The 248,783-nt window shown below is 38.4% G+C and overlaps 3 protein-coding genes, 2 long non-coding RNA genes and 1 other non-coding gene across 15 annotated transcripts; 2 read left to right on the top strand and 4 right to left on the bottom strand.

Annotated features, from left to right (window-relative positions):
• Positions 1 to 756: 756 nt before the first annotated feature.
• Positions 757 to 7,623, bottom strand: LOC133277462 (uncharacterized). Of its 2 annotated transcripts, none has more exons than XR_009746218.1 (3): positions 7,488 to 7,623; positions 1,867 to 1,955; positions 757 to 1,392 (listed from the first exon to the last, which is right to left on the bottom strand). It is a non-coding gene; the product is annotated as an uncharacterized LOC133277462 (long non-coding RNA). The 2 variants fall into 2 exon arrangements; XR_009746217.1 differs by having other exon boundaries at positions 1,867 to 1,952.
• Positions 7,624 to 23,602: 15,979 nt separating this feature from the next.
• On the bottom strand, positions 23,603 to 107,370 carry PHKB (phosphorylase kinase regulatory subunit beta). Of its 5 annotated transcripts, XM_061469321.1 has the most exons (32): positions 107,221 to 107,319; positions 104,976 to 105,070; positions 99,633 to 99,722; positions 97,753 to 97,891; positions 95,211 to 95,310; positions 92,660 to 92,767; positions 90,605 to 90,685; positions 85,902 to 86,017; positions 78,385 to 78,448; positions 73,313 to 73,408; positions 71,123 to 71,320; positions 69,692 to 69,749; positions 67,037 to 67,114; positions 63,730 to 63,888; positions 60,941 to 61,035; positions 54,963 to 55,018; positions 54,691 to 54,784; positions 47,200 to 47,283; positions 46,631 to 46,735; positions 45,702 to 45,784; positions 45,524 to 45,614; positions 43,381 to 43,442; positions 43,128 to 43,290; positions 42,431 to 42,512; positions 39,787 to 39,844; positions 37,003 to 37,093; positions 35,442 to 35,644; positions 31,462 to 31,596; positions 28,524 to 28,653; positions 28,013 to 28,120; positions 26,618 to 26,758; positions 23,603 to 24,585 (listed from the first exon to the last, which is right to left on the bottom strand). In XM_061469321.1, exons 2-32 carry the CDS (start codon positions 105,028 to 105,030, stop codon positions 24,448 to 24,450), a joined length of 3,261 nt encoding a protein of 1,086 aa, XP_061325305.1. In that variant the 5' UTR covers positions 105,031 to 105,070; positions 107,221 to 107,319; the 3' UTR covers positions 23,603 to 24,447. The 5 variants fall into 5 exon arrangements, with proteins under 5 accessions (XP_061325305.1, XP_061325304.1, XP_061325303.1 ...); XM_061469320.1 differs by lacking the exons at positions 37,003 to 37,093; positions 104,976 to 105,070 and adding an exon at positions 37,931 to 38,021 and having other exon boundaries at positions 107,221 to 107,370; XM_061469319.1 differs by lacking the exon at positions 104,976 to 105,070 and having other exon boundaries at positions 107,221 to 107,370.
• A 205-nt stretch (positions 107,371 to 107,575) lies between these two features.
• On the top strand, positions 107,576 to 190,394 carry ITFG1 (integrin alpha FG-GAP repeat containing 1). Of its 2 annotated transcripts, XM_061469318.1 has the most exons (18): positions 107,576 to 107,747; positions 111,355 to 111,427; positions 112,800 to 112,945; positions 114,230 to 114,287; positions 114,875 to 114,949; positions 117,829 to 117,923; positions 126,440 to 126,501; positions 129,295 to 129,379; positions 142,338 to 142,432; positions 148,940 to 149,112; positions 163,055 to 163,205; positions 163,652 to 163,760; positions 167,687 to 167,730; positions 169,194 to 169,272; positions 181,449 to 181,573; positions 184,673 to 184,755; positions 186,492 to 186,609; positions 189,983 to 190,394. In XM_061469318.1, exons 2-18 carry the CDS (start codon positions 111,423 to 111,425, stop codon positions 190,040 to 190,042), a joined length of 1,563 nt encoding a protein of 520 aa, XP_061325302.1. In that variant the 5' UTR covers positions 107,576 to 107,747; positions 111,355 to 111,422; the 3' UTR covers positions 190,043 to 190,394. The 2 variants fall into 2 exon arrangements, with proteins under 2 accessions (XP_061325302.1, XP_061325301.1); XM_061469317.1 differs by lacking the exons at positions 167,687 to 167,730; positions 169,194 to 169,272 and having other exon boundaries at positions 107,701 to 107,747.
• Positions 190,395 to 190,744: 350 nt separating this feature from the next.
• Positions 190,745 to 191,154, bottom strand: LOC133277475 (uncharacterized). The gene is made up of 2 exons (XR_009746219.1): positions 190,988 to 191,154; positions 190,745 to 190,948 (listed from the first exon to the last, which is right to left on the bottom strand). It is a non-coding gene; the product is annotated as an uncharacterized LOC133277475 (long non-coding RNA).
• A 6,834-nt stretch (positions 191,155 to 197,988) lies between these two features.
• NETO2 (neuropilin and tolloid like 2) lies at positions 197,989 to 229,065 on the top strand. 4 transcript variants are annotated; one of them, XM_061469333.1, is made up of 9 exons: positions 197,991 to 198,337; positions 210,627 to 210,683; positions 212,196 to 212,336; positions 214,203 to 214,451; positions 216,048 to 216,092; positions 216,179 to 216,306; positions 219,720 to 219,948; positions 223,652 to 223,765; positions 226,898 to 229,065. In XM_061469333.1, the coding sequence occupies exons 1-9, from the start codon at positions 198,301 to 198,303 to the stop codon at positions 227,476 to 227,478; spliced, it is 1,581 nt and encodes a 526-aa protein (XP_061325317.1). In that variant the 5' UTR covers positions 197,991 to 198,300; the 3' UTR covers positions 227,479 to 229,065. The 4 variants fall into 4 exon arrangements, with proteins under 4 accessions (XP_061325319.1, XP_061325321.1, XP_061325317.1 ...); XM_061469336.1 differs by lacking the exon at positions 197,991 to 198,337 and adding an exon at positions 208,696 to 209,377; XM_061469335.1 differs by lacking the exon at positions 216,048 to 216,092 and having other exon boundaries at positions 197,989 to 198,337.
• Positions 229,066 to 243,391: 14,326 nt separating this feature from the next.
• On the bottom strand, positions 243,392 to 243,465 carry TRNAK-CUU (transfer RNA lysine (anticodon CUU)). Its single transcript has one exon. It is a non-coding gene; the product is annotated as a tRNA-Lys (tRNA).
• Between the last annotated feature and the right edge of the window lie 5,318 nt (positions 243,466 to 248,783).

The following is a 248,783-nucleotide window of genomic DNA, read 5'->3' as shown; positions in this document are numbered from 1 at the left end:
TTAAGAAAAATGCATACACACATCACAAACACCCCTTCTATTGCAGACCACGATGGATTCTTCCTCTGTTTTCTCCTTCCATGGCAAACAAAGGTTGATCACGATGAAATGGTGGCAGTTGACATCCACTTGGGAGAAGGAAAAAATACCCCAAAACCAAATTCTTTACCATCCAGTTCAATCTAAAATAAAATAGGAACTAACAGAATAGATACTGAGAAGCACTGATGATGATGAAAATCACTGTGAATTATGGCAAGTGCACATCAGGGATCTAATTGCAGTCAACTGCAACTATCAAATCACAGCTTCCTGGGTTAACAGCCTCCTTCTTTCCTTCATGAGCTAGAGGAGAAGCTTGAGGCCCCTGCATGGTTTGGGCCTGGAGCAAGCATTCCTGCTTCCTCTCAGCTTCCTGACATCTTGCAGCCTATTAATAGCATCCTGCAGCTCAGCCACCTGCTGCAGGAGGACCTCCACCAGGGAGCATCAAGTGCAGCCCTTCCCATTGTGCAGGAATAAAGAGGAACTTAAAAATAATACCAGTCTCTCCAATTAGTAGCTGAGTGAGTTCAAACACTTATAATGACTTTATAGACAAAGAGTATAAAGAAGGTTTTCTTTATTTATATGGAACATCAACTGCTACTTAGCTATTTAAATTTAAAGAGAAGTTTTAGTGTAGTTAAATTCCCTGATATAATCACTTAGAAATATACTGACAGTAAACACCTATTAAAAAAAAATAATAAAAGCAACTGCCTTTCATTGATTCTTGTACCAGCAGTGGTGTGGTCAGCAGGACCAGGAAAGTGCCTGTACTTGGCACTACTGATGCTGCACCACAAGTCCTGTGTTCAGTTCGGAGCCCCTGACAATGAGAGAGATATGGAGGTGCTGTAACATGGCTAAAGAAAGGCAGTGAAGCTGATGAAGTATCTAGAGCACAAGTCTTATGAAGAGCTGCTAAGGGAACTGGACTTGTTTAGCCTGGCGAAAAGGGAGCTCAGGGGAGACCTTACCAGTCTCTACAACTACCTGGAAGGAGGTTGTAGTGAGGTGGGTGTCAGTTTCTTGTCCCAGGTAACAGGTGATTAGACAAGAGGAAATGGCCTCAAGTTGCACCAGGGAAGACTTAGACTGGATATTACGAAACAAGTTATTCACCAAAAGGGTTATCAAGCATTGGAACAGGCTGCCTGGCAAAGGGATTGAGTCACAATCCTTGGAGGTATTAAAAGGTGTGTAGATGTGGCACTTAAAAGACAAGGCTTAGTGGTGGACTTGGCAGGGTTAGGTTTTCAGATGGACTTGATCTTACATGTCTTCTCCAACCTATATGCTTCCATGATTCTGTGATTCTCTGTCTTCTTCTTCATACCATCATGCAGTCTATAACAATTGTACAGGCAATGACAGAATATTGAAGCATCAGACAGCAATAACAGAAAACACAAAGTAGTTGCTTTGCCTAAGAGGAAGTAATCCATTTTGAAGGTCATTTGTCTTTATATATTTATAATATGCACATTCTATTACATACAAGGGTTTCAAAGATTACCTAATATGGAGAGAGCATATTACTTTTCTGTGCAGTGTGTTAAATGATAAATTGCTCCAGTGTTGACACAATACATAAATACACAGTATCCATCAATAAATAAATCTGAAAAGAGCTGTATGTAAAAGCTGTGACAAAAGAGTTTTAGGAATAGTCATTTTACTTCTCCAATGATTAATATTGTGCTGTTACTACAGGAACATAAACATGTTGGTCTCTGTAGATACACAACACAATGCAGATTGTAATTCTACTTGTAGAATACCGAGTGATAAATCTTTATTGAAATGAACAGGAATACTTACATGAAAGACTCACATGAAGGTTAACAAAGGTCATTGTTCTGAACTCTGTGATCAAATGTATCTTTGGGAAGGGATGACCAAAGTCACTGCTATCAGCAATATCAAGGTTCTTTACATTCTCTTCAGCTATCAACTCAGTTAATTATCAGTAGTTCAATATTACTATGAGTCGCCTGTTAGAGAATACTGTTATCAACCTATCAGGCACAGAAAGAGAAATCTTTAACTCATTCTGAAGAGTCTAAGTTGATATTAACTCTAGTGACACTCAAAGCAATGACTTTCTCTTTCCCCGTCTGGTTTGCCTAAGTGCTTGAACCAGATCCGTCACTGTAACCAAAAAGTAAACAGAGAAGGGGACAGAAATAAGTGAACCTAGTTTTGGCACCTTCTGGTTATGAGTTATGTTGTTTGCCCCTAGTAGCCAAGGCCTTTAGGCATGTTAATCATATCTGCTCAAATTCATTGCTTAGTATAATGAGGTGACAAGTACTGTGACCAAGACAAGGGCAGAAGATGGTTAGTATCTAAACTTTATCAAAGTCTTTGATACTGCCTCCTTATCACCAAATTGGTGACATTCAAGCTAGGTAAATGGACAATAAGGTATGCTGAAAATTGTCTGGACTGCCAGGCTCCAAGTGCCGGGTACAGCCTGTTCAGTTGGCAGCCAGTAACAAATGGCTTCCCTCAGGGATCTGTTTAATGTCTTCATCACCAACCTGGACGACTACAGAGGGCATTCTGAGTAAGCATGTGGATGACCACAAATTAGGGGGAGTGGCCAATTCATTGGAGCTCAGGGCTGCTATTTAGTGGCACACAGGGAGGCTGGAAAAACAAGATGACAAGAACCTTAAGGTTCAACAAAAGCAAAGGCATCTAGAATTTCGTAAATCCATTCAAAAATATAGCCAATGACTGACAGGGAAGTAGCATTGCAGAAAAAAAGTTGGGTATCCCGATAGATGTAAAGTTGAATATGAGTAAGAAGGACACACCCTTGCAGCAGAGAAAGCTAGATACATTCCTGGCTGTTAACAAAAGTGTCGCTAGAAGTTTGAAGGAAGGTTTTCCTCCCCCCTCTCTTTGGCACTTCTGAGAGCTGCTTTGGGCTTTGAAGTACAAGACATACTGGAATAAGTTCAGTTTAGAGCCATCATGATGGTCAGGGAGACAACTACCTTGTAGGACAATGTAAAACCAACAGACGTTAACTCTTCCTGGAGATGCACAGCAAGCAATAGGACAAGACGTACAAAGCAACAGACTTCTTTTTTTTAAATCATTTTTTAAAAAAATGGTCAAATACTGCAACAGGCACACAGAAGGACGGAATCTCTGTTCTTGAAGGTGTTCAAAACTGAGCTGAACAAATTTTCTAAGCAACCTGATTTGATTAGATCTGCTTTGAGCAAGGGGACCTGTGGATTAGATTTGTAACATATTTTATCTTGTAATTGATTCTGCACACACTGGAACCCTTCACAGAATCTCAGCCCGTAACTATCACATTTGGTTGCTTTCCTTAAATAGCTTGTGATTTCAGACTATAAGTTTTATCTGCTTAGGGAGAGCAGGCAATTGGAACAGAGGCATTAAACTCTATCAAGGACTCCCAGAACTCTAGCTTCAAACCAGGGTAGTTCCAAAATGAAATCCAAATCATACAGACTTAAATGAATACTAGAAAAATGATATTTCATTTGATAGGGTGACAACTTCATTACCAGATCTGTTGATAGCCTCCTAAATGGTTTGGTTTTCTTTTCCAGTTTCAAAGCCTACCAAATTAATGTGAAATGATACCAAGTCCAGTAATTCTCTGCATAAGAAAGATACCAAGTCTGAATCTAAGGAATGACCTGATCTGAGTTATGAATTTATAAAACACAGTGAAGGAATTTTATAGTGAAAGAGTGTGATTATAGTAGAAAGTAAAGGATTGCTGCCAGAGAAACAGAGATAAGCAGGGATGGTGTTGCTATAGCAACAGGATGACATCAGGGTTTTCCTATTCAGTGCACTGGGTGATAATGAAGTATCAAACCAGCAGCTTCTCTATCTGCTTGCTCCCCAGAGGTGGGCAGGGCCCCATTTTTGTTTGATTGTTTCACACTTCAGAGGTGTCTAATTAGGAGGTTTACAGGTTTCTTGACATCTGTGATAAGATTCTTTAATGCCTCGTTCTTCTGTGGGAGTCTAAGGAGAGACACATTCACTTGAAAACAAAAGAAGAGCCCTTTCTCTGTCCCTCAGGAGCAAAGCATTCTAAAGAGAATAAGATTCAAGGAAAAAATGGGAACATGGTTCATCACACAGCACTATGCCTCTCAGGCATCATCAGGCCACAGCTGACCAGCCAGCTGCAAAATGAAATTTAGTAGAGGATAAAATAAATGAGGTTATTGCTTCTGCCAAATTAATGCTTATTTTTAAGCTTCTACATTTTCCAGGGAAATGGTGTCTCCCTGGACCACCTTGCAACATAGTGTAGACTGCTTTAAAGACATTTACATTTCTTTAACCTTGAAGCACATCTATGTTAGATTAATGAGATCCTCTTGGTAGAGGAGAGGGTAACTAGAAAAGGATAGGTGATAATACAGAGGAGGAACAAGAAAAAACTTAATAAAACCCTACTGATAAGGTGTATAGAAAAACATCCATTATTTGCATTGCAAATAATAAACACAACCCCAGCTAGGGGCTTATATTAGTTTTGTCTGTATCAAGGACTGAAGAAGATGTAGTTTCATAGCTATTGCAAAGAAATCCACAGGGTGACTTGACATTTGCTCTACAAAAGGCAATACTGAACCTTTAATAAAAACCCAAACTTTCGATCCACCTAACCCTAAGAGATCACTCCTATTTAGTAAGTATACAATAATAATCAAGGTCTGGATTTAACACATTGATAAGTTGAGAATTTTGTTAAATGAAATGTTTGAGTGGCTGCATCTCTGACTACTCTGCAGTAGTGGTCTACCTGAGCTAGCTTTAAACTGGGTTGCTTAGACAGCAGAAGCAATTTAGCCACAGATCAGACAAGTCAGTGCAAGCTGTAAAATTTCTCAAGCAGCTGAATAAATAGCTCACAGTGAGTTTCTGGGTGCAAAATTTAGAGCGAAGACAGACAGATGGACAAACAGGTAAGATTTACACTTTAAGCACCCACAAGGCAGCTAGCCTGGGCAGACCTGCTTTACATTGTCGTCACAGGAATATCTCCATCACAAATACACAAGTAAGAGAGAGTCCAGGCATGAAAAATTTATATTTTGACAGGATGCGAAAAACAGAAAATCTCATACAAGCGAAGCAAAGTTCTTGGTAAAATGAGGCACAAGATAAAGGTTTCCTAATGCTAACACTATCCCCTGTTATTTAGGATTCCCTGTTATTATTTTTGTGATAATACCTGTTATTATGTGAACTTCGGAAATTTTTGGTATGTTTGATTTATTTGAAGGCATATAAATTAAACTGAATTTGCATGAATTGTTTGCCGCAGAATGGACTCAGACATCAATATGATCAGGCCAAAAGCTGTTTATTACAAAGTATCAATTCCTTATATATTGTTGCTTACACTTGCTCACAATGATTTGGCACATTATGATTTGATATATGTCCTTAAAACCCCTAGTAACTAACATATAATTGGTCAGGCACATTTATGAGAACTTGACCCTGAAAGCTTGCCAACAGTCCACAGTTCTCATAACTCTGTGTATTCCAGCTTATCTTGCTTGCTTAAGTTTCCTCGGGCCTCTCACAGCCTTGCTGTATCTTTTGGAATTATTCAGAGTTCATGTACCAAATATCCATTCTCCTGTGAGAGCACTGTCTCCACCATGTTGGTATTTGAAACAGCCAAGAGGGGAGAAGGAATGGTGCAGAAGGAAAAGTATCCAACAAGTTTTGACTTCTGACCTTTGATCTCACAGACGTCCCTGGTGAGGAAGTGATTACCTGTAGCCAGAATTGAATTTCATTCTCAATCCAAAGGTAACAGTCCCAGTGGATGTGACCTGAATATCTAATGAGAAGTCCATCTGTTAAGACATTGCATTGTGGCAGAAATGCTATCTTGGGACAAGACCCTCCTTGGATCTGAGTACCCTCTGACAAGAGTGTTTTGCGATTTCAAGTGTGTAATAAAGGCAGAATTATTATCTTCCACATAAAAGCACAAACAAGGACAAAAGGGCTTTGCAATGTAGAAAGTCTAAAGCAATACAACCAAGGCAGTGTCAATTTCAGACAAACTCATCCCAAATTCACTCCTCAACATGCTTGTGTCTTTAAGAACAGACATTAACAGTGGGTTTAAGGAGCAAGAAAAGAAGGAGCGGTACCCCTATTTGTGAGGTTTCAGTATTTCAAATACAATTTGGAAAGACTCTTTGTCTAGCTTAGCAGAGATATACTCAATACTAGGGTTGGCCATAAACCAATTATAAGTGCACACTGCTTATCAAGTGCTGGTCTGTAAACATCAAAGCAGCATGGTGTGCTAATACAGACATATATAGCCGCAGTAGATACATTTCTTGAGCTGCATTTAAGATCTGGTAATGGTGGGTTTGGATTGCTCTATACTTCAGTTCCTAAGCACAAGAGCACAGGGACAGATCTTCAATATTATATGTCTGTCTTTATACGATATTGGAAGAATTTTATCATGTCACAGGTATTTAGCAATAAAGTAAGATATTCCTCCTTCCCCCACACCCCTTTTAACACATCTTTGCTGGTACCATGCAGTCCACACTGCCAAAACCTGGGTCCTGCCAGCAGACACTAGCAAGCAACAATGCAATTTCTTAAGTTTAAAGGCCACGCTAAATCCTTAGCCTTTACACTAATGAATTCTGCAAAGTGTGGCCTTCTAGGCAGCAGCAATTTCAGATACACAAAAAAAAAATAATTATGAAACTAAACCATACAAATCAGTATTGCAAAGCTTAATCACGTTAATTTTTGGAAAATCAAGTTAGCTTTTTAATGCCATTTTATAACAGGAAACTTCTCCCGGTATATCTGAGAAGTGTCCGTAACAGAAGCTTGGATGTAGATGGGGGCTGGGTTAAGATTTTCTAGGTCACTGAAGTCTTTTAAAGCAAAAGTATCAGAAATGCAGCCGCCTCCAGGATGGCAATCCTTTCTCACACTTTACCTTGTTTGCAAATTAACATGTGATGAACCACAGATCTAAACATGCCTTCTTTGCAGAAAACACAAACTGCAAAATGTTTTGTCTTGGGATACAAAGACTTACATAGAATAGCTTTGTCCCCCTACCTCCCCACACAGTGAAAATCATCTCACTGCAATTCTGTCACCACCTTTACACAAAGCTGCCCCCTTAGTAAAATAAAATCACTGATTTTATTATCTAAAAGATTCATAATAAATATAACTACTTCCATGGGAAACTACGCTGAAGATGATTTTTGTGTAATCCCTTATGTGTTGCAGACCAAGGAATTTATTTACTAGCTTGTGAAAAGATGAGAATGAGCAGGGAGAAAGGATGCCTCAGGGCTGAGTGGCAGGGGAGAAAGGATGCAATTAGTGGAGTTTTAGAGGGATTTTACATCAACATAACTCACCTAGAACAGCATTTTTCTCAGGATGGTGTTCTCACACAATTCTGAATATCCACTATTATGCAAAGCAGATATTACTACCAAAAAACATACTGAAATTTATGGTCTACTCTAAATGCCCATGAAATCATGTGGAGTCTTTCAGAGATATCAAAAGACTTTTGGTCAGGGCCATACAGAGTTTCTTTATTTTGCGAAACGGGTGACGCAGCAATTTAGAGAAGAGGAAGCCTGGTATTCCCCACCTGCAAACCTGCTCTATCTAATTAACACAACTCTAATTAGGATCATTATCAAGAGTAACTGAAGCAATAAAACATGACTCCAGTACAATTCCCTTTGGAAAGGGAAAGGCAGGCAAGTCACAACACAGTTAAATTTATTTCAGTTACCTCTAACATTTGACATCAGTTGCATAAGTGCATATTTGTCTTGTGCCATGACATCTTGAATTTTTCATTGAAACAAAACACGACGGAGGTCATCTGAAAACAAAAGTTTCAAAGACAATTTTCCATTGAACAATATCATAATTTTTGACAGTAACGAGCACAGAAATGGAAACACTAATTTTCTACAAGAAAAAATATTTTTGGAAGTTAGTAAATGAGATATGTTTCATGCAGGGTAGTAGTCATGTTAAAACATCACCCTTTTTAACTGATGAAAAGCAGTAAAATCAAAGAAGACGTTTCATTAACAGAGGAAGTACAGCTATAACGTTTCTTTTGTAATTTCTTAAAATAGTTCATATATATATCCATACAAAACCACATTCAAATACAACCTATAGAGAAACATAAATACTTACTCAATAGACTCACACAGAAAAGCCCAATAACATTCTGTGATACTCAATCATGTTTCTTTCTGCATAGGTATGAGAAGTATTTTTACTGGTTATCTCTGAAAAAATCATTATACAGTATTTCTCTTGCACTGAATACACACATATTCCAATATTTCCTTTCTAATAGAAGGATTATTTTTTTTCCCTGATGAGAAACTCATTTAATCTTTGTTAGTCTGTCATAGCCCAGCTGGTAACTCAGAACCACTCAGCCGCTCACTCACTCTCTGTAAGCGGCGAGGAGAAGCAGACAGGCCAACCCAATATGGGTGATAAGCAACTTCTACTTTATTTGTGACGCAGTTCACACATATATAGGAGTGGTATTCAGCCACTCCTTCTTGGCACAACAGTATTGGTTAGCCCCCCACAGCTTCCTCCACATTCTCCTCCCATGTCCAGTCTCCGGCTACCTGTGGGGGCCACCCCCTGCCTTGCTTGCACAGTCCTCCAGAACTCTATGGTCCTGCTCTTAGAGTCATTCTGCAACAATTCCCCCCTTTTTCTTTGTGCAAGCAAGGCATTATGGGTTATTCTGTTCACCTGTTTTATCACACAACTATAAGCAAGTCTAATAGCTACGATGATTAACCTAATAATGATACATAAGTGCAATACTTTTAAACAGTGCTTGACTCAACCTGTAATGCCCCGTGAAGACAACCATCTAGTTATTCTTAGGATATTGCTCATTTACTATTGCTGGGTAAGCTTAGCCAGGGTTCTCAGCTGTGCGTGCATCGAATTAGCATAATCAGAGAGACTCATACAACACATTCCATTAAACTCTTCACATCCATGTCCCTGTTCCAACAACAAAAGGTTCTGCAGTGTTGCATGTCTTACAGAGTCAACATTAAAACAAATCAGGAATTGCCTTCGATGTAGAATTGTCTGCTTATCAACTCAGCAACCCAGTCTGCTTAGTTGAGCCAAGGCCCCGGCTGAAGCACTTACAGTGATTTGGCATATTATGATTGGATACATGTTTTGAAGACCCTTAGTGACTAACATATAATTGGTTAAACACAGGTGTGAGAACTCAACCTTGAAAGCTTGCCAACAGTCCACAGTTCTCATTAACTTGGTGAATTCCAGCCTCTTATCTTGCTTGCTTAAGCTTCTTCGGGCCTCCCATGGCCTTGCTGTATCTTTCAGGACTATTCAAAGTTTATGTACCACTTATGCATTCTCCTGTGAGAACACTGTCTCCACATCTTCCCCCTTTATGTTTTATATACGGTTTGGGTGGCCATACTTGATCAGGGGATCTGGGCTAGATTATATTTCCAACATATGCCAACTAGAGGCTGCCTGGGCCTGCCCCTTTTTTCTGCTGTATGGCTCTCTGATAACAGGCTGTATAGCTCTCTGATCCTTCACATCAAGGTCTGGCATGGCATGTGTCCCCACCGCTCCACGCCTGCTGGGTTGCAGCCAACAGCATAGCTAAAGGTTCTTCTTGGTGGCAAACAGAAGCCAACCCAGTCTTGCCCTTGATTGTGGTAGCAGGCATTTGGTCAGCCTCAGTCCTTGCACCTTGTTGTCAATGCACAGTTTCACCTGCTTCATCCAGTAACAAGTCGCTACTACAGCAAGGCACACACAAATTTACATTAGCAGAGTAACTATTACAGGGTGCAGCAGCATGTTGAAGATGCTGATGGCAGTGAAGGACTAGCCAAAGAAATTTCTTACCAGTGGAATTCTCCCCCCCTCTTAAATTTGTTCCATCACCTGCTTTATAACACTACCATTGTATTAAAATTTTTCTAGCTTTTGCCTTAGTATTTTCTAGCAGCTACTGCAAATTTCCATACTCTAACATCTCTTTTACAAGTGACAAATCTATACAATACAAGGTGCAGTTTCTTATTAGCAACTATCTAGTAAATACAGGTGGTTTTATACACAAAATCACCACCTCTAATAATAGCTACTTTACAAGCACACATATTCAGGATGTTACTCTTCAGTTGCCCCCAAGTGATGTTTTGCAGTTATTTGTTCTTTCTCTTCCTCTATCTCATTCTGCTTGGGGTAATCACAGTCAGCTCCTGTAGCTGAGGCATCAGGTTTATCCATTCGTCTGTCCAGCTCATGGCAAGGCTTGACAAACTTTGCAGGCAGTCACCATGGACCTGTAGGCAGGAGGACACAAATATACCCCCTCCCCCAGGTTATCAGTTCTTCAGTTCTTGAGAAGTAGACAGGTTAAGTGAAGCATCATTACTCTCTCTCCCCCCCCCCTTTTTTTTTTTTCCTTTTTTTTTGTCCCTGCAAAAGCCATCATTACTCCCACTACAGTCCCACGTACAGAATGCGGCACAAGGACCCTGTGGAGACTAACAGCAAACCAGCTCCGAGAAGCATCATTGCAGTGCGAGGTGGCAGGCTCAACCTTAGCAGGCATCCCCGCAGAGGCTCTGCCTCCCCCACATCGTATGAGGCTTGGGCTTTTATACTGACCAAAATGCACACTCATTCCGACACAGGTGGTCAGCCTGTGCTGGAAGAAGTGGTCAGCAGTATCTACAGAGGTCTCCAAGGGTTGATAGAAACCTGGACATACTTATATTTACCAACTTCTAGTACATGAGTATCACAGAGAAACTGTATGGGCTCCCCCTGTCAGTTGCAAGAAAAAATCATAACATATACAGCTTGAGTATAAGAGGATTTTAATGCATACGTGGTCACTGTTTGTGAGGCCTCCTTAACTATTTTGAGATCAAGAGCTTCCCACTCTTTAGCCCCCTGCTGTGTAGTAAACACAGGATATGCAAAGATGCCCATTGCAGAAAATTCACCAGTAATGTTCGCATCCTTGGTTACCCATTGTTACAACTGAGCGTCTCCAGGGCCAGTAAGTCTGAGCAGACCAACCCGAGAGACGAAGTCAGGGTCTGGAAGCAGAGGATATAAATCTGGCTCGGATTCAGGGGATTCGGGGGCTGATCCTGCGCCGAACTCGGGGTCTCCATTGCTCGCAGCTGTGTCTTTCTTATCAGATGTCTCTCGTTCGGTATGTAGCCATCTGCAGACCTGGCTCCTTCATAACTGAGTTAAAAATTTTTTCACTCTAGGGCATAGTGGGTTGGAGAGGCTCGCGGTTCCTTTAAATCTCCCGCTAGCGCACGATCCCTATTTTCTACTGCGTGATTCAAAATGGCGCCGCAATCAATCCGGTGCTGAGGCACCACCCTCTTTCTTTCGGATTCCTCGACATTTATCATGCGTATACCTTCTAATATACTTCCTCTGTCCTTTTCAAAGTCCCTACTTTCAAAACTGGGGTGGTGTGGGAGCAGGGGGTTACACCTCCTCCACGGGCCCTGTATTCCGGATCCCCGCTAGTCGGGGCCCTGTATCCGGGTCCCCAGAGACCAGGGCCCTGTAGTCCGCGTCCCTGTTCGGGCACCATTTGTAAGAGGCAAGGAGAAGCAGACAGGCCAACCCAATATGGGTGATAAGCAACTTCTATTTTATTTGTGATGCAGTTCACACATATATAGGAGTGGTATTCAGCCACTCCTTCTGGGCAGAACAGTATTGGTTAGCCCCCCACAGCTTCCTCCACATTCTCCTCCCATGTCCGGTCTCCGGCTACCTGTGGGGGCCACCCCCTGCCTTGCTTTCACAGTCCTCCAGAACTCTATGGTCCTGCTCTTAGAGTCATTCTGCAACAACTCTCCCCTTCTTCGCCCCCCCCCCCCCAGTTCCCAGAGGGAGGGGGAGGAGAATCAAAACCTGCAAATCCGATGGGTTGAGATAAGAACAGTCCAGTAACTAAGGTATAATACAAAATCACTACTGCTACCACCAATAATAATAATAAGGAAAATAACAAAGGGAGAGAATATAAAACTAAAAGAGGAAAAGAAAACAATAAACACAAGTTATGTACAATACAATTGCTCATCACCTGCCAACCAATACCCAGCCTGACCTGAGCAGTGATCTGGCCTTCTGGGTGACTCCCCTCAGTTTATATACTGGGCATGACATGCTGTGGTATGGAATAACCCTTTGGATACTTTTGATCAGGTGCCCTGTCTCTGCTTCCTCCTGGCTTCTTGTGCCCCTCCTCACTGGCAGAGCATGACACTGAAAAAGTCCTTGATCAGAGTAAGCATCACTTAACAACAACTAAAAACAGTGGTTTGTTAGTGTTCTCAGGCTAAAGCTGAAAACACAGCACTGCATCAGCTGCTAAGAGGGAGAAAAATAACTGCTACAGCTGAAGCCAAGATATAGTTTCACTCTAAGTAGCAAGTACTTAGGAGTTAACATTTATTCACATTTTTATAATAATGTGTTTACTACTTCTGGGAACAGAAAAATGACTGGAATGAATAAAAATATTTCTAATAACCTGATTCATGCCAAGTTTTATAAAGGTCGTACTTGAAAGTTAGAAAAGTATGTAATATTTTAAATTTTCCTCAGAATTAACCTGCACTTTCTAAAAAAAAGGTGAAAGACAGTCAGATGCAGAAAGGAAATACTCATTATATGATACACATATTTAAAACTGCCCTACACTCATATTTCACTTTCATCATCAGGAAACCACACTCTGCACATTTCTGGAAAACACTTTGTCAAGAAAAAGCACTATAGATGATCCATAGAAAGGGGGAGGGAGAAGGATGTAACTTGAATTAGCTAGAATTCACTTTATAAATTAAGTTTTAAGGAGTATAAAAGTGAGAATATTTGAATTGTCACATTTGAAGTAATTCCTATTGTTCTCAGAGGTACATTACCAGTGTGACCACAGATGAACCATAAGAAAAATAATCTGGTGTAGTCTGAATGGGACAAATCAGATACAGGGAGCCTCATAAATCTTCCCACCCTTGAAATTTAAAAAAAAAAAAGAAATAGAGGCTTTCTAGAAAGGAATGCTGAAAGCCTGATTTCTTAAGAAACCACAAATCAATAGTCATTGTATAATAACATTAAGCAATTATTCCTTAGTAGAACTGAATAGAAAAATTTAGTTGGACCTTTTAAACTTGTAGTGTCCATTTTTTATCTTTTTTAACTTTTTTCCTCAAAAATATGTATAATATATATTATATATAAAAATATATACAATAATAAATATAAATATATTATATATAATCCAGGCATAATTATACTTTTACTTTTATTAATATAGTAATATTAATACATCTTTCTCATCTATTAATTATATATTAATAGCTAAATAATTTTAATAAATATGTAGTATATAATATATAATATATAATATGTATTTACATTGTACTTTTGCTAAAGGTATTGATGTCTTTACAATATTTGAGTTTTCTGTAAACTTTTATTACTGCAAATATTTGACATAAGATAAAGATAAAACTTCTTCTGTTTTTGTGTTTCCTGATCTTGTGGCTAAAGACCAGTTGGGACTTCTAAGATCCTGATTACAAACTTGTGCAGATGCCATTCTGAAATAGTGAGAACCACCACCATAACTTGTCTTCTTCTTTTATGGAGTATGTTCTTTTCCTTCATGTGATTTCTTTTCCCTTGACAGACCATTATAGGATTCTGTCATTCTGTGTTAGAATTTGCTTGGTTTGTACTAACTAAATGAACAGTTTCATTAGCACTGTTTCCACCATTTGAACTGCTACTGATAGGATACTAATATATAGTATAACTAATATACAAGTAATATATGAAGTATAACAAAATGTGACATAGAAATCACGCTGTAATGCTCTAAGCCCCAATAACTAGAAGTATGATATTGCTTACATATATAATTCTTACAAACACAGTTGTACCGAATATAGTCTCTACATTTTAAGAGTTACTGAATATTTACTGAATACTATGTATTACTGAATAGTCAAATAAACTTACTGCATTAAATTTTCATGTTATCAATGTATCAATTGGTTCCAGGCCAAATAAGGAATTTCTGAATAAGCAGTTAGTGTGTGTGGTCATCACATTAACAGCCAGCTATTAGGAAATCTAGAATGATATCCAAACCCTAAAGAGAAATCCCAAAGAGAAATCCCAAAATGGTTTTCAGTTCTAAAGTCTGAAAATAAATGGAGCAAAGTGATGCACAATCCAGTGATGTCCCTTATTAATTCATTTTTTTCCAATTCTTCTTTCAATAGACGTGGAAAAAGAAGACAATTTTCATTTAATTCAGGAAAAAAAAATTGTGATTTTCTGGGGTTTCTATTTTTTATAAATTATGTCTTAATACATCTCCATTTTTTTCCAAGTTTCAATACTTGCTAATTTTCACTGCTTTGAAAAGGAAGTTTCTGTCAAGGCTTTTTTCTTTCCAAAAGGCAGGTTTTTAGATTAGGAAAACAAAAAAATAGGAGGAAGAGGAAAATTAAAAGCAAGGGGCTCCCTTCTAAATCTGTCGTCCCCACACAGAACCGCTTTGCTGTCCTGCAGGGGGCTAATGAGGAAACGCACTCCCACCAGAAACAGCTGGCTGATGCACTGGTAAAGAAGATCTCTACTGGTGCTACCAGGAAAAAGTTGTGGGTCATAGTAGTAGGGGACTATGTAGGGACAGAAGCACTCATCTGTCGGCCCGACCTGGTTGCAAGGGAGGTGTGTTGCCTACCAGGAGCATGGATCAGGGATGTTGCAGAGAGGCTGCCTGCTCTAGTAAGTTCCACGGACTATTACCCACTTCTAGTGATACATGTGGGTGCTAGGGATATAGATAGCAGTAGCCTGGGGAACATAAAGTAGGACTACAGAGCCCTGGGAGAGGTGGTTAGGGGCCCTGGAGCTCAGATAGTCTTTTCTTCAATTCTCCAGGATACAGGGGAGGAACTTTAAAAAGCTGGGAGGATTGGCCAGGTTAATAAATGGTTAAAAGAGTGGTGTCATAGTCAGGGGTTTGGGTGTCTTGAACACGGGACCCAAGTTTGTAGGGCAGCTCTACTGGGGGGCTGGTGGAGCTGGTTTGATGATAAAGAAGGGGAAGAGCAGTTTCGGTAGGAGGCTTGCCAGACTTGTCAAGGATGCTCCAAACTAGATGTGTTGGGGGAGCGGAGTATCATTCCATCCCAACACACCCAGTCAGTTGCCAGCACCTATAATAAATGCTCGGAGCAATGTAGAGATATTCTAGATGCCCTAGCCAATGAGCCAGCTTCATTTGGAGCTTGACTCAGATGCCTCTATACAAACGCCCGCAGCACGGGGAACAAACAAGAGGAATTAGAGATGTGTGCTTGTCTATGGGGGTATGATATAATAGACATCACAGAAACATGCTGAGATGGATCCTATGACTGGAGTGTTGGAATGAAAGGTTACAGGCCCTTTGGAAAAGACAGGCCCAGCAGGCGGGGAAGGGGAGTTGCCCTTTATGTTAGGGATAGGCTGGAGAGTATGGAACTCTACCTGGGGACAGGGTTCCTGTGGATGACGCACTCTATAGACAGATAGGAAAAGCCTCACTCTCACAGGCCCTTGTTCTCATGGGGGACTTCAACCACCCTGGCATCTGTTGGAGCAACGGGACGGCCCGGCACAAGCAATCCAGGAGGTTCCTCAATTGTGTGGAAGACAACTTCCTTCTGCAAGTAATAGGGGAGCCGACAACGAGAGGTGCCATGCTTGACCTCATGCTCACCAGCAGGGAAGGCCTTGTTGGAAATGTGATGCTCCAGGGCAGCCTTGGATGCAGCGATCACGAGATGGTCGAATTCAAGACCCTCAGGACAGTGAGAAGAGCGTGCAGCAAGCTCACTGCCCTGGACTTCAAGAGAGCAGACTTTGGCCTCTTCAGGAACCTGCTTAGTAAGGTTCCATGGGGTATAGCCCTAGGGGGCAGGGGGCCCAAGGCTGTTGGTTGATATTCAAGGATCACCTGCTCCAAGCTCAGGAGTGTTTTATCCTGACTAGAAGGAAGTGCAGCAGGAGGGCCAGGAGACCTTGGATGGATAAGGAGTTGCTGAGGAAAATTCAAATGAAAAAAGAGGTTTATAAAAGGTAGAAGCAAGGACAGGCAGCCTGGGAAGAGTACAGGGATGCTGTCCGAGAAGCTAGGGACCAGGTTAGGAAAGCTAAGGCCCAGTTAGAATTAAACTTGGCTAGGGATGTTAAGGATAACAGGAAGCAATTCTATAGGTATGTAGCAAATAAAAAGCAGACTAGGGAATACATAGGCCTCCTCTAGAAGCTCTCAGGAGAACTAGCTACACAGGATTTGGAGAAGGCTGAGGTTCTGAAGGACTTCTTTGCCTCGGCCTTCACTGGCAAAAGCTCTGACCGCAGCACCCAAGTCTTGGAAGGCAGACGCAGGCTATGAGAATGAAGGCCTTGCGCCCACTGTAGGAGAGGAGCTGGTTCGAGACCATCTTAAAAACCTGAACATACACAAGTCCATGGGTCCTGATGAAATCCATCCGTGGGTCCTGAAGGAGCTGGCAAATGAAGTTGCTAAGCCACTGGCCACCATATTTGAAAAATTATGGCACTCTGGTGAAGTTCCCGATGACTGGAAAAAGGGAAATATAACCCCCATTTTCAAGAAGGGGAAAATGGATGACCCAGGGAATTACAGACCAGTCAGTCTCGCCTCTGTGCCTGGCAAAATCTTGGAACAGATTCTCCTGGAAGGCACGCTAAGACACATGAAAATCAACAAGGTGCTTGGTGACAGCCAGCATGGCTTCACTAAGGGGAAATCCTGCCTGACCATTTTGGTGGCCTTCTATGATGGGGCTACAGAACTGATGGACAGGGGTAGAGCAGTTGATGTCATCTACCTGGATAAAAAGCATTTGACACTGTCCCACACGACACCCTTGTCTCTAAATTGGAGAGACATCAATTTGATAGGTGGACTACTCGGTGGATAATGAACTGGCTGGATGGCCACATGCAAAGAGTTGTGATCAATGGCTCAATCAGCTGGAGACCAGTAATGAGAGGTGTCCCTCAGGGATCGGTGTTGGGACTGGTCTTGGTCAGTATCTTTGCTGGTGACATGAACAGTACGATTGAGTGCGCCCGCAGCAAGTTTGCCAATGACACCAAGCTGTGTGGTTCGGTTGATACGCTGGAGGGAAGGAATGCCATCCAGGGCGACCTTAACCCACTTGTGAGGTGGGCTGATGCCAACCTTATGAAGTTTAACCATGCCACGTGCAAGGTCCTACACCTGGGTTGGAGCAATCCCAGGCACAGGGCAAAGAAGAGATTCAGAGCAGCCCTGTGGAGAAGGACTTGTGGGTGTTGGTCGATGAGAAAATCAACATGAGCCATCAGTTTCAGTGTTCAGTGTTCAGGTGAAAGTCAAAAACACAGCACTGCACCAGCTACTAAGAAGAAGAAAAAAATTACTGCCCCTTCCGAACCCAGGACACCTGCCCACATGGGCATTCCTTGCAGGCTGATTCATCATTTGTCTGAGCCAATATCCAGCACCTCCAAGAACTTTCATTTTCCCTAAGCCCAGGAAGAATCCAGCCTCTGAGTTGCTGAGATTCCTAGGTACAGTTCTTGGATTATTATTACTGTATACACACACGGTATTTTACTGTCCTGATGATAAGCTGATTGTTTTTTTTTAAGATGTATAAATTTATAAATCTTTGTTGACGGTTTGCAGATGGTGTTCATAGAGAACTGTAGATGTTGGTAGTAATATTTTAGACGATACAAAATCAAAATTATTCCAGACAGTAGAATGGAAGTGAGATACTTGGTTGGGCTCCTTGTTTTTTTTTTTTTGTTTTGGGGTTGTGTTTTTTTTTTTTTTAATTGCAATAACTACTGCCCCATTTAGTTCAGGCAGTGATTCTGGCAACAACATAACCTCCTGAAGATTTAAAATTCTTGTCTTTTCCCCTTTTTTATATGTTGAGCAAAATCTCTGTACTGACAAAAATCTTAAATGTAAACAAAAAGTAACATAAAAATTAACTTTATTTGTATTATTTGTATATTGGTTCCTGTAAAAACATTGGGAATGTGCTTTCCTTCAGTTGAAAAAAGACAGACAATGCATTTCTTGCTTGACCAACCTGATACCCTTCTATGACAAGGAAAGGCTGCAGACATTGCCTGTTTGGACTTTAGTAAAGCGTTTGTCACTGTCTCCTGCAGCAATCCCCTGGAGAAACTGGCTGCTCATGGCCTGAATAGGCATATTCTTCATCAGGTAGAAAACTTGCTGAATGGCCAAGGCCAAACAGTGGTGGCAAATGGTGTCACGTCTTGTCAGTGACCAGTTCGTAACTCATGGTGTCTCTCAGGGTTCAGTTTTAGGGCCAGTGTTGTTTAATATCTTCATTGACGATCTGGATGAGGGGATCAAGGGCACCCTCTTTAAATTTGCAGACAACACAAAGTGTGTGTGGGGGAAGTCTTGATCTGCTGGAGTGTAGGAAGGCTCTGCAAAGGGATCTGGACAGGCTGGATTGATGAGCTGCGGCCAATTCTATGAGGTTCAACAAGGAAAACTGCTAAACCCAGGACAGCAGGTATCTCGATGTCCTGGGTTCAGCAGTAGCAGTCTTTTTTCCCCTTCTTGGTAGCTGGTGCAGTGCAGTGTTTTGACTTCCGGCCTGGGAACAGAGCTGATAGTGATGTTTTGGTTTGGCCAAGGACTTTGTGAGCCTCATGCTCTGCCAGGGAGGAGGGGAAGCCAGGAGGAAGCAGAGACAGGACACCTGACCCAAACTGACCAAAGAGGTATTCCATACCACAGCACATCATGCCCAGGATGTACCTGGGAGTTAGCCGGAAGGGCTGGGAGACTGCAGGGTTGGAGGAGGTATCGGTCGGTGCTTGGTCGGGGCTGGGTGGGCAAGTTATCGGTCAGCTGGTGGTGAGGTGTTGTATTCTCTTCTCTTGTTATTTCCTTTATCATTGTTATTACTGGTGGTAGCAGTAGTGATTTGTGTTATACCTTAGTTACTAAACTGTTCTTATCTCAACCCATGGGAGTTGCATTCTTTTTGATTCTCCTCTCCGTCCCTCCGGGAGTAGGGGGAAGGAAAGAAGGGGGGGGAGTGAGTGAACGAGTTACCTGACTGGGTTTAAACCACGACACTTGATTAATTGCTGATAAGGTGCAAAGCTTGAAAAGGAACAGTCTTCAAAGTAAATAGCTTTTCCTTCTTCAGTATTAGTAAATTATTTATTTGTCCAGCACTGAAAGCATACTTTCAGGGGAAGTACCTTCTCTCTCTTCCATCTGCAGGTCCTTTACTTTTTCCTTGACATTTAATTTATTGTTACCAAGTTGCTGTTCTAGACTCCTTATCTTTTGTACTGTCCTTTTTTGTGAAATCATGTATTTTAAAGACATAAAGCTTTTGCTGACAATACTTGGATGAATGCTTTTGCAGTTTGAAAGAGGGGGTTGAGAATCTATTTCTTACTTAGGTGAGCAGTTCTAGTAGCGGAGAATGTTATGGCCTCTCCAAAGCTAGAAAATCAAGGAGTGCTTGTTCTGAATTTGCTAAACTTCAAGTCTCTAATTCATTTGAGGAAGCCTTCATTACATTTTCTTATGGTTGTTCAAGTAATTAAGTATTAAAAAAAGTATGCTTGCTCTGATTTAGATTACAGCGGAGGAACTCTTCAATTTAGAAAAAGGTGATGCACGTCTCAAGATGATGACACCAACCTGTTTCACACAAATTTCATTTAAATAATTACCAATTCAGAGTTGCAAAAGTTATTTCAGGCTATAATGTTCATGTAATTCTCACATCAATAAACTGTGAATAGTTTAAGCAAAAATAATTTAGAAGTATTTGACAGTGCTCACCAAGTAGGCCAGGATAACTCATTTGTATAAAATTCTGAAATTCTGATTTGAAAAGACTGACTGAAATGCTTAGGCTTTAACTGGTGGAGAGATTTCATGTTTTGTAATCACATGATACACAAATGAGTAATACAGCAGTTGTAGCTGAAAAGAAAAATGTGTGCATTCCCTAGAACATACAAACATGGAATGAGGTAAGTGTTCTAATGAACAGTACTTGTGCAGAGTGATTCTATAGAAACCTAACTGTCAAGATGAGACAGTATGATGAAGGGACAGGGTAGGCACTATGTTGGTGAGCAGTAATTGTTTTGAGGTTCCTCATAAAAACTTAATATTCAGTAGTTATGTTGTGCTGTTTCCCAAAGTGACACCAAAGCAATAATCTGCAGACTTTAAATGTCTTTTTTTTTTTTTTTAACCCTTTTCCTCATGCTTAAGTAGTGAAATTATAAAAGAGTGTAAATATTACAATTTAAGGAAAATTAAGAAATTAATCCTGCAGCATTAATAATTTTTCCATTCCAGGGTGTAGTGGATTTGTGGTGTTCCTGCTGTTTTTGAAGGGTAGAAGACCAATAAGCTTGCTGCATGATTTTTTTCTGTCAATGACTTATTTTCTGTTCTGAAGTTTTTGACAGTTTGGCAGCACGTTCTCAAAGTTTGTGCTTTGGGAACACACTATGTTAAAGCTTAAAGTGGTATTTGCCTTTGAAAATGATTCTGTTTTAACATGTACCTAATAGCAACATTTGACATGAGATACAAGGGGAAAAGCTTACTTGAAGGCAGGCTTCACTATTAAATGGACTCAAATTCCTTAAGTATCTGGGATCAGGAAGAACTTTATGGGATAAGGGCATCTCATCTTCTGTCATACATGTGATATTTAAAATGATCTTAAAACTTCAATCAGTAAAGTCACAGAGGAGCATTAATATAAGGGTTTGTCTCTGATAGTGGAAAGAAAGCAGTGAAAAAAAAAATCTTAATCCCTTACTAATTACCCTAAAATTCCCTAAATCAGGGAATGACCAAATCCATGAGTGAATTATTCTGTATAAGAGAAAACAGAAACCACCAAAGGTAGCTAGAGAATTGTTAGATACAGAATATGTCAAATTTCAGACAGAGGATAGATTTGCTGTTCTGCAGAGTATATTTCAGTAAAACAGGAAATGCTGTCATTGCATCAGTTTAGGAAATATAAGGGTAAATACGTCTGGAGAGGCCATCTGCATTTGGAAAAGAGGTCTGACTTCTGCTGACCATTAGTTACTCATTGTATGAGTGAAAAGGAAATTATTGTGGCTTTCTGGTTTGTTTTGATGAAATACTGCTTGCTTACCTTGAAGCACTTTCTGAGCATTTCACTTTATAATACACTACAGAAATGTAATCACTTTTCTGAACATTTCAGGTGCTTAAAAAGAGGCACACAGAAGGCAAGTGGATCCAGCAAAGCTTTACAGAATTACTTGGAAACATGGGTAAAGTACCTAAACATATGAAATTCGTATTGTGCAATTTGACTAAGACTGGTTCTGCAGACTGAAAAGCATGCACAGACACTTCAATAGAGGCTGTTGTGTGTACATGTTAAAAGGTAAAGGCCTATTTAACCCTGTGCACCCATACAAATATGTACAAGTATATATAGATACATACACACATCTATGGATCATAACACAGTGTAATAAACTGATGCCTGAGGTGGAGAATCTGCTTTTGCAATTTATGCTAGAATACTAATATTTTCGGCTGTTATAGTTGTTAGCATTGTCCTATTTCTGCAGGTTCTCTCCGATGGTTTCTAGAAATCACACACTGACTTGGCTCTCATGTTTAAAACAAAACTGGGAATTGGAAAAGGCTATGAAATCTCCAGTTCAAGTTGTACCTTAATTAGACTTGGTCTTGGACAATATCTTTTAAAACTATAATTTAGTAGGCATACTATGTCAGAGCCATTTCTGTCAAGCTCCTTTCTTGTCCCTGCTTCAGGAAGAAGAGAATAATTAATTGCATTGTCTTTCCAGACATAAGAATCTTTTTCAGGAAATTTGGACTCTGCTAGATTTTGGTATCTTTTAATGTGGGTACTTCGCAGAAGTTGAAAAATTGTCACAATTATATTTCCACAAATAGTGTTCAAGGCTGTAAAGCAAAAAAGAGTTTGCATGGATTTTCATTCCAAGTTTGTATAAGGAAAAGTGGTGGCTGGTTTTCATTCATTTACAGTGACGCAGTTCAGACCAAGATTAGCAAATCTGAGGTGGGAAGAAGTGGTAAGTGATGTAAAAAAACCCAACTGCTATCCCGCTCTTTGAAAAATTAATGTGCAGTTATGTTTAAATCACAGGCAATTGCAAACCCAAATAACACTGCTACTGTCCAGCAAAATGCCAGTGTTCCTGAAGTAATCTGTAGATTTTGTAATTTGTATTTAAAGGATTGCTTCCTTTCAATAGGATTTACAACTTGTAGACAAGACTTACGTTCTGTGTTTGTAAGGCAAGAGATACCTCAATTTTAGAGTATTTTAAAAATAAACTAGAAATAGACATGCTTGTTACCAATATAATCATTGATCCATGACCAGCTGTAGATCTACAAGTAATAATTAAAAAAAAATAAGGCAAGTTAAATTTATTGCAGTTGATAACTGGTAAGGCAGTTATGAAGTAAAAATTTTGAGGCTAGGTTGGATTGCTGCTTAAACTAGTGGCTCATTCAGGATTTTGAACCGCTGCAAAATGAGTCAGCTGTTTAATTGTAGCCTCCTTGCTGGAGTTTAGAGCAATGCTGCAGCCCTTCAGACAACATTCTACTATTAAATGTACTATCATGCTCCAATGATGTACCCGACAGTGAGTAACGAGTGTGTGTTTCTCCTGGATTTTTCTTCCCCATCTCTCCTTCCACCTCTCCACTGTTCTTTGAATGATAAATATACTACAGCAAGGAAGCGCAGAAGGATCACTACTCTGTTACCCCCAAATTAACATTTCCAAACTCACTCTCCATGTTATTTGACAAGAGATTCATTTATGTTTTAGTGTCCTCCTTCAACAATAAATTCTTCCATTTTGGTTTGATTAGCATTCATTCTGTGATTCTGGAGAAGTTCTGCAAATTAGGGAAGTACTAACCACATTGCCTAAGTGTGTTCAAATAAATTACCCCTCTTATGCCCAGATTCATTCTATCACTTTTGCTAGTAGTTCTGCCCTCTTACTGGTAAGTTAATCTAAACTCTGCTTTTATCAATATGGGAGTAATGTATTGACAGGTGAGTTGTAGCTGGTCACTATTAATTTAATTATCAAAATGTTTGAGGACCAGTTCTAAAGCTTTAGTATCTTTTGTGCTGCTAAAATAGGCACTTTAATGATTCATTCAAGGTGTTTACAGTAGCAGAATAAAGACTGCCACTAAAATCAACAGGAGTTTTTGCATGTCACTTAAAAGCATGTCACTTAAAAGTTTTTTTTCCCAACCATTTTCTTTTTATTACTTTCACCAAAATACAACATATAACGTAGTTTTCACACACTTAGAAGATAAATAAGTGTATCTTCAATTCTTTCATGCATTGATAGCTTATGGAATACAATATTTTTGCTTCATTGACGTTAATTTTAAATACAGTTTGTTTGCCCCTTTTCTTTCAAATTTTTTTTTGTTATTGTTTCCCTTGTTAACTTACAGATGTTTAAACAACAACTGGGAAACTGCAGTGATATTTATTGCTAGAGATAAAATGTTGCTCAGGGAGAAGACTGTATATCAAGGTATCAACTGGTAAATTAAAAAAAAACCCAACTTAAATGTATGCTGTGAACTGAATTGCACAAAAAAAAGAGTAACAACTCCCTCCAACAACAACCATCACATCCAATTTGTGTGTGGAATAGAAAAAATAAATCCAATTCTCCTACTTCACACTGATTCGTATGCATGTTAATTACAGCATTTACTGAATTTCATTTTGGAATTTACAATAAACTTGTTTGTAATTATAATAGAGGTATAAAGGCAAAACCTCATACTGCATTTCTCTTGAAATTACCAACTGTTTTAAAGGCATAGTTTAAGATCATAAATACAATCCGACTGAATTTAACCAAGTATCATAAGACTAACTTGCTGCATAGTGGGGAAAAGAAATAAATAGGTGGCACTTTGTATCTTTAATGGCACTTCTTTCAGCATAGTTTGCATTTTGTATTACTAGACAGGGTTACTCTTCAGTATAGTGTTTTAATATATGCATGAAAAATACACAGAGCACTAAATAAAGCAACAATTCCTATGCTGTTTTTCAAGCTTTAGCTAACAGTACAAGGATCATCATTGCTCGGTTTCATTTCCCCTTCCAGCAATAAAGTGATCACAGCCTTACTCAAGTAACTGCATGTTCCATTTTTTCCAATTGGGTGTGTGTTGTAGAATGCAGTCATGTCATCCTGCAGGAAAAGATGTTTCTGTTAGTGTTGATTATATATAGCAGCCAAACACAGGCAAATGAGAGGAACGTCACAAATATGCTACAAATGCAAATGTGTTTTTCAGACTTCTAACTTACAGTAATATAGTTCTGCTCAGTTTTCAAAAGTCTCCCACATATACTTAGCTAAATATGTGGAAAACAGACAACTGAAATATATTTCGTTTTTTTTTTACTGAGTTTTCCAGTCCTGTAGAGATACCATCACCTTATTATTTTTTTAAACTAGTAGATGATACAGAACAACTGCTCTCTTAAAACATACAGTGAGATGATTACTATGTGGTTAACTTACTGTGCTGCCACAGTATGACTGTGAGCCAGGCCCTTAGATGTACACATAGAGATACTGACTACATGTTTATTTGGAAGAAAAGAAAAATTTTAAATCAGAGAAGCTTTCACAGGTAGCACACTAATTCATTAATCAGATCAACAAAATAGGTGTTCTTCACTGAACACCTGTTTTGTAGAGTTAATGATGTTAAATGTCTGCAAATCATGGATTGGCTGCTATAATAAAGGTTCAATGCTTTAATCCAGAAAATTGGTTATTTTTATTAAATCAAGAGCAGAAATTGTGTGGTGAAAATATTAGACTTGTAGTTTTAGGATGTATTTAAAATCACTGGAGTAAATACTTTTCACACTAATTACATGGTAATAGGGAAATAACAAAGTTCAAAGTACTTGCAAGTCAGTTTAATGGAAAACCATAATTCAGATAGATGAGTTCTTTTAGTTAGGAAAGCTTGAGATACAATTATCATCAGAACAATCCTAGCGAGGCTACATTTAACTGCCAGCAGGCATATACATTCAAATATGGGAGAGTCAGGTTTCAGAAAATTTTAATGTAAGGAGCTGGAATATCCAACAACAATTTTACAGATATTATTCACAATTACAATTTGAAATTTCCTTCTGAGACAAAAAGGCAACATTCTGTGCAAATCTGGGGTTGGAAAAAAATCCATCAAATTGGATTTCTGGATCAAATCCTCCCAAATGGAGGCTAGGGCAGCACCATTAAAAATTGGGTTTGCATGGGATTTTTCTTTCTTTTTATAACCACTGGGGGCTTCCAGCTTTTCACAGAAGTCAGCAGTGTAATCAAGATACTGTGCAGAGCTGGCACATAATAGCCATTTATGTGGGTGGTAATTCTGATTTTGCTACACCTACAAATGTTCTACCCATCAAAATGTCCAGGCCAAAAGTATCATACTTTCAAGAAAATTGTGTCCTTTTAAAATAAAGGTGTTGTGCAAGGTGGTATGTTGCTAAGGTAGCTTGCCTTGCTTTCAAATCCTACTACAGAGAGTACTGGGAAAAAGTGAACCTTGAAACTTTTGAAAGAATTCTTAAGGAGCACTTCCTCATCTTTTACAGGAGCTAAATTCAGCAACAGAAGTGTTGTTGTGTATGTTATGCATAAATTGATTATTCAGAGCTAGCATAGGTATCTCCAAGTATATTGTGCACAATAAAACACCAGACAGAACAAGGAAAATCATCCTCAGTAGCACAGGGACTTGTCCCACTGCTTCACTCATATTTCCTCCAACCAGTTCAATAAACCTGGCTTTTGTACAGAATTTTAAAGCTTTGAGGCACCAAAACTTGCAGCAAGAATATTTATACGTCTTTAAAGGACAAAATCCTAGTGAAGTAAATCTTAAAAGCTACATAATGATTAAGTTTCATTTATTTAAGTCTTAGAGATTAAAAGCTTGCTACATCATGAATGCAACTCTAGCACTAAAACTGGTAGTTAAGAACAGTTTGAATTCACAATTTGGTAATAAAGTCAGTGGCAATCTTTTATCTCTGTCTTTGCAGGCTTAGGCAGCACTTGCGTATATTTCTTTCTTATTTGTGTTCCATTCTGAATTCCTACTGTTTTTTATTCTGAGCCTCACATAATTAACATTTATAAACACACTTCAATAAGAATAGTAAAATCTGTAAGTTAGTAATTTTTTACTTACTTGCTTTTCAGATCCCTTCGGAAGGCTGTGATCTTTCTGAAAGTCATGAAATGCTTCTTGCACCACTTTGTCCAAGTCCACTTTGTCCTGGAACTCTAGCTCAGGATTTCTCTCCAAAATAACAGATATGACCATCAACAACTGGGAGGCAGAAAAAGACTGTAAGACTTTAAATTTGGTTTTTTTTTTAAATTCAGATTACATAAAAGCACTCTTAATAATTACATATGCCTCTTTCAGGCAGGAGGCCATTTAATAATGGAACAGGTAATAGTGCACAGATAATAGAATTCTGATTTTGATAAAAGAATCACTGGAAAAAGCAGGCTTTTATGACAATTACATTTTTTGGTGACTACCTAGTTAAGGGCACTGTGTAAAGATTGACATCAACATCTAACTTTGCTGGGAACCAGGGAAGTTATTTTAGTTTATTCAGTTCCTTGTAGGGCTGCACAAATGCTAATGTTCAGCCAGTGGAGAGGGTGAAAATCAGCAGATGCTGAACCCTAAGCATGTGAGAGGTATAATCATGTATGTCATAATATGATTATACCAAAGTTCATAAAAAAATGAAAACTCGCAGTTCGAGAGAATTTATATTCCATGTATCTGGAAAGAGGTTTAGAGGAAGGTGAACATGATGAGTGACCTGTCATAATAACTACAGGTGGGCAGCACAGTCTATATTGGTCATCTTGGGTTTTGGTAATTGTGTTATCTTTTAGCAAAAATTGGGAATGCTCCAGCAAACAGCATGACCATTAGCTGTTAGCCAGAATTGAGATGGATTTGATGTTACTGGGGAGGAATACTCATAAGCACCAGCACTTGGGAACTAACAGTGCTGCTGACAGCACAGATGCCAGTGACCAACAGTTCAGACGCTCTTCATCTGTTCAAAACGAGTATGTTATACGCAGTGGTGGGAAGGAGTTTAAATAGCCTCTTACTTTACTGTTGGGTATAAGGAAAGCGGAAGTTAGTTGATTCAGTAGCATAAAGATAGCCATAGCAAAATGGGTAAGAAAATCTACTGCAGAGCAAACTGATAATTTAGAGGAGTTTTCCCTTAGACCTAAAAAATTTTTAGGAAAAGGCATGGCTTAAGGACCTGAAGGAAATCTAACCTGGAATTACTAGTTTTCAGCTGTGACCTAATTGTATTGGTGCTGTCCTTCATATTTATCTATTTACTAAAGGGGAAGAACATCAAGAACTTAGTATATTCTTAACATGTGAACAGCAACCTGACTAACCACACAAAAATGATGGAGAAACCAATGTCTGTATTTAAACTGCTATTTCTTAAAATATTTGTTACTTTTTGTTTTGCTTTTAATATGTAACATGCTCATATACATTATAAAATTTCATTCATTATAGGCCACACACCTCTACAATAATTTGCCTGTATTCTGGTTGGTCGATATTTTGCAGCATATCTTCAACTAGAAGGGAAAAATTCATTTCATACATCGTCATATCCGATAAGGTTGGTTGCTGAAAAACAAATCATACTTTTACTCAAAGACCATTTAAGCTAAATCAAAATCATCCCCAGCTAAAGCCTATTTGCTGGCCAAATAAATAATACTCAACTAAGAAATATGACCAATTTAGGATCAAAAAGAGAGCCATTCTCAGTCCTTTACTTGGAAAGGGTCTTCTAGACTTACACTTACATAAATGTGTATAAACTGACCTGCATTCTATTCTAATGGTATTTTACTCAGAACCAAAATGAAAATTTGATGTTTTTCCTAATTATTTCCTTTTTTAAACATAACAGGAACAAACCACACTACATAATACATTACAGCATAAAACAGACATTAACAATAAAATAATTCAACATTAATAGTCAGACAGAGTAGAAATAACTGATCATCTCTGCTGATTATACCTGTGGTAAAAACTTCCCTGCCACTATTAAACCATTAGGGGTTCTCTCCAAGATCTGCCACACCCGATCATAGAATCCAGCAGGAGCTCGATTGAGAGACCCATCTATCTGTCTTCTGTTTAGCCAGCCTCTGTGGACAAAGAAAATTGGGAGTTTGAAGTAAGAAACCGTTACAAATACAGAACCAAGCCACGTTCTCTCATATAAGCCAGTGAGGTAAGTGGTGACATCAAATATGTATTAATGATGCATATACAATATATGTTGTCCTTTCTGGTATGTTATGCTCTAAAGCAAACAAAATCAAGATGCTAAGTCTGTAGAAGTTTGAATGTTATTCTGATGTGTGTGTTTGTGGTTTACCTAACTAGAAACGTGCGAAGCCTATACAGCACAGTACAGTAACAACAGAAGTAGGCTGAATTCATCATGTCAAACCAATTTAAGTCACCGTAAATTAAAACATACATAAAACACTGTACCTATGACAGTCTAATTTACACACACTGGAAAAAATTAGTATTAACGAGTAGTAACGAGTGGTGTCCCTCAGGGATCGGTGTTGGGACCGCTCTTGTTCAGTATCTTTGCCGGTGACATGACAGTGGGATTGAGTGCGCCCACAGCAAGTTTGCCGATGACACCAAGCTGTGTGGTTTGGTTGATATGCTGGAGGGAAGGAATGCCATCCAGAGGGACCTTGACACGCTTGAGAGGTGGACTGATGCCAGCCTTATGAAGTTTAACCATGACAACTGCAAGGTCCTACACCTGGGTCCCAGGCACAGCTACAGGCTGGGCAGAAAAGAGATTCAGAGCAGCCCTGGGGAGAAGGACTTGGGGGTGCTGGTTGATGAGAAAATGAACATGAGCCAGTAGTGTGTGCTGGCAGCCCAGAAAGCCAACCATATGCTGGGCTGCATCACGAGGAGAGTGACCAGCAGGTTGAAGGGGGTGATCCTGCCCCCCTCCTCTTGTGAGACCTCACCTGGAGTATTGTGTGCAGTTCTGGTGGCCTCAACATAAAAAGGACATGGAACAAGTCCAGAGGAGGGCCACGAGGATGATCAGGGGACTGGAGCACCTCCTGTATGAAGACAGGCTGAGAAAGTTGGGGGTGTTCAGCCTGAAGAAGAGAAGGCTGTGTGGAGACCTCATAGCAGCCTTCCAGTATCTGAAATGAGCCTATAGGGATGCTGGGGAGGGACTCTTCATTAGGGACCGTAGTGACAGGACAAGGGGTAATGAGTTAAAACTTAAACAGGGGAGGTTTAGATTGGATATACGGAGGAAATTCTTTACTGTAAGGGTGGTGAGGCATTGGAATGGGTTGTCCAGGGAGGTTGTGAATGCTCCATCCCTGGTGGTGTTCAAGGCCAGGTTGGACGAAGCCTTGGGTGAGATGGTTTAGTGTGAGGTGTCGCTGCCCATGGCAGGGGGGTTGGAACTAGATGATCTTGAGGTCCTTTTCAACCCTAACTATTCTATGATTCTATGATTCTAACTGTAATATTAAAAGTCATTCTATTGAACCACTTTTTTTCAATAGTTGAACTATTGAACTACAATAGGCAAAACAATTATACAAATAAAGCTCAATGAAATTCTGCTTCTATAAAATACAAAGCGCTAATAGATAATGGATTAGAAACACCTATCATACTAATTTAAATACCAGGTTAGAAAAAGCTTTTCAGCAGGATTGCTGAAAGTAGGTTTTTCATGATGGTGTGTAGAAAAACAAGTGTCCTGTAAATCTGGAAAATTAGGCAGAATGGTTTTCTTAATCTTTAGACACACTGAGTTAATTTCTCCATAAATTACAAATTTTGTTTGCTTTCAGAAGTACACTTTCCCTTCTTTTTTTTAAAAAAAAACAACTTACAACCATAAAGTCTGAAATTCAATTTTTGTATTTTTCAGTATTACTACAGCAAAGTAGCCAAAATGTTTGAGATACCAGCAATGGAACTCTGGTAGATTCACAGTACAGAATTAAGTCCTATGTAGCAGTATGTATTTGAGAGAAGTTTTCCTAAAAGTTACTGTTCTTAGTTGGTTTTACGTAGAAAATCTATTTTGTATGTTAAGACAGTATTGAGCTTCCTCTAGGAAGCAAAGCTCTGACGAAAAGCAACTAATACTTTTGTCTCTTAGGTTAATATTCCTGCACAAGGTTTTTTTCCTAAAACAAGTTCCGCATCTTCTCTGGTCACAAACAACTTTTCTATAGCCTTAATAAAAGCAAACAAATACTGCTGAAAGACCTCATGCAGGAAAGGTGGGAAATTTCTACACCTACATATTTGGATATTTGCAGCACAGGAATCAACACACTATTATTATTTGATACTGTAGATACGTTTAGATGTGGGGCTTTTTTTTTTGTTTTTTTTTTTTTTTAAACTACATTTAAATCACTGCTTGGCAACATGGCTTTCTGTATTTCAAAGACTTGGCTCTGTTAGGCTGCTCAAAAACAGAGAAAAAAATAAATAGGATAATTCCGTGATCAGTTTTGTTAAATTGGCTATTCTGCAGAACTTTCGTAGCCCAGCCTAGCACAAATGAAATTCAGCACTAATAGTTTTGTGTTTTTTAGTTTTTGTGTCTTTGCACTGCTAGATACAAATCTGCTAGATATTGCTAGAATATGGTATGTTCAGAATAAAGTTCAGAGTAAAATTAGTTGTTTATGCAGATGCCAGCATCCTTCCACAAAGATAAAAGTGAAAAAGGAAGATGCAGTATAAAGGAAACAATTGTAGTATCTGGACACAGGTGAAAGAAGTTAAAAGTGCATTTTTGCTGTCTTTCCTTAAATACGTGTATTATTGATTGCAGATGCCAGGTGATTTCAGATGTAGACAGAGTAGCTCAGAAATGAAAATTACTTGAGCAGTGAAAACAGGTGCCACAAACCCACACATCTCATTACCTCCCCTGCTGCTGTGGTTGAAGAATATCCAGCAGAAGCTGCTTCACTTCACTAGGGGACATCTGGTATAAGTCCTTAGCTGGCATATCCCCAGCACGGATTTTCAATTCATACTTCATAGCATGGATAATCCATCTGAAGTAAAGCAAGGAATACATTTATCAATTATGTATGAAATTTCCAAAGATGAAATACTAGTCTAATAAAATAGCCCGTAAGAATTCCATATGATCTTGCTACACGGCTGACGGGACAGACAAAAAATACCAAACAAATACTATACTATTCTTACTGTATTGTGGAATTTACTCAGATTTTGTGTTTGTTTGCAATATGGTACAAACTAAAAGGAGTAATGCATTAATTTTAAGAAATGGGTTCTGATGCATCTTTTCATAGGGAAGATATATTAGACCACATATTCTCTTATGTCCCATGGTCATTAAGACAAACATTTACCTGCCTTTTGATGTTAAAATTCCCACTCAAAATTATGTTCTGACAGTGTATGCATTTTGCTGATGAGTTAAAAAAAAACAAACACAAAAGCCACATAAAGTTTAAATTATTTAACATTAAAAAAGACTTCAGGGCTTATTTATGGTTTTAGCCTTTGAAATTCCTTCTTGCAGTCTACTATATTTTTCTTTCTTTTGCTACTGTCTTTTGAAAAGATTTGATTAAATAAAAATACACCACCAGTGAAGATTTTTCAGCCTTAGGTATGAGAGCTGCAGAGCTTTGCAAATCATTGAAGGAAAATGCTGAATTTTATTCTGTGTATTAATATAGAAACAGTGCTACATCCTCTAATATCAATGATGAAATAATGCATAGCTATATCTGAAGCAAGGTAACTCAAGCATGGAGCTCAGTCTCTTACCACCTACATTGCTTCAGTTCAAGCAGGAATTACTAACAAAAGGGAAAAGAAACTCCACTAGTTTTTCCTTGAACAAGTCATCGTGTAACACTTGATCAAGTCAGTGTTACATGAGAGAGCCTTGCTCTCTTTATCAGAAAATGCATAATATTCCTAAAAGCATTACCTTGTCATCAGTATAGACACATTCTATGGGCATTTAATTATTTAGCCTACAACATACAGAATGTTTTTGTTTATGTAATTCAAGTCACAGTCTTTCCTGAAGGATTCCTAGTATTCACAGAATTCATGGAATTCTGAGATGTCAGGCCAACTCATTCAACATTCCTTTGAATTTGAGGTTTCTAGGACTATTTATTGAAGGTGCAAGATACAAGAGATTATTAGGCAGCATGGGAATTTTACATAATCCAGAACACAGAACTTTCATTTTAGTGGGTGAATAGTGTCCTTCTCTTGTTACTAAGTTTAACAAACAAAACTAGCTTAGGAATTGTTTTTTTTTCACTGATGACTCAAATTATCTCTCTGGAAGTCATTCACTGGTCTTTTCTCTTTGCAGTGGCCTACAAAACACAGCAAAGTCAAATGGTCCTCCTACCAAATTCTTCACTGGTAAGAGGTGGGTAAAAGTCTGTTGGTTCAAGTTTTTTGTACTAATGGGGCTGTCAAACACGTGATCTATTTCAGCATGAAATCCTGCAAACAAGTCAGTAATGAGACACTACATCAAATCATTATCAAACTGGAATAGTGTTTCTATTTGAGAAGGTTAATTTTGCTCACTGGGTGAGCGATTACACCAAAATAAAGGAAATGAAACCCGTATCACTAACCTTGGAAGAAAAAAAGAGAAAATCTGCAAAAGGATTAGCTACAAAGAATGAGGAAGGGGATGAATGAGGAGTAACATGGATCTGCACGGGGTACAGACAAAGTATGCCAGTGCAAAAGGATAGATGCAGCTGCTACTGGTAACTACCACCACTGCTGAAAGGCTCTATCTTCTCTATGAAAAAAATCCGGAAGATGGAACACTTACTTAAGCATGCGTACTAATTCTGTAAATCTCATTCAGTAGCACCTGCCTCCTCACGGAAGTGCTTATTCAAATGTACGTCTCTTCCTTAATGTGAAAACATTACCAATTTCAGGATAGCAAAGTAAATGCAGATACCATGGAATATGATAACACTCCAGCACAGACTACTTGTTGTTCACCTCATCAAAGAACTAAATAGAACAATCCAGTAGGTAAATGATGTTTTAAACTTAGTTCAGGTTTGTGATTCCTGAACTATGTATAGCTTAGCCTAACCTATTTAATAAAGAATTGGACAACTATTTAGCTAATGAACAGTCAAGAAGTGTTTTATGCATCTATAATCAGGATACTACGCAGTTTGGCAGGGTTGCTTGGGGATTTTTGAAAGAACAAAGACATTTTTAGCAACCTTATAGGACAAATCATGTTTTTCTTTACCATAGCAGCAAAACATTTCTGTGTAGGGAACTGCTCTTGAACAATGTCTTCATTATGTGACGTATCACATACTCAGGCTCACTATCAATCAGACGCATCCCTTGGTGCCTTAAAATATTTTAAAGGCTGTAATGGTAAGTACGTTTAAAGTGCAGAAGGCTATTATTACAAACAGTCTAAAAGAACAAGCTATCTTTTTAGGCAAACGATTGCGCTGAAACTCTGAAAAGCAAGCCTAAATACCTGGAAACACTGTTTCCAAGGGATCTGTTGCTCATGGTTGCCAGACTTCTAAGACCAATTTAGACAAGCCTGTATTGTGAGCTGAGCACTGACTAGGAACCAGAGAATGCAACTAGAAGCATATGTTGATTTGGATGATAATTGTGTGGTTTCAGAAAAGAATTAAATTCATGCTGAATCCTTCCTAGATAATCACATTTATGTAATCTCTAGCCGTTGCTAATTTGCCCCAAACCTACATGACACAGGTGACTGCACAACTGAGCAAAAAGCTTTTAAAGGCCTCATCTAGGAGCCTTAATCCTAGACTGCCTTCTTCCCTCCTTTCTTCCCTCAGTTCCTGAAGTCTGATAGTAAAAGCTTTTACTGTCCTCTCTATCTCTCAGTTCTTCCCTCCCTGACAATACAGTACACCCCTAGTCTTTGGCCCTCTAACCAGCCTGATGGGTGGGCAGGCAGCAGCACACCCGGTGTGCCTTTGCATTAACAGTGGGGCACTGTAAAGGATGAACCACCATTTGGTCTGGTGTAATCCATTGTGCTCCTAGGACACTATGTTGAGATCACATGTTTACCAGTAAGGAAATCTTTGCTAATCACCAGCCTTAAGCATGCACATCATACCTGTACCTAGTACAGAATAAAAAGATTTCTGCAGAGATTGTATTGCTGCCCAGAACAGATTTGTGAGCAGAATTTGCATCCACTCTGCAACTGGGAAACTCTGGATAGCACCCAGTGTCTGCTGCCAGGCAGGAAATAGGCAACTTGTCTCAGGAGCACCACTAATACACTTAAGTGCATACTTCATTACTTTGGGTATGCCTGTAAGGCCAGCTGCAATATAAAACAGAACCCCTTCAACCCACTGCACTACTAATGGAGTGTCACTGTGTATATATGATAGAGCTACACACGGTCTGGTCAGCCAGCTGATCATGCTTCCTTGGCAACTAGAAGAGCTAGGCAGAACATTCTGCTCCTGGCAGGACAGGGTGATAACTGCTCATCTGCTGCACAGAATGCACCTAACCCTGCTACCCTGTTTTTGGTTTTAAAGCCCTGACATGATAAGGGATCAAGCTCTGAAAAACCCTGTAGTTCACTGTGCTAGCTGCAGAAAAGCTTCAAAAGGGCTACTACAAGTGCTGCTCCACGCCACTTCAAGCTCTTGAACAGCACACTTGAGCTTAGTTATATAACTGATTTTGGCACACCAATTTAAAGCAATGTAGAACTGAAGTATGCAAGTTTTGCTGCATCATCTTACATAAACCGTTTTTGCAGTGTAGCAGCAATCTCTGTTAAAGTAGGTATCTTTCCCTGCAGTACTAGCACTAAGAACAACAACAGATTGATCTTACTGACCCAATCCGTATCTTCAGCATGCCACTGAAAAGTTCAGGGGAATTGGAGATGATCCAACCAATGTGTATGACAAGCTCCTGCTGAACTACAGCTTCTCTTTCATCTTGTAAATGACATTTTTCATAGATGATTTCCTTAATCACTCCTGGGGATAAGGGATTAGAAATAACTTCTTCCTCTTGGCCAAAGGCTCCAAGTGTCACCTGTGGTATATTGAAAACAATTCAGAAGACACAGACAGGAATAAAAGCACCACAGAAGCAATTCTGAAATGAAACTTCATGAACTCTCCTTTCCTTGTTAAATTCTCACAATAATAATAATAAAAAAAAATGTCAATGGCTGATGCTTGTTAATATTGTTAGTTGGATGCTTTTAAAATAACAGATTTCACTACAAGCCACAGTAAATATGAAATACAATTTTCCAAATGAAAATAAAAATACAAGCCCACTTCTTTGGTTTCAAATCTGGCTGTTTAGTCATGACTGCACACTAGGTTTAGATAGCCTTCCATTTCTGACATTTCAGCTGTGGAGCTCGCTTAAGGTTCCAAATGAAATTCATAGTTTTGTTTTCTTATTTCTTATAGCATCCCAGAAGTTATAGTCTTCATTTTAAGAAAACATATTGCTGGTACTGAATTGTTTAACCACAAAAAAATGAATTATGTTAAAAGTGTGATTTGCTTTTAATGAAGACAGTAAACCACAGCAACACTTAATTTTTCTCCGACAATAAAGATCATTATTATAAAGGGATCAGTGAAGGCAAGTGAGGTTAAAAAGCTGGAAATAAATAGCTGCACATCCTGCTGCATGCACGTGCAGATTCCTCTACAGCTATGTGTAGTGCCAGAAGCACATACCCTGACCTCAGTCTGGAGTAAGACAAAGACAAATCTGTCATACTAGTGTACCATATAGGTAAATATACATACAGATGTATTCTAATGCAAAAATACATAATATTCCATTACTATTATTTGAAAACAGCTCTTCATGAATGTAATTAAAATTGTGCTGGAAGTTAAAAAATAAAAGTCCTCCTTAGGAAGGGAAGAAATAGTGATAATTAAACTTTGGAACAGAAAACTGAAATCTTGAAAGAATTTACTCAGCTGCCACCCGTATGCTATCAGACAGAGTGGTTACATCTTCATTAAGTAAGTCTTAAAAATAAGCTTTATTACTTGATTTCATCTACTTTTGTGAAATAAAAGGGCATATATATATATAAATAATAAATAAAAGGGCATATATATATATTAGATACATAAAATCTAAGGAATTATGGGAATCATAATCTTCCCTTCTTATGTGGATGCTGAACTGTATTTTGAGTATTGGTCTGCTAGTAAATAAATTTATTACCCCATACTATACGCAAGTATTAAATATATCCTTATTTTCCCCTAGGGCTTTCTTCTTCAGTAAGGATTTTTTTTAAGTCATTGGGTATTTTTAAAAGAAGCATCAGAGGCCTTAAAAATTAAAAAGCCTATTTATTTAAGTTTCTTTGTTACCATTCCTTAATATATTTCTGAGGAGTGAAGACTTACCTGCTTGCCCTGAACTAAAACATTAGTAATAGATGGTGCAAGGCTGTCCACTAGTTTACCTAAAAGACTCGCTGCGAAGCGCACAACAGACCTGAGGGCAGAAAACAGAGCAATCCCACTACATATCAAAAGCTAGTTTAATGAATTCATGTATATTTGAAGTCTGCAACAGCAGAGATCTCAAAAATAACTCTGTGAATACATACATTATTTATGATACAGAATTTGGATCAGATTTTATGTAATCTTCTATGGATTTTCATTTTTTAGTCAAGCTACAGGTTAATGGATCAAAATCAAATTTCATTAGAACTCATTAAACTACCAGCTCCATAAAAAGTTTGTCGATTTTTCTCAGCATCATCCTGAAATCAGACAGATTCTCTTCTGTGCCATTTTCATGGTTTTGCGAGATAACCTCGGTAATTTTTACTCTATTTAAGGAAGACTTATAAAGATTCTGCAAGAAGTACAACATGCAACACCAAGGCTTTGTTTTGTTTTCCATGCTGAGGTAACATTTTGCACGTGTAGCATAGAAAGAAGAGACTTGTGTAAATTGCTAGGTTGAAAACTAGCTGTAACTTCTAAGAAAAACATTTTACCCAGTTAATGGTTAAAGATGTAAAGCTTAAACAATAATTTCGTGACAAAATACAAACCTAATAGGCTTGTATTTGAGCTTTTCTATCATGGGCTTTGAGGTGCCTAAAAATCATTATCCCAGAGAATGACTGTGTTGTAGTCATTTACAGTATTAGTAAAAAATTCAGACAGTTGATGTTGCTTCCTGTGAAAACTGCTATGCACTTTCTGAGATCAAGAGCAAAGCATTTAAAAAAATTCATTAGCTGATACTATCAGTATGCAAATAAGCAAAAAAAAAAAAAATTCACAGAGCTGCATTTCAGACTTCTGGGCACTTTACCTGTTTGCCATGTACCAGTAAAGTAGTAATATGTGGGGTTATAGAAGAAGAAAATTTCTGTGCAAATGCAGCACTGTAGCGCAACACCAACCTGTATGTATGTCACGTGGCAACCATGGAAGAGAAATGAAAAACAGTTTACATGCTTTATTTCTAAAAATACTTTTGATTTTTATTCTTTACAAAAAATTACCAGCAAGGTATTTTGGTTCTACCTTATTATTACCAAAGGCCCATTTACATGCTATGAACAGACTAAAATGAATAATGAAAATAAATTTTTACATTTACAGCCTCATTCGTTAGGAATAGTGACAGAATTCAGGACAGGCTCAACTCATTTGTTTGAGAGAAGGAAATGAAATTTCTACTGAGTTTAATTAATAAAAAAAATGTAAATACCAACTGACTTGCTGAAACATTTTAAAGTAACTGTGACAAAGCCTCAATGTAAATTATTTCAGGGCAATAAGCCAACTGATCTGATCACCAGCTTTGCTGCACAAAGCTACTGATACTATTTTATCATCCCCTGTAAGAAATAAGAACATTAGTATTCTTTTCTCACTATTAAACAAGAAGTGTACACTTGCAACAGCACCCATAGGAAAACCAGCTTATTGCTCCCTTTTTATAATTGAAAAGATAACGGTAGGAAAATGCTTTTTTATTTCTTTTAAGCATTACAGACCAGATCTTCAGCTCCAGTGAACTGATACAATTTTGTTAGTAAAGCTGTCCTTTTCACAGTATCACAGTATGCTAGAGATTGGAAGGGACCTCGAAAGATCATCTAGTCCAATCCCCCTGCCAGAGCAGGAAAACCTAGATAGTGTTACACAGGAATGCGTCCAGGCGGGTTTTGAATGTCTCCAGGGAAGGAGACTCCACAACCCCCCGGGCAGCCTGTTCCAGTGTTCCGTCACCCTCACTGAGAAGAAGTTTCTTCTCAAGTTTAAGTGGAACCTCTTGTGTTCCAGTTTGTACCCATTACCCCTTGTCCTATCATTGTTTGCCACTGAGTAGAGCCTGGCTCCATCCTCGTGACACTCCCCCTTTACATATTTATAGACACTTATAAGGTCACCCCTCAGTCTCCTCCAAACTATAGAGACCCAGCTCCCTCAGTCTTTCCTCATAAGGGAGATGCTCCACTCCCCTAATCATCTTCGTTGCCCTTCGCTGGACTCTCTCCAGCAGCTCCCTGTCCTTCTTGAACTGAGGGGCCCAGAACTGGACACAATATTCCAGATGGGGTCTCACCAGGGCAGAGTAGAGGGGAAGGAGGACCTCTCTCGACCTACTAACCACCCCCCTTCTAATACACCCCAGGATGCCATTGGCCTTCTTAGCCACAAGGGCACAGTGTTGGCTCATGGTCATCCTGTTGTCCACTAGGACCCCCAGGTCCCTCTCCCCTACACTGCTCTCTAACAGGTCGTTTCCCAACCTATACTGGAACCTGGGGTTGTTCCTGCCCAGATGCAGGACTCTACACTTTCCCTTGTTATATTTCATCAAGTTATTCCCTGCCCAACTCTCCAGCCTGTCCAGGTCTCGCTGGATGGCAGCACACCCTTCTGGCGTGTCAGCCACTCCTCCCAGCTTAGTGTCATCAGCAAACTTGCTGATAGTACACTCAATTCCCTCATCTAAATCGTTGATGAATATATTAAATAATACCGGTCCCAGTACTGACCCTTGAGGCACTCCACTAGTTACAGGCCTCCAACTAGACTCAGCCCCATAGACTCCCATTTAAGTGTGCAAGGATCCGTCTTCCAGCTTTACTGTATAAACACATCAGGAAGAAAAACTGGTGCAAAACAAAAGGAACATGATATATGTATACAGACCAGAGCTTTTTGCTGCCAGCTCGTCTATAGATTCTTTCAATATGTTCAGCAACAGTACCTAAATGCATTAAAAACAAACCAAAACACAAATAAAACACATGCAGAAAGACACATATATGCTTTTAATAGTAATAAGGTAAATTTGATGAGATTGGTTAACTTTGAAACAGCTTTAGTAAAGCACTTACCCACTGTGTTTAACATCTAAAATATAGATGCAATCAAGTCCCCTATCACCCAGCTGTATGTTGTTACGCAAGAAGCCAAACCAGGTTTCAGCTAAATTTGCTGCCTGTGCTACAAAGAGACCTATACCACCTATTCTTGCAATCTTGGGGGAATATTAATGTATGTACAGATTAGACCTATAAAAGTACATACCTATCAAAAGGTACAGCCTCAAACTGCTGTTTACATTTGGATATGGCAGGTAGAGATAGCCTCCACTGTCTTGCTTCTTTGCTGAGCTAAAACTGACAGAGTCTTGTCAAGTCTTGTACAGTGTAGTTCACTGAAGTGGCGTTATGTTTGGACAAAGCTCATAATAGCTGACATCCAAGACACACGTTGTTTTCAGCTTAGTATATGAACAATAAATAACCTGATTAATCATCTGGGACATGAGACTTTAGTTTTACAGGAAGTTGGGAGAGTGTGAACAAGATCTTTCACCACTTTGTGGCCCTGCCCTGAGTAACTACAATAGGGTTAGGGTTAGGGTTAGGGTCACAGCCTGTGACTGTCAGCTGGAATTCTCAAGGTTCTTCAGCTTTTATTTTTAGATTTATGTTTTAGTGATGGTGTTATTATTTAATGCCGGTCTCTGTAGTCTCCAGTCATTGGAGAGTCAATGACTCAGGCCATTTGTCTGAGTTACCATCATCCACTATTCCATGTGGGATGGCACCAAAAGGTCTATAAAATTTACCTCTGAACAGCCAGAGGCATAGCAGTACTAATTTTTTTCAAGAGAGTTTTAAAGTAAGTTCTTCGTCATAATCTGCTGGTCAAAAGTTGCTATTCTGGCTGCCTACAGAGGTCAGGAAGTCTGCCTCAAGTAATTTCAAGAGCACAGAAGACACAACCCACAAAGGACTAAAGAAATCTATGACAACAGCACAGGTAACAGTGGCTTCAGAGGGTACACCTGCCTAGCACACAGATTTCTGACTGTGACTTTGGGGTCATGCTGTATTTCTCCAATGCACTGTGTATCAGGCAATGAATTTTATTCCAATTTATGTTGTTTTTCATAATGTTTTTAATACATTGTTGCGGTTTAAGCCCAGCTGGTAACTCAGAACCATGCAGCTGCTCGCTCCCTCCCCCCTTTTTCCCCCTGGCTCCCAGAGGCATGGGGAGGAGAATCAAAAGAATGTAAATCCCATGGGTTCAGGCAGTAAGTAGAACAGTCAGTAAGGCACCATACAAAACTACTACTGCCACTACCAAAAATAATAATGATAAGGGAAGTAACAAGGGGAGAGTATATAAAACTAAAAGGGGAAAAGGAAACAAACACAAGTGATGCACAATACAACTGTTCACCACCTGTGAACTGACACCCAGCCGGACCTGACCAGGGATGTGGGTCTTCCAGGTAACTCCCCCCAGTTTATACAGTGGGCATGACATGCTGGGGTATGGAATACCCCTTTGGCTAGTTTGAGTGAGGTATCCTGTCTCTGCTTCCTCTCAGCTTCCTGTGCACCTCCACACTGGCAGAGCATGAAAGACTGAAAAGTCCTTGATCGAATTAAGCATTACTTTAGCAATAACTCAAAACATCAGCGTGTTATCAGCACTGTTCTCAAGACTAAAGTCAGAAACACAGCACTGCACCAGCTAGTAGGAAGGAGAAAAATAATGCTACAGCTGAACCCAGGACATACAGCAATATGTATATCATGTATATTTATGTCAAAATGACAACTCTACATCACAAGAACCAGCTGCCTTATCTCAAAATTATGAAGCAGGGTTCTGTAACATGGGATGGCAAGTTACACTACTTGACAAATAACTAAGATATTATTTGATCTTAACACTCCTCTTTTTTCTCAGGAAATATATACAAAAGCAGCTAATAAGCAGTCTTTGAGGAAAAAAAGCCCAACACCAAGTTTTGCACTACAAAAGTCACAAGCCTCAGTAGCCTCATCTGAATTATTTTATGTGAATTTAAATCCTGTGCTCTTAATACAAAACTATAACACAAGAGTAAGCTTCACAGATACACTGAACTAATTACATGAAAGGAAAATCAAAATTCAGTATAAAGCTTCACACATTTCAGTGTGTTACAGACACACAACTTGTCTTTACTTTCAGTTTTCTATACAAGGTCAAATTCCCTATTTTTTGTATCTGCGTGCCCAAAATTGCAACCAGCTACAGCACCAGCCTACAAACAGCCTAGAATTCATATATTTAGCTGCTCACTCCCCCCTACACTATGAATTTGCATGTCCCATTTAATGCAGAAATTGCTTTAAATGGCAGAGAAAATAGCTACACGACTGCTGTAGTGTAGCTATTTACTAGTGTGGCTAATGGCACAATGGCCATTATTCATGTTCATTACGACTAAACATAGAGCTGCTTCCTGAAAAACTCAGAACAGTCAAATGAAAGAAGGTCTTACCGTCCTTGGTGATAAAATTCGGCCCTTCCCTTTTAAGCAATATACTTAAGAGTAACGCTTGACTTGCTAGGCAATTGCAGTCCTTAAAAAAAAAAACACAACACAATCCAGCAACAACGTAACCACAAACAGCCTTCAGGTTTTCACAGGGCCTTTCTTAAAAAAAAGAATAAAAAAAACTACAGATTTTTTTTTCAAGGGGACATCACAACTATTTCAAACCCTATGTATGCTGTATCTTTGTCACAGCTGCTTGCAGATACTTCCCAGTGGATCAAATTAAGTTGCACTTATTTGGCCATAGAAATGTTTCCCGATTATCTGCTCCTGGGGACAGTCATTTACAGCAAAAATGCTTGTAATGACATAAGGAACCAAGCAGAATATTTTGTGTGTTCCTATCAAATGCTGGATCTAGAAACACTTGGTGTTAGCTTTCTTCTAGATGGTAGATGGTAGATAGATGGGAGAATGGAAGCCAAGAATTACAGCATGAAGTACCAGAAGTAAAGAGGAAAATGTAAAGAAGATTCCCCAAGCATGAAGCAGAACACTGGACCTTTTATGTTCCTAGTTATACTAACAGCATTGAACCATGACACAAATCATATTGATAAAAGAAGGCTGCTGTTAAAAATAACAGCACATTATTTTTGCTTTCATGAAGTTATACTGTATTTTTATCAAGTTTTCTTACATTAAATTTCTGCAGGATCTCATATGTTGACTTGTTTTTCCAGTCATTAATATTTACATCTGGTTGCTGCTCAAGTTCAGAAGCATTTGGAGTACTAGACTGTCTCTTGACCTTTGAATGCTTTGGAAGATCCAACTCCTCCAACCTCTTAAATACAGGAGCCCTTAAAAAAAAAAAAGCATTTGATTTCTTCGTACTACAGAAAATATCCTGATTATGAAATATCATCATTATTATTTGCACACAGCCTTACTCTTCTGTTTCAGTGATTCTTAGGAAGTCAAGCTGTTCAACAACTGCTCCAGATATTAGTGTCTGAAATGAAAAATTGAAAAAATAAAAAAAAGACACAGAAAGGTACATAACTATACAGTTATATTCTGTTCTCAGTGTGCTGCTTGTTGTTTCCATTGAGCAAGAAGTTTCTTCATTTCCATTTCCAAATATCTTTAGACTTTCAGAATATCTTGCCTCTTAAGATCTCACTTAACACAGCAGAAGTCTCTTGGACCTGCTGTCTCTCTTTTACTGGTGTTCTGCTGATCTTTTGCCTGCAACATACAGTGAAATCCAGCAATGTCCACCCCCCTGCCTGCCAAAAAAACAATGTCTGATGAGAACATCTGAGATCAAGAATTTGTATTTCTTAGAATCCTGCATGATACCCATGTTCTAGATGGTAGGTAATGCTTGTTATTTCAGGAACTGCAGAAGAATGGGTAGTTTTCCTGTCAGTATTAGTGATGTTTCAGGAAGACACATCATGGCATTTCCTACCCTGTAGTCATTCCTTAATCCAAGCCTACCTGCCCTAAGTCTACACATCAAACGCAACTTACAGAGACTTCTGTCTCAGAATATGACATACTGGAAATTCAACATGGCATTTATCTGATGTAGTCATTACAATTCATTAACTCCAAATTTTTATGGATTTCCTATTTTGATACTGCCAGAAGAAACATAGTGTATAAAGCATTTTTAAGACTGCTTTTTGCTGATTCTCATTAGCTAAATAAGACTGTATTGTCAACTTTTACATTCCATTTTCATTGTACACAGGTTGCAGTAAAATACCGATCTAGTACACTGTGAGATGACTGAATAAAAAAAAAACCTTTGATTTTATTGCTAGTATCATCCACTCTTTGACTTGCAGATCTGCTTGAGTACATGATCACAGTGAAGGTGAAAACCAGAAAAGAGCTGCAAGTCTTCTAAGCATACGCATTTTTAATTAAATTAGGTTTTGTATGTTTTATAAGTCAAAAAGAATGTTCACTCAATTAGACCCACCCATTCTGTCTCTAGGCACATTGACACATATGCATCTAAATGAAGTAGTGAAATTCACAAAGACTGCACACAGATTTTGTTGGAATAGATGAATTATTTAAGAAAACACCATGAATTAGACATGTCCCTTCTTTACCCAAATCCTCCCCAATGAAACAAGTAACAGTGCTTAAAAAAAAGACACATTCTGATGATTGAAAAATATCTCATCTTGTAATAAATCAGTTTAACCAAATGTAAGGCAAGAAAGATATTACAGTTAAAAAAACCCAAACCAACAAATAAAAAAACCCCAACCCAACAAAAACCCACAACAAACAATGCTGTCGACAAACACTGTGGACAGAACATGTGGCATTTGCTATGGGAAAAGTCAATAGGAGCAGGAGAGACTAAAGGACCTTCATGTGACCAGCAGAAATACATCAGAATTTTTAAGATTACAAGGATATCTTAAATCTTTATGGCTCTGAGGATTTAATTTACAAATGACCCAGCTCTTGTACAAAGTCCTGATTTTCTAGGGAACAAGAAATCATAACAGTGTCTTTGGCCTTTTCTCTAATCAAGAGAAGGGCTCTTCAGTTGGTATTAACTAAGATTGAACCAGCATATACAAGTATTGTTAAAACCAGCACCTGACTCTGTAATTTTCACATTTTAATGAAGTGCTTTAAGATTAATTCAAAACAGCACAGATGTTAAAACTAGATCTTACTAATTGTAAGAACTTTAATATATATATAAAGCACCTTTTTTTCACTCTTTATTGATTATCTAATCAAAAGAAATCTCTCAATGCTTGACATGGTACACTTATCTTTCGGTGGTAATTCTCAAGACTGCCAAACATAAAACACACTTTTTCCCTTCTGAATATTCTGTATGATGATCATCACTTTCAAAAGACTCAGCAAAAGGAATGAAGATAAATGTGTGCTTCTTTTGAGATAAAACAAAAGCTGTAACAAATGGCTTCAGTCTTGACTCCTTAGTTTTATGATATTAAAGGAAATATACTCTTTTCCCCATGTACTTCTAAGTAATACATATACCAATAGTAGGAGGTAAGAACACAGAAATCAGGAAAAATACCATACCTGTACTCTGTCAACATGAACTTTTACTCCTCCAACAATTCCCTTCCTAAAGGCTGCCAACATATCTAATATTGGATTGAATCTGCTCCCTCTGAAATTTGAAACAGAACTCCATTAATCTTGCAATTAGGTAAGTGTTACCCTGCAAATAATGCACATCTTGCTCTTGCTGTCTTACCTTATATTGTCTTCACGGATAAGCACAACAAACAGTGGACGACCATGCATTTTCCAATACTGCTTAATGAACTGCAGTGCATTCTAGGTAAGAAATAATACATTAGTCACCAAAAAATCTCTGAAACAAAGCAACCCCTAAAAAACAAACCACAAGCATAACTTATCAGAATATACAGTACAAGATACTAAAAAAGCTATCTTAAACTAACAACACTGAAAAACCAAACAGATTAAAAAAAGCTAATAAAACTACTAACAAGACTGCTTCAAAAAGTAGAAGCTGCTTTCAAACACTGGTATTTCACCAGTTTTCTGAAAATACTCCTAGCGCAGACTATACTACTAGACAGTGTGGTGTACTGTGCTTCACATAATGACCTACCGATATGTATGGAAATGCAGGGCTTGAATCTTGGCCACTAATACAGATTAACCAATGCCACCTCCTAGCACTGAAAGTACCTGCTCCAGCAGAGGAGACATGGCATGTCAGTTTTACTCTGCTGCCTGCCTTGAAATCAAGGGAACGGAGACAATCTGTAATGTTTGTGCAAAGCTGAGCAATGTTTCCTCCAGGTAAGGCTTTGGTATTTCCCCTTAAACAGATAAGTTTCATTCCTTTTTCAGCCAAAAGCATTTGTTTTCCCAAAGCAACAAATGATAATTTGTTTGCTGCATTACAGCATTCCCAGTCACTTCTGGGTGAGATTTTGTGTCAGAGATACTAGCTAGAACTCCTACTAGGCTGACAAAGATATTCACCTTTGAAGATTTTCCAGCATAAGCTGCAAGTTTATTTCTGTACTGGAAGAATACACACTATAGAGTGTTCCCCTTTCAGTCTTCTATTTTATCAAACTTCACATTTTAATCTTCTACAGACTCTATTTTCATCAATTTCTCCAATGTAAAGTTATAGATAAATACCTTAATGTCATCAATCAGCATCATAACATCCTGAGACATGTAAAAATCACTTAGATCAAAAATGATCGAGTAGCAAACTACAGTCTTCCCTAGTATCCGATAAATCTGTGGGGAGAAAAAGCTTCAATTAATATTTTCTTTAAAATATCTGAAGCAGTGAATTAGCTGAAAAGGAAAAAAGATATTTTGAAACTGAAAACAACATCAACATAGAACAGCTGACTTAAAAATCCCCCAAATATTTAATATAAAACCTACACATCTAATTTTAGGTACTCTGGTTTTTATTAGGCATGCAGGTCTACATTCTCCTTCAGTCAAAGCAGTTCACTTCTCCACCATCCAGCCTGTTTTGGCCCAGTATTGCTGGAACTGGATGTCTAGGAAACGTACGACAGTTTAACACCAAGACAGAGCACACACATGCATCACAGCAAAATGCACTACAAAGACTTTAAGATACATGCATAAAATAAAATTTCATCTCAATTCTATTTAAAATCACTCAGAGGCTAATTCAATATTTAGCTGAAATATACATTAGCACCAATAACATTTATTGCAATAACCTTTGATGTTCCAAGGCATCCTATGGGCCTGTCCGGTCTTCCAGATAATCCCAGTTTGTCATTCACTCCCAAATGGAAGTAAGCCTGTGAGAAAGAATCATGAAAACTGAGGGAAACCTAGACAGATGGCTTTGGTATGCTCCTGCTGGTGCTTACACAGAAAGCTGTGTGTATTCTTTCATTTAGAAAAAAAAGATTCATAACGTGGTCATTACTTCTATTGGGATCATCTACATAGAATAATAAATCAAGTGAAAGAGCACTAGACTTACTAAATGCACAGTTCAAAGACCAAATTGAATTCTTCTGATAATAAGTAACTTTACAGCAAAGGGGAACCAACAAAGTAACTTAAGAAAGAAACACAAGATGCAAGCACAATCATCTTCTTCCCCTTCTTGCACAGCAGTACTCTGCTGTAGGCATGGTTTAACACTCCCTCTTTTTCCTTCCTTTCTTCCTTCCTTCCTCCTTTCCTTCCTTCCACAGTGTTGGGAGGATGAAGGATTTTTACCTTACTTATGAAGAAAGAATACAGTTACTACGGGTTTACCTGAGAAGACAGCTGTTCAGTAAGGGTGAGCACAAGTACTGCATAGGGTCCTGGTCCAGGATTAGGACATATGGGTGCAACTCTGGGCTTGGGCAAAGCCCTGGAGTCCTGCCTATTTGCAGTTTCAAATGCAACTAAAACTTGTTGTTTCCTCCATTATGCCTTACCTTTGACTTCTTACTCTTATGATGTTTTCCAGTTTATATAATTAAAATATTTTTAAAATCTTGAACTTGCTCACTGAAATAATTTTTTAAAGGATTATTTGCATTTATTGTCTGGCCAGTCTTGCCTCTTGTAATGCTTTTCCAAATGTCAATATAAAGGTAAAACAGCAATATAGAAATCCTTTAAAGACCTTTATTTTAATTTTAGTAAAGGCCTGCACATTAGCGCATCAACAGCACAAGAGGGAAGTGTCTCATTCATTGCTGGATTATTATTTGAGTTAGATTATGTATGCTAGTATTACTTCAACTGATATAATTTTATAAGACTTGCATGTTACAGAAAGAATCTTCACTTAGTACAGTGCATGAGAATAAAACTATAAAAAAGCCCAACTAAGCTGTAAGCAAGACAGTACAAACTATCAGTGAAAGCACACTGAAAGGTGCCATTTTTTCCTTATTAGGGCTGGTTTAGGTAAGTAACCCACCATGACTAAAACTTCAGAACACACAGAATTCTGATTTTTTGCGTTATAGGAAGATAATTCAGAGAGACTTGAACAAACATGGCACAAAACAACTTTCGGCTGCTGCCAGCTTGGAGCCTTCCTGACATTGCCTAGGCTTCTGCGTTAGTACAAGAACTATTCAAGAAGGAAAATAAACATTGCCACTTACATCACCTGTTCATCCAGACTAAGTAACCACACTCAAGTGGGAAAAGAATGGAGACATTAAAGCCCTAACACCTTTAAATATCTCATCCATATACATAACAAAACCAGTGTTGAACCCCTTCTTGCAATAAGGGATGCTGAGGAGGGACTCTTCATTAGCAACTGTAGTGACAGGACAAGGGGTAATGGGTTCAAACTTAAACAGGGGAAGTTTAGATTGGATATAAGGAGGAAATTCTGTCCTATTACGGTGGTGAGGCACTGAAATGGGTTGCCCAGGGAGGCTGTGAATGCTCCATCCCTGGCATTGTTCAAGGCCAGGCTGGACAAAGCCTTGGGTGAGATGGTTTAGTGTAAGTGTCCCTGCCCATGGCAGGGGGTTGGAACTAGATGATCTTAAGGTCCTTTCCAACCCTAACTATTCTATGATTCCATGAATAAATAATGGAGACCAGAAAAATGGCAGTAGGCATTATAATTTAACACGAAATATCACAAAAATAAAGCTCCAGTAGTAGTACAATATTGTCTCTCCCTCTGAAAATTCTTTCACTTGAGGCCTCATGTTGATCTACAGTCTGCTACTGCAGTTTCACCTTCTAGTAATAGCTTCCCATCTTGGTCTGTTACAAACAAAGCATTAGTTCAGATTCAGCACCAGAATATCTGAACACAACAATTACAGGCAAGTCCAGTTGCTTCAAGCAGGCTTTGTGGATAAAGTGCTCTTCAACTCTGGAATATCAAAGCTGCTAATAGCAAGAAAGGGCTGTGAAAGCAGGTGGGAGTGAGCTTCATTTCTGAGAGTGAACCAAACTAGAGTGGTCTTTCACACCATTTGTTTCTGTGTTCTGCTGTTCCCAGTCTATGCCTATGGAGTATTGTGCTACTCTTCCCGCTACTGTACTTCCACTACAGAAATACTTTATTCCTATATATTGCATACATTTTTTACTAATTTCTTGTTCTCCTCTTCCCCCTTATCATTCATACTCACTAGACTCTGTGGATCTGTTTCTGTGATCGCCAGTCTTACTTTCAATCCGTAATTTTCCTTAATCAATGTCTTCCCTCATCTGTTTCTTTTCACACTACTTTTTTTTGACACATGCCTGTTTATAAGTGTAGGGGTTGAAACTGTTACCACGTGCCACTAGACCAGTTCAAAAGTTTCTAATAAAATTAAATGAAACGCTACTGAGGACGGACAACATCAGAACTGTAAATATTGAGATCCATGTTCTTTATGGATCAACCCTCTTTTCCCCAAAATACAGGCAACTGTTTCAGCATTAGCTTCCCTTCCCCACAAATTTGTCCTGGTAGGACAAATACTACCAGGTTTTTTTTTGCTTGCTTTTTGGTTTGTATTGTTTTTTTCAATAAGCCCAGAGATGCAACTTCATTTACTGTAATTCTTATTTTCATTACTTCAGCTTCACAGCGAGAGCACTGCCTATTTTACAAGCCCAAAAGGATGAGGTTTTGCATAAGGCAATTTAATAATTTCATGACATTCTTTTTAAAAGTAAACTTTGACAAGGCAGATGTACCTTCCCACCATGAGTACAAAGAAAATGCCAGAATTGCCAGATGTCTCACCAGCTTTTGAAAAACAGTTCCTGACACACATGTTGTCACAGCTAGGAATGTAACTGTTAACAATAAAACTTAATGCAGGTCTCATCCTTCTGTCAGGGAGACCAAAGAAATGGTGGATGACTGAGAAAAACAATACATATTTCAACAGTAAATTTATGGAGTATCTATTTGCTAAACCAGAATTTCAGGTAAAAAATTTCAGAATAATAAGACAGAGAATCCATTTTGAAATATATTATCAAGAAGACTAATGAGCAAAACAGGGTGAAGAAATGAAGACATCTGAATGCATACAAGGGTGTTTATTTTCTCTTGGTTTAACTACTACTCAGAGGTTAGTGGAAGTACGTATTTGGGGCAAGCACTTTTCTAAATAAGCTAGCACAGTCTTGGTACATCAGTTAACCTCATTGTCCTGGGTTCAGCAGTAGCAGTCATTTTTCTCCTCCTTGGTAGCTGGTGCAGTGCTGTATTTTGACTTTCGGCCCGGGAACAGAGCAATAACAATGATGTTTTGGTTTGGCCAAGGGCTTTGTGAGCCTCATGCTCTGCCAGGGAGGAGGCGAAGCTGGGAGGAAGCAGAGACAGGACACCTGACCCAAACTGACCAAAGAGGTATTCCATACCACAGCACGTCATGCCCAGGAGGTAACTGGAGAGTTACCCGGAAGGGCTGGGACTGCAGGGTTGGACAAGGTGTCGGTCGGTGCTTGGTCGGGGGGTGCTGAGTTATGGGTTGGCTGGTGCTGAGGTGTTGTATTCTCTTCCCTTGTTATTTTCTCTTATCATTGTTGTCTTTGGTGGTAGCAGTGGTGATTTGTGTTGTACCTTAGTTACTAAACTGTTCTTATCTCAACCCGTGGGAGTTGCATTCTTTTCAGTTCTCCTCTCAATCACTCCAGGAGTAGGGGGAGGGCAAGAAGGAGGGGAGTGAGTGAACGAGCTGTCTGGCTGCGTTTAAACCATGACATTCACAAACTGACAAAGTCTGAAATATGTTGCTGTCTTCTCTATTTTTGATTTTGCTTTTTTCTGGGTCTTACAGGCTTCTGATACAGATAATAGCATTAGCCATAAGATCCTGATACCAGAGGAAGAGAAACACAGAGTCTGGAACTTCAGGATTGATAAACTAAACACATTCATTATACTGCCCCCAAACATTCAGAATTTGTCACTCTTGTTTGAGAGAATTTGCATAATTCCAAGTTAGACAGAAGCTTTATGTACCTGATTCACAATGGAACTTCTGGTGGTGAAGCATGAAACACATCAAGCGCACACCCATGATTCTGCACCAGCTTACTGGTCTGCCAGCTTCCTGCACATCAAGGCTTGCTTGTGCATAGAGGGACTATTTTCAAGGAATTTTCAGAGGAAGGGTACAGGTGTATGAGAGACAGAAGTAAATCAAAATCAAGTAATCATATAGATATTTATTAGGGCTTGTGATAAGTTTACCTACAAATGTTGATCAATGCATTTATTGTTTAGAGCAGCATCTGTCATGGTCTTTTAGATGTATTTCCAGGACAAACAGTTGTGGACAGCTTGAAGCACCTATTCAGTGTAGCAGAGTGCTCTCGTATAGAGAGCACTGAACAAGACTGAACAAAAAGAGGATGCTGAAGTGGCCTGTAGCTGCCATTCATAGAGTAATAGAATGGTTTGGGTTGAAAACGACCTTAAGATCATCTAGTTCCAACCCCCACTGCCATGGGCACAGACACCTCACACTAGACACCTCACACTGTCACTCAAGGCTCTGACCAACTTAGCCTTGAATAGTGCCAGTGATGGAGCATTCACAACTTCTTTGGGCAACCTGTGCCAGTGCCTCACCACCCTCGCAGTAAAGAACTTCTTCCTCATAGCTAACCTGAATTCCCCAGTTTTATGATTAAACCCATTACCCCTTGTCCTACCACTACAGTCCCTGATGAAGAGTCTCTTTCCAGCACCCTTGTAGGGCCCCCTTCAGATATTGGAAGGCTGCTATAAGGTCTCCATGTAGCCCTCTCTTCTCCAGATTGAACAGCCCCAACTTTCTTAGCTGGCCTTCATATGTGAGGTACTCTAAGCCCCCTTATCATCCTCATGGCCCTCCTCTGGATGATCTCCAACAGTTTTATGTCTTTCTTAGGTTGGGGACTCCAGAAGTGCACAGTGTACTGCAAGTGAGGTCTCATGAGAGCAGAGCAGAGGCAGGATCACCTCCTTCAACCTGCTGGCCATGCTTCTTTTGATGCAGCCCAGAACACAGCTGGTTTCTGGGCTGCAAGTGCACTCTGAAGCCTGCTCATGTTCAGTTTCTCATGGACCAACATCCCCAAGTCCTTTTCCTCAAGGCTGCTCTGAATCACTTCACCTAGCCTGTAGCTGTGCCTGGAACTGCCCCAACCCAGGTGTAGGACCTTTCAGTTTGCTTTGTTGAACCTCATGAGGCTGGCATTGGCCCACCTCTCAAGTGTGTCAAGGTCCCTCTGGATTCCTTCCCTCCTCTGTGTTGACCACACCACGCAGCTCGGTGTTATTGGCAAACTTGCTGACAGTGCGCTCAATCCCACTGTCCATGTCACCAACAAAGATGCTGAACAGGATCAGTCCCAACACTGGTCCCTGTGTGACTAGTGACACCACTCGTCACTGGTCTCCATGTTGACAATAAGCCATTGACTACAACTCTGTCTGCAGCCATCCTGACAATTCTTTATCCACTGATTGGTCCATCTATCAAATTTATGTCTCTTGAATTTACAGAAAAACATGTAACGCAGGACAGTGTTGAATGCTTCGCACAAGTCCAGGTAGACGGTATCAACTGCTCTGCTCCTATCCATCAGTTCTGTAGCGCCATCAGAGAAGGCCATCGAATTGTTCAGACAAGATTTCCCCTTAGTGAAGCCATGTTGGCTGTCATCAACCACCTTGTTGTTTTTCATGTGCCTTTGCATGCTTTCCAGGAGAATCTGCTCCATGATTTTGCCATGCACAGCTGTGAGACTGACAGGTCTGTAGTTTCCAGGGTCTTCCATTTTCCCCTTCTTGAAAATGGGGGTTATATTTCCATTTTTCCAGTCATTGGGAACTCTGGCACTATTTTTCAAATATGATGGACAGTGGCTTAGCAACTTGATCTGCTAGCACCTTTGGGACCCCTGGATGGATTTCATCAGGTCCCATGGGTTTGTGCACATTCTAGTTCCATGGAAGAGCTTGACCCTGTTCCTCTGCTAGAGTGTGCTTATTGTTTTCATTCTCCCAGTCTCTGCATTTGTCTTCCATGACTTGAGTGACATGGCTAGAGCACTTGCTGGGGAAGACTAAGGCAAAGAAGTCACTAAGAACCTCAGCCTTCTCCAAATGCAGGGTAGCCATGTCTTTCATTTCCTTCTGGAGAGGATCCACATTATCCTCGTCTTTCTTTTGTTGGCACATACCTTTAGAAGCCCTTCCTGTTACCCTTGAGATACGTGGCTGGACTGAATTCTAACTGGGTCTTAGCTTTCCTGACCTGCTCCCTAGCTTCCCGGACAATGTTTCTGTAATTCTTCCCAGGCGCATGTCCTCCCTTCCACCTTCTATAAGCTTCTTTCTTCTTTCTGAGTTTGCTCAGGAGCACCATGTGTACCCATGAAGACCTCCTGGCATTCTCACCCCATTTCATTTTGTCAGGATGCATCACTGCTGAGCTTGCAGCAGGTGATCCTTGAGTATCAGCCAGAATTCTCTGGCCCCCGCTGCCTTCTAGGACTTTATCTTCCCCTGTTGGTTTCAGCTGGCCTTGATAGTCACCTGAGCAGATGCATCTAAGCCAGCATCACCAGTGAGGCCCAGTACAGACAAGGCTACCAGGGCCAGCATTTCTAGTGAAGGGGTACTGCACTCTGGTAGGAGGGCACTTGCCTGTATAGAGAAAGGAAAACCCACAGCCTTCGCAGAGGACAAAGGAGATTCTGAAGACTTCCTTCATCCAAGTGATTTCTGAACAGAGTTCTTTAAATGTGCTGAGTTAAAGGGGTAAATGAGAAAGGGTTTAAACACCAAACTTACTGGATATAGTCAACTCAAGAAGACTATAAAATGCCTGTTACAGGATCTACACTATGAAAGTAGCTGATGTTTTATGACTACTGCCTTATTCCATTTATTTAACTATTGCTCATTTACTCGTTTCTCCATCATGATTCATGTCGTCTACTGTGCTATTATTAAAATCCTATTATTTATTCCCTATTTGTTGAAAGTGGCTTGGGTCATAAGCCTATTCAGATAATATAGATGATCTGGACATCCATGATTCACTGAGACTCTAAGGAGGCATGTATGACTGACCAGGGTCAGCGTGTCTTAAAAGAGAGCTAGAAGTAACACAAAACCATAAGCAACGTGCTTCAGGATACACAAGCCTAATAGCTTGATACAAATTCCTATTGTTATGAAAGAAAGGTATAGATAAGAGAAATAATTTTAAATACAGATTTCTTACTTTGACAAGTTCTTTCTGAGCCCATATCTGAATTGGTTCCACCTGCTGGGGGGTCTGAGTTTGGATTCCATAGGTGTTGAGAAAAACCTGTAGGCTACAAATGAAATAACAGATTTAATGACAAATCACAGAACAGGCATAGTTTTAACAATTATCTTGGCAGCAGATACAGAAGTAGCTGTACACTTCCTGGAGTACCTTTAGCTGATTTAAGATGTCTGTTGTTGAACACTTCCCTAACGCATACATTCATAATAAAAGTAAATACATACCGCTGACTTTCTGCTATCAAGGCCACATGTACTACCAGATCATTTTCTAAAGGACCCTAGAAAATAATGAAAAGTATTTATTAATGTTGCTAGCTAGCCATTTCATTAGATATAGCATGAGTAGGGACAATGTCTATTTCAACAATTCACTAGTATGCCAGACATCACTGCAGTGTTTTTTCTTACTATGTGAACATATTGGAAGAGCAACATGGGAGTGAAACCTGTACATCTCAAAACTATGGGAAACCGGTCCTGTCAATAACACTTTGCAAGAAGCATTTTGGAGAATTACTACTAAATAGGTTTCTGGTAATCACTTGCACTGTTTGGCTTTTTTAAATTAAAAAAGCCCACCCCGATATGTAAGAAAAATACCTGATATGACCATGTTTCGATACACATTTTTGAAAGAGTGAAATAACTCAGTTATTTGGGTAACCAATAATACCCACTTTAAAATAATGAACTGATTATTTCAACCCTTTATTCTGAAATATTTTGATCAGACAGCCTCTCTTTACAGTTATATGAGAGGTATATTACATTTTACAGAAGATAACAGCATTTCCTTGCATTGTCTTTTTGGTACCTCACCTTCTAAAAGAGTGCATCTCAACAAAATCTATATACAGGCATCTGAAATGCTTACATACTCTTGTTTATTCCTTACAGTAATGAAATTTACTAAAGTGGAAATACTCTTCTGTTCAACTTAATCAAATAGTTCTTTAGCTGTATGAAAAGAGAAGACACCATTAACGAGAAGAAACTAATTTTGATTTCCAAAAGCGTAATTAAGATGTGGTTTCATACTTAAGTCATTTTTCTAGCACTTTAAGGCAAATACTAAGTACTGATCCTGCATAAATTAGCTCAGTTAGATAAAACAGCATCATCAAACATTCAAACTGCTTCAACAAATTTAAAATGTGGATTAAATAAGGCAAGGTCAACACTCTCAGATGAAACTTGTTTGCTGACTTTAACTGCAAGACTTTTGCTGACAAAGCACAACTCCCTCACCTTGATATATCTGTGCATCTACCTTTCATTCTGTCGTGGTTTAAACCCAGTCAGGTAATTCGTTCGCTCACTTCCCCCCCCTTTCTTGCCCTCCCCCTGCTCTTGGAGGGATGGAGAGGAGAATTGAAAAGAATGCAACTCCCACAGGTTGAGATAAGAACAGTTTAGTAACTAAGGTATAACACAGATCACTACTGCTACCACCAATGATAATAATGATAAAGGAAATAACAAGGGAAGAGAATACAACACCTCAGCACCAGCTGACTGATAACTCGCCCCCCTCAGCCCGACCAAGCTCCAACCGATACCTCCTCCAACCCTGCAGTCTCCCAGCCCTTCCGGCTAACTCCCAGTTACCTCCTGGGCATGACGTGCTGTGGTATGGAATACCTCTTTGGTCAGTTTGGGTCAGGTGTCCTGTCTCTGCTTCCTCCTGGCTTCCCCTCCTCCCTGGCAGAGCATGAGGCTCACAAAGTCCTTGGCCAAACCAAAACATCCTTGTTATCAGCTCTGTTCCCGAGCTGAAAGTCAAAACACTGCACTACACCAGCTACCAAGGAGGAGAAAAATGACTGCTACTGCTGAACCCAGGACACATTCTTTAATCTTCACAATGATGACAAAACTGGAACAAATATATGTATCAATAAATATTTTGCTCTGATCCTAGTGTGATAATAAAACCACACAAGATAGACCAGCACCTGTTTCAGCAGCAACAATCCCAGTGAAATTCCACAACCACCTGGTTAGCAGGGCATGGACACCAATCACACTTGACACAAGTTCCACACTGCTGCTCAGAGGATACAAGGACAAAGGCTTGATCATAGAATCCTAGAATAGTTAGGGTTGGAAAGGACCTCAAGATCATCTAGTTCCAAACCCCCTGCCATGGGCAGGGACACCTCACACTAAACCATATCACCCAAGGCCTCGTCCAACCTGGTCTTGAACACCGCCAGGGATGCAGCATTCACAACCTCCCTGGGCAACCCATTCCAGTGCCTCACCACCCTAACAGGAAAGAATTTCCTCCTTATATCCAAACTAAACTTACCCTGTTTAAGTTTTAACCCATGTCGTGGTTTAAACCCAGTCAGGTAATTCGTTCGCTCACTCCCCCAACTTTCTTGCCCTGCCCCTGCTCCCGGAGGGACGGAGAGGAGAATCGAAAAAAAATGCAACTCCCACGGGTTGAGATAAGAACAGTTTAGTAACTAAGGTATAACACAAATCACTACTGCTACCACCAATGATAATAATGATAAAGGAAATAACAAGGGAAGAGAATACAACACCTCAGCACCAGCCGACCGATAACTTGCACCCCTCAGCCCGACCAAGGACCGACCCATACCTCCTCCAACCCTGCAGTCTCCCAGCCCTTCCGGGTAACTCCCAGTTACATTCTGGGCATGACGTGCTGTGGTATGGAATACCTCTTTGGTCAGTTTAGATCAGGTGTCCTGTCTCTGCTTCCTCCTGGCTTCCCCTCCTCCCTGGCAGAGCATGAGGCTCACAAAGTCCTTGGCCAAACCAAAACATCACTATCAGCTCTGTTCCCAGGCCAAAAGTCAAAACACTGCACTGCACCAGCTACCAAGAAGGGGAAAAATGACTGCTACTGCTGAACCCAGGACAACTCATTACCCCTTGTCCTGTCACTACAGTCCCTAATGAAGAGTCCCTCCCCAGCATCCCTATAGGCCCCCTTCACATACTGGAAGGCTGCTATGAGGTCTCCACGCAGCCTTCTCTTCTCCAGGCTGAACAAACCCAACTTCTTCAGCCTGTCTTCATACAGGAGGTGCTCCAGTCTCCTGATCATCCTCGTGGCCCTTCTCTGGACTTGTTCCAACAGCTCCATGCCCTTTTTATGTTGACGACACCAGAACTGCACACAATACTCCAGGTGAGGTCTCCCAAGAGCAGTAGAGGGGCAGGATCACCTCCTTCGACCTGCTGGTCATGCTCCTTTTGATGCAGTCCAGGATACGGTTGGCTTTCCGGGCTGCAAGCACGTACTGACAGCTCATGTTCATTTTCTCATTGACCAACACCCCCAAATCTTTCCCCGCAGGGCTGCTCTGAATCTCTTCTCTGCCCAACCTGCAGCTGTGCCTGGGATTGCTCTGACCCAGGTGTAGGACCTTGCACTTGTCATGGTTAAACTTCATGAGGTTGGCATCAGCCCACCTCACAAGCGTGTCAAGGTCCCTCTGAATGGCATTCCTTCCCTCCAGCCTACCAACCGAACCACACAGCTTGGTGTCATTGGCAAACTTACTGAGGGCACACTCAATCCCACTGTCCATGTCAGCGACGAAGATGTTGTACAAGACTGGTCCCAACACTGATCGCTGAGGGACACCACTCGTTACTGGTCTCCAGCCGGACATTGAGCCATTGACCACAACTCTTTCCATTTGGCCATCCAGCCAGTTCTTTATCCACTGAGTGGTCCATCCATCAAATTGATGTCTCTCCAATTTAGAGACAAGGATGTCATGTGGGACAGTGTTGAATGCTTTACACAAGTCCAGGTAGATGACATCAACTGCTCTACCCCTGTCCATCAGTTCCGTAGCCCCCTCAGAGAAGGCCATCAAATTGGTCAGGCAGGATTTCCCCTTCGTGAAGCCATGCTGGCTGTCACCAAGCACCTTGCTGTTTTTCATGTGCCTTAGCATGCCTTCCATAAGAATCTGCTCCAAGATTTTGCCAGGCACAGAGGTGAGACTGCCTGGTCTGTGATGCCACAGTGAGCTGGAATTCCCACATATTCCAAAATGCCCCTCTTTGTTCTCACCCACATTATAAGCACATGCAGTATCTTGGACAGTTTTATCATCTTCATGTCAAAGAAAAGCACAGCCATCTATAGCAAAGAAGTATCATCACTTGGAATAAGAGAGGTATAAGCAGACTCAAGTGATTCCAGAGCTTCTCCATTTATTTACCTGTAAGCTACTGAACAACAGACAATCCATCTCAGAACCCCTTGCTTACAAAAGAACTACAGGAATTGCTGAATTGCTCTAAGTCAGATTTCTGTGAAGATTTTTAGGTTTAAAGGGAGAAAAAAAAAGGTAAACTTATCCTTTCTTGATTTCTAGCTTTCAAATATAACTTCAGTCTTGCCCATCAGAGTACGCTCAAGGATCACCCTGGGAAGGTCTTTCTCTTTCCCCTATTCTGGTAACAACAAAAACATCAGTGGTCCCACGTATGAAAATTTCTGCCAAAGTTTCAGCAAAATTCAGCAGCTAAGGCAGCTTTTAAAGGGAAAGATTAACAACCATCAGCTCAGCCGAGCTGTCTGAGTAAAGCACAGCTGCTCTTTGAAATAATTCTAGACAACTGTTGAGTGCTTAAAAATGAGGACTGTATAGCCACTTGACAGTGACAAACCATCTAGTCTGATCTCATTTTTAACAGTGACAAAGCTTTTTTTTTTTTGCATCATTTGCAGATGAAGTAAAATATCAAAACAAAGCTGCTGAAGTTATTTTTTATTCTTTCAACACTCTTGAGCTTTTAAAGCCCCTATTATATTGCTGAATTTTATCAGGTAACTGCATTTTAGTAAGTTCTTTACTCACCCACAATGTGGCCACCAAGGAGTAAATTATGAGAAAATAAATTTTTATTGTATTATTTATAGTCTCTTCCAGAAAGCTCCCAGGGCAAAGGCTATTTTTCTCTGAAGATCTGGAAAGTCCCTATCATATAACAGCTACCCCCAAAAATAGTAAAAGTATTAAAAAAAAAAAAGTATAAAAAAAATAGTAAAGTAAAAATGCTTTTCTACTATAAGAATTTCTGGTAAGTCATGAAGTGTCTTTAAACAAGCCAGCATTTTCCTCAAAGTGTTCATCTGTGGTGCATTAAGAATTACAGGTTTCAAGAATCAAAGAAGAAAAACCAAAAAAGTTGGATGTGCCGCATGCAGCCCTGATTGGCTACAGGCTTCTACTGGCACTCCTTAAAGGGCATGTGAATGCAGCAGCTCCCACGTTCTATAGTGTTCATCATCCCTTGATGTAAGAACAAAGAAGGAAACTGGGAAGAAATGAAGTAACTGAGCTTTCATTACCTCATAATAACATGGCAGAAGTAGGGCACTGTGAACAATGAAAGTCTCATTATGAATGAGACACCTTGGTGACAGGACATAGTGGGGTAGCAGGCATTTTAAGCAGCATTTGGATCAAACATGAAAAACATTCTTCATTTCTGATCTTGGAATAAATCTTAGGGTAAGTATTTTACACTTCAATAACATATTCACAACGCTGAACAATGAACTTACCAAATAGATATTCCTTATATCAAGAAATAAATGACTGAAAAAATCTCTTAGCTACATGCTGCTGTACATACAGTTCTTACCTCTATAATAAAAGTTCCTACATATAGACCATGTTTCTATATTGTTATCCTATCTGCTGCAGATTTGAATTACACTGTTTCAAGCATTTCCCATCTTTGAGCACTCAGACTCGCTGCGCATATAAGGCAAAATCAGAAGCATCTCTACACACCATGCACACCAAAAAAGAACTTCATCCTTGTATCTCTTAGGAGCTTTAAATGAAAAAAATATTAATACATTGAAGTGGTAATTAATTTGAAAGAACAAAAACCAAGGCTCATTCTTGCTTCCCTGACATATCTTAACTCAAAGAAACACACGTATCTATTAGCAGCTACTTAAACTTGCATTTTACGTATCATTTACATACATTTTGATTGCACCACTTAATTAAAGGCAAAACCTGCAATGTTATAATCTTCCTTTTGAAAGCAATCAATCTTCCATCAACTACGACAGACACATATTTAAAATTTCCCTAGCACTTTAACTGTAACGTTAGAAGACCATGTGTAACACAAAGGTCACATTTTTTTCAGTAAAAATGTTTTAATTCTAAGCTTATGCTTACCTGATTTGAAAATCTCATGCTAACATTCCGCTGATCTTGTGGAGCTACATACCGACCAATAGGGTCAATATCTTTAGGACTTATTAATTTGTCAGCTGAAAGGAAATTATAATAAAATACAGAATGATGTGAGTACTTCCCTGCAGCTTTTGTGAAGGAGGCATAAAAATGTATCTTACATAGTCAGTTCTGCTGCTATAATATTTTTTTTTAGATCAATAATTTACATATAAAAAAAACATTGTGAAAAATTATATTAATTTTAGGACTAATTACTTAAGCATCATTCTTACTACAGCTAACTATAATACAACTAACTAAATAAAAACAATCCTTTATTTTTTCACAGAGATGCGTTAAAAGAATATATGCGAGCAGACTCCACAGCACACAAGTCACATATAAAGCCCTCAAATCCACAATCATGGAATGAATCTGGTGTTTTAACAAGAAACTCAATGTTTACCATCAAAAATTTCTTAGCTTTGAAGAAAAGCAGATAGCCTTTTATCTCAAAGTAATCTCACAACAATGTGGAATGGGACAACGGATATCTAAGACAACTCTCAATATGATATCTCAAGAAGAAATCTAAAAAAAAAACAATTACGTTTTTTTGAAACCTAGCACTTTCTACACAGAGTTTTTTACAAGGCAGAATACAATCCCCACAACTCTAAAATTGCATTATTTTAACCTTCCCCAGAAGGAGAGAAAGAGAAGAAAGAAAGAAGGAAAGGAAAAGAAAAAGGGAAAGGAGAGGAAAAAGGAAGGAAGTTATTTTAACCTTCTCCAGAAACAGAGAAATAGAAAAAAGAGAGAATGAAAGGAAAAGAAAAAGGGAAAGGAAGGAGAGGAAGGAGAGAGAGGGAGGGAGGGAGGGAGGGAGGGAGGGAGGGAGGAAAGGAGAGGAAAAGGAAGGAAGTTACTTTAACGTTCTCCAGAAAGAGAAGAAAGAAAGAATGAAAGGAAAAGAAAAAGGGAAAGGAAGGAGAGGGAGGGAGGGAGGGAAGGAGGGAGAGAGGGAGAGAAGCAGGAAGGCAGGAAAAACAAGAACAACAAAAAGTACTCCAATAAAAGTAAGGAGGCTGATCAAAACAAATTAATCATTTCCCTGGAGGCAACAGCAGTTTCTGAAAGGGATGACTAAATGGGAAACCAGTACTTCTCCAGAAATCAAGATGTTTGAAGTCAGGCTTCCATTTAATTAGAAAGCACCAACAAGCAAAGTAACACACATGAAGTCTTTCACCAAGGACAAGACTGCCACTGGGGTAGGTTTTCACCCAGAAAAGTGCGAAGTTAAATGCACCAATTATAAATGAGTATGAATAAAATTTGCCAGTAATTCAAAGTTTATCTGAATTACTAGCAAACAGATTTAGGTCTGTGAAGAAGTTTCCAGACCCTATTTGCAAAGACAAAAGAAATAAAAATATTTTGAAAAAAAGGGAGGGAGGAATGAGAGGTAGTGAATACAGTGGAGGGAGAATTTTTAAACAATAAAGGAAACAGTTAATAATGAGAACAATTCAAAAAGAGATTTAGTGCAACGACGAAAGCATGCAACATTATTCAACAAAGGAAAGAATCAAAACAAACCAGAAGAAAGTTATGTTACTCAAACAGCATTTAGCAAACAATAAATACAAGTTATTTAACCAGTCTTTTGCAGGTACAGAACTACACAAATGTTACTGTAAGATGAATACTAGCAGAGCTACTACAGTATTTGACACATGCACACACATTTGAGGATTACTTGGCTAATACTAAAGGGTTAAATTAATTTTTTTCTGTTAAAGGTGAGACTCCCTGCATTTACTTTACAGTGTTGACTAAAAAAGGAATTAGGCAAGGAATACAATAAAACGAAACAGGTGGAGCACCATACAGACCAGAGCTCCATACCTAAAGATACACCCATTGTTCTTATCAAGTCTTGCATTTTAAAGTCCCCTCCAGTGTTTCTCATTTTTACTACCAACAGCCTGTTTCCCTTCATAATGTTCACAGAAAAAAAATTTTATAACTCAATCTGATGATTACTAGGTAAATGTTGACCACGTTAAAATAAAGGAATATATCTTTCTCCTAAAAGAAATACTTAGAAGAGGAAAATCTTAACTTTGAAGACTTTCGAAGCTTAACAACTGCTTTTGCATTAGCCTTCGAATTCTCTCAAGAGAGATCACAAGTTCATTTGTGACTGAAATTCATTATAACAGTTTTCAACAGCCCAACTTTGAAATGCACTTTCACATGCTGCTCATCTAGTTTCTTCCAAAAGCTAAAAATAACAGACTGAAGACAACATCAACTTTTCCTGAGACTGTAAAAAGGAAAAGTTATTCAAAAGTTAAGCATGTGTTGCTTAAAACAGTAAATTTTAATTAAATGCTACAGATCATCTACAAACATCACTGTACAGGGGCAGCTGACACAGTTAACCCAGTGTTAATATATTTTGCCATGAAGAAGAGGAAATAAGAGAGAAAGCCAGGGAAAGAAAAGAAACATATGTTTAGAAGATTTTAGTATTCTGAAATATTCCAGTAAGCTTCACACCATGCTGCATGCAGCATACTGTGCTTTTAACATAAAGAATAAAAAGCAGTTTTTGCCTATCAGATATGTACCAAAATAGAGTACCTAAACCATGTCACTCACAGTCCAATCAAAATTCAAGACAATGCATATTTTTTCAGATTCAACAAAAACATCAACAAAATAAATACCCTTCATTTGGGGGTAAGTTAAAACCTGAGAGAATTTCCTCAGCCTCTTACCCAGGAGTTTTGCAATGATGTAAACTGCCTGTCCCCACAAGAAAAATTTTCCATCACATCCACTGTTACTAGGAAACCGTTTCTGACTGCCAGGGTTCTTCTTCTCCAGTTCAACAAAATCAGCTGGCACATAGTAATACTTCGGTACAACAGGACACCCTATGGAGTTTTAAAATAAGTAAAGTAAGCAAATAAATTCCACTTCCCTTATTATTTGTTTGTAGTTCCATAATAAAGCTAAAGTGGATTTGAAATCAGGAAAATCTGTACCCTAGCAACAATCTGACTGAACAGATATGACTGTTGCCATTCATAGTTATCTTGCAAAACCTTAATCACTATGGGAAACCCAGGGTAATAATAAACTATTTTTTTTTTTCACTGAACATTTCCACATAATTCCTTCCCAGAACACATACACTATCTGTGTAGCACTTTACTGTGCAAGAACAAAAACAATAAAGCGAAGTGCAGTACAAGTAACAAACCATAACCGAAACAAATGAAAATTGCATCAGGGTGAAACAGGGTGTTTTTCCCCACACTTAACAGCAACTCAGTATCAGATAAATTTTAAAGCTGAAATCTTGGCCAAAAGTAGCCAACCATTTAGTTACATGAAATTTATAATGTTTTTGCATGTACAGAAAACCAAGTAAAAATGAGGATTTTAGTTTTGAAGCGTCATGAAACAAAATGGCATAACTTCTTCATTGGAAGGCAGCATATCTTGCATCTAGAGTTACACCATAGGTATTACTGATTATTGTGGATCAACAACCTCTGCTTCAACATTTTTTTAAGTGGACAAGACTTACGAATTTTGGAATATAATTACAATTGACTGACCTAATTATATGCAATACAAAACCAAATTAATATGCTTTTTGCAAAATTCTGAATTTATTTGGATAAAGAACATACGATGAACAGAATAATGTTGCAGTGTCTATTTGATTAGACAAAAAAAAAAACAAACTGCCAAGAAGCTGAGAAAAACTGAAAAATGAAAGGTCCCAGAGATGGAATATTCAAACGAGTGAGGTATCAAAACACACCCAGAAATTTTGACATGACATACTCATGATGACATTCAACACGAGGAACCACAAGATTAATTTAGTGTCCATGGAACTTCACATATCCTTTAATAATTAGAAAAAAGAAATTATCAAGCAATGTCAGAATATCTGCTATGCAATAAAAATTTGGTAACAAAATTACAGAAACTAGTTGACTTCAAGACAGTCTAGGTTTAAAGAACAAGTCAGATTAAAATATTCTGCATCTACTTCTGTAACTGTAGCACAGATGTCAAGAACAAGTGACTAAAGATGCTGAGATCTAAAACTGGATTGTCGGTATATTGAAGCTTGTTCAGTTCTCAGGCCATTTTTTTCCTTTACACTCAAACTTACAGCCTTTCTCTTGTTTCTGTTCTTTTATTTTAACTGAATTTTGGATGGATGTGTGTGTAGGCCACCAATAGCCTTGTCTGCAGGTCCACCAAAATTCTGGAGTGCACAATTTAAGAGAACATTTGTATTAAAATTAACATATTGCCACTTTCACTGCTCTGAGCCAGAAACAATTTCATATGCACACATCAAATTATTTTTTAAGTCTTGTGAATTTAAGTGACAATGAATGACACGAGTAATTCTCAGCTGTATCCAGGTGGAACACTGAAAAAAATCTGTCTGTTGGTAGGTAGTTTTTTCCTGCAAAGTCAAAGTGAACTTTGTACACAATGAAGAATAGGTGAAAGAGGGCAGGAATGATGGGATACAGTGTAAATCTTATATTTTATAAGAAGCATTTGTATAATGTTATGAGGAAATAACACAGTGGATGGATGATGGCAGAGCGGTGGATGTGGTCTACCTTGACCTCAGCAAAGCATTTGACACAGTCTCCCACAGCATCCTCACGGCTAAAATGAGGAAGTGCGGACTGGATGATCAGGTAGTGAGGTGGACTGCGAACTGGCTGAAGGAGAGAAGCCAGAGAGTTGTAGTCTATGGGGCTGAGTCTAGTTGGAGGCCTCTGACTAGTGGAGTGCCTCAAGGGTCAGTACTGGGACCGGTATTATTTAATATATTCATCAATGATTTAGATGAGGGAATTGAGTGTACTATCAGCAAGTTTGCTGATGACACTAAGCTGGGAGGAGTGGCTGATACGCCAGAAGGCTGTGCTGCCATCCAGCGAGACCTGGATAGGCTGGAGAGTTGGGCAGGGAGTAACTTGATGAAATATAACAAGGGAAAGTGTAGAGTCCTGCATCTGGGCAGGAACAACCCCAGGTTCCAGTATAGGTTGGGAAACGACCTGTTAGAAAGCAGTGTAGGGGAGAGGGACCTGGGGGTCCTAGTGGACAACAGGATGACCATGAGCCAACACTGTGCCCTTGTGGCTAAGAAGGCCAATGGCATCCTGGGGTGTATTAGAAGGGCGGTGGTTAGTAGGTCGAGAGAGGTCCTCCTTCCCCTCTACTCTGCCCTGGTGAGACCGCATCTGGAGTATTGTGTCCAGTTCTGGGCCCCTCAGTTCAAGAAGGACAGGGAGCTGCTGGAGAGAGTCCAGCGCAGGGCAACAAAGATGATTAAGGGAGTGGAACATCTCCCTTATGAGGAAAGACTGAGGGAGCTGGGTCTCTATAGTTTGGAGAAGAGGAGACTGAGGGGTGACCTTATCAGTGTCTATAAATATATAAAGGGGGAGTGTCACGAGGACGGAGCCAGGCTCTACTCAGTGGCAAACAATGATAGGACAAGGGGTAATGGGTACAAACTGGAACACAAGAGGTTCCACTTAAACTTGAGAAGAAACTTCTTCTCAGTGAGGGTGACGGAACACTGGAACAGGCTGCCCAGGGAGGTTGTGGAGTCTCCTTCCCTGGAGACATTCAAAACCCGCCTGGACGCATTCCTGTGTAACATTATCTAGGTGTTCCTGCTCTGGCAGGGGGATTGGACTAGATGATCTTTCGAGGTCCCTTCCAATCTCTAACATACTGTGATACTGTGATACTGTAATGTAATGTACATAATATATATGTCGTTCTTACATATATCAAAAGCATCTTCCCCTGTAACATTACTTTTATTATCACACTTTATGATACAAAGTACCTACATGAAAGAGGTTATATCACTGCTAGTATTTTATCATCAGGAAACACTGTAATATTATTACTTCTTCTTTGCTCTGACTGCAGTATCCATTAATAGAAATTTCAGTATTTTAATAATTTTAGCTTCATAAAAAGCTACAGTGCTTCAGAAGAATGATTATCAGATAATACCTTCACATGTATGTTGAAGCAAAGGATCCAGAAGATCCTGATACTCCTTTACTTGTGCAGGATTTCCTCTAAAAACTCCTAAAAATAACAAAAAAAGAACTGATTTAATGGAAGAAAGAACTATTCCATCGGCTTAATGTTCATAACATGAGAAAAATCTCGTGTTTATTTTTCAATGTGGTACTGCCTGCACACTAAGCAATTCATGAAAAGTAAAAGACTAAACTGTAGATCCTCACTTACTGCTATAGTTAAATCTCACAAGGATCATGAGTCAGCCGCACTCTTTATTAGCTTAAAGTGAAATTGATGGCAAGTTACATGAGGTAGTAAAGCTGTGAATTTACAGAGGCTCAGGAACTGGACACAGACAACCAGCCCAGCTAGCTGTAAATAACTTAACTATAGCAGAATGAAGAAGCAGAGCTTGTGTGTCAGTGCGGGGACAAACAGGCTGGTTCCAAATCTTTAGTACAGAGATGCAAACTGACCTAGAAGTGAGCTGCCTAGGAATCCTCATGAATAAATACAAAAGGAATCTGAAGTAGTAAATGGAACAATTTCCCTCCAAAGACTTTTAGATGGAGTGTTTACACTGATAAGTTACATAGCTATTTTATCCTCATATCATAGAGGTTCAGAACTGCTGACACACCTTAATATATTGAACAGAATAGACAAGTCTTTATGATAATATTTTTGGGAAGAAACTGTTACATTTGGCAGTACCAGTACCTTAAATGTTCTTCTACCAGAACTTAAGTGATTCCAAAATGAATCTGATGAACATGATCAGTGTTCAGCTCATCAGAAGTTCTTCTATTAAAAGATGTATGAAAAATACCAAAAGCATTTCTGTTCATCAAGCAAAACATGGATGAACCTGACAAGTCACACTGACATTTTAAAACAGAACATTTTTAACACTGAAAGGGGAACAAGTTAGATGAAACTTCTTCATTGTAATCCCAACCCACACCATTCGATTCTTCCTTTCATTTCCTTCCAGTTTTCCTTTGCAATTACCATATTCTTCCATATTATTATAAATAGCTGTTTCCCTCCGTATCTTACCCTAGAAAGCTACCATAATCCTCTATTCAACCAGAAATTTAAAAAATGCTACTGAAATATGTCTTATGAAAAAACCAGTCATATTGATTTAGTTTAATCCATTCCCACAGCTATAAATGCACAGCTGCTACCAAGAGAGTCCTAATCATTTCCTTTGGAGAGAAATCCCAACAAGGGGAAAAAAAAGCCCCGCAAAAAAACCTAGAAGAAAAAGCAGCCTTTTTGAATTCTTGCGGGTGAATTCTGAAATACAAAAACAAGACGACAGAAAATAAGAAACTAACCCACTGAGAACAAATATAACAGACCACTTTTATTACAAAAAAAGTTTAGATATGTTTTTTATTAGATAAGTTTAGGTGTATCTGATATATATTTATCTGTATATGCACAGATGAATTTACGTATATATGTTTAGATAAGTTTGTTGTTCATTTTTAAGTTTTGAGATATTTTGTTCTTTTTTGTGGTTTTTTTAAAATACATGTATATTGTTACATATAATTAACAAGAAATTATCTTTTATTATTTCAAGAAAAGCCAACAAATATTTCTACTGGAAAGACAGTAAACTGAAATTTGACTACTGTATACAGATTTCATTTCATAGCTCTTCAACACTCTATTAAAAACCAAAGCTTCACAAGTTTTGTTTATGACACTTTAAAATATTCCCAAGAGTGTGTATATATATATATATATATATATATATATATATATACAGGAAATGAAATCACTTCTTACAAGAAACAAACACGTGAAAGTTTGCACACAGAAAAGCCTGTTAAGTGACACGCTGCTGAACTATTTCAAAACACTTGAGCACAGCCATGATGTGCTGAAGTTTTCTGAATTTATAATATTCTGAGTATCTGCAATTTAATCTTATTGGCAGATGCTGTAGGGGATAATAAGACACACTTACGTGATAATACAATAGCTTTAATATCAAGAATCATCTAGACAACAGTTAGCTAGTAACGATCATCATCCATGAAGAATAAAATATAATACTATTATAAAAATACTACTACATAATAATAACATAAATATAATTACATAATACTAATATAATAATACTACTTAGTACTACTAAAAAATGCGTGATCGATTCAGTAATTCAATAATACCTACTTGCCAGAACTGTTTTAACTCTCCATGTCTAAAAAATCCTAAAAGGCTGCCACTGAGAAACCAGGAAAGTTGATGGGCTAATTAGTTTAACTTACAAGAGAAAATACAAGTACATATACAGTTACTTAACTATGCTCTGCTAATCTTTAAAAAAGTAAATGAAGAAAGAAATTTTGCTGATGTGAAAAAAACGAGGGATTAGGGACTATAATTTACAGGACACTCTCCTTCCTTACTGAACGAAGCACTGTCCCACCATTACACATGTAACAAAATCCAGTTCTCAGGAGTCACCTAGATATTCAGTAGTTTAATACACTGCTGAGATATTTAGTGTCACTGCATTACGATTTATTTTGGCAGGACAGGAAAATCATTTTGTACCTTTCCCCTAAGGGCGCATCTCTCAAATGCCTTTAAAGAACAAGAATGTAAAGCTACACTTACCATCAATTATCATGAAAATAAAAAACAGAGGGAATTCACACTCAATGCCATCAAAAAGCTGAAAAGAAAAAAAATTAGTCAGACATTTCATCTTTTTTTCCTTTTTTTTTTAAGATATATATTTGAGTATCCCACTGAATAATTTCAAAGCAACAAAATACAAACATGAATGAAAAGACATCAACTTTTCATTTAGGTTACAGCTTCTTAATTCATGGGCACTTTAACTGTCCTCTGCGTCATTCTCCAGCAGAATTTTTATATAATCTATATATTTTTATATAATCTATGTTTTCTTTTCCAGAAACTACCAGGGAGGAAAAAACCATAAATTTTCATTTAGATAACCTTTACTGATAAATATTGTGGTCAAAAGCAGCACTGTTTTCTATACACTCAGGCTGTAGTCAGCTGTGAAATTAAATAAAATAATAAATAACTTCCTTATTTACGTGAAATAAACTGTACCCTAAATGCACATGGAAGCACATTCACTACAAAACAATCAACAACCAACTTGCTAATTTAGCAATCTCTCAAAAGTGCACACGACAAATTGTAAAATGCACCTCCATTCACTTGAAGCAATTAGGCATCACTGTGCAATTCTAATTGCAAATACTGGTGATTGTGTCTGGTTTGGTTTATTATTTCTTTTCTTTTGGGGGGGGGGGGGGGGGAAGGGGATTTTGTTTTGGTGTGAGGTTTTTGTTGTTTTTTGTTGTTCACAGTATCACACAGTATCACAGTATGCTAGAGATTGGAAGGGACCTCGAAAGATCATCTAGTCCAATCCCCCTGCCAGAGCAGGAACACCTAGATAATGTTACACAGGAATGTGTCCAGGTGGGTTTTGAATGTCTCCAGGGAAGGAGACTCCACAACCTCCCTGGGCAGCCTGTTCCAGTGTTCCGGCACCCTCACTGAGAAGAAGTTTCTTCTCAAGTTTAAGTGGAACCTCTTGTGTTCCAGTTTGTACCCATTACCCCTTGTCCTATCATTGTTTGCCACTGAGTAGAGCCTGGCTCCATCCTCGTGACACTCCCCCTTTATGTATTTACAGACACTTATAAGGTCACCCCTCAGTCTCCTCTTCTCCAAACTATAGAGACCCAGCTCCCTCAGTCTTTCCTCATAAGGGAGATGCTCCACTCCCTTAATCATCTTTGTTGCCCTGCGCTGGACTCTCTCCAGCAGCTCCCTGTCCTTCTTGAACTGAGGGGCCCAGAACTGGACACAATATTCCAGATGGGGTCTCACCAAGGCAATTTGTTAAATATTTGTTAAATATTTAAATTTGTTAAATATTTTTTATTTGTTAAATATTTTTTATTTGTTAAATATTTGTTAAATATAATTTGTTTGTTAAATACCAGCTAAACATTTGAGAAAATCAAAATCTGTCCTTATGTAGGCCACATATTCTTTTACCTTAATTTCTGCTGGTTTATAATAACGTCGTGTTTTGTCCTCCAGTGCTGTTCCGTACCCGTCTCTCAGAAATCTTTTAAACCCATATTTTCCTTTCAATTTTCTAATAATTTTATCTAGTGTTTGGCTGAACAAAATCTCATCATCCAAAGCAAATGCAGGATAACTAAGACAGGGCAGAAGAGCTGCATCAGTATTCTGTAGAAGGAGAGAGAGAAACAGCGTATGACAAATTTAATTAGATCTCTGACAATTATTTGATGCACAAAACAAAACCTGTTTAACTTACTAGTGAAATACACATTTGGAACATTATCAAAACTGCAGTGCAAATACACTAAAATAGAGTACAAAACACTCTAAAGATGTATACGGATAAATGACAAATCCGATATTTGGATATATGATTTAAAGGAGATCTCATCTGACCCAGAATCTAACCTAATTTACAGTTGATAATCTGTAGCAAATAAGGCAACACATTCCTGAACTTCGTGGGTTTAGAAACACAAAGTATCCTCCAGGTTATTCCTGGAGGCAACAAAAACATTTTGGCATCCCACGCTCAAGAATAATCACATTTTATAGAGGTGCAATGCTGAGAAGTAACTATGATTAAACCATCATTTCTGAAAAGCTTTTTCAGGAATGTTCTTCAGGTGCTGTAACAAACAAGCCTATCCGATTTACAATTAAGGTGATACGGGAATGATTTCCAGAAAAGATATGAGCAGCATTTCTCAGGAACCATGTACAACTACCATGATTAAAATCGCAGTTTACTAACTAGTGCATTACCAGTACAAGTAAGCTTACAGAAATACAAATAAAAGTAATTTTAATTCATATATCATGCACTGTTCTGATACTCCTTTCTGCTGATACATCCAAGATATTCAGCCATTTAAAATACCTATTTTTGACTATATTATTGATGAGAACCCATAAAAGGAAAAATAAGGACACAAAGATTGCTTTCATAGCACGAATAATTTATGAAACCACCTTCTCTTTAAATATTTCAAGTCTTCAGCAACTAATAGACAGCAAGAGCTCTAAAAGACTATTATACTCTACAAAAGTAGTTGACAGTGCCTTTTATTTTAATTATCTAGTATCACAACTCTGCTATAATTCTTCTACACAAGTAAACTACTGATGTTGAAGATTAATAGTCTTTTTCGTGAATAAAAATGTCATTATACCCCAGAATTAACAAAAAAATCACAACTCGTGGTACTATCAGTAGCTAACAAGACAGGAAAGGAAAGGAAAAGACCAAGGGTGTTGTGGGGAGCCAGACAGGCAGGTCAATGCCCCCTTAGAGCAGGGTACAAGTCACCACACATCCTTATAATGTGATGAGGGGTGATGGTTTTAAACTAAGAGAGGAGATCTGAGCTGGATGTGAGGAAGAAATGAGGGTGTAACACGGGCACAGGTTGCCCAGAGAGGTGGTAGATGTGCTATCCCTGCAGACATTCAAGGCCACGCTAAATGTGGCTCTGGGCAACCTGATCTAGTTGAAGGTGACCCTGCCAATGGAGGGGGTTGGACCAGATGATCTTTGAAGGTGCCTTCCAACCCAAACTACTCTATGATTCTTCATTATCACTCATTTTAAATTACTGATTTTCAAAGAACAAATTTACCTTTCATGCTAGTACTTAAATAAGATTTTTTTAGTCTGCGCACTTAGATTTACTCACTGGGGAAATACTTATTTGTAGCAGTAGCTTGGAATAAGAAGAAATCTTCTTTATTCAGCAATTTATAATAAGCCAACCTTAAAGGCATATTTTCCAGACAATAGAATGAATTAATGCTAAAACAAAGTATTAAAAAAAAGCAGGCAGTGACTATATGGTGGAAACTAGACCAAAAGAAAAACAATCACCAAGACTGCAACCCATACTTAAGTTACTGCAGTTCATTTTAAATTTGTTTAGAAAGCTACCAACAGGCTACCACTTTAACTTAAAAATTCATAAAATAAAATATGCCATTTTAGTTGCAATTCAGAGAAACACCTACATCACAGTGACATTTAGGAAGCAAAAATTTAACATCTTTCCAGCAAACTCCTGTCCTTATTAAGCAGAACTTAATGGCCATCATAGAACTAAGGATTATGTTTGTATCCATTTGTTTTTTCCACACTGTTGAGGTGAATTTCAAGTAATTACTTACATGAGACCTTGATTCGCGGGGTAGCAATGAACAGAGAGTCTGTCTGTTACGGTTATGGGCATCAAAATCCACAAATATAACAGACCAAGAGCAGCCCTGTAAACAGAACACCAAATCTATTTAAGTGGAAGGGAAGAAAGGTTATCATCTACTGTTGAAACTAATTGGTTCTTTGCTTTTATTTAAGTTATGATGTAATAGTCTGGCTACAGGCAATTTTAATCAGAAAATGTAACACAACATCAAATTGAAAACATATTAAATGTGTAAACGTATTTAAATAAACCTGAATCCAATGGCTTTATCTACTACTCATTATGAATTATATGATTCATTCAAGCTATGAATTCTTCCATTAATTTCTTGAAAAATAATTATTGTATGAAGGACAAAAAAAACCCCAAAACAGTTGTCCCTGCCTGTGACTGCAGGAAGTGGTCCAAATAGCGATGATATTTCCTTACAAGTCCATTAGAACACAAATAATTGGATAATCACCTGAGGTACTGCTTTGGAAAAATGCTTCCGTAGCAAATAAACTCTCCTGCTTTACAGCTAGTGTAATACCTGTTATCAACAAATACTCCTTAGCAAGACCCATTTCCCAGTAAGATTCTGTAGTTTTACAGTACATCTGTCTACCTTTTGACACTTCCTGAAACACTCAGAAAAATTCCGGTAGCTGAAATACTGTTAAAACAGAATCAACAACATTTAAAAATATTATCAGTACGCCACTTCTTGGAAACTCAATGCAGTAAGTTACAGAATCATAGAATAGTTAGGGTAGGAAAGGAAATTAAGATCATCTAGTTCTAACCCCCCTGCCATGGGCAGGACACCTCATGCTAAACCATGTCACCCAAGGCTCTGCCCAACCTGGCCTTGACCACCACCAGGGATGGAGCATTCACAACCTCCCTAGGCAACCCATTCCAGTGTCTCACCACCCCAACAGGAAAGAAGTTCCTCCTTATATCCAATCTAAACTTACCCTCTTTAAGTTTTAACCCGTTACCCCTTGTCCTATCACTACAGTCCCTAATGAAGAGTCCCTCCCCATCATTCTTCATATGGGAGATGCTCCAGTCCCCTGATCATCCTCGTGGCCCTCCTCTGCACTTGTTCCAACAGTTCCATGTTCTTTTTATGTTGAGGACACCAGAACTGTAGACAATACTCAAGAGAGGTCTCACAAGAGCAGAGGAGAGGGGCAGGATCACCATCTTTGACCTGCTGGTCACGCTCCTTTTGATACAGCCGAGGATAGGGTTGGCTTTCTGAGCTGCAAGTGCACACTGCCTGCTCATGTTCCTTTTCTCATCGACCAACACCCACAAGTCCTTCTCCACAGGGCTGCTCTGAATCTCTTCTTTGCCCAGCCTGTAGCTGTGCCTGGGATTGCTCCAACCCAGGTGTAGGATCTTGCAATTGTCATAGTTAAACTTCATAAGGCTGGCATCAGTCCACCTCACAAGCGTGTCAAGGTCCCACTGGATGGCATTCCTTCCCTCCAGCGTATCAACTGAACCACACAGCTTGGTGTTATCGGCAAACTTGCCAATGGTGCGCTCAATCCCACTGTGCATGTCACCGACAAAGATGTTGAACAAGACCGGTCCCAACACCGATCACTGAGGGACACCACTCGCTACAGGTCTCTACCAGAACACTGAGCCATTGACTACAACTCTTTGCGTGCTGCCATGCAGCCAGTTTATTATTCACCGAGTGGTCCACCTACCAAATTGATGTCTCTCCAATTTAGAGACAAGCATGTCATGTGGGACAGTGTTGAATGCTTTACACAAGTACAGGTAGATGATATCAACTGCTCTACTCCTGTTCATCAGTTCCATAGCCCCATCAGAGAAGGCCTCCAAATTGGTCAGGAAGGATTTCCCCTTCGTGAAGCCATGCTGGCTGTCACCAAGCACCTCGTTGTTTCTCATGCGCCTTAGCATGTTTTCCAGGAGAATCTGCTCCAAGATGTTGCCAGGCACAGAGGTGAGACTGACTGGTCTGTAGTTCCCTGGGTCACTAGTTTTTGCCTTCTGGAAAATGGCAGTCATATTTTTTTTCCAGCTGTCGGGAACTTCACCTGACTGCCATGATTGGTCAAATATCATGAGCAACTCTTAGTGCTCAAGACTATGAAGAAGGTAAAGATCCTAGATGTTTTCTTCTAAAATAGATAATGTGTGCATAATGTCTGATCATTATTTAAGATCCTTACTAGCTCCTAGCTCTTAATGCTTAACTTCAGCTTTTAAGATGTATACAGAGTAAATTGAAACAAGACCAAATGGCTAAGTCTTTTTGAAAGACTGCATCTGTGTATGCATAAAGAGCACTTTAATACTTCTCCACTGAGGCAAATAGCCATCAAAATTTCCTGAGGAGTGGATTCTAAACACAACACCTTACGCTAAATCGTATCACCCAAGGCCTCGTCCAACCTGGTCTTGAACACTGCCAGGCATGGAGCATTCACAGCCTCCCTGGGCAACCTATTCCAGTGCCTTACCACCCTAACAGGAATTTCCTCCTTATATCCAATCTAAACCTCCCCTGCTTAAGTTTTAACCCATTACCCCTTGTCCTATCACTACAGTCTCTAATGAAGAGTCCCTCTCCAGCATCCCTATAGGCCCCCTTCAGATACTGGAAGGCTGCAGTTCTAGTACAAATAGATAGATGAAAAAAAACGCTCCACAAACAAAACCCAAAGCCCCACAAGCCTATCCACAAATACTGAATGCCTAAGTCTACAGAATCAGAAATCCTTGTTTAGGAGGCTGTCGTGGTTTAAACCCAGTCAGGTAACTTGTTCACTCCCAGTGAGTGGTGCTGAGCTGACAACAATCGAGGTCCGTGTCCCCCCGCCACCGGGGTTCTCCCCTTCCCCACTCCCGGAGGAACGGGGAGGAGGATCGAAAAAGTGCAACTCCCACGGGTTGAGACAAGAACAGTCCAGCAACCAATGTACACAAATCACTACCGCTACTATCAACTACAACAATAATAAGGGAAAATAACAAGGGAAGAGAATACGATACCACCGGCCAAGAAAACGAGTTCCACCCGGAAGCCCGTGTCCTTCCGGGTAACTCCCAGTCACTCCCCACCCCGGGCATGACGCGCTGTGGTATGGAATACCTCCCTGGCTAGCCCGGGTCAGGCGCACCCGGTCTCTGCTTCCTCCCGGCTTCCCCTCCTCTCTGGCAGAGCATGAGCCTCACAAAGTTCTTGGTCAGGGTAAACATCACTTAGCAACAACTGAAAACATCGACTTCACCAACACTGTTCTCAGGCTGGAAGTCAAAACACAGTACTGCACCAGCTAACAGAAAGGAAAAAAAAACATGACTGCTACTGCTGAACCCAGGACAGAGGCTCTCCTGTTTTATGCCATAAGACAAAGAAGGTTCTAATAACAGTAAGTGCTACTAAGCTTTTCATCAGTAGTTAAGTTTGTTTAATAGACTGTACTTCTAGATCAGCTGCTTACTATTTAAATCAAATTGTAACTTACAGTTTTCATCACAGGCATCTGAATAAGTCTAAAATGTTTTAGTTTAACAGTTGGTTTTAGGTGAATAAACTGTGAGGAAGAACTTTTTGTTTGACAGTGCTTACAATTATTTTAGATTGTTGTTTTGATCCATACCTTCCATTTTACCAGTAGAAAAATGGCAACAGAAATAACTAGGAATGTTTTAATAAATCAAGCAGTACAGAAAGGAACTTGGAACATAATTTGGACTGTCTCAAAGTCACACTTTTATACTTTACACTCATTAGCTTATGCTCATTAGCTCACACAGACAGCACCTGAGAATTCCCCTTACTCACCATTTACAACTTCTCTCCTTTATACTATTTACCTTATGGCAAACCAGTGCATTTATACAAGTATATTTGCAACAGATATATTTGCAATCTGACTTACAAGATAAAAGGAGAGCACAGACATTAAAAACATTGCAGCCCAAAGCCATCAAGAATATATGGAAACTTTATTCAAAAATTAAACAAATATAACTTCAAGGGTTTGGAACTACATGACCTTTGAGGTGCCTTCCAATCCAGACCATTCTGTGATTCTGTGAAGTTCACAATATAAAATTATGGAAGGTCAAAAGGACTGTACATCGCCGAACTTAAAAAAAGAAAAAATAAATATGCTACTCATGTAAATGCATACCATTTTTTTTAAACTAAGTTTTGAATGCTATTCAGCCCTAAGAAGAGATAAAGCCTGTTTCATCAATTAATATTTACTTTGTGATGATACAGATATTTGAGCATGTGATCAAGGTCCATCAGTTACAAATAAAAAAGGACAAGATTCCAAGGAATCAGTGTCATACAGAAAACTTTACTTAGCGTACTAAGCTCACCTCATTGTCACTAACCTATCTTCCCTTCTCACATCATACAGACAAAACTCACCAGCAAGTTTTCTATTTCTACACACACTGACACTATCCAATTTTCTTCTTTAGCTGCACTCCTACCCTTCATTTCCATTCATTAATAGCACCAATAGCTTGACAATGACTTTTCTATCTGCATATTTTCTGGACTATTAATTTGGAAGCATATTCTTTTACTTTAGCTACAGGCTGCCGTAGATACAACAGCTAAAAAAAAAGATGCACATAGAAGGGGAATACAAGTCAGAGATAAAAAGCTAAGAAAACGCTTGTTTTCTTAATTGATCCAAGCCATTTGATGGGAAAATGAAGATTCCATCACTATGCAACATAATGAAATTAAAAATCAGTAAAACAGTGGAATTACGTACAAGTACCTTCTTTAAAGTATGGATCAAAAGACACATGAAGGAAGAAGACAGAAGTAAGGTAATGGCTGTAGGTAGAGGCATACTGTATTATGACCAACCAAGTTGTTTTCAGAATAAGCTGTGATAATTTTAGAATATTTTAAATAAATAAATGTAAGTAGTTCTTGATCCTTAAGGCCACCAATGAATTCTGTACCTGAAACAGGAGCAATCAATTTCCAACCTCACCTCTTTAATGAGAGAAAACGAACATTTGTATTACCTGATTTCCAAAGAGATTGAAACCATTAATTGCTTCTAAAGCTGCTTTTGCCAGCCCCACAGAACTGAGAAAACAAAAAGACAACAAAAAAACAGAGGCATCATAACACAAGCACAGACAAAAAAATCCAAAGCATTTGACAACTTCCAGAGCTATGATCTTTTCTTGATTTGAATTTCATACTTAACCTTTATGTTAATGAAGTGATGATGCAGCAAACTTGGGGTGGCCTGGTAGTGGGTTGTTTTAGGGTGTTTTCTTTGTGTTTTGTTTGCGGGGGGAGGTCTGTTTGTTTGCTTTAAACAGTTTTCAGCATTTGTCCTCAAATGTCAGAGACTACCTGGAAAAAACACTTCAGCTCACCACCACCTTGCTACTAGTCATCTGGCATTATATATTTCAAGGCCTTGTTAATAGTGTATTAACAGAAAAATTATTTCAGCACGATTTTTCAACCTAACTCTCTAAAAGTTTAAAGGACTGATTTCTGACTAACTTTCAATATAATAGAAGATCAATCTGGATTCAGAAAAGGAGGACTTTCTGATGTCAACCATACAGCGGAACATCTTCTGTTTGACTTACTTCATGACTAGTATGCACCGCAAAGAAAACAAGACCCTTCAAGTTAGCAAGTTCATGCTCAAAGACATTAAGTACTAAAACCGCTAATAATAATTTTAAAATCAAAATATATACTAAAATTTATTAGATTATTAAAACTACATAGTACATATAAAAATATACACAATAAGACCTTTATGAGGCCTTTTTATTAGAAAAGGTAGTATCGTACTTTCCTTGCATTAAAAAAAAACCCTAGTCCTCCTCAATGCACACATACACTTTGGTTGATTTTGGTTTTGGGGGTCTTGTTTTTGTTTTTAAAGAAAAACTCAAGATAAGCTAATAGATACCTACATGCATTTGACAGGTTTATAAGAAATATGAAGTATGACAGCAAAATTTTGAAATATCATTTTAAAAAATACCTAATTATAGTTAGGCCAACTTCTCCTGTGTCCATTCAACTGCAATAAGGAGCAAAACCATTAACATACTCACATAAGAGACTCAATTTCTGCACATCAATTCAAAAATCATGGATGTTACAGTCACAGGGCATCAAAAAGGAAAATACTGAATGAGCCAGTAGTTTAAAAATGTAATACACAACGCTACCAGATTTCTGACAGTTCTTACATTGAACGCAAGCATTCCAAGTAGGGAAAGGATTTTGCACTGCTTACTAACTGGTGACATAAAAGTATAGGAAGTAGAAATATCACAAAAGTCTAATAAATTAAACGAACACCTTTTAACCTTTCTTAGGTGACCTGGTAAAAAAGACTCAGAGCATCCAGTAAAAAATCCAAACAAACTAACATAAAAAGCCCACTATAGCCTAGTGTAATTCTCCCAATTTTAGTCATAAAACTAAAAATTTAAAATATGCCTTTGTCTCCACTTCACTATAGTGCCTCTGATAAGGCATCTTTATCTGTCTCTGCTTTGTTTCTACATAAACAAATGCAGTGATTTATTGACTTCACTGACACCTAAATGTCTGTCCCAGTTTTGAAGCTTCTCCTTCAGAATCAACTTTCATCTTTCTCCCTAACTGCCCATTTCTTGAGATAGCAGCTCTGCTTTCTAAGTAGTGTGCAATTAATTTGAAATATTTTTAGTCAAAAATGACAATGAGATAATAGAAAAAGAAGACAGCATAGTAACAGAAAAGTATAATGTCTACCTTGTTATCTGTAAAACTCAACAAATCCAAAGACATATATCAAAAGGGAAAAAAAAGAAAAAAAAAGAATTAATCAGGCTGACATGACAAAAGATTCAGAGTTAAGAGCACAGATCAACACTGCAGGAAGAAAGCCTTTCACCTTAGCAAGGTAAAAATGAATGGAAAGAACTGAAAGGTTTATCTTTCCATAAAGCCTTTTCCTATACAGGAGAGAAAGTTGTTCATGCTGTCCTCAGGTAACAACCATTCAGATGCAGCTACCTTGTTTTTTCCAACTGGGCACAATACCCAAATTTGGAAAAAAAAATAAAACAAACCAAACCTAAACACACACACACACAAAGAATTCTCAAACATCTGCACTGCTATGTATACATGCTTGAAAAGTCTGAATTTTAAAGACCTGGAAAGAGTCTGGGGAAAAAAGGAATATATCATTTAATAGTTTATTTATTAACATAGTAATTCCATGAAATATGCTTAAAAAAAGCCTCCCTGGAGGAAGACGAGAGAAAAAAAAGGATTTAAAAGTTTATATTCTTCTTTCTCTAAAACTGATTATCCACTTGGCCAACCACACTTTCCTTTTCTTGCCATCTCTGGAATAAAAATTATGCTGTACTGCCAAATAATGAATGTGGCGGGGGGAAAAGTTTGTCAGAGGATCTGTGTGACCAGATAGCAAGAGAACAATGTTGACAAGGAGATAGTCGTGATTATAAAATTTAAGCATTCTTAAGAGTCTGAGGGCTACAATCCACTCATAGGGAAATAACAAAATTAACAACAGTTACAAAAATGTACATTCTGGACAAGACAGCCCTAGATATTTTGTTTAAAAAGATAAATAATGAAGTAACACCATGCTAGAAAAAATATTCAGAAAATATTCTCTAATCCCCAACTTCTGTGTAAGAGGAGTTGTGACAGCACGGACAAACAACTTCACTATTTGTCATAAAAAAATAAAGCAACCAAATTGTCAGGAAACTGCAAACAGGAACTGTGCTTTTACCTTTATTCTTCTTTACTCCATGCAGCACCTAGGTATCAGAGCAAACTTTTTACCTTACTGGAAATAAACTGATCTGAACTATTTTTTACCAATGTAAAATATCAATACTCAAATGTTTACTAGCCAATCCACAACTGATGGTATCCAATTATAATTTACACAGAAATTATTGAAGATAAAGGAAAAAAAAGTAAAATCAGTGCAGTTACAGCATTTGTTTACTTTAAATACTGTTTAAATACATGGCTTGGTTTTAATATTACAAGTACTGTAGACACCGATTTCAGACTCTAGAATTCTTTTTTAGCTATTACCACAGGTTTATAAGCCTCCATCTTTCTTTCTGAAACCTTGCCAGAAATAGTACTCATGGGATTTAATTCTAAGTGATTCAATAAAAGAAAGATGATTAGGTTTACTAAGTTCTGCTCTGAGCAGCTGCCATCAAGCAGTGGTGAAATCCCTGAGTTTGGCACCTTCTGCTGATGAAACATTTTGGTACTGGAGAATGTGATGAAGGAATACACTGAAGTAAAAAGTGTTGTGAATATCATTATTTATCTGGCTTTGGGTCAAATACTTCAACAAAAATGTAACTGTACTAACAACTGCCCTCTTTTAATTATCACCTAGCAACCGATCAAACAAATTGGTGTGATGAATCAGTAAAGAACTTCACATAAAGTATTAATATCAAACTGCATACACAGAAAATGAAAATGGGAGAAATCCCACACACTGAAATATGTACCTCATGTTAAAATCTCATATGCTTCTTTTTCCTTTGAAACAACACTTCTAATACCAACAATGATATTTACAGAGTAGGAAAAAAGTTACTGAATGTCATGGTTTAAGCCCAGCCAGCAACCCAGAACCACGCAGTTGCTTGCTCACTCCCCCGTCTTCCTCCCACCCACTCCCGGAGGGATGGGGAGGAGAATCCCCTCCTGGGCAGAACATGAGGCTCAGAAAGTCCTTGGTCAGAGTAAACATTACTTAGCAACAACTAAAACCATTGGTGTTACCAGCATTGTTCCCAGGCTGAAAGTCAAAACCACAGCACTGCACCAGCAACCAAGAAGAAGCTACTGCTGAGCCCAGGACACTGAAGAACTAGAGAAGTCATTCATTAGCAACAACCGCTGGTATTCAGATCATGTAAAACTACTCACTCTATCTACAAAATAGAAGGATACTGCTTGAAAAAAACACTGAAGACAAATACAGATTCCACCCTTGAAATAATTTCTATTTTTCGTAGTCATTATTCACAGAATCATAGAACAGTTAGGGTTGGAAAGGACCTTGAAATCATCTACTTCCAACCCCCTGTCACAGCTATGGACACCTCACACTAGACCATGTCACTGAAGGGTCTGTTCAACCTGGCCTTGAACATTGCCAGGGATGGAGCATTTACCACTTCCCTTGGCAACTTGTGCCAGTGCCTCACCACCCTCACAGCAAGGAAATTCCTCCTTATATCTAACCTGAACTTCCCCTGTTTAAGTTTAAGCCTATTACCCTTTGTCCTGTCACTAGAGTCCCTGATGAAGAGTCCTTCCCCAGCATCCTTATAGATATTGGAAGGCTGCTATGGGGTCTCCACACAGTCTTCTCCAGATTGAACATCCTCAACTTTCTCAACCTGTCTTCATAAGGGAGGTGTTCCAGCCCCTCATCATCCTCGTGGCCTCCTCTGGACTTGCTCCAAGAGCTCCATGCCTTTCTTATGTTGAGGACACAAGAACTGCATACAGTACTCCAAGCGGGGTCTCACGAGAGCAGAGTCAAGAGCCAGGATCACCTCCTGCTGGTAACACTTCATTTGACGCAGCCCAGCACATGGCTGGTTTCTGGGCTACAAGAACACACTGAAGGCGGCTCATGTTCAGTTTCTCATCAACCAACACCCCCAAGTCCTTCTCCAGAGGGCTGCTCTGAATCTCTTCTTTGCCCAACCTGTAGCTGTGCCTGGGATTGTTCCAACCCAGCTGTAGGACCTTGCACTTGGCTTCCCTGAACCTCATGAGGATGGCACTGGCCCACCTCTCAAAAGTGTGTCAAGGTCCTTCTGGATAGCATTCTTTCCCTCCAGCTTATCAACGAAACCACACAGATTAGCGCCATCAGCAAACTTGCTTAGGCTGCACTCTATTCCACTATCGAGGCCACTGACAAAGATGTTGAACAAGACCAGTCCCAACACCAATCACTGAGGGACACCACTTGTTACTGGCCTCCCCCTGGACACTGAGCCACTGACCACAACTCTTTGCGTGCAGCCATCCAGCCAGTTCTTTATGAGGGGTCTATCCATCAAATATACGTCTCTCCAATTTTGAAACAAGGATGCAATGCAGGGCAGTGTTGAACACTTTGCATAAGTACAGGTAGATGATGTCAACTGCTCTGCTCCTATCCATCAGTTCTGTAGCCCCATCATAGAAGGCCACCAAATTGGCCAGACAGGATTTCCCCTTTGTGAAGCCATGCTGGGGGTCACCAAGCACCTTGTTGGTTCTCATGTGCCAGTCACTCCAATGTAGAGATATTCCAGTCACTCCAACCAATGAGCCGGCTTCATTTGGAGCCTTGACTCAGATGCCTCTATACAAACACCCGTAGCATGGGGAACAAGCAAGAGGAATTAGAGATATGTGCACGTCTATGGGGATATAATAACTACCACAGAAACATGGTGGGATGGGCTCCTATGACTTGGAATGGAAGGTTACAGGCCCTTTAGAAAAGACAGGCCCGGCAGACGGAGAGGGGGTGTTGCTATCCAACATCTGTTGGAGCGACGGTACAGCCCAGCACAAGCAATCCAAGAGGTTCCTCGATTGTGTGGAAGACAACTTCCTTCTGCAAGCAACAGGGGAGCCGACAAGGAGAGGTGCCATGCTTGACCTTGTGCTCACCAGCAGGGGAGGGCTCCTTGAAAATGTGACACTCCAGGGCAGACTAGTATGCAGCAATCACGAGATGGTCGAATTCGAGATCCTCAGGACAGTGAGATCAGCATGCAGCAAGTTCACTGCCATGGACTTCAGGAGAGCAGAATTCTTCCTCTTCAGGAACCTGCTTAGTAAGTTTCCACGGGATATAGCCCTAGAGGGCAGGGGTGCCCAACAGTGTTGGTTAATATTCATGGATCACCTGCTACAAGCTTAGGAGTGTTTTGTCCTGACTAGAAGGAAGCGCAGCAGGAGGGCCAGGAGACCTCCTTGGATGGATAAGGAGCTGCTGAGGAAACTTCAAGGGAAAAAAAGGGTTTATAAAAGGTGGAAGCAAGGACAGGAGGCCTGGGAAGAATACAGGGATGTTGTCCGGGAAGCTAGGGACCAGGTTAGGAAAGCTAAGGCCCAGTTAGAATTAAACTTGGCTAGGGTTGTGAAAGGTAACAGGAAGGGATTCTATAGGTATGTAGTGAACAAAAGACAGACTAGGAACAACGGGTCGCTCTCGGGAAGCCATCAGGAGAACTGGCTCCCCTGGATTTGGAGAAGGCTGAGATTCTTAATGACTTTTTTGCCTCAGTCCTCACTGGCAATTGCTCTGACCACACGAACCAAGTCTTTGAAGGGAGATGCAGACGACTGTGAGAATGAAGACCTTAGGCCCACTGCAGGAAAAGATCTGATTCAAGATCATCTTAAGAACCTGAACATGCACAAGTCCATGGGACCTGATGAAATCCATCCACAGCTCCAAAAGGAGCTGGCAAATGAAGCTGCTAGGCGACTGTCCATCATATTTGAAAAATCATGGCACTCCGGTGAAGTTCCCGGGGACTGGCAAAAGCAAAATATAAGCGCCATTTTCAAGGAGGGGAAAACGAATGACCAGGAAACTACAGACCAGTCAGTCTGACCTCTGTGCTAACTATGAGTTTGGACAGAGCCTTGGGCAACATGGTTTAGTGTCAGGTGTCCCTGCCCATGGCAGGGAGGCTGGAACTAGATGATCCTAAGGTCCTTTCCAACCCTAACTATTGTAAGAAATACATGTGTACTATTTGCAAGCCAAGTGATATTATGATGACCAATACTACTTAAAAAACCCTAAAATATGCAATCTATAGCCATTTTATGAATAATGAAAACTCAGAAGTCAAAGTGTGAAGAAAACAACAGTAATAAGTTGTCAGATTACATATTTGATCCTTCAAGATAGAATATGTGGGAGCAATTCTACTGAACTGGACCACTCTAATGTTAAAATGTTAAGAACATTCCTAAATGTCTCACAGGACGGGAGACAGAACACCCAATTACTTGTAGCATCTAAAGAACCTGGAATAGAACTTGTGGAAAAGGCTATCCTCCAGTGTTCAGCATATTTCTCCCAGCACGGTGGAGATGAGAAAATTTAGACTCATAATTCAACACTTAAACCAAGATATTTCTAAATATTTTTGTGTATACAATCTACTGCACATGCCTCAAGACTCTGAACTGTTCTGAATACAATTTTCACAATAATACGCATGCAGCTGCACATAATTACTGGGATTTGAATATTCAAATAGGAAAGCATCTATGTAGTTATTTCAGCATGCATAGGATGATGAAATTATGCTTCACAGGTTCCCAAAATACACTTCTTAGTCTTTAGAAAACTTTAATTTATCTCAAGCAGTATTTTAATGAGTAACTATTTTTAACTCACCCCACGAATTCTTTTTGTTCAAGTCACATTTACTTGCTTTGACTGAAAGAACTACATTTGCTCACATACCTTGAATGCAGCTCTGGACTGCCATTGTTGTATTTACTTCCTCTTTCCCAAACACCAAAATCTGGCACACGATAGGCTCTTTCCACACAAAAGACAAGATTCTGAATGAAGGAAACCTATGGAAAAGAAAGGAAGCAAGCAAAAGTGACTAAAGGAAACTGAAAATATAATTTCTTCTATTCAGGGGTTTTATTCAGTTTTGGCCTTTTTTTTTTTTTCTCCGACAAGACAAAGTTGTTTTTCCTCCACCATCATAACGTGCCTTCCAGTTTTCCCCCTGAAGAATGATGTTCCCCATTTCAGATATTCCTTTAAAACCAAGTTTTAATCACTAAATACTAAGAGCTGTTCAAATCAGCTGCTGAGATTTATGCAAGAGTTCCTACAAAGCCTGGGATAAAAATTATTTCATATTCGACACATACATTTGAACAGCTCCAAGAAGATGGTATTTTGATCTATTGAAAAAGATCGGCCCTAAAAAAAAAAAAAAAACAGATAGCAAAAAAACCCTGCATCCTACAAGAGTAGGACACAGAAATCTTGGTGCTATTTTGTAATTCATTCTAAGAGAAATGATCTGCCAAACTTTTATTATATTAGCTCAAGATAAGACATACTTATGCAAATTAAAACATACTCCTTTATAAAAAAAAACTCTGAATCAATTTATAATTAAAATATCTTGGATCAACATGTTTCAACTGAATACTAAAACATTAGAGAATATTTTAAAGAATTTAAGGTGTATTTAACTACAGCTAGGGACTTAAGCAGGTATTTTTTATTCATTTACACTGCTGAAAGAGACATTTGGAGTTGCTTCATTGTAGAAAAGTTAAATTGATGATTAATTTTTACACAGAACTTACAGGAAATTTAACCACAAACACAACACTTACACTGGTTCATCCACACTTCTGTGGGAAAAGAGAATACTGTAATGGCTATAAACACAGTCATATTGCTCTCGTGAGACCCCACCTGGAGTACTATGCGCAGTTCTGGTACCCTCAACATAAGAAGAACAGGGAGCTGTTGGAGATCATCCAGAAGACCATAAGGATGATAAGGGAGCACAGAGCACCTCCCATACGAAGACAGGCTAAAAAGTTGGAGCTGTTCAGCCTAAAGAAAATCTGCATGGAGACCTCACAGCAGCCTTCCAATATTTGAAGGGGGGCTACAAGGATGCTGGAGAAGGACTTCATCAGGGACTGTAGTGATAGGACAAGGGGTAATGGGCTTAAACTTAATAGGGGGAAGTTCAGGTTATATATTAGGAAGAAGTTCTTTACTGTGAGGGTGGTGAGGCACTGGCACAGGCTGCCCAAAGACGTCGTAAATGCTCCATTGCTGGCCGTGTTCAAGGCCAGGCTGGACAGGGCCTTGGGTGACATGGTCTAGTGTAAGGCACCCCTGCCCATGGCAGAGGGGTGGAACTGGATGATCTTAAGGTCCTTTTCAACCCAAACCATTTTATGATTCTATGATCTACAGAGGACAAACCACTTTAGTACAGGCAAGTGATACTTAATTTTTTTTAATGAGCTATGAGATAACAATCAAATTTTTACTAGAAGTTATTTGTTTTAATCTTAATTTACCTGTACACCTACCTGTTTTGTCCTTTTTGCTCAATTTTTCTGTATATCTTAAAAAATTACTATTTCAGACACACTTTATGCTAATAGCAATCCATCAGTGGTACATGTAATTCTGTTCTTACTTTTGTCTGTATTTATTACATGTCTCTGCTAAAATTTCACTGTGCGGTGCTCATGTGCAATATTCTGTACACTAAATCTTTTCACAGCTAGCATTTTCAAGGAAAAAGCCCCACTCTTTAAAGATGCCCACTAGTATTCATCCCTGTAATTCAGCACTTGGTTGCGTTGAAATGAACTCTGTCTGAATGAAGCTAGAATACACAGTGATTAAGAGTGGGGCTTCTCCTATACCTATCAATAACTGAAATTCAAATATATCAGCTAAATGAAGAAGCAAGGACCACTGCACAGAAATACATAATCTTACCAATGACTTTCTACCAGTGATAATGTTCAGAACACAAGAAAAAAAAAAATGGCCAATTACAGATATTTTAGGAGGCTTCCAAACAGCAGATTTACAGGAAAAAAAAAAAATGCATCAGATAACTGGTTGCAAACCAAAATCTGCAGAAGGCAACTATTCATACCACTGGCATGTAAATACTATAACCAAGTCAATGATAAAGCACTTACAGAAATTATGGATTCTGTGTGTTAAGCTAATTTATCCAGAAACCAAGCATGTGGAGAGCAGAGTGTAATAAAGAATACACAGGCAACATGAATGACTGCAAATACTAGTGCCACTGTTTTATGCAGAGCTAACTGCTCTCAAATTCATTCATTTGCACAATCAAATACTATTCTCATTGTTATGGCTGCAAAGATGAGATTAAATTCAATTTCCAACTGCAAACTCATGCAACTAGTTGCTAACACACTCACAGCTGCCATGCCTGACATCAAAGAACCTGGTATACAATGCGCGTATCATTTGGAACCAAGAGTTCTGTGTGCAAACATATCCATGCAGACAGCCTGCCAAATATCAACCACTTGCCAGTATGTTCCACTTCACTAGTCCTGGTTCAAAACCCTCTCTACAAAAGGAAAGACACTAAACACATCCAACCTGACACTTGGGTAGCAGGCTGGCACAGCCATGGGGCTGCCAATGCCACAATCTTGCATATTATCTAGACACACAGGAAAACTTGGAAATACCATAATTATGTGGTGCTAATGAGATCTGAGAATATATGCAACTGTTGAAGCTATACAGAGACTATCAGAATATACAGGTCTGGGGTAAAATAATCTTAGTGTAAACCTTCATAATCCACAGATTTCTAGGCCGAAGTTGCAATGAAAGCTACATCCTGACATTGAAGTAGAGAATATCCACTGACTGGAGGGTCATGCACATGTACTTTTTCTGCAGATTCTGTTATGACATGCAAACATCTGAAGGATAATATAAATTAAAAGTCAAGCTAAGTAAAAACATCGTCATATACATTTGCCTCCTCACAGGCATAAAGGTAATTCAAAGAAAATAATATAGACCTATCATATAATCTAACAAAGCGAGAAAGGAGACAAGTTACATCACTTAGTTTTCTCCTTATCTGTTGTGGTTTAACACCAGCCAGTAACTCAGAACCATGTGGCCGCTAGCTCACTCCTTCCCTTCTTCACCTCTGCTTCTGGAGAGATGGGGAGAATTGGAAGAACGTAAATCTCACAGGTTGAGATAACAACAGTCCAGTAACTAAGGTACCATACAAAACCATTACCACCACCAATAATAATGGTAAGGGAAATAACAAGGGGAGAGAACATGAAACTAAAAGGGGAAAAGGAGAAGGAAACAATAAACACAAGTGATGCACAATACAATTGCTCATCACCTGCCAATCAATACCCAGCCCGACCCCAGCAGTGACGCGGGCCTCTCAGGTAACTCCCCCAGTTTATATAGTTGGCATGATGTGCCGTGGTATGGAATACCCCTTTGGCTGCTTTGGGTCAGGTGTCCTGTCTCTGCTTCCTCTCAGCTTCTTGTGCCCCTCCTCACTGGCTGAGCATGAGACTGAAAATTTCTTTTATCAGGGTAAACATTACTTAGCAACAACTCAAAACATCAGTGTGTTAACAGCACTGTTCTCAGACTGAAGTCAAAAACACAGCACTGCATGAGCTACTAAGAAGGAGGAAAGCAACTGTTACAGCTAAACCCAGGACATTATCTAAAGAAAAAACATTAATGTATATGTTAGAAAATATAATGCAAATACACTACTACTGGAAAAATCTCAGTTCTTAAATACGTTAGTACTTTAAGTGCATTTAAGCTTTTTAAGGCAATACAGCAGTGATGAATAAACAGACCAGAGTAAACTCAAACAACTTCAGATTAAGAAAATGGTGGGGACAGAGGAAGAGGGGAAGTGGCAACAGAAGTAGAAGGGGAAGCGGAAGGGGAAGGGAAACAGACAACAAAAATTCTGCACTTTCTGTTCCTGCCTCAAAGCAATACCTCATTTTAGAGCAGGACCTCAGACTGTCCTGACATGACTTGTCCTTGAGCCAAGGCTATTATCATCTTATTTACAGGACAATTAACAATCTTACAAACATCTCTTACCAAGCTATAAAATTGTATTATTTTAAATTAAAGATACAAGAAAACTTCTTAACACACCCAAAGATTCATATGTATTTGAAGAAATTGCTTCAGCCTTCCAGAAAATTAATCCTATTATTTGTTATATTGAAATTCCACTGGACAGAATGCACTGACTGACAGGCTGAAATAAGAAGAAACATGAAAAAAACAGAAGTAGAACTTAACCATCCTAACAGATCTTTTAAATCTTCACCTTGTACCTTGCAGGCATAGCAGGGAACTATAAAAGTTTCCAATGTCATTTTGCATTCACTCTTCCCATATCTAACACTTTATTAGTTATTAATTTATTTCACTATCCATTCGCTCCTTTCATCTGCTCTGAATTCCATTAAAAAGGGGAGAGTATCTGCAGTGTATGTCCAGAACAATTATTTTACAGTTAAAATCAAGAAAAAAAAAAAACAAAAAAAAACCAACTTAATAGAGCATGCATTTTAGCATCAGAAATTTATTCATACCTCATCTGTGTTGTAGATGACCTGTAGCCCCGAAGAGATCATCTCAACCAAATAGAGAAGAAACAATGACACAGCATTTATCTGAAGTAATTAAAGACAGAAAAGAAACTGTAATTGGCTTTATGCTTATTGGAGTCACATAAGCAAGGTAAATGTGGTACGACTTACAAACAGAAATGGTCCCACTATAACACAGTTTTGGTTCTTCAAAAATATTATCCCAGTCTACCAGTATCATAGATGTAATGATGTGGGAACAATCAACAGGAAGAAATCCCTCAAACAGGCACTGTCTTATAAAACTGCTGCTGCAGTATAGTTTTTTAAATTATTTGAAATTATGATATTAAAATGTTTGCGCTTAGGCATGCTGCTTTGACTCACAGGCAATCACTTCAGTCACAAGCTGTTTCACAATTTATTAACAAGTAGAGCATCAAGAAGGCAAGTAGCATATTGAATAGTACACAGCATATTTGGTCCAACCCTAACCATTCCATGATTCTGTGATTCCTAAAAAGCAAGTAACTTATTCATAACTGGAATTTTAGCATTATCAATTGACAGAAGTATAATTACAACATTCAAATACGGTTATATTTGTGAAAACTGTTTTCTTTTGTAGCTGTATACAGCATTAATTAACAGTAATCACTTTTAGCAGCTGTACAGATGAGCACCATAATATTGATTTATTAATCAAAGAAAACTGCTTTTGTCACACAGAATTCTAGTATAACTGAGAATTTTTCCAGTAGGAAAAGTAAGTTTATAACAAGTTGCATCAATGAGCTGTAAAACCACAATCTCAGCATATGAAATCCAGAGAAAACATCTAGAACAAAAAATTGAATTCTCATCTGAAACACAGCAGATTAAGAACAAAATCCAAATTCTAAAAATTCCAAAAGATTTAAAGACCACTGACTCCAATTTCTTCATACAATTTGAAAAGCACCAAGTACAGCAATAACAGCAGGCCAAATGTGTAATGTATTTCATTCTTCCCAACTGAACTGCCTCAGTTACTCTGTTTGCTGTTGTCTCCACCAAGCTGAAATGGCTCTATTTTTTGAGATTTGCTGATGACAGAAGGGAATGTGCATCCACGTTTATGGGAAGGGTTGAGCTGCCACAAAACACAAGAGACTTTGAACTCACAAAACACAAGAGACTCAGTACTCCCCAGGTCTCAACATTATTGTCTCCTCCTTCAGACAGAAAATGTGTATTTTCCGGAAGCTTCACATAAAAGTTCAAAATGTTAACTTAGGATAACCCCACAAATTGTTTTTGTCAGTACATTTACTGTACAAACTATTTAAGCGATGTCACTATAAAATCAAATAATTATCAACCTACTGTCACTTCTGAATAATTTCACTAGCAATTTCTGAACTAAAAGGAGTATGCAGAGTTATGGAATGCAAAATAACAAGGTCACAAATGCAAAAAAGGGTCTGAAGGTAAAGAGAAGGAGAAAAAAGGAGCAAACCAACACTCTGGAAATTGAAAGCCAGTAAGACAATCAATTATGCAGTGAATCTGACTAGGAAACACTACACAAAACAGTGAACAACAATTTGTAACCAGACAAAGCTGTTAACCGTATATTAATGAATATGAATAATATGAATATGAATAAAAATTGCTCAGACTTACAGAAAAAAAATAAAACACATAAAAAAATGTTAATAAAAAGTTATAATATTCAGTGGAAGATTACACTAAATCTTTTGCTTTACTTTTTTAACATTTTTGTGCCAGGATTCTTTATTGACAGTCATCTGTTGCTCTTCAAAAATAGCACCTTCATAACCAACATCTACCTTCACAAATCCCACAGCTGTTTCAGTACCTTCTGACTGAAACATACCACTGAGTTGTATTTCAAAGTCTTTTTCACCGAAAGATGCAGAAGGATTTTCAGTTTTATCAACTACAAGACATTTAACACAAATCTAAACAGACAGCTGCACTGTGAAAGAATGGAGTCAACAGTAACATTATTTAAAATCATCCAAACTTTCACTTACACTCACATGCATATTTTACCTGAAGATGGCCGTACTCCTCATGGGAGAAGACCTCGTCTCCTGTGTGTGCACTGAAAACAGAATGAAGACATCCAGATGGTTTGGGGTCTTGCTTAAATTGCTGAACCTAAAGGCGAATTTAAAGGCAAAACATAAATCAGAGTCAATAATTTCAGTACATTTGGCAACCACAAATTCATTATGTAACTAAAGTATTTGAAAATTTATTGCTATGACCACTATATAAAATTTATAAAAAACAGTTACTGAAACTTACCAGAGTATATACTTAAAGCGTACATAAAGAATATAAATATTCAACACATCTATCTAACCTGTAATAGACAGGCACAGATGCTTAGTCACTTTCTTCTGGACAAACACCACCTCATTTTGCTGGTGCTGAAATCTCAGTAGAAAGCATATCACTCCTACTTTGAATTCACAGGTCTGAAATGCACACATAGAATTCTGACCCATGACCTCTCAGCTGGTTCACCATCTTTCCCTAGCAGAGGGCCATGAATTCCAACTACTTTCTCACATACGGGGCACTTCCCCTTCTCACCTTCCTGCCCTGTCCTTATCCATCCAGAGTGTTCCAGTCACCTGAGCTATCCTACCACACAGCTGTGATCCTATGACAGCCCTGGAGCTGCGCACACAGCTCTAATTCGTCCTTTTAATTCCCCATGCTGCATGCACTAGTGTAAGGCATTGCTGAGCGGCACCCAAATATGCTGATTTCCCAGAAAGGGTACAAGAGCTTTCTATTCCATAATGCTGTCCCACAGGTACCTCCTTATTTTCACACCTGCTCTTGGAACAATTCCATCTGAGTTAATGTTGTGGGCCTTCTGTTCACATCACCTTAAACTCTTTGCTTGCCTACCCCATCACCACTTGATTGTTGAGCAGTCTCTCTCCCCCTCACCATTCCTAATTTAAAGCTCTTACCAGAGTGTAAAAATTATGTTAGCAACAAGAATTTTAGTAATTTTTCTTAATTACAATCAAGAAAACCTAATAATTCTTGTTGTACAACTTGACAATGTGACAAAGGTTTTAAAACAAAAAAATATTATTGTTATTGATACTAATAATTTTTAAGCCTTCTGGGTTATAGATGTACAAAGTGTTCAGAAATCACCACAGGCAGATCACGTAACAAATGAAAAGCTATAAGAGCCAAGAATCTGGCATAAAAGAGAACATGGCAAAATACTGGAAAACATGGGAGCACAGTTTGTGACATTCGGATATTCAGTGAAATGTTTACAGATACTAGATGGCAAAGCTGATAGCTTAGAAAGAAAACAAAAATATTATAGATAGGAAGAATAGTAACCCAAATTAAAATGACTTTTTATTCATGGACACTATTATTGGACCTCAGAATGAGCCTCTATGATACAGAATTTCTTACAATAGAGATGGAATGCAGTAAGCCAAGTATTAATGCAGGAAGTTAACAATAAAGGAGTGAAACAAGAACCACAGTGGTTTTAAAGTAGTTTTGATTCCCTTTTTTTGTCACGAATTACAATGTCTGTGACATCAGGAAACCATGTGAGTAAACAATTTGCATTCTCAGAGAGCTGCCACTAGGGCACAAAAAGGAAATCAAATTCACACACAAAAAAAAAAAAAAAAAAAAAAATGAAGGTAACAAAGAAGAGCCTTCTCTGTATTTTCTCAACTTATGGTATGCGCTCCAACAGTTACTGAATTTTCTAGCCATCATTGTAAGTACTTGGTCCACATTTAACAAAACTTTCAATACTGATCATATCTTCATGACATGTTCTTCTCTACCAACAAATCATACATGGCATATAAGTACATGCCCCAGAAGCAAGCAAGTGAATAACATCTTGTGGAGTTCTCATGTCCAGTCCATGAACATATCTGACATAGTTTAGGTCATAACTCATTTATTTGCAAGCAATACAATATAATATCTGCAATTTTTGTCACAAGCAGCATCATCTATTCAAGCCATGCTTTGGGTATATAGAATAAATATTATTAAAAAATATCTTCCTTCTACATGAGGCCAGCACATAGAGTCTCTCAGAATAAAGTCCTGTTTGACTTAGGTCTGTTAGGTACTAGAGACTGATTATGACTACACTGTAGGAAGACCTCGTAAGCTCAACGAATACTGGAAAGCTGCTGCCAAAGTAACTAAGCAACATAATCAAAATCATCACATAGGTATGGATAACAACTGCAAGTACAATAACCAAGTAAACAGTATCCCACTTTAGCCAGAAGAAATCCCACATCTTTCCATTTAAGCATGAAAATGACGTTAAAACCCCCCAATTACTTTAGGTTTAAACAGGATAGATAACTGCGAAAGGAACCGAAAGAAGTCTCAAATATAACCCTGCAGTTTACCTCGCAAAACGCTTGTCTCTTCTCTGTCCTGCAACCTGACAATAACAACGCAGCTGTAATACTGCATTTCCCTTTTGAAGTTCATCTATATTTAGAAATCAGTTTTCTCAGTTCAGTTAATTCCTTAGAATTAAGTAAGAGCTTGTGTCCACACTATAGTGTTTTACCTTATCGGCCTGACGCATGTAGCAGTAAAGAATTCCTCTCATACACTTAATAGCAGAATGCTCCAGTTCATGAGTCCTTCCCTTGTCATCATCAATACGCCTGGGCAAGAGAGATAACTTGTAAAACAAATTGGAAATGCACTGAGGGTGAGAAGACACATTAGTGCTTTGGAATATTAAGTACATAGCTAACACTGTTCCACAGTGGGGCCCATACTCATATCAACATATTTACAGCCCTACCCATCTTTCCTTAATAAAATTAAAAATTAGTTTATGTCGCAACTTATACAAATATTCACATTTCAGAATTTAAAAATTAAAATAGGCCTGATATTTTAACATTGCAAGCCACTATTCTGTGTTCCTTGAGAGATCCAAAACACCAAGGCAACTTCTCTTTAACTCTACTCTATTGTAACCTTCACCATTGCATTCATGTGTTCTGTCTTTTCAAGCTCTCAATTTCTGATTGAGCCTTCCAGGGGGAAAACACATCTGTTAAGTTCCAACAGCATGTCTCTGATACAAATATGCAGACCAGCATAATATCCACTCTGCTACTTCTCAGTCCACTTTATAGCTGTTACTAATTTGATGACAGGTAAGTGGATGATAACTATATTGCAAGCAAAGCATATCCTTTTTCACTACACTTAACATTTTAGTAGTTTATGCTGTGGTTCTACTACCTACATGGAAAATAAGGAAGGCAGTGGTAACTTCAAAAACATATACATCCAGAAATCATGCTATTTAAACAATAATCTTAAGTTCAAGAAATGTACTTGCTTTCAGTTTGAAAGGAGTGAAAAAACAACCTCATAAGTAATAAAACCAGAAAATGCAAAATTAATAGGTTAAGATTTTTTTTTAAGCAGGAGGATTTATTCTCACTTTTATCACACCAATGAAGCACACGTGAAAGCTCATGGTACAGTATTTTTCCTCTATTCACAACAGCAGCACTGGCATGAATCAAGCACAGTAATCTGCATGTAGTAAATAATGCAACCTTCCATGAGTCTTTTATCTTTGCTTGTTTAGCCATTCACTTAATTTCAACCATCAACCTTTGCCAAACAAAGTTCACTGCACAGCATCTGAAGTTCAGGGCCTTGTTCTGAGCATAACTGGGAGTAACAAACTATTTGTCTCGCTACTTTGCTCACCCTTCAACCTGCAACAAATTTCATGTATCACCTTTTATGACAATACACAACGAAAACGAAAGGCTGAATAACTTGGGTAACATCATACCATGGTCTCTTCTATGAGCTGCTGAAAATTCAAAACAATCACCCGTCTCTTTTATTTTTCCTTCTATTTTTTTTAATCTGTTTTGTTTTCAAATGCTTTTATTTCAACAACAATAACGAGGTATTACAAGAAAGATGCAAAAATTTCAATAAAACAAAATAAAGCTGCAATTATACATTCCGACTATAAATTTCCTTTTATTTTTTGCTAGTTTATCAAAACTTTAAAACCTATTAGATTTCAGGCACAGCATCTCCAGAAGTAAACAGAGAACTCTGCATCTTCTATTTCAAAATGCATAATTTCGTCACATTTCCTAGAAGACAACTTTAACAACTTTCTTCAGAGTGGTGTCAGATACAGAATCTAAAGCAATAAATGGAGACAAAAAAGAAACTCAAAACTTTTTATCTGCTAAGCAGATCATCTTTATTTCAACACTAGCTCCTCATGTTGTTTCTGGCCCTACTTCTATGAAATATACTAGAATTTTGCCCAAAAATATGATCACTACCTCAGTACAAGAGGTTGATTGCTAAAAAGAGGAAATTATCCAGTTATCTGCACACCATCATCTTTTCTCAAAACTGCATTTGAGTTATCACCTCTGTTTTCCTGGGTGGCTGGAGTGCCAAGGTTGGAATCAAGGAATACTAAATCTCAGAAAGCAATTTCCATAGTTATTTGACCTAAAGGAGAGGGCATTATTAACAAATTATCTCCCATAGCTCTTAAGGTCATACTACACCACACAAATTCCTAACCTACTTCTCTAAGGAGTCAACTATGGAAATGGAAGAAACAGAAAATAAGAGGAGCTAACAACTGAGACTGCCCACCCTTTGTACCTAGAGAGGAAGACAGCCACTATTATTTCCCAAATACACTTTTCTCAGCATTCAAGGATTCAGTCTGCTACAAGTACCCAGATTGTTACTGCCTGGGACAAATCTGCTTCTGCTTCATACTGTTCTACTGCATTTAAAATAAGTAGTAATCCTTGAGCACAGTTTCCCTAAATAACCTTTATTTTTAATAGCATGCATTAATTCCTCTGTTTCAGAACAGTGGTACCAATTAAATTATATGAAAACATGTTTACTTACCAAAAGTAGAGTGGCATTTTTTAACTAGTAGCTACATAAACATTTTTATCGATATTTGGAAACATTAACTCTATGAGTTTCCAAAACTTTTTTGTTGAAGCTTTATCTTCAAAAACATTCCTAGGGAACTGAGTAACAGAAAGAATGTGAGAGATGTGAATTTAGAAGTTATTCACCTGTAAGCAAGGGCTAATGCCCAGGCACATGCAGCACAGTAAAGACTGTCGTGTACTTTTGCCTTTTGGTTATCCCCATGCGTCTTTGTAGGAAACAGGCCTGTGGTTGGGCTTTGATGAAGCAGCAACGTTGACTTAACTGGAAAAAGTGGGGGGGGGGGGGAAATATTAACACGTTTCTTTCAGTTCCTAAATAGATTTCAGGAATAAATCAAGATGTAAACAACCTGTTAGAGCATGCACAACATAAAACAGACAACAGAGAAAGGTAAGGAGAAAGACATATACAAATTTTTGTTATGTTGGTTTTCAATCAAATTAGACCTTTTTATAAAAATAAACACCCAAAGCCCCCCAGTATTCAAAACTACTTATATGCCTCTGTTCTCATACAATCCACTCCATACAGAATCTCTACAATGCAATCCAGTAACTTCCCTTTTATGAAAAATAATAATAAAAATTTAACAGTTAAACACCAAAGAATCCTACATTTATAAAAAGTACATCTTTAAAAGTACATCTTGCAATGCAACCCCCAATCCCCCCAATCAAAATATACCATCACTTCTTTAACGTGTTATGTTTTTGGCTTAAAATGATCTCATAATGAAAACCACCAAAATTGTCTTAAAATAAGTTAGCTAACAAACAAAACTGGCACTGAAATTAATAACAGAAATTAACTTCTCACAAATCACCTGTCCAACTGTTACAAGTACTACAAGAAAACTTTTACCCATTTAAAGTTTCCTCAGCTGTAGCTGGCTAATGCCACAATAGTAAGTTACCACTTTATCCAGAATAATTCTAAATTCCATCTTACACCTGGACTGGATTTCCAAGTATTTTTCATTTTCAACAAGTGTAATTCAACCCTCCAGTTTTTGCGTCTTCCAAATTCACACCAGAAATTTAGGAAACTATCCTCAAGTAGGAATAATGACACCTAACATGTAAATATCAATTCTAATTCACAATCGGGTTAGTTCAAGCATCAGAAACTGTCAGCAAATTACCTTTACCCCTCCCCATCCAAGATTATCAGGTGCAACAGAAGTTATTCTAGTATTCAACAAATGCAGATGATAATTTTGAACACAGGTGTCATGGGGAGAATTGAAAGAATGTAAATCCCATGGGTTGAGATAAGAACAGTCCACTGAAGTACCATACAAAACCAATACTACTACCACCATAACATAAGTGATAAGGGAAATAATAGGGAAAAAAATACAAAACTAAAAAGGAAAGAAAAAAAATCCAAACCAATAAACACAAGTTATGCACAACATAATTCCTCAGCACCTGCCAAGCGATACCCAGCCCAACTAAAGTAGTAATGTGGCCCTTCTGCATGACTCCCCCTATTTTATATAGTGGGCATGATGTGCTGTGGTATGGATTACCCCTTTGGCTACTTTGGGTCAGGTGTCCTGTCTCTGCTTCCTCTCAGCTTCCTTTGCCCTCCTCACTGGCAGAGCATGAGAGACTGAAAAGTCCTTGATTGCAGTAAGCATTACTTAGCAACAACTAAAATCATCAGTGCGTTACCAGCACTGTTCTCAGAGTAAAGCTGAAAACACAGCACTGCACCAGCTATGAAGGATAAAAATAACTGTTACAGCTGAACCCAGGACAACAGGTCATGATTTTCCAAGCTATGTACAATATACCCAAATACATGCATTATATTATCACAGGAATGTTATGAGAAATTATAAATGACAGAATGCTTCACCTCTCAGAAAATAAAAGTCCTTATTAAATGCTGCAGATACTATTTTAAGAGAAAGCTAATTACTGTCATAACCATAACTGTAAATATTGTAGTCAGTTACACTAGAAATCTTTCATGGTAGGAACAATTTCTAACTTACCAATTCTATAATAATGATCCAACTTATCCCACAAACTTCCCCCCTCTGGTTTTGGAAGGTTAATACTTTTAAGTGGCTCATAAATTGAACCTAAAAAAGAGAAGAGAAAACAAAATCAAGACCAGAATTAGTTTAATAATTGTGCTATTGCTAACAATTACTGCAAGATGATTTTTTGATGTTTATTATATAAAATCACAACTCATCAAATTCCAATTCAAACAAAAGTAGTTGCAATATTTCTAATCTCAGAGAATAATTTTTATACATGTTTATTCTATAGTACCTGTCCAAAAAAACAAGACCTCTATCTGGATCTCTAATGCCTTGTAGATATTTAGCTACATAAATGTAATAGTTTAATTAGCACATGCTACATAAATGTAGCAGTTTAATTATTGAAGACAGCCTATTAAGCGTTAAGGATTTCCTAGGAACATTTTCTTACAAGTATGCTACAGCATCCCTAAGGATTTGTAGAAAAACAGAAGGATAAGGGCCAAAAGTAGCCCAAATTTAACTATGACTTCCCTACCTGCCTTCTAAAATGGTGAAGCGTGCAACACCATTAACATTTGACCCATCCTAACCTCATTTTTACCCACCCTAGCAACAACCTTAGCTAATTTCATGACTTGAATCAAAAAAGGGGTTATCTTTTTCTCATGTACTACCAAAGCTTAAATAACCTATTCAACACATAAAGCTCCCAAATTACCTATATTCCAGAGAAATACAATCCTATCAAATCTACATATTTCCTTCTAAATATCCCACAAATTGACTGCTTTCCTATTTGCACCCGAAAAGCCTGTTTTCCTGATAGCTGAATTGAGCTACCCATTCAGTTTCTTAAAAATTACTGTGGTAAAGCACTTCTAATTTAAGAGTAACATATTGCTCTGCTTCCACATATCACTTCAGCTTCATTTGGTTTTCTGGATGGTAAGATCTCCCAGAGCCATCTGCTACCAGGAAGAGTGAGAATTTCCCTTTTCTGGACTGCATGATGCCCTTCTGACAAGCTCAGAAATCAACTGCTAGGGAAGCCCAACCAACCAAGCAGTCTGGCAGGATGTAGCACAACAGCATGCTGCTATTCAAGCTGCCTCTTTTGCACTCACAGCACATATCCAAGTAACCAACAGACAGGAGAATGGCCATATACAAGGTCTCATCTAAATGAAATGAAAGCATGTGCAGTGGTGACACAAACTTTATTTATCAAGTCCTGTGGTGGAGAGACTGGAAAATGCTCCTTGCCTCTCAAGAACTCAAACCTCACCCTCCAAATTAGTATCACTTTTGCTTTGCAATCACAGTAGTTAGAAAAAAGACAAGCAAAAAATACCAACAAAAATCCACCCTTCCTTGAGCAGACTCCTGTGGCTCTGTTGTGCCTGGATTCTTCGGTGACATTTACCAACACATCTGAGCTTACCCACAGCTTCTAGTTTCCTCACTGGGAGAGTCTAAGTTACAAATAACATGTGCATATAGGGAAAAGGCCAGAGAAGGAAGCATAAAGTGCACAATTTATTTGAGTTGCCTATAGAAACAAAGCTAAAAGAAATGAAGTTGGTCTGTAGTGGAAAAGAAAAACAGTGTATCACAGCTTTTGTATCTTCTCTTTAAAAATCAACAGAATGAAAAGCATGAGAATGCCAAAGCACCATATACAAATTATATTCTTTTAGACGCTTGAAACTTTACTAGACGAAATAAAACAGCCAGAGTAGACCGTTATTGAAACATAAAGGTGAAAAGAATTCAAAGTTCAAGAAAACTGACCCCCCCCCAAAAATATGATGCCTTGAAAGTATCTGTTACATTACTCCTACTACAGATAGGAAATCTTGGTTAAAGGAACATTCAAAATCAAAATTTTATTAATTTTATTAACTTTATTAATTCCTCATTAGCATCTATATAGTTTCCTTTTTGCTTGGGTGTCTAGAACGCTCTGCTGGAAGAGTTCTGGGTAAATTATATTTCATTGTATTACAATTTAATCAAACTCAAGAAACAGACAGGACAAACATGAAGCTAGCTGCTCTTTCCATGTGTTCTTGTAGTGAGACCATAACTCAGCAGAAGCTATTTTTAGGATAGCTAAAAAAAGACCATCTGTGCTCTTTTCCAACATTTAGTTAAAAGCTCATTTAAACAAGATAAAAACCTGCCTCAGAAAGCCATTTTCAATTAGATATCTAAAATTGGTTTTCAAACTAGACAAAAAAAAAAAAAGCAGCAAGACCTCAACACCTAAACATGAAAGAATGAAACATGCAAATAGTACCCTCAAGGCCTCAGTTTGTACCTGAAAAGCACTCCTGAGAAACAGAACTAGGATATCAATTTTAAATACAATTTTTCATAAATATCTGACTTCACTGTAATCATACAGTGCGAGTTTTATTGTAGATAAATAAGTAGATATGCTAGGAAACAATACAAAAAATATTTTGTTGATTTATTATTTTTTCAGCTGTTTATCAATGTAACAACCCTACACAAAATTTAAATAGGATGCATGGTCCTTCCACAAAAAAGGAAGTATGCCCATTACTTCCCTACAGAAGTGTACTCCTGCAAGTCTGTAAAAAAAAAAATACAAAAAAAAACCACAAAAAACCAAACCAAACAACAACAACAACAAAATCACTAAGAAAATATACAGATAGGAAATCAAAAGTGTTGCTTCTTGCATTAATATACTTAATGTCTTATATGAGAACACTCAAAATCTTTACCACAAGTCCAATTAAATCCTCGATTGTCTCCACATACTGCACTGACTAAATACACCTAGTATAGTGGGAAGTCCTCTTGAGGTAAGCTATTAGCAGTGTAAATACTTATGCATATACAACCTCTGGAGCTGAGAATATTATGTTACCTTGATGTTACAGTACTTTCCCATTCACTTCACTTTTATTCCAGTTACCCTTGAGATTAGCTATGAACCGCCTAGATGTTTAGATTTAAAAGCTATAGCAAACATTTTGAAACACTTCTCCCATATTCATATATATGGAAGCTTTGAACACCCACACATTCTTCAAGATGGCATCAACTGCAGATATTAAAAACATGTTATCAGAATGGAGTACTGGACCTAGTCTATGGATAAGATTTGGGTACTTCAACTATTGATCATTCAAATTTTTCAAAGCACAGAATTTATAAAAAAATACCAACCAACCAAACACACACCTCCCCGAATTTTGCTTACAAATGGAAACAACATGACAAGAATTTTATTTCTAGAATGAAAGAAAATGATTATTTGCACAATTAATTCAGCACAGACCCTCAAAAACCCTAACAAAAAACAAACAAGCAAAAAAAGGAGCCAACTACCAGATTTCTTTCTAGATTTTGTAAGAATAAAAACTGACCACAGACCTTTAATCTGACACTAGCTCTGGATGCAAGCCAACAGAGGAGACATGAACAAGTTCTGGACTTTAGATAACAATTAATATTTCATTACCCAGGAAGTCACTGGGACTAAAGAGGATTATATTTCTTCATATAGCAAAGTTTAAGAAATGATATCACATGAATAAATCAAATCTTACCAACATCACATTTCCTTTCCCTCTAGACTTCTCCTCAATCTCTCCTGAGCTCAGACTTAATACAGTACTGGAGAGATATAATACAATTTATTCTAATAGTTTTCTGCCATCAAATACCTCTGCTTTTAAGTCCAAACCCATGAACAAGGTGATATCAGAAAATAATCGTCAGAAGCATTTCCACTAGAAGGAAAATTCACTTCTCACATATGTAAATATGTGAACTCTGAGTCCATGAACTGAATGTGCATCAACTGTGCTGTTGCTGGTGGGGATTTTTAATCACTACATAGAGGAGGAAACTACAATCTCACAGCTGACTCTGCTTTGAGCAAAGAGCCTAGAGTAGATCGCTTCCAAACTAAACTGTTTTACAATTCAGTGAAAATACGGCAAAGAAATTCCAGGAGAGAGGCTGAGGGAAGAAGAGAAAGGTATTAAGGTATTCCTCTACCTGAATAAACAGTAGGAGTAAACACAAGGTCAAAGTATACCTAGGTTGAGTGATAATAAAAACACAGGTAAAATGAGTAAAACCTTGTAGTAGTTTCATTTAAATAGTATTAAAATACAAAAGTTTTAAACTATCACTTATCAAGAAAAATAATGTGTTAGACTGTGCATACAATTCAGTTAGACTTTCATGGAAAAAGAAAAAATATGTATCAATTTATTTTGTCCTTTCTCTACTAGTCATATGAAGTGATTTCTCTCTACAGTACATTACACTTGACAGAAATTACTGATTTCAGGATTTACCATAACTAACAACACACCGAAGTTACTGAACACCAGAAATAAAACACTGACCATGATGTCAGTGCAGAGAAGCTTCTCATAATCAAAGTACACCAGAATGTTAAAGTCTGCGAAGCAAGGCCTGTAAATGCTACAAGCAAGACAGGAAACCATATAGGATACTCAAGGCAGTCACTACCACTTCTGAGAACTCAAAACAATAACTCTTAAAACTACTTAAAATGATAATTTTGCATAATAACATCAAGTACCAATAAAATAATTAGGAAAGAGTAATTTTTTTTTGTTACAATGTCAGTACTTCACATGTACTTTATCATTAAGACAGGCAAAACAGAAATGCCACAGGCAGGGCAAGGTAGCTGAAGTGACTCAGTTCTAGCAAGAGACAGCTGAAACCCCCTTACCTGGCTACTCTCACTAGCACCTGTATTGCTCCTGTGTTTCAACACAGACTAAACAAGAGTCTGTTCCAGTCAAACTCTTTTCAATATATATAGAGCTAAATCAGTAACAGCCTTGACAACATCACATATTCTAGCTTGTGCCATACTTAAAGAGAAGCTGCACCAGGAGGCTTTGTTTGGCTTCCACCTGGTTTCCAAAAATCAGGCTTTGGAACAGTGTCTGACTTATTGGAGATTTTACTTCTTTCCACCAAACCAGTCATATAGGAGATTTTTAGGAGTTAATTCTAACACCATTCTTGGTGCACCTTTCAAATGACAATCATCTTAAGAAGAGAAACTTCAGTTCAGAAACTGTTCCACTGAGACAGTTACAAGAGCAAAAACCATAAACAAAATGAGATCTGAGCTGTAGGTTTCAAACCTCAGTAGATTCTAGTTTTCAGAAATTTCCAATGAAAGAGCTCAAATTTTTAGGTTCTACTGTACAGTTCTAAAAACTAGCACAAAACACTGCATGAAACACAAAACAATTATTTTTTGTTGAGTTAAAAAGCCACAAACAAAACCAAAACATACAACTGCACACTTACCAAATTTTGAAAAAGCATGCGCAGAGAAGGTTCTGTCATCATCCAAATTGGCCATTTCAAATTGGTGCAGCTAATGACAAACGTCTCAGGCTATGCTACAGCGATTTTCAAAAGTATTTAGTACATGTTAATGGCAATCAGCATTAAATTAAGTTAAAGCAATGTTAGTTGAGTTATTAACATGACAGAGTAAAAACAAAAGAGAAAGTATTTCTCTCTCTACCTTAAAAATTTGGGGTTTTTCTGCTTTTACTTCCATAAAACTTGCCAGACTAAAACAATGAAGTCAGTCTGCACAAAGTCCACTTTATGGACATGAGACAGTAGCTCTGTTATTAAACAGGAAATTTGTGCTGATGTCAAAAGGTGCTGAATAAAATCTATTTGATATACTTCAAGATAAAATAAAAATACTGATTTAACTAGTGCATATAAAAGTGTTAAGTAACAATAGAGAACTGAAATTCTGCTTATACTTAGCGCTGCTTTTATCTGCTCCTAACAGTTAACTATCAAAGCAGCAACAAATGAAACAGTATTTTATTGCTCAAGGTAGGAAAAAAAAAAAAAAAATCAATTAAATTTGGTTTTACTGGCAAAAATGTAATACATAAACATGAAGATATGGATTACCTCCTACAGGATAGAGTCTTAAAGGATACTTTGCTGTCAACTCAAAACATGAACATGCATTTTATGCATGTGTGTCTATATTCCATGTTTATTATACTTTACTCCAAGCATCATGCTAAAATAACCAAACAGTTCTGCTTGTAAACTGTGATTCTGGAGCACAGACCCCAGCCAATTCAAAATATAATGGGCGAGTTTCAGTCTCCTTCAATGACTGTACCAATTATGTCGCTTTCTGATAGTGTCAGAAAGTAAGTATAAAAGCTCTAAGTTAAACCAATTTTAGTATACTCATGAAGATGCAGGAGTAAATTTGAGAAACAAGAACATCATTTGGATTTTTAGACAAGAATGTTACCTGGAAGATCATGTATAAAATTTGATTTTAAAATTAAGTCTTTTATCAGAAAAGCATTTCAACTAAAATAATCTTTATTTCCCGAGTAAAAAAAGAACTCTTCAGTTCCTATTTAAGTGACAAAAATCTCCACAAACAGGAAAAGAAAGTGAACTACAATAACAACCTGCCATTTTTATAGGATACCCTTTCATACTCATTTAACAAAAAAGTAGAAAACTCAACCACTTAAAATCATCCAAATGCCTTCTGCAGTCACAGGGTCTGAATTTGCATAGGCTGGCGTGGTGCCCTGTGCCTCAGGGTTCACATACACCCAACATGAAGGTTTCAGACTTTATTTTGTGGGCTACATTTGTAAATCAATTTTCAGATAACAATACTATGCAACCATAACTGGCCAAAAGCAACAACTCAATTACTTGATAGTCTTAATCACATTATTTTGCAAATTCATACTACACATAAGTGGAATCTTTAAAGCCACATGAATTACACCAGTCTTCAATAAATCCTTTTTATTAATGCCCTCAGAAAGCCCCAGGTTTTCTTCACAGTCTGATCAGTCACTACCAGAATAGAACTAATTGCAAATAATGCAATAGGGACTGAGCTTTACAAGCACATATTAACCACCACAGAAATAGTTTAGAAACTGTTTCCATTAGAATATTAACAATAAAAGCCCTACTAAGGCTGTATTGAATTTAGAAAAAAGTTAAAAAAAAAAAAAGGTGTTTTTTTTTTGAACTTTGGAAAGTCAAGCCAACTCAGTAAACATCACCCTGTCATTTAGATCAGAATGTAGCTGCCACGCAGTCCAGAAGTTCAGAACAGAAAATTCCCATGTTAAAAATAACTGCCTCTCCCAATGGAAACCTGGCACTTCGGCGTACGTGGCTGCAATTTTAAAATACTTCACCTGTTCGGCAGCCTTATAAACAGCTGCAAAACCGCTGTGAGAGCTAGTCACCTGTACAGCGGCCTGCGAGCCACCTGCAGCCCGCCGCCGCGCGAGGCCCGACCGCCCTTTGGGTATGGCGGCGGGAGGCCCCGCCGCCCCGAGCGTGTGCCTTGGGGGGATGGCAGCGCCGGGAAGACGGGAAGACCTCGAGAAATCGCCCCCGCCCCGCGCCGGGCACGACAGCCACAAGGACGAAGTCGGCCAAAACCTCCTGGGGCGCGAAGAACTGCGGTGGAGCTGGCGAGAAGAGGGAACCCGGAGCCCCTCGCAAGCAAGCGAAGAGGTCAGACCTGAACGTTTAGAGCGAGCGCGTAGCTCCAGCATCTTCCAGCTCACGTCAGCCATATGGGCTGCCGCTGGGGCCGTCGCCGCCATGCCGGTGAGGACCCGCCACTCCTGCCGAACTCTCGTCGGAACAGCGGCTCCCGCCTCACGCACGTTGAAACAACGCAACCACCCGGCAGTCTCCGCCTGCCCACTAGCGACAGCCGTAAAGAAACCGGCGCAGGCCATCACGCTATTGTCGCAAAGCCATAGGGTCAGTCCCGGAAGTGAGCCGCTGTTCTGTCGGGCACGCCCCCGTGCTGCCGTAAGTGAGGCGGGAGGGAGTGGGGCATGGGGCTGTGGTGCGGCAGGATGGGGGGTAGCTGTGGCTGTTTTGGGCTGGCCCTAGCTCTGTTGCTGGCCCTGGCAGGACCCGGCGAGACTCTGCAGAACGTCACTGCCCAGCTCTTCGGGCCAGAGGCCTACGGGACCCTGGCGGCATTCGGCGACTTTAACTCAGACAAGCAGACGGACCTGTTTGTGCTGCGAGGCGGTGAGTGGGGCGGGGGCGGGGCCGACGGCGTTACTGACGTCGGTCTGGAGAAGGACGGGCTCGTGGGGAGGCTCCGGTTGCTTATTTGACAAATGCGTTCTTGGTGGACATGGAAAGACTTTGCCGGCGGGAGCTGTCCCGTGAGGAGCGAGGATCGAAGACTCTGACGGAACCCTTCCTGCGCAAGTGACCCTCGGTTCCATGAATCTCCTGCTGCTGTTGTTCTGCGCACGTCTTCAGTGCTTGGTCTGTCCGGAGTGTGGCTGGGGGCAAGGGTAGCGAACCAAGACTAAAATTGACATATCAGTTACGCATGAGATTTCCTGTATGGAAAAAGATGTTTTCGGTTTATACTCAAATACCGTTTAATGTAAAGAAAGAAATATTTTTCTTTAAGTTGAATTTATGGTAATGAAATAATCTGAAGACTTTATCCTGCAGAGCTGAATGGCCACAAATTAGTTTTTGTCTCCTGCTTTCACAATATTTCGGGAAAAAGATCTACATTTCACTGTTGTGAAGAGGATAAATTGCATGTTATCCTACCTTAAGCATTGTGTTAAAGTGGAAGGCTAGATAAATTTTTCTACACAGCTGTTGTCTGCCAGAAATTTCTGTTAAAGTTTCAGATATAAATTCAAATCAGAGCTTCTTATCAGTTATCATTTTTTAAGTGTTATCCCACTTATTAGCGGTGTTATTTGTGAATGCTAATTTTTGGATTATTTTACTAACTTGAAGTTACACATTAAGATAAGAAATTTATTCCCAAATTGACCTATTTATATTCCTTCAATCTCAGAAATGGGTCTTGAAGTAGCTTTAGTAAAGCATGGGTAAATTTCTCATCTAGTTGAGATATTTAAATTCATGGCTCCTTGAAAATGCTCCTGTGCAAAAACACAGCAAAAGATTAGATTTAAAATGAATGTCAGTGATAAGAGATTTAATTTAAATTTTCTTATCTTTCAGAAGAATACATATAGAAATGTGTTTCAAAGTTTTAGAAACAAAGTTCATGGTTTCATCTTTGCTTCTGCATGCCAGCATAACCTACTTGATAACATTATTCTTCATCATTTAAGTCTTGTCAAAATGTAGCTTGAAGAACATACAGAATACCTTTTAAACAAAATGTAACAGGAAATTCTAAATAGTAGAATTCTGCGTAGTAGAATAAAAGGTAGACATCTCTTTTAGTAGTGCTGAAGGACTGAGCGTTGGGAATAATGCTAGACCTTGAGTAGTATTGGTCTGGTAAAGAAGCCCAGTCCTAATAATCCTGACCCTTAATAAGGAAGTAGGGGTGATGTTTTGGGCCTTTTGCTGTGTTTATGTTACTGTTCTGATCTTGAATTCCTTTGGTTGAATGAGAGTAATGTTCCATATGCTCAGATAGGTGAAAGAAAAATCAGTTTGTACCCAGAGTTTTGTAGGAGAGGATAAACTGTTTGAACATAAGAGGTAATCTGGATCCAGAAGTATCTTACTAGAAGAGAAATTCAAACTTATAATTGGGCCCTGGGTTTAGTCAATTTTTAAAACTAAAAGTATGCGAAGAAATGGTACTGTACATACACTTGCCTGTTTTGCAAGTCTATGTACAAAATGGGGATAAGTGGAGAAACTCATGTTGTTTGCTTGTTCAACCTACCACCTTCTAGTTGTGTTTGATGCCTCTTCTGATAGTACAGGGCAGATTGTTCCCTTATTCAGCTTCTGCATTTCACTGGGGAATTTTAAAAACCTCTCTGGTATCCTCACTCAGATTTTCAGACTTAATCTATGTTATTGTTTTTTGTATGGAAACTGATCCCTTTTTTCATACCCTCCTATGTACTTTTCTTCTTTCTTCTGTGTTCTTCTAAGGATGAGAGGGCAAGAACTACAAACAGCATCTAGGTTGTGAGCACTGTTGATGGAGTGGCATAGTAATTTTGTTTTCTGTTCATCTAGTAATTTCTCCTGGTCAGTTTGTTTTGACTGCTGATGAGCACTAAGCTGACATTTTCATAAATCTGTTTTTAGTGACCATAAAAATCATTTTGGAGTGGTATAATTGACTTGGAACCTGGTATGTGTAAAAACACATTTGCTGCTTTATCATCATCGTTACCACACAGATGATACAAAGGCAGGTGAAAGTCTATAGTGTGGAATTGGAATTACAAGTTTTAGTAATCAACCCATGGCTTTATTATCAAAAGCTTAACCAGCAGTAGGCTTCCTCATGTTGTTTTGTGCCAACTTTTTCAATCATCCATGAATGTGCAGCGCAACCCAGGTTTTATTAGCTTGCCAGATGGGACTGCACTAGTTGCCCCAAACCATTTTGAAAGAGTCTGTTTTAATTTATTCATTTGTTGGCATATTATCCTTGGCAAATATGTTTATGGCAGTTATTTTTTTTTTTTTTTTTTTTTCTCATAGCCAGGAAGCTTGCCTTCAATGCTCTTATATTAGGGTAGTTCAAGTTCAGAGTGTAGAATTATTTTTGGTTAGGTAACCTAGTTTGTGCAGTTTGGGGTGCTACAGGTGAGTTCCTTGGAAATGCAGAAAACAAATGCAGTAAAGGATGAGTAAAAAAAAAGTTGGGGTTTTGGTTTTGGGTTGTTTTATTTTTTATCTAGCTGTGAATTACTACTTTACTTACAGAAGTAAGCACCGATGTACTGTGATTTACTGACTGAAAATAATTTCATTGTTCAAATTTCTTTTTTTCTTCCCTGAAATACAATTATTTGTGCAGCATAAAAGATGGGCTGTTATTTAGATCTTCCTGAAATTATTAAATGATAGTGGCTTGTAGTGATAGGACAAGGAGTAATGGGTTAAAACTTAAACAGGGGAAGTTTAGATTGGATATAAGGAAGAAACTCTTTACTGTAAGGGTGGTGAGGCACTGGAATGGGTTGCCCAGGGAAGTTGTGAATGCTCCATCCCTGGCGGTGTTCAGGGCCAGGTTGGACAAAGCCTTGGGTGAGACAGTTTAGTGTGAGGTGTCCCTGCCCATGGCAGGGGGATTGGAACTAGATGGTCTTAAGGTCCTTTCCAACCCTAACTATTCTATGATTCTGTGATTCAGAAAAGGCAAACATAGCCTCCAGTTGAGGAAATGCTGCAGAAAACTGGGTTACTTCTGTGAGTTTTACTTAAAGTGCTTTTGTCAGCTGAGTTGGGAAAGGGGTATCAGATGCTGTTATATCAGAGGCAATATTAAAAGAGTTCATTTGAGTTAGTTTTTAATGATTTGCATAGAACTGATGCCTGTTGCTTTTCCACAGGTAATGTTTATTAAGTTGTTACAGGAAGTTATATACTTAACAGAGAGGAAGGTCTAACACTAACCCCCAAGGAATATTCTTGATAGTAGCATTCCTTTGAAATGCAGTTAGATTTATAGGTTGTATTGAAGAAGTGTTCCTTTTGCTTCCTTTTGAATGAGGATAAAATTGTTATATAGGAAGTCTTTTAAAGGTTTTGATGACTATTTTTGTCATAAAATATAAAAATGACTATTTGTGGCATAGCTTTTTTAATGTCGGGATTTTTATGTAAGAACAGAAGAGTTGGCCTCTTTTTTTCATTGTCTTACTTACTTTTGCAGGAAGTGAGTTGGTTATCTTCTTGGCTGACCAAAAGGAGCCCTACTTTAAGCCCCGTGTTAAGTTACCAATGAAGTAAGTATTGATATGCAATGGTGAAATAATGGAAGTGGCTGGTTTTCTTGAACATGCATCTCTGCAGTCAGTGGGAACATGACTGCAATTGTCTGTGCTGCTGTTATCTGTTTGACTGTGTTGTTCAACGTGCCGTTAGAGCTCCAGTTCTTTGACCAGTTTCCTGATTAATTTCCTGATAGGTTTTTGGCTTGATTTGTTTGGATTTTGTAGGTCTGGTGAATTTGTGGAGACAAGTTTATCATTCATATTAAGTTTATGGAATTTCTGTATTTCTTTTTTGGTCCTTTAACTACTATTAAAAATATCAATATCTTGGAATATTTTTGCAGTTGACCTGTTTTTTTGGTACTTTATTTCCTAGTAAAGCAAACTATTATTCCATGTCATAGGTTAGGTCTTTTTGGCAGATAGTATTAGTCTCTGTTCCAAGATGTCTTTTCAGGAAAATTCTTCTAGTTGCTAATAGAATCCAGGCGATGTCATCTGCTTTAGAAAGAGATAGGGAGAATGGTGTTCTGGTATTTCTGTGTGGAGACCTGTTCCCTTCTAAACTTTAAATACGGCTTTAAAAAAAAAAACATCGTTTTTTAATAAATGTGAAACAATCTGTGTGTTTATGTACATATGTATAATTTTAACCATGAGAATATTACAGGATATGTTATCGCTTATGAATAATGCTTACTAATAGTATTTTGTCTGTGAATAGTTTAACTGCTTGTATAGCTCAGCTTCATCTTCTATAGTTCTGTATATTTTTACTTATTCCCTCCTATCTTGGAAGGAGCTAATTTGTTTAGTGAGATAGAAATTATCTGCTTCTAATTTTTAACAGAATGATCAATGTTTGCATGTGTAAAACAGTCTGGAGTGGGTAACCAAGTAAAAAAAAGATAGAAAGAACAAATAAATGTAGGGAGGAGAGGCAGGACGTGGCAGAAGATAGGAGGAGATGACATTGCCTTAAAAAAAAAGATCCCGCTACCTGTCTGACTTCTGCTGTTTAAACTGCTCCTGTTGTGTTATGGTCTTGCTCTTGGAATGCAGCCACAACATATTTTTGAAGACTGGCTCTACAACAAGTGAAGGTTTACTGAAGTCTGTACAGCATTACCAAGCAGTATATGGCAGAGGAATGCCTGTTAGCCAAATTTTAGAGCTAATGTCTTCCTTCCTTAGAGGAAGACAGCCTGCAGAATATTGATTTAAAGTTCCTTTTGCAATAGATAAAGCCTTTATAAAAACCCAGATTGTACTGGACCAACTCATAACAATTGGGGTAAAAAAGCAAGCCTTTGAACACACAAATACAATTTCAGTTATCATGCAGTTATTTGCATGTGGGTTTTTTGTTTGCTTTAAATTCTAGATCTGTCGGTGTTACCATAACCAGCGTAGTTCCTGGAGATTATGATGGTGATTCACAAATGGATGTGCTCTTGACTACCCGGGCACAAAATCATGGCAGAGATGAACTTTCAGTGTTTATTTTCTGGGGGCACAACCAAACATTAGGTGAGTTGCTAAAATTGCTTATTAATAAGATTAATAGAATTAATAATTCAAAGTGTTGTCAGAAAGTTAAAACTCATTTTGCAGTGTAGTAATTGTTTTAACAACTGTAATAGGGATTCATACCTTGCTGTTATCTTGCTCTTAAACTGTATTCAATAATTAAGGAAAGAGAACAAAGCCAAATTCTTTCACCTCTATTGAGCAAAAGACATAACCAAACTATTACAGTTTAACAGTAACCTACTAACTGAAGAGCTGCTTCTTGTGGCTTCTCCACAGGGCGTGTCAGCCTCAGAAAGATTATCTCTTATCTTTGATTTAAAATGTGCTGAGAACCTGCTGTAAAGTTTAGTTCATGAACATTAAAAATATCATGCCTAAATAAATAGATATAGCTGATTCTGTCTTAGGGTAGAGTCATGAACTGTGTGAACTCTTGCAATCTCCTGTTTTCTGTCAACTTTGCTAGGAAATGGTTTTGGGAAGAGTTCTGGGTTTCAAGGAGGATGGAAAGCAAAAGCAGATACTCTCAAATCCACAAAAACTAAGTAATGACTATTATAAATAACTGTGTTATAAAATATTTACAGCTCAGGCAAGGATAGTATTAGATACCATTGCTTCTGGCTTTAATGAGAGGTGAAAAAGAAGCCTGGGAAAGTGCACTGGTTCAAGGATTAAGAGAATAGGAGTTATCTGTAGCACAGTAATTTATACTGTCTTGCTTCTGGGTAATCAAATATTGTGAGAGGCACAAATGAGCATATGGTGCTTAGAAAAGGAGTCGGAGGTTAAAAATTCAGGCAGTGGATGGTATGTAGTGAGGTTACTGAGAAAGAATATGGTGCCTACTTGGGTAATGGAAGTATGAGAGCTAAGTCAATAGAGGTTACTACATAAAATGTGGAAACTGGAGAGAAGAGAAATGCGGAGAGATGAAGGAAATGCAGATGATGTGGCAAGGAGTTTGGATTACCAGTAAAAGTGAACCCAGAGGTGATATAACCTGAATAGGACTTAAAATCTTCACTTCCCATTTAGGCAGTCTACCTTTAATTCTTATTTCAGACACTCAGTGTATATGATTAAGTATGGCTTTTACAGTGACAAAATGTTAAACAGAGGCCTTGTGTTAGATTTTAGACTGTCTTCAGCCCAACTATTTCAGTTTCATTTGCCTGTGTGGTTGCAGTTCTGAATTGATAGAAGGATTACATCTAAGTTAAAAACACAAATGTGATAAGATACTGGTAACTGAATCAAAGTAATATTTTCTGTTTTCAGATCTTAACCATAAAACTATGTTAAATAAGACTTTTCATGATGAGCCTCTAGTAATGGAGTAAGTATGACCTACTTTTTAAGAAAGCATTTCTAATGGTGACTAAGAGCAACTTAAATATATTTAATGCTGAAACTTAGAACACATGCTCTTTAAGAGCAGCATTGTATTTGTAATGTCGAGTGGTGTAACAGAAGATGACAAAACACAAACCATCTTTACAAGTCTTGTCTACTGCATCATCCTGGCAATAGTAACTGGATTTTAATTTTAGTACTCTGTTTTATGCAGAAAAATAACCATTCAGTTTTTGTTGAGTTTTGTAAAGCAAAACCCTTACTGATTTATCAGACTGAGCAAATAATCCCTTTCACACTGCACTGAACTTCTTTGTTAAATGCTGGACAGAAGAGTGGGGTTGGAAAATACAGCTGGAAAATCAAATGTATTGCATAGTGTAAAATACTGAAAGAAGCATACAGCTACCAGCAGCTCAGACAAGAGCCAAAATTCAGAAAGGCTACACAGCTGAAAAGTCATCATTACTTTGAGGGGAAAAAGCTAAACAAGTTCAAATTAACTTAAGAACAGTTAATTTCAACTCCTATAATGGCTAAAGTGATACTGAAATAGTTTTGCGTTTTCAGCTTTAATGGAGACTTGATTCCTGATGTCTTTGGTGTGACAAGCGATTCAAGTAAGCCACAGATACTGATAGGCGGGTAAGCTAAGTGTTTATTTACATATATTTCGTAACTTATACATTGTGCATTTACTTCTATTCTTAGAGCCATAAAGCTCATATTTTAACTGGAAGTGAAAACGCATGAATCTTTTCTCATTTCCATGTGTATCTTTAAACATTCTGTGGCACTCTGCATCTAATTTTTTAAAGTGTAGCAATATCTCTAATATTGGGTAAGATGCCAAGGAACTTTGAATCTGTCTTTTGGAAAGAAGTTATAAGTTATTTGTTAAAGACACTACTGGACCCTAGAGCAGGACAGTTCACATTCTGTCAGTTTTCCTGATACTGCTTTTGAAGTCTGTAATCTGATTAAAAGAACAGAAAGCTTTGGCTTCTGAGAGCAATGATGACACTAATTGGTGTGACTCTGAGTTAGTGAAAGCTACATTATTGAGCCAGATGACTTTAATTTTTTTTCTTAACAACTAAAAATTTGGGTTTGTACATCTTCTGTGACTGTTGCCAAACTGAACTTTGCATATGTTCAGTCTTTGACTTTTGTAAGAAAGAACTTGATCAATAGTGTTGTGGGTTGGGAGTTCTTTGAAAAAGAAAAAAGGCCTTAAAGAGAGGATACTTGAAGAAGAATTCTTTCCCTGATTTAAAGATTTTTCTCTTAGTTGTTAAAGAATGTGCTCAAAAGAGCAGGAATTATTTTTAGGATGAGAGTTGGATTGTAAATGTCAAAATAAACACATTGTTCTTAGCTTTGTGAAGAATATGAAAACTACTCTCAACATTTTGAACTATTTGCTTTTGACTGGTAACAGGTAATTTCCAATGAGTTATTGGAGAAATTAGGTGCTGGGCTTGTGTTTTCTTAGAAGATCGGGCCTTTAAAATGGCTGTTTGAAGAAGTTTGCATCTCCTAGTTTGCTATTTTGCAGCTTTTAAGTGGAACTTACTAGGATTGTTTTGATTGTTACTTAGCAGCCTTAACAGAAACTTGTAGCTCTATGCCTTTCAGGAGAAATCCAGGCTTTGGCCGCACAGTTTTTTTTTAGGTTTGCATGAAGGCAACACTTACGTTTCTTTTAAAAGCAAAGGTGCCTTAAGAAACCTTTGCATTCCTATGTGGCTTCCTTTAGATACTGTTTCAAGAAGAATTCTGTTACCACTGAAACAATAAGATGACTGTGCTGTCTCTCTGGCAACAATGTATCAGCTTTCTGCTGTGTATTTCTGTGGCCCTTAAAAAATGTTGAAATAAGGCTTTAACCACCCCACAACCATCGGTGAGTTTTGTTAATCTATACTTGTGCCTGACTGGCTAATTTTCCTTCCCTCCAAGATGGTTCAGAAGCGGCATAGGGTAAACAACATCTAAATGTGTAAATTGCAACTATAGCAGTGTTGGCAATATGGTTTTGATCTTTAATCCCAACTTGAATTTTATCACCATTACTTTTATTTAAATTGATTGCTTGTGGAACACAGGTTTCAAATTGACAAGGGTGTTTCTGAACACCTTGCAATGATTATATATTGAAAAGTTTTATGAACTTTTGAAGAGATGGAAAAATTTGAGAGATTTGTTCTGTTTTGTTGAAGAAATCATTCATTAGTATTGGGATACAAATATTCATTACAGCTCAATAAGACTTGAGTGTTATAGATAACAGCATAAGCAATTTCTTTTTTGTGGACACCAGTTATATGTCATCTGCTTAGAATGTTTCTATTTTTAATCTAAAATATTTTAGAATTTATAGAGCTATATAACTTTCTTGGCTACCTTCAGAATGGAATGCATAGAAAAGCCTATAGAAATTATTTCTTTAAGATTAAGTGATTCTTTTAAGCATTTTCAAGATTTAAGTTCTATGATCTCTGGGAAGTAATCAGAAGCATTTTTGTTTCTTACCATAAATGAGTCACAGGCTCATTTTAAAAGTCATTAGAACATCAGTAATATGTATACAATGTCACTGGAATAAAGGAAGAATTCTAGATTGTAGTCATATCACTGTCCTGCTACTGTATAGTGCATATTCTTGGGTGACATGGTTTAGTCTTGAGTGACATGGTTTAGTGTGAGGTGTTCCTGCCCATGACAGGGGGGTTAGAGCTAGATGATCTTAAGTTCCTTTCCAACCCTAACTATTCTATATTGAGATTTTTCTGAGTGTATTAGCTAAGGACTCTGAAAGTAACTGATCTGATGATTCAACCACTATGACTTTAGACAGATTTGTTATATTCCAATGTGCTGATAATAGGAAGGTTTGGTAGAAGTTCAGTCATTTTTAGAGCACAAACCATTAGGGCAAGTATGTTTATAAATAAATGTATGGCCTATGTGGGAAATTACGTAATTAGCCTGCAGGTCATCAAAATGTGAGAGTGTAATTCTTGTATTGATTTTTTTAAGTGATTGCAAATAAAGTCCAGTTACATGCAGCAATGAGCTGCTCTAACAGCATGTGATTATGTCCATTTTTGCTCATCTTTATTAATCCTAAAGTAGATTTCAGAAGTACTGATAACAAAACTGCTTGAGGAAACTAGAGAGGATAGCAATCAGTGTCTCAAGATTTACAGTTGAAGTCTAGGCACTAAATTTCATTTTGTGGAACTGACAATTTTCTGTGTACAAAAAAAAATCCTTTAGAAAGTTAATAAAATCTAACTGAAACACCTGAGCTATGAATCATCCTTCTCAGAACCTTTCAAGCAATTATGCTAGTCACTTAGTATACTGTAAGCTAGGTAGGAATTTTAGCTTAGTATTAGGAGAACATGGTTTCTGTTCAATTTTATTTGAAGTTTCAGGTTTTTTTTTAAAAGTCTGTTATCATGATCACCAGTCCCCAAGCATTGATGAAATGTATTGCTTTTTATTATTGCCTATAGGAACTTATCATGGCATGCTGCATTGGAAACTCAAAGTAAAATGTATATACCACACTCTCATGCGTTTATAGATTTAAATAGTGACTTCACTGCTGGTAAGTCCTAAAAACATTAAATACCTTTCTAAAAATATTTATCACTGAGTATACAATGTAATGTTTATCAGTTTCCTTCTAATGTCTTGTGATGGTTGTAAGAAGTCACTTCTGGAATGTTGTAATGAATATGATTTCACTACTTCTGATTTTTTAATTCTTATTTTAAATCATTTTATTTTAATATCTGTGGTTTGAAAATTCTGGGCTTTAAAACAGTAGCTACCAAAATTAGGAGCCTGGTAATATCTTCTAGTTCTTGATGGTAATTTAATTGGAGCTGGTATTCCAGTTATTGCTCTGAATTGTTTTGTGTTTACCATTAAAGCATTTTCTTCTTCCTGATGCTGTACTAATTTAGTTTGCAGTGGAATTGGAATTGAAAGCAGGTCTGCATTTTCTTCATCTTGAATCTGAAAACAGTTTTGTAGTTTGTTCAGAAGAATGTTTTCAAGACTGGACTTAAGATTTGTTTCTTGAGAATCGCACTATGACTTCATTCAATTTTGTATTGTTAATTTTATCACTGAGAAAATAGCATGTGAGACTTTATTCTTCTTTTAGTATACAAGCAATCCAATAAGCTATTTACAATTCAGCGTTCAAAAACAAGTACTATAGACAACTTTTCGTGTAGTTAAACTGTATTCTTCCTTTGGTGGTTGTGGTTTTACTTTGTTTTTTGTTTGGGTATTTTTATTCTAATTTTGGGTGGCTTTTTTTGTGAAATACACAATGCAATTTAGCCTTCGATTAACACAATGAATCTGTTTATCACTTAAATACCTGGTTCACACCTCCAAGCACATTTAATTATTGTGTTAAACTTTTTTTTTCCACACTAAATCAATTCTGAAATGCTTTATCTTCTGCTAGATGTGCAGTGTATGTCAATTCATATATGGTAGTTTTGGAAAGAGAGCTTATTTTTTTGTCCTATTTAGTAGCATGGGAACAAGAGAGGAAAGAGTCCATAATTTTAATTAAGATGCTTATAAATGTTGGGGATTAAGTTAATTGCTTAAGCTCATAGATAAACCTTAATATTCAGTTCTGGCACACTGCTGCATGAAGCTGTCAAGTGGAAATTCCAACTGGAAAATTAAATATACAGCTGCTTGCCATAATAAGTGTAATGTTATAAGCAATTCTAACACATCTAGTTCTAAAAACAGTTTGGAATTTTATTTTAGTGGCATGGGCATCATAGATGAACTTTCCAAGTAGCATTTGAAGATTGATATATTTAAATCTAAACTCATAGGTAGGTAAATATAGGAACTCAAAGTTGCTTCCATAGATAAATCACAGATTGAGCAATTTTTGCAAGAGTACACAGGCTTTTATGGCAGCTAACAGCCTAAAGAATGTCCAGAGAGTTCCAGTTAGTACTAATTACATATGGAAGTTCCTCTGTGAAGCAGAAAAGAAAGTCTGAATCTTTGTGTGGGGAGTGCTAGAAGCTTTTATGGATTCCCATCTATATTCATGTATCAAGATATGAATAGGAGTTTCTATGAAAAGAAGTCATTCTGAGAAGAAAACTTGAGAAAATAATAATAATACAATAATTTTCTTTAAAATATTTTCTTTAAATAATTTTCTTTAAAGTATTTTTCTTCCAAGATGGAAATGGTAGATTGTTGGGGATTTTTTTACTGTCCCTATGAAAATTGGACCAACTGTGCACAAGGAACACGTTGCTAAAAAATAATAGCTTATCAGTGATATCTTATATTTCATGACTGAAAAGTTATTGCAAAAGTACCTGCTTTCAAAGAGATAAGCCACCAGTCATCTGGTCCTGTCCACACATTTATGGCAGTTCCCTCAAATCAGCTATAGTAACTGCTCAAGAACCGTGGCTGGCATGGAATGCAATTCATTTTCACTTGAGTTAAGCTGATCTAGCTTGCTGTGCAGCTTCAGGATTGACAGAGCTAATGTAAGCACAGAGAGAAGGTTGAAGTCTCTTTCAGTAGCAGTAGCTGTAGCCTGCCTTTAACCAAGCATGAAATTGTACCTTGAGTCTCATTGTGCCTTTTACAAAAAATACCCTTTTAGTGTTCTCTCCATGTCTCCTTTAATTTGTGTTTGTACAGAGTGGGGCAGGTGACTCATAGCAGGAGTCATAAAAGTAGTCAGCTGATATAAATTAAAAAACAAAGCAAAACAAACCCCCCAGCCTTGTATGTAAGTATCTATACAGTACTGACAGTGCTGTGATTCTAAACGTGTTCTGCCAAACAGGGCTGAAATAAGGTGCTGATATTACTTTAGTATGCCTATGCCTAGTTCTGTCTTGCTCTGCAGCCTGAATAGACTTTTCAGAAGATTGCTAAATGCTCTCATCTTTGTTTAGTTTTGTTCCTTGTCAGTTTAGATGGGGCAGTGCAGCCTAACTACACCAGCAAAGAGGAGTGTGAATCATACTGTTATTTCTCAGAGGACTCTATTACTTACAGGTTGGTTCAGGTAGAACTAGTGAAAAGGATTCTTTGACTCAGTATTCACCTGCGCTACCATTCTTGAGTTGGAACAAAACTTGACTAAGAATGGGTCCTGGTACACATAAAAAATTAAATTAATTAAGAGGGAGGCATTGATGTGGATGCAGGGGAACAGTCTGCATGGTGAATCCTGTTGTCCATTTGATGCTGCTGTGGTACATTTTGACTGAAAGATTCAGCGTATTTGCTCACAGGCAATGATACTAAAATGGATGCACTGTTTTTTTGTTTTTCTTACAGATGAAAATCAAACCTCCAGAATATGCCATCTTTACTTGTTGGGTTTCTGGGTTGTTTTTTCATTAAGACCTTTTCCTAATATTCTGCAATATTTTGGGGCTCTTTGTTTTCTGTAATAGATGCAGCCAATTCCATGATTTTTAGCTGGACTATTTTTGGCAGCTCTATAAAAAGCTTGGGAGATTTAAAATGTGCTTGACATCAAAAAAGAAAAAATCCTCTCTGGGCTGAATCTTTCTGCTGGTTTATTGCCTAACCCATTTTCAACCTGCTGGTATTAAACCTTCAAAAGAGAGCTTTTAAGTGGCATGCTTTTCTCCGGATAAAAATAAAGTTGAATTGTTGCATTTTTATTATATGAGAACATGTTCAGAAAGATGTTTTTAATCCCTAACAGTGCTTCATGAAAGCCTGTGTAAGGACTTTATAATGCAAAAATCCACTAAACAGAACAAAGATAATCTTTCTTGGTGAGATAAAACCTAGGCTGTTTCAGATGATAATGATGCTGCTGTTTTATTTAAAAACAGCATCCTCATGTGGAAATTTTGACTTCTTAGAATGTTTAAATCAATAAATAATTTTGAGTAGGCCAGGAATTTTATTTAATCCGTGCAAAAATTTGCAGTATGAAATTTTTACCAAATGGTTTATGTGTGCTTTACAGGTAAAGATGAAGTAAATGAAACATTTTCAAGTGTCTTCTGCATGTATATTAAACGTGTTGCTCCAGGGAGGAATACCTAGTTCACAGAATGGCTGAGGTTGGAAAGGAAGTCTGGAAATGATGTAGTCAGCCTACCTACCATCAATGTCACTTTCTGTATGTGCACTGAGACTGAAAAATAAGAAGATACTGTTGTGGCTCTTGATAGGATAGTAATACTTACTCACATGTGTTATGAGCTAGTTTTGACAGCTAGTTTAAGAAAATAATCTTGAAGCTAGTAATAATAGGCTTGTCTGAACAGATTAACAGCAGGTGTATTTTATAAAGCATGAAATTCCAGGTGAGCATTTCCAAAGCAACCTCTTCAAGAAGTCTTTCTTACAAACATCATGTCCTCAAAATGAAAAATTTACATTGCATGACTTAAGAAGTATTTGTACAGTATTTAACTTTTAGGGTAGCAGTTATTTTTGCTACATGTAAATTTTTTTCTGATTAGTTAACTTGAATAAGTTAACTTGATTGTTTCTACTTCAAACATCTTAAAATATCAGATGTTCATTTAGGGGTAATGCAGTCTTTCTAAGCCAAAATTGTAGTACTTAATCTTTTTTTTCCCAAGTAATTATTATCAAACAATAAATTTGTATGCACTCAAAGTTACAAGCCTCCTAACAAAAAGTCAGGCCATGACCCCACAGATACTTGTAAAACATTCAAACGTATGAGACAAACTGGCTTGGACTCTGACTCGTACTGTAACATGATACTGTACATTGGGCAATGTATCCTTGAATGCTAAAAAAAAATAGCTAATGTGTTAAATCTGTCTTATATGGTTACATGAGTCCAAATTTTTGAAATACTGCTTTTACAACCTGCCTTGTGTTGAACGCTAGCATATGGTGTGTATAATTGCAGATAACTCAGGAGCTGTTTATATAAAATGAAGGAAAAATCATAAATTTGATTTTGGGAAAGCTTAAGTGGAAAAAGCATTAGTCAGAAACAGCTTGCTATAAGCTAATTGCTAGTCTCTGTAGTGATTTCTGATGGTTAATTTTCTTATGTTGTTTTGTGTTGGGAATCTCGAAACCTAATGTACCAGAACATTTACAGTGTGTGCTTTTTTTAATTCTTACCTCTTAGTTTAAATGAATAAATGTAGATAGTTTTCTTCTCTACCAATCATTCAAATCATGGGTGATATTTCTGTTGTAACCATTTCAACCTCAATTTTGAAGGCATGGCAATGCTTAATGCCATACACTGATTATATTTTTGGTGAGTTTCCTCTTGATGGAAGCTTGTAGCCTCTCTGCATGTTATATTATCATTAAAACTTATTTAATGCAATGGATCTGCATTTATTCTCTAATAAAATAACCAGTTTCAGTATGTTTGCGAACAAATGAGCTGGCCTTTTAAAACTTGAGTGGCATTTTAAAACCGTGTGTGTATGTATTGGAAGTTAAATTGCTCTCTCTGCTTTTGCCCCCTACCTTTTTTTTTTCCCTCCAGAACAAATACTCAATAATGCCATAGCACTATTTTATTTCTGAACAGGTACATTTTTTAATTTCTTAACTGTTTTAAGCTCTGTTATGAGAGCTTACCTGAAAGTTTACAGCAAATAACGGATGCAAAAATGTATCATGAAAGATAAATAAGATGTATTTTAGAGAATCCTAATCTGTCTCTATAAAGTTTTCTTTGGTTTTTATTGCTTTTATTTTTATTACTTACAGATTTGTTATCTCTAATTAAAAATGCTCTATGTGACATGATCTCCTGTTACCTCTATTTCCCACTTAGTTCTGCACAGTGTTCAGTACCACTGGAAGTTCCTGCTCAAGAGATGAAACCAGAATTGCTCAAATTAGCTGCATCTCCTCATGCTGCTGAGTTTTGGTCTACTTTGACAATATCACTTTTGTTACTCATTGCTTGCCTCATAAAGATAATTAAAGAACAAGCAGAGACTTCCTGAGAAAAGGAATAGCTATTTTAACTTTTCCCCAGTCTTTCTAAACCAACTTGTGACCTGTGTTATCTGCTTGACAGTTTAATTTTAAAATTAAAAGAAGTAAGAAGGGTCTCGAAAGCTATTCTTTTTGAAAATTTTTACTGATAAAATTGTATACACAAGGAGGTACTAATACGATATTTTTGTGGGAATTCACGACTTAATATTTGTAAGAAGTAAATTGGATATGCCTCAAACAGCATTTTGTTGAGAAAGCATGAATGTGAAAATGGATTCTGAAAGCACACTTTGATACTGAATGGTCATCTTCTATTGCTTGAAACAATATTGTTGCCTTTATTCTGAAAATAAACAGAAGTTTCTGTAAGAAAACTCATGCGTGAAGTGCTAAAAACTAGAGGAATAGTTCCACCTGCTCTGCCTGTTCAGAAGCATAACTATTCAGTATAAATATAATTTTTTCCCTGTGATGTTTTAAAATTAATACATATGGATTCTTTCTGTAGTAATTTTTAATAATGAAAGGGACTTTAGTGCCTGTGTTGTCTATAATTGTTTATCATCAGCTTTACTAAATAGTTCCAGTAACCACTTACTAAATTATGAAAGACCCATTTGAAAAACAGGGTAAATTCACAACCTTGTTTATTATAAGCACGTTTCTTAAAAATTTGCAAGTACATATTACCTTGTTTGGAGCATATAAAGTCCTTTTGTTTTGCTTAAATTTTTCAGAGGAAGTTGTTACTGGAAGGTGTGGTTCCTTCACTAGTAGGTTTTGGTGTAACTAGCACGAAAAATTCATGACAAGTAAACAGCAAACTCATTAGCATTGGTACTTTATCTATATTGTATATAGCTGTAGGTAGGCAGTACATATATTAATTTTCTCTACTACACTACTAATGCCAACTTGCAAACCAGTCTGAATATGATATGGTAGAGAGTTTTTCTGCCTGCTTGAAAAACTGAAGAGTTTTGTGCTTCTGTTATCAGGTTTGGTTTTCTAATTCCTTGCTGTAGAGAAATAAAACTGACTACACTAACTTTTTTTTTACAAAATTGTGGGTATTAAAATTACTGCACAACTAATTGTATACATAGAACTGAATCAACTGTAAATAACATTTTTAATCTAGCTTTTAAATACTTTTTTTCCTACGGGTGGGTCAATCTGTGATGTAGATAGAGGAAATTTTCTATTGTAGAGAAAAGTTACCTTTTGCCTGACCTTAGGATTTATGACATTTAATGATTTTGGTACAGTTGTTGCCTTTCCCATGCTGTCAGCGCACTAAAATGCAGAGATTTTTACATCAGCACATAATTTATGTGTACTGAGACATACAAGCAGGAGAGCTCATATCCACAGGTAACTGCTAGTTAAAAAACATGCACGCACACACGCACCTGTTCTGCCACATTAATTAAAAAAAAAATGTTTAGGCATGTTTGGAGCATACATGTCTGCTGTGCTAACCGGGTAATACTTTGTGCATTTTGATTGCCTTTAAAAAAGGGTTGGTTGGTTGCAGTTTTTTTCCCTGCTTAGTAACTAAAACTTCTGTGATATAAACGTGAAATCAAGCTGTAACTTAAGAATGTTGCTCATGCCCTGATGGCTTCTGAAGACAACCATAGATGCTGAGGAGTGTAATTCTGAAATAAAGCCCTATGACATTAAACAGAAAGGTCAAATCAGTCATTAGTGACATGAACCCTCCATCTATAAATAGTAGCAGTTTTTATAACACTCGGGAGTGAAGGAAAATAAGAATAATCAGAAGAGAACAGGAAGCAGATTCTGTATAGTTATGTTTTATTGCTATTTTCTTGTAGTTCCAATAAGAATCTGAAAGCATAGCTCTATTTTCTCTCAAAATGCGGAACAAATGTTCACATTAAGGGACCTGGTTTGTACAGCAGCTGAACAAAGATGTTAAATCTGTAAGCACTTCTGCATATTGAACATTGTAAACAGTTTAAATGTTTTAAGTTATCATATTTCTGTTAGCTCTTCGTAGTTTGACTTGCATTTTAGTATCCTGAATTATTCCTTCTACACTGCAGCTAGCTAAATGTATTCTTTGATTTTATTAATTGTGTGACATCACCCCTTTTATTTTTTTTTACTTAGTTTAATGTTTATTTTAAAGGTACTTTTGATTCTGGTCCCAACATCTGGGTTTTTATATACCTGTCATTTCTTGCCTTCCTGCATTATTTCAATTCCCTGTGCAGCCATATTTCTCGGTATTTCTCTACACTTACTACAAAATCAGATTAAATGAGGGAGGAGAAAACCTGATGTAATATGCTTCAGACTAAGAGTGGAAAAAAAACTTTTTATTTTTTCAAATGCATAAGAAAAATCCATTGCAAATCTGTTGCATGCTTTTACAAAATGTATGTGTATGTGATACACAGTAACCATCCATACTCTCTTATGAGTAATTTACCAACGCTGGAGTGAGCTCACAATGGCTGTGTCCGAAAAGTAGGGTTAAGCCTGAAATATTTCTCCATCTCCTTTTCTACTCTTGTCAACAGTATATCTGTTGCTTAATTCAGCATCCACAGAATATAAACATGTTTGGTAGCATTTTATTTTTTTAGTAAGTCAAAAAGTCATATTTTTAGTAAGTCAAAAAGTCATATTTTTAGTAAGTCAAAAATGTTTATACTTTTTTCTAGCTTTGAGGTCTGTCTCTCTTTACCATTAAGAAAAGTTCTTCAGTGTGCATATATAATATCCAGCACTTAAAAGCTCGTAACACAAAATTAATTTGTGCAGAAACTATAAAATGCAGAACAGTGCCGAAAGTGTATTGATTATACAGAATAGTATCTGGTGATAAAAATAGTTGGTGGTGTGGTTTCTTGGGGGTTTTTTTGTTTGGGTTTTTTTTTGGAGGGAGGGGAGGTTGTTTTTTTTTTGTATTTAATCTTTCTTGCTTAATATATGTATACATTTAAACATCACCAGGTTTTAATATATTTATAACTTATAGGTAATATATTTTAAATATGTATCTTTATTAAGTGATCAAATATTTATGTGTGTAGTCTAATGTTAAATATTTTATTTCTCTTGCCTTTTTCTTTGCAGATTTGTTCCTTACTACATTACCAAATTCAGAAAACATTCAGTTTGAGACATGGGTAAATAAGGTAAGAGTGAAAACTCAATCATTCTACTAAAATACAGAGAAGCTTAAAAAAAAAAAGAAAAAAGTTATCTGATATTTATTATTTCAGGAATGAGTGGAACTGATGTTGAGGCACTAACTGCACTATTTCATTTAGACTCCAGAATATCACTGGTGATGTTTTTCTCCGCATAAGCTCCTCTGCAGATTTTTTTAACATGACTTAAGTAATTCAATCAGACTGCCTTCATTCACCTTAGCTGCACTTCTGCTGTGTCATCAGCTCTTCTAGGTTACTGATACTTAGCGTGGTAATTTATGAAGAAACAGCTGATCAGATTTCTTTATACTTACTGGCTCGAAGAGCTAATTTCTTTTAAGCTTTCTTAGAGCTATGACTTCATGTCTTGGATAAGATTTTGTGGGAAGGAAGTTCAAAATCTCTCTTCTGTTACAGTATGTATGCAAGTCAAAGTTGAGAAAATCCTGAGTTCTACATTAACCAAACACCACAAATGCAGTTCAGGGTTGGGGAGCAATAGGTCAGTGGGTTGTTTTTATTTATTTATGGAGATCCTGCTTTTGTATTGCTTGATTTGGGCAGGGATTAGTGAAAAACCTCATTGTTATTAACAGTTAATGAAATCAGTTGATTTGAAACTAAATGTATGCTTTACATGAAATCTGTTATCAAAAAAGGACTATAATTAATAATCTTAGCATGTGTATGTTGAAAGTTTACTTGTTTGTTGTAACAGGAGGTGTTTCACATGTTTCTTATTAGTTAAGGAATTAGGTTTTTAGGCTTTATTTGCCTGAAAATTTATCCATTACACGGCAGTGAGTCACTGTAGAGCAGACAACAGAACTGCTGAAGTGGAGGAAAGGAGGAAAAAAAAACGAGAGGCAGAAGTAATGAAAAGTAGTGAAAGCTGTCACAGAAAAAATATGGACTCAGTCAGACATCAATGTGATCAGACAAAAGCCATTTATTATAGAGCATCAGTCCTTTTTATACTGTTGTCTGCATCTGCTTACAATAGCTTGCTGTATTATAATTGGATACATATTCTTGCAGCACACAGCAACTAGTAACTATTAATCAAATAAGCGTATGAGAACTTAACGTTTAAAATTTGCTATCAGTCCACTATTTTGTAGATAGCACAGTCCAGTTTCTTCTTACCTTGCTTGCACTGTTACTTTTGCTTCTTTAACCATGTCCTCCTTCATCCTTGGTTCATGTCGAGCTCCATGTAGGCACTTGCTGACTTGGGAACGTGGCCATTCTTTGCTAAAAATCCATCCACAGAAAGCTGTACTAGACACATTTTTTTTTTCTTTTACAGCAGTGGGTCATGAATTCTCTATTTCTAGCTTTTATATAGACTTAAATTATGAATAGTTTTTTATTTTGATTAATTTCTTTCTTAGAATCATAGAATCATTAGGGTTGGAAAGGGCCTTAAGATCATCTAGTTCCAACCAGGGATGGGCAGGGACACCTTACGCTTTCTTAAGAAATTAAATGTTAGTGATTACACAAACTTTTGACCTGTCTCCTGTAGGTGAGTTTTTTTTCAAAATTTTCTTACATTTTTTGGATTTTCCAATTTCATGTATTGTAAATATTATCCTACATGATAAATTTTGCGTGCATAGATTTTCCTGTCTTGAGAAAGAAGGAATTTTATTTTATGGAATCAGTCAACACAGTAAACATGTCATACATATAAAACATGTACATATATGTCAATCTTAAAATATATGAATTAATCCATTAAAAGCTGTTAAATGGCTCTACAAACATAGGCAATGTATTTCATTGTACTGATGCACCATAAAATGAACTGAAAAATATTTGCCTATATGATATATGCTTTTCTGGCCAACTGAGCGCAGGGTGTGGTCATCTTTTCTGTTTGGAGATGATTTGCATCTTCTCCTCTCCCCCTCCTCATCAGAGTCATTGTAAATCGTATGTCAAGATGAAGATAAATAGTCAAACATTCATGTACTAACAGTTTCCAGAGTTGCATCTTCAGCAGCACTACAGTCTGCAGATGGAGTATGCCATGAATAAACAATATGGATAATTACACAAAATCCACAAAACTGTCATTTTCTCAATGGCTTCGTGTATGCCTGTGTGCAGAGAACTTGATATGAGCTTATTGCAATGACTAGAAAAGTGGGCCTTACATCATCTCAAATGGCTATGAAAACTTAACATTTTAAATGGTTTTCTTTCAGTTGTGATCCAGTTCTGTGATAAACAAGCATCTAGCCAACACTCCTATTTTGTCTTTGTGATGAAGTATTGGAATATTGTTCTCTGCAGACCTAGGTTTTAATAACAGAAATATAAAATGAGACCTAAACCAGACCTAATGTAAAATCAAGTTATTTCCTAATTAGAAGGATCAGAAGTTACTTTTAACAGGTGTGCAGGTTTGGGTTTTTTGTGTGCATATATCTATAAAATCACGTCAATATGCATAAATGCGCATTAGTATGTACAATCAGTTATGATTTAGATTGTGTTGCTGAAATAATCCAATCTGTTCTGCATAATACGGCAAAATATATGGACAATTAGTATCTGAATATTACTATTACTGGATTTCCATAAAATACCATGAAGGATTAGAAATGCAAAAACTCAGTCCCAAGTTTCAAATAGCACATTTTTTTCCATAGCTGAGATGTCACTTTATCTGCTTCAGCACTTTTTTATTGCCTTTTGCTTCAAAAGTCAAATTTTATCCCTTAGTCTGCAGTTCAGTTTTTCTTTCATCTTTGTCCTATTTGATAGGATGGGAACTTCTCTAAAGCTGAAAAAATTCAGAAAATGCCTAGTGGTGTGAAAGTTGTTGGACAGTCCGTGTTTGCAGATTTTGGTGAGTTTTGTTCTTCTAAACTATCCTGAATGTTTCTTTTGCATGTTTTGGTTAAATACTGTAAATAAAAGAGCAAATAAAGATATTTAGCTCTAAAAGGTTTGTTTGGTTTGGGTTTTTTTGTTTTTTTTGGGTTTGGGTTTTTTTTTACTTTGAGGTGTTGTATCTGTTTGTCTGTAAATCTTGAAATATCTGGGAATAATTATTAATAAATGAAACTTAGTTCAACTTTACTATCCCAGTACATTCTGCATCACATATATCTACTTTTGAGTACCGCACATAAGGACTGCTGCTTTGAACCATGGTACAACGCCAAAGTTACTTTTATCAGATGTATTTAGTTACTATTTTTTTCCCCGTAATCTTGTTCAGAAGTTATTAAATAAATATTCATAAATTCTTCAGTTGTACAAACTAATAGAGCCAAAATGTAAATTAATTAAAAACTACTTGTAAATATGGCTGAAACATGGTAAAACCTCAATGCTTTTAATTGAAAATTCTGGAAGGCTTTTGGACTGAAATAAAACTGAATTTCTTTATAAAGCTATTTTTGTAGGGATTAGCAGAAGCCTGTATTTTTGTACTGGAACGTACATTTTCAATCTGTTATGGCTTATCAATGTGTCTCATGTTATGGAGAACTGTAAATTTTGTGTTTGTAGTCAAAAAAACCTTCCCTGTGCACTAAAATAAAATTTTGCAACCCAAGGAAGAGTGCTACAGGCCCAATTCTGCTAACAGTATTGAATGTAAATAATTTATTGTATAAATATTGTAACTTAATTTTTTAATACACTTTTTAATTGTGAGACTAAGCCTGTCTTTGACTGTTGTCAAGTGGTAAACTTGTTGGTTTAAAATATGTTTTAAAGAAAATTACAGTGTTTTAAATCAAAAGACAGAGTCTGTATTAGGTCCAGAGTCTGGTTTTCTTGCCTATGCTGCCATTTAGAAGTATTCTTAAGAGTTCTAGCAAAGCAGTTTACTGACACGTAACTAGAAGGCACCTCTGCTGGGTAGGTAATTATCCTTACATCCTCATCTATGAACTACGAATAGGTTTACAGATCTGTAGTAACTGAAGTAAAGTAGAAGCTGAACTTTACGTTCTTCTGTGAAATGTTTAACACATTTTCTAGAAACTTTTACTGCTGATCTATAGATATAACCACTTGTGTATATAATCTCTGATGATACAGGTTTTGCAGTTTATAGAAAAAAAGTGTTAATGTGTTGGGGTTTTGGTAACCATTTTCCAAGCTGATGTTCTGAATAATGTGTCTTAATAGGTGCTAAGTAGAAAGGTTCTTTTAGATTTATTTTATTTTAACAAGGGCAATGTGGAAAGCAGTCTTCATGTATGCTAATTTTATCTCTGTTAGGTAGCTAATGAACCTGAATGACATATCATAATTTTAGAAATTTATGACAATTAATGGGTTTTTAATAAACCCTGGGATATCTTTGAGAAGTCAAACTGTTCAAATATAAAAGTTAAAATTTTGAAAATGTGAATAAATGGAATGCACAGTGTGGGGCACCGTGTGGATTTGGTACAGCTAAGGTTGTGAAAGACAGTGGCTGGTATAGCTAGTTTAGCTGTGGGGGTCTGCTGTTTTGGAGTTCCATCACCAATTGTTTAATACTCTGCTCTGCTAATTACAATCAAATTAATAGGCAAAGCACTAATGTGAGGCAGTTATGGAGCAGTCTTTCTAGTAAGGTTGAATACAATGGGAGGCATGCAAGGACTTAACAAATGCATGCAAAGAGAATCATAGAATCATAGAATCGTTAGGGTTGGAAAGGACCTTAAGATCATCTAGTTCCGGTCCCCCTGCCATGGGCAGGGACACCTCACACTAAACCATGCCACCCAAGGCTTTGTCCAACCTGGCGTTGAACACTGCCAGGGATGGAGCACTCACAACCTCCCTGGGCAACCCATTCCAGTGCCTTATCACCCTTACAGGGAAGAACTTCTTCCTTATATCCAATCTAAACTCCCCCTGTTTAAGTTTTAACCCATTACCCCTTGTCCTGTCACTAAAGCTCCTAATGAAGAGTCCCTCCCCAGCATCCGTATAGGCCCCCTTCACATACTGGAAGGCTGCTTTGAGGTCTCCACGCAGCCTTCTCTTCTCCAGGCTGAACAGCCCCAACCTTCTCAGCCTATCTTCATACGGGAGGTGTTCCAGTCCCCTAATCATCCTTGTGGTCCTTTTCTGGACTTGTTCCAGCAGTTACATGTCCTTTTTGTGTTGAGGACACCAGAACTGCGCACAATACTCCAGGTGAGGTCTCCCAAGAGCAGAGTAAAGGGGCAGGATCACCTCCTTCGACCTGCTGGTCATGCTCCTTTTGATGCAGTCCAGGATATGGTTGGCTTTCCGGGCTGCAAGCACGCACTGCCAGCTCATGTTCATTTTCTCATCAACCAGCACCCACAAGTCCTTCTCCGCAGGGCTGCTCTGAATCTCTTCTCTGCCCAACCTGTAGCTGTGCCTGGGATTGCTCTGGCCCAGGTATAGGACCTTGCACTTGTCATGGTTAAACTTCATAAGGTTGGCATCAGTCCACCTTACAAGTGTGTCAAGGTCCCTCTGGATGGCATTCATTTTAGAGACTATTAAAGTAAACATGGTACTAAAACGATATGTATGAGTAATGAAGGGATGTAATTCTAAGTGCCATGTTCTTAATGAAATGGAATTTGAAGGAAGTTAAATAACATCCCACCACCATCAAAAAAACCCTAACAACAGTTAAATAGTAATGTGTTAGTGGCTATATAACGCGTGGTAGGAGGAAAAAAAATTTCAATGCAAAGGAGAATCTTGAGTTCTGCTCATGTTAATAATGCTATCAGAGTAACTGCTTTTACCCACTGTGCTATTTCTGCATATGTTTAGGTACTTCAGAAAGTAAGTATTTAGCGTCTAGATTCTGCTTGTAGTGAGCTGAAGTTAAAGAAAATGCCTTGCTAGAGATAGTTTGTCAGACTTGAACATCTTTTTTCAGTTTTCCATTTCAAACATGATGAAATAATGATTGCCGTAAATCAAAGTAAGTCAAGGTATGATTGTTTGCTGCTTGGCTATTTGTAATGGACCCTGAAAGATGTTGTATTGCACAACCCATCAAAATACCACAATGAAAATGTAAAATGAGAGGCATTAGAAGGTTGTGCCACCTTTTACTTAAGTAACTTTTGGCGAACTATCTGAGGTACTAAGCAGAGCATACAGAATCCACTCACACTGCTTTGTGGATGCTGCAAGCACCTTCACTGCTGGCTCTGGAATACAGCTGTTGTGACTAGAAACAAGCTCAATATACAGTCGCAAGCCTGCTACATTCGTACTTCTGTGCTGCCTGCCTCTGTTTTCTTCTCCTTCCTCGAATTTTCCTTACCTAATTGCTGATGTGCCAGCCTTGCCATTTGCTATAGGTCTCAAAGTATTTCATATTTCTCTGTGCTTCCACTCTCTGTGACTTCTCATTTAGTAAACCTTGTGCATATTAGACTCTGGAATGATGTCAGGTCCTGATATGAGCTTGAGCATTTTGCCACCTGTGCTGCTGCCTTCTCATTTACACCCACCTTTTTGTACACTGGTATATTTCTGCAGTACAAGATTCTGATTTATTGATCTCACCTACATCTCAGCAAACCGTGTATTGTTTCAAAAGGTGACTTTGTCGAGCATTATTTCCTGATTCCGAAAGTTTTATTTGAAGTTCCATTTCCAGCCTTAAGTATTTACCTGTTGTTTGAAAGAAGGGGGCAGATTTGAATAAGATCCTGACTGAGAGCCTCCAAAAGCAACTAACTAATTTGGGGCAAGGTTTTCTTTCTTAAACTAAGCAGGTTGAACTAGCTATCGAGTAAAAATTATTTAGATAAGTGGACTTGGAAAAAACAGACATTAGGTGACTCATGAAAAACTATCACAGATGTTAGAGTAATCTTAGCACCAAGTCTTGCTGAAGTACTGGAATAATTTTTCTTTTCTCATGAAGAAATGCAAGTGTATGCTTGTATACAGCTCTGTGAGTTGTATATAGCTCTGTGAGTTGTGTACAGCTGTATCTGTGAGGTCTAGTACATTTCTGTGTATGTGTGTGTATATTTTAATGGAAAAATATGCAAAAGTAGGTGTATATATCAATAGATTTATGATAATAAATACTAGACTTAGACTTTTTCTAAATTGGAACTTCTAAAATAAGTAGCACTCCCCTCTGTTACATGATAGTAATGATTTGCACATTACCTGATGAAAGGACAGGGAACAATTGACATATTTGTATTGTCCTTTTAAAAATAAATAAGACATGCTCTATGGTATAGTTATTACAAATGGCATTTCAGTTAATTAAGGTGAGCAGAGTCAGGCAGTAGAGAATTCTGCACTTATTTGGCTGACACATTGCTCCAAACAGTTAGAGCTCTTCATTACTTTTTCTGTTCTTCTCATGTCACTATGGTAATTGCAGCGCAGTGGTTGCTATAGCAAAAATGATTAATCCTCCATTGTTGTTATCAGTATGCTAGCAGAGGCTTTTTATAAGATCTGCTTTGTACTGTCTTTAGAGGAAATCATAAATGTTGGATAGAATCCTGATGAATAATTCCAATTACAGAGTTCTAATAGTTGTCACTTGAAACAGTGGGAAATTTTGTATTTGTTAAAAAATTTAAGGATTTCAGTGGGATGCTCTTAAAATGACCAATTTTTTTAGTAACAAGAACAACGTGAACCGTATTTTGGACACACAAACCTGCTGTTTTCTTTTTACTTTGAAGATTAATGAAATATGCCTTTAAGCAACTAGCACAGAATATTGTGCAGTTTATCCAGTCCATTAATTAATTTTTATAGGAAATTGATGTTATAACTTCCATTCGAGTGTGATTGGTTCAGTTCAATAGTGGAGATTGATAAATCATCCTCTATAACACCTGGTCTAAGAATGTAGAAGGTTGATTAGTCAGTCATTAATTTTGCTTAGTTTAGGCAAAAAAAATGGTGCAGTCTGTATATAAAGAGAATAAAAGTAGCTTTTTTAAATCAGTCTTGATCATACTGTTGACATTGTCCTCATGAATAAAAACAACAGAGCTCTTTCTGAGGGTAGCATTTAGCCATTTTTACCTGAGTTCTTTATCTTTTACTCACCATTTGTTTTCTTAGGTGCTGCTGAGTCTCTCTGTTAACTGAGAGTGCTGTGTGATGGGCTGACAGTGGCTGTAGTTGCAGCCTTAGATGATGTGTTAGTCAGTACTCCTAAGAAATCTTAGGTGTGTTCTTGAATCCTTCCAAAATATAAACACTAATTCCGTTACTTCTTTCTCTCCAGGTATTTAGTACGGCTTGGGTGTAGTGAGGTATTTTTATCTGCTTAGTTTTGAATGTAGTTCCAAAGCTGTGTCTATTTCTGTGGGGAAATCTGCTTCCCATGTTTTGCCAAGTTCTTTCATATGTTGCTGACAAAAGCTAACATCTCCTGGGGGAAGGAAAAAAGATATAAAATAGTTGATGTCTTTTAATGTTAATTTTTGTCAAAGGGGCTAGTACATTAAGAATTACTTTGCTTTCTTTCTGGTACTAAAATTAGGAGTGGTGCATATGCCACCTGCTTATCCATTCTTTGTTGAATAGCTTAATCTCCTCATGACTTCCCTGCCTATGGCAGGGGTTTGGAACTAGATGAACTTAAGGTCCTTTCCAACCCAAACCATTCTATGATTCTATGACTGAATTTTTCTTAGAAAATGTGCATGACTAATATAACAAAAACTCCCAACCCAATGTTTAGTCACAGAGGTGGCTTTCTGTTATTAGTGTTATCCCCTTCCTTTGTTAGCATGCGAAAGCTTAATGCCATATGAACTTTCTATATGTGTAGCAGTAGATAGTTCCAAGCTGTACAGTCAGGCTTTGTAGTTTCTGTACTAGCAATATGAGATAGTTGGAATTAATAGTTTCCAGCACTAACTCCAAGAGGAATGTCAGTGCTACTCCTTGCTTAGTGTGCAGGGGGGTTCTTGTTCTGTATTTAATTTTGTTTTGGATTCTGGTTAGTGTATTTGATGCAGTCTTCCCATTTAAGATAGAAGACCTTCCTGTTGGATCAGATGCCACATGGAGGTCTCTGTGCAGTTTGCTGGTGCACTTTGTTTAAAAGCTTTTCTTGCAGTGGAGGTGTGAATAGGAGTTCTTTGGAAGGATGCAGACAAAGTCAGAATTGAGTGTAAAGGAGAGTGCTAGAAGGGTTTCTTTAATGTCCACAGAACTTTGAATCATCTGAAAAAGCTCTTTGCATCTGTTTTTTTGAAGCTGTGATTCACATTTTCTAAAAGCAGCTAACACTGATTCCTTTAATAATGCATAATTATCTTAGTAATGTATTATAATTGTCATGACCATCTTGTTGAACACCTACAGGCAGAGTGTGACAAAGGAATTCTAATAATTTTATTGCTTTAGAAGATAAGATAATCAAACAAACCTTTATTTTGTTTGAGTACCAAACTCAGGCATACTGGTTGCAGTCTTCTTGCCTGCCTCAGAAGGGTATTGTTTTGAGCACTACCATAACAGGGCTTTTTCCTCCTTATTTTCCAACTGTTCATTAGAACTTTAAATGAAAGGCTCATGAGGAAGGAGAATGAGAACTGGGCAAAGCCATGAAAGAGGAATGTGAGCAAGTTATACATATGGTGAAATAAAAAGCATATAAATATTCATTAGGACGTATTGTATCAAACAAGAGATGCCTTATGCGTATTTCGACTTTAAACAAGCAGCAGAGAAAAACTTGGCTTTTACAACACTATGATGAGAACACTTTTTTCCTCATCTTTTTGAAGGGAACTGGGGAAACTGCACCAACAGAAGATCTGTACCAATACAGGGACTGCAGCTTGTCTAGAATCTGTATTCTCAAGAGAGAACAGTCGGTTCTCTAGGCATGAGGACTTTGTGGTATATGAAGGGTCTTGCTTCTATGTAGCATCAGACTCAGAATTATGAAAGCTAGACTGTTCTCACTGTCTTAGCTTGCACAGTTAGCTTATTTCTATCGTTCCGAAAGCAATTTGTTTTTCTTTAACACAACTGTAATGAGTTGTAATAATCAGTCCAAAAAAATGTTGATTCCATTTTTGTTTTTAAAGGCGATTACACTGCAGCAGAACTACATAGCTATTTAAAGTAAAAAGATTTGGATCATACGCCCACCAAAAGCTTTTTTGCTCTTCCTAACTACATCTTTATCTTGCTGTATTACAAAACAATTTTGAATTGAGTGATTGTGGTTCTTGCCATTTCCCCAGGTTCTGTTTTTTCATTCCCACTTCCCATGTTGGAAAGTGCATTGTACAAGTGTGTGCAACAAATGTAATAACCCTTGAACTGGTTGCAAAATACCGCTTTTCTGACACCTTTTTCTGTTTTTGAAGGAATTTGAACATCTGAATTGAATAGGTTTTGCCTGTGTTTACTCCTGCTAAGTAAATCATGTGCGTGTTTCCTTTAAGATCTTGGCTTTGATACATCTTGGTTTGGGAAGGAGTCCACTATGTATGCAACTTTTTCTTAAAGTGTGAAAGAACTTCATAATTCACTAGCAGTCTCTTCAAAAGTCCATTTGGGAGTGGTGGGTTATGTTTTGTCTTTCCTCTACTGTAGGACCTGCTGCCTAATTGCCTATTCAGCCTAGCTATATTATGCGTGTTTCTTTTTAATTATGGGTAGATGTAGGTGATAAGTCAGCTGTCAGACAGAATGGATCCATCCCAAAAGGTCTATGCCACTGTGAGATGATAATCAGGTGGTTCAGATTGAAAGGCTAAAAGCTAATTGACCTGCTACAGCAATATCTTAGCCATCCAAGCTGAAACTAGATAAAATCTAGTACCACCATTATGCATTAGCAGACAGCACAACTTCTATGTGTAGATTAGCAGTTCAGTGAGATGCCAAGACCTGGGGGGCAATGAATCTCTTGATAACCACCAACATAGAGTTTCATATTTGTACATTGACTATAAAACATATGCTTATGCTATGGTACATTAGCATTGCATTTTGAACATATGACACTTTTTCATAGCATCATGTTGTTCTTTATCTGATTTAAAAAGTTTTCTTGTGCTCTCTCCCACTCAAACTTAACTTTCAGAATTGATTGAAAATGTTTGAGCTAATGCTTTTTTCCAAGTTTGAACATTCACAGTCAATGTTAAAGCTTCAGCTGTGAGTCATTTTTCTCATACAATTTCTCTATATGAGGTGTGCTCCTAGTGAGCTGCACAATCTATGTCTTTTGGGTTACTCTTGTTCTGGATTAGATTGCTTTGCAGACAGAGGCAAAATGTTGGGAAGAACAGAGTATCCCTGGCTTGCCTTAAAAATACAGTGAACAGGCAGTTGTAAGGAATCATTCATGTGCAGTTCTGGTGTCCTTAACATAAAAAGGACATGGAACTGTTGGAACAAGTCCAGAGGAGGGCCACGAGAATGATTAGGGGACTGGAGCACCTCCCGTGTGAAGATAGGCTGAGAAAGTTGGGGCTGTTCAGCCTGGAGAAGACTGCGTGGAGACCTCAGAGCAACCTTCCAGTATCTGAAGGAGGCTTATAAGGATGCTGGGGAGGGACTCTTCATTAGGGACTGCAGTGACAGGACAAGGGGTAACGGGTTAAAACTTAAACAGGGGAAGTTTAGATTGGATATAAGGAAGAAATTCTTTCCTGGAAGGGTGATGAGGCACTGGAATGGATTGCCCAGGGAGGCTGTGAATGCTCCATCCCTGGCGGTGTTCAAGGCCAGGTTGAACAGAGCCTTGGGTGAGACGGTTTAGTCTGCCCCCCCCCCATGGCAGGGGGATTGGAACTAGATGGTCTTAAGGTCCTTTCCAACCCTAACTATTCTATGATTCTGTGATTCTCACATGATTCCTCTATAGCGTAAGACTGCTAATTTTGTCCCTGCGTGTTTTGACAGAAGTACAGATTTGCCGTTGATGAGTATGTGGGACTGTTCTTTTTCTAGCCTTTTCGACTGCCTGTAAAATTTGATCTTTATTAACCATGTAGTTCTTTATTATTACTACTTAAGCTGGAATTGTGTGTTGAGAACAGACTAGCTAATGGTTGAGATTTTATTTAACAGTTGAGATTTTATTTGCATGTTAAACATGCTTTTAGTCAGTTGGTAGTGGCAAAGGACACTTGGAGTCTAGGGTATGTTTAGTTAGCCACAGCTACTGCTAGAAATTACCTAGAAATAGCAAGTAAGGATAATCTTGGGATTTATGGCAGTTTGGACTGAGACTTTTTGAAATGTGTATAGTAATGGAAAGTAGACTCTGGGAGCTGAATGAAGACTGCAGAGAATCTCCAGAAACAGATTTTTTAGGTAAACCTAGGCTGAAATACACTATGAGAGCCATGTTGTGCAAGGTGTTTTTTACATCTGAAACTAGTGCAGCTTATTTCAGCTGGTCTGATGGGTTCATCCAGCCACTGTGACCAATGCATGTGTTGCCATCTATGGATACCTAATTGCAGTAGAGCAAATGGCTAATGGTACTCCTTTTTGATTTCTGTTTTCTTCCTCCTTTGTGGAGGAATTTAAATTCAAGATTAGAGTTTAAAATTGAAGGGTATTTGTTTAAATTGAAATTGAAACCAAGCATAATGACAAGAGTTAGCATTAGTAAACTAAGTCTATTAGCAAGATTGAGGTCTTCTGTGAGCAGCTGCTGAGGTTTTTATGTGTGGTCTTTCAAGATCAGTAGAGTTGTGACAAAAGTTTGTATTTCAGATTCTTCCAAGGCTGGAACTGCATAAGTATTAGGAATAAATTATTTTCTTTCAAAACTGAAAAAGCCACTTATCAATTTGTTGGTTTTAGATATTGCCCTTGAAAAATCTTCAGAAATACAGGAAAAATCGTGCTTCTACTTATCACAGATGAGAACAGTTTCAGGTTGTAATGGATAGTGAAAAAGATTCTGCTTTAGGTTTGTGCGTAGTGCTGGTTTTGTGGGAGGGTTTTCTTGGGCTTTTTTGAACAAAGGTTGATGCAAGATTTTAATTTAAATAAATTATTCTACAGTTTTAGCCAGTGTTCCAGGTGGGGTTTATCCTCATTTTTGTAAGAAATGGTAACTGCTGCATTTGACTTATAAAATGTGGGTTAACAATTTTGACAATCTCTGATTTTTCTTCAGAAAACTGATTTTAATCAGATAATATCAACAGTAAAAGATTGATCTGTCCATCAAAAGATGTGCATTAGGAATAAAAACTAGAGAAGTGTCCTGGGTTCAGCAGTAGCAGTCATTTTTCTCCTTCTTGGTAGCTGGTGTAGTGCAGTGTTTTGACTTTCAGCTCGGGAACAGAGCTGATAGCGATGTTTTGGTTTGGCCAAGGACTTTGTGAGCCTCATGCTCTGCCAGGGAGGAGGGGAAGCCAGGAGGAAGCAGAGACAGGACACCTGACCCAAACTGACCAAAGAGCTATTCCATACCACAGCACGTCATGCCCAGGATGTAACTGGGAGTGAGCCGGAAGGGCTGGGAGACTGCAGGGTTGGAGGAGGTATCGGTCGGAGCTTGGTCGGGCTTGGGGGGCGAGTTATCGGTCAGCTGGTGCTGAGGTGTTGTATTCTCTTCCCTTGTTATTTCCTTTATCATTATTATCATTGGTGGTAGCAGTAGTGATCTGTGTTATACCTTAGTTCTTAAACTGTTCTTATCTCAACCCATGGGAGTTGCATTCTTTTTGATTCTCCTCTCCGTCCCTCCGGGAGTAGGGGGAGGGAAAGAAGGTGGGGGGGGGTGAGTGAACAAGTTACCTGACTGGGTTTAAACCACGACAAGAAGAAATATGAGGTAATAGTATGATAGAGATGAAGAATGTTGGGGTTTCCTTTTCTTTATTGCTACTTTTCTGTAATACAATATATAACTAAACAAGAAAACACCAGTTCAGTATTCATAAGATGGATATCTCTATCTGAAAAACTTTTGGAGGGATCTCGGTGAGCTTAAGAACCCTTAGACTTCTCATCTTTTTCTTGAAAAATTTTTATTTATTTATTTTCCTTAAAATTGTGCTGTAAATTTCCAACAGATTTTTCTCTTCTCTTAAAAATTTGTTTCAACTGAAAGGAGGAGTGTGTAATAAAAGTTAGATAAATGGACCTCTAGGTCCATTCCAGTTAGGGGAACAGGGGGAACTGTGTCCTATTAAAATATTAATACAAGCTCCTCAGAACTATATGGGTTAAGGAGCAATTTATAAAGATTAATTCTTATTACAGTATGACCTTTGATTTCATAGCCTGGAAAAGCAGATTACTTGAGCTTCCCCTGAGTTGGGGCATATCATCTCTTCAGTGAGTCAAGTTTGGTTGCAGTAGTCAAGGACTTGCAGCAGTAGTCATTAATGCAGGAATTCTAGCTGCTGCTTTTTGGCTGCTTCCATTAAGCTACTATCATCTTCCTTCTCAGGCCATACAAGATAACCTGTGGTGGCCTCTCTCCGTGTAGGAAGGTGCTGTATTTCTGACTATGCTAGGCAGGGCTGTGAGGCCAGAAAGAGAACATAGGGATCTCTCATGGAGTAGGAATTGAGCAGTGAATTCACACACACACACACACACACGCACCCCAGCATTATTTGCTCTGTGTGCCAGAATTCTAGATGCAAATAGACTTTGCTTGTTTAAACATGGAAAGGTGTCCTGGGTTCAGCAGTGGCAGTCATGTTTCTCCTTCGTGGTAGCTGGTGCAGTGCTGTGTTTTGACTTCCAGCCTGGGAACAGTGTTGGTGAAACCGATGTTTTTGGTTGTTGCTAAGTGATGTTTACCCTGACCAAGGACTTTGTGAGTCTCAGGCTCTGCCAGGGAGGAGGGGAAGCTGTGAGGAAGCAGAGATGGGGCACCTGACCCGGGCTAGCCAAGGAGGTATTCCATACCACAGCACGTCATGCCCGGGGTGAGGGGGTAACTGGGAGTTACCTGGAAGGACACAGGCTTCCGGGTGGGACTCGTTTCTTGGCCGGTGGTATCGTATTCTCTTCCCTTATTATTTTCTCTTATCATTGTTGTCGTTGGTGGTAGCGGTGGTGATTTGTGTTGTACATTGGTTGCTGGACTGTTCTTGTCGCAATCCATAGGAGTTGCACCCTTTCGATCCTCCTCCCCGTTCCTCCAGGAGCGGGGAAGGGGAGAGCCCGGGGGGGGGGGGGGGGCGGGCCTCGATTGTTGTCAGCCCGGCACCACTCACTGGGAGTGAGTGAACAAGTTGTCTGACTGGGTTTAAACCATGACAAAAGGTCATCATTCTATTAAAGGTTTTGGAAATAATGTGGATTAAAAGTGCTTGAAGAACATTTTTGAGAACCTGTAAATTTCTCAGATTTGCCTAATTCTGTAAGGCTGGAATTTATTAGCCATTGTGTTAGTCAACTTTCCAGTGTTGTTATTTATGTTATAGATTAATGTATTCTTACCTTAGCACAAGAGTTTAAAAGTAGTTCAGAATATTAAATACGTTTGTATGGTGGACTTGTGATGATGCATGTATATTAAAGGTCATTTTCTTCCCAACTAAACACAGGGATTAAGTAAATTACTAAGCAGTCTTCTAAGTATATCACATTATCATCAGAAATAAAATGTTTATGGGTCAAGATGAAAATACATCAACTGAGAAAATTTCAAATAAAATACCAGAATTAGATTATCAAGTTAAGGACTTTAAATAGGTCTTGTTTCTCTCATGTCATTTTTCACATTTTAAAAATCAATGTATTATTCATAGCTGATGATTTCTTGCAAACAGGGTAACAGGATTTCTGATTCTGCAAATACAAAGCTGCCAGTCGTGTGTGATTTTGGTTTTTGTTTGTTTTTTTTTTTTCTCTCACAGATGGAGACGGACAAAGTGAACATTTATTACCAGTCTGTGAAGATACAACATGTCAAAAAAGTGCCATCTACTTAACTAAGCTAGGAATGGATCAGGTATTGTGAGTTTGAAATTGCAAAGACAAAGGAAAATACTGTTCTTTATGAAATAAGGTGAAACAGGAAAGCAGAATAAGACTTCCTCACTTGTAATCATTGCATATAAGACTTTCGTTTATTTACTTGTTACCTACCAAAAAAAACCCTGAGTTTGGTGGAAGATGTTGCATACCTAGAATTCTATATAATGGATAATTCTACTCAAGAAAATTCCAGATGTTTCAGTGAGTCACTTCTTGATTGTAAAACAGTGTATCCAAAGCATCTTAACTGCCCTAGCCTGAGATGGAAATCAAGGTTTGTGTTAAGAGTTCGAAACAGATCTAATTAATTCAAATAATCTTACTTAGTTCCTGGTAGGGAGTTATTTTATAGTAAATATATATATATATATATATTTATATAAATATATATATGTGCATCCACATATATCAAGTTGAACCAGCTCACACCTCTTACACCTTTTTGCTACTGTGTCTTTGATTCTTAGTAAGTAAGTAAATTTCCAAACAGTATGTGAAGACTTGTGTTTAGGCTGTGTATCTTCAGGGCTAGGTTTCTATTTAACTACTTCAGCTTCGCTCACAAACACTACTTGTTTTGAGAGACATGGTCATAATTCATGTAATAGATTACTATATATTCACTTAAAGTGTGTCTTAATCTGTTTTAAGTATTTATAGTTCCCTGCTTTATAATAAAGTTACAGTTTATGATAACTTAATATTTGTTTGATGCCTGAAAAATTATTTTTTCTAAATTCATGTTTAGCAGTGTGAATGTAAAGGCCAGGGTGTCCTATAAAGTACATGCTTATAGTTGACAGCAAAACCCACTATAGTGTACTTAGAATCATACAGTAGAATCATAGAATAGTTAGGGTTGGAAAGGACCTTAAGGTCATCTAGTTTCACCCCCCTGCCATGGGCACGGACACCTCACACTCAATAAACCATGTCACCCAAGGCTCTGTCCAACTTGGCCTTAAACACCACCAGGGATGGAGCATTCACAGCTTCCATGGGCAACCCATTCCAGTGCCTCACCACCCTGACAGTAGGAACTTCTTCCTCATATCTAATCTAAACTTCCCCCGTTTGAGTTTGAACCCATTACAACTTGTAACGGGTTACAGGAATTTGTAGTGTTTGCCATACATATTTCTTCATGTCTTGTTTGTTGTGATGTCAGATAAAACCAAATTAAAATCAGTTCCATGATAGCATATGATTCATTGGGATGAAATGTGTAACAATCAGAAATACACATCTGTAGAACGTGGTTCTAAAACTTACGTTGTGGTGAAGCATGCAATGGCATGTCAGGCTTTCAAGTTGTTCCAGTAAGGTCATGTTTGATGTCTGTCATTCTGCAGTATATTTCTCATGACATCTTTAGCATAGCTGGATGGCAACTGGAAAGCCAAGCAGACCTAGGAAGATTATTTTCAGGGATGATCGTTCACCAAAGGTTTTCATTTGTTTAATTGTTTAATCTTTATGAGTATTAGAAATATCTCTGATAGATTATCTTCTTTGGATGATGGAGCAAAAGTAAGGCAAAAAAACACATGAGTGACTTCAGGAGATACAGATCTACTAACATTTCAAAAAAATGTGACTGTTTCCATAATGACAGAAGAGTTGCTGACAGATCTGAAGTAGAATCCCATGTGCTGTTTCAGGTTATGGCAGGTGTTAGGACACTTCAGGCTTCTTCTAAGTCACCTGCAACAGCTGCAGACTAATCAGCTGGATGATTCAGATCTCTCATTTACATTCTGAAAAGTGGACTGAGTTCTCCCTGAAAAATGTTTTGAAGTCTGTGATACTTACTGTGGAAAGTCTGCGTGCTATGATATTCTTAGAGGTGACTAACGTTTCTTCCAGTTTTCCAAGTATTCAGTATGATTCTTCCTTTGTTTCCTGAAGCAAACAGCAATATTTTAGTCACTTCACTGGAGGGCTTCTTTATGGCTTGATGATTCTTATAACCTTTCTTTGTACAATGGAAAGATTATAGCTTTATTCCTCTTCTAAATCTAGCAGCTCTGAAGTAGAACACAGTGGTACATCCTACAGCAAATCACAGGTCTTTATCATGTTGCTCTCCAGGCTAGAGAAGTTTGTGACAGCACTGTCCTGGGTTCAGCAGTAGCAGTCACGTTTCTCCTCCTTGGTAGCTGGTGCAGTGCAGTGTTTTGACTTTCGGCTCGGGAACAGAGCTGATAGAGATGTTTTGGTTTGGCCAAGGACTTTGTGAGCCTCATGCTCTGCCAGGGAGGAGGGGAAGCTGGGAGGAAGCAGAGACAGGACACCTGACCCAAACTGACCAAAGAGCTATTCCATACCACAGCACGTCATGCCCAGGATGTAACTGGGAGTTAGCCGGAAGGGCTGGGAGACTGCAGGGTTGGAGGAGGTATCGGTCGGAGCTTGGTCGGGCTTGGGGAGGGGCGAGTTATCGGTCAGCAGGTGGTGAGGTGTTGTATTCTGTTCCCTTGTTATTTCCTTTATCATTATTATCATTGGTGGTAGCAGTAGTGATTTGTGTTATACCTTAGTTCTTAAACTGTTCTTATCTCAACCCGTGGGAGTTGCATTCTTTTTGATTCTCCTCTCCGTCCCTCCGGGAGCAGGGGGAGGGCAAGAAAGGGGGGGAAGTGAGCGAACTAATTACCTGACTGGGTTTAAACCACGACAAGCACTGATTATCAGCTGCAGTTGGTCAGTGTTAGAAGTTTGTCCTTGTTCCTGTGCAACAGTTTAAGGGCTATCAGAAGCTGGTGGAGGGGAGGGGAGACTCCAGCTGCAATTTCATAAATCTCAAGATTCTACAGGATCATCTCATTGTTTCCAAGTTGCTCATTTTCTCAAAGCAGCTATGGGCCTCTGAGACACATTCCAACATCAGAAATACAACTTTTACTGCTCTGGTTACCTTTTTCTGGCTAAATCAGTGTTTTAGATTGTTGTCTTCTGGGCTTGAGCTCCATAAATTAATGTTGTGATACTGATGTATAGATAACTTAGTTTGGTTTTATGTGATAGTAGCTGCTCAATTGCATATGAATTTCAGGGACCTTCATAAGCACCAGAAGCCTAATGCAGCCTGAAATCAGAGGATTTCTTTATGTGCAGCTGAACTGCAGTGCATGTGTACCGTAGAGCAGGAGCCCCCAGGGAAAAGGACTTCTGTTGCCGTGGCCAGTTTTTTCTGGCCACTCTTGATACTCATTGCCCTATAGGATGGCAAAGCGTTCGTCATAGAAAGGAGGAGAGACCCTGACATTTCCGGAAAATGTATTGGCCAAGAAAGGACTACCAGTCTCCAAATGCATGCTGATTTGCAGCTGGCTCCCTGCCCAAGTTAGGTGGTCTGGAAGAGGGAAGCTGGCTGGGTGGGGTTTTGTGCTTCATAGGATTTTAGCCATAATTTAAAAATTGGGGTGTGTTAATTCCACAGTTTTGGATCAAAGACCTACTGAAAGGCTTTAGAGCAAGGCTTTTATATATTTCCTAATGTCTAGAAGAAGGTGGAATGAAAGAAATAAGCCATTTTCAAGTTCAGTAGGGTGAGTGCAACAAGCTTTAAATTTTAATCCAGTACCTGAGAGTTTTTTCAAAATGAAAATGACCCTGTTTTCATAGGGCAATAAAGCATTTTTTTCTCTTCTATGTCTTGAAAAACAGGTAGTTTTTATTTTTTAGGCTTGTTCTAAAACAAGAGTTGGAAAACAAATTTTAAAGCAGTGAAGACTTTTTTTTCTTATTTTAGCCTACAAAATCATTAATTGAAGGATTAAAAATACGTATATAAATCTTATAAATAACATCAGTGGTGCTATGCAATTAAATTTTACAGAAAGGGAGGAAGTATAACTTTTCTCTAAATTTTATGTGTTCATTTAAATTTTCCTTTTGATACACTCGTTCCATTTTTCCGTATGTTTTTGCATCTTATCTAGGTAATAGAAATCATATGATCAGAAAACAGCAAAAATAGCTTTGTGTGTCCTCATTATACCCACCTATTTATATCTTATAGTAAAAGGAAAAAAATTAGTTTTAGTCTCTTTGCTATTAAAATGATAACAGCAAACATGAACCCTAAAGTAATTGTCTGGATTATCAAATACGAAAGAAGTAGGATATTTATATTATTGACAAACATACTTTTGTTTTTTGCCTTCTGTACTGAAATGTATGTCCTGAGGCACATGAACAATCACTCTTGCATTACATTGCACACGATTACGTTATAGTGCTATTTATAAAATATGCAGAATGAGTTTTACCAAACATGTGGGTTACTCTGAATTTAAACTCTCAGAGTAAGTTACTAGAGCATGCTCTGGTTGCACATCGAACAAGAATGATATTTTTAAAAGGTTCTACAGCTGCAGTTGTAAGTCCCACAACCGGTTCATGGGATGGATGAGCCTTATTCTGAAGTATGCAGAGTGATGATGCTTGGTTGCAATAGGGGATGTTTCTGTTTTGCTCACCCATTGTTTTGTATATTGTAGACTTGATGACTGTAAATTGCCTTCTATGAATCACTCTAAGTAGAGTAAAAACAGAATACGAATTCAAATTTATGCCTAAAAACTATTTTTCCTTTAAAATAGTGTTACCTTACATGGGAACATTTAGAAAGTATATGATGGATATAATTGGATTTCAATGCAATGACTATGTGAATGGTACCGTGTAAATCAAGACCTGTATTATATTTCATGGTTCTGATTTCAATCAGTGTTTTTCAAAAATTACAGTGGTTTGCAATAATACTGTTTCATCTGTCTTCTGCATGACAAGTAAGCGCTAAGAAATCTAACCCTTTGAAAAATTTCCCTTGGGTTAAGAGTCTTTTCCTTATTTTGTGTTTCTTAGACTTTTCCAAACCTTCAGCAGCTAGCAGTAACTACATGGGCATGCGGGGGGGGGGGGGAAGGTGAAAGGGTAAAGTATGTTTAGTTTCAGCTTTAAGTTTTCATCAAGTGTGGTGTAGGTCATTACTGCAACTGAGATGCCACCACTCACATAGGCAGACATGCAGTAAGTATAAGCAGTGTCTGGCAGGACTGGTCCAGGCTTCTAAGCCATGTGTGATACCCAGAGGTGACCTTAGCATACTTCAACAACTCTGCAGGCTTCTCTAATACACACATGGCTGTAGGTAATCTCAAAGGACCAGTCCAAGTCTCACACATTCCTGCCATATGGCAGAAGTGGTGTTGATTACTGAACTGTGTTAGTAAGGGGGTCTTTCCACAGCAGGCAACCATGCTGTCAGGGATCTCATTCTGGTTCCTGAAATAGCTAAATTAAAGCTTGGATAAAGAACATTTAAGATGCTCTAAGTCTTTTGATGCTGGTGATAGTGGTCCTTTAAGATGGCACCCTTCTGTCCTTTTGAAGGCATTGTGAGTTAATTGACATATAAAACTACTTCTGGTTTTAAAAATGGCACTGATTTTTTCCATAGCATTGAAATGTTAACCCTGGTACTTTGGATTCATACCAACTCCTAAAATTACTTTTGATTTTAATTAAGATAAATTGCTGTTTAGCACTTCTTCAGCACTTAGTGGAAAGTAAGTGCAGATACATTCTGTTTCTTGTCCTGGAGAAATTATACTTTGCATTTCTTTTGTACTTTTGTACTTTTTTTGTACTTTTTGTATTCTCAAATCTTGAACCATGGGGGACAAAACTGGATGCAGAATCCAGATGCAGACTAACAACTGCCAAACAAAGAAATGATGACTTGCCTCAACCAGCAGGAGTATAGGCAGCAGTTACAGTGTGGTATGCTCTTATGCTGTCATAGCTGCCACGCTCAGCTTTAGCTTACTGCTCACCAGGACCTGGGCATCCTTTTTAGGAAAGCTATCCAGCTGGTGGGTCTCCAGCCTGTACTGTTTATGGCGATTTACTCCCCTGTACTGGATTTCCTTTACTAACTGTTATGAGGTCCCTTTTTTCCCATTCTTACCGTTCTGAATGGCCATCTGCTCCTGAAGCATATTGGTAGTATCCCCCAGTTTGGTGTTGTCTACAAATTTAATGAGGGTGAACCCCCTCTCCAGCTTTAATGCTGCCTATTGCTTGCCATTCAAGGAAAAATTATGGGACTTGTGATTTGGCCTTACCTATACTTGAGGATTAGTATAGATTGCAGGCAAACCTGAATTTCACTGAAGTTATTCCTGAATATTTCCATACACTGGACACATTTCAAAACACAGGTCCTTTATTCTTACAACCTTTTTTTTTTTTTTTTTCCTGTTCTCGAATAGAAAAAACTTCAAATCATTTTTTTCATTTGGTACCAGAGCTAGGAAATAATCATTATTTCCACTTTGGAAATTATTGAATGGTTAAGAATCCTGATGCAGTGAATATATGTCTGCTGTTTTAAAAAGAACTAGGTTGTTTAAATGAAGAAAATGGATTTCTTTTCCTAGCTGGGTTTTTTTTTTTTTGTTTTATTTTACAGTGGATTCCAGTCTTGCAAGACTTCAGAAATAAAGAGACACTCTGGGGCTTCGTACCATATCAAAGTGACAAATCTTCAACAGAAACTTCATTTCCAATTACACTTCATATTGGAGATTACAATATGGATGGCTACCCAGATGCTCTTGCTATACTAAAGAACACATCTGGAAGGTAGAGTATATGTAAACCTAGAAATAAAGATTATCAAATACATGTTCAATCATCTATCATACAAATTACTAATTTTAGTGCATCTTGTTCACTTTATCTAGTGAGCATGACTTTTGATCTCTGATAACTGTTTTATTTTTAAAAAGGTATGCATTTACAAGGTATATTCTGAATGCATAATTGTATAGGCTTGAACTGGGACTCTTGGCAGGGAATCACACCAGGGAGTGGAGTATGAAGTACCATTTTGGCCAGTCATCCTGGATAATAGGAGATGATTATCTCTTTCCTTTCCCAAATCATCTGTATAATCCTGACTTCTGCTTTCAGTGTTGACTAGTAACACTGGTTGCTGAGAGCTGGGGAGCCTGCTCCATGCTGTCACATGGAGTGAACACCAGCTGTTGACTACTGAAAAATGCAATAGTGTTTTGCCCCTTTTGAGAACCAGGGATTTTAGACATACCTAATAACTCACCAGTGATATTATATCATTCAAATTTAACTGAAATAAATACACTTACCCCTCCCCCTAAAAAAAGGGGAGGGGGAGAAGCTTCTAATCTTTCCTGTTGAATTTGTCAGTGTAATCTTTCTCCTTCTTTCATCTGTCTTCATTACTTTTTTTCCCAATACTTTGTATTGCTACCTTCTTGTGTTAGGTAGGAGAGAACATGCAGTGATGTTTACAGGGAGGCTATTGTACACTGCGGAGTTAGTGATCCACATAACAGTTGACCTGAGTAGGTGCACACCAGTGCTATTATGCACACACCACTTGCCTGCAGGACAGACTTAGGTAGCTGATCAGAATGGAGAAACCTGTAGGCAGGCAGCTCTGGCTTGGCACCTGGTGATGATACCACTAGAATGTCCTTGTCTCTACCTTAAAGTGAAGCAGCATGTTTTCATGTGAACATCCTTTTGCTTGACAGTAGAAATGATGAATAGACTTGTTTACTTCTAAGAAAAACTTGAAAGAGCTCTAGAGACCATAGCGCCAGTAAACCTCACTCCCTACAGACAGGATACGTGCAGCATGCCATGCCCTGACTCAGGGTCTGCTTGATGGTGCATAAACTGGGTTTTCCAGGATCTGAAGAGATATAAAGTTTGATATGGTATCTCCTTTTTTTTAATCAATACCTTATGGAATCTTAACATTGTCTTTACTGAGATCTATGACAGATATTTGTGCTAGTGTATTAAAAGGCAAAATAGGTCTCTTACACGTGTATTTATTATATTCCTCTGTATGGTATTTTTGGTAAGCTTGAATGCAGGTTCATAGTTTGAATGAATAGTAAGAAAAACAGTATATAGACAGAATTTAGATGCTGAAGTTAAAGAAGTCATTACAGATTCTCTAGTGGTTGCCTAAATATTAATCACCCACAGACATTTTTGTATTAAGAGTTCTTCCAATACCCATATCTGAAAATGACCCAGTTTGAAGAGCCACATGCTGATATTCAGCCTACATGATGTGATTCGGAGACAAGGCAGTGAGCAGCTGAGCTCTGTCTCTGTACTTCTCAGCCTGAAAATAACTAGCACAGCAGCTGTTTGTATTCTGATACAGCAGAGGAGAAGGGGGTGTTATGTGAAGTTAAGCACTGGGGCCCTGAATGTCAGGTTTTTACTCCGTAGCCTTGTGCAATTAGGAGGTTGCATCTCCTGTTCAGCAGTCATTGCATAAAGACTGTAGACTGTCTAACGAGCAGACTAGAACAAAAGTCCTTCTTTTTCCATAGAATACCAAGACATCTAAACTATAACATTGTTCTTATCTTTTTTTTTCCGAAGCCCCACAAATCTTGGTTTGAGCTGTACTATAGGCTATTTTTAAGTGTGTACCCTGATAGCAAGTACACTTTGGAAAGACTTTGTGAAGATTCATAGAGTTCAGAAATTTATTTCATTTATTTTATCTTTTAAGATTCTTAGGAGCCTCTCTCCTCTGCCTGGCGTATAAACATGGCCGTGTAATATTGTGAACATTTAGTTTGTAAATAGTTACTCCTATAAAAGGCCAGGAAGTTACCTATGCCTTGTTGCAATGAAATACTGTGATGCACTCCTTGCTTCAGAAATTGTTTGTTTATTCAGTGGGTGCAACTTGAAGTTATTTTGAAAATTAACTTCAGAGTGGAGTGACATAGTAAGGCATAAGGGCTGAAGGTACTGGCAGATGGTTTGACAAGGTGTTAAAGAGAGCTGAGGAAGTCTGCAAAAAGAGAAGTAAATGAAAAATTAAGAAATACATTGCACGTTAACATGGTGTATTTCCAGTATTTGTAGAAAAGTAATGGAAGCAGATTCTTTGTACTTTGGGATGGGAGTGAAAATCACAGTTTTTGCACCCGCTGTGAAATGTCACTTTCAGATTAGTATTAATTCATTGTATCTGAGAAACTTAAGGAGATACTTTCTTTCACAACGTGTAACTGGGTCACAGATTGAAAAGAATTAAAACAGTGTGGGAATTAAAAGCTCCACTTAAATTAGAGCAAATTAAAATGAAAACCTTATTTAATTAATTTTAAACACTTCTGGATCAAGCTGCTTCTTTCTTTCTCTGAAGCCTTTCATGCTACATCTACAGCCTTAATTTCAGTGATTGATTATGGTGATTAAATGATAAAAGCATTTTTCTGAACTCTTGACCTTAATCTGCGCTATAGTCGAGGAAGCCTAGCTTCTAGTTGCCATCTGTAACTTAAAGAAATTAAAGGAGGCAGAAACCATTTTATTCCTTTGAAAATATATATGACAATGGAGAGATGACGAGATGGTCGAATTCAAGATCCTCAGGACAGTGAGAAGAGTGTGTAGCAAGCTCACTGCACTGGACTTCAAGTGAGAAGACTTTGGCCTCCTCAGGAACCTGCTTAGTAAGGTTCCATGGGATATAGCCCTAGAGGCCAGGGGTGCCCAAAACTGTTGGTTGATATTCAAGGATCACCAGCTACAAGCTCAAGACTGTTGCATCCCGACTAGAAGGAAGTGCAGCAGGAGGGCCGGGAGACCTCCATGGATGGATAAGGAGCTGCTGAAGAAACATCGAAGGAAAAAGAAAGGGCTTATAAAAGGTGGAAGCAAGGACAGACAGCCTGGGAAGAATACAGGAATGTTGTCTGGGAAGCTAGGGACCAGATTAGGAAAGCTAAGGCTCAGTTAGAATTAAACTTAGCTAGAGGTATTAAAGATAACAGGAAGGGATTCTACAAGTACATAGCAAATAAAAAACAGACTAGGGAGAATGTAGGTCCCCTCAGGAAGTTCTCAGGAGAACTGGCTACACAGGATTTGGAGAAGGCTGAGGTTCTGAATGACTTCTTTGCCTCGGTCTTCACTGGCTAAGGCTCTGACCAAACCACTCAAATCTTGAACGGCAGATGCAGGGACTGTGAGAATGAAGACCTTGCGCCCACTGTAGGAGAAGAACTGCTTCGAGACCATCTTAAAATCTGAATGTGCACAAGTCCGTGGGTCCTGATGAGATCCATCCGCGGGTCCTGAAGGAGCGGGCAAATGAAGTTGCGAAGCCGCTGGCCATCATATTTGAGAAATCATGGCAGTCTGGTGAAGTTCCCAACGACTGGAAAAAGGGAAATATAACCCCCATTTTCAAGAAGGGGAAAATGGATGACCCGGGGAATTACAGACCAGTCAGTCTCACCTCTGTGCCTGGCAAAATCTTGGAGCTGGTTCTCCTGGAAGGCATGCTAAGGCATATGAAAATCAACAAGGTGCTTGGTGACAGCCAGCATGGCTTCACGAAGGGGAAATCCTGCCTGACCAATTTGGTGGCCTTCTATGATGGGGCTACAGAACTGATGGACGGGGTAGAGCAGTTGATGTCATGTACCTGGACTTGTGTAAAGCGTTCAACACTGTCCCACACAACATCCTTGTCTCTAAATTGGAGAGACATTGGTTGGGTAGGTGGACCACTTGGTGGATAAAGAACTGGCTAGATGGCCGCACACAAAGAGTTGTGATCAATGGCTCAGTGTCCAGTTGGAGACCAGTAACAAGTGGCTATGACATGATTGTGAGGTGGGCTGATGCCAACCTTATAAAGTTCAACCATAACAAGTGCAAGGTTCTGCACCTGGGTCAAAGCAATCCCAGGCACACCTACAGGCTGGGCAAAGAAAAGATTCAGAGCAGCCCTGTGGGAAGGACTTGTGGGTGATGGTCGATGAGAAAATGAACATGAGTCATCAGTGTGTGCTTGCAGCCCAGAAAGCCAACCGTATCCTGGGCTGCGTCAAAAGCAGCATGACCAGCAGATCGAAGGAGGTGATCCTGCCTGTCTGCTCTGCTCTTGTGAGACCCCACCTGGAGTATTGTGTGCAGTTCTGGTGGCCTCAACATAAAAAGGACATGGAACTGTTGGAACAAGTCCAGAGGAGGACCACTAGGATGATTAGGGGACTGGAGCACCTCTCATATGAAGATAGGCTGAGAAGGTTGAGGCTGTTCAGCCTGGAGAAGAGAAGACTGCGTGGAGACCTCAGAGCAGCCTTCCAGTATCTGAAGGAGGCTTATAAGGATGCTGGGGAGGGACTCTTCATTAGGGACTGCAATGACAGGACAAGGGGTAACGGGTTAAAACTTAAACAGGGGAAGTTTAAATTGCATATAAGGAAGAAATTCTTTCCTGTAAGGGTGGTGAGGCACTGGAATGGGTTGCCCAGGGAGGTTGTGAATGCTCCATCCCTGGCGGTGTTCAAGGCCAGGTTGGACAGAGCCTTGGGTGAGATGGTTTAGTCTGAGGTGTCCGTGTTCATGGGGGGTGAGGGGGTGTGGAACTAGATGATCTTGAGGTCCTTTCCAACCCTAACTATTCTATGATTCTGTAATATGATTAAAATCAATTATGCTTTCAGCACAATTCAGGAAAGCACTTTCAGATCAAATCCTTAAAAATATCTACAAATCACTGAAATAAAGATATGATAGGATTAATATTAGCTTATTGTCCTTCCAGGTGAGTAAGTCAGTCAAATTGTTAATAATGTGTGTAATGTTCTGAGAGCAAGGAGACATTCTTAACAGCCACACAACAGAAAAAGTCTCACTTGTGGATGCAAGTGTTGTGGGGGTTTGAACCCAGAGACTCAAGACATCACTCAGCAGGTGAAGATGCTAAATTTGCAGTAGATTTTTATATATTTATCTCTCTATTATATATCTCTTTAACTTCTGACTTGGGATCAGGTCAAAATCTGAACATTAGAATTCTAGTCCGCAGGTTTTTCTTCAGGCTAGATTCATAAATGAATTTTTCTTTCCTCAGTTTATGACTGTATTAGAAATCATGTAGGTACATAGAATAACAATAGGTAGAGGGATTTTATCAATAGTTGATTCATCTAATTGCATTTATTTTTTCACACGCTGGTTTTAAATTGACTTTAGTAAACAATGTAAGTCTAAGCACTGCATGTGAGTTTATAAATACCTATCTTTGTCACACCTGATTAAACAGAACAAGTTTTGTTTAACTCCTTGTTTCCAAATTAGATGTAATAATGGTTAATACTCTTGCATTGCAAACATGTAATTTAAGGAAGCTTTTTTTTCCAGTTATGCTTTTATTCAAAGGAAATGTTTTTCACTGTAAAGTAGTGGTAAAGTTAGAGATACAGTATCCTCTCTGACATTGCTGATAAATAACAGTAAAGAATAAAACCTGGAGATAACAGACAACTGGATATGGACACTTGAATGAAAAACTTGGAATGTAATAGACTTCTAGACAGTTTTCCAAGTATTCGTGCTCAGTTTTCAATTAATGTATATGTGTTAATCATTTATATGGGTATACTTGAAAGGACTCTTGACCAAATTATGTCCTCCTAGATCATTGTTCATTGTTCCTTGTCAGATATAAGGTTTGATACAGAACGTCTTTTAAATGTAGGATTGATGAGCAAATCTTGTAATTGAGTAAATCTAAAAGAAAGAGGCAAAATAAATTATTCTGAATGCCTGGAGTAAGATATTAGTCATGTAGATGTCCCTTGTATAACTGTAAATGAACTAGCCTAAAACTGACAGAATAAGAGATGTATGAAATGAAGCAGTAAATATTTAATTCTAATTGCAGAGAAACATGTTAAAATGAAGCTGAAATAAGTCTTCAGTCTTTGGTGTTAAGCCTTGCCTATAGTTATTCAGTCTTATTAAATGTGGCTTTGCTGCATAGATGACTTCATCAGAAGGTTTCAGATTGTAAACAACTCTATTGAGCATCACTCATGAGTTTTGTGGGATAAAGTTATGCAGGTAGTACATAAAATTTAGCTGCCACTGTGTATATATTGGTCTGTACACCATGCAAACAGCATGTTACTAGTGATATGCTAGTCTTAGTTCAGAGTTCTTTTACTCTGCCTCTTCTCAATATTTAAGGTGATGTACTGTTGCACATTCTTCTAGCACTCCAGCATTGATTTTAAGATTTTACCATTGCAGCCAAGTATGGTTTTGTGTTTTTCTGTAGACTTTCAGGGACATTTTGTCATTTAACGATGCTCATCATTTTCATTGTTACAAGGAGATTTTTTTCTTTTATGATGATGTTAATCTTTAAAATTTGGTTCATAATAATAGGTCATTAACTTGCCCTTGGTAATTGTAGAATTTAGCAGAAATAAAACATGGAGGTAGATACTTTGAGTCTAGTGATGCTTGTATAAGCCCTAAGTAACACAAGGACTCAACTGCAGATCAAAGGCCAAAGGCAGATGTTGGGAGTTCTTCCAGGAAAGTACTGAATACCTGAGAAGGCAGCAAACAGCTTATTTCTCTTCCCTCTGCAAACAGTACGGCATTGCAACTGCCCCTGTTGGTTTCTGGTTTCCATTACTATTCATGTTGTGGTTTAAACCCAGCCTGTTCATCACATTCAGAATCATGCAGCCACTTGCTCACTCCTCCCTACTTTCTTCCCCAACTCCCAGAAGGATGGGGAGTGTCCTGGGTTCAGCAGTAGCAGTCATTTTTCTCCTTCTTAGTAGCTGGTACAGTGCTGTGTTTTTGACTTTCAGTCTGGGAACAACACTGATAACACGGATGTTTTTACTTGTTGCTCAGTAAAGTTTACTCTGACCAAGGACTTTCTGAGTCTCATGCTCTGCCAGGGAGGAGGGAAGCTAAGAGAAAGCAGAGACAGGACGGCTAACCCAAAGTAGCCAAAGTTACAGCTATACCACATAGCCGTAACTATACCACCATACCACAGCACGTCATGTCCACTATAAAAAACTGGGGGCAATTACCTGGAAGGGCTAGATCACTGCTTGGGTCAGGTTGGATATCGGTTGGCGAGTGGTGAGTGGTTGTATTCTCTTCCCTTGTTATTTCCCTTAACATTATTATTATTGGTGGTAGCAGCAGTGGTTTTGTGTTATACCTGAGTTACGGGGCTGTTCTTATCTCAACCCGTAGGAGTTAGATTCCTTCGATTCTCCTCCCCATTCCTCTGGAAGCGGGGGCGGGGGGAGGAAGTGAGTGAGTGGCTGCATGGTTCTGAGTTACCAGATCGGTTTAAACCATGACAGTTATTTGTGGTGCCCAAGATGGGCCATGAAGGGTCGAGATAATGACAGATCTGACCAGAGTGTGTTTAATCGTATTTGTGACAAGCATTCATTTTTTTTGGATTAATATTTATCGGCTTTCAAAGTTGTTGCTCTTTATCTCAGAGTTTCAGGATGTCATATTTTACAGACAGTATTTACTATTTTAGTGTTTATTGGCTGGGGGGCTTGGGCTAAGTTTCTTATTTCACTGTACTTTATGGTAATGACTTGTAATAAGATAGACTCATTGATTATGGAACTGATCTGGCATGCGTTCCCAGTGTGGTCATCACCTCTATACTTTGGGAGGTATATAATGGAAGTGTTTAGCAATTGCACATCTTTTTTCTCCTCCTTGGGTGGTCAACCTATGAAGGAGACATTCCCTTACCTTTCCAGCTCCCTTACCAAACTAGTCACAGCTAATTTGAGAGTTTTGAAGGTTTTGAATGGCCTTTGGATACCCTTGAGACCTGCCTGCTGGTTGTGATGGGATCACCATGCTGGCACATATACAGAGTGTGTTTTACCCACGACCATTTCGTATGATCTCGAAAGTTAAACAGAGTTGGGTTTGGGTCTTGTCTAAGGTTAGATGATGATATAGGAAGACCAAGAGATTTTCCTCGAGGCTGGACAGTCATGAGTGGCAGGGTGTGTGGGATGGTATGGGCAAGTATCTAGGCCAGTGGGCCCCTCCAGTGCTTTGGAACTTCACCACTTAACACGAGCAAAATCCAGAAAAATTACTAAAACACTTAAATGAGGTGTGTTGTCATCCTGGTCATACCAGAGAGGGACAAATCACAGCAGCATGCTGGGGCTTGGCCTGTGCTTACAGAGCCCCGTTCAACACTATCCAGCACCTTCAATGGGAAAAAGATGTCTCTGGATCTGATGGCAAAGCAACAGATCAACGCAGCTGTGAAAGAAAGGTTTCCATACAAAGATGATGTTAAGAGTTTTTTGGCCAACTGGACCACGCTAGAGAAAGGTATCCAGTCTCTGAGGGAATCAGCCATTGTAGAGATGATCTGTCACAAGCTGGATGCTGGGAATGCATGCGTAGATCCAGATGAAGTCGAATGTACATGACCCATGTGGCAGAAATTTACAGAGTGCACCATCATCATATGCCCACTCATTGGCAGCAGTAACCTGGAATGACATAGTACTACCAACAGTAGATGAAATGATTCATCAATTCCGAGAGTTTGAAGACTTCCATCATTTCAGTTGTGGAAAAACTGTCCCAGGAGTTCAAACAATTGAGAGACGATCTATCCAGTCTATCCAGCTCCCCACGTGTACCAAGCCATGTCTCAGCTATTAACAAAAGGCGTCCTACTGCTTGAGAGAGAAGACACGGGGTACACGCCATGGGCCACCCTATCATTTTACCTGCGGGATCACAGAGAAGACATGAGAAAGTGGGATGGAAAACCTACCTCAGCTCTGGAGGAACAGGTGTGTGAGAGGAGAACAAAGGTCAAGGATGAACATCCCATGAAAGCTGCGGCTTCAGTCTGTGGTGAGCAGGTTCCCAGATGGAGTGGAAGAGCTGATTTTACTCCAGCTCCTGTGATAAAGATGAATAATCCCTGTCTACAAGATGTAAGTGACCAATGTTGTGATCACTATTAGGTGGCCCTGCCTCCAGCCAGTTGGAGGTAAGGGACGATCCAGTTTACTGGACTGTAAATCAGATGGCCTGGCACATCAGTCGCACAGAACTATAAGGTTCTAGTAGATACCGGTACACAGTGTACCCTGATGACATCAAACTGTCAAGGGGTGGAACCCATTTATATTTCTGGAGTGACAGGAGGATCCCAAGAGTTGTCTGTACTGGAGGCTGAAATCAGCCTGACTGGGAGGAAGTGGCAAAAGCACCTCATTGTGACTGGTCCAGAGGCTTCATGCATCCTTGGCATAGACTACCTCAGGAGAGGGTATTTCAAAGACCCAAAAGGGTACCGATGGGCTTTTGCTATTCTGCTTTGGAGACAGAGGAAATTGAGCAGCTGTCCTCTTTGCCTGGTCTCTCAGAGGATCCTTCTGTTGTGGGGTTGCTGAAGGTCGAAGAACAACAAGTGCCAATTGTGACCACAACAGTGCACCAGCAGCAATATCACACCAACTGAGACTTGCTGATTCCCATCCATAGGCTGATCCATAGACTGAAGAGCCAAGGAGTGATCAGCAGGACCCGCTCACCCTTTAATAGCCCCATTATTAGGACTATTACTAATAGGCCAGTGTGAAAGTCTTAATGGAGAGTGGAGACTAACAGTAGACTATCGTGGCCTGAATGAAGTCACACCACTATTGAGTGCTTCCATAACAGACATGCTAGAACTTCAGTATGAACTGGAGTCGAAGGCAGCCAGGTGGTATGCCACAGCTGATATTGCCAGTGCGTTTTTCTCAATGCCTTTGGCAGCAGAGTGCAGGCCACAGTTTGCTTTTACTTTGAGGGGCATCCAGTACACTTGGAACCGACTCCCCCAGGGGTGGAAACACAGGCCTACCATCTGCCATGGACTGATCCAGACTGCACTGGGGCAGCGGCAAGCTCCAGAACACCTGCAGTAGATTGATGACATTGTCTTGTGGGGTGATACAGCAGAAGTAGTTTTTGAGAAAGGGAGGAAAATAATCCAAATCCTGCTAAAAGCCAGTTTTGCCATAAAATGGAATAAGGTCAAGGGACCTGCACAGGAGGTTCAATTTTTGGGAATAAAATGGCAAGACGGACATTGCCACATCCCCACAGATGTAGCAATGTCTGCACCAACTAATAAGAAAGAAACACAAGCTTTCTTAGATGTGGTGGGGTTCTGGAGAATGCACATCCCAAATTACAGTTTGATTGTAAGCTCTATCATGTGACCCAGAAGAAGAATGATTTTAAATGGGGCCCTGAGCAACAACAAGCCTTTGAACAAATTAAATGAGAGATAGTTCATGCAGTAGCCCTTGGACCAGGCCAGATGTAAAGAATATACTCTACATAGCAGCCGGGAAGAATGGTCCTACCTGGAGCCTCTGGCAGAAAGCTCCAGGGAAGACTCATGTTTGACCCATCAGCTTCTGGAGTCAGGGATACAGAGGATCTGAGGCCAGCTGTACCCGAACTGAAAAAGAGATACTGGCAGCCTATGAAGGGGTCAAGCTGCTTGGGAAGTGATTGGCACTGAAGCACAGCTCCTCCTGGCACCCTGGTTGCCCGCGCTGGGCTGGATGTTCAAAGGCAGGGTCTCCTCTACACATCATGCAACCGATGCTACATGGAGTAAGTGGGCTGCAGTAATTACACAGTGCACTCTAATAGGAAATCCCAGTCATCCAGGCATTCTAGAAGTCATCATGGACTGGCCAGAGGGCAAAGATTTTGGAATGTCACCAGAGGAGGAGGTGATGCATGCTGAAGAAGTCCCATCATATAATAAACTGTCAGAAAGTGAAAAGCAGTATGCCTTGTTTACTGATGGGTCCTGTCGGAAAGCATTGGAAATGGAAGGCAGCTGTATGGAGTCCCCAGCAAGGAGCTGCAGAAACTGCTGAAAAAGAGGGTGAATCGAGTCAGTTTGCTGAGGTGAAAGACATCCAGCTGGCCTTGGACATTGCCGAATGAGAAAAGTGGCCAGTATTTTATCTCTGTTCTCCTTCCTGTGCCTCTGGGAGCGGAGGGAAAAAGGGGTGGGGGAGAGTGAGCGAGCCGCTGCATGGTTCTGAGTTACTAGCTAGGTTTAAACCATGACAGGAAGGAGAATGGAAAGAGTGTAACTCCCACAGCTTGAGATAAGAACAGTCCAGTAACTAAGGTATAATACAAAACTACTACTGCTACCACCAGCAATAATAATGATAAGGGGAATAACAAGGGGAGAGAATACAATTGCTCACCACCCACCAACCAATATCCAGTCCAACGCGAGCAGCAATCTGGGCCTTCTGGGTAACTCCTCCCAGTTTATATACCAGGCATGACACACTGTGGGATGGAATACCCCTTTGTCTAGTTTGGGTCAGGTGTCCTGTCTGCTTCCTCCCAGCTTCCCCTCTGCCCTGGCAGAGCATGAGATGAGAAAGTCTGTGATCGGAGTAAACATTACTGAGCAACAACTAAAAACATGGGTGTGTTATCAGTACTGTTTCCAGACTAAAGCTGAAAACACAGCACTGCACCAGCTACTAAGGAGAAAAATAACTGCTACAGCTGTACCCAGGACAGTTCATTATTGTGTAATCAAAACCTAAAATAATTTATTAATGTTTCATTTCAGTATTCATTATTTATCTTGTATTGAGTCAAGTGGGAATCACTTGGCGGTGCACATGAAAAAATTAAGTTTGTGCACAAAAACAACTGGTTACAATACATTCAGCCTTCAGGGAAACTTGGAGCATAGCTCACCTCAATAACTACATAGACATTTAAAGCACTAAGACTGTTTATATGTACTGATGTGAGGAAAGCTGAAAGTACAGTAATTTCTGAGAATTTAAAAAATGTTGAATTGAAAGAAAGCATCTTTGTAAAACTTCCTCAAAATTTTAAAATGAAATGTATGTCAAGATGATGAAAAAGAGAAATTGGAGCAATTTCCTTAGCTCAGGTTGTCACTTTATCTTATAGTTTGTTGATCTGTTACAATATTTGCACAGTACATGAAGTGAATGGGAGCACTTCATGATTTCAAGTTATGATTATGAGCTCTCAGATGGAGACAATATGATGTCTTAAATACTGTAGATTGCCGTTTCATTTTGTCCAGACACTAGTCAATATGCTCCTGCTTCTAACAGTGAAGTAGTAAAAAGTGGGTTATTCCTATTAAGCTTCAATAAGCATATAGCAGAAAAATAAAAGCCTGACTTGTGTATTTTTCACAGAAGCTTAAGAAATGTGATAACAAGGTTTTGAGAGAAATATTTAAATATCCCAATTTACCTTTAACACATCTTACAGAGAATGAAATCCTACATTTTTCCCATTGCAGGTTCTGAAATATTAACTTGGCAGTAGGCAAAAAGAACTCTTATTTCAGTGTCGGAAACTTTTTTTCTCAGAGAAAGTGTTTTGCCTTTCTCTAACTCTTTCAGAAATCAGTGTTTTAGGATATGATTCTTACAAGTAGCAAAGTATCTGAAATATACCATAAAGGTAAAGAAAAGTAAAACTTTCCTAAGGAGAATACTGGTGTGTGTGCCTATGTGACACTGCATCCTGGAAGCACTTTGTGCCTTTAAGATACAGAAAAAAAAGTTCTACTATGAAATAGAAGTATGTTCAAGGTCAGTATGAAGAACTGGTTTGGGTTATTGTCCTGGGCTCTGCCATGTTTAGCTGACTTTACAGAACACTGTCTTCTTTATCTTGTGGCTCTGCCACCAGAAAGAGAGGCAGAAACTTCAAACTTCGTATGTTCCCATTGCCGAGGCAGTGATGGATTCTAGCAGGCTCCCAGGATACAGACCAGAGTGGGACTCTTGGTTAGTGAAGTTGGAAGGTTTTCACAATTCCAGTGAGAGTGGCAATATTACGGTGCTGGAGACAGTGGATAATGCTGTTAGTCATTGGGATGCATGAACAAACTCAATTTCTACCACTGACCAGTGGGCATGTATTCGATAAATTCTTTGGAAGGGAGATTTTGCTGTACTAGACCTCATACTCTGGTTGGTTTGTTTCTCATTTCAGTATTACTGCCTATCTTTCTGTCTCTATTTGTTATATGTCAGCAAATGTCCAGTTTGGTTTATCATGTCCTCTTCTTACTGTGCTAGTAGGTTGGGGTTTGTGTTTTAGATTTTGCTTTGAAACAACAGAAAACATATCAACAGAGGTTTTGTTTAGTCTTAAATTTGTGTAAAGCATCATGCAGTGTGTAAGATGATTAATGGAGCTGGGGTGGGAAGAGATTGTCATAACATAATGAAAAAGCGCTGACACTTTTTAAGTATTGTTTAAGCTGAAGAACCATGGAGAGATTAACGAAGATGGCAGGTAAGTACACTTGTAATCATTTCAGAAGAAAGTATACATATGTTCACTCCTTTGAGTTGATGGTGAATGAAATTATTTCTGCTGATTTGGACCCATTTATTTACTGTATTCATTGGTTGGAAGTTAGGCATGACATAGTGGTTGTAATTCTGTAAAGTTAATGTATATGCTAATGAATTTTAAAGTATTCAGTGGCTGCTAGCTTTGCTTTTATTATATTTAACTTCTGGAGTCTTAAACTGCTTAATTACAATTTTTTGGTAATGTCTATTATTTAGACTGTTCATAGGAAGTAAGTTATTGTATACATATATATGTATGTGTTTTACAGCAATCAACAGGCATTTTTACTAGAAAATGTCCCATGCAATAACATAAGCTGCAAGAGTGTACATCGCATGTTTAAAGTTTTTTGGGAGCTCTCGGATCTAAATCAAATCAAGGATGCGGTGGTAGCAACCTTCTTCGACATATACGAGGATGTAAGTTCAACCCTTTTCTACAGCAGACGGCATCTCTCTGTGTTGTTGTATCTGTCTGTGCCACTGGCAGACTTCTGTGTAGAAACATTTGGAAATGGGCTCTTGAGATGCTCCCCGGCAGGTGGGCAGTTTGCAGCAGCCCGTTGCTGCCTTAAAGTTTGCTGACCCTCCATATGCTCTCCTTGGGCTGCCCTCTTCAACAGCAAGAAAGAAGCCACAGACCACATGCATGGTCCTGGTTACATGTGGATGGAGCACTCTGTTCTTGATTGCCATAAATTAGTGAGATTTGAAAGACCCTAAAATAATAGCAAAGGTGCAAAATTGACAACTTTGCTGCACACACTTTTTTCTTTTTTAATTTGTATCTCAAAGGGAAATTTTTTGCTAAATTCAGGTATCTAGAGTAAATCAGCTTTCTAACGTAAACATTTTTCTTCTCCTAGGGGATTTTGGATATCATTGTGCTAAGCAAAGGCTACTCCAACAGGGACTTTGCTATCCATACGTTAAAAAATAACTTTGAAGCAGATGCCTATTTTGTTAAAGTTATTGGTAAGTTATCACTGTATAATCAAGTCAAAATGAGAAGTATATGATCATCTGAGTCTCTGTATATGATAGCGTTATGGTAGTTATCTGTCTGATAGTTCTAGAAAACTAAAATCAGAGTGGAAAATATTAGGGATTGCAGAAGCCTTGTTGCAGAATCTGAGGTGAGATAAATTTGGTTTGTTTCATTTCAACCTTTTTTTTTTTTTCTTGTTTTTATTTTAGTGTACTTAGTAAAATTCAGAGTAATTCTGCCCACTGTTTTTGATACTTTTGCTGGTGTTTAATATCAGTGTTGACCTGATAAGTGTTAACCTTTAAATAAGTGTTTATCATTTCCCCAGTATGGTTTTGGTTTTGGTGGGATTTTTTTGCACGTATGGATGTCTGATTTCACTCAGTAACTAGAGGTAGGCTAAACTTTCTTTTTCACCCTGGACCTTTTCTTCTGCATCCCAGCAAAATGCTTAAGACAGATACTAGGTCTTTAAAAACTCATTTCTCTGCTGGCTTCTGAAGGAACCAAGAATTTAACTGTCTTAAAATACGATCTGCAGGGAAAAAGCACATGGAACCATGTTATTCAGCCTAAAAGAGAACTGTCCATGTCTTCAGCCCATAATGATGCCTAACAATGGGGGAAGAATGTCCTGTGTGTCCATGCAGGATACAACGTAAAGAAACAGACTATAAAAAGTAAACAGTAAGAGTAATTTCCAATGGCAGCTTGCGAAGTACTAACATAAATTCCTAGAGAAACTGCAGTTACCAACATTAGATGTCCTGACAGCTAGATTAATAAATGATATAGTGTCTTTAATTGGTTTTGAGTGAAAGGGTTGAGCTACTGAGCTTATGGGGCCCCTTTCATGAACCTTTTGTACAATACATTCACATAATGTCAGTATAAAAGTAGCATTAGATCTGCACGTATCTATCTTCAGTGTAGATACAATTTTTTTTTAATTTTTGATGCTATTTAAAATTTGAAGGAAGATTTAATAAATTGATGATTTGAGGAAAAGTACAGTTATGTTTGCATGTTATATGTATGGCATAGTGAGACAGAAAGGAAGAAATTGCAGCAATATTCACTTGAAGGAGCATGCTTTGTTTGCCTGCAATGACTGCATTTTTATCTTGCCTGTTTTCAGAAACCTGGCAAGAAACTATATCCAACTGCACTTATTTTCATTTGTGCCTTCAGTGGTTGCAGCTTTGCTTTCCAGCAGGGACTGCTTTACCTCTGTCATATCAAGCCTACTTTACTGGAGTTCTTTTCTCTATCCTCTGGAAATTATGCAGAATCTAGTACTAAACGGGATGGTTTCATTTCAGTGATGACTGGCACCAGTGATGACTGGTGTATATTTTGCTTATACTATGTGATCTGTTAATGAGAGTCAGTTTATTTCCACATGTGAATCAGTTTGGTGGTTTCAGCCTTAAAGGACCACATGGCACAAAACATTGTAAAAACATAGAATGGCAGTGAACATGGCAAGGATGTGTGAAGTAATGAAGGACTTGGTTTAAAAGGCTGGAGTTAGATTATGATATTTGTAACTGAGAGTAATTAGGTTCTCAAATCACATACCCCACTGTGTTCTTCAGTTGCAAAGGTGTTAAGCTTTGAGCTGATTGCTTGTCTGTCTTCGTTGGTTTTTTGAGAAGAAGTGAAAAATCAGGTTGTTCATAAGCTTCCAGGGACAAAGCTAAGTAGGAACAAGTAGAGGTTCACTTTCAAAACTATTTTCCTTCATGTTATTTAAATGCATCTAATCCTTCTAAGCACACATTGTTCAGGCCATAGGATAAATAGAACAGCAGCTACTACTGGAAGCTGATGCATTTATTACTTTCTCCTTAGCCTGAGCTTTATTTTCATAGTAATACCCTATAATGATCTGTTATATTGATGGAAGCCTTCTTTTAAATATTACAGTGTATGGGTAGTGTAATTCACACAAGCATGCATAAAATCCTCTAGAAAAATCTCATACTTCACAAAGCCATATTAGAATTATAACTAGCTGTGTGATACTTTAATGGGGAAAGGAGTACTTTGCAACACACTTTTTGATTCGGCCTGTGTAAATCAAAAATTGGAACAAGCATTTTTTCAGGACCCTTTTAGGGTGTATTTTTGCATAGAAACCACAGGAAAAGGGAATTAGTAAGTGGTCTAAAAATATTTTTGCTATGACTCAGGGGAGAGTATTTCCAGCTGTCATGGTTTAAGCACAGCTGGTAACTCAGTACCATGCAGCTGTTCGCTCACTTCCCCCCTTCTTCCCCCCACTCCCAGAGGAGTGGAGAGGAGAATCAAAAGAATGTAACTCCCATGGGTTGAGATAAGAACAGTCCAGTAACTACGGTATAACACAAAAGCACTACTGCTACCACCAATAATAATAATTATAAAGGAAATAACAAGGGAAGAGAATACAACTGCTCACCACCCACTGACCGATATCCAGCCAGACCAGAGCAGGTTTTTGTGTATTTGAAGATTTCAGCATTTTTAAATCATAGGCAAAGAATAGTAATTTGGGACTCTTTGTTAATATTTGCACAAAAATATTAGAAATGTTTTTTCACTAGAACACTATCATTTCTGACCCTAGTGGGGAATGATTTCTAATCAGACTATTACGCTGTGAATATCTGCGCCTTTTAGTATATCACTGTCCCCATTTTGTACCCAAAATTCCATTGTGCCTTATAGTAGACATAAAATGCTTCAGAAAACTACTGCTGGTTAGGATGACCTGCCCTCAGATCTGGTCCAAACATCTTTTTTTCCCTCTCTGCCACACTTGCTTCTGGATACCATAATTCATGGAGAGGTTACATTTTCACTTAGCTTTTGTACTGCCTCGTATGCGTACTCGTCACTGCTCATACCCATTTTGCTGCTGATCAGAGTGACACCTTAGATTATTGTGTGTGGTGTTTGTTTTAAAGCCATTTTAGTACTGGTGTTCTAATACTCATGTAACACAATGTTCTATGTTACAGAACAGATGGCTTTACTTGTCTCTCATATATTTGATCATAAATAACTGTTATCAAGTATTTCTGTAATGTAACTGATTTTTGAAACTATTTAAGTTTTAGAAAAGTAATTGAACAACTGCCATAGGCTTTAGATATTAAGTAGCATTTTACACATCTGCTTATAATACTTTGAATTCATAGAAGGAATAGATAATGGGTTTTTAGTTTGATATAGAATAAATAAGTAATAAGATTTGTTTGTTACAGGTTTTCTGAATCCTTAAAACAAGTTGTAAAACTATCCCTTTTACAGAAGGAAAAGCCTTTCCCTTTTTAGCAGTTAAAACAGTAAAGCTGAATCTCTGCTAGTATTTTTAAATAGCTAGAAATGAAGAATGAATAAAATGTGTAGTCCACTATTTAAAGAACTGTTTTCATCTGGAATTTAACTGGCAAATCTCTCCTTTTGAAGGTGGTTAACCAGTGAGATATGATAAAACAGTGATTAGCTGATTCATGTCTGCAAAGAAATATGCTTCAAACAGATTGGGAATTTTTTTATAGTATCACAGATGGTTTTGGTTGGAAGGGGCCTTAAAGTTTATCCTTTTCCAACTCCCTGCCATAATCAGGGACACTTTCCACTAAATCAGGTTGCTCCTAGCCCTGTCCAGCCTGGCCTTGAATACTGTCAGGGATGGGGCAGCCATAGCTTCTCTGGGCAACCTGTGCCAGCACCTCAGCACCCTTTCAGGGAAGAATTTCCTTCAAGTATCTAACCTAAATTAGCAGAAGTCAGATAAAGATATTCTTTGTGTGTTTTGATGGATACTTGACCCTATTACTATACTTTAACAGATTCAGAAGTAGTGCTTGTAGGATGGCTTGTAAACTTGTAAACACTACAAGTTCTCTTTTTGTTTTTCCAGTTCTCAGTGGCCTCTGTTCTAATGACTGTCCTCGGAAAATAACAGTAAGTTTAACTCTACCTTTGCATTACTGTTTAGTTTCAAATAAGTTCATTGGGAAAGTTGCCTAAAAATGGAACTTAGAGGAATCAAAGCTAGTGTTAGCTCCACAGCTCTGCAAAAATACGAAATTCAGTTTTGACTTGAAAATACTGAACCTGCTTCAAATGAACCTACTTTTTCTTCAAGCCTACTTTAAGACAGGGTTTAATTTCTGATATAAAATAGTAAGGATGGTTGATACTATTATTAGCTTAATTACAAAACTAAAGAGTGGGTTTGAAAAGTAAATCTTAATGACATATGGTGGTAAAAGTTTCATTATCAAGTTCATTGAAACACTATTGCCTCCACTGTAATAGAAGTTCTCTGACAGAAAGTAACATAATGTCCATCATGGCCAAAACCAGCAACTTGGTGCAAATATAATATTTTTTTTAAAACCCACACAAAACTACCAACCAACCACCTGCTTTTCACCTTATTTAACCATCTTTCATAGATATGCATTAACATCATCTTTGCAGTCTCCATACATTTCATTCTAATCATGATTTTTCAGGCTTTGATGCCGTCTCTCATCACTTATCCTGATGGCTTAGAATTTACTATTTTTGGACGCATGGTGTGAAACATGTTATCATCTCTTCTTTTAGTGTTCTTTCTGTAATTCATTTGAAAGATCTTTTCTGAATTTGCTGCTTTAATATCAGCTTCAATTGAGCATTTAAAAAAAAAAAAAGGAAAACTCTCCCTCATCCCTTGCCTTCCAGACCACAGCAGATGTTTGTTCCCTCTTCTTTTTTTCTTAGGTGTGTTTGTTATAGTTTATCACTCATAATCCACAACTCCCTTTGATTTCTTTTTTCATTTTTTTTATTTTTTCCTTGTAGCTGTACTTTGATATTTAAGTGCATTTTCTCCCTCAAGAGATTTGCTTAAAATAGATATTTGTACTCAATAAGTAATTATTCAGCCGCTTGCATGAAGTAAACAAAAAATGGCTAAATAATAACAAATTTTGAATTTGTATAATATTTTTCAGTACAGAAAGACCATCAGGATAGTGCATTCTCTCATGCAGTATGAAATGAGTTATGCTTTTTCAGAACATGCAATTATTTCTATGAATTTTTAGTTTTTTTCATTTTAGTTGTAACTTCCAAAGAAACATTAAACCTTTTGCCAGAGGACTGAATAGTATTGCTTTCTTCATGAGAAACTGAGCATTACTTAGCCAACTAATTAGCCTTAGGGTGAAAATGAATTTCCAGATAATGCTCTGACCAAAATGGTTCCAAAATTTTGAAATTATCCATATCAAAAGGAAATCATTAATCTAGAATCATTTTTCTTTGGCTTATGATTTTATTACTATAGCTTTAATATAGCTTTCTCCATTGCTAAAACTTCGCCTATTCTGCTGGGTTTTTTTCTTGTTTTGTTTTATTTTTCTTTCTCCCTGTAGCCTTTCGGTGTTAATCAGCCTGGTCCTTACATCATGTACACTACTGTAGATGCAAATGGATACCTGAAAAATGGGTCAGGTAAGATAGTCTCACAATGAGAATGCACATGGCATGGTCTGTCTGTATATGCATATCAGCAACCTGAAGAGTTGGAAAGAAGTTTACAGAGTGAAATGGGACAGATTTTGAATTATGTCTTCAGTTTACAAGGCCAAAACTCCCTAACTTCCTCTTCTTTCTTTACCTATTGCATATTTATTAGAAACAGTACAGTTGCATTATATTTTCTTCTGTCTCATGCAACTTGAGTTTGAACAGTTGGGTTTATCTTACCCAATCTGAAAAATCATTGGGTACATCATCAGTTTGTAAAATAGCTCAAGATCCTAATGACTTACTTTTTCTATTGGTTACTTAGTAATTACATACCAAGAAACAACAGTGGCCTCAAATACCTAAATAAAATCTTGTAGCCACATGAAAAAGAATCAACATACTATTTAGTAAACGCAAGATGTATTTTTCTGAAGTTGTTCACTATATCTGGCAGGCTAACAGGCATCTATAAAATCATGAGTAACATGAGGAAGATAGAAGGAATGGCTGCATCCTTTCACGTAATACAAGAACTGCAAGGTATCAAAAATCATTAAGGTAACAGGGTCAAAATAAATGGAAAGCAGCAGTGCTACATGCAAATTGTAGCCTAACTAGAGGTTTAATTGCATTAGATGTTGCAGATGCCACAGTTTACAAAAAAAGGACACAAAAAAGAGAAACATTAGGCCATGGTTCAAGCAGTGTCTAATGTTAGAATATCTTAGGGTTTATGCTGCTTTCTGGGGTTTTACTAGTGGTTCCTAGAAGACACAAGTGACTGCTAAGTAGTCTGTTGGTCTAATGCATGACTGGTAAACTTAGGAACATAACGGACTCACTTCTTAAGGAAAAAAATCCCAAGCCAAAACCTGGGTGGAGTATCCATGTCTGTAAGTTATGCCATTCTGACTTGAGCTCAGTAATGGCAGTCATCTTCATCTGTCACTCAAGTCTTATTTCTAATTAAACTCAGATTTAATAAAAGATTCCCATAGTTCACTGGGAAAACTATTCCATATAACACTAATTTAAAGAATAGCAATAATTTAGGGAGAAAATTGGTAACATGTTAAGGTCCTAAATCAGTGATAATGCTCTCACGTTGAATACTGTGCTGAGGACTGTTAATTACACCCTAGAAAAAAGAAAGATGTTATGAAACACAAACCTGATATTCTGTATTACTTCTGTATTTGTACATGCTGAAATATGGGTTTGAAAGCTTAAACACATTAGCCTACATTTTAATCAGACAAATAACTAATGCTAACAGGAAAATGCAGAGTATTTTTCCTAATTATTGCACAAATTAATTTTAATAAACTAATCGTCCTGCCAATTGTATACTCAGCTTCAGCAGTCTGAAGGTTTTCTGCATAAGCTAAATTTAAAAAGAGCTTACACGTTTACTTAAGTTCCCATGACAAGATTTCTAGTTACGCTGTGATCCCTTAGAGGATTCAACCCACACCCTTAGGCAGCCGGCTCTGGTGGGTAACAACTGGCATCTCTCCTCATTGCCAGTTACCAAGATGAAGGCTTGCGAGCTTTGTCAGCCAGGTCCTGGTGCAGTCCAATCTTGTTAACACCAGTAAAGGCCTTTCTCCAACCTCGAAAGCCTGGATTCGTATGGATGGGAAGCTTACTTCAGTATGCTGCTGTTTTGTTATTTCTAGCCCCTAATACCTATGTTATTGCAGAATACAAAGTACTAAGGAATAACTGCCTAAGTAACAAAAAATATGAGGCTTAGCTAAGAGAAGAAACACATTAGTAAAACCGTCAAACTGACTTTTTTCTTATTTAGGAAAGTGCTATAACATGGTTATATATAAAATAAACAAAACAGCAAAATCAAAACAAGCAAAAAAACCTCATAACCTTTGCTTAGGCCTGATAATACTAATTTAGATTCATTATTTGTGCAGTCAGAGAATTTTTTAACTCTTGCTACTTGTAATTAGCACAGTCTCAAACTTAGGAATCTGATGTTTTAAGTGAATTCATAGAATGAGCTTTAAAAAATCATGTCCAACAGCTAGTAGAATTTCTATTATCAGATTTTTAAAAATATTTAGATTTGGGATATATACAGTTACTGTAAAAGACTGAAATTTAGCATACCTGAATGTTATGTTGCATGCTGCTTTTTAAAATAAATTTGCTTTTTATACATTGGCATCATTTTAATCAGAATATGACAAAATAATGGATTTGTGGGATCTCAAGTGCAGAATACCTATTAAATAACTCACAGCAGTCGAAACTGATTCTGAACCGCACTTTGAGGAAATATAAGTTTAGACCTTTTTGTTTTATGTATAGTTGACCTTTTGGCACTTACTATTTAAGCAAACTTGTAAAATAATCAATGACAAATTAAAGATGTTCTTCCAACTACAGACCTCTGTGTCATGAAAGAATGCACAGAGCTTCTGTTTTCAGGTTCTCTCTTCCAAGAACAAAAATGTTTTTATTAACCATTATCTTTAGGGCCTGGGAATATTTTAAAACTAATTCTCATCAACTTATTTGTATTCCTTATATAATATCATGGACAAACCTATGTGTATTTGAAGCTTTTAATTCTATAAAAGAAATAGTGAGATAATCTGATGGTTGATAAACAGAATTTTTTTTAAACAGTTAGTCTCTTTTCCAAGAAGTAAGGTGAATAACAACATAGGATTTTTCTAACGAAAATAATGCTTTCTATTCCTTTCTCCTGCCCACGTCAGCTTACACTATTTGTTGTCTTTACCATTGGTCTTAACAGGACAGCCGGTGTAGGCTGGACCACTGAAACCAAACTATCCAGTCACCCTAAGTTTTCCTTCTAGACCTGGACTAAAATCAGCCATACTCAAACAAATGTCCACCATCCTTCTGATCTTCCTAATTCTACAGGTCTTTAGTTCCGATATCTTTCATGTATGCAGTATTTGTGCAGAGAGTAAACTACAAAGGCACATATGGCTCTCCTTACCTCATTCACTGTAAGGTTCTCTGATCTGCCAAGCCTTAACTACAGGAAATTTGCATAATTACAAGTTGTTTTTTAAAGCATTGTTATTTTCCCTTCTATTAACACTCCACTATGTTCTTAAAAGATAGCAGAATAATAATTATCACATTCTGTGCTGTTACTTTCATATTGCTCAATTCACTTGTAATCTTACAAGAAATGTTGTCAAATTAGCTACAAGGAATAGTAACTGCCAAAGTGAGCGTTAGAATTGAGAAGTACTGGGTCTTATATCTGCAGTTAACATGTCCACGGACCTATTCTCTCCAAGAGTAAATTCAATTGCAACAGCTTCTTCAAATATTTAAGGAGTTCTATGCTTGAGATCAGATTAGGGCCAGCTGTAAATCTAGGAAAAGCACGCAAACTCAAGTTTGAAATCATGCTTTCTGCACTCCCCGTTCCTTTTGGAGTTGTTATTTTAAGGAGACCCTGCAGTTAAGAATGCTTGTCAACCTGGATTTTCAGCTCTACGTGTGCATTTCCAGGCTTTTATTGGCTTCTGTGAAACTTCTAATATTCTGACAGCTATAGAGCTCTATTTGTTAACAGTTGTAACCTTGGCTAAAATGTAGGGTCCCAGTAATTGCAGAATCATAGAATCGACTGGGTTGGAGAAGACCTTTAAGATCAAATTCAACCATTTTCCCCAGCACTGGCAAGGCCACCACTAAACCGTGTTAATAAGGGCCTCATCTACATGGGTTTTTTTGAAGACTTCCAGGGATGGTGATTTCATCACTGCCCTGAGCAGCCTTTTCCAATGCCTGACCACCCTTTTGGGAAGAAACTGTTCTAATATCTAGTCTAAACCTCCCTTTGTGCAGCTTGAGGCTATTTCCTCTTGTTCTACTACTTGTAAATTGTGAAAAAGACCAACTCCACCTCAGTACAACCTCCTTTTAGGTAGTTGTAGAGAGCAGTAAGGTCTCCACTAAGCCTTTTCTTCTGCAGACTAAAACCCCCCAGTTCCCTCAGCTGTTTCTCACGAGACTTGTGCTCCAGGCCCTTCACCATTTGCATTACCCTTTTCTGGACCCATTCCAGCACCTCAATATCCTTTGTGTTTTCTTTAGAAGGCTGCCTACCTAGTTTATTTTATTACCAGTAGCACAGACTGATTTTCTTAGAACTAATGTCCTTGTGGACCCAGAACAGCTTAAATAAGATCAGGTATTTTAAATTTAATATGGAGCAGCTGATAATTTACTGAAATGTCTTCAGAATGTGCACAAGGGCAGTTTCATATTGTAGCACCAGCACAAGACAGGCATTTTAAATTCGTTATTGCAGTGTTGTCTGGTCAAGGGCTGACCAAGTCAAATGATGGGGTAGTCCTGTAGAGACTTCATGCTATGAACATCAGGCTACCTTTAGCCATCATCATCTTTTTACCCTGGTTTTCCTTCTGATACCTCTTTCCTCTCATAACTCAATTTTTTCTGTCTTCCAGCATGCTTTCTTCCTCTTCTGTGTAACATCTGAACCCTCCAATAGCTTCTCTTTCTCTCTGTAGGAATTCCTAGCCTGGAAGCCTGCCTGTTTGCACAGGCAGACAGAAGGGTAAGACTGGTAGCTGTGCATCACCGTAACAGCAGCAGTGCTGCCTGTCCCCTTGGCATGTGGAGAAGCCTGAGGCATGAACACTCGCAGCTTCCTTTTGCCATCTCTGTGTTAAGGCCATGGGGAAGGCTGTTCTTTTGCTCAATGTGTCCGTATCCAGATTTTTTTATGTACCACGTGGCTTGGATGTACCAGATGAACTGTTGTGATTGTACAAACCAGGCCAAGCCTGGCTGGAGCTTCAGGTTAAAGTATTGTTTCACTTTTCCCCTTCAGCTTAGAAAAGGGGAATATCTTCTGTATTTCAGCCTGTGCTACACGCATTCTTAAGTTTCTTAAAGTAAAAATATGCTGATAGATTTTGAAATAAATAGGACCATAGTTGCAGTTTGTATCTACGATATATATTAATCCTGTGGGCCCCAAACTGCAAAACAATAAAAGTTTAAGGTTTACTCTAAGATCAATATCCATATGTAGGTGTAGTATTATCATAAGAATAGATTCATTGAATGGCTTATATGGATCAAATCATGACTTGTCCAAGCATCTGTTTGACTGTAGCTTTATGGATTAATGATAACCTTTGCAATTGCTACTTCAGAGTTTTTTCATTTTGCTGGTTTTGCTTTGTTTTGTTTTAAGCCTTCCATGGCAGAATGACCTTTCACATGCTGTGAAGTTGTGCCCTCTGGTTTTTTGAAAGCTGCTTACTCTTCCCTGATGCTGCATTGAGTTCTCATACTGTGAAGCTAAATTGGATTGTGAGATGAACACAAATGTCTAGCAGCTATTATACTAATGAATTTAAAAATAAACACTGCAGTATGCACTAGACAAAAGCAAAATAAGCTTAATTTTAATAGCCATTTGACCATTCAAGATTCATTATGTAGAATTCTGCTATATAGAAAGAATAATATATTCATAAAACAAGCTGGAATAATTTAATAATTGAATAGCTGGATTTTGTTAAAAGGGGTTTTCTAGTTGCTATAGGTGGTAATACCTTGCTAGTGTGTTCTGTGTAACTCTTGTTTAGAAAAATTGTGTGATCTGGTAATGTTGCATGCAGTATTATCAAACTTCAACCATTCAAATTTCAACTAATTTAACAAATTAGACAACTCTAAAGGTGATAACAAGGCAACTGAAGTAAAGCTTTCAAATAAAGGCAAGGAAATCATATTCTCCAAGCTTTCAAGTTTGGGGGAGTTGGGATTTTGTTTTTCCTTCTGAAAGCTGCTTTGTACATTCCTATGCATATTACATTGGTATTTCATTACTATTAGTTATATTTTCACTTTCTTTTGCAGTAACTCTCTCTGGCATATTTTCAAATAAATTAAGGAGCTGCCAGCTTCAAAAGATGCGGAAACATATCCGTATGCAATGTAGCACAATACCAATAATCGCTGTAAAGTAAATAGCACTGTAGTGGTGCTGCTTGAGTGAGGCATGTTCACTGTGAAACGTCACCCAGCTCTTGAACTAGCTTCTGCAACTCCAGCTGTTGCAGGCATGTTGGTTACAGCTACACAGCAACTAATGCAACTTCTGGTGGTAGCGTTTTGGTGTAATTTTCAGGTTTTCTAGGAAGCATGTGTATCTAATCTAAAAAAAGCATTCATTCATGCATTGACCTCAGTATTAAGGTAGATGATGGTACAGAAGAACTTAGATACAAATCTGAGACTAGTGGCTACAACTCAGATCCTGTGTTTTACACAATGAAGCATTTTTTACCAGAACAGCTGCCTACATCGTCAACAGGTACAAAGAATGTGTGTGTAAAACAAAGCAACACCTTGCTATATTTTCTAACTCTGATAGATCTGGTTTATTCCACAAATATCTTCAGTTACTACTTTGGTGAACATACTAAATCTTCTGATAAATACATCATTTTGCAAATTAGAGGAAAATATAGCAACTGGGAGAAATCATGACACAATATTTTTATTCACAAAAATACATTTAACTATTCAGTCCTCTAACAAAATGAATTTGTGGGACTTGAAAGCCTAAATAATACTACTGTATTTTGAATTAATCTGAGTGGCTTTAACCGACTACTTAAATGTAAATGATATTTTGTAGAGAAAAGCTTAATTAAAAAAAAAAAAAAATAGTGCTTCAGGAGACCGCAAGTTTGTAATCAGTTTCCATTAGTTTTTCAACTCTGTGTAATGATTTTGTATGTTCTGCTCTATTATTCCACAACATAAGCTTATTTAAACTGACTGAACAGTATCAGTATTGTGAATCTATTTGTTGGTTCAACTAGACTGATCATAAATCCCATATCACACATTATCAGTTCTGTTTAAAGAAACAATAGAAAGCATTGTTCCTACATGGAAATGCAATCACTTTCCCTTCATAAAGGTAAACTGCCTTCATTTATGGACTTATGCTACCTGAAATAAACCGCTGACATTGCAGTTTAACCCAGGGCTGAATGGGCTACTCTTAAACTTTCAGCAAGCTTACATCAATGTAATAGAAATAGAAGGGTCATGCTTTAATTCAGATATAAAGAACAAGTACAGTATGTGCTATAGACAGCACATAGTTCTATTTCTTAGTCAAGACTTTCAAAAAGTTAATGATGTGTACTGCTTCAAGTTTTATATGCCAGACTTCAAAAGTAAGGATATGATTGATTCAGAGGTGTTCAGAATGATTCCTGAATATCAAACTCTGTAAAATTCTGTGAGGTTTGGCTGCCCAGTGTCATTAGCTATTTCTCAAAAATTTGGTCTCTGACAGGCTGAAACCACTGAAAACTATGTCTTAAACTGTTGAGGTTCTTTATTCTGCCTAAGGTTTTTTAAACAGTAAACTTAGTGACTTATGATTTAAAGCAAAAATAAAAATGAAACCTGTATCATAGACAAGTAACATTGAATACCAGGTTTGAAGGGACCTCAACGATCGTTTGGTCCAACTGTTAACCGTTAGTGTATAACTAATCGTAGAATCCCAGACTGGTTTGCGTTGAAGGGACTTTAAAGCTCATCCGGTTCCAACCCCTGCTATGGGCAGGGACACCTTCCACTAGAGCAGGTTGCACCAAGCCCTGTCCAACTTGGCTTTGAACACTGCCAGGGATGGGGCAGCCACAGCTTCTCTGGGCACCCTGTGCCAGCACCTCAGCACCCTCACAGGGAAGAGCTTCTGCCTAAGAGCTCAACTCAGTCTCCCCTCTGGCAGGTTAAAGCCATTTCCCCCTTTGTCTGTCCCTACAGGCCCTTGTCCAAAGCCCCCCTCCAGGTTTCCTGTGGCCCCTTTTAAGCACTGGGAGCTGCTCTAACGTCTCCCCTTCAGGAGCCTTCTCTTCTCCAGGCTGAACAAGCCCAGCTCTCTCAGCCTGGCTCCAGAGCAGAGCTGCTGCAGCCCTCATTCACGTTCCAAGTTAAAGTTTAGCACCCTCCCTGCCCGCAGAGCTCAGTGCAGGTACCATACCCAGTACCATAGCCCAAGATACCTGGGTGCTTCCCAATAACTTTTTTTGAAATGAGAAGCGTAATGCAGAAGACATAGTGTTAAAATAGTCTTAAAAGTAGTGTTAAAAGGTAGTATGTATAGCATGGACAGGAGAAGGCTTTTTAATTCCAGTTCTACTAATGAAGCAAAACAAACGAGCAACAGCCAGTTTCTCCATCTTGCTTGCATAGACTTCCAAAAGCTTAAAGAACAATCTTAGTATAAGAAATAAATCCCTTCTTCCTTCTTGAAGATGGAATGGTATTTTCAAATCTTCTTAGATCAAGCATAAAACTCTTCACAATAGTTTTACAGCAGGGCAAATTGCTAAAGTTGCTATTTCAATTAAAATTGAAATAGTTGCATAAGTAAATTAATTACCAGTGACTGAGAACTTCAAATATGACAACTGATGACAGTACTCTCTGTAATGTCTCCTTTTATTTTTAATTTTGTTCTGGGTTTTTATGTTTCTCAGATGAACATTTTTCATTCTTAATTACTTGTTTGCAATTCCAAGTGGAACATTTGAGTAGCCCTCAGACAGAATTTATGATTGATATACAGGGAGTAAAGCAAGAAATAGTCCCAGAGATCTCATATTTGTAACCAGCCTTAAAGTAAACTAGAATGTTCTATACACTAACATCTCCCAACTGTAAAAGCAAATAAAAAAGATACATGCACATTTTCTGCCTGTGATGTAGCAGAAAACATTCTCTCTGACTTTTGCAAATGATCTATTTACATTCTGAAGCACATGATTTCATTATCCTTATCTTTGTAGATAACTACTAACTTGTGTACTAACAGAAGAAGCAGTGTTAGTAGCCATAAAATTATTCAATGCTTTTAAGAATTCTAGCTGCACTGTCTGACTTCTCTAAGGCTGATTGCACACAGTGTATTACACTTTCTTTTGTTTCATTTAATTTAGTTGAAATTTATACGTTTCATTTGTTATGATGAAAGAAAAAGGAAGATCTCAGTTGCAGTCTTCTCATAATGCTAAATATTTCACTCGAAAGTCCTTCTGAAAGCTTTAAAATGTTAAATGTTACAGCAGCACCTTGTTCTTTTGGGAGAAGTTCTTCAGAACGCAGCAAAAGTGAAAGCATGATCTTACCTTGTTTGGTTGTATAACCAAGTTGTGTAATAAACGTACCTTTGCTCCTTGCCAATTTTATACTGATAACCAGTGCGTTCAAATATTACATATCATCTAAAATTTGAGTAATTCTCAAATTAGAGTTGGAAATTGAGACCTGAAGATTAAGCAGTTTAGCCACAGTCGTGTAAGGAAAGTCAGTCAAAAAGTGGGGACAGACTCAAGACCTATACTGTTATCTCAGCTTACTGGACAAAATACTTTTTTTTGGAGTGAAACCTGCTGAGTTAATGCTTTCTGGCACAGAGTCCATAATCTAGGAATTCACCTGGCAACATACGCAGTACACCTTGACCCGACAACAGAGGACTGAAAAGACAAATCCTATTTAATTATTTCCACATTTTCTTGCTTTTTATATGGTTCTGCATGGGGAAAAAGTAAATCTAAAATATGCCTAATCTTTCAGAAGACTGTACTATTTCTTTCTGCTAAAAGCATTTTAGCTTAATAAAAAGGTAACTGTATCAGGCTGATTTTTCAGATCTTGTCTTTCAGCCTTGGAAGAAAGTGTGGCGAGGTAGTAAGGAATTGTCTGTAAATCAGTTATAAATTCATAGAGTCATTGAACAGTTAGGGTTGGAAAGGACCTTAAGATCATCTAGTTCCAACCCCTCTGCTATGGCCAGGGACACCTTGCACTAAACCATGTTACCCAAGGCTCTGTCCAACCTGGCCTTGAACACTGCCAGGGATGGAGCATTCACAACTTCCTTGGGCAACCCATTCCAGTGCCTCACCACCCTCACAGTAAAGAACTTCTTCCTTACATCTAATCTAAACTTCCCCTGTTTAAGTTTGAACCTGTTACCCCTTGTTCTGACACTGCAGTCCCTGACGAAGAGTCCCTCCAGCATCCTTATAGGCCCCTTTCAGATACTAGAAGACTGCTATGAGGTCTCCACACAGCCTTCTCTTCTCCAGGCTGAACAGCCCTGACTTTCTCAGCCTGTCTTCATAAGGAGGTGCTTGTGAATTTGTGTTCTTTAATTCACATTTTATTATGTTCTGCCACTTAACTTACACTTTCCAATTTGACGCATAATGTTAGGTGTCAAAGCAGAGATAAATTTCAATCCTTTAAAAATACAGACTACATCATACCTCTGTGAGAAGCTGTTTCTGCTTATCACATAAACCTGCTTGTGGTTGTCAAGTGTCCTTCACACTCATTTCTGTTAACCTGGTGAAAGGCTAGATTCATTGTGGTGCTTATGAGGTGCTGATATTTTTCCTGCTCCCTAAAATCCAAATCACTTCCTAAGAAGCTTTCTAGACTATGAACAAAGAATCATCATCGGATCTGAATCAGTTTGCCAGAAACTAGAAGATTACAAATTTTTTTGTTTAAATGGACAAATCAGATACCTTGGAAATGGGATGTTAGCAAACCTGTTGATAGCTGCAACACTATCTGTTGCAGCTGTCTGTTTCCCTGCTGCCTTTTCAGGAAACACAGAGTGTTACTTTTCCCCTACAGTCTCTATTTTAATTAGTTATAATTACATGCTCTTACTAGGGCCTGCCTTACAACCACTGTAATCCTGCTTTCATTGAATCAATTTATTGTGTAAGAATTGGTTCATACAAATTTACTCAGCTTATTTTGTGACACAAGAAAAATCAGTAGTTACTGATTAAAACCAAGAATAAAGTGAACTTCCACATACTGAGTATGAGGTTGTAAATCAATAGGGCAAAAGACTTGGCACTATTTCACATAAAAACAAATGCAGAAATCTGATTTCTTCTCAACCTGTGAAAAATAGTTGTCCTGCATTCAGCAGTAGCAGTCTTATTTCTTCTTCTTAGTAGCTGGTGCAGTGCTGTGGTTTTTACTTTCAGCCTCGGAACAGTGCTTATAACACCAATGCTTTTAGTTGTTGCTAAGTAATGCTTACTCTGAGCAAGTACTTTCTGAGTCTTATGCTCAGCCAGGGAGGAGGGGAAGCTGAGAGGAAACAGAGACAGGACACCTGACCCAAAATAGCCAAAGGGGTATTCCATACCATAGCATGTCATGCCCTGTATGTAAGCTGGAGGCAGTTACCCCCCAAAGAACTGTGTGGTTTAAGCCTAGCTGGTAACTCAGAACCATGCAGCCACTCGCTCACTCCGCCCCCCTTTCCTCTCCCTGCTCCCAGAGAGATGGGGAGGAGAATCAAAAGAATGTAACTCCCATGGGTTGGGATAAGAACAGTCCAGTAACTACGGTATAACACAAAACCACTACTGCTACCACCAATAATAATAATGATAAGGGAAATAACAAGGGAAGAGAATACAACTGCTTACCACCCGCCGACCGATACCCAGCCGGACCCAAGCAGCGATCTGGCCCTTCCAGGTAACTGTCCTCAGTTTATATACTGGGCATGATATGCTGTGGTATGGAATATCCTTTTTCTTAGTTTGGGTCAGGTGTCTTGTCTCTGCTTCCTCCCAGCTTCCCCTCCTCCCTGGCTGAGCATGAGACTCAGAAAGTCCTTGCTCAGAGTAAACATTACTTGGCAACAACAAAAAACATTGGTGTTATCAGTGTTGTTCCCAGGCTGAAAGTCAAAAACACAGCACTGCACCAGCTACTAAGAAGGAGAAAAGTGACTGCTACTGCTGACCCCAGGACAGTAGTCTAGGTTCAGTTTAACATGGAAATGTTGCTCAAAAGAATCATCTTACCTAGAAACCTAAAACATTCAAGCTGTTCTCCAAGTGAGTGGCCACAAGAAGTTTTGGAAATGTGGGACTGAACCTTTAAGAATTAAACAATCATGCAGTTGATTAACATTTTTAAATTTTTTTCATGACTGACTCTGAATGTATACATGTAGAAAGTTAATGGTTTCAGGGTTGCTCTTTTTTTTTTCCCACAAAATACCTATTTGGACTTCTTTTCTAATTTTATTTCAGCTGGACAGCTTAGCCAATCAGCGCATTATGCTCTGCAGCTTCCATACAACGTACTAGGCTTGGGACGTAGTGCTAATTTCCTTGACCATTTGTATGTTGGCATTCCTCGTCCTTTAGGAGAAAAGGTCAGTTGAGATTTAATGATTGTCAATACTACAATTGTCAATGTATATGGTGTTACCTTTATTGATAGACTTTAGATGGAAATACTGCTAGGGACTTTTTTTTCTGTTTTCCTTTTTTATTTTCCCTCCAGAAGCAAGGATATTCATAGAATCATAGAAGAGTTAGGGTTGGAAAGAACCTTAAAGATCATCTAGTTCCAACCCCTCTGCCACAGACAGGAGCACCTCACAACAGACCATGCTGGCCAAGGCTCTGTCCAGCCTAGCCTTGAACATTACCAGCAATAGAGCATTCACCACTTCTTGGGCAACCTGTGCCAGTGCCTCACCACCCTCACAGTAAAGACCTTCTTCCTTGTATCTAACCTGAACTTCCCCTGTTTTAAGTTTGAACCCATTAACCCTTGTCCTAGCACTGAAGTCCCTGATGAAGAGTCCTTCCTCAGCATCTGTATAGCCCCCCTTCAGATACTGGAAGGCTGCTATGAGGTCTCCATGCAGCTTCTTTTCTCCAGGCTGAAAAGCCCCAGATTTCTTAGCTGGTCTTTGTATGGGAGGTGCTCCAGCCCCCTTATCAACATCATGGCCCTGCTCTGGACTTGCTTTAACAGCTCCATGTCCTTATTATGTTGAGGACAGCAGAACTGCACACATTACTCCAAGTGGAGTCTCACGAGAGCATTGTAGAGGGGCAGGATCACCTCCTTCGACCTGCTAGTCACACTTGGTGCAGCCCAGCACACTGTTTCTGAGCTGCAAGTGCACACTGAAGCCAGCTCATGTTCAGTTTCTCATGGACCAACACCCCAGGTCCTTCTCCACAGGGCTGCTCTAAGTCTCTTCTCTGCCCATCCTGTAGCTGTGCCCAGGATTTCCCTGACCCAGATGCAGGACCTTGCACTTCGGTTTGTTGCACTTCATGAGTTTGGCACTGGCTACCTCTCAGACATCTCAAGGTCCCCATTGCTCCCATCCGTTCCCTCCAGCTTAGTGTTGTTGCCAAACTTGCTCAGGGTATACTCAATCCCATGTCACTGACAAAGATGTTGAAGGGAATGGGTCCCAAAATGGACCCCTGAGTGACACCACCTGTTACCAGTCTCCACGTGGACACTGCACTGTTTACCACAATTCCTTGTGTGCAGCCATCCAGCCAATTCTTTATCCACAGACTGGTCCATCCACATCAAATTTATGTCCCTCTAGTTTAGAGACAAGGATGTTGTGCGGGACAGTGTCAAACACTTTGCAGAAGTCCAGGTAGATGACGTCAGCTGCTCTGCCCTTATCCATCAGTTCCATAGTCCCATCAGAGAAAGCCATCACAGAATCATAGAATAGTTAGAGTTGGAAAGGACCTTAAGATCATCTAGTTCCAACCCCTTTGCTATGGGCAGGGACACCTCACGTTAAACCATGTCACCCAAGGCTCTGTCCAGCCTGTCCTTGAACACTGCCAGGGATGGAGCATTCACAACTTCCTTGGGCAACCCATTCCAGTGCCTCACCACCCTCACAGTAAAGAACTTCTTCCTTATATCTAATCTAAACTTCCCCTGTTTAAGTTCGAACCTGTTACCCCTTGTTCTGACACTACAGTCCCCGATGAAGAGTTCCTCCCCAGCATCCTTATTGGCCCCTTTCAGATACTGAAAGGCTGATATGAGGTTTCCACACAGCCTTCTCTTCTCCAGGCTGAATAGCCCCAACTTGCTTAGCTGGTCTTTGTATAGGAGATGCTCCAGCCTCCTGACCATCCTTGTGGCCCTCCTCTGGACTTGTTCCAACAGTTCCATATCCTTTTTGTGTTGAGAACACCAGAACTGTACACAGTACATCAAAAGTAGTAGTTTGCATACAGAAAAAAAGTTAGAAAAAAACTTGTGTGCCTGGTTCTTATAGAGCATATAAACTCCGAAGCTAACACTAAGACCAAAAGATGACTGAATTTGTTTGTAAATGTTACTACAGGTATATAGTGCTTGCTTATTTGGCAAATGTGTATTAGATCTGAAGATCCAGTTATTGTGGTCAGCTGTAAAACTTTCCTGGGGTTGACCTGGCCAGCCTGTAAACTCACATAATCCTCTCTACCTCAGTTATAAAACCGGGATCAGTATGGCGGGAGGTAATCTTCAGATGAAACATAAAAGTAGGGTCCTAGTAATTTTCAGTCTTTAAAGATCTGATGGTACAGCTTTAAAAAGCAAGGTATTCAAATTAGCATCCTGGCCAAATTCTGATTTGGATAATTGCTTTGCCTGCCTCCTTTTTAGAACTGGTTCTTTTCAGCTTTCCCTATTACGTTGTTGCTTTGTACTTTATTTTACTTTGTTTTTTTTAAGCACTTTGGAGTTTTCAGAATAAAAGGCTTATACAAACATAAGGGAATAATCACTTATATTTAAAATAAAAAGATGAAAAACAACTGGATTGGGGGTTTTTGTGTGTGTTTTCCTTGTCATATTTAACCCCATCCCACAACTAAGTACCACACAGCTGCTTGCTCATTCCCCCCACTGCTGGAATGGGGAGGTGAACCAGGAAAAGGGAAAACCCGTGGGTTGAGATAAGAACAGGCCAATAATTGAAATAAAGTAAAATATTATTATAATAAAAGTAATGAAAGGGAAATAACAGAGAGGAATAACACTTCAGAAAGACAAGTGATGCACAGTACAGTTGCCCACCACTCTCTGACCAATGCCCAGCCCAGCCCAGGCAGTGATTAGTCCCTTCCTTATTCCTCCAGCTCTATATGCTAAGAATGACAGGACATGGTGTGGAACATCCCTTGGGTCTGCGAGGGCCAGCCATCCTGGCTGGGTAACCCCAACTCCAGCCTCCTCGCTGGCTGGTAAGAGGCAGAAAAGGCCATGGCTTTGTGAGCACTGCTCAGTGGTCAACAAACCACTACTAGATTGTCAGTGCTGTTTTAGCACAAATCCAAAACACAGTCCATACCACCAGCTATGAGCAAAACTAGCTCAACCCCAGCCAAAGCCAGCACTCTCCTTTTGTATGTCTCAACAGAGAATTTCTTTGCTTTTAAGTATATTGTTTCGTTATGAATTGACATAGCCTTTGTTTTTCTTTCAGTCTCCAAGAAAACAAGAATGGACGGCTATCATACCAAACTCCCAGCTTATAGTTATTCCCTATCCTCATAATGTTCCTCGAAGGTAACTTCATCATTTTGTTTTGCACTTCAAAAAATCACATTAATACAGAGTTTACTTCAGGCACTATGTGTAGTATGTTTAAAACCAGTCACTTTTAGAGCAAGGAAATTTAAGAACAGTGGTGGCAGTCAGTTCTGTGGATGTAGTTTCCTCAGTGGCTAGGCAGAATACTTCTCAGGTATTTACACAGCTGCTTAGGTAGTGCCCATAAGAGATCAGAATATTACCAGCTCAACTCCTGCAAAAGTCACATATTTGCAGAATTTACCAACATTCTTTTGACAAATTGCAAGTGTGGTAATGATCTAAGCAAGCACTTCTGTTTCACCAAACGTGCAGTTTCTGTCTGGTTGCATATAAAACATTCAGTTCAGCCATTCTGAATGCAGCATTTGTTGCCACAGGCATTAATACTTTTCTTTAAGAAAAAGTGAATGGGTCAGTTACACAAGAGCATAAACACAGAATTCACTTTGCAATTAAAATGTTTATCCCAGAAAGAGAGCATGTTTCTGTCTTTTCCATTAGTCAGATATTCCAGCTGCTTTTTGCCATTTGATGTTTTACTGAGTTCAGTTGCATTTATCATGCAGAAATGATTCTGACATCTGTTTCAGCAGTTAATTTTACTATAGGACAGATAACAGTTGAGAAGTGATATGCTGCTTAAGTTGCTAATTAAGAACGACAGGAATAGCATCTGCCAGATGAAGAAAATCTAGTTACATTCTTGAGGTATTTAAGGGTATGCGTTATGCAAAATATTTCCTGTCATTTTATCCTTAAATTATTTTTGCTTTCCTATAAAGTTTACGGACACTAGAAAAGCAGAGGAGAGAATCCCAAGAAGAAATCAGATTTCATAATAAACCTTTACAAATTTATAGTTTCTTTGACACGGATACATGGCCTCCTGCTGACAGCTTTCCCATGACAGGAAGCCTATAGTACAGAAGGGGTGTTAGATGAGCCGTAGGACCCCACAACATTCAAGGGATGGCTTCCAGAAGCCCTTCAAGTGCTTAGGTTTTTTGCTTTCCAGCATTCTCCTGCCATAATCAACTGGTTATTTTGCCTACAACTGCCATTGTCTCTGGTAAACTCAGACTGAGCAATGCCCAACCAGCTGAGCTCTGTAGCCTGTCCAAGAGGAGCTTCTTGTCTGCAGAAAACAATAGATCTTACAGGCTTACTTCACCCTGCTGCTCCCTCTCCCCGAGCCCCAGGCAGTTATGTGGGAGACTTTGCTGCATCTTTTACTTTGTCCTGGGCAGGGGAAGGAGATAATCTCCTAATGAGAAAAAAAAGTCAGTCCCTGAGGATATCCATAGGTTTCCTGGAAAGTTAAACAGAAACCGAATTTAGACATAGCATTATCTGTAAATAATTATATTAAGCCATATATTTTCAAGTTAAAAAAAACATTAAGCTTCAGTCTTTTAAGTATAACCCCTAGCTCCCATAGCCCAAGTTGTTATCTGTCTTACACTAGGAATGGGTTGCCCAGGGAAGTTGTGAATGCTCCATCCCTGGTGGTGTTCAAGGCCAGGTCGGACAGAGCCTTGGGTGACATGGTTTAGTGTGAGGGGTCCCTGCCCATAGCAGAGGGGTTGGAACTTGATGATCTTAAGGTCCTTTCCAACCCTAACTATTCTATGATCTTTTTAAGTTAACTCTGTTTTCTGCTTCCTGGTGAAGGGTATTAATGTTTCCTTGGATTTTCTTCTTCCATATAGCTGGAGTGCCAAGCTGTATCTGACCCCAAGTAACATTGTGCTGCTAACAGCTATAGCCTTAATTGGTGTCTGTGTTTTCATCCTGGCTATAATTGGCATATTACACTGGCAAGAAAAGGTAAGCTTAATTAGCTAGATTCTTTTCTGTATTTTCTGTACTATTTAACACTTCCTAAAATTTTACAGTCTTGTATGTTGGTTTTTTGCATATTTTTCTACAGTATAGTTTCTGACACAGACTGCATTAACTCCCTAAAAGTGTTTACTTATTGAGTCAGAATTTACTGCAATCTTTAAAACTGGCATTGTTTTTATTTAAGCTCTAAGACACTTAAAAAGGGAAGTGAAGACAACATGGATGAATTTTTGCCATTAAGGTATTATTCCCAAGTAAATGATACATTTTTGTTTCATATATAAGCTTTCTATTATGCAGAGTTTTAAGGGGTGCTGTTTTGGAAAATGGAACATGAAATCGGTTTACCTACCTTGAGATCTGCTAGTAATATAAAAATAAGGAAAATGTCTCTTTTTCTGTATCTGTCTTTGCTGATTGTACTGACATCATCATTCAAAACTATATACAAATTCAATCATGTAATATTGGCTGCTTTCCTCTGTGTGTCTGAATTATACATGCAGTGGATAAAAATCCATTGATTTGAAGAAGCATTTTGAATGGGCCTTTCATTTCACAAAAGAAATGCGTTCCCATTTTTCTTGACTATGCTCAGTTCTCCATCATATTCAACTGGCAAAATTGCCAATAAATGCTACTATGTACCCAAGCCATAATCTTAACTGTCAAATAAAATTACTGCACAATTTGACGTGGTAGAATTGTTTGTTATTTTGTGCTTGTGGAAATAAAATGACCTTGTTAAACATTCACATAGGCTTTGCACATTTAAATGTTGTCTGTCAGTCTTCACTCTTCAAAGTATTAAATACAGTCTCCAAATAATAGAAAAGCTGGAATAAAATACACAAAGTGAAGCAAAATTTCACTGACTGTCCTTAGCATGTCCTACTGTATCAAGGAAGCATTGCTGATAGCTAGGACTATATACAGGCTGGGTTTAACTCTGTTTCTAGCAAATCTTAAGCAACAAGAATAGCAGAAAAAATACTTGGACTTTGAGCTGGGGAAGGATTAACTATATATAATGCCATCTGGAGAAATGGAAATTCAGTGTCAATGTTTAAAACAATTCTTCACATAATAGTTCATGTATTGTGATATAAAGAAGCACTTGGCCCAGAGTGCTTTCTGAGCCATTTTAAATCCCATTAGGTGTATGTGAATGAAATGGTGTATTAGTTGTATTATAAACACATTTCCAACAGCTGCATCTTGGTCAAAGTAGGCATAAATATTTGGATAAATTGTGTGTATTTTCAGACTACCATATAAACATTTGTTAATTCCTGTAATTTTCCAGTGCCTTCCTACTGATTTTAACCTTCCCAATTTTTAGAAGGAATGGTTGAGGTACAGAACAAATAAGACTCTTAACCAAGGCTGTATTGTGTATCACTGACATAACTGGGAGTTAAACTCCAAAATTCCATGTTCATGATCTTGTTCATGGTTTACTGCCTCTTTCGCTAGTCTTATAAAAATACTGTTCTGCATAAATGCTTATTTCCTTTACAGGTCTCTAGAGTACCTGTAGCAAAGAAAGGAAGGGGAAATGTACTGGCTGTTGCAATGTCTTCTTTTTCCCCAGAGGTTATATCTGTCTGTAAGATGCAGTGTTTTATTCAGCAGTTAAAATAAAACATGTACTTTGACCTCTCCAGATAGGTGATAATAGGAGCCCTTTGTCTACAATAGTTGTTACAAATTCATCTGCCAGCCAAGTATTGTATTGTTTAAATAACTGTAGGACTTAAGGGTAGTAGGTCACTCTGTCATTCCTTAGAAATTTGATACCTTAGTTTTGATACATGAAATGAAAGAGAAATTGAGGAAGAATTTAAACCGTTATTCATCTTACAGAAAATCTAGTCTGCTACATTAGCTAAGGACCTTGATACTCCTGTGTTCTCATTCTTTATAACTGGCTTTGTGGCCTTGATGGTAGTCATGTGAACACTGCTCATGGATGATAACACTGCTAGAGAAGTTTTGATGGATTCCTCAGAGTATCGGTTACTGTCAAATTTGAAGTAGTAATTTTTCAGGAAGCATACAAAAAATGGAGTGAAAATTGCCTTCTAAGTGAGACTACAAAATTTTGTCAAATGTGACAAGCATTTCAATGTAGGAAAGAGCATGGCACTCCCTTCTTCACACTCCATTTTTGACATTCAGAATACTACTGACATGGATAATCCCTTCCAAAAAGCCAGACCGATACATCTTAAACTTCACTGACAGCTGCTGCTGCCACAACATGCAGTAAAATCCATAGTTAATCCAGTGGAGTTGCTATCATACATAAACATTGTGTGATAAAGAAATCTTTGGCCTTGTGCCAAAGCAGATGACAAACTCCCATGGCAGAACACATGCACTGATTTCTACAAAAATTGTCATGTATATTTATCCATTGAGATACAAATCTGAATTCCGTTTGCAACAGCATACTGTAAGAGCTTTTCTTCATTTTACTCATTAAAAAAAACGTTGGGATTAAGCAAGCAAAAAAACACTTAAATCCGTTTTGCTAAATTCTCTTATGCTAGGATTTATACATACCGTCAGTCATTACAAAAACACTGTTTTCTAGAAAAGTTCACATTCTGTGTTCAGAATATCCTTTAAAAAGTACTTTCAGACTCTAGTACTGCTTTAGAACACAAGAGGAGGCTTGTGGGAAAGGACATGTTTTTCTGCATTACCTGGATCGTAAGTACAATTTAAATATGCTGCTTTTTCCAGGCACCATCCAAACTGCTCTTTCAGCAGATCACTGTGTGCTCTGCATAGATAAGCATGGAAATGCATCCTACAAACAAAACCACAAAAAGTTTTTAGCCTACTTGGTGCTGTTAATTGTTGGTTGAACTGCCATCTTTGTAGAAATTTGTATTTGATGGAATTGTTAAAAAGAATCTCATTAGAAGTGTAACATCTACATGATGACATCTACATGATGATTTACATACACAGATGACATTATTCCAGAGTAACTTCATCTCATATTTATAATGCATACTAAATAAATAAATAAATACATAACAGGAAACATTCTTCGTTTTTGAAATGCCGCTTTTAAAAAAGCAGTATTACAAATAATAGAAAATAATGGTACATAAATACTAAAACAGCTGAGCATTGACAGCAGAAGCCAATTTTGAGTAGATTGTTGCTATTTCAAACTGACACCATTTAAAAGATAATTATTGAGGCTTTTACTGAACATTTTGCCTTTTGCTAACAGTGACATGGTAAAAATCAACCATTCTCTGACATTTGACAACTCATTTCTGTAACAGTATTGCTCTAGATCCCATAAAGTGTTTTTTTTATTATTATTTTTCAGAAAGCAGATGACAGAGAGAAGCGACAGGAGGCTCATCGGTTCCATTTTGATGCTATGTGACATGCCTTAGTATTTATGAAGGAGCTGCTACTCATTTGCTCAATTGAAATACTAAATTCTGGTTTGTAAAATAATTACTGTGCAAGTACTGCTGGTATGCTATTTGTAAATGTTGCATTATTTGGTATTTATTTGGAAAGTATTAAAATCAGACCTGAATGTCTCACGAGGCTTTTCAGTTAACAGACTGTATATAATAGCATTTCATCTTTATTTAACAGAACTATGATTTTATTTTTCTTAGTAAAGTGATCAGATTGCATGTATCATTATTTATGTACCACCCGTTCTTTAGTAGTATTTGATAGAAAGAAATCTGTCTAAATAAAGTTTAGTGTTTCAGTGAGCAGAATACGTTGTATCACCTGAATTGGTCTTGTCATTTACACATTACTGGAAAGTAACATGCATTTCTGAAAATTAAGCAAGTATTCTGTATTTTTTTTTGTTTAAATCCATATGTACAATAGTTAAAGAATTTAGCTGTTGGAGAACTTAAAAAAGCTGTAATGTTAATGCTGATTCAGTGGCTCATCATGGGACAGATGTAGTACTTGTGTGTGTTAGTTCCAGAGAGAAAACAATGCATTCAGAAATTAAAACCATAAAAATGTATCAGCTTTATATAAACTGCTTTTATAATTAAACTATAACCACATTTATTTTAGAAAAGCCTGAAGTAATTATGAAAGTAACTTTCTAAAATAATAAAGGTGTGGGATTTTGTTTTTTAATAAGTAAAAAGAAAACATTTTGTAGTGGAAGATGAATGAGGATTAACTCCCCAGAATTTATTGCTAAGGTATGAGATATACAAAGATTAAATTAAGAATATAGTAGGACACTTGGAATAAGCAGTGTACGTTATCTTTGTGCACTAGTATAAGACAAGTAGCTCAACTTCAACTGGGAGTGAGTGAACAAGTTACCTGACTGGGTTTAAACCACGACAAAATGGTGATGAAGTTACAAGTTGCTCAGTGTAGGGTCCTGGAAAAATCTCTAAAAATAATCATGCTTTTACTTAATAGTTAGTCCTTAGTGATAGAAGTTTACATGATTAATTGTGCATTTAAATCTCTCAATTTGCATGCCTAATGAATACCATTTGATAAACTTGTCCTGGGTTCAGCAGTAGCAGTCATGTTTCTCCTTTGTGGTAGCTGGTGCAGTGCTGTGTTTTGACTTCCAGCCTGGGAGCAATGTTGGTGAAACCGATGTTTTCGGTTGTTGCTAAGTGATGTTTGCCCTGACCAAGGACTTTGTGAGGCTCATGCTCTGCCAGGGAGGAGGGGAAGCCGTGAGGAAGCAGAGACAGGGCACCTGACCCAGGCTAGCCAAGGAGGTATTCCATACCACAGGACGTCATGCCCGGGGTGGGGGGTGACTGGGAGTTACCTGGAAGGACAGGGGCTTCCGGGTGGGACTCGTTTCTTGGCCGGTGGTATCGTATTCTCTTCCCTTGTTATTTTCCCTTATCATTGTTGTAGTTGATAGTAGCGGTGGTGATTTGTGTAGTACATTGGTTGCTGGACTGTTCTCGTCTCAACCCATAGGAGTTGCACCCTTTCGATCCTCCTCCCCGTTCCTCCGGGAGAGGGGAAGGGAAGGAGCCCCGGTGGGGGGGGGGGGGGGCCTCGATTGTTGTCAGCCCAGCACCACTCACTGGGAGTGAACAAGTTGCCTGACTGGGTTTAAACCACGACAAAACTAGGACATACTTTCTCAAATAACTACAAACTATTCATCTTAGAGGCACTCAGCTCTGCAGCTGGCTCTCTGCAGTGTGCTCTGGTCTAGCACTCGTCCCATCACATGCTGTCCTGTAACTGCTGCTTTTGCTTGGCAGCCCAGAAGCTGAAAAGGGAGTGCAGATACAATGCTGAACTGATCCCACCCACCCTGAAAGACAGTCAGACAGGTTGTTACCATGTCAGTGCTGAGCAGTGACCCATTCAGACAGCAGCACAAACCCGGAAATCAGAGAAGTACTGATGAGCAGTCTGCCAAGCTATGATGTTTTACTGGATGTTTCTAATATGAACTGATCAGAGGCCAACAAAGGCTACTTTAATACTACACTACTGTTACTATTAAGCATATCCCTAATTCACACCCTTAATATTTCTCTTAGAGTGGCATAAAAAAAGTAAGATTTTTTTTTAGATAGATAAATACTTAATGCTATTGAACTTTTAAAACCCCAGGATAGAATTTGCTCCTGACAGCAAAAGTAGTAATGAATTTCATAATTAAAAGGAAGCACAACTTAAAATATTTTGCAGTCTTTTTCAGATGGTTGGAGAATAAGGCTAAACACATGCCACTGGCAGCAAAGCACAGTTGTCTGTAGCCCTCTATCACAATATAATAAACATAGATTAGCCTCCTTATGTTTTTTGGGGAAACAGTTAGGAATGAAGTCACCTCATGCTGACATTTAGGCTGTTGTCAAGTTAATAGAACAACAAACTCAGTATCTCTTGCTTTAAGGTATTTTGCATGCTCAGTAGTGCATTGTTGTATCACTTCATATACAATACATCACTGGTGCTTTAGATGCTTTCTTATAATAAAGGTTTCTACACTCATAACTTGGCTCACAACAGTATATTTGCACTCTTTTGAATTAAGGCATTAAATATTGTTAAACTTCTTGTCAAAGGTTTCATGTTGTACTTTGATTTTCTATTCTGTAAGCATCCAAAATATGTTTGGGTAAGGCTAGTACCCTTCTAGCAGAAAGCAACACCAATTAGAAAGTGTAGTTCCAGTTGAATGTCACGGTAACTGGGAACTGAGAGAGAGTTACAACTACATCCACAGTAACACAGCTCTGGTGAGAAATGCTGTTGGAAGGCTTTCTCAGAGTGAAATCTCACCTATATAAAAATATTACTGACATGCCAACTGACAGATGGCAGTTGAAATTACCATCTTTCTTGGTTCTCATTTTCCATGAGAAGCTTTAAGACTGAATCATCCTACCAGATTTATCATTACTGCATTATAATCCCCACACAAAAGAACCAACTTTTCAGCTGTGGATTAATAGGCATATTCTATACGGTATGTTGTTCCTCCTATGATGAGGCCATTCTCCTGAGCAGAGAGTCATATTACGAACACTTGCTACAGAAAAGCAATCGCCATAAACGTAATTTAAGCATTTTACCAAATCAGTTTTACCAAGTCAGTTCAGTATTTTCAATAAATAGAAGTCAATCCATAAGTTTCTACTATATTACAATCATTAGACCTTAATTTTGTTAAAAGTGTAAAAACCTTAACCATGCCAGTTTTGAAGGTATTCATAACCAACAGCATTATTAAAAAAAATCCAGAAAATAAAATTGTGCTTAAAATAATCTCAAACTTTGCAATTAAACAGTACTAATTCTAAATGGATGGCCAAAGTATTTGATCAAAGTCTGAGAAGTATGTTAAATCAAGAGCGATAGAGATGTTAAATCTGGAACATTGCTAGGCTGTTTCAGTAATTATTATCCATTCTTTCCTTCTTTTTTTTTTTATTTATTTTATTTTGGCAATAGGATCTTTCTGTTGAGGCATCAGAAACATCAGCCCCAACTGTCACTTTGAAAATGATCAAACAGTGCCACACAGCACTATTCTTATAATTAATTGCTGTCTTCAATGAAAAATGTGATCCCATCTATGATACAATTTATAAAAATTGTGAAGTATATGCTAACCTTATTTTGAAATTCCTCAGTGTCCAACTTAGGCCAGAAAAATGTAGCTATATTCTAATCCCCGTATCTAATTATATTACCTTTCAAATAAAGCATTGCACAGTGAGCATTATGAAAACTATCAATATTCTTCATGACTATTTGAAAGTTTGTAGTGGCCTTAACCCAGTAGTAAATAACAAAACCCTAACTACACTTACTCAAGCATGATTACATATTGTGCTACATTAAGACCCACTTGAACCTTCTAGTATTTTCTAATTTGAAATTGTATATAATTAGGATTCACCAAATGCACCTAAATCCTATTGGCAAACCCAGGTACCAGAACAGTCAAAATGTAACTAACTCCTACCTTCGTAATTACTTACTGTTGAACACTATATTTTTGCAACTTCGACTATAGATACTCTTTTACAAACAATATCCAAATAGCCTCAAACATAGTAAAAAACTGCTGGTCTAAGACTATTTCTGATGTACAATCTGCTACTCAAGAGCAGCAAGTACTTTAGGTAGTATTAAAATTAAAAGTTCTAGCAGAACAGCAAAACAAAGGAAGTTTCAAGGAAGAACAGTTGGGAGGAGGCAAAACCAGTTCTCATATTGGAAGTGTAAGCCTTTTACTGCAGCAGAGCATCTGCTGTAACTAACTCATTTTTCAACTGTGCAGGTATTTCCCTACATCAAAATGAGCAGTGCCACTGCCTTCTGTTAACTACTCCCGGTCAAAAATAATCACAATGACTCAATAGAGTAGCAGAACCACAAACAGGTGGCTGTCTAAAAGCTGTGTCCAACTGTTCTTAACTCCCAAACTCAAGTGTGATTCACTCCAGCTTACTGGTGGCTTGACCTGGTGGCACAGCATTTTCTTCCCTGGAAACTCTGCAGGCTCACAAAACAGGAGGTGAGGGTTTCTTCAAACCTGTACACTACAAAAAAATTTAAAACACCATTAGTGCTCTAGCACAAGTGTTCTAGCAAGACAAAACAACAGGGACATCCATCTGAGAAACTGAAACCAGCAGTAATGTTGACAGAATGTCCCCCCGATCTACAAGCTGATGCCACTACCTGCATCTCCCAGACTGACAGCTTTACACAGACCTCAGAAAACAACAGAATGGAAAAACTACTGCACTTCCCAAGTGAGTAATAGCTCTGTTCAACCTTCTAATGGGAAAACTAGAAGTTCAACTTTTCAGTTAAATTGACTGTAGCATATTGGGTTTTTGCAACTGGAACTTGATGATCTTAAGGTCCTTTCCAACCCTAACTATTTTATGAGTCTATGATTCTAAAAGGAGCGTGACCAGCAGGTTGAAGGAGGTGATCCTGCCCCTGCCCCTGTATCTGCTCTCTTGAGACCTCACTTGGAGTGTTGTGTACAGTTTTGGTGTCCTCAACATGGAACTGTTGGAACAAGTCCAGAAGGGGGGCACGAGGATGATCAGGGGACTGGAGCGGCTCCTGTATGAAGATAGGCTGAGAAAGTTGGGGCTGTTCAGCCTGGAGAAGAGAAGGCTGCATGGAGACCTCATAGCAGCCTTCCAGTAACTGAAGGGGGGCTATACCGATGCTGAGGAAGGACTCTTCATTAAGGGCTGTAGTGACAGTACAAGGGGCAACAGGTTAAAACTTACACAGGGTAAGTTTAGATTGGATATAAGGAAGAAGTTCTTGACTGTAAGGGTGGTGAGGCACTGGAATAGGTTGCCCAGGGAGGTTGTGAATGCTCCATCCCTGGCAGCATTCAAGGCCAGGTTGGACAAAGCCTTGGGTGAGATGGTTTATTGTGAGGTGTCCCTGTCCATGGCAGGGGGATTGGAACTAGATGATCTTAAGGTCCTTTCCAACCTTAACTATTCCATGATTCTGTTCTAACTCTTATCAACTTGGACTGAGCACAAGATACTGCTGATGATAGATTTTTTGCCTGTTTCTTTAGTGGAAGACAGCAGACTAGAAATAGTTTTCCCAAATGCAAATTCAGCTTGAGGTCTGAGGATCACACTAGGTCTCTCATTCTTGTATCATCACAACTAATAAAAATACCTAAGCCAAATTTTGCCATCGGCTACACTGTGCATTCCAAAATTACAAGAAAAATCCCAAACCCAAGTCTCCTAAGAGTCTGCACAAAGCATAGTCAGACTTTAATGTGCTTATGTGCTTGCAGAGAGGACAAAAATACGTGCACAGATACAGAAGAAATTATGAGCCCGTATGGTATTTTCTTGAGTTTAATAACAGTTTTGTGAGAAAAAATGCAAAGTAGATCTACCTATTGAGGTCTTCTCTTTGTGAGGGAGTTTTCACTATAGAATTTAACATTTCATCACACTACTATAGATACATGGTTAATATATCTATACATTAACCTGCTGGAATGCAGCACCTATTTAACAATTCATGGGGAAACTACTCTTTGAGAAGGTCTGTATAATTTCTATTTGAAATTGAAAGTACAATTCAAGTGGAATAATGTAATTACGTAATATGCGATTTTTGCCAGAGCATCAAGCTTAATATTTCATCAAGCTTCTTAGAACTCTAAAATGGGTCTTTAACGCCCAGAAAAGCCCAGGACCTTTACGATGGGGTCTCGCCCGGGCTGCCCAGCGCCCCATGGCTGAGCAGAGCGCAGCAGCTCCGGAAAGACAGAGGACGGACGAGGAGCACCGCCAGGCCCTGAGGATTCCACTCCCATTTCGGCCAGCTGCTCCTCCGTCCCTGCCAGCTCAGTTTGTCTTAACTGACAATCATATACACCTGAAGAGCATGGAATATTTAACTGACAATCTGAAGCGAGAGAATATTCTTTTCTAACAGGATATGCTGACCTTCGAACAGTGTATGGGTTCAGCGTTCAAACACATAGCACCAAACCACAGGGAGTTTCATCTCTCACGGTTATGTTCGAGGCTGCAGTGAGCGGCTCTATTCCTTAAGCAGATGGAATCACAAGTTACAACTATGCATCTAACATACCGCTTGCCAAACTTATCGGGTCTGTCGAGTGGGCTCCCTCAACGCACCTGAGCTCGTCGAGCGCAGTTCCGCTGGAGGCACCCGGGAGCCAGACCTGCATCGTTTTGTACAGCAGCGATGGGGGAAGGCCGGAGTCTGGTGGCGGCTGCTTCGGGGCACGGGGCACAAGTCACCGCGCCTGGCACCGCCGCCTCGGGCTGCGCGGGGCTCTGCGGTGCCCTCCGCACACCGCCGGACACCCCCGTCTGCCAGTGCTGCGGCACCCCGAGCAAAAGCACTGAGGATCCCCGCATCGCAGCTGGCAAAGACATCCGCTATGGAATACCCGGAGATTCTTCAGTCCGTGTTGCCTATGGGAGAGTTGAAAGAATCTGTTGCTGTAATTTCACACGCAGCCAGCCCCTCAGCACGGCAGCCTCTCCTAGCCGTGCTCTGGCTATCCAGAACAGCCTCGGCTCTTGCCGTTAGGCGGCTCCACTGCCAGGTCCGAGGTGCCCTTAAGCCCAGAGAATGCCCTTTCCCCAGCAGCACCGTCACGCTGCCCCGACATCGGCACCTGCCTCAACTTCAGGCTTTTTCCCGAGGCAACTTCTCCCTTCACAAGCTAGCCCCATGCGATGGATAACCAGGGGTATGGGGAGCCGGGGCAGGCAGCAGGCTAAGTGCGCCTTTTCGTTAACTTCATGTAAAGTAATAGCTCCATTGCAGCTGCCGATCTCGTCAGACAGCAGCTGCACAACTGCATGTGAAAGGCTCTCGCCAGCGCCTGAGCTGCAGGCAGCACAGCGCACTGCCGGAGCTGCACGGGCCCTGCCACGAGCGGCGGAGAAAAGGGGAGGAACGAAGGGCTCCTTTTGCCCCACTGGGACATCTCTCAGATCCGAAACAAAAGGGGGGAGCGGCAGTCTAGTTCACCGAAGCCACCGTGTCTGGGAGAGGGGCTGCATGGGTCTCCAGCACCGGCGGGCCCCTCTCCGCGGGCGGGAAGGATGGGGCCTGTGGCCGGGTGCACGGCATGGGACCGAAGCGGGTGCCTCAGCGGGGCCGCTGCCGGTTTCCGTGGGGCAGGGGCGAGGACGGCTGTGCCCCTCGCCTCGTGCCCGGCCGGGCGGGAAGAGCGGGGCGACCCCCGGTCTGCGGCTGCTTACGGAGCTCCGCGAGGGGCAGGCACATGCGTACAACGGCTCATCCAGGCAGACACCCCTCACATCTTAAATGAGCCTCCTTTACCGGCAGCCGCTTCAGTCGGGTTAGGAGCTTCTCAGCTCCGCTCAAACTGACACCCAGGGAGCCCTCCCCAAAACCCCCGCCCCCGTGCCCGCCCCCCGAGGCAGGCCAGCCCGGACGGATCCTGCCGCGCCCCGCTCTAGATGTGCTGATACCGTGCCGCGCGGGGGCTCAGGCATGGTCGGGGACGGACGGGGACCGGCCAAGCTGTAGCCGCGGGCCACAGCGCCCTCGCTGGGGGCCGCCGTCAAGCCCAGCTGCGGCCATGGAGCGTCGGTGATCGCCGCAGCCGCGGACTCACGGCCGCGGCCCCGCCAGGAGATGATGGCCCTACATGCGTTCTGCTCGGTGCTGGAAGGTAGGAGCCGCAGGCGGCGCAGCGCCCTCCGCGGCACTCCCGGAGGCGCCCGCCCCTTCGCTGCCCCGTGCGGGCACACCCCGCTCGCACCCAGCCTTCGGCCTTGTACCGTCGGCCGAAACTTTAGTACGAGGAGCACGGGGCTGTGCAGGGAGCGGTCGTCCCTCTGCTACCTGGCAGGGCGACTCCCTAGCTCCGCGCGAAAGTCAGCGCCGCGGGGCTGTAGGGCTGGATCTGCCGGGAGCCCGGCGCGGGGCTGGGAACCCGCGGCCGGTCCAGGCAGCCCCCGTCTCTGGTGAGCGCGGGCGGGCGGCGGGTGTATCTAGGCTCCTCGGGTGGAGGGTCCCTCCTGCAGCGCCGCGAGTCACGGCGGCAGCCGCAGTGCCCGGTCTGTTCCCGAGAGCTTCCTACGCTCCAGCGTTTTCACAGTAAAAACGCTCTTTGTGCTTTCGGAACTCCTAACGAGCTGCCTGGCAGCGTTCGGGTTATCGTACTGTTGCGGGAGCAGGATGTTTTTTCAGCAAGGTTTTCACAAAATGAGTCACCTGAGTGACAGGCTGCTTCCTGACCCGTCTTTATCTGTTCTCCTCCTGAGGCTTTTAAATCTTGTTTCTAACTTCTTTAGGCTCAAAGGTAAACAACTCAGGAAGGCTCCTCAGCCCAGCATTTCTTTGTCTGTGGTATCACTTGCATAGTTCGACAATGGGCGAGGATTTCTTCTTCGGAAGTAAAGCTAGATAACGGCAGTTAATCGTGTGCCTCAAGAGATTATTTTCTAGCATTCAGTATCTTCTTCAGCAATAGCAGACTTGAACCATCAGGGATTAAAAAAAAAAATAAATCATGATTTTGTTAGGAAATTCTGGAGTGTCTGCTTGCATTTTGCATTACTGAAGACAAGGTGTTATTGTAGGCAGAACTGTTTCTGGTATGTGCTTATGTCCTCCTCACATATGAAACTTGTGCAGAAGTCTGTTTTAAACCCAGAATGTTTCCACGGCCCATAAAATCCCATGTTTCTGGCCTGAAGGCCAGATGTCTTGAGGGTTTAAATAAATATTTTTCTGTTACTGCCACAGTAACTGAGAAACAGAAGATACTTTCTCTCAATAAATGTTTATGTAGGTGTTGTTAGTCATCCACTGAGTTTAGATAACGTAGGAACATAAGGCTTGCATGGGGAAAAAAGGCATTTAAACCACTGTAAAGTACCCATAAATTACAGCTCACATCTCTGCTTTTTAATTACTTTCTACATCTGCAGATTTAATTGCATTTCAGAAATACGTGTTTGCTGCACATTTGACTGTCCAGGTTTCCTCCTGACCAGATCTCATGCTAATCTTTTATAATCACAATAGAGTCCAGATACTAATTCCCTCTATAGAAGTTTTTTATTATTAATAACCTATAAATTGCACAAAACCATTAGTCGAGAAGCTGTTAATATTCTGAATGCATCACTTTCCATGACTACAGAAACAATCTATCATTACTTAGAATCAGGCAGTCCCTTTTATCTCTTCTTCATTAGAAGTCTTCATATAGTCCAATTATTACATCTAATCAGGAAGAAAAAAAAAAAAAGAAAGATTCCTATAAATAGACACAGAGATTTAATCCCCAAAGGAAACTATTGGGAATCACTTTCAAAGCAAGTCTCTGTATTTTACAAGTTGCATCTCAAGTTTTGCATGGAAGCTCTACTTACAGTGGCAGGGTTGTTTTTTTTCTCCATGCAAAAAGAGCTATGTGTGCAGCAGATCTGCTAAACCACACATGAAGTGCAATGAAGCTTAGTATATTGTGAGAAGTCACATACCTTTTAATAACACTTAGAAACTGTTTAATATCCTGTTCTTAACACACAATGCATATAAACATTTTTGTCATTCAGAGAGGTGGTATTTTTTGGCTGTACCTCAGGCAGAAAATAGCCCATCATACTCACTTTATGGCAATTCAGATTTCTTCTGTAATGCTTGTTCAGAACTACACTGTTATTCCTCAGCTATCAAGAATATGGTCTGATTTAAATAAACTTAGTATCATTGCTTCTGCACAAAGGATTCAGCAAAACTTGTAGAAGTCTCCTGTAGAAGTCTCCTGGCTGAATCCGATCACCTTGCAGTGAGGATGTGCTCCCATGTAGCTCTTGCAGCCAGCTATGCTGCCTGACAGTGATGGTGGGTCACTACAGCTCTGAGCTTGCAGTAGCTGCAGGTTTTGCTGAGATGGAGCCCAGCCTAGGCCCACCTGTTTCCTTGGCAGAGGATGTAACCCATCAAAGGCCAAGGTGCTTGCTGTGTTTTGGTTGTTGAAAGACGAAGCCTTTTTCTCCCATCTTCAGTTTTCAATGAGATTTTAAACACAGTGAAATAACTCTTTAATCCTAACACAGTTTGCAAAGTGCAACTGCTCTACAACAGTAAAGCATTATAACCCTGTACTTCATATGGGAGAAAACCAGATGCTTTCTGAATAAATCTATGTTCCTTTTATGCTTTGGAAGTAAATAAATCTATCTGAAATTTCTTCATATCTGCTGTTGCCCCAAAATGCGATTGCTAAGAGCTTATTCCTATTCTTCAAATGTGCCCCTTCTTTCATTTCCATATGCTGATATTCGGTTAAGAAAAAAAAAAAACCACCATCAAAACCACAGAGTTAAATCCTAACTGTATGATAGGTTTGGACCATTTCAGTTATTACATTTGATTAACTTAAGAAGCCAAAATATAATTCCGTAATTTCTGCCGTGATAATTTAACTAACAGCCAGGACTAGAAGAAATCACTTCTACTTCTGGAAAGTCAACATTCTCAGCCTTCCAATGAGCTACAGAATTATTTCCAACTCTGGCAGGTTGCACGAATGTGCACTACTATGATTAACTTCCTGCCATTCTGCTCAGCCTGTTCATTTGCATTTTAACATTATTTTAACAACAAATTTATCACAAACAAGTAGTGTTAGTAAGTAATGCTTCCTTCCACACAAAAGCTAGGAATCATGGCCTCCTGCTTCCAAAATCAAAAGGTGTAACAATGGCTCAAAAAAACTTGAAGCAAGCAGAGAAAAAGGGTAATTTAAAAATAGGTTAATGATTTCATTATTTGTCCACTGAAACCAAAAGCAAAGTACTGACTGTAGAGGATACAGTGGCCCTAATGAAGGCCGCGTAAGTAAGTCAGAATTTTATTTTTCACTTCAAAACAGAATCTACTTGCAACCTTTTCTACTGCACCAAACAGCTTGCACAGCTAAACAGTTACATAGAAGTAACTCAAGTAACTGTAAAACAGGATTCAAAAAGCTGTTGTGTTACAAACAAGGAAAGTATCTGGTAATATGTATTATGCCTTGCCTTTACTACATATACAAACATAATACCCAAAATGCACTGCTCCCAGAGTAGCATAAATTAAAATATTAATATATGTTACAATTACATCAGTACTAACAGAAAACTTACTTAGTGTATAAATCAGGCATGTAGTTGTAGGTGCAGTACAGAGGAACAGTAGACTGAAGCTAAAGGAGCTATTGAATTATGTATCTTTATTTAATGAAAAAGCTAAGATTTTCAGCACCTTGTCTCAAGTTTAATTCACAGAAAAATTAAGCTCAGAATGAAACTTCATACACTATTCATCATTTATGAACCTATCAGAAATTCACAATATAATTTACTGCAGGAATGGCAAAGAGTGCTGACAGACATCTGCAATTAGAGCAGAAAGTGCGCAAAGTCTTCTACATGTTTACATGTGAAACAAGTTACACATGTAGTGATGGACATGCCTATCTAGACTGAAGCAAAACCTAAAATTTAGTATCATGGACACAGTTAGCCTTCTAGCTCTGCAAACAGGTTTGCTGCTTTTTTTGCTTATATTCCAATTTTTTTTTTTTTGTAATAGATAAAGCACTTACTTAGAGTCTTGATCAACTTAAATAGCTTGCTACCTTTAAATAGCTCGCTACCTTGAAATAGCTTGCTGCCTTGATCGATACATGACTGACAACTGCCACCACAAATACTGCAAGTAATTGGGGTGGGGGAGTGTAAATTTTTTAACAAAATCTCAGCAGGTAACTTTTCATTAAAAAAATCCCGTTTTCTTTTAGCTTAGCTTTGTATTTCACTGCATCTTCTGTTAGTACAAAGATAACCCACTCTGAAGCAGGAAAGGACTGCCAGTGTGTTCACATTTCACAAAACCTTTTCCTTTAGCATACAATAAAATCCATGAACACAGAGAAGTCTCTTTTGAAGGGACTGAGAATACAAAGCTAGAAAAAAAAAGGATACTTTGCACACAAATTGTTGTCAGTCATGATAGAAGACAGCAGATTAATTCCACAGCAGAAATTCCTGAAAAGATACTGACTGAAAAATACAATGTATTGATAATAAAGAACAGTTTGGTGTAATCTGATCTGGTTTTAAGTCAAAATATCACTATCCAAGTATTTTAGGAACAAGTAGAATACATCTGGGAAAGATCTATTCAGAATAGTCTTGTACAGCAGGATCAGTTCTGTCAGCTACAGGGAAACCGTCTGAACTTTCAAGTCAGTGTATATATAAAGTTCAATTATAATATTAATAATAAGGTTTGCTAATACATTAATAAGGTTTTTGGAACCCTTCATCAGCATGGTTTGCACATGCAGCCTTATCAGCCTATTGCTACACACAGCTTGGAGATGAAAAAAGATCTTCCATATAAAAAAGGAAAGCTGCATTTTAAAAATGAAAGATACCATTCTTCTGGCAGACATAGCCAGGAATGGATTCTAAATAACAGGATGTAGAGCAACTAAAATGAAGCAGCCCACAGCTGCTTATACATTTCTAATGGAGGAAGAGATCAGAAATGTTTAATGTTTTGAGTAAACCTGGAGGGCACTCTGTCACAGATCCATCCAAGCATGAATTCTTTTGCAGAGGATTCTTATCAAAGGGATGTGGGAGAACTGCATTTACTTCCTGAATTAGTTAATCTGGTTTCTCTGCAGAGATACAGACTCCTATTTTGTTTCTTTGGCAATTTTAGAGAGAGGAATCCCCACTGGAAACAGCTGGAGTGAGATGAAACTGTTATATCTGAGAATAGACCTGAGTGCATTCAGATATCCTGCTGGCATGCTAATGACTAACAAGATTTGTATCTTGGAAAGGAGCTAGAGTCACTGATAATAACTGGTGAAGCTCACTTCTGCTATCAGGCTTTTGTGAGGAGGATTAAAAATGGGTTGGCAGCTCCTCTAACATGCTCTGGGTGGGATATGCAAACAGCGTAAATGTGTCTTTCCTGACGCACACCTTTCATCTCTGTTACTTTATTCTGTGGCAATCCTTCAGGATATTCCAGTATGAGGAGATCGCTGGAGCAAAAAGTTCTAGGCAGCCACCTTAACTGTTCATTGCTACTCATTTTACCAGCCTTCAGATGTCCTATTGAGACCTCAAGAGAGTAGCGTATATACACAGACTATGAACTAGAAGAACAAGTGGGATTCAAAAATTGCTGTTTTCATCCTCACCAATAGAATTTATTTGAAATTTGAAAAGGCAGCAGCAATGCAAGCTAGTATTCCTTTTATCAATTAGCAGATGTCACCAAATGCTAGGAAGAGAGAAAAATCTCGTTCCCTGGAATTTACAGTTTGTGTTTCTGAGCTAAAAATGGCTTAAACCCTTAAACAGCTTTCTGAGAGAAAAGGATGTGACCGTCCACACAGAATTACTGGACACTTTACTTATCTGAACTGCAGAAGTTGTTTACAAGAAGACTGATCAATCACTATGAATTTGTGCAGCATCTAGCAGCATGGGACACTACACTTGATCAGAGTCCTTAAAAGCAACCAAACCACATGGAAGTTATTTATGTTGTACATATAATCTTGACCAGAGAATGAGATAGGGTATGACCTCACAAATGTTCCCACCACATTAATAGCTAACAATGTTTAGACATATGGAGGGGGGGGGGGGAATTATGTAAAAGCTGGGATACTGTGATTAGCAATTACTGAATGTAACATTAATTTCAGTACACAGGGCAAATTAGGAGGTAGGTTTAAGAATAGTACACAGAAAAGGATTTGTTCCTGTAAGGCAAAACACAATATATAATTAAGATCAAGCATTTGTTACTCTAGGCTGTGTCTGCCAGAAAGGAGTGGGCATCCTGTCAAGATTCTCTAAAATGCATGACCTTTGTGTTGCCAATTACTTTCTATTTGGACCATATGTGTTCAAGGTGCTGCCTAATACAGGGAATACAGCACAGAGATAAAACAGTGAACCCAGCTTTAAGCAATGTCTGTCATCTTTATCTCTGGGATTCTAACTACCACTATACTAAGAATGTGTAATACTTGAAATGATTAAGTCTTTTTTTAAAAAATAGGTGGAAGTTTCCTCTCTATTTCTCAGTTGTGCATGATGCTCCCCAGTTTGATATTCAGCTTGCCCTGCATGCAGAGGTCCCCCATTGTCACCACTGAAGACAAACACTTCTCTGAGCTACACAGCAAATCTAGTCTGTTTTCTCTACATCCAAAGATCCTGAAAGCATGCAGAAAAAGCAGAAGAAAGACGTACCACAGGGAGCTGAGAGCCGTACTGTATCCCATGAAATGTGAAGAATTCATTGCCAGGAAGTACAAGCATATGTCAGATCTGCAGCCTAAAGCACTTGTTTTTCTTAAGCAGCACACTGATAGCAGCACACTGATTTTTTTCAATTTTGGGTTGAGTACCCATTTACTATAAAACTAGCTATATTATTCTAATTTAAAGAGAAATAAGAATCACTCATTTCTGATTCTCTCTATATATACTTCAAAACATATATTACTGAAGGAAATCTTGACTCCTGCAAACAACGCATAGTTTATTACCCTAGTTCAGGGGATTCTTTTATATTATTCCATAAGCCTGTTTCAACAATAGAATAGTAACAAGATTTGCAGCTTATGGTTACTGTCTTCATTCTTAAAAATTTACACAGTTGTATGCAGGCTATGTGATCTAAAATATTTCAGGCAAAGAAGCGAATAAAATGAGAAGTCAGTTCTTTCAAAACCACAGACAGAAGGTCACTGCTTTTTCTTTATTTCTGGTTAATGTTCACACAGGTAAAAACTATCAGAGCTTTAAATGGTAGGACAAAAGTATGCACCATAATTCACAGAATAAAAGTCTGTAGCAAATACCAGATTCATGAATAAAAGAAGCCCCTCTCAGTCTCTGTCTGCCTCAGTGACTGTGCTGCTGTTGGCTTAATGACAGCCTCTCCTACAGTGCACATACAATACCATGAAGCAGAAACTCAATATAAGGTATGGAAACACTAACCTCTCTTGTATTTACCAGCTAAATATCTCTGACTTTATCAGGTCAGTCTCCCATATTTCAGTGTCCTCTAGTAGAACTCTCAATACACTCCTCCATTAAAAATGAAGGAAACAATTAAAAGAACTAAACAATCGAACCCACCCTTCTGTTCCTTTGATATTCAGTGCAGTCATGCAACCCTGCACTGTTTATGTTGTTGCTCACATTAGCAAGCCATGTGCAAGTTTAGATACTACTTCTGCTTCCTGTACAATATTGGAACATGGATCTGAAGTCTACCTTTCATCCGCACTGAAGAACAGTCATGTCACAGTGATATGAAGTTGACTTTAAAGAGGAAAAATGAAAGAGCATTATAACTGTTTGAAGTTAAGTTCATCAGAAATAACAAGATCACTCTTCATCTTCTCAAAGTGCTACAAGACTTTTTGTGAAAGTAGTTCAGGATCTCATGTCTGTTCTAATTGTGTCTGTGTCCCCACATACAGTACCAGGACAGTGGTCCAGGACAGTGGTTCAGCACTAGCTCTTCACTGTACCATGCTACATGATCTAGGTCTTCTCACACATCTTCCTTCCTTCTTACTGACTTGTATAATCCAAATTCGTCTTTGAGAATCAAAAATATGTTTCCAGGAAGTGGTATGGATATAGAACACCAAGCAATAGCTTTGTTGTTTTTAAAACACACACAAAAATGGGTTAATGGAGCAGTTTAAAAACATCCTGACTTTTTTTTCCCTTCTTTCTTTTCCGTTCATCCTGAACATTAATAGGCCTTGTTTTCTCAGCCAGAAACCCCCTGGCTGTTATCCTATACTGTTTTGTGTAAACGCATGTTTAAGGCAATACTACCCTCAGGCTTCTGTCCCGTGTTTTCGGGAAGAACACATATGATTCCTCTCTCCACCCCTTTGCTACCAATGTCACAGAGATAATGACAGCACACAAACAGAGTATTAGTCAGATACACCTCTTTTCTTTATCATATTATCCTCTGGGATAAAACTAATAGCAAAGAAAGGCCTTTAAACATTTGCTGCCTGCCTTGAATACACCTTAAGGGTTGTTGAGAGCATGGGAAGGATGGGAATTGCCAAGGAAAGGAAAGAGATGGAAGAGATTAAAAATTAAGAGGCTGAAAAGGGCAGCGAACAGAGAGGTAGCAGCTCATTCTTACTACATCCATTCATCCATATAACATGACAAAAGGAAGACAGTAAGGCAAATATTCAGCTCATTTATCTTCCATAATTACCTGCATATCCATGCTTTTCAGCAGGAAATATGCATTATTCCTTTGTACTTACACACACATATTCTGGACTATTTATAGAAATGGCAGTCTTTCTTTGGTGAAAGCCAGTCAGATTTTCTCAATTCCTTTTAGGACTTTTTTTGTTCTTGTATCCACATAATTTTAAGAAGGGAAATCACTGGTTAGTGTAACTGAACATCTGTTCTTACTGTCTCTATCTGTACAAGAGAACACAATCACTGAAATAAACATAGATGCTTTCTGATATTTTAAAGAGGAAAAAGAAAACAAAAAAAGGTATACTGTAACAGTGTTAGCAATGTAGATAGCTTTACTAGAAAAACACAAAGCAAACCAATAAACCCCTAGATTTTTCACTTGAATTATCTGCATTACTTTTGCTAGTCAGTAAAATATTTATTTTACTCACATTTCTGTGTTTGTTTGCTTTGAGGAAAAAAAAAGACAAAATCCATTTCACATTTTTAGAAGCATCACAAGTATATAGAGATTGCATATATATTCGCAAAACAGAGGGTGGGCACAGCGCATCTTTCTTTAAAAACATAGTGACACGTGATTTGCAAAGGAAACTGCATTTACTTTGCTTCATTCACATTTACTGCATTTACATGTGGAAACTGAATTTACTTCAGTAATAAGAAAAACAACTTTGAAGTATTGCTCCAAAATCAGTATAGGGGAAAAAGGGGAAAAAACAAACAAAAAAAACCCAAAACAAAACAAAAACCCCCAAAACAAACGCAAAGAAAATACATAGACAACTTTATAATCACTGTAAAGATTGTTAGGGGCAAGTGATCTCAGGAGTACAAATTTATGCACTTAAACTGTGATCTTCTGAGTGCAGTTTAACCACAGAAGCTGCAAAAATAAACGGCAAATAATTTTGAAATAGTGTCTTCTATAGAAGAAATACTAAATGAAAATATCTGAAAACTAATGTCATTCATATGTTAATAAAGATGTGATATTTGTTTATTTTATGTGCTTTAAAGACAAGAGAACATCTGTAACTTGAAGACCAATAATGGGTACTAGATACTTTCTTCTGAAGGATGAATTTTCAATCTAGGGTGTGCCAGCAACAATTAATGATTCATACTTTATATTGGGACAGGGAGTATCTTTTTCAGTACATTAGGAATGTGGAATTATTGCAAATACTCCTAAGTCTTAACCTACTACCTCGTAATCCATCCCTAAAAATCAAATGAACTTCTGGGAACATATCACTTGTTTGCAAGACCAATATGGTCTTCTAGAGCACTCAGGGTTGTGAACTCAATGTACAAGGGAGGAAAGTGGTACAATGACGTGCAGCCTGTTTTAATATGGGGAGAGAGGAAAAAGGGCATCAGAAACAAACATAATAAACCGCACATGCTAGAACACTTTCAGGGGCAGACTTTGATTTCTTTCCCCAAGATAATGTATCTATGCCAAGATGCAACATTGCATCTAGATGTGTTCAGTTGAAGTCACTGTAGCGCACAGTGAGTTCCTGCTTACTCTGGAACTTTCTGAAGGGCTCAGTCTAACAGCAACTCAGGGAAAATCATAGAGAAAATGCCATTTCAGCATGAGCCAGTAAAATGCCTGAGAAATGAGAGGGGAAAACCGCAAAACTAAAATGGACTTCTTGGATGTGATAATAAAATTCTGCTGATTTTTTTTTTTTTTTCCCTGCAGTGGTAAGGCTGTGCCTGTCTGGCTTAGTATTAACAAGTAGATTAAGAACACTGGAAAGGCCACACCAGCTCAAATCAAAGGTCCATCTAGTCTGGATCTCTTTCTTCACAGAGATAGAAAAGCAGAAAGAGTATAAAAGTAGAGCAAATTATATTTTACCAAATAGTATCCCAGAGTTCCAACAACTTAAGACTTAAGGGGTTTGTGAAACAGGATTTTCTAGCTCAAGGATGTATTATGAAGTATAAGCATTAAAAAAAAAAAAAAATCTCATTTTAGGTTTGTCTAATACCCCTAGTTCCTGTACTGGAAGAGACAACAAGTATTTGCTCGCTATTCACCATCTCAAGGACCATTGGTATTTTATGACTTGTATCCTGTCTCCCCTCAGCCAGCTACTGTGCAGAACAGTGTGCTGCCCTATTTTTCAAGTTCTCCAATACCTGTCCAGAATTGTAGAGATACTCAAGACAGAAGCAAGTGAAAGTTTTGAAGACTGGCATAATTAATATACTCTACTTCATTCTCTTTTCCCTTCCTGGAAATCCCTAATAATTTGAGGGCACAAAGCATTTTCGAAAAATTTAGATATTAAACTTGCTTTGTAACTCTTGATGATTAGTGGAATATGGAATCTTCACTACATGCTGTTCAGACTGATGCTTCTTGGGTGCAAGAGAAGTATAAGCGTAAGGTGAAGGCCAAATACAAAATCACCTAGACAGCTTCTTTTTAGGAAAGGAAGAAAAAGGGTTAGAGGAAAGACTATAACAGAATCTTGAACAGGTCTAATATTTAGTCAGTTCAAATCTAGAAAACACTAGCCTGTCAACACCTGAGACTAGCAGCACTCCATCAAACCAGAGTGCTTGCAGCAGTGTACACCCTAACAGTGTCCACGTCCTAGCTGTTGTGACTGCTCAGGGTAAGTCTCTTTGTTAGAACTTGTGTCTGATTGTTTTCTACTGCCACATCATTCACAGAAAGCAGTGAATTTCTGTGTGACTGTGACTGCATCTCAGCCACCAGTCTCATGAGCACAATTCTGTTGTGCGCCTAAAGTCCATGTAGGGGTAAGACCATGAAGTGTCTCCTGTAGTCCTGATTAATTTCTTGGAAGCTGCAGAAGTCATTTGCACATATTACACAAATGGAGGTTTAGGATAAATATGGTTCGATATAGCAGAAAAGCATCTTCTTTCAGGATATAGAAGTTATATAACAGATAGGTACCATACAATTTTATAAAATGCTTGCAAATCAGTAGATAATCTGGAAAATATTCGTGAAATACTCAGCTGTTTTTATCTTCTCAAGCTGATCTTCTCAAGCCTTTAGTGGGGGACATGGGGATGAAGAGCAGCATCACAGATGCAATGAAAACATGATCAGTAGTTTTTGTGCTCTCTCTAGTGTATCTGGTCTGAAATCATACTGGGGGACATGGGGATGAAGAGCAGCATCACAGATGCAATGAAAACATGATCAGTAGTTTTTGTGCTCTCTCTAGTGTATCTGGTCTGAAATCATACTGGCTTTCAATAATTTGCTTGGACCTTTCTACATTGTTCAAGGCCAGGTTGGGTGGAGGCTTGGGTGACATGGTTTAGTGCAAGGTGCCCCTGCCCGTGGCAGGGGATTGGAACTAGATGATCTTAAGTTACTTTCCAACCGTAAATATTCTATGATTCTAAGTTCTCTCAAACAATAAAGTTTACTATTCTTATATATGTTTTTTTAAGGAACCTGGAAAAACTGACACTGCACTTAGACTGCACTAGTTTCCTAAAGCTGAAATTTTAAGAAAGCACATTATGTATTTTTATATGTTCCGAGTTGTTGTGGTTAGTAATTTATAGGATTTGCATGAATCAGGACTGCAGAAAATGGTCTATAATTTTGATGAATTACTGATGTTTTTCCTGTCCAATTTCTCTCATCAGTGTTACTAGTAACAATCTTTGTTGTGGAAGGGATTGCCGTTGCACAGAAGACACAAGGTACAATTTTGGTTTGATGATTTTCTTTCAAAAAATGTAATGGTTTTCTCATTTTTAAGTAAGCAATATAACTGAAAGAAAGTATTTGTGTTCAGATATTAATTCCTCTTGAATTACCAATATGAATTCCAGTATTTTCAATTTTCCCTCTATTTACTACTTTTTTTTCCAATTGAACAAAGCCATCCAGTCGCAAAGAATTTGGAAGTTCACTTACCCAGTTTAAATTCTATGGATTTAGACCTTAGAAGTGGTAAAAAAAGCACCACGGAAATGCATGTTTTCTGTATCTGACAAGCTTTTCAAATAGTCCACCCACAACCATTTTTGAAGCTTGCTGAGTGGGGAAGGCATCGGTTTCGCAGAACTTATTTTCTTACATGTGGGATTAAGCCACTCTTAGGAGAGAAGAATTCCTAGAACTGACACCTACAGAATTTCCTTGAAGAATTTCTGAGGGAAAGACTAAGTTTTCACCCCCATAAATCCAAAAGCTGCCAAGATACCAGTGAAAGGTGATATAATTTACTGGAGGCAGCCAAGATCTGTATCAGCATGGACTCCCTCTCAAAGCTGTGCAAATTTAAGCCATTTAAATATAAATAACATTATGAGAGCACCCTGTAAGATTTAGGAAAAATCTAGCAGAAACCACATATCCTGTGTTTTGCTCCAGTTCTGCTGATAAAAAGGAGAAGGGCCAAAGGTACTTGGGAAGAATGTCAGAGATCATACTATTCCCAGCTCCTTTCTCTTTGGATAAGAAAATCTGATCTAACAAAGCTCCTGCAAAGGGTCCAGCATGGTGCAGGGGCTTAGTAAACTGCATAATCTCAGTCAAGGACAATATTTCCTTGTACATCCAGAAGAGCTTTCATCTTAAATGAGACCCTTAGCTACCAGTGCAACTTAGCTATTGCAAGTAATTTCATTAGCTACCATTGTTGCATTTAATGTATTCTACAAATCATAATTTGTTCTGGTTTAAGCATTTTGTATTTAAAAAAAATACTGTAAATAAATGTTTAGCCTAAGGGCCACATATTTCAGTATAATCTGGAATCAGGGCAAAAATAGTAAAAGCTAACAAGTATTTTTGATTATATTATTTGTGTAGGAATAGAGAAGGCATAAGCCGTAAAATAATGCTGGTGTATTGGCAGCCACTCTATTTGACTTAGAAAGAAGAACATCAAAAAGTCTAAACTGGCTTGGGTAAAAAAAATAAATAAATAATAAATTTACCCCCTCTCTTCCCTTCCCAAGGATTACTCAACATATTTGATATTCTGAAACTCTGATCTCTCTAAGGTATACCACATCACTAAATTAAACATAAGATTTTCCTTTCTAGAAATTAGCAAGCAGCATAGAAGAGGCATTTCAACTAAAGTAAATTACTTTCTTCTTTCATAGGATATGGGTTATATCGGTGTTTTACTTTTTTGCAAAATCAAACTTGCATGTTTGCAGGAGAAATTTATTTGATCATTTTTTTTTTTTCCACTTAAGGTGGGCAAAATATTGGCATGAATCGTATTCCTCCCACTCAGTGTGACAACTGGGTAAGGACAAGTAATGGAGGACATTTTGCTTCACCAAACTACCCTAATGTGTACCCACCAAATCAAGAGTGCATCTATATCTTAGAAGGTACATGCTGCCTTTCTCTTTTGTTGTGTTGTAATCTTACTGTTCATTGGATAATCTTGAACTGTTAAAACTGTGTCATCTTACTATACTGTCAAGTACCATATAGCCATATTGGTAAAATAATCAATTCTTCAGTCATTTGGTTAAACAAGAAACTGAATTTGCTCTCTGAACTGATAACAACAGATTAATAGAAAATGCAGTCATTCAGGAATTAGCTGTATAGAATAATACATACCCTCACAGCCAGAAAAAGCAGCGTCAGATCTACTGTAATGTATGAAGACACAGAACTACTGAAATTAAAACTGTAGCTTGTTATCTTAATATCACTTCCAATATTGCAGATAATAAAAAGCAAAAAATGCATGAAGACTGTCTTCAGCATTTACGAGACCTTATCCTATTATTCAAAGTGTATCCCACAAGAAGAAAATCTTTATACTGTCCTTTATTAATGAAAACAACACATCTGACTGCCATGGAGCTGTACTAAAAATACGGAGATTTGTTAGCACTGTGGAAGTCACTACTGAAATAATGTGATGAGGACAAAGAAAAAATTAATTAACTAGAATAAAACCACATTCCAATGGAATATCTTGGGTAAAGGCTGCAAGACTTGGGACACACTAATTATTTTTTCCTCTTACTAGAATACATCCAAAACCCACTGAAGTTAGCTAAAAACATTAGCTGGCTTAATGATCAGATTCATAGCAATTAATTGAAATATTTCAAGTAACATGTTTCAGTGAGGTTTTATATGTACAGTATAGTAGTGGTTGACAGACCCTCAGTTTTTTGCTTCTATGCATGCACATCTGAAGTTCTGCATCTTTCCTGCCGGTGAAAGCATGGGGGGCAGATGTGTCCAGCTTCAGCGTCGGCACATATCAGATTGACTGCTGGATCTCCCTGATGCAAGGCAGTTTCCATGAGGCATAAAGCTTCACAGTCCTTATACAGAAACATGGTTACTTGAGTGAGACCAAGGTCTTCCACAATTTCTAGCTAAAATATTCCTGTAGACCTATGCCAGTATGTGCAGCTACAAATGTTTTTAACTCATGTATAAGGTCTAAACAAAGTTTTGCAGACATACAAGTAAATCGTTTTTTGCATTCAGAAGCCACACAGCATGTGGTTCTTTAATGCTGTCATTCCAGGTAACCAGTTAGCATCTGAAAGTTCATGTAGTTTAATAGATGACAAGAACAAGAAACACTTAAGTCATTCATACAATATAAAGTCACAGTTCTGAACTACAGATGTGAAAATCTGGTCACAAGGTAGCCATAGCTGCATCTCCCCAGGACTGAGGGATCCAAGTCCTGATGCTAGACTGCCACTGGCTCAGACTTAGTAGTTACCTGCATATTAATAATGTATATGAAGCATTTACACTTCTCTGAATATTCTAATAAAAGATATCTCCTGCCAAAGTATCTCCAGATTTAGGTTTAATGGTTTGGAAATGTACCAGTAAGTAGTTCTTCATATTTATTTCTTTTCCATTCTTTTCTGTATCCCTCAATGTTTTGTCCTTTTTTAATGTACTTTGCTTTCACAGAATGCTGATTTTAATTTATATTTAATATTAAACCCTGTCTGAATACTTTTGCATATATGTTAGTATCTGTTACATGTACTGAATTCAATGTATCTTATTTCTGAATTTTCAACAATAAAGATCAGCAAGCAAAAATAATTCCTTTAAAAAAGATCTCTGACACAGTAATTTTTTTTATTATTATTAAAGCATATCTGAGGTTTTGTAGCTGGAGGCCTGTCCATTATTTCATGTCTTCATTTGTTTTTTATGTAGATCTTCATTTAATCTTTTGCTTGATTTTTTATGTCTAGCTGCTCCACGACAGAGAATTGAGTTGACCTTTGATGAACCTTATTACATAGAACCTTCATTTGAATGTCGCTTTGATCATCTGGAGGTTCGAGATGGACCCTTCGGTTTCTCCCCTCTCATTAATCGTTACTGTGGTCTGAAAAGTCCGACACTAATTAGATCAACAGGGAGATTTATGTGGATCAAGTTTACTTCTGATGAGGAGCTGGAAGGAAAGGGATTTCAAGCAAAGTACTCATTTATACCAGGTAAAGGTGCCTAACATTCTGATTTAATGACTGTCCCCTCCCATGGAATTCTGTGATGTGTTTATGCTGGCAGTCTAGAGTTGTGTATTTCCTCCTAAGTGCTTATGAAGGCAAAGTGACAATGCAGTAGTTACAGACTCAATCTTGCTAATCCTACAGCATACTGAACTAAAACCACTTTTGAAAATTGACTGAAGGAAATTGCAGGTCTACAGTTTGCTAGAGAAGAAGTCAGTTGGTCTTGTTTGTGCTGAAGGCTTTACCAACTTCCTTCTTTGCTACTACTCTAACTTGTACCAGTACTTCACCAGTGTTAGTAATGGAAAGAGCATTTATGTAGACAAATAGCTGACGTTTCCAACAACCTATGATCGAAGAATATAAGATACTATGAAAAAAAAAACACCTGAAGCACATCTACAGTAGCATTTCCAGCCATATGCAAAGCATTTTAAATCTCCATTCTGAAAAGCCAGAGGAAATACCTACACAGTCCAAGCATCAGCTCCCAGTATAACTAGATTCTCTCAACCCACAGGCTCAGACAACAGACTTGTTCTTTGCTTAAAGTACTGTGTAGTTTACAGGGTATGGAGGAGAAGATAATATGCTGAGTGTCTTTATTAAAACAAAAGTACATCTGCTCTATGGGGCCACTTAAAACTGGCAGGATATTCTTTTTATGGGAAAATTTGACCTGGTGTCCTTGTGCAATGCTTGACTGCTGTACTTCATAAATCCTACATGTGTAGTTATCAGCATTTTATTGTCCTATGGGACAAAAGACAGTATACAAATGTCAGCTTTACTACTACTATAAATGTATACACAGACATAACTTTTTAATGTCACCTTTACTCAACTGGTCTTTACTCCCACAGCACATGAAAACACTGTACGTGATTATGTCTTACTGCTCATAGAACTGTGTACTTTACTAGGGATTTAGACTTGGAAACACTTCAGATTAAGAAGACCACTGAGAGTCCACTGAGAGTAACACACTAAAATGTTTTCATAGGGTCAGTACTTAAGCATTTTGTTAAGTTCATTTCCAAAGCCATTTCATTAGCATCACTGTCAAAACTAACTTAGCCTAGTTCCAGGCTGGAACTTAAAATATACTGTATATTATTTTTGCAATAGATTGTAGCAACTGAAGGCCCAGTTTATTATTTTTTTCCTTTTCTTTTCTCTACATCTGCATGGAATGTGGTAAAATATTTTGGGATTGTAAAAATGGAAGGGGACATGCACATACATATCACCCCCCACCCCCCCCCCCCCCAGTTCAAAAAAAAGTTAAAATTTTCAGTGAAAAGTTCAGAATGTAACGTAGGAACAATGTACCGAATAGTGATTTTTCTGTTATGCTGGAAATCTGTGCTGTCAGTATAGCATTACCTTATTCAGATCAGGTCAATCTTTGTGGAATAATGTTCTCAAAAAAAAAAAAAAATCTGTACCCTGCAATCAATTCAGTAAACAATTTTTATTGTGATATAGTAATAGACGTAATCTTTAGCTTATACTAAAACTTGAAGTGATTCTCAAGCACGTATAGCCCATATGATTCATGACTTCTTTCTTTTACAGATCCTGACTTCACTTACCTAGGAGGTATTTTAAATCCCATCCCAGGTCTAGTATTACAGTAGCAATTTCTTTATACATTGAATTTTAAATTAATATTCTGTATTTGACTGCAAAGTATATCTTCTCCCTAGACTGCCAGTTTGAGCTCTCAGGAGCTGATGGAATAGTACGTTCTAGTCAAGTAGAACAGGAAGGAAAAACAAAACCGGGACAAGCAGTTGACTGCATATGGACAATTAAAGCTACTCCAAATGCTAAGGTGGGCTTCATTCATATCATTCAACATATAATGAGTTTCCAAGTCATTAGTAACAGGTAATAGTCACTAGCTGTGATTTGCATAATGTTTCACTTTCAGTGAAACAAATTACTTATCAGTACCTTAGGAAATCCAGATAGAGGATTGCTCCTGAAATTAAATTTATAGAACAAGTCCACAGTCTTGTCTTCCTATTATTTGAAACTTAAAATACAAAATAACGAGACACTGTTCAAGCAACAATTTCCAAGGGCGTTTGACTTGTACTCTGGTTTTGTTGGAATATGGCAGGCAAAGATGCTAGCTATCAGCTTTGATAAATTTCCTTAAATCTTGATGCTACATTTAAAAATTTTGCCTCCAGCATTTCTATTGGAAAATTTGGTTTTATTCAAAGTCGGAAGAACACGTACCTGCTTCTCCCAAGTGTAATTCACAATCCAGCACCTTAAACCTCACTTTCAGCAGTAGCTTTAGCTAAAATGAAAAACTCTAGCTGGAAGCAGCTGATGAATTGTCACTCGTTCTTTTCTGACTTAGCTATAGGATCACACCCTCTTAAAATGACACAATAAAATTTGCTAGAGCTTTTCTGCCCAAGCCCTAAAGGGGCATAGTAGCTTTTCAAGCCAAAAGTCAGCATACATTACCTGGGTGCCTTGTGTTTGTGATTGTGCCTACAGAACTAGAGACTGCTTAGGAAAAGCACCACTATCATGCTCATTAAAAACAACTTGAGCTTTATTGTTAGGGAGAAGGATAAAATTCTATTCATAATTCCAAATATAACCTGTGCAACAAAAAACAATAGCTATGTGTTTCAGAATGGTTAATATAACTTAGGAGTTGCACTGAAGAATACATACTGTTTTCTCCATATAGTATACACATTTTTCATTTTGCTCCTGTATGTGTATTAAAGCACGTATCTCTGCTTGTATGTACATAAAAATTAAAAAATATTTTGATACCCCTAATGGTTAACTAACCAGTCCTGTTAACCAACTTCCAAATTAAAAGTTCAAAACCAGTAACCTAAAAGATGGTAGTAAGAGGACAAGACACGAAAGAAACTAAAACTTTATTAATATATTTGAGCCTTTGAGGAAGTGACTCAACTCCCAGGAGCCCTACGCTAGTCTAATCAATAGTAGCAGTTCTTCCAGAAACAATAATAAAATCATTTTCACCCTACATTGCCACTTGAGTGCACCAGGTCTTATGCCTAAGTATGTTAATAAATTATTGAATGTTGCCAGAAGGCAGAGTTATAGTTTGGTCAGTCCTGCGATTAGATCAGCATCCTAAATTACAGACCTAAAACATTACAGAAAAATAACTCTTAGTATTCTGAGAGTAGCTTCTTAAGCTTCAATTCTGGCAGAATTATGATGATAAGATCCATTTGATCTGATATGATGCACTCTCTTGAGAAAAATAAACATAGACATTTTTAATTTCCTCAATTTGATTTTGTAATGAAAATAAATTTTTAAAACTGACACAACTGCAGCAATGAAAGGACTTTTGAAATCTGTGTAACAGATGTTTACACATACAGAGAATAGTTCTACTAAAAGTGTCCTAGTTTATTTTTAACTTCCCTTGTAATTTCACACCAGATACATGAAGTCAATCATTAAATGAAAATACCATCTCTCAGCTCATATGCTAGCACTTAACAGTTCACACCTATGTTTGTGAGATAAGACCTCAGTGGAAGACAAGTTCTCAATGCAGGTGAGAACAAGGACAGCAGGAGTAAAAAAAAAAAAACTGAAGAAAAAATGTATACTGAAAAATAACACAATAGTGAGATGAAGCATGAGATAATATGACACAAGCTGCACCTGTTAATAGAGTGCAAGGGGAGACAGAGCTGGCAACCTGCCTCTGGAAAACACTGGAAAGGAGAAGTCAGGATGTGCAAGTATTGCCTTTTCCTGTGCTCACTATTTTACCATGTTTTCAATACAGCTTGTTAAGTGTGTTTTTGGGGGGGGGAATATTTTTTTATTTCGCCACACAAAGTTCGTTGGTTTTGTGTTAGTGAATTCTTTACAATTCTGTTTCAAAAGACTTTGGCTGTAGCTGAGGTTGTAAGGGAGATACAGCAAAAGGGCAGGAAAAATAGGTAATATGAAAGTTGTCAGCATAGTATTAATCGCCCTTCCCAAATCTTTGCACGCGAAGCCAAGCCATCAATCTACTGTTGCCTTCCCTGCTTCACAAGCGAAACAAGAGCTGGAGATTTTTGTCATTAGGCAGATGCATGAAAAAGCATACTGCCCAAAAGGTCCTTAGAGCCTGTAATAACAGCCTGAGAGGTAGTTGTAGGCTGTACTAACTCAAAATACATCCGGTCCACGCCTTATCTGAGAAGCATGCTGAAGCGGAGAAGTATCTCTTCTCCCACAGAGCAGGAGACCTCTGCTTTCACCTGGATATATTTCTTCTCTGTCAAAATAATGGCTATCTGAGGAATTTTTGAAGTTTAAGGATGACCTTTGCAGCATGTCTAGGTGACAGAGTTACACGGCTCATTTAACTTCCCGTAGAATTTTGAGAATCCAAACACAACCATTCCAGAGATTAAAAAAGCCTGTGATTTTTCATGTAATTCTAGCTGAATTACAATCTTGCATAAGTTTCTTGCTCCAGCAAAATAAATTGTTTATTTTCCAAGTGCCACGTTGGTCTTCCAGGTTCCTTGCTGCATATGTTCTAACACATACACTGCCCTCTCTTGAATTAGATTCCTGCTTTTAGAGGAATTGAGAGTGGTTTAGCTTATTAGCACATCCTAGATAGACAGCCTTTACTTTTCTTCTGCTTCCATTTTTATTCAAGTGACTCCTGACTTCATGGCTTGTGTCTTCCATAACAGTGCTATGGTTCAGTAATTAGCTTTCATTCTGAAGCAACAAATTTTAATTTCCGTGATTTTTCTTCAGAGCCTTTCTGACTAAACTCCTTCCCTCATATTTTAACATTGTTGTTAGGAGTTAAAAAAGAAGAAAGGAGAACAGTCAAAATACCATTAAAATTATTTCAGCACATTTATGTGTTTCTCATATCTCTTCTAAAGTAATCGGCTGTGCATGTAACAGAGCTCTTTAGGGCTTTCTTCAGCAAGTGTGTTGGTTTTTACCTTTTTTTTCCCCCCAAGGGGACTAGAAATATTATCAGAGTAAATTATTAAGTAAACATTGTTTTGGGGAGGGTTGAAGCAAAACAGACACTTAAACTTCAAGTAATACTCCACATTTACATTTAAGGTGAAAATGTAAGCTTAAAAGTGCTGTGCATTGGGAGTTACACGTGTTTAGGGGGACACAACATCTCCAAGATTTGCTAAGACTGTCTTTTCTGTATTACTTTTACCAGAGACATTAATTTTTCTTTTCTAACAGATTTATATGCGATTTCTCGACTATCAAATGGAGCATTCAAATGAATGCAAAAGAAACTTTGTTGCTGTGTATGATGGAAGTAGTTCTATTGAAAACCTGAAGGCAAAATTCTGCAGTACTGTAGCAAATGATGTCATGCTGCAGACTGGGACAGGTGTGGTGCGGATGTGGGCAGACGAAGGCAGTAGGCTAAGCAGATTCAGAATGCTATTCACTTCATTTGTGGATCGTAAGTAGATTTTAAAGTCTGTTCTCCCTAGTACTTCAGGAATTTCAGGAAAAGCATCAGCTATATATTATGCAACAGGAACACATGAAAAGATTGTTTCCTTTTCCTTCATGTACTGGCATCTAAATTAAATACTTGCTTTATTATAGTTAAAAGCATGGTTCCTGAAGAAAGGCTTTCCTTCACTCTTAGAAGGTTTATTTTTCATTTCAAGTCAGTAATAATAAAGCCTTAGGCTATGTCTTTCTCACAAAGAGTTATACAAATGAGCACAGACTTACTTTAAAAAGACAGCAGTGTGACTTAAGTGTGCTGTCCCACTAGCCCTCATCTTCCAGTTCCCTGCCAGCTGCCACAATAGGCTTTTCTCAAGCCCACACAGGATGTTTAGAAGGCTAGGGAACACATGTAACCCCACAGTGTCTGGAATTACCTCCAGTTTCAGATCTGGAAGTACATGCACTCCAGCTACACCTAAGCTGCTACCTCCTTCTCAGCTGCACCTGACTTGGAGCAATCCCACATGTGCTCCCTTAGCAAAGTCCAGTTGTGTTGCACAACCATGAATAAGCAGTTAAATTCAAACTATTTAAAAAGGTTATATTAAAAGCAGAGCTGTAAATGCAAACTGGATTTCTGTTTGGATCTGACAGCCTGGGGTGGAGATAGATTGTCTTTATTCCCATTGTAAATGAATATGTTTCTTAAAAGTGTGCTTTTTGTGAGATCTTTAAAGTGCTTTCTCTCTGATCTGCCTGGAATATATTGCCTCTCATGTTTACAAAGGACAACATCATCCATATTGCAGAACCTGAAAATAAGTGGCATCTTCAGGACTAAAGCAGAATAAGTTCAGAACTGCAGAGCAGATCTGTAATGCATGGAGAGAGCTGAATAAAACTTATCTGCCATTTCAGGAAATCAGACCTATGCTTATGCCAAAGGTTTTCAAAAGGCTCTGCTTGAAGAATAAGTAGTACAGATCTGCTCTCAAAGAAATACCTTTTTTGACAAAACTAACATGTCTGTGGCTTGTCCTGAAAGGGACGCTGGTCACCACCTTGCAAAAAAGTTTAGGTTATAGGTAACAAGTGCATTTTATATTCTGTTCCATAAAACAGTAAAATTTTAACACAAGCTAAAAGTTAGACTTTAGAGACTTAAGAGAAATAGCTAATTGCTTGTGTTGCCTAGATGGAGTAATAAACAATTTCATGGCTCAAACTAGTCTATTATTTAAGCTACAAGAGGCAATTTAATAAGAGATATTGTGCTAAAAACTGGTGCTTACTGCAATTCATAACTTGCAAATTTGAGAACTGCTTTTCCAGTAGCATTTCTGTCCATATAATTATTGATATTAGTGGTAGTGCAAGTTAATCCAGCTTTCAATCTAGAAAATGCTATGAATTTTGCCAGGGAAATTATCCATTTATATTACAAATGCTGGAGTGGGGTTGGGTTTTTCTTCTGTTGAAGTTTTGGGGGTTCTTTTTGTGGGTTTGGTTGGTTTTTTTTTTTGAGTGCAAGAGGTTGAAACATTAACTACTCCTAAAGCTAGATAACTTTGCCAATGTACAATTTTAATGCAACTCAAATGTCACTGGGAGAAGAAAACCTGAAAAGGTGTGTGGTTTTTTTTTTATTTATGTTCTAACTTGAGATACCATCTTTATTGGATAGGGTAATTGAAAGGTATGTGTCTGAAAAATGTTTCATGTATTTTTAAATTATCTAGTGATAAGCAATTTTTCTAACTGAAAAAAAAAAGTGAATCTTTGCTTATTTTCAGGTCAGTAAGCTATTTTTCTTTTCTACTTTACTAATGATTTGTAATTATATGAAGCTAACCATGAAAAACAATATTTCTTAAATGACTTACATAAATGAACTAATTGTGCATGACAGTCACCTAACACACACCTAGTGCTGTTTGCAGATTTGACTAATTCAGCTAATAGAAATGTTAAAAATCCATGTATTTGATTTGTGGTTCAATTCAGTACATGAATAATGCTAGATACAAAGAACACTGTGAACACTGCATCAGTCTTAGGCAGCTGTTATGAGCTCAGCTACGTCCTTGAAGCTCTGGAATGGAACCAGTCAGCCCTTGTGACTTGTAGATTTAGTAATCCCCAGATAAACAAAAGGAAAATCAAGTCTGTTTCTCCTATCTTTATGAACTTGTGAAAAAAGCTATACCCAAAAATGTCAAGGAGACTACACAGAAATGTAAAATAGAGACTGTGCTGGCATATGGAGAAGCAGCAACAGAATGCATCATCCAAATATATGAAACAAAGGAAATGTGTCATACATCATAAGTTTTCCTCTGCCTCCAAAAGAACTACAACTTGATACAGATCTATACTGGAACACCAGCAGATACACATGGATCCATGACAACCACTCTGGACACAAATTTCATAGATCCACCTTTATGTCAGTCAGGAATACTTCAGTAGGCGTTATGGCCTATTGCATACATAGCCTTTTTAAGCTATTCTGTTTAAATGATGAGCCTATTTATCCTTTACAAAGTAAAACCTGTGCAACCTTTCTTTCCAAATTCAGGAGAACCTACCTACTCCTTTTTCTGTCACTGAGGCTCTGAAGCCTCACAGAAGGAGTGAGAAGTGCTTTATTCAGGATTAGTCACCCTCCTCTGATGCACTCTTTGGGTTTTGTATTGTTTTTCAGAGAATCCAGACTGCTCAAGAGTAAATTCTTCCTATGAAATCAGAAAGAATATCTACCTACCATATATCTTTAATGTACAACTGACTTCACTCATAATAGACATTTATATAATAAAAAATACCACATTACAAAGACAAAGAGAAAATCAATATTTTGAATAGTGCCCACAATTCATAAAGAATTCCCCACACATATTAAGTAACATGCTGAAAAGAATTATTACTATTTTTTAATTATTTTTTTAATGTAAAGGAGCTATACCAAATGTTCACAGAAACATAAAATCTTTAGGGCAACTTTCTAGTTAATTTATTTCTACAAATTTCTAACTATATATAGAGAAATAGATAAAAAGGTAAACTGTACTCTCACAATCCCTGCATTAGCTCTAACAGGAGGATCTAGGAGCTTTGATTCACAAGCAAGAAAGACTTAGATGCCTCCAGTTATTGAAATCTCGTGCAATTACTGAAACAGTCCTCCACAAGCTGAAATCTGATTTGCCTTAAGATATTAATGGGCTCTAAAATGCATATGTTCATGAACTGCTTCAGCTTCACAACATCTGCATAGCAGATGCACAGCAGACTGAATAAATACATAACTGGGGATGAACATACGATTTTTAAGTATTTAAAGGCAAGTATTTTAAAGCAAAGTATTAAAGTATTATTTTAAAGGCAAGTATTAAAGCCTTCTTCCATTATCTGTGATATGTGACTATCTGCTACTCATTTTGAGCAAGAATTTTTTTTGTAGCATTGATAATGCCCTTGCCAGAAATCATATGACAGGAGTAGATCATCCAATAGTTAGTGATTTGCAAGAAAAGTGTTAAAAAAGGGATTAAAAATGAGTATGCATGTTTAAAAAAACCAAACAAACAAAAAACCCACAACAACAAAAATACCCAACAAAACACCGCAGGAATTTACTAGTTCTATTGCTGTGCATTGATTACTGAAAATTCCTGATGTTTTCTTTCTCTTCTCTTCTGCAGCTCCCTGCTCAGGCAACACTTACTTCTGCCATAGCAACATGTGCATCAATAATTCTTTAGTGTGCAATGGCATTCAGAACTGTGCATACCCTTGGGACGAAAATCACTGCAGAGGTGAATATTATCCAAAGTATAGTCTTTGTCAGCTAGGCTGGTCAGTTTGTCCTTCAGGAAAGTCATGAAATCACTTTTTCCTGGAAATATGCTGAAGACAGCTATTCTACTAATCTCAGAAAGTTGTTCCAAATGTTTTGTTTAAACTCAGGAGACGTGCAGGCATCTTGAATATTGATCCTGCTGCTTTATATTACTTCATCTTCAGCATAAAGTATCTTATTTTAAAAGGATGTTGGCTTGATAGGAAATCGAATTTAGTATTTGCCATGTTGCAACCTATCCATTTCTGAACTTTAAATGAAGCCAAGATTGTAGGGACAGGTAATATCTTTTAGAGAAAAAAATACAGAGCTTGAAAAAGACAGACAAGCCTTCAAGCATAAAAACCCTGTCTCAAGCAACAGTCTTCAAAGAGAAAAACAATTTTAAAACACTTGTTTTAAATTGTTAATCGCAGGATATCTCAGAGTAAATGCAGCTGCTGCATATGGTGTGAGAACAGGTAGGAAGAATTGGTTAGGAAGCAGGAGTGATCTTTTATGGAAAACGGACAGATGTAAATCACTGCTTTTAGAATACGGGGCACAGGAGTATTGTTTAAATCATCACAGCTACAGGAAAAATGTGTCTCAGTATCAGGTTTTGTAGGAGAAATTCTCATGAGGAAACCTATTCTGCTAAACTGCAAATATGTTCATCTGTGCTGCAACAATCACTGAATTTTCAGAGTTGAAACAAAATAAATTTAGGGTCAACAGTTTCTCTTGGTAAAAGAAAGCAAGAAAAGAGCACATGTGAACAGGGTTGTTTGCTGGTTTGGGGATTTTTTTTGACAAAGAATGGCATAAATAGGTCTGCACACATAACTCCAGAAACATTTAAATACTAACTCCATTTCAAAGAGAAATCGACCCTGAAGGAAGGGTCAAAACCTTCTTTACAGAAAATCTTGAAATCAGATGGCTTTTCAACGCACGAATCCTGCTTAAATATTTAGTAAATATGTCTTAAAAACCTTACTTTGAAATTTCATTTGGGGCAAACAAATAAATACACATCGCTAATAAATACTCAAATGCAATGTATATTCTGGAAGCTTTCCAGTTAACAAAGCTGATCCATAACTCCCAAGTTTTTAATGTAAAAGTGAGCTCCTCCAAACAATGCTTAGCTTTGTTAATATTCATTATTCCCTCTAAAGTGCAATTTCCAGATCTCTTTCCTATCTTTACCAACCATTTTCTAGAATCTTGCCTGGAATCCATACTTCACTCACATACTGCAGTATTTAAAAAATGAATTCCATTAAAACCGTGTCACAGCATGAAGAAAATGTCTTTCGCAGTATTTGCAAATTACTGTATATGGTGCTGAATAACCTACCATGCTTTGTGCTGAATACAGTCTAAATTCTGCTGTAATACTTGCACAGCAAATAATGAAGAGACAGCTGAAGACTGGAGCTGTATTGCCAGTGTAGGCAGACTGAAGAGAGGCTGCTGTAACCGAATAAGCAATATCTAGCCTTAAAAAGAAACTTCTCACAGTTGTGTAAAATTTCTGGCAGCACCCAGAGTTCTCATGTAGTCCGTACTGATAGCTAACAAAACCTGAGCATATTGTGAACTAAGCCAAGTAGCACAAAAATTGATAGGAAAGTCAGTTGTGTGTTATTTATTTAAACAGGCTGAAGAAGACATTGCCTTTTGCATGACAACTTTTTCACCAGAGAATTAAGAAACTTAGACACAGATGAGAAAACTGCCTTAGTGCATTCATACCTCCCACAGTGTACGGTAACACTGAGATCTAAGCTAGGCATGTTTAAACCATGACAGCAGGAGAAGGGACATATCCTCCTTCGTGTTAAAGATACAAGTGTAACTCAGAGTAGACAGTCAATGCTCTGAAGTAGAACTGTATTTCAGACATAATTTCTTACTAGCCAACTCCTTGGGAGTCTGTTTAGTATACGGATTGTTTCAAACAGTATAGGGTGGTACAGACTCTCCAAGCACTGTGTGCAGAGTACTTAGGTGCATACCAGGAGCCAGGTATCTGACCATAGTGTGCAACATTTAGGCTACTGTATTTTGTTCTACATAGTCTTAAATGCTTTCCTCCCCCAGAAGAGGATGTTGCAGAGTCTCAGTATAGAATTCTATAAAGTCCGCTAGGACAATCATAGAATCACAGATTGGTTTGGGTTGGAAGGGACCTTAAAGCTCATCTACTTCCTATCCCCTGCAGTGGGGGGCTGCAGGGCACTTTCCACTGGACCTGGTTGCTCAAGGCCTGTCCAACCTGGACTTGAACACTGCCAGACAAGTACATTTACAGAACTGAAATCCAACTGGAAAAATTTAATCTTCAAATACAAATTTTTAGTATGAAAACCATCTTGTTCTGATGCTGCCATGTTGTGTGTTTCATATGAAGTACCATATGATTTAGGTTAGTTTGTCTGTGCCTGTTCTCCCCAGCCCATCTTTTTTTTTTTTTTTTTTTTTTTGTGCATTTGACTTGATTTGTGGACTGTTAAAACTGGAATACATCTATGCTAAAGCTCCTTGTATTGAAAAAGATATAACCGAATTCCATAATAGACAGTCATTCAGTTTCCAAGAGACATAAAAGCAAATAGTACAGTCACCTTCATATCATTATTATGATAATAGATTTCCCTTTTACAGAAAAAAAAAAAAAACATTTTAAATCTAGGTTTCCTTCTACTGACTTCAATGGGAATGTTACCAGGAGGAGCAAAACATGGTAAGATAAACATCATCTGTAGCTGTTAATTTAAGCCTACTTGTACATTTTGGAATATGAGCTGATGGATAGAGTTTCAGGCTTGAAGCCACATCCCAGCTGAGTCAGTCTACACTGGCCACAGAGTTCCACCCGCCACTGAAATACTGTGTAGGGGCCACTACTACAGACAGAGAATTAGACTTGCTGAACAAGGATGATAAATCTCATTGACACACAGATTTAGCCTCCAATGCCAGTAAGTCATTCCATTAATACAGCACTTATATGGCAATCACAGTGCAGCTTGCTTTGTCTTAATGCATGATCAAAAATGTGAAAAATCATAATATCATGATCCTCATTTTTTCTTTGCAGAAAAGAAAAGAACTGGATTGTTTGAACAAATTACCAGAACTCATGGAACAATCATTGGCATCACATCAGGAATAGTTTTAGTACTTCTCATCATTTCAATTCTAGTACAAGTAAAGCAGCCTCGCAAAAAGGTTATGGCTTGCAAGACTGCATTCAATAAAACTGGCTTCCAGGAAGTATTTGATCCTCCACATTATGAACTGTTTTCACTACGGGACAAAGACATTTCAGCAGATCTGGCAGATTTATCAGAGGAACTTGAAAACTACCAGAAAATGAGACGCCCTTCAACAGCTTCCAGATGCATTCACGACCATCACTGTGGCTCCCAGGCCTCTAATACAAAACAAAGCAGGACAAACCTCAGCTCCGTGGAGCTTCCCTTCCGCAATGACTTTGTGCAGCCTCAGCCAATGAAAACATTTAACAGCACATTCAAGAAAAGTAGTTACACTTTCAAACAAGCGCATGACTGCCCTGAGCAAGTCATAGAAGACAGGGTGATGGAGGAGATTCCATGTGAAATTTATGTTCGAGGAAGAGAAGATGCAGCACAAGGTTCATTATCTATTGATTTTTGATTTCCTAGTGAAGGTGGTGTCAGTGTCTACAAGATGCTTGTGTACAATGACAGTATATATTAAAAGTGTATTATATGCAGCGTGTGAGATACACATGCTTTTAGCTTATTATATTTCATTTTAAATAAGTCTGCATAAGTAATTCTTTCTGAGAAATGGTGGATTTCCCCCTGTCTTCCCAAGATACTTATCTAGTGGAGGAGTAAGACAGACTTTGCATGGAAATTATAAATAAAGGATATTGGAAGAAAAAACCCAGCAGTTACTAATCACTGAAGACTGAAAAAAATGATTACTATTCTCTTCCTTATCTAATTTTCTCTTCTTTAGGCGTCTGCTTTTCAAGACAATTTTAATACCTCAGTTACATAAATAAAAGTGCACCACACGTATGTCAACATAGGTGTCTTACTGTATTTGTCAAATTGAAAGTAGTGTTAAGTGCCAGTTAAGAATCAAGAATAGTGTTACAGCCATGTTTCATCTTGCCTACTATTTATATTGCCTTTAATTGTTAGTTCCTCACTCTGCTTTGTGAGATGTAGGTGGAAAGGATTACTGCCTTTTAAAATACTGAGTCACATGAATTTTAATATATTTGAACATATGTAATTTTGCAGCTTGTGGTTTAAACGCAAGTTAAGTACTCATGTTAGTCTAGATGCAGACTTTCACAACAGTATTTTTTCAAGAAGGTTTTGGATTTTAAAATATTCTGCCATGTATTACAGATCCATATGGCTCACTGATTTCACAGCTCTGTAGTTAGAAAACAATTTTGTTCCTGCCTTTTCCAAGTACTGTCATAAATAGGCTGTACTGTACATTTGTTCCTTAAATAGCTTTTTCCTCCATATTGCAGCAAATCTTCCCTACTGAAATCAGTGGTAATACTTTTAGCTCATGTCCTACTTGCCTGAAGAGAACTACTCTGAGGTCTGTGTGACTACCAGGTACATGAAGATACTGGAGATAGAGAAATCACAAAGCAACTCTTAATTTACCCTTGGATCATTTGTTACACCCCTTGATTCCACTTGCAAAATTGCACATTTCATACCTTTTTTAATAGTGGTTTAGACCTAATTTTAGAATTTTTACAATATAAAAAACTTTTAAAAATAAAATAATTCTCATTGTGTTTTTAAACTTTTTATACAGTTTGATACTGTACAGACTATCTATTGAAACAAAATCTAACAGCTGTACAGCAGGCTTGTTTCAGTGTCCCTGTTTGCAGCTCAAAGTAACATGCAGTGCCTGCTGTGTACATTGCAGTTTGCCAAGAATACTTAATATGACTTCTACATTAGCCTACACTTTAGTCCCTGGCTTGTTTAGGTTTATTCTGGTATTTCGTTTTCAGGAAACCTTTCACTGAAGGTGACCAACCAGCATGTACTGTGCATATCCTTTATTTACAAATGTATGTAAAACCATAATGCTTGCTGTGCTATTGTACAAAAAAAAAAAAAAAAAGAAAAAAAAACACCAAAACTTTAATATATAACCCTAGTAACTGAAAAATCTTTCCTTTAAAATAAAAAATTAACAACAGCTGTAATCACAGATTTCCATAAGAATGATTTTTTTAAATGTATTTGCAAATGCTTATAATGCAAGAAATGAAAGGGGGAAAAAAGAAAAAAAAAGAGGATTGAGGGAAATTGCGTACCTCCAACTCTTCCCAATTTAAAAATTAACCCAGTCAGATGTCTAGAAAAATTTAATTTGAAGCTCAAATATCAGACCCATAAGGCTGTATCCTGGTGTCAGTTTTTGTGCTGGTCCCAGAGTGTATGTCAATTTGAGAGAATGAAAATGGGCATTATTTTTAGATGCACTTCATGCAGATGTGTTAAAAAATCTACTTGAGTTGACAATTTTTGAGTATGTAGTTAAAACATTTCTTGATAGATTTAGTTTAATTCTCATTGATTTCAGTAATAAATATTTCACCACAAGTTATATGGTACAGAATGTTATTTGTGACAGTCTGTTAATTCTGAATTCTTTCTACAAGAATACGCAGTTTTACACAGGTCATTTTTATCCATATAACTCTTGTAAGTGCTAGGTGTGCATGATTAAGTTTTCTTTGAGGTATATTTGTTCATGTGATAAAAATAATATGATCCCTATTCTTTCCTAAGTTATGTTGTCTTTGAGCAGTATACTGTAACAATAAAATAAATAGCAAGCCTGCAAAGCCCAATTTCATGGCGAAAAGGGGGAAAGTTCTATTGAAGAAGTTCCCAAATGGCCCGAATGATGTTTCAGTCTCTGTTGTAACTTTTTGATTACATGGTCAGAACACGGCTGCTTTCGGCAGTTTTTATACCCCAGAGAATAGAGGTGAGCTTACGTAGCCAGTCATGTATTCTGTGCAGAACTTTTTCCAGTGTCCAGAAGCCCAGCTCTACAAGCTTCTCTTTCCCCACTTCCTTGCTGTGTAATAAGGGTTTTTTGGTCTTTAGGATAAATAAAGACCAGATACTCCTGCCTAGTTAACACCTGGTCCCTAGACGCACATGGACCAAGAAAAGGCAAACAGCATTAGTTACTTTTTGATATTTATAATCCATTTGTCTTAGTAGCTTAGACATCAGGCTATGGAACATGAAGAAGATTTGTTGTGGATGAAAGTTGTAGAAATAAACCTACAGCCAAGACAAAAATAAAAGCAACTAAGAACCATGGTGCTTGAGAGTTCTGTCAGGATAGGTCTGAATTTACAGACATGACATTAGCAGTACAGGAAATTCAGACTTGTAAGTGACTCCAAAATGTTTCATAGAATTGTAGAATAGTTAGGGTTCGAAAGGACCTTAAAATCATCTAGTTCCAACATCCCTGCCATGGGCAGGGACACCTCACACTAAACCATGTCACCCAAGGCTCTGTCCAACCTAGCCTTGAACACTGCCAACAATGGAGCATTTACTACTTCTTTGGGCAACCTGTGCAAGTGTCTCACCACCCTCACAGTAAAGAACTTCTTTATATCTAACCTGAACTTCTGCTGTTTAAGCTTAAACCCATTCCTTGTCCTATCACTAAAGTCCCTAATGAAACATCATAGAATCATAGAATCCCCACCAGCATCCTTGTGGGTCCCTTCAGACACTCAAAGGCTGCTATGAAGTCTCCATGCAGCCTTCTCTTCTCCAGGCTGAACAGACCCAGCTTTCTCAGCCTGTATTCATGTGCTCCAGGCCCCACATCATCCTTGAGACCCAGCTCTGGACTTGCTCCAACAGTTCCATGTCCTTATGTTGAGGACACCAGAACTGTACACAATGCTCCAAGTGGGGTCTCACAAGAGTAGAGGGGCAGGATAACCTACTTTGACCTGCTGGTCATGCTGCTTTTGATGTAGCCCAACACACAGTTTCTGAGCTGAAAGCGTGCACTGAATCTTGCTCATGTTAAGTTTCTCATCAACCAACATCCCCAACTCCCTTTCTGCAGGGCTGCCCTGGATCAGTTCTCCATCCATCCTTTAGCTGTGCCTGGGATTAGCCCAACCCAGGTGCAGGACCTTGCACTTGGCTTGGTTGAATTTCATCACCCCACCGCACAAGCGTGTCAAGGTCCCTCTGAATGCCATTCCTTCCCTCCAGTGTATCAACCGAACCACACAGCTCGGTGTCATCAGCAAACTTGCTGCGGACGCACTCAATCCCACTGTCCAAAGATACTGAGCAAGACCTGTCCCAACACCGATCCCTGAGGGACACCACTTGTTACTGGTCTCCAACTGGACACTGAGCCATTGACCACAACTCTTTGCGTGCGGCCATCCAGCCAGTTCTTTATCCACCGAGAGGTCCATCCATCAAATTGATGTCTCTCCAATTTAGAGACAAGGATGTTGTGTGGGACAGTGTTTAATGCTTTACACAAGTCCAGATAGATGACATTAACTGCTCTACCCCTGTCCATCAGTTCTGTAGCCCCATCATAGAAGGCCATCAAATTGGTCAGGCAGGATTTCCCCTTCGTGAAGCCATGCTGGCTGTCACCAAGCACCTTGTTGATTTTCATGTGCCTTAGCATGCCATCCAGGAGAATCTGCTCCAAGATTTTGCTAGGCACAGAGGTGAGACTGACTGATCTGTAATTCTCCGGGTCATCCATTTTCCCTTTCTTGAAAATGGGGGTTATGTTTCCCTTTTTCCAGTCGTTGGGAACTTCACCTGACTGCCATCATTTCTCAAATATGATGGCCAGCGGCTTCGCAACTTCATTTGCCCGCTCCTTCAGGACCCGCGGATGGATCTCATCAGGACCCATGGACTTGTGCACATTCAGATTTCAAGATGGTCTCGAACCAGTTCCTCTCCTACAGTGGGCGCAAGGTCTTCATTCTCACAGTGCTTGCATCTGCCTCCCAAGACTTGGGTGGTTTGGTCAGAACCTTAGCCAGTGAAGACCAAGGCAAAGAAGTCATTCAGAACCTCAGCCTTCTCCAAATCCTGTGTAGCCAGTTCTCCTGAGAGCTTCCTGAGGGGACCTACATTCTCCCTAGTCTGTTTTTATTTGCAATGTACCTGTAGAATCCCTTCCTGTTATGCTTAATACGCCTAGTTTAATTTCAACTTGGCCTTAGCTTTCCTAACCTGGTCCCTAGCTTCCCAGACAACATCCCTGTACTCTTCCCAGGCTGCCTGTCCTTGCTTCCACTTATTATAAGCCTCTTTTTTCATTTGAATTTTCCTTAGGAGCTCCTTATCCATCCAAGGAGGTCTCCTGGCCCTCCTGCTGCACTTCTAGTTGGAACACAACACTCCTAAGCTTGTAGCAGGTGATCCTTGAATATCAACCAACAGTCTTGGCTCCCCTTGCCCTCCAGGGCTATATCCCATGGAACCTTACTAAGCAGGTTCCTGAAGAGGCCAAAATCTGCTCTCTTGAAGTCCAGGGCAGTGAGCTTGCTGCACGATCTTCTCACTGTCCTGAGGATCTCAAATTCGACCATCTTGTGAATGCTGCATCCAAGGCTGCCCTGGAGCGTCACATTTCCAACAAGCCCTTCCCTGTTGGTGAGCATGAGGTCAAGCATGGCACCTCTCATTGTCGGCTCCTCTATTACTTGCAGAAGGAAGTTGTCTTCCACACAATCGAGGAACATCCTGGATTGCTTGTGCCGGGCCGTACTGTCCTTCCAACAGATGTCAGGGTGGTTGAAGTCCCCCATGAGAACAAGGGCCTGTGAGGATGAGGCTTTTTCTATCTGTCTATACAGTGCTTCATCCACAGGTTCTCCTTCATCAGGCAGTCTGTAACAGATCCCCACAGTAATGTCTCCCATAGCTATATTCCCTTTAACCCTGACCCACAAACTCTCTGTGGACTGCTCCCCTTTCCCTAGACAGAGTTCCATACTCTCCAGCCTATCCCTAACATAAAGGCCAACCCCTATCCCCGCCTGCCAGGGCTGTCTTTTCTAAAAAGCCTGTAACCTTCCATTCCAACACTCCAGTCATAGGAGCCATCCCACCATGTTTCTGCGATGCCTATTATATCATCCTTGATATTATATGATTCTTGAATATCAATCTGCAGTCTTGGGAGGCCCTGCCTTCTAGGGCTTTATCCCTTGGAACCTTATTGAACAGGTTCCTGAAAAGGCCAAAGTCTGCTCTGTTGAAATCCAGGGCAGTGAGCTTGCTGCATGCCCTTCTTACTGCCCTGAGGATCCAAAACTCGACCATCTCATGATCGCTGCTGCCAAGGCTGCCTTAGAGTGTCACATTTCCCACCAGCCCCTTTCTCTTGGTAAGCACAAGGTCATTGGTAACAGAAACACTAATTTATACTTAACATGCATGAAAGTGTCTTGTTATGAAAAGAGCTGTCACTGACTCACAAGAAAAGCTGCTTGTCTTGTGAACACAGAAGTTTTGAAGTCATTCAAATACACTTTGTTCTGTTTTGTACTTGGTACAAAGAATTCTTGGCATTAGTAGCAAGTCTTCTAAATGAGAAAAAAAGGATTGCCCTATTTTCAAATGAATTTAGTAATTAAAAAAGGTTATAAAACAATGATCATAATGACATTTAATTTTCCAAACTATATAAGTATAATCCTTTATCAAAAAGCTACCAACAGCAAAATAATTTCAAAAAAAATCCTAGCATCTATACCTGACAAAATAAGTCGCTGCTTGAAACAGAACAACTAAATTCATATGGATATACTGAAACATATCTACAGTTGGATGTTCCTGTATGGTCGATCTCTATATCTGTTCACAGTAAAACTCAATCAAATCTGTCTATTTTTACATGTCCTTACTTCAGTGTTTATGTTGAGCCCTATGATTACTCAGAAGGTCTGTAGATTTTTCACCAAAACAAAATTTCAAATCTACAAGAGCCTGACGATGTTGATTTTACATTTTTTTGAGATCATACAGTTAGAAATGAATATTATTTATAATGAGGGAAAGGATTTTAAAAATCTTGTGGTTTTTTTTAGTTGATTCATGCCTTGAAAATGAGTATTTCTATCATCTATCTCAATCTAACAATATAAAGCTACTACCTTTAAGAATTCTGTTCCTGTAGTTTCCAATCACAATCACTGTACAGTGTAAATCCCCGTATAAATGCACAAATAAGTTACGTGTCAATGTGCTCTAATCTGTGGTTCTGTGTCACCATGGAACTCCAAGTTTATTTTTGCATTCAAATTCCTTTGCTACACTCCATTTTAGAGAATCAGCTTAATAAAAATCTGTTTTCCATCTGTTCAATAAATCACCAGGACATTTGTGACTTGTCAACTTATTCCCTTTTATCTAGCTATTGAAGATAATCTACCATTTACCAGATAAAACAACTTAATTTTTATAAGCCTGTTCTTACAGAGCTAGGCTGAGCGAGAAACAAAGAAAGCGAGGTCTTTTGAAGTCTTTTCATTACATCACTTAATTTATGTCAATAGCTGGTGAATGTGGTCAGTGTACTTAAAGGATGCACAACATACCATCTTCTCTGAACAATTGCTTCTCTCAAACACAGATTTCCTAGATGTCTTTAAAGTGTTAAATCTTATTTCATAATTTGATTGTTTTATATGCAGAAATATATTATGTACATCTTATAATTAAACTCAATGTACATTATCGCCTATGTAAGGGTTGTTTCTGTCATCCTTCCAGATGCATTTAGAAGCAATAATAATATCGTAGCAGTATTTATCATTAAAATACAACATTTCAGAGCTTAAGCATTATCTTAATTTCTGAGTTTATACTGCAGCTTATTTTTCACCTGAAAAGAAACAACAAGGAAAACTCAAAGCTCACAGGATTATCTCCTGAGCCTCAACTGAATATGGCTAAACTGGAACAGAGTACATCAATGTTCTAATACTCAAGGTTTAGTATTTATGTGGAAGTAATGTAAGAATTAGAAGAGCATATGTTTTATGTGAGAGGGTTGTTTGCCCTTGGTTATCACACTGCTCATAACACTTGTCTTTAGTAATTACTACATTTGCCTGTGAATAACACAGGAATCCAGATCTAAGCTCCCTTTCAGTTCCACCGCAAAGCACATCAAATTGTACAAAAATTTTAGGAAGTTATTTGCAGAGTCAGAAGAGGAATTGAAAATTTAAAATTGTTTTAAATACAAAATGGATACAGTAAAATACTAACCACTGGACATTTCTGATATAAAGTTTAACTTGCCCGTCAACACTCTCAAATTATTCTCAAGGTAATAAAGCACTCAATTCTACCTAATCAATATGCTAGGTTCCCTCATGTCAGTAAATACCCTTAGTACTCCTAATAATTTGGAAGAAGCCAGCTGTTAGTAACGAAGTTGAGTGGATAGCATTCTCAGTTACTACTGATTATAATATTAAAAGATGATTCAATGATTAATGGGGGAGAACAAAGCAGGAAAATACTCTCAAAACAATTATGAGAATAAGAGATTCTTAGAAAGACAAGTTAATAAATCCCAATTGTCTTAAACACTGTAATGAATCTTCTATTTGTAAAGAACAGACAAAGTACATAAGCAGTACCAGTCATTACTAGCTCTCAACTGTATGTTTAATAACCCAACAGAGCAATGGAAAACCTGAAGCAAAGCCAAATTATTTTTATTTTTCTGTAGTAATGAAAACCAAAGAGATCTAGTACAGTGAAGAAGTTTGTTTTGCACTTCTCAGGGGCAAAAGGTTCTTACAGGCCATTTCATCTTGGAACATGATTACATTTTATCCTTAATAGTGAAGGGAATTCTGAAATATGCAAGAACAGTACAAAATATCTATGAAAATTTCAAGTGTGTAGTAAGCAAATAAAAAAGTAATGGATACTTAAAATAATCTTAAACATTAGGCAATATTTAGAGTTCTGCATGATTCTTAAGGTTATATTTTCCCAGATATTTCATTTATATCTGTTTTGACAAATTTGAAAAAACAGTTTACTGTACTGCACTGTCAGAAGAGGAGCAAGGACAGACATTAACATAAGGGAAACACATTCTTCACTCAGACTAGCAGAATCTAAACATGATTTATTTTTTATTAATTGTTAGAACACACACATATTAAGTTGCTTGGGTTAACCATATTAACACCATAAGATGAAATGTTCTCTAAAGTAAGCATGTGGATTTCTTGCCTACAAAGAGCTATAATAGGTAGGTTTAAATATTGCATCACTTTGTTTAAATTATGAAATACCTGGGTTTAACGCCAATTTATGAAAGTATCCAAAGCTACGTTACGTGCATTCATGGAATAGTTTACATTACAGCAAGTTGCCAGATGTTCAACATCAGGATTTACTGACAACATTTCAGCACCACCTATAATGCTACCATGGTACAGTTGGCCAATACGAATGCTCAACAACAGAAATAAAAAGCACAAGCCCAGCTCTTTTTCTGTACTCTTTCCTCCCCAGGAACACAACTAAAGGCTATGTCGAGCTGTTCTTTAGCAACAGTACCAAACAGGGAGCTCAAGCTCACAAGCAGCCCTCAAGGCCTAGGGGAACATTAGTGAGAAATAGAGAGATCACAGAAGGTATTTCTATATTAATTTTCTTATTCCTAAGAAGTTCATGCATCATTTGAAAACAAACAGGAATACACAGAGTGATCAATGGAAAAATAAGCAATAGAATCCAGTTTCATCTGAAATGAAAATGGACATCACAACTTATCCTTACCATAGGAGTACACAGAAAGTAACAATGCCAAAACCACAAAAGATAAGGAACAGTCACTTCAGACTTTGGAATATCAAAGAAATAACACACACATACATTCCCTCCCCAGACACAAGTGAAAAGTTTTCTTAATAAATCCTTGAAGTTGGTTACACAGCTTGTACAGGGAAAAAGAGATAATAATAACAACAATAATAAATTCCTTTAAATTCTGACTTATTCTGGAAGGAGGAATGATGCCTCAATTACACCCCTACCAAAACAGAGACATTTTTTAGAAAATGGTTTCACTGAACAGTAGTTCACTGAATTGTTACACCAATGTACGTTTGAGACTTTGAAATCAGGGGGCCAAAGCAGAACTGAATCAAGAAAAAAAGTCATATGCTGTGGCCCCTTGACAATTGTATTAATGATTTTTCCCATCTCTGACTGTGGAAAAATAATTTATGTATCGAAATTCCTCATTCTACTAACAAGACTTCATTTTTCAAAATTATATACCTCGCTTATTTCATTAGACTGCTCACAACTTACAGTGGTCAAAATGAGAGCAGAACATTCTTTACAGCCTGATAAGCATTCAAGTGAAAAGGTTATGTTCCTCCCCTAACACCAGCTAAAGCACACTGGGGGCAACATGACTAAGCAAAGAACATCATGAAAAACTTACTTGCACTGATGTGATGTTCTAGTAATAACAGATACTAAGTCATAGCATTAATATGGGAGAAGAGTCTTATCTGTCAAGTGCATAATTAAGATACCCATTACATTAGCGGACTCAGAAATTAATTAGTAAAGGTCATTAATAAAGGTGAATTTATGTATGTGACTTTTTACAACAACTATTTCAACACTTTCAAGATTATTTTTGTCTGTAATTTTTAAGCTCACAACTATACTATGATCAAATACCAAAATCATACTGATGTAGCATTAACTGATAGAGCATTAGCTTTTCTGTCAGGAGTCATGACTTTTTTTCCTATTTCTACCATTGTTCGCTGCATTTTCATGATTTAGTCATTTCAGGTCAAGTGATCCAATTTGTCAATGTTACAGGAGACTTGGAAGGTTCTCCTTAGCGTTTTCAACTTTAGACTGCATTGTGCTCCTGAAACAAGACAGTATGCAGATCACTGAAAAGAAACTGCATTTTTCCTTATGGTATTTTTGTCAAAACCAAGACTGTGGCAATTTGTCAGAGCTACTTTTCCAGCACGTGGAACAAAACAACAACAAAGAGAAGGATTAAAAAACCACATACAAATAACTGCTTTATTTAGACTAGATGGAAGGGAAGGAAAAACTCCACCAACACACTGAAGTTTGACAGTTACCAAATAGCTAACCATTTTCCACTTAAAATGTATGACTACTGCCTGCTGTCTCTGATCAAAGTGCAATCGCTGCTCTCATCCATGCTGAAAAAAAAAAAAAAAAAAGAAAATTGTAATTGTTTTGTGGCATGTAAGCAACAAAGAGGAGAAAAAAAAATATCTTACCACAATGTCTCTTTCATGATGCAAGGCATGATGCTTTTAACAAGTCTCTATTACAGGTAGAAAACAGTTAGTTTAAAGAAACAAAAAGACAAATCAGTTGGGAAAGTAAAAGAATATCTCCTTCAAATTAGATTTAAAACTGTCCAAAGTGAACAACCAAACAGCAAGGCAGTAAAGATAACTTTCTGCCAGAATATTAAGGTGTCTGAGGACATTAGCAGGGTCCTGCTAATGCTATGTAGCTCTTTCTAAGTTCTCTCTACTTTTTCTTTTATCCAGATTCTGAAATATGATATTTCAGGATTTATTTAGTAACTTATGTTTAGATTAAAAAAAAAAAAAAGGAAAGAACTATCCATGCAAAACTGCAAATACATCTAATACATTTTGACACCCAGAGGGACCTTGATAGCCTTGTGGGGTGAGCTGATGCCAACCTCATGAAGTTTGACCCTGCCAAGTGCAAGGTCCTACACGTGGGTCAGAGCAATCCCAGGCACAGCTACAGGTTGGGCAGAGAAGAGATTCAGAGCAGCCCTGCAGAGAAGGACTTGGGGGTGTTGGTTGATGAGAAAACAAACATGAGCAGCTTCAGTATGCGCTTGCAGCCCAGAAAGCCAATCGCATCCTCAGCTGCATCAAAAGGAGCGTGACCAGCAGGTTGAAGGAGGTGATCCTGCCCCTCTGCTCTGCTCTTGTGAGACCTCACTTGGAGCATTGTCTACAGTTCTGGTGTCCTCAACATAAAAAGGACATGGAACTGTTGGGACAAGTCCAGAGGAGGGCCACAAGGATGATCAGGAGACTGGAGCACCTCCCGTATGAAGAGAGGCTGAGAAAGTTGGGGCTGTTCAGCCTGGAGAAGAGAAGGCTGCGTGGAGACCTCACAGCAGCCTTTGAGTGTCTGAAGGGGCCTACAAGGATGCTGGGGAAGGATGCTTCATTAGGGAATGTAGTGATAGGACAAGGGGTAATGGGTTAAAACTTAAACAGGGGAAGTTCAGGTTAGGTGTAAGGAAGAAGCTGTTTACTGTGAGGGTGGTGAGGCACTGGAATGGGCTGCCCAAGGAAGTTGAGAATGCTCTGTCCCTGGCGGTGTTTAAGGCCAGGTTGGGCAGAGCCTTGGGTGGCATGGTTTAGTGTGAGGTGTCCCTGCCCGTGGCAGGGGGGTTGGAACTAGATGATCTTAATTTCCTTTCAAACCCTAACTATTCTATGATTCTATGATTCTATGATTAGTGTTAGATCTTTTCAAGTTGTTTGAAACCAGAATAACCGACATTGTTATTGTTATAGGAGTGATGCTGAAAGTAGCTATTTGTCAGCATATGAACAGGTGATGTTCATTATTCAGGTCATGTTTTTCTAGAGTAAATATTTGTAAGCAAATTACTTTTTGCACTGCCATTTCCTGGCCAAGAGTACACTCGTGTAATCTGGTTATGTCACATTCCTCCCACTTCTAATGGGGATGATATTAGAAATACCAAAGAAAAAAAATAATCACAAGGCATATGAAACTATTTTGACCCAGAAAGGAGAAGAACAGTAACGAGAAAAACCTGTTGTAAAGCAGAGGCAGCTAAAAAAGCCAGGTGAATTGTGTTTCCTTTGTCTTTCAGAAGCAAAAAAAAAGCCAAAACCCACCAAAACCAGCAAAAAGTTGGGGAAAAAGAACAAACATCTTGTCTACAGCATCATCGAAAACTCCAGGCTTTGTAGTAACTTTGAATTTTTATTCAATTTAAATAACAGAATTCCATAAAGGTTGGAATGGTCACAGAGAATGCCAGCAAGGGTTAGTTACTATAGTTGATATTAAATTGAAGAATCTCATTTTTCTATCTTAAATCCATTCAGCTGCTGGGTTGGTTTTTTTCTTATGCTCAGATCCAGCTCATCTATGGTCAAAGTAAATATCACATGGGAACACTGCACAAATTTGGGTGGTTAGTAAACGTATGTAACATACTACACTGGAAACTCATTACAAAATTTTAACTGGGATCTTTCCTACGCATATCTTGCTCCCTTCTCTCACACCTGACTATAGATGAGGATAATGTCTACAAAAGCATTTACTTTGGAGTGAAATATTTCATTACAATTGATTGATAGTATCTATCAGCAGACAGCCACATGCCAGTGCTTTCACTCAGGATAGTCACGCTGAGGCAGCACTTTACACAGGGCTGTTCCACAGGTGTATGGCAGCTGACTAAGAAACCTGTGAAACACAAGGTTGCCTCCAGGTACCACTGGTTTGGTACTGTTACATTATAAGGCAGGAAATGCCTGCCTATATCTAATGTCCAGTCATCTCCTCAGTTGAAAGTAAAAGAAGCAGTTTCAGAAAGAAAGTAATTTATAGGTTACAGTACTAAACAAAACATATAGTCCATTCCCTGGAGAAACAAAGCCTGTAACACTTCAAGAAAAAAGCATCACAGTAATGGATTATTTAAAGGCTCTAAAAAGAGCTTGCTTTGAGGGGAACTAAGCAGAAAATTAGAGAAAATGAAAACAAAGACTTCATTTATACCTGTGGCTATGAAAACAGATTAAAGAAAAAAAAGGGAGATGAAAGGCTGCAAGTTCCACTGTTGCTTGTCCTGAGCCACCATGGGCTCAAAAGGCCAGACACATATTTTTGCTCTCAGGGAAAGAGAGGGCTAGAATAGAAATCCTGAACTCCAGAGATGATACCTATCCTTTCAAAACATGGCTCAAGAAAAGCTTGGAGTTTGGTTTTTTTATGTAAGCAAATATCAAAAGAACAGATAAACAAACTAAATATATAATAGGTTTTAAACTGGTTTAGTATTGTAAAAATTTGTGGATTTTATTTTTTAACAGCAATCTAAGAAGCATATAAAATCTAGTACAAATAATCCTCTAACAATTCTGGTGACAGAAATACAAGACAGTATAATAATTATTGTCTCAATCACTTTTGGTAATTAAATGTCTATAGCAGTTCTTAATTCAAGATACCAACTGTTTGACAAAGATAAGATATATTACAATTTAGCTGCACAGTTAAGCAAGTCTACTGTCTTTGATGAATCTACTCACACAAGTAACAACTGTGTAAAAGAAGTATAGTTTTTATAATAAATGAAATACTTATTTTCAGGTGCTCATAAAATAACTGCATGTTCTAACCAAAGAGCAGAGAGAGCTCTAGGCATGTACAAAGAAGGTGGCCTAACTCAGAGGCTGTTGGAGGCAGCAAACTCACAACAGTGCTGCCATCTGCTATAACTGAGTGGTTAACTCTACGCAGAGATCCTGACAGGTGAGTTTGTGGAGTTTTATAGCTTTAGAGCTCCTTCTTCTCCTCTTGTCTCATCCTTAAAAAAATGAAAGATTCTATGCAGTAATACTGTGTAATGTGTCCATCTCCATAAGGAAAAAAATGACTCCTGTAAGAACCTGCTTGCTTTCTTTACTTAGGATCAGGGAATAATATGGTTCCTTTACAAAAACAGAACAAATTTTTCACCTGTATCTGTCAGCTTCTGTAAAACCTAGCAGTAGGGGCTTCTGGAGAAGACAGGAGGAAGGATGGCACAGGATAAGGCTTTCTTCTTCTGTCAGCAGGCATTTTGGGCCCACATTATCCTACCCTACTCTCACTCACACCTCCAAGCAAGAAGCCATGTAATTACTATTTTTCTGAATACCAGCAGAGTAATGCTTTGATTACATGACTGGTTTTGTCACAGCAGCTTGCTACTTCTTAATTGAGTTTATAATTCTGTTATAACATCGCATGCATGATTAGTGTAACAAAAATATGTTACACTGATTGAACAAAAAGTATAAATCCATTTGTAATGTTGTTGGTTCTCCTGCTCTTTTTATTCAGTACTACTTCCTTGAAAACAGGCATTATCTGCCTCCCCTTCACTTCCCTAGATTCTTTCTTCTGAGAAAACTGGGTGCTAGATGTGGTTCTGCTTTTTTTTTTTTTTTCACTTTTTTCCTGTAAAAAGAATGCCTCTAAATTATACAGTATTAAGTGAAAACAAAATATGGACTACCATAAGCCATTTCAAGCAAATTTTACTAATGCTGCTTTCATGCACTTAAAGTACAACATTCCCCATCCATATTACTTCAAAAATTTTACTTCCAGGCAACCCTGACAAAACAAAACTGTCTCAATGCAACTTTATCCAACCTTCTAACATAAGCTTTAGAGAAGATAGTTGAATATTACAGACTTTGTTTTGGCAAATCACCATATATCACATCTGTCCAAGTAGTACACTGTGAAGCAATGTATCCTAAGCATAAGCAACCCCCAAAATACATATGATGTTTTAAAACAAGGGATAAAACCTTTTACTATTTGTCCCTATTTTCTTTTCCTGTTTCACCCTTATTTACAGATAAGCTACAAACAATATTGAGACAAGAAAAAGGAAGCTGAACTTACAGAGCATATGACAGTAAACAGCTTATCAGCAATAGGTGTGTGCCCTCCCTCCCTGCCTCATTCAGATTAAAGGAGATCTAGAATTTATAGGATGCTGGGAAAACACACTTTAGATGTTTCAAGCAGACTCAGAAAAGAATGTGATAGTGTCCTGGGTTCAGCAGTAGCAGTCATGTTTTTTCCTTTGTGTTAACTGGTGCAGTGCTGTGTTTTGACTTCTAGTTTTGAGAACAGCGTTGGTGAAGCCGATGTTGTCGGTTGTTGCTAAGTGATGTTTACCCTGACCAAGGACTCTGTGAGGCTCATGCTCTGCCAGGGAAGAGGGGAGGCTGTGAGGAAGCAGAGGCGGGGCGCCTGACCCGGGCTAGCCGGGGAGGTATTCCATACCACAGCACGTCATGCCCGGGGTGGGGAGTAACTGGGAGTTACCCGGAAGGACAGGAGCTTCCAGGTGGAACTCGTTTTCTTGGCCGGTGGTATCGTATTCTCTTCCCTTGTTATTTTCCCTTATCATTGTTTTAGCTGATAGTAGCGGTGGTGATTTGTTGCTGGACTGTTCTTGTCTCAACCCGTAGGAGTTGCACTCTCTCGATCCTCCTCCCCGTTCCTCCGGGAGCGGGGAAGGGGAGAGCCCCGGTGCAGGGAGGGGGGGGGAGACGAACACGGACCTTGATTGTTGTCAGCTCGGCACCACTCACTGGGAGTGAGTGAACAAGTTACCTGACTGGGTTTAAACCACGACAGTTCTTTTTTGGCGCCCAACGTGGGGCACGAACCCACGACCCTGAGATTAAGAGTCTCATGCTCTACCGACTGAGCTAGCCGGTACTAGCTGTGGTGGTTTAAACCCAGTCAGGTAACTTGTCGTGGTTTAAACCCAGTCAGGTAACTTGTTCACTCACTCCCAGTGAGTGGTGCCGAGCTGACAACAATCAAGGTCCGTGTTCGTCTCCCCCCCCCTCCCTGCACCGGGGCTCTCCCCTTCCCCGCTCCCGGAGGAACGGGGAGGAGGATCGAGAGAGTGCAACTCCTACGGGTTGAGACAAGAACAGTCCAGCAACAAATCACCACCGCTACTATCAGCTAAAACAATGATAAGGGAAAATAACAAGGGAAGAGAATACGATACCACCGGCCAAGAAAACGAGTTCCACCCGGAAGCTCCTGTCCTTCCGGGTAACTCCCAGTTACCCCCCACCCCAGGCATGACGTGCTGTGGTATGGAATACCTCCCCGGCTAGCCCGGGTCAGGCGCCCCGCCTCTGCTTCCTCACAGCCTCCCCTCTTCCCTGGCAGAGCATGAGCCTCACAGAGTCCTTGGTCAGGGTAAACATCACTTAGCAACAACCGACAACATCGGCTTCACCAACGCTGTTCTCAAAACTAGAAGTCAAAACACAGCACTGCACCAGTTAACACAAAGGAAAAAACATGACTGCTACTGCTGAACCCAGGACAGATAGTTATCGAAGTCCACATAGGGGCAGAAAGATATGAACAGCCACTATTTGCGCTACTCAGCTGGAGAAAGTTATTCGTAAGTATGCAGTCAGCAGACACATGACTGCAAAGCAAGCTCACAACAGACCTTCTGTCCCACCTTTCCCAGATAATCTAGGAGCCTAGTACAGTGACTGACAGCACCTTCAAAAATAAAGTATCAAGCTGTTTTCCTCCTGTAGGATATAAATTCAGATTTGGGACAGAAAATAAATATACTAGAAGGTAACTGTAACATTAATCTATAGCTATCTCAGGCTTGGATGATGCAATCCTGTGAGTATTTTTCAGTACAGTTTTTTTAACTCCTGCTAGAATAAAATGCCTCTCCTACACTACTAGATCTTGCTGTTCCCCCAAAGCAGTCACTTCAAGAAGTCTGAATTCTAAACCCCTAATATTTATACAAAAAAGAATTCCCTTTTAGCATATAAAGTTGTCAAGTCAATAGAGATTTATAAAGCATTAATAATTTTCTGAATATATTTGATTTATACTCTGAAGTTATTCCTGTAACTCTGTGCTCTATGCTGTCATATAGTCCAAAAGGCACAGAAATGCAAACACTGGTGCACTTCTGTGCTAGGTTTTTACAGCAAGTTAGAGAGGATGATTGTTCCTTTATCATAAATTTTAACTGCAGTTATTCAACTATTAGATCAGCACTAATGAATGTAGTAACATTTTTAAAGCAGTCAAATTGCTGCTGGGTGCTATACAAGTTTCATCTTCAAATTCTGTCCACACATTTCAGTTCCTATCTGGATTATCTAGTTGATTCTAGACCTGGAACTCTAAGAGACCAAGGATGCCAATTTCACAAACTGCACCTAAGAACTAAGCTATATGAATCAGACAAGTATTTTTTCTCCACAGTAAATAGGCAGAAGCAAGAAGAATGGTTAGGATACCTCTGTACACACCTAAAAATATGCTGAGCTGCAGTCATGCTGCTGGGATAGCCCACACTAAAAAAAAAAATAAAGCTCCACCACCACCAACAATAACCAGGAAAAAGCCTGAAACACCAAGGATATCCTGTTAAATCAAAAAGATGTATTAGCCAGCAAGCCTTCAAGACATTATCTCAGAACAAGCTATAGACAAAGGTAGAAAAGTAGTTATGAGGTTGCCCTGAAACAAGTTGAACAAGTATCTTGGAAGACTGCAAGACTGTTCATAGCTTAGACATTAGATCAGATAGTAAAGCCTTACATGAATGCTGTTTTAAAAACATTGTCAGAACCACGACAGTTATTCTTTAAAATAATTATTTTTGCAAATACAAATAAATACTCATGAATTTGTCCAAATTAACCAAAGTGCTCTTTGGTTAAATCACTGCTCATTTATCAGTTAAATCACTGCTCATTTATCTTTTATAAAATCTATTAAAAGCAGTTTTGCTAATAATGACAAGAGACATGTAAGTAATTGTATACAGGCACAGGTCTAAACTTCTGAAACACAGTTCGAACTAAATTTCTTGCTTGCAAACTACTGTGTGCACTCTTCCAGTGTTTATACTGGTTTGTGATTGCAGAAAAAAAGAAATTGGAAATAAATTCTTGTATGTTTTTGGAATCCAAGGCCATGCTATCTACAACTCCTTCACTATAATATGATTTATTGTGCTAGTTTTTAAAAGCTAACACAAACTTTATTTCCTGAATAATGACAGTACATTAAAATAGTAGATATTATTGTGTAACTTGGAGTCTTGACGTGAACTAAATCATTACTTTGTTCCACACTGGTTTCATCTGGAATTAATACTAAGACATATTTGGACTATATTCTGGCCTTGGGTACAAGAACTAACACAAAAATGATACCGAAGATCTCCACCCTTATAAATAAAGTAAAAAAGCAGAAAAACATGTCCCGTTTAAAGAACTGGCCCATATTCATAAGAAGAGATGATTGTTCAGCTGTGGAATTTATTTAGTAAGACCAACAGTTAAGCACATCAAGAATGTCTGGATGACAGCATAGATAAAGAGTCCAAGTTAAAACACTCATAATGTAAGTGGACTGCAAAGTATGTAAAAACTTCCATTTAAAATTTCAATTAAATCCCCAAATTTTATATATTTGAACTCAGCCTTTAAGGATACACATTCTTTGGGAGTTTGTTTATAGGCATCACAACAAACAGGACCTAGGGACAGCAAAATGATAGTCTGATCTAGTATGACAATAGCATTGAACATAGAGATGATACTTTCTTAGTCCCTGTCAGTAGGCAGGTATGAAGTAACAGATGTTGAGAAAGAAGTCTTGTGACAAGGGGAAAATAGGTATTACTGTTTACAACTCCTATTCAAAATTACAAGAAATTCAGGATGAAAAAAGTGAAGCTTGTTTCAACTCATATTAAGCAGTGTCTCTCCTCACAAATGGCCTACTTTATCAAGATAAGAACGCTTTAACCACATCTTGAAGGTGAAGTTGAGTTCCTTGCAAAATATCATTATAAATCCCATTCACCAGGTGGAGTTTACATAGAATTTAAAAGGCATGTAACTCTCCCATCAACTTTCTGTTCAGGGATCAATTTTGTCTTAAAGTACAAAGCAAACCACAGTAAGAGAAAGGTTATTGAATAGTATTTAAAAGAAAATAGGTCATTCAGGAAAAAAGTAAATCTCATCATAATCTCTATAGCCTTTATCTCCTCACTAAAAGCGAGTAGGATAGCTATTAGTTCAGTTGAGAAGAGTATGACACATGCAGACTGTAACACAGGTACACAATTATATATATTTTTATATGAAATCCAAATTTTCTATGTAAGTCCTAAGTACTATTCCAGATCATATACTTCTTTATTTGTTGTAAGCAGAAAAAAAGAAGAAAAAAATATTCTAAACCAATCTTATTCCCAACCTATCTCCCAAAGACACAAAAACACTAGGATCTTTGGATGCCAGAAATAACCATAAGACTTCTGACAATTTTCCACCGTTGAGACTAACAACATGAAATGAAGCCAAAAAATCAATCAGCAGATGAACTACTTTAAGTTACATGAAACTCATTATTGAGTTGACACTAGCTAGGTTTTGTGTTATATATATAAAAGTGCATAAAAAATACATGGTTTGGATTTATGTGAAGATGAAATTTAGATTCTATTATTTGTGCAGTTTTGCATGTAACTAGTATTTACCAAGCAAGTTTCCTGCACTATAATTGATGCAGTATCTTATCTGTATAACATCATTCCTTCTTAGTAAACAAATTGTAAATCTTGCTACAGCTATCAGTGATGATATTGGGCCAGAATGGAAAACTAAGTGTAGCTGGCTGTGCAAGAGATCGTAAGCTACCTCAGTAACTGTTTTAAATCACTTCTGTTCTGAAAAATAAGTTATTTACTACTTGGGTAGAAGTGATGGGAATCTTCATGCAGAGGCCTAAGGAACTCACTGTAACTGTTCAGGATAGCAGCATGCACTAGCTTTAAAATCCTAATTCTGGAAAAAAAAGCCAAACAAAAAAACCCAGTCTGTTATGATTCCTCATCCTCTAAGTCACCACAATCATAGGAGATAAGCATTTACTAAAAACTTATGAAGCCCTAAATCTTATTTTGCTTGTAAAGTACTCTACAATCCACATTACCATCCGCTTTGAACACTTGGCTAATACATTAGTTCCAGAAACAGAGGTTCTCATACATTTTACCTCATGAGAGCCTGCCTAGTTGCTCAACATTCAGTTCAGCTGAGTAGATGCATGTCTGTTCAGTGTCGCTGCCTAACTAGCAGGTGTGAATAAGAACCCACGTATACAGATATGCTCCAATCATGCTCTTCAGCTTTGCAAGACGTCATGCAAACAGTTACAAGGAAAAGAAAAAGAAAAAAAACACCTTTTTCACATTTCTGTTTCTATTTTCTAGAAATGTTTCACATTTCTATTTTATATATTGTCTCTCAGGACTAACACAGTACATTCCGAGCAATTACTAAATCGCTTTGTAAGGGATGAACTCCCTCCTCTATTGATCTCCCCTAGTCATATCACCCTTCTTTTGACACAGCTTTTGCCAGTAGTAGTAGGAAACTATTATTTGATTTAGCTCATCTTGGTGCTGTGCTGCAGCTAGGCCCTTTGCTCTCCCCAGCAGCTCAGAACTGGTAATGAAGTCTCATTCTCCTACATGTTATGGCAGTGGTAGTATACACTCCTTTGTCATACATCATTAGATGAGGTGCTTCCTATGAGGAGCACGGAACTGTTATGCCCAGAGGTTCCTACACTTGACAGGAAAAGGCAATGCTGAAGGTAGAATGTGAGCTGGAGCAATGCTGAAGGGCATCTGCACTCATTAGTCACTTTATGTGGAAACAAAGTATCTATTGTTATGAGATCTTACCTCCACCAGGGCATCTTATTTCTGAGACTCTCACGATGCTTGGTGTAAGTCAGCTACTTGCTTAATTGTCAGTATGCCAAATCCATATACCAAATCTATATACTGTATTTTTATTGACTTAGTAATATAAGCTTGTTTGATTAATTGTGATTGTTTCTGGTTTTAGCTAATAAAAGTGGAAAATTAAAGGCCTCAAGCTGCTTTCAGATATTGAGGATTTGTTGGGTTTGGGGGTGTTTTTTTCTTGTATAGAAAGCCAAATT

Source organism: Pezoporus flaviventris, unplaced genomic scaffold (genome assembly GCF_033815535.1).
Source record: "Pezoporus flaviventris isolate CSIRO_AGI_PZ_B2104156 unplaced genomic scaffold, CSIRO_AGI_Pfla_v1 ptg000056l, whole genome shotgun sequence".
In the NCBI taxonomy this organism is placed as follows: domain Eukaryota; kingdom Metazoa; phylum Chordata; class Aves; order Psittaciformes; family Psittacidae; genus Pezoporus; species Pezoporus flaviventris.
The sequence above is the reverse complement of the archived record's forward strand: the minus strand, read 5'-3'. Positions and strand labels throughout refer to the sequence as shown.

Bases quoted from the DNA above. Each gene is read 5' to 3' on its own strand.
- PHKB (XM_061469320.1), bottom strand. From the start codon at position 107,305: ATGGCGGCGACGGCCCCAGCGGCAGCCCATATGGCTGACGTGAGCTGG. The intron at 71,321-73,312 runs GTAAGTAATTAC...CTCCTTCTACAG, and splicing joins CCCGCGAATCAAGGTCTCAT to AATACTGATGCAGCTCTTCT. The intron at 69,750-71,122 runs GTAAAAGAATAT...TTTTCTTTTCAG, and splicing joins ATAAACCAGCAGAAATTAAG to CTTTTTGATGGCATTGAGTG.
- ITFG1 (XM_061469318.1), top strand. The intron at 114,950-117,828 runs GTAAGCTAAGTG...TATTGCCTATAG, and splicing joins CCACAGATACTGATAGGCGG to GAACTTATCATGGCATGCTG. The intron at 186,610-189,982 runs GTAAGCTTAATT...ATTATTTTTCAG, and splicing joins TATTACACTGGCAAGAAAAG to AAAGCAGATGACAGAGAGAA.
- NETO2 (XM_061469333.1), top strand. From the start codon at position 198,301: ATGATGGCCCTACATGCGTTCTGCTCGGTGCTGGAAG. The intron at 214,452-216,047 runs GTAAAGGTGCCT...TTTCTTTTACAG, and splicing joins AAAGTACTCATTTATACCAG to ATCCTGACTTCACTTACCTA. The intron at 216,093-216,178 runs GTCTAGTATTAC...TCTTCTCCCTAG, and splicing joins TATTTTAAATCCCATCCCAG to ACTGCCAGTTTGAGCTCTCA.